Source organism: Salvelinus alpinus, chromosome 5 (genome assembly GCF_045679555.1).
Source record: "Salvelinus alpinus chromosome 5, SLU_Salpinus.1, whole genome shotgun sequence".
Lineage (NCBI taxonomy): Eukaryota > Metazoa > Chordata > Actinopteri > Salmoniformes > Salmonidae > Salvelinus > Salvelinus alpinus.
In genome coordinates this window covers 45,504,203-45,768,608 of record NC_092090.1, presented here as the reverse complement: position 1 = coordinate 45,768,608, position 264,406 = coordinate 45,504,203, and the positions used below count along the sequence as shown (strand labels likewise).

The 264,406-nt window shown below is 42.3% G+C and overlaps 15 protein-coding genes, 1 long non-coding RNA gene and 1 pseudogene across 34 annotated transcripts; 9 read left to right on the top strand and 8 right to left on the bottom strand.

Moving 5' to 3' along the window:
* The first annotated feature begins 20,984 nt into the window (after nt 1–20,984).
* LOC139576254 (PHD finger protein 21A-like) lies at nt 20,985–68,933 on the top strand. 5 transcript variants are annotated; one of them, XM_071402081.1, is made up of 18 exons: nt 20,985–21,243; nt 27,020–27,075; nt 29,340–29,438; nt 30,647–30,679; nt 31,486–31,551; nt 56,446–56,619; nt 56,789–57,043; nt 57,409–57,492; nt 58,147–58,458; nt 59,014–59,136; nt 59,259–59,310; nt 59,466–59,545; nt 59,814–59,874; nt 61,167–61,333; nt 61,885–62,040; nt 63,889–63,964; nt 64,077–64,180; nt 64,300–68,933. In XM_071402081.1, exons 2-18 carry the CDS (start codon nt 27,034–27,036, stop codon nt 64,687–64,689), a joined length of 2,274 nt encoding a protein of 757 aa, XP_071258182.1. In that variant the 5' UTR covers nt 20,985–21,243; nt 27,020–27,033; the 3' UTR covers nt 64,690–68,933. The 5 variants fall into 5 exon arrangements, with proteins under 5 accessions (XP_071258182.1, XP_071258184.1, XP_071258183.1 ...); XM_071402083.1 differs by lacking the exon at nt 27,020–27,075; XM_071402082.1 differs by lacking the exon at nt 57,409–57,492.
* On the bottom strand, nt 68,658–72,051 carry LOC139576256 (ras-related and estrogen-regulated growth inhibitor). Its single transcript, XM_071402087.1, has 6 exons — nt 71,947–72,051; nt 71,588–71,644; nt 71,417–71,490; nt 70,611–70,758; nt 69,974–70,067; nt 68,658–69,666 (listed from the first exon to the last, which is right to left on the bottom strand). The coding sequence occupies exons 1-6, from the start codon at nt 72,023–72,025 to the stop codon at nt 69,477–69,479; spliced, it is 642 nt and encodes a 213-aa protein (XP_071258188.1). The 5' UTR covers nt 72,026–72,051; the 3' UTR covers nt 68,658–69,476.
* Nucleotides 72,052–72,877: 826 nt separating this feature from the next.
* LOC139575046 (putative nuclease HARBI1) lies at nt 72,878–75,761 on the bottom strand. Its single transcript, XM_071399987.1, has 3 exons — nt 75,675–75,761; nt 74,697–75,383; nt 72,878–74,569 (listed from the first exon to the last, which is right to left on the bottom strand). Exons 2-3 carry the CDS (start codon nt 75,364–75,366, stop codon nt 74,193–74,195), a joined length of 1,047 nt encoding a protein of 348 aa, XP_071256088.1. The 5' UTR covers nt 75,367–75,383; nt 75,675–75,761; the 3' UTR covers nt 72,878–74,192.
* A 178-nt stretch (nt 75,762–75,939) lies between these two features.
* atg13 (ATG13 autophagy related 13 homolog (S. cerevisiae)) lies at nt 75,940–85,303 on the top strand. Of its 5 annotated transcripts, none has more exons than XM_071399979.1 (18): nt 75,940–76,154; nt 76,623–76,703; nt 76,823–76,903; nt 77,012–77,131; nt 77,266–77,312; nt 77,411–77,551; nt 77,669–77,709; nt 78,825–78,921; nt 79,107–79,205; nt 79,350–79,440; nt 79,918–80,016; nt 81,261–81,356; nt 82,054–82,187; nt 82,317–82,437; nt 82,585–82,662; nt 82,779–82,892; nt 84,022–84,150; nt 84,414–85,303. In XM_071399979.1, the coding sequence occupies exons 2-18, from the start codon at nt 76,632–76,634 to the stop codon at nt 84,489–84,491; spliced, it is 1,638 nt and encodes a 545-aa protein (XP_071256080.1). In that variant the 5' UTR covers nt 75,940–76,154; nt 76,623–76,631; the 3' UTR covers nt 84,492–85,303. The 5 variants fall into 5 exon arrangements, with proteins under 5 accessions (XP_071256080.1, XP_071256079.1, XP_071256082.1 ...); XM_071399978.1 differs by having other exon boundaries at nt 81,261–81,368; XM_071399981.1 differs by lacking the exon at nt 79,918–80,016 and having other exon boundaries at nt 75,941–76,154.
* Nucleotides 85,304–85,500: 197 nt separating this feature from the next.
* Nucleotides 85,501–93,134, bottom strand: LOC139575044 (rho GTPase-activating protein 1-like). The gene is made up of 13 exons (XM_071399984.1): nt 92,786–93,134; nt 91,253–91,450; nt 90,101–90,196; nt 89,913–90,000; nt 89,593–89,724; nt 89,243–89,329; nt 89,061–89,159; nt 88,808–88,915; nt 88,602–88,678; nt 88,292–88,369; nt 88,002–88,130; nt 87,709–87,812; nt 85,501–87,481 (listed from the first exon to the last, which is right to left on the bottom strand). Exons 2-13 carry the CDS (start codon nt 91,389–91,391, stop codon nt 87,311–87,313), a joined length of 1,308 nt encoding a protein of 435 aa, XP_071256085.1. The 5' UTR covers nt 91,392–91,450; nt 92,786–93,134; the 3' UTR covers nt 85,501–87,310.
* Nucleotides 93,135–93,210: 76 nt separating this feature from the next.
* LOC139575041 (prothrombin-like) lies at nt 93,211–98,114 on the bottom strand. The gene is made up of 14 exons (XM_071399977.1): nt 97,898–98,114; nt 97,559–97,719; nt 97,349–97,373; nt 96,977–97,048; nt 96,686–96,791; nt 96,459–96,592; nt 95,971–96,279; nt 95,732–95,842; nt 95,505–95,631; nt 94,419–94,586; nt 94,076–94,249; nt 93,791–93,969; nt 93,543–93,613; nt 93,211–93,440 (listed from the first exon to the last, which is right to left on the bottom strand). The coding sequence occupies exons 1-14, from the start codon at nt 97,968–97,970 to the stop codon at nt 93,285–93,287; spliced, it is 1,866 nt and encodes a 621-aa protein (XP_071256078.1). The 5' UTR covers nt 97,971–98,114; the 3' UTR covers nt 93,211–93,284.
* Nucleotides 98,115–99,059: 945 nt separating this feature from the next.
* On the bottom strand, nt 99,060–102,047 carry LOC139575300 (zinc finger protein 728-like; annotated as a pseudogene).
* A 574-nt stretch (nt 102,048–102,621) lies between these two features.
* Nucleotides 102,622–111,844, top strand: LOC139575040 (uncharacterized). 2 transcript variants are annotated; one of them, XM_071399976.1, is made up of 7 exons: nt 102,622–102,754; nt 103,628–103,729; nt 105,198–105,304; nt 105,620–105,879; nt 106,033–106,288; nt 106,760–107,434; nt 107,562–111,844. In XM_071399976.1, the coding sequence occupies exons 2-7, from the start codon at nt 103,674–103,676 to the stop codon at nt 108,320–108,322; spliced, it is 2,115 nt and encodes a 704-aa protein (XP_071256077.1). In that variant the 5' UTR covers nt 102,622–102,754; nt 103,628–103,673; the 3' UTR covers nt 108,323–111,844. The 2 variants fall into 2 exon arrangements, with proteins under 2 accessions (XP_071256077.1, XP_071256076.1); XM_071399975.1 differs by having other exon boundaries at nt 102,622–102,758.
* An 842-nt stretch (nt 111,845–112,686) lies between these two features.
* Nucleotides 112,687–136,468, bottom strand: syt13 (synaptotagmin XIII). 2 transcript variants are annotated; one of them, XM_071399986.1, is made up of 7 exons: nt 136,343–136,468; nt 135,747–136,175; nt 133,204–133,426; nt 130,762–130,899; nt 124,356–124,657; nt 114,867–114,987; nt 112,687–114,685 (listed from the first exon to the last, which is right to left on the bottom strand). In XM_071399986.1, exons 2-7 carry the CDS (start codon nt 135,918–135,920, stop codon nt 114,381–114,383), a joined length of 1,263 nt encoding a protein of 420 aa, XP_071256087.1. In that variant the 5' UTR covers nt 135,921–136,175; nt 136,343–136,468; the 3' UTR covers nt 112,687–114,380. The 2 variants fall into 2 exon arrangements, with proteins under 2 accessions (XP_071256087.1, XP_071256086.1); XM_071399985.1 differs by having other exon boundaries at nt 114,867–114,990; nt 136,343–136,467.
* Nucleotides 136,469–138,575: 2,107 nt separating this feature from the next.
* Nucleotides 138,576–155,407, top strand: fbxo3 (F-box protein 3). 8 transcript variants are annotated; one of them, XM_071399969.1, is made up of 12 exons: nt 138,576–138,723; nt 142,899–142,988; nt 143,306–143,469; nt 143,873–143,987; nt 144,128–144,332; nt 145,312–145,357; nt 145,844–145,928; nt 149,782–149,904; nt 150,026–150,141; nt 150,363–150,553; nt 150,769–150,844; nt 154,960–155,407. In XM_071399969.1, exons 1-12 carry the CDS (start codon nt 138,632–138,634, stop codon nt 154,965–154,967), a joined length of 1,311 nt encoding a protein of 436 aa, XP_071256070.1. In that variant the 5' UTR covers nt 138,576–138,631; the 3' UTR covers nt 154,968–155,407. The 8 variants fall into 8 exon arrangements, with proteins under 8 accessions (XP_071256070.1, XP_071256074.1, XP_071256071.1 ...); XM_071399973.1 differs by having other exon boundaries at nt 150,363–150,533; nt 150,772–150,844; nt 154,960–155,096; XM_071399970.1 differs by having other exon boundaries at nt 150,772–150,844; nt 154,960–155,096.
* Nucleotides 155,408–156,438: 1,031 nt separating this feature from the next.
* cd59a (CD59 molecule (CD59 blood group) a) lies at nt 156,439–158,989 on the top strand. Its single transcript, XM_071399974.1, has 4 exons — nt 156,439–156,555; nt 157,217–157,298; nt 157,820–157,921; nt 158,009–158,989. The coding sequence occupies exons 2-4, from the start codon at nt 157,244–157,246 to the stop codon at nt 158,206–158,208; spliced, it is 357 nt and encodes a 118-aa protein (XP_071256075.1). The 5' UTR covers nt 156,439–156,555; nt 157,217–157,243; the 3' UTR covers nt 158,209–158,989.
* A 2,262-nt stretch (nt 158,990–161,251) lies between these two features.
* Nucleotides 161,252–163,519, top strand: aplnr2 (apelin receptor 2). The gene is made up of 2 exons (XM_071402080.1): nt 161,252–161,406; nt 161,612–163,519. Exon 2 carries the CDS (start codon nt 161,772–161,774, stop codon nt 163,089–163,091), a length of 1,320 nt encoding a protein of 439 aa, XP_071258181.1. The 5' UTR covers nt 161,252–161,406; nt 161,612–161,771; the 3' UTR covers nt 163,092–163,519.
* A 6,484-nt stretch (nt 163,520–170,003) lies between these two features.
* psmc3 (proteasome 26S subunit, ATPase 3) lies at nt 170,004–178,581 on the top strand. 2 transcript variants are annotated; one of them, XM_071399962.1, is made up of 12 exons: nt 170,004–170,164; nt 170,668–170,748; nt 170,936–171,061; nt 171,261–171,365; nt 172,760–172,822; nt 172,946–173,083; nt 173,181–173,324; nt 173,466–173,614; nt 173,747–173,843; nt 177,755–177,900; nt 178,008–178,089; nt 178,282–178,581. In XM_071399962.1, the coding sequence occupies exons 1-12, from the start codon at nt 170,123–170,125 to the stop codon at nt 178,390–178,392; spliced, it is 1,284 nt and encodes a 427-aa protein (XP_071256063.1). In that variant the 5' UTR covers nt 170,004–170,122; the 3' UTR covers nt 178,393–178,581. The 2 variants fall into 2 exon arrangements, with proteins under 2 accessions (XP_071256063.1, XP_071256064.1); XM_071399963.1 differs by having other exon boundaries at nt 170,024–170,158.
* A 60-nt stretch (nt 178,582–178,641) lies between these two features.
* LOC139575037 (mitochondrial carrier homolog 2-like) lies at nt 178,642–194,614 on the bottom strand. The gene is made up of 13 exons (XM_071399964.1): nt 194,377–194,614; nt 193,304–193,388; nt 185,203–185,309; nt 184,845–184,871; nt 184,664–184,720; nt 184,343–184,400; nt 184,162–184,213; nt 184,009–184,068; nt 183,652–183,745; nt 183,078–183,125; nt 182,724–182,791; nt 179,435–179,510; nt 178,642–179,296 (listed from the first exon to the last, which is right to left on the bottom strand). The coding sequence occupies exons 1-13, from the start codon at nt 194,461–194,463 to the stop codon at nt 179,210–179,212; spliced, it is 906 nt and encodes a 301-aa protein (XP_071256065.1). The 5' UTR covers nt 194,464–194,614; the 3' UTR covers nt 178,642–179,209.
* An 8,525-nt stretch (nt 194,615–203,139) lies between these two features.
* LOC139575203 (uncharacterized) lies at nt 203,140–204,248 on the bottom strand. Its single transcript, XR_011674908.1, has 2 exons — nt 203,930–204,248; nt 203,140–203,544 (listed from the first exon to the last, which is right to left on the bottom strand). It is a non-coding gene; the product is annotated as an uncharacterized lncRNA (long non-coding RNA).
* Nucleotides 204,249–219,912: 15,664 nt separating this feature from the next.
* LOC139575034 (high choriolytic enzyme 1-like) lies at nt 219,913–225,989 on the top strand. The gene is made up of 9 exons (XM_071399961.1): nt 219,913–220,077; nt 220,181–220,220; nt 220,395–220,472; nt 220,561–220,713; nt 224,163–224,280; nt 224,451–224,629; nt 225,043–225,124; nt 225,291–225,415; nt 225,681–225,989. Exons 1-9 carry the CDS (start codon nt 220,009–220,011, stop codon nt 225,692–225,694), a joined length of 858 nt encoding a protein of 285 aa, XP_071256062.1. The 5' UTR covers nt 219,913–220,008; the 3' UTR covers nt 225,695–225,989.
* A 21,588-nt stretch (nt 225,990–247,577) lies between these two features.
* On the top strand, nt 247,578–252,548 carry LOC139576250 (low choriolytic enzyme-like). The gene is made up of 8 exons (XM_071402077.1): nt 247,578–247,659; nt 250,509–250,583; nt 250,678–250,824; nt 250,922–251,039; nt 251,323–251,501; nt 251,793–251,874; nt 252,049–252,173; nt 252,436–252,548. Coding segments are annotated over exons 1-8 (810 nt in total). The 3' UTR covers nt 252,438–252,548.
* The last annotated feature ends 11,858 nt before the right edge of the window (nt 252,549–264,406 follow it).

The window sequence follows — 264,406 nt, the reverse complement described above, 5'->3', positions numbered from 1 at the left end:
GGAGAGTTTGCGGGATTCCACCCAGAGGGGCAGATCCCGGGTGGACAGCCATACCTTCTGCCTGAGATGATACCGGGGAGCTGGGGTCCCCATGGCGATCCGCTTGTCGTCGATACCTGGAGGTGGTCTTGAGGAGGGCCGACCGGGCTCTCCTCCAGGTACCATGACAGCGGCGGACAAACATCTGGGCAGAAGGTTTGCCGACCTCTTCTTCCTACTCAGGGAAGAGCGGGGGCTGATACCCCAGGGAACACTCAAAAGGTGATAGGCAGGGAAGCGTGTTGCGGGTGTATTCGACCCACACCAGCTGCTGGCTCCAGGTGGTAGGGTTGGTGGAGACCAGGCAGAGCAGAGTAGTCTCAAGTTCCTGGTTGGCTCGCTCTGACTGGCCGTTGGACGGGGGGGTGGAACCCGGAGGACAGGCTGGCCGATGACCCAATGAGGGTGCAGAACGCCTTCCAGGACCGGGACGAGAACTAAGGACCCCGGTAGGAGACCATGTCAACTGGCAGTCCATGGATCCGGAAGACGTGCTGCACCATGAGCTGGGCCGTCTCTTTGGCAGAGGGTAGCTTGGGGAGAGGAATGAAGTGGGCGGCTTTGGAAAACCGATCCACAACGGTCAGGATGGCAGTGTTGCCATCAGACGGGGGGAGACTCATGACAAAGTCCAGGGACATGTGAGACCAGGGATGGTGAGGGACAGGCAGAGGTTGGAGGAGACCAGCCAGAGCTTGCCAAGGAGTCTTGTTCTGTGCACAGACCATGCAAGCGGCTATGAATGCGGAGACGTCAGGAACCATGGCAGGTCACCAAAAGCTTTGTCGCACAAAAGCCAGGGTCCGACGGGAGCCCGGGTGGCAGGCAAGCCTGGAGTAGTGGACCCACTCCAGGACCATGGAGTGGACCGCGTCAGGCTGCGCCTCCCGAAACTGCTTCCCTATTCCCCAGCTGAGTGCCGTCGCCATGCACGAGGTGGGAAGGATGGTCTCAGGATCCAGGGTAGTAGTCGTGGGGCTATAACGCATCCAGCTTGACATTCTTGGATCCCGGCCGGTAGGAGAATGAGAAGTTGAACAGGGTGAACAGTAGGGGCCACCTAGCCTGGCTGGAATTGAGGCCCTTGGCGGTGCGGAGATATTCCAGGTTCTTGTGGTCAGTCCACACAATGAATGGATGTTCCGTCCCGTCCAGCCAGTGCCCCCACTCCTCCAACGCCATCTTCACGCGAGAAGCTCATGATTCCCCACATCGTAGTTCCTCTCCATGGTGTTGAGGCGGTGGGAGAAGAAGGCGCAGGGATGCAACTTGAGATCCAGGGAAGACCGCTGGGACAGGACAGCCCCCACTCCGGCATCTGAAGCATCGGCCTCCAACAAGAGCTGGCGGGACGGGTCAGGATGAACCAAGATGGGAGCTGTGGTGAAGTGGTGTTTGAGATCCCGGAACGCCTGGTCAGCAGAGGTGAGTGCAGACACAGCCGGGTTACTAAGCCAGGGTGCTGTAGCCCCGGATAAAGCAGGGATAAAAGTTGGCAAAACCCAGGAAACGCTCCAGCTGTACTCTGGACATAGGCTGGGGCCAATCCACCACCACTCTCACCTTCCCGGGATCCATCTGTATGCTCCCTGCAGTGATGATGTAACCCAGAATGGGGATGGTGGAGCAATGGAATTCACACTTCTCTGACTTTACAAAAAGCTGGTTCTCCAGGAGGCATTGGAGAACCTGTCAGATGTGGAGCACGTGTTCTTGGGTGGAGCGGGAGAAGACGAGGATGTCATCAAGGTAGACGAAGACGAACTGGTTCAACATGTCACAGAGAACATCATTAACCAGAGCCTGGAACACAGCAGGGGCATTGGTAAGGCCAAAGGGCATGACCAGGTACTCAGAGTGGCCTCTCTCCCGGACAATGGAGCATCGAAAACCTCCGTTACCTCTGCCACAAACTCCTAAAGACTGAAGCATACGGCCGACTGTTGTTCCCATACTGCCGTAGCCCCGGCGAGAGCCCTCCCGGGCATCAGCGTGATGAGGTACGCTATCTTAGAGTGGTCCGAGGGGAAGGAGGAGGGCTGCAGCTCGATGATGAGTGAACACTGAGCGAGAAACGTCCGACAGGTGCCCGACTCTCTATCGAAGCGCTCCAGGGGGAGGTAAGCGGGGTTCCCGGGTTAACAGCAGGGTTACTGCTAACAGCCGGGTTACTGAGGGGCTGGGAGGTTACCGTCGTGGTAGGCTGCATAGTAGGCAACCCACGGAATTGCTCCAGCAATATGTTCAATGCTTGGTTGTGGCGTTCGGCCAAGGTCTGGAACCCTTCCATAAGACCACGAAGCAACTCCTCGTGCCTTCCAATGGAGGATCCTTGGGAGGAGAGGGTGTTGCGGAGCTGGTCCGAGTCTGCTGGGTCAGTCAGTGCCAGTTCGTACTATCACGTTTCAGGTATGACCCAGATGCAGAATGTGTCGAAGAAACAAAAGTTTATTTCTAATAAAGGGGCAGGCAAGCGGCAGGTCAAAGGCAAGCAGGGGTCAGTAATCCAGAGAAGGTGCGGAGGGTCCAGAACGGCAGGTAGTCTCAGGGTCAGGGCAGGCAGGGGTCAATAATCCACTGTGGTGGGGCAAGGTATAGAACAGCAGGCTGGCTCAGGGTCAGGTCAGGCAGTAGGGTCAAAACCCGGGAAGGATTAGGAAACAGGGGCAAGAAACAGACAGGAGCAGGGGAACAAACGCTGGTACAGTAGGTTTCATGAACAAAACGAACTGGAACAGACAATCAGAGAACACAGGTGTAAATACACAGGGGATCATGGGGAAGATGAGTGACACCTGGAGTGGGGTGGCGACAAGCACAAAGACTGGTGAAACAGATCAGGGTGTGACACCAATAACAAATGGAACCACTTCAAATTACACACAAACATGGAATGAGATTCAATGTTTGTTTCTTTCCATGCGTAAAATCCTGTTTTCGAGACCATAACATACTCCCAGATTCCCCAGAGTATTGTGTACTGTATGCCTCCGAGAAGTGAGTCAACATTTTATTCTTATTTTCCTGAAGAATATTTTTACCACTTGGAAGGTAATGTGCGTATAATCTCATTTGTTACAGTAGCTTAGAGGTTTATTCCCCTCACGATTTCTACTTCCCACCCAGCAAAAGTTGCCAGATTTGGTGTTTTCCTCCATATTTCATTTGACTATGAATTACTCATATTTGTATCTAGCATAGTGATTTACTCCCTTTTTCCTGTATTGGATGTGACATATCCAATGACATTTTCTTAAATGTCAGATTTTGAAAACAATACTGAGATACACATTTTTTGTCTGTTTGAACACACAAGGGAAAGCTTCAGGTCAGTTCTATATCAGATTGGCATTGGATTGCACCACTGCCCTGACTACTCTCTACCTGTCTTTATGTCATAAAGGACATTTCTCCATCTCTTGAGTATTGCACCAAACAAATATTCTCAAACTATATTTAACCTCAATAAAAAACTCACAGACTCTGCAATTCCGTTTCCCCATGTGATGTCCTGAATTGATGAAATTGACATAAAAAGGTTTAGAAAATGTGCTCCAGATTTCGGGCAACATGGGGACAAACAAAACAATTTGTTTTGTAGCAACATCTGTGTCCAAGAAATACAACATTTTCATTTAAAGAAAAGCTTTTGTTTGAGATAAGGGGCTTATGGTGTGTGAGCACAGACAGTAAAAAAAGATGGTCAGGATCCAAAGATCCATGACCTGTTCTCTAAAGGAAACTGAGCACCAGAGTGAAACTGCCAGATGAAGCAAGGCGATGTGTGAGTGACTGGATGCATCCTATGGTAATCAAGGTCTTGGATGGGTGCTCACTGCACAGGCCAGCTGGAATAGGCCTCAAAAGAGCTCCTTCAAAACCATTGCCAACAAATCGTCTACAGTCTGCACCAAGGTCAGGTTATGTAAGGAGCATACATGACAAGACCACTCCCGCCACCTTGCCCACTTTTTGTAGTTACTACAGGAGCACAGTGGTGAGGATGTTGTGTGTGGTCGGGGAGAACAACACAAGAGGTCATAGCACCTGGACAACACCTTGTTCATGAGGCCATGTCACACAGCCTGATCCCAGGCTAAATGTTTGGCTCTTTCCTTCCAGGCGCCCTGCCTGGGCTAACGTACTGTGTCTAATCAATCACAGAGCCCTGTAGTCTGTCCACCTCCATCGCTCATAGACGTAATACACTCCACCCTTTGGGCAAGCTGAAGGGTCTGTATCGAACAGTTTTGATCTCTGTTCAGGGACCTGCTCTGTCTGGTCTCAGCTTTTGCTCTTGTTCCTGTGAAAGCTCAGGAGTAATAACTTGTTCTTATTTTTAGCTGGATTTGACTTATCCTCAGCACAGCATCGTGTTGCTCAGGGTATAGACCAGACCAGTGAGGGGGCCAGAGGCAAGACAATTACCTAACCACCACCCAAACCCCTCAAGCAAGCTTTCATCAGTACTGTAAGCATGGACATCATTTTTCCTCTCACCAAGATAATGCACACATACAGTACTGTATCTTCATAGCCTAAACCCAGATCTTCTTAGTTCACCCAGGGCTGAATAGATCCTCAGAACTGTTTTGATACAGGTATTTTGCTAGGTGTATCCCTTTGAATACAAGGTAATGCACAAGATATTCATCAGCATTTTTTGTCATGTTTCTGAAAATTGCTTTGGAGGTGACGTGAGGTTGCAAGCCTTAGTCTATGATGCTGTCACATCCTGCATCATTTTCATTCAAAAACGGACCATAACAAACCTCTGTTTCTATATTCACAGGGATACTAGCGGCGGATGAGTCACCCATCTGATCACACACGTTGTGAAGCGGTGACCTTTCCTTTCCTGTTTCCTGTGTGATAGAACAGAGACGCATTATGGTGATCAGATCGGAAAATGTTGCCTCTGCCTCCCCGCTCTGAACCCTTTAGTTGAGTCAATACAGCTAACTCACTGAGACTTGATGTTTATGGACAACGAACGTTGAATCAATGTACTTATCATGTACGTCAGAGGCTGGGCATTTATGTTGGTGATAATATAACCATAGTAGCTTGGATCATATGATGTGTACTATTGCCCAAAATTCTACTGAGGATATATATATATAGCACAGAATTAAACCAATGGAAATATAATAAATATGTAATGCAGCAAATGTTTATGGACAGAACAACTGTATGTCTGTGGCTTACCAGTAAATGCTGCATTGGAAATACACTTTACACCACCAAGCTTGTCAGCAATGAGCTAAGCGGTTGCCAATAAAATCATATACAGTGGAGAGGGAGACAAGCTAAATATACCTTTTAAACTAGACATAAAGATACACTATACAGTATATACAAAGGTATGTTGACACCCCTTTAAATTAGTGGATTCGTCTATTTCAGCCACACCCGTTGCTGACAGGTATATAAAGTCGAGCGCACAGCCATGCAATCTCCATAGACAAACATAGGCAGCAGAATGGCCTTACTGAAGAGCTCAGTGACTTTCAAAGTGGCACCTTCATAGGATGCCACCATTCCAAGTCAGTTTGTCAAATTTCTGCCCTGCTGGAGTTGCCCAAGTCAACTGTAAGTGCTGTTATTGTGAAGGCGAAACATCTAGGAGCAATAATGGCTCAGCCACAAAGTGGTAGACCACACAAGGTAGACCATAAAAATCATCTGTCCTAGGTTGCAACACTCACTACCGAATTCCAAACTGCCTCTGGAAGCAACGTCAGCACAAGAACTGTTCGTCTGGAGCTTCATGAAATGGGTTTTCATGCTTAAGATCACGAAGCGCAATGGGCAATGCCAAGCGTCGGCTGGAGTGGTGTAAAGTTCGCTGCCATTGGACTCTGGAGCAATGGAAACGCGTTCTCTGGAGTGATGAATCACGTTTCACCATCTGGCAGTCTGACGGGACAATCTAGGCCAGGAGAACACTACCTGCCTGAATGCATAGTGCCAACTATAGAGTTTAGGGGAGGAGGAAAAATGGTCTGAGGCTGTTTTTCATGGTTTGGGCTAGGCCCCTTAGTTACAGTGAGGGGAAATCTTAACACTACAGCATACAATGACATTCTAGACAATTCTGTGCTTTCAACTTTGTGGCAACAGTTTGGGGAAGGCCCTTTCCTGTTTCAGCATGACAATGCCCCTGTGCACAAAGCAAGGTCCATACAGAAATGGTTTGTCGAGATCGGTGTGGAAGAACTTGACTGGCCTGCACAAAGCCCTGACCTCAACCCCATCGAACACCTTTGGGATGAATTGGCACGCCGACTGCGAGCCAGGCCTAATCGCCCAATATCAGTGCCCAGTCTCACTAATGCTCTTGTGGCTGAATGGAAGTCCCCGCAGGAATGTTCCAACATCTAGTGGGAAGCCTTCCCAGAAGAGTGGAGGCTGTTACAGCAGCAAAGAGGGGACCAACTCTATATTAATGCCCATGATTTTGGAATGAGATGTTCAATGAGCAGGTGTCCACATACTTTTGGTCATGTAGTGTATTTTATTTTGTTGTTGCTTGTTATTTTTGAGCATGTCAATAGCCTTCTGCCTCACAGATCAACTCTATAAAGCAGGGGTGTGAGGTTTTGTGAGTTCATTCCAACCCATTTGATTCCTCTTAGCAGAGTGTGTCCACATTGAGGCTGATTATAGTCCCCTGAATCACCTGCAGCCTATTCATTTTAATAGCATATCTTGTTCGTAAGAGACCTGCTCTCACACTCTTGACAAGAGATGACTCACCAGACTGACGTCACACTGACTTGGACATGCTGTGGTCAGAGAGACGCTTATTAACCAAGCCTTTTTCAATAACAAAGCGCTTGTCCTATTAGAGCTGGGATTTGATTTTTTTTTTTTTACAAAAATCTATTTCTTTATGTAGTCTGCATGTCGATATGATATTGTTTAGTGAGAGGCACAACTTTTGATCTCTGTCATTGTTGAAAGCCTGGCACTGGCAGTCTATTTCTATTGGTTATACATACCTAAGAAAGATAGAATTCCAGGAGAAAGTAACTGCTGGTGGCTGTTTCAGAGTATTGCATTCAGAACTCTTCCATTCCCTTTAGTTGACTTCAACAACGACAGCACTGGGAACAGAGGAAAGAATGACATGGTTTGTGTTGCTTGGAAGCCTAACACAGAGAAGACTGACAAACCACGAATCAAACCACTGCCTGGAAGGCATCCAGGTAGCTCCTTTATCCCATTGTTTGAGGGGAACGTTCGGTTTGGTAGTCCACCCCCCACTGAAGTTATTCCCAGACTTAGGTTCAGAGGTTCTCTCCTCAAGTGTTTCTTTTTATTTTGGTCTTGGAAAAGCCTAAATGAGAGCCTTCTGGCCATAGCCCCATCGCCACCCAGTAATAAGTGGGGTATTTATAGCAAGCCTCAGGGTCACTCTGTCTGCCTGTCTGGGGAGGCTGAGGCAAAGGGCGAGGCTGTAGATTCCATCCAACCATCCTCTCCTCCCCCCGGTGTATCAATAATTACATCCATCCCAGAGACTGGCCGGGGCGTGGTACTTCGTGGTTGGCCCCAACTTCTCTCCCTGATGAGGCAGTGGTTCAACTTCACATTGATCTCACTGGTGGATGAGGTAAGGGTTTGATGATTCTAACATTTAGATGGGGCTGACTCATGACTGACAACCACAACAAAGCAGAGAAGAGTAAGGCATGTCATGCATTGTGGGTTTTTTTGTTTCGATGCCGTGACTGACAGTGTATTATGAGGACCTATGCCTAAAGAAAATGTATACTTCTGTAGTACTATACACAGAGTGTACAAAATATTATGGAGACCTGCTCTTTCCATGACATAGAATGACCAGGTGAATCGAGGTGAAAGCTCCGGTTTGTGTCAAGAACTGCAATGCGGCTGGGTTTTTTCACGCTCAACGGTTTTCCGTGTGTATCAAGAATGGTCCACCACCCAAAGGACATCCAGCCAACTTGACACAACTGTGGAAAGCATTGGAGTCAACAGGGGCAGCATCGATGTGGAACGCTTTCGACACCTTGTAGAATCCATGCCCCGACGAATTGAGGGTGTTCTGAGGGCAAAATGGGGTGCAACTCAATATTAATGTGTTCTACACTCAGTGTATATCCAACCTATTCACAATGCACTAAAACAGAGACCGTATATACAGTATATGCTTTCAGTGGAGATGAGATGGGAAACAACATCAGGGATAGCACGTGATTGATGAGGAGGTTCCATATGCTGTCATTCCTGTGGATGCAGTCTGTCCCTCCCCCACAGTACCAGCTCCACTAGGCAGCCAGCCAGCTACAGTCTCTCTCTCACTCTCTCTCTCCCTATTTCTCTCTCAGTGAACTCCAGACCAGGACCTCCAGAGCAGCATGTCTGGGCTACATCTGGAGAGAGCAATACAGCCTGATGGAGAGAACGCTAGTGAGGGAAAGGATAGACAATTTAGATGGACAGCGGCAAAAGAGACATAACATGAAAAATCAAATCAAATTGGATTTGTTACAAGGTGTAGACTTTATCGTGAAATGCTTACATACAAGCCCTTTCCCAACAACGCAGAGTTAAAAAGTATGTTTTTGTTTTGCAATAAAACAACGAGACTATATACTAGAGTACTGGTATCGAGTTAGGGGGTACGAGATAGTTGAGGTAATTGAGGTAAAGTGACTAGGAAGTGTGTGTGTGTGTGTGTGTGTGTGTGTGTGTGTGTGTGTGTGTGTGTGTGTGTGTGTGTGTGTGTGTGTGTGTGTGTGTGTGTGTGTGTGTGTGTGTGTGTGTGTGTGTGTGTGTGTGTGTGTGTGTGTGTGTGTGTGGTGTCAATATGCATGTGTGTGTGTTTTTGTGTGTGTGTGAACGTATATAGTGTGTGTATGTGTCAGTGTAGTATGTGTGAGTGTGTGCATAGAGTCCACTGAGTGTGCATAGAGCTGGTGCAAGAGAGTCAGTGCAAATAAAAATGGGTTCAATGTAAATAATCAGGGTACCCATTTTATTAACTGTTCAGCAGTCGTATGGCTTGGGGGTAGAAGCTGTTCAGGAGCCTTTTTGTCCCAGACTTGGCGCTCCGGTACCGGTTGCAATGCGGTAGCAGAGAGAACAGTCTATGACTTGGGTGGCTGGAGTCTATGACAATATTTAGGGCCTTCCTTTGACACCGCCTGGTATATAGGTCATAGATGGCAGGGAGCTCGGCCCCATTGATGTACTGGCCCATACTCACTACCCTCTGTAGCGCCTTATGGTCGGATGCCAGTTGCCATACGAAGCGGTGATGCAGCCAGTTAAGATGCTCTCAATGGTGCAGCTGTAGAACTTTTTGAGGTTCTGAGGACCCATGCCAAATCTTTTCTCCTGAGGAGGAAGAGGTGTTGTCGTGCCCTCTTCACAACTGTATTGGTGTGTTTGGACCATGATAGGTCCATAGTAATGTGGACACAGAGGAACTTGACGCTCTCGACCCGCTCCAATACAGCCCCGTAGATGTGAATTGGGGTGTGCTCGGCCCTCTGTTTCCTATAGTGCACGATCAGCTCCTTTGTCTTGCTGACGTTGAGGGAGAGGTTGTTTTCCTGGCACTACACTACGAGTAGGTCTCTGACCTCCTCCCTATAGGCTGTCGCATCGTTGTCGGTGATCAGGCCTACCACCGTTGTGTCGTCTGCAAACTTAATGATGGTGTTGGAGTTGTGCATGGCCACACAGTCGTGGTTGAGCAGGGAGTACAGGAGAGGACTAAGCACACACCCCTGAGTGGCCCTCGTGTTGAGGGTCAGCGTGGCGGATGTGTTGTTGCCTACCCTCACCACCTGGGGGTGACCCGTCAGGAAGTCCAGGATCCAGTTGCAGAGGGAGGTGTTCAGTCCCAGGGTCCTTAGCTTAGTGATGAGCTTCGTGGGCACTATGGTGTTGAACGCTGAGCTGTAGTCAATGAACAGTGTCCTCACGTAGATTCATGTTGTCCTGGTGGGAAAGGGCGGTGTGGAGTGCAATATAGATTGCATCATCTGTGGATCTGTTGGGGCGGTATGCAAATTGGAGTCAGTCCAGGGTGTCTGGGATGATGGTGTTGATGTGAGCCATGACCAGCCTTTCAAAGCATTTCATGGCTACAGATGTGAGTGCTATGGGGCGATAGTTTTTTAGACAAGCTGCAGTACCTTTGCATTCTTGGGCATAGGGACTGGGTCAGGGAGAGGTTGAAAATGTAATTGAAGAAACTAGCCAGCTGGTCTGCGCATGCTCTGAGTACGCGTCCTGGTAATCCGTCTGGCTCTGCCTTGTGAATGTTAACCTGTTTAAAGGTCTTACTCACATTGACTACGGAGAGCGTGATCACACAGTTGTCTGGTGTTCTCATGCATGGTTCAGTGTTGCTAGCCACAAAGCTAGCATAGAAGGCATTTAGCTCGTATGGTAGGCTCGCGTCACTGGGCAGCTCGAGGCTGGGTTTCTTTGACTTAACATGGCGTCAAGTTAAAGAAAGTATCAGAGAATGGAAGGGGAGAGATATTCTTACACGCTGTTGCATCATACATGAGCTACATGAGCTGCGTAGAATTTTTTGTTATTAAGAGTTTCACAGAATTTCCACAGTGTATCTGACACCCACTATAATATGTTTGTGTGTATGACATGCTGAGCTTCTGACTCGAAAGCGTTACTGAGGACCGCCCACAAACCCACTACACACCAGGGCTTCCCATGTGAAGTTTAAAAAGAAAACTTGTAAAAGAGTATTTTTATTGAGGTCTCTTTTTAACAAGCCTACTTTTTTTTGTTCTAAACATAAAAGAGGAAGTACAAGCTTTGAATTGCATGCTTAAATTTGCTGAATGTTGAGACTATTAAATCTTGAGAGTCTTACATCACTTAAAAGTATGCCTCACAACGAGTCGTGCAAAAATCATACCAGGTTGTGCAAATTGTATGAGTGCTTTGAATTGTCTAATATTTTATACAGAAAACGTGTATTATTTTTACCTGAAAATCTCCAGCAGTTTAATATGCCATACTCTGAAGAATAGTCTAATCCAATGTAGAAGATTTTCTCTTTTTGTCTCTCCATCTCAACCTGTCTCAGAGACCAAATTGTCTCATTCTGCTCATAAGACCATACCATGGAGAATACTGCAGCATGAGTGATAGGCATCTCCGTCTTTTGTGACCACAAAGATGAGTCACACTGTAAGTTTACACTACAGGCAAGTAAAATATATGATTATGTTTGTTTGGATGATAGTGTTTGGAAGTTGAAAGTGTGTGGAAGTCAGTGACGTTTGCAAAGGAACAAAGGCAAGCTGTATCCTAGGGTGAGCTACGGATCAAATGCAAGCAGGGGGCCTTGGGTCTGGGAATTGAAGCTCTCCGTCCTCATTGTGTGGTCATACCAATCCACCCAGATGTAATTCAGTTTACTGAAGAGTTCAAGGATATTTACTCCCTTCCATCCACAGGTACAATCTTTCAGTTTAAATCCCCTTCAAAAGACCAAGAAGAGATTATAAGCATTGTAACGACTAGCGTTTTCTGAAGGCCTTACATACAAGAAGATGTTATAAAACCTGCCAGATATACAACTTGGTGACAGTGTGTCACCATTTCTTGCAAAGTTCATATAAAAACATAGTTCTTAGTTTGAACATGTGCTTTTCTTGGAATATCTCATTATGAAGGAAATATCCTGATAAAAGTTGAATGTTGACATGTTGATTAATGGCTGAAGAAAAAGTTTGCGAGCCCATCGGCTTGTTTCAAGTCATGTTTTAATCTTCTTGAAACTGGATGAAGATGCAGAGATATTAATTCAAACATCAAGTTGAACATTGGCCTGACTGTTTGGATGTTTGGTTAACTGCTCAGCCAGAGAAATGATTAGGCCAAATGAATTACTTTTCATGACTTTTCATTCATCTCTGCTCAGTCTGGTAAAAAATAAGATGTGAAAACAAGTTAATTGAGCCAAGACCATGTAGATGGGAGTATGGCTCCATCCACAGTGAATGTACAGTACTGCATCTTCACAACCAGCAAACTTGAGAGGTGGATATTTGTGTGCTGCTACTTGAAAGATTACATCAATAACTTAAAGATCCTATGAACGAAAACAAGCACTTGGCCTGAAAATCAATAGGCATATCATCAAAGTTATAACAGATGAAGAATGGAAACCAGCAGCAGAGGTTATTGATTAAAAGGACTTATTGAACTCATTCATGAACATGTAAAATCAATTCTGTGGGTCAGTTATAATGGTGAATACTGTACGACGGCATAGACATAGGCTACAACATACATAAATAATAATGCAAAATATTAAAAATATAAGTGAAGCCAGGACTACAAAAGAACTGAAACAGGAATAACAAATAATAGGGACCATACATTAAATATGATTGAGCTCCATTTTTATGGAATGGTCTGCCTATCGATGTGAGAGACGCAGACTCGTTCTCGATCTTTAAGTCTTTACTGAAGACTCATGTCTTCAGTAGGTCCTACGATTGAGTGTAGTCTGGCCCAGGAGTGTGAAGGTGAACAGCAAGGCACTGGAGAGACGAAACGTCCTTTCTGTCTCTGCCTGGCCGGCTCCCCTCTCTCCACTGGGATTCTTTGCCTCTGACCCTATTACAGGGGCTGAGTCACTGGCTTACTAGTGCAATTCCATGCTGTCCCTAGGAGGGGTGTGTCACTTGAGTGGGTTGAGTCACAAATGCGATCTTCCTGTCCGGTTTTGCGTCCCCTCGGGCTCGTGCGGTGGGGGAGATCTTCGTGGGCTAAACTCAGTCTTGTCTCAGGATAGTAAGTTGGTGGTCTGTTGATATCCTTCTAGTGGTGTAAGGGCTGTGCTTTGACAAAGTGGGTGGGGTTATATCCTGCCTGGTTGGCCCTGTCCGGGGGTATCGTCGGATGGGGCCACAGTGTCCCCCAACCCCCCCCGTCTCAGCCTCCAGTATCTATGCTGCAATAGTCTATGTGCCGGGGGGCTAGGATCAGTCTGTTATATCTGGTGTAATTCTCCTGTCTTATCTGGTGTCCTGTGTGAATTTAAGTGTGCTCCCTTTAATTCAGTCCACCTGGTCGTGCTGCTGCTCCAGTTTCAACTGTTCTACCTGCGGCTATGGAACCCTGACCTATTCACCGGACGTGCTACTCGGACCTGCTCTTTTTGACTCTCTCTCTCTCTCTCGCTCTCTCTCTCTCTCTGTCTCTCTCTACCGCACCTGCTGTCTCGACCTCTGAATTACCCTGCTGGTCATCTATGAATGTTTGAACATCTTGAAGAACAATCTGGCCTTAATGGCCATGTTCTATCTCCACCCGGCACAGCCAGAAGAGGATTGGACACCCCTCAGAGGCTGGTTCCTCTCTAGGTTTCTTGCTAGGCTCCTGCCTTTCCAGGGAGTTTTTCCTAGTCACCGTGTTTCTACATCTGCATTGCTTGCGGTGTGGGGTTTTTGGCTTGGTTTCTGTATAGCACTTTGTGACATCTGCTGATGTAAAAAGGGCTTTATAAATACATTTGATTGTTTGACTGATTGAAAAAAGTAACTGGAAGTAATGGCAAAGCCATACTTTGAAAACTTAAAAGAAAGTCATTGCTCTAAAATGGGCCCTTGACTTATACTCTTCTAAGTAATAGCCTTTGCATTACTACCCACTAGTGGCCTTTTCAACGCTCTGCAATGATGAGCTGAACTCAGAAGTGAATATTCTGTAGCACAAAACAATCAAACAACAGTAATGTTTCAAAGTCTCACTGACTTACAGTATATATCTGATTGACTGACTGTCTATACTCGAGAAGGAAAATATTTCAAGGATTGTCATACATTTCCTTTGCAACTCAACAATACATATCCTCACGTTTATCACATCTTCACCCTCAATCACACAACCACAAAGATACAGCATCCCCGGACTGAGAGCGGATGCGCTCGCGTACCCAAACATAGTCTCAAAACATGTCACTGAATTATTATAAATGCTAGTAGAGACATTTCTCAGTGTGAAAACTGCGCGGTGCAGAAAATGTAACTCCATTGCTTTATCTACAGAACAAACATTTAAAACCACCCTCAACTGTAAGAGTAGAAATAATGGTTTAATAACTTGGTGAGAACATGGTTAAAGGACAGAGAAAAGAAGACAGCAGCTGAGCTCCTGTGAGATTACTGATATAGCTGTGAGACCTGTCATTTCTCTCAGGTGTGCATTTTGCCGTGACTGAGATTTTAACTACTCTCTCCTGTGTAGATAGGAATCTGTGCAGAAGAGAAAAGGGCATGAGCGATTTGATAGGACCCAGAGCTGTGGATTGGCCTCTCACTTCCTTTCTCCATCATTAAAGCACATAATAGGGGCACTTCTGTATCTGAACAGCTTCATTAGAACACTCAAGTGCCTTTTCGTTAGTGAGGGCATGTATCTATGAAAGTATATAGCCATTGTTCTCTGATATGTTTGACTATGAAATACAAATGAAATATATGAATAAAGTTTCTAATGCTTTACAGTACCTACACACAGTACCCCACAATGTTAAAATATATACATATATTTCTTAAATGTTTACAAATTAATAAAACAATTTAAGCTGATATGTCTTGAGTCAAGAAGTATTCAACTCCTTCGTTATGGCAAGCCTAAAATCAGGAATAAAAATGTGCTTAACAAGTCACATAATAAGTTGCATGGACTCAGTATGTGTGCAATAATAGTTTTTAACATGATTTTATATTGACGACCTCATCTCTGTACACCACACATACAATTATCTGTAAGGTCCCTCAGTCGAATAGTGAATTTCAAATGCAGATTCAACCACAAAGACCAGGGAGGTTTTACAATGTCTTGCAAAGTGTCACGACTTCCGCCGAAGTCGGCTCCTCTCCTTGTTCGGGCGGCGTTCGGCGATCGACGTCACCGGCATTCTAGCCATCACCGCTCCATTTTTCATATATCCATTTGTTTTGTCTTGTTCCATACACACCTGGTTTTCATTCCATAATCAACTGCATGTATTTAGTGTTTAATTGTTTATTGTTATGCGGATATTGTTCAGGCGCTATACTTTTGTTATGTTCCGTGTTTTTGGCACCTTTATGTTTTTATGTGCTGTCGTTTTTGGACCGGAATTAAAGTGCGTCTGTTTACTACACTCTGATCTCCTGCACCTGACTTCGCCTCCGTACACAACCCTAACACAAAGAACGACACATATTGGTAGATGGGTAAAAAAAAAAGCAGACATTGAATATCAATTTGAGCATGATGAAGTTATTAATTCCACTTTGGATGGTGTGTCAATACACCCAGTCACTAGAAAGATACAGGCGTCCTTCCAAACTCAGTTGCCGAAGAGGAAGGAAACTGCTCTGGGATTTCACCATGAGGCCTATGGTGACTTTAGAACAGTTACAGAGTTTAATGGCTGTGATAGGAAAAAAGGCTTTCTTCTTTTCACTCTGTCATTTAGGTTAGTATTGTGGAGTAACTACAACGTTGTTGATCCATCCTCAGTTTTCTCCTATCACAACCATTAAACTCTGTAACCGTTATAAAATCCCCATTGGCCTCATAGCAGTTTCCTTCCTCTCTTGCACCTGAGTTAGAAAGGATCTTTGTAGTGATTGGGTGTATTGATACACTGTCCATAGCCTAATTAATAACTTGTTCAAAGGGATATTCCATGTGTGCTTTTTTTTACGCATCTACAATTGGTGCCCTTCTTTGCGAGTCATTGAAAACCTCCCTGGTTGAATTTGTGCTTGAAATTCATTACTCGATTGAGGAACCTCATAGATAATTGTATGTGTGGGGTACAGAGATGGGGTAGTTATTCAAAAATCACGTTGACCATTGTTATTAAACACAGAATGAGTCCATGCAACTTATTATGCGATTTGTTAAGCATACTTTTATTCCTGAATTTATTTAGGTTTGCCATGACAAATAGAATACTTCTTGATTTATTAATACTTGCTGACATTTCAGCTTAAATTTTTTAAATTAATTTCTAAAATGTTCTGCAAACAAAATTCCACGTTGACACTATGGGGTATTGTGCATAGATCAGTGACAAAAAAAATCTCATTTTAATCCATTTTAAATTCAGGCTGTAAAACAGCAAAATGTGGAAAAAGTCAAGTGGTTTGAATACTTTCTGAAGGCACTATTTGAAACAGTCTATGTCATTAGAGTGACTCTGAGCTGAGGGCTGTACTATACTCTGTGACTCACTCACCTGATTGTTGCTGTGACCTTGCTGAGATCCCAAAACTGCTGCTTTTGTGAAAGAGTTGCATCTATGCATGTTTACCACACAATAACTTTTGCAATAGGTACACTTATATTATGCGATGATAACTAAACTTTATATTTCACATAGCACTGCATCTATAAATGATTAAATTCCCAATGCAGCTGTTTTTATTTCAATACCCTGTCATATTGTGTGCCACTATTTTGCATCATACTGTATTTTAAGCCATTCGTACATGACATACAATACATGTTAGTGTCCTAAATTGTAGTTGCGGAGTACATTGAGTACATTTTACCTTTCTTCATAAACCCTACTATGCCGCAGGCCAGGGTCAAGATCTGATGTGATTTTATACCAACTGAGCACCCTGCTCTTGCATCAGTAGGCTACACAAGACTGTCTCCAGTGATCCCTATAGCAGGGGTGTCAAACTCATTCCATGGAGGGCCGAGTGTCTGCAGGTTTTTGTTTTTTCCTTTGAATTAAACCCTAGACAACCAGGTGTGGGGTTCCTTACTAATTAGTGACCTTAATTCATCAATAAAGTACAAGGAAGGAGTGAAAACCTGCAAACACTTCTTGGCCCTCCGTGGAATGAGTTTGACACCTGTGCCATATAGGTTCTACTTGTGCAGATTCTGTCCATAGGCATGCTGTGTCTGCACTAATCATCACCACTCTCTGGCTGTTACAGTGGTGGATACAGTGGCTCACAAAGGAGATGTCAGGGCCACAGTAGCACTTTTGATGAGCACTGCTGAAGTGGCTGCAAGATCAATCTCAAACCCAAAGAGCGAACAGACTTTAGTCTACAGCCATGAGATGTTGTGCATTTAGAGTGCTCTGTGCAAAATCGGAGGTCAAAGAAAAAGAGAACTACTGCGGGTGTACACAATAACCATGCTGCAGGCACTCACTGTGGACAATCCAATCTCCAACATAACGCATATGATAATTTCAACAGGTCAATATCTTATAAGACTGCATAAGTCTTGTGTTGCAATCCTTCCAATCCCATCTCGTTGACTCAAGTCCGAGGCTAACCTTTCTTGAACAAGACAACAGAGTAAAAATAATTGCCATTTGTGGACAACAAAATAGGCCAAAATATAACTTTTTTATCGGGTAATTGTTTGCCTATTGTCCTTATGAAAGAGTACCTCTAAAAGTATGGTACATCTTTCAAATACAAACTTGTCTCATTCATAATGTTCAAACATCATATATTACTTAATCACAATAGTAATTTCCATATTGTGTGAACAGGATTTTTAAAATAAAACTAGAATACCCAACTTGCATGTTAGCCTACGGGAAAATATACACACCCTTTTAGCATACAAACATTGACATTTTGAGAAGAATGGATCGATTATTTTCAAGGTGTTCCAACAAAATACAATGTATCTGGAATTCAAAGTATTTCACTCTAGAATTTGCAGATGTTGAATATGATAATATCCACATGTTTTGTGGATATGATTAATATGTCTTAATCCTTTGCTTTCAAGTAAATTGGCATATTTTCTTTTGTAGGCATGTTTTCTGTCTAATTGTGTGATAGGGGCTACTGTGTAGTTTAATCTAGGCTGTAGGACGGGGCCTGTTATATATTGGCCTGTCCTGGCATTCAATTCCCGTAAGGCGGGGGTGCCCACGATCTTAAGGGCCCCCAACCCCCCAAAATGAATTTGCTTTAAAACTGCAACATTTCCTCTCAGCCTCATGGCAAAATTTGTAGAAAAGCAGAACATTTGTTCAGAGATTCTTGAAAGTCGGGAAAATCCTTCTCCAGCAGGGAAAATGTATTTTTATAGTTGAAAATGATTACTTTTCTTGCATTATTTGAGCTTAAAATGTACATTTAGGGGAATTTGATAATGGAAAATATTTGTTTTGGGAATTTTCAAAATACTTTCAATATTATTCATGTTGGCTCTATGCCTGGAAATGCCCTTGTCCGGAGCAAAGTTTAAAATGCTTAAAACTGGCAATAATGATTATTAACTGAAAAATAATCTTATGTACATAGTTTCTTGCAATAGCCCTCTGTGACTTTAATAATTATCTCGAAAATGTGATTCCTAAAATAATTGTCTGGAGATTTGTCTAAAATCCTAAATCAATCAGGAATGAGCAGGGTCAGCTATACTGTACCATAAGGACCCCTTATTCATTTCGTAGTTACATGTAGTGCAACAAGACCACTCATGGTCTGTAAAGTTCTCTACTTTTAATAGATTTAAACAAACAATATTGGAATCACCTTGGTCACAAAACTCAATCTGTCTGATAGATTAAGATAGTATATGAATTTTGGTTCAAAACACCTTCCTAATATTGAGTTGCACCCCCATATTTTGCCCTTAGAATAGCCTAAATTCGTCGGGACACGGACTCTACAAGGTGTTGAAAGCATTCCATAGGACTTTAGTGCACAACTCATCAGCTGTCTGTGACCAGACAAAAACAACTAACGTCAAAGTCAACATAGCTACTAGAAATAACGCGTTAGTGGCCTCCCAAGTGGCACAGTGGTCTAGTGCTTGAGGCATCCCTACAGACCCAGATTCGATCCCAGGCTATATCACAACCGACGTGACTGGGAAACTCATTGGGCTGCGCACAATTGGCCCAGCGTAATCCGGGTTAGGGGAGAGTTTGGCCGGGCGGGGCTTTACTTGGCTCATAGCGCTCTAGCGACTCTTTGTGGTGGGCTGGGCGCCTGCAGGTTGACTTCAGTCGTCAGTTGAATGGTGTTTCCTCTGACACATTGGTGCGGCTGGCTTCGGGGGTAACCGGGCAGGTGTTAAGGAGCGCGGTTTGGCGGGTCATGTTTTGGAGGATGCATGACTCGACCTTCGCCCCTCGGGAGCCCATTGGGGAGTTGCAGCAATGAGACAAGATCGTAATTGGATATGACGAAAAATGTATAAAAAATAAGAAGAAAAATAAATAACGGCGTCAGTAAACCCGTTAAAATTGAGCAGTTACATCAACGGGCCCAGGTGGCAATAAATGTATAAAACCAAAACGTACCTTGACTTGATAGTGTTCCAGTGATGGATAGCCATAGCTAGCTAGCTAACATACTGTAGCATCCCTCTCTGTTTGAGATGCGTGTTTGAGTAGGCTAAACTAGTTAGCTGCATTCGCTAGCTAAGTGAAAGTAAAAAAGAAAATAGTACGAAGTATAGCTCTCGCTCTCTCTCTCTCTTGCTTCTCCTTCCATTTCTAAATGCATTAGAATTTAGAAATTCTAATTTGTTCCAAACTGTTCAACTATCGTCTTTCTTTCTCTTTGAGTCAACTACTCACACATTTTATGCACTGCGGTGCTAGCTAGCTGTAGTTTATACTCTCAGTACTAGATTAATTATCTGATCCTTTGATTAGGTGGACAACACGTCAGTTCATGCTGCAAGAGCTCTGATAGGTTGGAGGACTTCCTCCGGAAGTTGTCATAATTACTGTGTAAGTCTATGGATGGGGGTGAGAACTGTGAGCCTCCTAGGTTTCGTATTGAAGTCAATGTATGCAGAGGAGGACAAAAACTAGCTGTCCTCCGGCTACACCATGGTGTAGCCTACAGAGTGCTGTTGAGGCTACTGTAGACCTTCATTGCAAAACAGTGTGTTTTAATCAATAATTTTTGATGTGAATATATTTAATAAAGTTTTAATCTACCAATAGGTGACCTTTTTGCGAGGCATTGGAAAACCTCCTTGGTCTTTGTGGTTGAATCTGTGCTTGAAGTTCACTACTCGACTGAGGGACCTTACAGATAATAATGTGTGTGGGGTACAGCAATGGGGTAATCATTCAAAAATCATGTTAACCACTATTATTGCACACGGAGTGAATCCATGCAACTTATTATGTGACTTATGAAGCACATTTTTACTCCTAAACGTATTTAGGCTTGCCATAACAAAGGGGTTTCAGAAACATAATTCCACTTTGACAATATGGGGTATTGTGTGTAGATTAGTGGCACAAATGTAATCCATTTTAAATTCAATCAGTAACCCAACAATATATGGAAAAAGTCAAGGTGTGTGAATACTTTCTGAAGGCTTTTGCTATATACATGTATTTGACCATACTATACTACTGACAGCAATAGGCCACGCACCCGATCCGCGCCTATTGATGTCAGATAGTTTGGTCAAGTCTTACATCATTATCAACCTCAATTATTCTAACAGCACATTTATTCACATTTGTAAGTAACAATGTCTGATTTGTACGTCTTTGTCTGTCTGACTATGATCAAAGCTCCTGAATGTGATATATCATTGCAAAGAGTTGGGGTAATTGTGTCCGACAATTCGTGAAAGTGGTCTGTTACTTTACATACGAAGCGTTTCATCAAGTCTACATCCGGGTTTTTTTCCTAGGCAATGGAGGCATATCACCTCCGTTCCTTAGGCAAAGTGAAATAAATTCGCCGCACCGTCACATAAAGTAGTTCCTCTACTAAATGCGATTTAATCTGTATTTATGCATATAATCACAATATACTGAAACGATTTAATACTTTAATTATATTATTAAATCAATCAGAGCCATTGGTGACTTGTTTTCTGCTAAATGCCCCTTAGTTTTCCCTGCCCCGTTCTCGCTCACTCTTCCTACGCGCATTGATGTGCAATGTGCTCAGGATAGGGGGGTGAATGAGATTGACGAAGAGTTCTTGTTCTGTATCTCAGTTTTTCTCTTTATACTCAAATTAAATAGTGGGAAAAATTATCGGGAAAATCACATCATATGCAATGGAGTGTATTTGGATATTAAGTGGATAAATACACGCTCTGGGCGTTTTTCGGTGAAGAAGTACTACGGTGTTTGTAAATATTTATTTAAATAATTTGTGTGAGAAGAGCAGGGTTGGCTGCTGCTCAAGTGAGTAAAAGAGGAGGGTAAGAACATCTCGGGATCTTTCTATTATTATAAGAACTTTCATTTTCATCTCTGCTACTCTCTTTATTATTTGATTAATATTGTTGTTTTAGATCAAGTGTATTCGCATTTTAGTCGAAGGAAAGCAGTCGCTGAGCAATCGTTTTGTTCATATATCCATATTCTAGGAGTTGGGTGATATTTTATAAGTGCCTTGCTATTGGAGGGCATTGAACGTAGTGCGTAAAGGGGCTGATTCTAACTTGCGCTAAGCTTTACGCCTCTGTTATACAATAAAAACACCGTTTGCAAAGAATTTCAAAGCACAATTATAATGTATTTTGTTGTGTAACGAACTACCGGACAGTCATCCATTTCAGATGTCTATGTTATTAAGTCAATTTGTCTGCTTTTTAGTTGAACGAATGCTTTGTTGCTTGCCCTCTGTTTCTTTTTCGTAAAGGAACGCTGTCTCGCGACGAGTAACACGTAATAGCGCCACAAAAGCGTTAGTGAATGCTATTGAGTAGGTTACCATTTCACGTAAAAGAAAAAACGTATCACACAAGTTCTTGTATTTTATTCCAAAAGAGGTATAACATACGCATATCCTGTTCTTGCGTAGTTCATTTATGTTTCAAGTTTATACCATGTGATATTTTAGTTAATAGTTTAAAATAACTAAGCGGATTCTCATTGGACAACCAACTTGCTATTTGGAGGAGCAACTCCAGCTCGTGAATGATCTTTAGCTAATTTAGTTACGCTTGCATCAAGTGGACTTCGATAGTTTCTCCTGGTGCCCCACATACTAGCATACTATGAGAAAGAATAAGAATATTAACCTACTTAACAAGATATAACTAATTCTCAGGATTCGCTATACAGTTATTTCCCCCAAATAAATGTGGCCAAGCTGGTGAAATAGTGGGGGTAGTTGTAGGCCCTATTCCACTCGAACGGCTGAGATTGGAACGTTTGATATTGTATCAGTTTTTCTTAATCGAGGTCCTTATTCTTAGTTTGATTGAGTGGCAGACAGGTGCAGTGACGTGTCCAGTAGGCCACTTTAGGAGTAGAACGTATAAGTCGACCCATCTGTAGTTTACATTTCCAGTTTTGCATCACTTTCATGTTTGGCCCCACTTTACATCCTGTATTTAGACAGGTGCAGTGGAATTACGGTGTAGGAAGGGTACTCGTTGTTGTACTCACTTACTGCACTGTTGGAGCTAGGAACACAAGCATTTTGCTACACCTGCAATAACATCTGCTAAGTATTTGTATGTGACAATAACATTTGATTTGATAGTATGTAGGCCCAGCCTGGTCTCATAGACTAGACGTAACATAGTAAATGTAAATACGGGAAATCCAAATTAATATGATATGTTACGTTTGATATTGTTTATTTTTTATCCCCTTTTTCTCCCCAATTTCGTGGTATCCAATTGGTAGTTACAGTCTGTTCTCATCGCTGCAACTCCCGTACGGACTCAGGAGAAGGGAAGGTCGAGAGCCATGCATCCTCCGAAACACAACCCAACCAAGCCGCACTGCTTCTTGACACAATGCAACTTAACCCGGAAGCCAGCCACACCAATGTGTCGGAGGAAACACCGTACACCTGGCGACCGTGCCAGCGTGCATGCGCCCGGCCCGCCACAGGAGTCGTTCGAGCGCGATGGGACAAGGACATCCCTGCCGGCCAAACCATGCCTTAACCCGGACGACGCTTGGCCATTTGTGCGCCGCCCCACGTTTGGTATTGTTAATAAAGACAGAAGGTTACTTAAGGCAAAAACAAAAGTAGGGTGTGCGTGTAACACAAATGTCTAGCAACCCAATGGTTGCATGTTCGAATCTCATCATGGACAGCAATAGTATTTTAGCTAATTAGCACCCATCTAGTACAGGGTCTGACCCCCCTTTCCTTCCAGAACAACCCAAATTCTTCGGGGCATGGATTCTATGGTCAGAGATGCTGTGGTGTTCAAACGTTACTCAATTGGTGTCAAGGGAGCAAGCGTTTGCCAGGAAAACATTCCCCACACCATTACAACCCCGCCACCAGCCTGTACTGTTGACACCAAGCAGGATGGGGCCATGGATTCATGTTGCTTACGCCAAATCCTGACTCTGCCATCAGTATGACGCAACAGGAACTGGGATTCATCGGACCAGGCAATTTTTTCCACTCCTCAATTGTCTAGTGTTGGTGACCACATGCCCACTGGAGCCGCTACTTCCTGTTTTTAGCTGATAGGAGTGGAACCCGGTGTGGTTGTCTGCTGTAGTTGCCCATCCGTGCCAAGGACTGACGAGTTGTGCGTTGTTAGCTTTCGCAATTCTTGCCATTCTCCTTCAACCGCTCTCAACGAGCTGTTTTCGCCAACAGGACTGCCGCTGACTGGATTTTTTCTGTTTGTTGCACCATTATCAATAAACCCTAGACACTATTGTGCTTGAAAAGTCCAGGAGGCCCGCCGTTTCTGAGATACTGCAACCGGCACGCCTGTCACAGACGATCATACCATGCTCAAAGTTGCTTAAGTCACTCGTTTTGCCAATTCTAACCTTCAATCGAACAGTAACTGAATGCCTTGATGCCTGTCTGCCTGCTTTATATAGCAAGCCACGGCCACGTGACTCACTGTTTGTAGGAGCAAACCATTTTCGTGAACGGGGTTTACCTAAACTTGCCGCTGAGTGTATGTACTGTATATTATAATACATTAGTTTTCCGTATGGGTAACCTTAACCCCTAGCCTAGCTAATGTTATCTACCTAGCTAATGTTAGCTTTAGCCACCTAGCTAATGTTAACCACAACAAATTGGAATTAGTCACATATACATTTGGCAAATTCGTAACATATTGTACGCATGAGTTGGAACCGGTTCAGGGAACAGAACCGAAAACTGTAAAATAATGCAATTATTTGATGAACAGAACCAGAAATGAAAGTGATCAATACTGTTCCAGAACAGAACCATTATTTTAAAAGTCTGGGACCCGGTTAATAGCATTTATTTTACGTTCCTGACATTTTTTCCAGTCCCCCCAAAATTGCAACAAAGTGTCTATGCAAAGCCCTCACTCTGTCTGCCAGTGGGTGTGTGTGTGTAGGCTACCTTCCCCTCCCCCTCAGAAGCATAGGTTACTGGAGCCTACTGACGACATTACAAACTTGATTTAGAAATTATGGAGAGATGTTTAATTATAGAAGAATGGATTAACTTTTTCAATGCTAGTTAAGGATACTATAGTTATCAAGTTTCACATTGGATTTAACTGACTACAAAAAAGGTAACATGAGTTTTTAATTCTAGTGCTGTTCTGCACACACAAGCTTGTTAGCTAGCTAACGTTTGCTCTGGTCCAACTTTAAACCAAATCGGAAGTTCAAAGACATTCAAAGTTCCTCCATAGAAGCCGCTCCTCTGTAGGTATAATTCTGTTGGCCTAATTCAGATAATGCATGTCATAACAACAAGATGCCTAGCGCTTCAAGGCAAGCTTCCTTCACCCTCTTGCTCTACACTGGTCTGTCTGTAGTGACTGGCAGCACCGTGTTTGTGCTTGTCTTTCGTTATGATTAAACCATGATGTTACAAACAAATACAATTTGCTCTTAACAACTTTCCTATACAGATTAAATAATGGTTCTGTTCAGAACAAAACAATTCCATTTTTTTAGGTTCCAACCCCTGATTGCACGAATTGCAATTTGTAACATGTATTGTACAAATTGTAATTCGTAACATATCATATGAAATGGATGATGGACATCCACAAATTAATACGTACCATATGAAATGAAACATATCATGCTAATTGGAGTGTTATGGATTTACATTTACTATGTTACGTATACCCCTGAGTCCAGGTTGGTAGGCCTACAACTGTTATACTTAAACCTATAGTATTAACATTAGTATGAGTATTATGCACAATTTCAAGGATTTTTGCAAAAAGTACAGGTTTTAGAAAATAAAGTAACTAACTGTTGATGATTTTGATTTTTCACTGCAATGTCCTAACCCTCACTCTAATAATTGTGCATACCATCAAAGAATGGGCCACGAACAAAAACATAAACAATGGTGCAAATGCATTTAATGCATTACATTTTTATGTGCAAATAGCACTCGTTTTTTTATTATATGTCTGTAGGCTATGATGTTCAAGCAATGACATTCCATGAGAGCGACATACTGTAACGTTTTTTTGAAACATAATTTGAAGCTATACAAAATTGTTTACAAAGTTTTCTATGATATCAAAAACAATGGACTAAGTGGTTTTAATAATGTATTAACAAGTCATATTCTTCTAAATCAAGGGATATAGACTATTTCCATAATTTAAATTACTAGAACTCTTACAGACTGTTAGTAACCTACAGTATGAAAAGGCAGTGCACTTCTGCTAGATTATTTGAATAGGTAGTAGCTCAGCTTCCTGATATGTACACTAAGGCTGGGAATTGCCAGAGACCTTCTGATATTATCACAATACTTAGGACCCGATATGATATGTATTGCGATTCTCACAATTCTATATGTATTGCAATTCGACATTGCGATTTGATGTTCCAAACATATTGCTCACTATTTGTCTGCGGCTGAGAGACAAGACAGAGCACGAGAAAATGAGTTTTGATCAGCCATGGAAGTAAAAGTGCTATTTGCACATACAAATGTCATGCATTAAATGCATTTGCGCCGTTGTTTGTTTTTGTTCGTGGCCCAATCTTTGATGGTAACGTAACAAAATGTGGAAAAAGTCAAGTTGTCTGAATACTTTCCGAAGGCACTGTATAGCAGCACCCCCAAAAATTATTCAATATTTACCTACTGAACATAATGAAACTAATTTGCAGGCTTCAGTATACAGTTATTTCCCCCGAATAAATGTGGCCTAGTGATATGTAACCGTATCGTATTCCCCCATCACTAATGTACACCTGGCCTGTGTTTTACCTATATACCCCCTTCCCCTGAAATTGGCATGTTCTCAAGGATAGTGAGGGAAGGATATGAGGAGAGCAGGAGAGAGAGATAGTGAGAGAATGGGAGAGGGAGGAAACCAGTCCACTCAGCCAGGTGGTAAGCCCATGTAATGGCCCCAATGTTATTATTGTTCTCTTGGCAAAAGGCCCTGGCCGGAAATCAATCCGCCGGCTGGGAGGCTGTAACACTGCTGTGATTTGACTCGCTCTCTTTCCCAGTTTTCACTCTCTATGAATTGCTTACACACAGTGTACAAAACTAGTAGGATGTTTTGGGGAGTTTGCACATTCATCTCTTTTTATTTTCTCAGCATTATAGTTCATCATCAGAAAGCAGTAGGTTACTTTTAAATAAGTTGTACAGAACATCAACATCTGGATTTATAACTGTCTTTATAAAAAAAAAAATACTCTAGACTAGAAAATGGTCTAATGTACTATTAATACTTTAAAGGCCCAACCTGGCCTAGAGAGCAGAGGGTAGTCCATACTACCCAAAGCATAGTAGAGTGAGATGATGTAAAACAAAAACAGAAAAATACTATTCCAAAACATTATGCTGAATCTTCCTGGCATATGACAATCTAATGACTTCGTGGAGTAGCCTTGGGCCCTGAAGTCTTTGAATGGGCTCTACAGAGAGAGAAGAGAGAGTGGACAGCAAGTGCTTTGGGCCCCTGCTGTGGGTTAGGAAAGCCCACACTATGACATGCTGCTGGACTTCGCACTGCAACATTATTTAAGTGGAGTGGCTTATCTGATTGCCTCTTTTTTGTGTCACAGCTGCCACCCCCTCAATGCAAAATTGGATGGTGTTCAAAACTGAAGACTGTGTGAAGGTAAAGCTATGAACATTTATGGTGTGTGGATGTGTGTGTGTGTTAGGGGTGTGAACGTTTAAATGCAATTGGGATCCTTAACATTAAGAAAAACCAATAACTGAAAATGTAAATCACAGTGCAATTATCACAAAACAACATATTATTATATATGTTATAGCCTAACTAGACGACAGGCAGGCAAAAGGCCTCGAAAGCTGTGTCATTTAAATAAAACCAGAGAGGAAGAGGTGAACTTTAGGCTGCTTTGGTGAATTTGCGAGGCATGCAAGACAAAACATTGAAAGATACAGATAACCAAGACATACAGTGCGTATTCAGGCCACTTGACTTTTTCCACATTTTGTTACCTTACAGCCTTATTCTAAAATGGATTAAATATTTAAAAAAATTCAGCAATCTACACACAATACCCCATAATGACAAAGTGAAAACAGGTTTTTAGAATTTTTTGCAAATGTATTAAACATATACCTTATTTACATAAGTATTCAGACCCTTTGCTATGAGACTTGAAATGTAGCTCTGGTGCATCCTGTTTCCATTGATCATCCTTGAGATGTTTCTACAACTTGATTGGAGTCCACCTGTGGTAAATTCAGTTGATTGGGCATGATATAGAAAGGCACACACCTGTCTATATAAGGTCCCACAGTTGACAGTGCATGTCAGAGCAAAAACCCAGCCATGAGGTCGAAGGAATTGTCTGTAGAGCTCCGAGACAGGATTGTGTCAAGGCACGGATCTTGGGAAGGGTACCAACACATTTTTGCAGCATTGAAGGTCCCCAAGAACACAGTGTACTCCATCACGCTTCATTGGAAGACGTTTGGAACCACCAAGACTCTTCCTAGAGCTGGCCGCCCGGCGTAACTGAGCAATCGGGAGAGAAGGGGCTTTCATTAAGGAGGTAACCAGGAACCTGATGGTCACTCTGACAGAGCTCTAGCGTTTCTTTGTGGAGATGGGAGAACTTTCCAGAAGGACAACCATCTCTGCAGCACTCCACCAATCAGGCCTTTATGGTAGAGTGACCAGACGGAAGCCACTCCTCAGTAAAAGGCACATGACAGCCCGCTTGGATTTGCCAAAAGGCATCTGAAGACTCTGAGACCACGAGAAACAATATTCTATGGTCTGATGAAACTAAGATTGAACTCTGGCTTGAATGCTAAATGTCACGTCTGGAAGAAACCTGGCACCATCCCTACGGCGAAGCATGGTGGTGGCAGCATCATGCTGTGGGGACGTTTTTCAGCGGCAGGGACTGGGAGACTAGTCAGGATCAGGGGAAAGATGAACAGAGCAAGTACATAGAGATCCTTGATGAAAACCTGCTCCAGAGTGCTCAAGACCTCAGATTGGGGCGAAACTCCCCAAATACAGGTGTGCCAAGCTTGTATTGTCATCCCCAAGAAGACTCGAGGCTGTAATCGCTGCCAAAGGTGCTTCAACAAAGTACTGAGTAAAGGGTCTGAATACAGAAATAAAAAATAAAAAAACTTTATTGCTTTGTCATTATGGGCTATTGTGTGTAAATTGGTGAGTAACATAAAAAAAAAAAAAAAAATGTTAGAATAAGGCTGTAATGTAACAAAATGTGGAAAAAGTTGAGGGGTCTGAATACTTTCCGAAGGCACTGTATGCACACCTTCTCTCTTTCCCTCGCGCTGGCTTTGCGAGGTGGAATTGAGGTAAAGTAATGGTAGTTCACAGGTGCAACGCTTAACCATCTGAAAGGGACGCACCGTGAGACCCAAACCTTTGCTGGCAGCAGCACAGCTGCATTGTGAATTCACATGAAATTGTAGTAAATACTCGTATCGTTTTAATGGGAAACCCCCCAAAAAATGGTCTGTTTAAACTTTCAGAAAAAAGTGTGTGTGTGTGTGTGTGTGTGTGTGTGTGTGTGTGTGTGTGTGTGTGTGTGTGTGTGTGTGTGTGTGTGTGTGTGTGTGTGTGTGTGTGTACAGGTTTATAAACAAATAATTAAATGTTTATAAACTACTTACAAACATGTTGTAAATCCTATTAAGTGTACTTCAATGTGAAGTCTTTTGGAAATGTCTACTTTAACGTCCACCTTAAAAGTAGATAAAGGATAACATGGATAACAACAACATTTTTACAGTGTTCTATGGCCTGATGCCATGCCATTGCTTTATTATAAGCACAACTTGATTTCACTGTTACAAGTCTTTATGTTGACATATTAGTATTCCTGTTGAATGAAGGGATAAATATCCTTCTTCCTGGCTGAACAGGCTGAAAGCTGTCCAGGACTGAGCTTCCGACAGAAGGGATCAATGATGGAATTACAGACCCTCCAAGAGGCCCTGAAAGCGGATATACAAGTTCATCAGGTAACAGGACTATGCATCTCTCTGCTTTTCTGCCATTTAACCACCATTCGTTTACTTGATTAACCTGGAAATTATCAGAAGTGTTTCGGGAGGAAAGTTGGTAACACATTCAACTGTGCGACAGAATGTGGTTGGGATTTTGTTCATACACTCCATCAGATTCTTGCCCTCAGGCTGCTCCATGAATACTTCCTCCTTAGACTCATCCTATCTGTCAGCTTATTCACCTCCTTCTCTACTCTTGCTTCCTCCTGCCTCTCCCTTCAGTGATTGTCCTTTAAGTATGGTTTAGTGTCGGGTTTGGGTCAGAAAAATATACTTCATCCTGTAAATGTATGCTCTACACTCTTAGAAAAATAAGTGCTATCTAGAACCTAAAAGGGTTATTTGGCTGTCCCCATAGGAGAACCCTTTGAAGAACCCTTTTTGGTTCCAGGTAGAACCCTTTTGGGTTCAATGCAGAACCCTTTCCAAAGAGGGTTCTACATGGAACCAAAAATGGTTCTCCTATGGGGACAGCCGAAGAACCCTTTTTTTCTAAGAGTTTATGTGTACTCTGTAGTCTTTTTTTAGTTGTATTTCTGTGCCATCCATAATGTTTCTGTTTTGAGGTTTGGTGCATGATACCCTCCACCTGGTTCAACCCAAATACGGAAGCCAGAAACATGAGGAAAGCTTATCCTCGTACACCTATCACCAGCCAGATGTGCTCCTTATAGCAAAATGCAAACAGGGCTTGTGTTGATTACTATGAGAGTGATCACATTAGAGAGGCCCACATGTTCAGTGTAAGTCAGTATGGTGTTCCTATTCGCAACCACTGAATGTACCTCCCAGTGTGGCCCATCCAGTTGAGCATGAACCTCCTTGTGTTTGTCTGGAATGTTTTGTACAGTGGGGAGCCATGAATGTGCTCTAAGGTTGCAGTATTGGAAGGTGCCTCTGGGGGCCACTGTGTCTACAGTTTGTATGGCTGTGACAACAAGAATGCATTGGGTACTGCAACGTTAAAAGGGGGGTGAGCGAAAGGAACGTTCGCTCAGGAAACGTAAAAACCTATTGCCAAACCTTTTTCTCAAACCTTTAAGAGGCATGTGACGTTAGGAACAAGTGACACAGCCTCTGTCATTGTAATATATTAGGTGTATCAATGCGTTTGTTATGTGGTTGTTATTAACTTGTGTCTTTCTATGATTTCTCTCTCGCAGAAACTAGTGTCCCAGATGAAACAGGATCCACAGGTAAGCCTCTCCTGTCACCTAGGTGGTTGTACCAGATAGCTAGGCCCAAATATGCAATATGTTTTGGGGTTGACGTTAGTTTCATTATTACAGAACAGTTCCGTCTGTTCAGAGGTTTTCAAGCTTTTGAAAGGATGTAGTATCCCTATTACTCAAAATCTACACAGTTGAAAGATATGATTTAAAACAGCCTAAGAGGACAACCAGATATGACGTCCTTGTCACTGCGGCTCAGAGATTTTTGATTTGTTCCAAATTCCACCTCTTTTACTTTACCCTGTCAATTTTGAGAACGGCCTTGAAAACTCCCCAGAGCTCTTCTCTCTCTGTAGTATCCGCCCACCATACTTTATCATCCTGCAGCCCTTTTATGAGGACTCAGTGCTGTAGCAGCAGCAGCCCATCCCACATTTCAGTGGTGTCCCTACAACCCAGCTCTGAGTTCCCCCTCATGTGGCTGACAGCCGTGGCAGCCCAGTGACGTGAGGGGAGGGGGATTACTCTTTCCACCTCACTTCACTCGTCCCGTGGAAAACGGTGTGCACAGTCATTTTAACTTGGACTTCATGCTAGCTAAAGCTGCTGTCTCGGATCTTTACACCACACCTACACACACACACACACACACACACACACACACACACACACACACACACACACACACAAATACAGCACCCAGAGCTTGGCACACTCCCCACATAACACGCAAACCCCAACTCAGCTGTCACGAATGAACAATTCTTCACAGCTATGTGTAAGTGAGCTATAACAGGCTTGTTGCTCTCTTCTTCTTTTTTTTGTTGCAGAATGCTGATTTGAAGAAGCAGCTCCATGAACTTCAAGCCAAGATCACAGCGCTAAGTGAGCAGCAGGTAGGCAACTGAAACAGGAGAGGGGAGTGGGGGGGGTGGTGGCTCTGGGATTTCATACATCATCACACTGGCACACACCAAGGTCTTTACCAGTCTTACATTACTGCACTGTGTATTAAAATGCTAGATGTTCTCTATATGACAGAGCGTACTTTCACTTCCTGTCAGAGCTATCCTTTCTTTCTTTTCTTCTTCTCTGTCCTTTTTCTGGAGAGTAGGCCGATACAAGTCAATGTGGCAGATCTAAGAGTCCTGCATGCTTCTGCATGTGATTTGATGATTTCTGTAGAGTTGAGGGTGTGAGCCTAGGATCACTTTGAGTTGGGTTTTGTCTCCTTCTTCAGGCTAGGGGCTTAGAGCAGGTGTGACTGATCCAGTTTCATGGTGCTAAAAAGCACCACTCTTTGTGAAGCTGTTAACATTCACATCCATTGACAACCATGGGATAGGTAGAGATAAGAGTCATTTGAAACTTTAACAGTTTATAGGACCTATGTACAGCAGTGGTGCGAAGTACTTAAGTAAAAATACTTTAAAGTACTACTTAAGTTGTTTTTCTGTACTTTACTTTACTATTTATATTTTTGCTAACTTTTACTTCACTACAATCCTAAAGAAAATGATATACTTTTTACTCCATACATTTTCCCTGACACCCAAAAGTACTTGTTACATTTTGACATGAAAATGGTCCAATTCACACACTTATCAAGAGAACATCCCTGGTCATCCCTACTGCCTCTGATCTGGCGGACTCACTTAACACAAATGCTTAATTTGTAAATTATGTATTATTATTTTTTTGTGACGTCTGGTTTGCTTAATGTAAGGAATTTGAGATGGTTTATACTTTTGAAAGTTAAGTACATTTTAGCAGTTCCATTTACTTTTGACACTTAAGTATATTTAAAACTTTTACTCAAATAGTATTTTACTGATACTAATAGATTTTTACTTTTACTTGAGTCATTTTCTATTAAGGTATCTTTACTTTTACTCAAGTATGACAATTAAGTACTTTGTCCACCACTGATGTACAGTATATACAGTATATTTGTTATTGACTTACAAGTACAACTGGCATGTTAGTGAATTTGCCCTTCAACCAACCATTAACATATTATTGTAAGAGGCTTTGTTTTGGTGATTTGAACTGAGTCAAACTAAGCTTTTGGAGATATGTTGTTTTTCCTCTTAACCACTTTGCTGCATATATACTTACCCTGTTATTGTGGTTTAATGAAGTCTAGGGAATGATAGAGGTTTCTATTGAACTCTGTTTACAATGTCCCTGGTGTCTAATTTTCTTTACAGACTAAATGAAGGGGGTGTGATTTCTGTAGAAGTGTCCCATTTCTTTCCACCTGTCACTTATCGATCGTCCTCTCTCTAGTCTAGGCCCTCTGTCGGCTCAACCAAAGAGGTTTTTAAAACGTCAAATTTAAATGCTGTTTGGGAAGGGCCTTGATTCACATTCAAAATAAAAATAATTGCCATGGTATTTGTGCAGAGGCCGAAGCTTTTGTTGTACCTTAATTGAGTCTGTGTTGCTGTATTAGTTTTGAGAACCTTTAAGCTTTATGTTTGTTTAATGGTTATGCTATGAGAATAGTTGGTCACATACTCGCAGTGGATGCATGGGTATCTGATCTGAAGAGAAGTTTAACACCGATTGAGAGTTGTTCTTTGAGAATCAAGGGGAGCATTTGACTGGAATTAGCATCAAACCCGCATCCCCATAGTCCCATCCAGACACTGCTTGTGGCGGTGCACTTTCTCAGTCTATTCTTATTACCCCCTCAAGATATGCTTATTAATACAACGCTGCTGTTGCAGTCTCTCCTGTATTCACTTTACATGGAGTCAATGTCTTCATTATTTAACTTACATGAAGTTGCTCAACACCTTGAGGCTCCTTAAGGGAAACATGTTTGACATATATTTGTTACTGGATTGTGTGTGTGGTGTGCGTGTCGTGTGTGTGTGTGTGTGCATTAGTGCGTTTAGTGCTTTTTGATTTATGAGGTCGGCTCGGTTTCGGTTCGATTATATATATATATATATATATATATATACAGTGGGGAGAACAAGTATTTGATACACTGCCGATTTTGCAGGTTTTCCTACTTACAAAGCATGTAGAGGTCTGTCATTTTTATCATAGGTACACTTCAACTGTGAGAGACGGAATCTAAAACAAAAATCCAGAAAATCACATTGTATGATTTTTAAGTAATGAATTTGCATTTTATTGCATGACATAAGTATTTGATCACCTACCAACCAGTAAGAATTCCGGCTCTCACAGACCTGTTAGTTTTTCTTTAAGAAGGCCTCCTGTTCTCCACTCATTACCTGTATTAACTGCACCTGTTTGAACTCGTTACCTGTATAAAAGACACCTGTCCACACACTCAATCAAACAGACTCCAACCTCTCCACAATGGCCAAGACCAGAGAGCTGTGTAAGGACATCAGGGATAAATTGTAGACCTGTACAAGGCTGGGATGGGCTACAGGACAATAGGCAAGCAGCTTGGTGAGAAGGCAACAACTGTTGGCACAATTATTAGAAAATGGAAGAAGTTCAAGATGACGGTCAATCACCCTCGGTCTGGGGCTCCATGCAAGATCTCACCTCGTGGGGCATCAATGATCATGAGGAATGTGAGGGATCAGCCCAGAACTACACGGCAGGACCTGGTCAATGACCTGAAGAGAGCTGGGACCACAGTCTCAAAGAAAACCATTAGTAACACACTACGCCGTCATGGATTAAAATCCTGCAGCGCACGCAAGGTCCCCCTGCTCAAGCCAGCGCATGTCCAGGCCCGTCTGAAGTTTGCCAATGACCATCTGGATGATCCAGAGGAGGAATGGGAGAAGGTCATGTGGTCTGATGAGACAAAAATAGAGCTTTTTGGTCTAAACTCCACTCGCCGTGTTTGGAGGAAGAAGAAGGATGATTACAACCCCAAGAACACCATCCCAACCGTGAAGCATGGAGGTGGAAACATCATTCTTTGGGGATGCTTTTCTGCAAAGGGGACAGGACGACTGCACCGTATTGAGGAGAGGATGGATGGGGCCATGTATCGCGAGATCTTGACCAACAACCTCCTTCCCTCAGTAAGAGCATTGAAGATGGGTGGTGGCTGGGTCTTCCAGCATGACAACGACCCGAAACACACAGCCAGGGCAACTAAGGAGTGGCTCCGTAAGAAGCATCTCAAGGTCCTGGAGTGGCCTAGCCAGTCTCCAGACCTGAACCCAATAGAAAATCTTTGGAGGGAGCCAAAAGTCCGTATTGCCCAGCGACAGCCCCGAAACCTGAAGGATCTGGAGAAGGTCTGTATGGAGGAGTGGGCCAAAATCCCTGCTGCAGTGTGTGCAAACCTGGTCAAGAACTACAGGAAACGTATGATCTCTGTAATTGCAAACTAAGGTTTCTGTACCAAATATTAAGTTCTGCTTTTCTGATGTATCAAATACTTATGTCATGCAATAAAATGCCAATTAATTACTTAAAAATCATACAATGTGATTTTCTGGATTTTTGTTTTAGATTCCTTCTCTCACAGTTGAAGTGTACCTATGATAAAAAATTACAGACCTCTACATGCTTTGTAAGTAGGAAAACCTGCAAAATCGTCAGTGTATCAAATACTTGTTCTCCCCACTGTATATATATATATATTTTTTAAATATTACGGTTTTCGTTTTCGATTGAATTATTTGAAACATTTAAATGCGCTATGCATTATGTGGGTTGAATCCTTTAACAACACAGAATAAAACAATGAATAAAAGTCCCATGATGGTAGTGACTACCCATTACTACTCATCAGTTATTACCCATCATTTATTCACCTTACATTACTTCAATAAAATATTTGTTGTGTATATTACATTGGTTTTATTTGATGACTTTATTATTTCATTCCAAGTCATCTCTATAGAGCTGCCTATACTATGACAAAATCACTATTTTAGTAGTTTATACAAGTAAATAAGGCATACTTTTATGACTGTTGAATACCAATTATCAACTACTTCGATCAGGGATGGGTAACTGATCAGGGATGGGCCTGTACCCAAATACACAAGCGGGTCCAGATCCAGAATTCGAAAATAATGTCACGGGTCAGATCTGATATGATTGTCTCGGGTATGTGTAATTTTAACTGACTTTTCCAGAAGGATCCATATAGTTTTGAACGCAACTCCTGCCGTAGAGAGAGTGAGGGAGAAATTGTATAATTTATGCTGCTGCTCTTTGCTTTTCACGTAGGTGGCACATGTAGCTTGTTGTTTTTGTTGGCCAATCATAAGCCATCAAAGCGGCAATAGGCTAGTCATAGAGCCTCTTTTTGGGGCAAAAATTAGGAGATATCTATTCATTGGAAGATTCATACAAATTTTGAGGAGAAGGATAGGCTACAACAACCTAGAGCCAACAGGTAGGCTGCTACTATTATATTATGAATGGGGTTGTTGTTGTTAGTAACTGTGTAGGACGAGAAAGAGCATGCAGCCTCAATTAGCCTAGCTAGCTAGCTTAACTAGCTTCTCCCGGTTTGAAGACAATTACTATGTAATCATATAAATAACCTAGCTATGGCAGCTATTTGTCTACTATAGCGTGAGCCGGCTTGGTTGGATGCAGTTTCTCATCTCTCCCTTCCTCCTCCCTGTTCCCCGGTCACTCGCTCACACTCATAGTAGCCTACACACACAGCACTGGCCCCTGCTAGAGCGTCACTCCTCTCTACCTCCTTTCTCTTGCGCTTTATCAGCTCCGGTTAATAAAGTAGCTTCAAATGTTATTTTTCTGCTGCTTCCCTCACTCAGATCGAACCGGGTCTGGATCCAACCAGGCCTATACTGAACGAGTCTAGCTGTTCCTCAGGTCCGTTTGGAACTGGTCTCTATATTGTAAAAGTGATCTTATGCCTATTGTGTCCGGTTGGGAAATCCCCAGGTCGGTTTTGGAACGGGTCCAACTAGGTAGTTTCAAAAAGTCCAATATTCTACAACTCCCTACCACATCGCACAGTTCGGGCATTTCAGGCATAACGCTCTCAGTACTGTCTCTTGCCCGGTGCTGATAGGGACACCTGCTGACGGAGTGTGAATAATACCAGGTTCATTTAACAAGGGTGGCAGGCTGCTCAGGCCAAGTATTTCAGCAGCTCAGCTATGAATTTTTAAAAGTGTTTTTGTAAATTCACACTAGCAGATGATTTATATTCTATGAGGTGCGGGGCCCTCCACTGAGTCGATGTCAGATGAGTGTAGCGTATAAGACCGGAACGATTAGATGATTATATCCATAGAGTATTTACATTTTATTTGTCATACTGAACAATTCGTTGTCTATATGAATAGAGGTAGGAGTGGTGAAAGGAAAATTGAGAGGGTCACTTCATTCTAGCACTATGCGAAAGACAAATACTCAATCTGAGGACTCTCTGCTGAAATTAGTCACAGCAATGTTCTTTTGGCCACACCACCTCCACCACTGCATTGTAACCAGAAGGAAGGAAATATTAAAGCGCTGACTGAAGGTCAGGTTGGTTGTGTGCGGAGAAACCTGGAAGCCGTTTCATGGACCTGAGCTGTTTTCATCTAGTGTTTCACGTTGTTCGAGAGGATTCTAGCTGACTTATTTGCTGGACTGGCTTGATTGGGAGTTAGATACGGCAAAGCTCATGAGGAATATAATTGTCAATCTTGACAGATAAGTTGTGTAACACAGCATTTGTAACACAGTTCTGCTTATAAACGTGAAAATCATTATTTCATTGTTTGTTAACAAGCTTTTGAAAAAAGTCATTATATGCCATTCGTTCTTGTTAGGACCTTCGCGTAGCCCCCATAATGCACCGATGACTTATTTTATGAGTGGAGAAACTTTTTCAGAAACTGTTTAGTTAACAATGTCCTGAAAGAGACTATTACAGTTCCACACATCAGCAGTTTTCATTGTGTGGACTGAAAAGATGTAGAAAACTCTCTCTCACTTAATGAAAAGGCTCAACTCCGGGGATGTCACCCCACCGGGGCTATGGAAGCAGCCAGGCTGTGCTTCTATAAATCATGCTGCAATGATCCAGCCATCGATTTCGGACTGGGGTTGTCTTTAGCACAGTAGAAAACCCTTAAAAATGTCAATTATTTTATTGATTCCTGTATTTTTTTCCCACTAACTCCCCTGTCCCCCATTTACAGTATATATATATATATTTTTTATTTTATTTTTTTAAAAATTTTTTACATTTTTTTTCGTCACTCGTCTCGCAGTACTGTGTCTATGTGTCGGTGTGATGTGTTATAATCTGGATTTACCGCGCAGTTCTTTCAACACTTCTTGGATTTAAAATAAACTGCCGTGCATTTCGCAGGGGTCGATACTAGGACCTGTTTTTTTTTTTTTTTTACTATTTATACAAATGCTATTGGTCAATCTGTTAAAATGTTTCCATTTGAATCGATATGCGGATGATACTATTACGTATGTAATTGCCACAACTACTGACCGGGCTGTGACAAGGCTACAGTCTGATTTTTGCAGTTGTGCAGGAAAAGCCCTCCAAATAATCTCCAAAAGATGATTCGATTGGATGCTTTGAAGTCCCTAGGACAATTCAGACAGCTGATTTTTATCATGGAGAATGTGTTAGTTTTAAATGAATCTATTTTGTATCTTAATGTGTATATTGTCTATATGTCATGTTTATCTGTACTTCCCTGTTGCATGTGCTTGTTTTTGTATGTTGCAGGGCTCATATGTGAAATAGACGTTAGTCTCAATATGACTTCCCCGTTGAAATAAAGGTAAATAATCTGAATATTTCTCTGAAAATCCTTTTTACTCTGGAAGAGGGAAGTCGCTTTTCGTTGTGATTTGTAGAGACTCAGGAGCCTGTCTTGTGTTTCTGAGCGTTATGGTAGCTCTGATGTCGGGAGAGTTGTCTCATTTTCCCACAGAGGACATTTTATTGGCTTTTGAGAGGCATGCCGCTGAGGATGTTTGTGAGAATAAAATGGGTTCAACCTCTGGTCAGACTTGAACCTGATAAACTTGGGACACATGGGAGCAGAAAGTGCTGAACCTACCTTCTCTAATAATGTACTCCAGGGAGGCTGTGTGTGTCACTGAGCTGGTGTCTTATGTCTCTTTATGGGTTGGCACAGGATTTATCCATATTTTCAAGCAGTGGAGTAAAGTTGCAGCATTCTGTATTTATGATACAATGTGGTGGTCCCTTCCTCTTTTAAGAGGTGTGCTATTCAACTTGCCCTGCAGAATTCAGAAGAAAAGGCTGCTGGCTCTCCTTTTTAAATGAGGAAGCTCTATTGTCTCGGAATACCTGTCTGCCTGTGTGGCTCCCTAGCTCCCCACCCAGGGATAATAAAACACCTTGAGCTCCTCCACTGTAGAAATAATGACCCATGGCACTGAAACGAGGCACAATTGAATCGATTTAGCTGCACTCTGTCCTTTCTTTGACTGCCTCAATGGTTTGAATAGTACGGGGCATTTTTATGAGGAGAGGAGCCCTGTGGATCCAGAGAAATGGCACTGCGATGAATGCTTGGGCAGGTCTCAACTGGCCTGCCCAGGACTGAATACAGGGGAATCAGACAGACTGGCTGTGACATGTGACGTTATGGCTCACTGTAAAAGTCTCACAGCTGTTGATAAGCTAGTTGCACTTGTGCCATTTGTGAAAACATGAGGAATAGAAAGACCGTATGATAATATGCAAGATAATGGAAGGACTAAACCATTGATGCCAAGGAAAGAACCTGCTCCCCATCTATTGTCAATGCTATTATTCTTAATTCACACACATTATAAAGATGTTGTAAATGGATTTACACAGGCTTGCTATGCCCTTATATTGCTCTGGGGACACAGATTTGCTAATGGGGCATTTTTGGGCAGGGCTGTTTTATGGCTACTTCAGGGATGGTTCAGGACTACTTGGGGCTGGTTCACGGCTGGTGCAAGTTTGGTTTGGGCTTGGTACAGCAGGGGTAATCTGGCACTCGGTCTGAGCTGTATTTGCAGCCTCTAACGAGAGTCCCTGCTGCGAGGCCCAGTTATTATCACCGCTGCTCCTCCATGCGTGTAGTCTGGGTGTGTGTCTCTGCTGTGTGCCCAGGAAAGAGAAGAAGGAGGTAGGGAGGAGAGAGAAGGGTGGGCATAAAAAGAGCTGGAAACTTAAAGTGCTTTCGTGTTGTTGAGGGATGACTCACAGTATTGCCCTGAAATGAACCCCAAAAATTCCTGCATACAATATATGGTCGTCCTCCGCTGCTCTCTTCTAAATGCAAAATATGCAGACAAGCATTGTTTCACGTAATGTCCAATTGAATATACATCAAATAAAGTATTCTGACTCTCTTTTTAATATACTTTTTAATTATTACCACACTCTGAGGCTCACACCTTGAAAGCACACACAGTAGAAGCATTCACATTACATTCAGCCCACCAGGTAGACTCCTATCTCTTCTTTGTGTTAGGTACCTGCGTTGGAGTCAGTCTGCACAGGGTTCAGTGATCACTGTTCCTTAGCAACAGGTGAGCCATATGGTCATTTCTGGCACAGAGTCAGTCTTTTTGTGAGCAGCTGCCTAGAACTTTTAGTTTTTTGTTCTGTTGGCGCTTGTAGGGCGATTACGGTTGTACTTGTGGCCGGTACAGGTGTACTGTATGTCAGTGATCTCCCGGTCACCTCCCAGGGAGTGATGACACGTCTTCCATGGACATCTAGCTCCGTCTCAGAGAGGAGAGTAAAGAGCCAGCCCCCCCACTGACTTCTCCCACTTCCCACTTACAGTTCAAAGGTTGGTGAAGTAGCTACACCTCCATTCTACCCTACAGCCAGTTTAAGAACATCCTCAACACTTTAGAAGCTAACGGGGGAAGAATACATCTATCAAAGCCTGAAAAGAAAATCCCTATTCCTGAGAAGTGCTGCGGCAGCACGCTGCTAAGTCACTGTTTTGAAAGCGGAGGGAGTGTGTGTGTGACAGGAGGACGTGCTATAATCCAGCAGCACGGTGCCTCTCTGTGTTAGAATGTCAGCTCCCCTCTTCCACACAGATGCTCCCTGCTGTGTGGTCTGGAGAGGAGACTGTGGCAGGCCAGAGGAGACCCGGAGAAAGGGTGCAGCCTGGCAGGCTGTCACTGGGAGAGTGGGGCCAACTACCATGCTCTCTGGGAGCTGTGTGGGGAGGAGTTTCGCTAAGACATGCCCCCGCACTGTTCCACTGCAGGCCTGTTCTGTCCGCCCCCGGAAACCTAAAACTACAATCCGGGATAATCTCCTTGATGTCTGACTAATACAGTGAAGATCAGAAATGAGCCTCATATACTACCTCCTGGGGTGTGCTTTCCTTGGCGTGTTCTTAAAACTAATGAACCCACCTGCTAGTTCACTGATACTTAAATCTCCATCACCATTCTCTCGGTAGATGAACATTTGCTCAGGCTGAATAAGTCACCAGGCCAAAGTCTTTGACTCAATTTAAAGTTCCTCCAAAAACACATTTGTTTGCCATGTGCTTTATAGAAGCTTTGAAGGTGACTAAAGACAATGAGCTTGTTGAGTAAGTGGGTAGATGGATGCTGTTTTCTGTTTCCGCTCTATTGTTTCCCATTCTGTACTAAGAAGGATTTGCAGTATGTGTCATACAAGAAATGCTGGAGGTAATTACGGAAGATTATGAATCACACCACAGCTCAGTGCTAGAGGCGTCACTACAGACCCTGGTTCGATTCCAGGCTGTATGACAACCGGCTGCGATTGGGAGTCCCATAGGGCGGCGTGCAATTGGCCCAGCATTGTTAGGGTTTGCCCGGGGTAGGCCGTCATTGTAAATAAGAATTTGTTCTTAACTGACTTGCCTAGTTAAATAAAGGTAAATAAAAATTATTTTGTAAATATTAGAAGAAAATAAACAAATCACCCAATTGTTAATATTATTAGTTGCTTTATCTATATCAAAGCAGATAAAGCACTGCTCCTGGTGGACTCAGTAAATTGATTTTAGAAATTAAGTATGAACCAGATTAAACACACATTCATGGAAATGCTAATCCTTTTCCTGCTCAGGGGGCAGTTTACATTGTTCAGCACATTGTACTTTGAAAGTAGATTCGTATTCAGTGCCCTGCACTTCCTCCCACCCCACTAGAGCGTATATGCAGGGAGCAGTGCTGTCTGGATAGAGAAGAGGTTTTATACCTGCTTAACCCACTTTCACAGCGCTCTGTGGCTGACTGAGAGACTGACTGAGTAAAAGAGAGCAGCGCCTACCCCATGATGCATGTAGTTGCTGAGTAAATACTTAATTCTGGCAGTGATGTGCACTGTGCCAGAGGCTGTGTGTGTGTGTGTGTGTTCATGAGGAGACTGTAGAGTTTTTACTGTTGTTTCCTCCCTGGTTTTTAGCTCTAGGTGTTGTGGTCATGATGGGGGGGTAGAGCTAGGTCTGCTGGGTTATGTTTAGCTATAAGGCTGACAACATGTGAAGGTGCTGTGTACTGTGGCCAGCCATGATTCCATTAATAGTAGTGACACGTATCCTGTTTGACACTAAACAGAACTGTGCGGGTTCGTCTGTCGATCTGCTTTGCCAGAGGTTTAAGGAAGGCAGATTGTCGCCTAAAACCGCTACTAGCTACTACTATGCACGTTTATCGGATGTAATTGGTCGATTTCTATATTTTTTACTCCTATGCTTGTGTATGCTTTTAGAGGACTTATGATTCATTTACTTACCGCCCTCTTGTTCAACCTCTCTTTGTCTCAACTCCTATCTGAAATACAAAAAACCTCAGCTTCAGGCTCTCGTGAGAGGAAGATGAAACTGACGGGATGACCACCGCTTTATTCATTTTATTTACTCTCTGTAAGAAATGTCTACCATTACTTACTATTGTCAAGCGATCATTTCATAATGTAACTAATAATGTCATGCGATAATGTCAAGTAACAATGTAACAGGGTAGATGGATATCGATGCGGTATGAAATCACCACAATATAGTGCAACTGAGGTGGCCTGGCTGCGTTTTTTAAAATCACACTCGTACTTACTGTAATATGCATTCGTCACTCTGTCTCCGTGAAGAGCGTTGTCTTGGCAGCGGAGGGTTTGACTTTTAGGGAAATTGACTATAACTGTAACGGGTGATAATGAAAGGCACAGGGAAATGGGGTTGTGTAGAGGAGCTACGTGATGTCAGGCTAGGACAGGATCACCGCTCTTCCTTTCCTGTCACACTCAATGTCTCATCAATATCAAGTGTCATCATCTTTCACTCGTTCATCTCAGTATTTTGCACACAATCTCTGTCAGTTTGTTGCAATGTGAAAGAGTGTGAAAATATGACCTTGACTTCATTAGCCTCACTGGTGTAGGGGGCAGTATTTTCACGTCTGGATGAAAAGCGTGCCCAGAGTAAACTGCCTGCTACTCAGGCCCAGAGGCTAGGATATGTATATTATTAGTATATTTGGATAGAAAACACTCTGAAGTTTCTAAAACTGTTTGAATGATGTCTGTTAGTATAACAGAACTTATATGGCAGGCGAAAACCTGAGAAAAATCCAACCAGGAAGTGGGAAATATGAGGTTTGTAGTTTTTCAAGCGATTGCCTATCCAATATACTGTGTCTATGGGGTCAGATTGCACTTCCTAATGCTTCCACTAGATGTCAACAGTCGTTAGAACATTGTTTCAGGCTTCTACTATAAAAGGGGAGCGAATAAGAGCTGTTTGAACCAGTGGTCTGGCTGAAAGCCTTTAGTTTAGTCACGCGCGCAGCCGTGAGCACGAGCTCCGTTCCCTTTCATTTCTAAAGACAAAGGAATTGTCCGGTTGGAATATTATTGAAGATTTATGAAAAAAACATCCTAAAGATTGATTCTATACATCGTTTGACATGTTTCTACAAACTGTAATGGAACGTTTTTGACTTTTCGTCTGGACTTTTCGCCTTGTGCATTTGGATTACTGTGGCTAGGCGCTGACCTAACATAATCGCATGGTGTGCTTTTGCCGTAAAGCCTTTTTGAAATCTGACACAGCGGTTGCATCAAGGAGAAGTTTATCTTTAATCGTATGTTAAACACTTGTATCTTAGATCAATGTTTATGATGAGTATTTCTGTAATTTGATGTGGCTCTGCACTTTCACCGAATGTTTGTTTGAGACAATGCATTTCTGAACATAACGCGCCAATTTCAAATTAGGTTTTTGGACATGAAGATGAACTTTATCGAACAAAACACACATTTATTGTCTAACATGGAGTCCTGGGAGTGCCATCTGATGAAGATCATCAAAGGTTAGTGATTCATTGAATCGCTATTTATGACTTTTGTGAGCCCTCTCCTTGGCTGGAAAATGGCTGTATGGTTTTCTGTGACTATGCACTGACCTAACATAATCGCATGGTGTGCTTTCGCAGTAAAGCCTTTTTGAAATCGAACACTGTGGTTGGATTTACAATAAGTTTATCTTTAAAATGGTATATAATACTTGTATGTTTGAGGAATTTTAATTATGGGATCTCTGTTGTTTTGAATTTGGCACCCTGCAATTTCACTGGCTGTTGTCGAGGTGGGACGCTACCGTCCCACTTGTACCAGAGAGGTTAGACAGCTGTGGTGTGAAAATAATCTCAAAATAATACAGCTCTACCTGACACTTTTGAATTGACTGTGTGTGCGTAACTGCGTATGTGTGGTGATGGGGTCTTTTGAGCGGTGAATAATTGTTGCTGACGCATTGCATCCTCTGGTGTTTATTACTTCCTCACTATTCTTTGCTGCGAAACAAAAGGACATAGCAGAAGTAGCCCCCTAACTCATGGTTTCCCAACCCTCTCCCCAGGGCCCCCCCCAGAAGTTTTACATTTGAGTTTTAACCCTAAACTGGCACACCTGATTCAATTAGTCAAAGGCTTGATGATTAGTTGACTAATTGAATCAGATGTGCCAGCAGGGTTAAAACAAAAATTTGAAATGTCGGGTGGGGCCGAGCGGAGGGTTGGGAAACCCTGCGTCTAACTGAGAAAGGCAACAGAAGTCTACTGCAGGGGTAGGCAGTTCCACAGGCACCTGGAGTTCCTCATGCACTTCATGGTTTTGATTGAACCGACCTGGAAGACCAGGTGTGTTGAATTTAGGCAATCACTGAGATAATCAATTAGTTCAGTTGCCTAGTTGGAACAAAATCCTGCAATACCTGCTGCACTCTGGGAACAGGGTTGCCTACCCTTCCTACTGTGTGTACAGATAGCCCAATGTAATCTGTAGTTCTTTGTGTGTGTGTGCGTGCATGTGCAAACATGCCAGTATGTGTTACAATTACACACACTGGCTGCAGTAGGGAGGCTTTGTATGTGTCATATGGATCTGCCCAGATGGAGTGAGAGGAGAGTGTTAATGTGTGTCTGTGATGGGTTTAGTTCTAGCTCAGAGAGATAGCGAGAAAGAAGGGAGAGAGAGAGAGAGAGCTGGAGGACTGTGAGGCAAGAGGTAGTGTGAGAGGAATTTCAATCAAGGGCTCAACATGCTGTTTAAATACCATCAGCACAAAAGGGGAGGGGAGACTGTCAAGGGGATAAATCCTCACACCTGAGAGGCTGAGAGGAGGCAAGCAGGCTGGACGGAGGCAGGCAGGCAGCCCCAACCCAACCAGACCTCCCTCCACATGGCTGGGAAGCGCCAGATGTGCAGCTCACATTTCATCCTGTTTCAGAGGAAGATAAAAATTAAAATATAAAAATGAGGAAGAGATTATGGAGGTAGAGGAAAGCCAGAGTCAGCAGGCCTTAGGCCAATGACGATGCACAGGATCTGGCTTTTTTGGAAAAATATACATCTTAGGGAATGTTGATGATTGATACTGGATGCCATCATTTATAAGTCTGTTTATCTTGAGAAATTCAAGTTTCTAGTTTTTGTCACATGCCCAAGTACAGTGAAATGCTTTTCTTGCCTTCTCTTTCACAACGATGCAGTAATCAATATCAGTAGTACTATAATTTAAAAAAGTAAGTAGAACAAAAAAAATAGAATTAAGAAGAATGTAAGTAAGCTATGTACAGGGTCAGTTCCAGGGTCATTGTCAATATAAGGTAAATCAAGTGTTTGCACTTTTGGACTATTCCATTGGTTTTCCTTTGTACCGGAAAAATTCAATAAAGCGCAGGTTAGTCATTTTAAAAGTATACTGAACAAAAATATAAACGCAACATGTAAAGTGTTGGTCCCATGTTTCCTGAGCTGAAATAAAAGATCCCAGAAATGTTCTATACACACAAAGCTTAGTTCTCTCAAATGTTGTGCACAAATTTGTTTACATCCCTGTGAGTGAGTGTTTCTCCTTTGCCAAGAAACTCCATCCACCTGAAAGGTGTGGCATATAAAGAAGCTGATTAAACAGCATGGTCATTACACAGGTGCACCTTGTGCTGGGGACAATAAAAGGCACACAACACAATTCCGCATATGTCTCAATTTTGAGGGAGCGTGCAATTGGCATGCTGACTGCAGGAATGTCCAGCAGAGCTGTTGCCAGAGAATTTAAGGTTAATTTCTCTACCATAAACCGACCCCAACGTCATTGTAGAGAATATGGCAGTACGTCCAACCGGTCTCACAACCGCAGACCATGTGTAACCACTCCAGCCCAGGAGATCATCTGAGACCTGACAGCTGATTAAACTGAGAAGTATTTCTTTCCGTAATAAAGCCCTTTTGTCCGGTAAAACTCAGTGTGATTGGCTGGGCCTGGCTCGTTTATATTTTTGTTCATTATACAGTGGCAAGAAAAAGTATGTGAACCTTTTGGAATTACCTGTATTTCTGCATAAATTGGTCATCTAAGTCACAACAACAGACAAACGTAGTGTGCTTAAACTAATAACACACAAATTATTGTATTTTTCTTGTCTATATTGAATACATCATTTAAACATTCACAGTGTAGGTTGGAAAAAGTATGTGAAACCCTAGGCTAATGACTTCTCCAAAAGCTAATTGGAGCCAGGAGTCAGCTAACCTGGAGTCCAATCAATGAGACGAGATTGGAGATGTTGTATAGAGCTGCCTTGCCCTATAAAAAACACTCACAAAATTTGCTATTCACAAGAAACATTGCCTGATGTGAACCATGCCTTGGACAAAAGAGATCTCAGAAGACCTAAGATTAAGAATTGTTGACTTGCAAAAGTATCTCTAAAAGCGATGTTCATCAGTCCACGGTAAAAGAAATTGTCTATAAATCGAGAAAGTTCAGCAGTGTTGCTAATCTCCCTAGGAGTGGCTGTGCTACAAAGATAACTACAAGAGCACAGCACAGATTGCTCAATGAGGTTAAGAAGAATCCTAGAGTGTCAGCTAAAGGCTTACAAAAATCTCTTGAACAAGCGAACATCTCTGTTGACGAGTCGACGATACGTAAAACACTAAACAAGAAAGGTGTTCATGGGAGGACCACGGAAGAAGCCACTGCTGTCCATGACTGCACGTCGGAAGTTTGCAAAAGTGCACCTGGATGTTCCACAGCGCTACTGGCAAAATATTCTGTGGACAGATGAAACTACATTTGAGTTGTTTGGAAGGAACACACAACACCATGTGTGGAGAAAAAAAGGCGCAGCACACCAACATCGAAACCTCATCCCAACTGTAAAGTATGGTGGAGGGAGCATCATGGTTTAAGGCTGCCTTGGGGCCTGGACAGCTTGCTATCATCGACGGAAAAATGAATTCCCCAGTTTATCAAGACATTTTGAAGGAGAATGTTTGGCTATCTGTCCGCCAATTGAAGCTCAACAGAAGTTGGGTGATGCAACAGGACAACGACCCAAAACACAGAAGTAAATCAACAACAGAATGGCTTCAACAGAACTAAATATGCCTTCTGGAGTGGCCCAGTAAGAGTCCTGACCTCAACCCGATTGAGATGCTGTGGCATGACCTCAAGAGAGCAGTTCACACCAGACATCCCAAGAATATTGCTGAACTGAAACAGTTTTGTAAAGAAGAATGGTCCAAAATTCCTTCTGAACGTTGTTCAGGTCTGATCCGCAACTACAGAAAACATTTGTTTGAGGTTATTGCTGCACTGTGAATGCACTGTGAATGTTGAATGTTTACACAGTGTGATCAATAAAGACATGAAAACGTATAATTGTTTGTGTGTTATTAGTTTAAGCAGACTGTGTTTGTCTATTGTTGTGACCTAGGTGAAGATCAGATCAAATTTTATGCCCAATTTATGCAGAAATCCACGTATTTCCAAAGGGTTCACATACTTTTTCTTGCCACTGTATATGCCATATGTACAGTATTTGACCCATGTCTGCTGTATATGGTTTCCATGGTACGGCATGACATGATGAGGAGGAGTGGGTCTGAACAGAGTGTACCCCTTAATTCCATCTGTTATATCCCTCCCCTGAGATGAGATGGGGGAAATAGAGGAGCTTGTGCTTTTATAAAGTCAACCTCATCTGTGAGTCACTGCTTCCCCTCCCATTTCAAATGAAGGAATTCTGTCCTCATTGACAGGGGGATGGCCATCGAAGGCCGTGTGATGAAGTGCCATTTACCCTTGCCTGTCACTCGCACAGTAGAGATCCCAGTGAGTGATCGACGTGTAGTAGGGGACTTATGACAACGAGGTCTGACAATGTCACCTAATAAATGCCTGAATTACGGCAATGCAGATGAAGCAAAGAAAACATGCGCTATGGGTTTTGACACTCCCTGAGGAAAGCTAGCCGAGGAAACAGCTGATGCTGTGAAGCCAGAGACTGAAGACCATTTTAGCAGAGCATTGGTTCAGATTTTTTTCTCCCGGCAGGCAGCCTTTGGACTTTCCACCATGTATAATTTGTGAACTACAGACCCTCCCAGAGAAAGTGGGAGGTGGGACAGTTATAGGGCGCCCTGCTGTGCCTGCTGAGTGAGCACTGGGCCTTTGATTAGCCAACCACTGCTTTGCGCCGTATGTTCAGCAGCCAAGTCAGCACTTCAGCAGACACACAGGGCTTTCTCCAAGGCCTCCGCACACTCCAACAAGCATCTGGAGATGACTTGCTTGTGGTTTAAATCTATAACTGGAAAGGAATTGTTGCTATGGTCTCTCAACAAATTATTTTAAGAATGTACATCAGACTCATTGTGTGTAATATTTTACTGTATGTAATTGTCCATTCTTGTTTTGGTATTTGAGAGGTTCAGGTTTTTTGACTTCTCATTTATTCAGAATTGATCATTTAAGCCTTGACCACATTTTCTGTACATACAACTGATAAACAGTGTCCCCCATCAAATAAGTAAACACTTTGATTTCAGTCTTTAGAGGCTGTAAGACACTGTTCATTAACACCTGTGACCATATTGTGCCCTCTGGAGGTCATCTCTGCCTGTGCAGGTTTCTTAACGTATCCTACTGGGCTGTGCTGTGTTCTCTCAACAAAAAGCATTCCATCACTAGGGAGACCCCAAAAGGAAATGCAACTGGCTGACCTACCATATAATGAAACTTATCAAGGTGTGAAAAAGGTCTCTGAAAAGCTGTCAGCTTTGTCTAGCTATTACTGAGCATCAGAGAATACTGAATGGTTATGCTAAAAGATGAGGTACATTAAAATTACAGTAGTTACAGGACAATAGTTCACATACTGTAGCTGTACGTGGAGTAAGAGATGTGGAAAATTTGAGGATGATACAAGATGTCTTGCATTAGCCCAAGATGTCCCAAGACCTTAGCAGCTGATAGCTGTTGTCTGAGAAGGACAACTGTCAGAATCATGAGGGTAGTCTCTGATGAAACCTGTCTCACCATGGCAGCTCTGTGTGTGTGTGTGTGTGTGTGTGTGTGTGTGTGTGTGTGTGTGTGTGTGTGTGTGTGTGTGTGTGTGTGTGTGTGTGTGTGTGTGTGTGTGTGTGTGTGTGTGTGTGTACTCGCTCGCTCGCTCGTTTATGCGTGTGTGTGTGTGTGCTTGCTTGCTTGTTTGTTTATTTGTGTGTGCTTGCATGTGTGGCATAGAAAGTTATTTGTCCATCAACTCAATGTAGCTGATGGCAATAACAGCAGAGAAAGCTTGTGCCCAATTCTTCTTTGTGGAGCACTAAAGGGCAGCTCATGCATATGCATCACTGACCTTGCCAAATCAAAGCTAAAGCATTACACTGACTTTTAAAAAGAATGCAATTAATGTAGAGTCCTTTACACGATCATCTAATTAGAATTCCCATAGTAAGCGGACAGTAAAAGGCTGATTTTAAAACAAAATCATTAGTTAAACCACAAAGAATAAGCGCAATCACTGCATCAGTCCTCAAGGCTTAACAGGAGTGCACTGTGCAGATTATGAAATTCCAATGTTGACCCTTTAGTGCTTATTAGAAGTGTTGCACGGTATACTTAAACGTCAGTACTTATTCGATACTGTAACATTAAGAACGGTTCGGTACTAGAATTTGTGCTCTTTTCAGTACTTCTGTCAAATGTGTGTCATGAATCAAGCCTGTCTATCAGCGCAGCCAACCCTGCCTTCTCCACTTACTCATTAGCCTGTACTGGGAGTCTGGGCTGCCTCATGTTAGCTCCCACTCATGCTGCGCAGAAGTTAACAGACTTGAATAATGCGACACGGCATGTAGAAATGTTGAAACTGTTCATTACTGTTTGCAAAACGGGCTAGTCCATTACAGGCTAGAACACTTTACAATGGAAGAAGATACTGATAGCTTCCAGCTTCCAGCTTTGTAAGCAACATTTCCTTGCTAGCTAACAGCATAATTTCACTACCCTAGTACTTTGTTTGTGATAATATGCAACTATAAGGCAAAATATGCAGTTTTTCCAAGCTGATTGCCACCAGAAACATGATTAATTCACTTATTTGGTCTCTCGCTCACGTCTCTCCCGAAGATTATCTATAGAGAGCATTAGTAATGGTGACTTTTTGGAGGCACTATCTCCACCATGGATCGTTGGACAGAGCCTATGGGGGAAATGAATTCCGTTTTTCGAGGGGTTTTGGATAAACGCAGAAAAGAAGGTCTGTGGTAAAAGCAGGCTTAGGAGAACTTACACGTCTTGTTCTATGAGATCATCTTTATCAGCTAACGTCACTTTTTGTCAATTTTGAAGAATTTATGCAATAAAGCACATAAAGGCTTCATAATTCATAAAGGTCATATTAACTGACTGCTATTATCTCAAATGGAAGGGAAACTGATTTTTTCTTTGTCATCTGTAGCCCCATGAAATCGGTCAAAAACAAGCTCAATAACTCAATGCATGCACAAACTCCTATTGAATATGCATTCACCTGTATTGTGGATAGGCCTAAGCTACATTTGATTTACCCAGTTTATCAATAAAAATGTACCATTGAAATAAACGATTGCCATTCTGTAATTAGACTGGTAAAAACAAGGTCAAATTGACTGTATAATTGATTCATTAATGCACACATGGATGTCTCAGAATTTCTTTACGTATTTTGTAAATGTAATTATATTGAACTCAAAAAATGCGGCAGGTAGCCTAGTAGTTAGAGCGTTGGGCCAGTAACCAAAAGGTTGCTAGATCGAATCCCCGAGCTGACAAGGTAAAAATCTGCCGTTCTGCCCCTGAACAAGGCAGTTAACCCACGGTTCCTAGGCTGTCATTGTAAATAAGAATTTGTTCTTAACTGACTTGCCTAATTAAATAAAGGTTTGAATAAAATACAAAATTATTAACAAAAATGCCCAACAATTGAACAGAGCAGTAGCTGAGTTTATCTGTATGGGTCAAGTGCCATTCTTTGACTAGCTAATATACCTAGCAAAAGGCCTCCAGCAGGGACGGGGGATTCAAAATAAAAATATAGGACAAAACACACAACACGACAAGAGAGAGACAACAACATAGCATAGCAGCAACACATGACAACACAGCATGGCAGCAGCACAACATGGTAGCAGCACAACATGGTACAAAGATTGTTGGGCACAGACAACAGCACAAAGGGCAAGACGGTAGAGACAACAATACATCACGCAAAGCAGCCACAACTGTCAGTAATACTAAACCTGGTATCGGTATTGAAGTCAAAATTCTGGTATTGTGACCACAGTACTTGTTAGTCCTTCATACATATTTCTCTATCTTTTGATTAATTTTGGGGTGGAAAGCTATAGTGCCTGTAGCAAACAGTTAAATAGGCCTGATGCAGAGGAGATAAGGGAATGAGAGCAGCATCACCTTGTAGAGCTGACAGGACCCTCACCTCAAACCCAATGAAAGATTAAATTAGAGGTGTGCAGTGGTGGGATTATAGATCCGAGGGTAGATGTACTGCATGGATGGAAGGGGGAGGTCACTGGCTAGTACTGATACATCCACGCTTGTTAAACTAACACACAAACACAGCAGTCATTCACCACAGCACTTCTAAAAACCTCATGCTTATTGCTCTTCCCTGGAGCTGTGTATTTCATGTGCACAGGTTGGCCTTTTTGCTCAGACACGCCTGTGTTTGTTTTTTTTATTGATGATGTTTGCAGTTCTCATTAGAGGTCGACCGATTATGATTTTTCAACGCCGATACCGATTATTGGAGGACCAAACAAAGCCGATACCGATTTATCGGCCGATTTTTTATTTATTTATTTGTAATAATGACAATTACAACAATACTGAATGAACACTTGTTTTAACTTAATATAATACATCAATAAAATCAATTTACCCTCAAATAAATAATGAAACATGTTCAATTTGGTTTAAATAATGCAAAAACAAAGTGTTGGAGAAGAAAGTAAAAGTGCAATATGTGCCATGTAAGAAAGCTAACGTTTAAGTTCCTTGCTCAGAACATGAGAACATATGAAAGCTGGTGGTACCTTTTAACATGAGTCTTCAATATTCCCAGGTAAGAAGTTTTAGGTTGTAGGAATTATAGGACGATTTCTCTCTATACGATTTGTATTTCATATACCTTTGACTATTGGATGTTCTTATAGGCACTTTAGTATTGCCAGTGTAACAGTATAGCTTCCATCCCTCTCCTCGCCGCTACCTGGGCTCGAACCAGGAACACATTGACAACAGCCACCCTCGAAGCAGCGTTACCCATGCAGAGCAAGGGGATCCAACTACTCCAAGTCTCAGAGCGAGTGACGTTTGAAACGCTATTAGCGCGCACCCCGCTAACTAGCTAGCCATTTCACATCGGTTACACCAGCCTAATCTTGGGAGTTGATAGGCTTGAAGTCATAAACAGTGCAATGCTTGAAGCATTGCGAAGAGCTGCTGGCAAAACGCACAAAAGTGCTGTTTGAATGAATGTTTACGAGCCTGCTGGTGCCTACCATCGCTCAGTCAGACTGCTCTATCAAATCATAGACTTAATTATAACATAACACACAGAATTACGAGCATTAGGTCATTAATATGGTCGAATCCGGAAACTATCATTTTGAAAACAAAACGTTTATTCTTTCAGTGAAATACGGAACCGTTCCGTATTTTATCTAACGGGTGGCATCCATAAGTCTAAATATTCCTGTTACATTGCACAACCTTCAATGTTATGTCATAATTACGTAAAATTCTGGCAAATTAGTTCGCAATGAGCCAGGCGGCCCAAACTGTTGCATATACTCTGACTCTGCATGCAATGAACAGAAGAGAAGTGACACAATTTCACCTGGTTAATATTGCCTGCTAACCTGGATTTCTTTTAGCTAAATATGCAGGTTTAAAAATATATACTTCTGTGTATTGATTTTAAGAAAGGCATTGATGTTTATGGTTAGGTACACATTGGAGCAACGACAGTCCTTTTTCGCGAATGTGCACTGCATCGATTATATGCAACGCAGGACACGCTAGATAAACTAGTAATATCATCAACCATGTGTAGTTATAACTAGTGATTATGATTGATTGTTTTTTATAAGATACGTTTAATGCTAGCTAGCAACTTACCTTGGCTTCTTACTGCATTCGCGTAACAGGCGGGCTCCTCGTGAGGCAGGTGGTTAGAGCGTTGGACTAGTTAACCGTAAGGTTGCAAGATTGAATCCTTGAGCTGACAAGGTAAAAATCTGCCGTTCTGCCCCTGAACAAGGCAGTTAACCCACCGTTCCTAGGCCGTCATTGAAAATAAGAATGTGTTCTTAACTGACTTGCCTAGTTAAATAAAGGTGTAAAAAAATATATGTTTTGGCTAAATCGGAATGGCCGATTTTAATTAGGGACGATTTTCAAGTTTTCATAACAATCGTAAATTGGTAATTTTGGACGCCGATTTAGCCGATTGTTATGAAAACTTAAAATCGGGCCTAATTAATCGGCCATTCCGATTAATCGGTCAACCTCTAGTTCTCATGTGGTCTCAGATAGCATTTGTGGGTACTTGTCAGATCTATTTCCAAATAGGCTGTTCCATATTGTACTACTGCTTGATTTGATCAACAACAACAAAAGATTTGATTTCAATGAATAGAAAGAAACATAAAGGTTGTTTTCCTATGGGGGATGAAATTAAGTTTAAATGGTATTACAGTGAAATGCTTACTTGCAAGCTCTTTCCTCAACAGTGCTGTATTAATATAACAATTGTCAATGCCAGTAATATATATTTTTTAAAGAGCATGATGGGGCCTCCCGGGTGGCGCAGTGGTCTAAGGCTGTGACACCAGAGACTGGGTTCGAGCCCAGGCCGGGAGGTCCATGGGGTGACGCACAATTGGCCTAGCGTCGTCCGGCTTAGGGAGGGTTTGGCCGGTAGGGATATCCTTGTCTCATCGCGCACTAGCGACTCCTGTGGCGGGCCGGGCGCAGTGCACGCTGACCAGGTCGCTAGGTGCACGGTGTTTCCTCCGACACATTGGTGCAGCTGGCTTCCGGGTTGGATGCGCGCTGTGTTAAGAAGCAGTGCGGCTTGGTTGGGTTGTGTTTCGGGGGACGCATGGCTCTCGACCTTCGTCTCTCCCGAGCCCGTACGGGAGTTGTAGCGATGAGACAGTAACTACTAACAATTGGATACCACGAAATTGGGGAGAAAAAAAATTATAAAAGAGCATGATCAATACTGTACGAAGTCAGATAAAAGGTAAGAAATAATATACGTACATGATTGGGATTTATATTTATTCATTCACGGTTATATTTTCCTTGCGAAGCTACAGTTGGGTGTTTTTGCTTGCTCTGACAGAATTTACATAGACAGTCAGTTACCCTTTGTTCAGATGCAGCACTCTCCAAGAAGTTTGGCTCAGCCTGCCCATATAGCTTCCGAGAGGACATTGGCTCACTTTTCACTGCAGTGAGTGTGAGTGAATGGACAGAGGTGAACTAGAGTGGTCAGACTCTGTTCCGTCTTATCAGACGCAGGCAGCAGAGAGAGAGAGCGCTTTCGCTGCATACGTCAATGGAGTGAATGTGAGGGGAGAATGAACTGCGTCTCATTGTGCTGCCTTCATCATGCGTGTCCTCTCCTATCTCCTGGCTGGCCCGCGAGAGGCAGTGGCAGTGCCAGAGTCAATGCAAACTAGTCTGAAGCCAGGCCAATTGGCAACTGTAAACTGTTTGTGAATGTGTGTTTATGCATGTGTGTTAATCTGAGGGAGTGCGTGTGTGTGAGTGTGTGCGTGTGCAAGGTTCTGCAATTAGCTCTCTGGGCATAAAGGAATGCAGGAAATAATTAGAAACCGTAAAGCATTCTATGAGCCTACCAGAAAAGGATTGATGCTCACTGTGTGGGTAAGGTTGCAGATAATTGAGAATGTTTGTGACTTGCTGTGTCAGAACCAGTATAAACCTGTTGTTGGGGGATGGAACAGATGATTTGCCTAGAAGCAGGCTGCTCATGACTGGGGTAGGTGTCCTGTGTGCTGTAGCCAGGGGGAATCTGGGACACCTGCCACTTTGCTTGCTGTCAAACTGGAAGCATGTGGGGGGGGTGAGCCTTGTGTGTCTTTGTCACAGTGTGAGTATAACAGTTTCAGGCTGTATTTTATTGGACCAAATTCCAAGCTGAATTTCAGCACTGGTTCTGCAGGAGGCTAAAATGATTGTTCATCCTCATTGACTTTCTGGTAATGTTTAGCTGTGGTAGTTGGTTGTGGTTACTATATAAACATATAATACTAAATCTGTGCCTTTTTTTTGCAATAGCAAAGGGATAGCTAGAAGTATCCAGGGCACTTCCTGGTATTCCCCAGTGAGGGCGATTCTTCCATTTATATCTAACCGGATTTAGGCCTACATGCGTGTGAAACGAATCCTCATGTAATTTTAATAAGTTCTCTAGTCAGAATAAAAATGTGGATACATGGAACATAGTTTTTTGTTGTTCAACAATCAACTGGATAATGTACACAGTTTGGATTCCACCATTGCTTTGGTTCAGTGCGCGATGTGGCCATTTTTTTTGGTCATTTGATCTATTTTCGGTGTGAATTGAACCTGAGGCAGATGCTGTTCCTCTCTCTTCTCACTCTTTCTGTTCCCATTTACCTCACCACCTCCTTCTGCCTTAAGCAGAAATAATTTCTGTTACGTTTAAGCAAACAGTGCCTTTTTATTGCCTATGATCCAAAAAAAAAATGAAAATGACTGAGTCGGCAACAGAGGGAATTGGGTTTGTATGAGGTAAAGAATAACATTTGTCAAGGACAGTTGCTTGTCTCTTTTTCCTTTGTTTTGTGCTTTTGATATTCTGGCACTGGACAGTTTTGTTTGAGTCACCATTATGTATGTACCTCTCTAGCACAGCACAATCCGTATGAAAACTGAATTCCTTCTGTCGACTTAAATCTGTCTGTCTCCTCCTCTGTCTTGCAGAAGAAGGTGGTGGAGCAGCTGAGGAAAGAGCTGCTGGTTAAACAGGATCATCCGGAGGTCCAGGCCCATCAGCAGCCCCAGCACCCAGTGCAGCCTGATGGGAAGGCCTCTGCCCTGCCTAACCTCCACACCCCACCCTCCCTGCCCTCGCCTGACAAACTGAGCACGCCACAGGTACTTGCTCTCTCACACACACACACACACACACACACACACACACACACACACACACACACACACACACACACACACACTCACACACACACACAGCTGAAATAGTAATATGTTGGTATGTGTTGTTGAAGGGTAGCCCCATATTCAACTTATCTTCTCTCCTGGGCAGAACACGATGACGATCACCCCGGTCATCGCCACTAAGACTCTACCTCTGGTACTGAAAGCTGCCACCGCTACCATGCCTGCTTCCGCCGTGACGCCGCGACCCTCCGTCGCCAAGGTCACAGCCATCAGCAACGCGCCCAAGGCCAGCATAGGTCACCCTGACTCACTGAGTGCACCTATCAACCTTCAGACATCCAGCAAGTTGACCAATCAGGGAATGGAGCCTGTTCGGATAGTCTCCAAGAACACTATTGTTGTAAGTAAACTGTATGTCCCACATGTCACTCACTCAGCTTCATTGTCTGCACATAAAATTCATTTACACTGAACTGTCCCTGAAGTCCTGATTGTGTTAATAGTATATGTCTGATTTGTAAACAAACATTTTAAATCACAGGGCACCGATGGGGTTGCTGTCTTCTTTACATAAGGATAATGTGTCGCCCTTTTCTGTGTCGTTGCAGGGGGTGTCTGTAAATGCAGATTTCATAAAGAACCTATTTCTCTCCACTGTGTGAATTGTACGTTTATGAGTGTGCTCTCATGGTCTATCTCGTTGAGACTGCACAGCTGTGCGTTTTCACATTCTCTAACGTGTGTAAACGGATGGTTTCGTCACAGGTGCAGGCCACTGCCCAGCCTATCAAAGTTCCTCAGTTTATCCCTCCACCTAGACTGATGCCTCGACCTACCTTTGTACCGCAGGTTCGTCCACATGGATCTCCCCTCCCCTCACCCCGCAGCCTCTCTCCAGTAACACTAACAGGGGGCGTTTAGACTGGATATCAGTCCTAGAATGACCAGCTTCTAAGCTTGCAATTCATTTGGTATCATCTGACATCATGTAACATCAAATGTACTCAATTTGAGGCAGTTTGATTGCATAGCCTACCAGGCTACAATCTTTTTCTATTCAGAGGTCTGAATAGGGATTCTACTGGAGGGGACTGGTGGAGCCAGTTCTTTTAAATTGGTTGTGTTTGTCTTGTGTCCTTTTGTGATGTGTGTTCCTGCATTCATATGCTTTTTGACCAGGACTGATGGCTTGGCCCAAGACCTGTTTCCGTGGCATTTTCGTAACCCCTTGCTAACTACCTGGCTTCACTATCTATGTCAGCAGTGTTGTTCCTTACCACGTGCTTTGGCTGTTCCTTCAATCTACCTGCCCAGGGCCAGCCCAACTCCTGCTAACCTTTGTTGTGAATGTGGCATGTCCTCTGTTGTTGCTGCTTTGTGTGTTCATTACAGAGGGTTAATGACAAAGCTGTGTAATTGATATGCACTTTTTCCTGCTGTTTAAAAGGCATTGGCCCTTACATGCTGTATACTCACTATCCTCCTGTCTATATTGCGGACCAGGTCCGACCAAACCCAGCCACACCTACACCCACTTCCACGGTACCCATCGCCCCTGCGCCCCCTCCTCCCATGCTGGCTGCCCCTCAGCTCCTCCAGCGGCCTGTCATGTTGACCACCAAGCTGACCTCCACCACCGGGCCCATTCACCAGGTACGCGTTCTAAACGGCCAGCCCTGCGCCAGCATCACCAAGACCCTGCCCTCTGCCCAGCTGACTGGCATCGTCATCACCTCGCCAGCCACCATTACAGCCATCACCCCCCTGGCAACACATCAGACCCTTCAGATCAGAAGCCTCAGCCCTGACACCAAGGTGAGAGCAGGGGGGGGGGGGACGAAGAGGGGGCGGGCGAACTTGATTTCTCTTAATTACTTTTATCTCAAAGGATCCAATCAAATGAAATCTTATTAGCTTCCAGGTAATATTTTGAGTAGGGCCTTCGGTAGTAGGATTACCATTTTCATTGCTGTTTAACCAGGAAGCACGCAGCTGTTAGCCTTGCTGTTTTGTGTTCATCACAGGCTTCTTACTTAACTCAATTTGGTCTGCATAGGCACCCTGCTTTGTTGATGTGCATGGATAGGTACTTGAGCGGCTGCCACAACTCTCTTCCAGAGAGTGAATTCTTAGATACAGTGACATATTGGAAGACATCCCAATAACCTCTCAATAACATTAATGAATAGAGAGTCCTCTACCTCCATAAGCAAGGTTATCACATCCCTCTGTCCTGGTTTGCTGTGTGTTTTAAAATGTGTGTTTTTCTCGTCGAGAGAGAGAGGTCTCTCATGAAGGGACGTAGCACCCACCGTGGAGGGACTGTGACTCTTGAAGTGTGCGGCTAACTCTGTCACTTCCGTCCTCCAGACTGTTAAAGCTCGGGGTGTTACAGAGCCGAAGACATTGGCCAGTGTGCCCTCCTCCCCCTCACACACCGCTAGAGGCACCCCTCCACCCCTGCTGAGGAACAAGAGAGAGGACAACCCCCAGGTGGTTATACACAGATACACAGATGAAAACAAGAAAATAAAAGTATATGGTCAGCTTTTGTGGGTCAATCTGGTTTTCTGGCACATTTGAATGAACATTTGATTTCTTGTTCTCTCCCACAGAAACTTGCCTTCATGGTGTCCTTGGGACTTGTGACATACGACCATCTGGAAGGTTGGGAGACCCAAATGGAGCTTGGCTTTTTCATAGCACCCCCACCCTGTTCTGTATACGTTTTTTTACAATAATGTCTGAACTTGCATGAGGACAATGTAACATTAGATATGTCCATAGTCCATACAGACCTGGTCTATTCTATACCTGTGCAGAGATCCAGAGTCGGAGGCAGGAGCGCAAGCGGAGAACGACAGCAAACCCGGTGTACAGTGGAGCAGTGTTTGAGCCAGAGGTACAGTATATAGACCACTCAGCTTATTATTATGGCATTACGATGATACTGTCAGGGTTGGGCTCAATTCCATTTAAATTCCAGTCAATTCAGGAAGTACATTGATATTCCGATTCAAATTCTCATCCATGGGTAAAATTTGGAATGGGAATTTGGTTTACTTTCTGAATTGACTGGAATTGAAATGGAACCGACCTCATACTGTACCCGTTCTAGCTCTGCTGTGAGAGAACCCTACCCAAGTAGTAAACGCAACCTATATTTACAGCGTAAGAAGAACGGCGTCACATACCTGAACACTCCTCTACACCAAGGCACCAGGAAGAGAGGTCAGTATGAATCTCTTGTCAGGTTATGGAAACACCTAGCTCCTCAGGGTTGTGTGGAGAGTCCCACCTTGTACCCTTGTTAACACCATGTCAATTGGACCGCACGCCTGCCTCCCAAATACCAGGAGGAAGGCTATGCTGTCATATCTCATAACTGTGGAGACTAGTTTACAGCATTTTGTTGTACTGTGATGCTGTCCCATCACAGACTTACTGTGGTAGCTATTTTGGTTGCGCTGTCATGCTAATGCAATGTAGCTGGCTCTTTCTTTGCCTTGCATTTCCCGCTTTAATGCCACTTGACTCTGTGCTTTTTGCCCTGTCAGTAATTCATGCTACTTAACCAGCTCTCTTTGCCCTCTCATTAAGATGCCTTCCCAACCCACCCTGCTCTGAATGTATTGTTGAGGATGGCCTCACAGCTCTGCTCTGCCTATACTGTATGTGCTCACCCCAGGACTCCACCAAGCAAAACCCCATGTGGATTTGAGCCATGTCTCTGTCTGAATGCTATGGGTATGGCATTAGCCTGGGTACCAGTCTGTTTCAGTTATCATTCCAGACCTTGCCACTCCTTGTCATGTTTAGCATGACACGGAGTATATGGAGTGGAATGTTAACAAAAACAGGTTAAGGATTTCAGGCTAGTATGGCATGCCAAGTCAGATCTCACTGCTAATTTGTTTGTAACAGACTTAAGAGGCCTGTTATGTGACAGGTTTAGTGGTACATTGCGGTTTTGTGAGTAGAAAATGTAGGAGTATTGATCCTCATATGAACCAAGCATTTGCTTCCCACGTTCTGACTGACAATGTTGAATGTAGCTGTATTTGACCTATTGTTTCAAATAGTACATTGAAATAATGTTGATAATAGCTGACATAATTAGATTTGACATTTGTTTCAACAATGTTCTGCTCTGCGGGTCGATACGATGTGGCTTATATCTTGCTTTGACCTGCTTTGTTCTCGGAACCACTGTCTAATTAACTGTCAGCTTTTTGTTCTCCGAACTACTGTCTAATTAACTGTCAGCTTTTTGTTCTCCGAACTACTGTCTAATTAACTGTCAGCTTTGCCCAGCTCACCCTTCCTCTTGACCCAACTTCATGTTGTTCCCCCTCGCTGTGTACTAACGCTTCTGTCTGTGCTCCTCCTCTTCCTCTTCCTTATGCGCTAGCCAATGAGGACCCCTTGTCACAGGTATGTCATGAGAATGTTTTTTTTATTTTGTTCTCCCATTTTCCTTTCTTTTGTTTTTGTTTTGTTTTGTCGTGTCTCATCTCACCCAGGTCGCCCACCCAAATACAGCAGTGTTCCTGAGCTGGGTCTTCACACCCCAACATCCCCCACCAGCAGTCATTCCGCCTCCCCGGCCCACCATCGGCCAGAGAGGGGGGGCTCTCACTTCCCCGTCCACCCCCACACCCTCCCTCTGCCTAGCCCCAACTCCGGGGATGTAAGTAGCTGATGAAGAGCCCACTGCACCTACCAGGACTAGAGGAAGCCTCCCCCCAAATCCCCCCTCAGTGGTATCTCCCTGAGGCCCTATGGTTTCAGGACAGACCATACCTCCTTACAACATGAAACCTTCCACATCCATTCACTTTTACACCCTACATGCCATTACATCCATCATTCATTCATGTGTGACAATCTATGTGTGTCCTGGTGTCCATAAGCTTACAAAGCGAAAAGTCCCTCCCTCCTTTGGCTGAGGATGTTTGGATCAACGCATCACACATCAGTGCTGTTGACAGTGGTGTTTGGGGTTTGGTAGGGTACCTTGACCAGCAACATTACTCGCGGTCATCCAGTGAAAACTGGGGAGTGTGAACAACACCCAGTGCCCACAAACACAATTACAATGTGGATAGTTTGAAAGCACAGTCAGATTGGACAGGTGTCATTCAGTGAAGTTCGACTCCCTCTCCTCTAGTCCCACATATCCAGGTATGATCGGTTGGGCGTAGTGGCCACAATACTGATTGATGCAATTCTTCCTGACAGGGAGACATCCATGAGGACTTCTGCACTGTGTGCAGGCGCAGTGGTCAGTTGCTCATGTGTGACACATGTGCACGTGTTTACCATCTGGACTGCCTCGCTCCACCTTTGAAAACCATTCCCAGGGGCATGTGGATCTGCCCCAAATGTCACGACCAGGTAACAGCAGCATCTGTCCCTGCAGTCTCAGCCACTTAGAAGCTCCCCCAGCAGTTCCCAGGCCGGTTGTAAACTAAATGCAGCTAATACAAGCTCCAGCTGAGCCACAGCCACCCCTGTTTATCCGAGCCAGTTTGTAAGAGTGAGATATTAGAAGGTGAAACCTCAGTATGAACCACTCATGCCACCTTGTCCTAGTGCTCTCAGGAATGTCAAGAGCGTGTCTTATTGTAGGGTGTCTGAGCAATAAGACTGTTCCTAGCTTTGTGAGTTCTCCAACAAATGTTTTGAACAGGCATGAGAAAGCGACCATGCATTTCACTTCATTATTTGTACAAAATGCTTCTTGCACTGTCATCCTTGTTTTTTCTTTTTTTTTCTTGTCCGTCTGGTCTCTGAAAGATTTGTGTGATGTGGAAGTGCTCCACAGGGGCCCTATATGTGTCCCTGGGCTTTTGGTAGCTTGGTTGAAAGGGAGGACGTGTCATGTTGATATCCCTCTGTGCAATGTTTCCATAACATACAGTATGATAACCTACAGTAACCAATAATCATTTGATTCATGGCCTTGTCTCTCTGTCCTAAAATCCCTGACAACAGCGTTCAGAGCCATGATTGTATAAACGTCTGAAAGTTGGTGAAGATATCAGGCAACTTCAACTAAAGTATATACAGTGCGGTCCAAAGTTGTTGACACCCTTGACAAAGATGAGCAATAATGACTGTATAAAATAAATAATTCAAATACTGAGCTATATTTTATGCAAAAGAAAAATGGAAAGTATATTATTTTATACCAACACAATTGTTTAGAGAAAGATTTTGTTCAACGAGTAATAATGTTTTTTCTCAAAAAGATAGTCGTCAAAATTATTGACACCCATAAATACTCGTGGAATTAAAGTGGTCTAAGGGTTATTATTTGGTCCCATATTCATAGCACGCAATGACTACATCAAGCTTGTGACCACAAACTTGTTGGATGCATTTGCAGTTCATTTGGTTGTGTTTCAGATGATTTTGTGCCAAATACAAATGAATGGTAATTAATGTATTGTGTCATTTTGGAGTCACTTTAATTGCAAATAACAATAGAATATCTAAACACTCTTACATTTAATGTGGATGCTACTGTGAATAATGATGTGTGATAAAGTTACAGAGGGTCAGAGATCATACCCCGAGAAGACATGCTCTCACCATTACCAATAACAGGGGAGGTTAGCATGTGTTGGGTGTATAACCTTTGACCCTCTGTAACTTTCTCACTCATCATTATTGCCGATTTCATTCAGGATTATCCGTAATCATGGTAGCATCCACATGAATGTAGAAGTGTTTAGAAACATTATATTCTTATTTACAATAAAAGTGACTCCAAAATGACACTACATTATTTACCATTAATTTCTACTGGGCACAAAATAATCTGAAACAACCAAAACTAACTGCAAATGCATCCAACAAGTTTGTAGAATCACATGTAATATAGTAATATGGAACCAAATACTAAACCTTTGACTACTTTATTTCTAAGAATCTTTAGGAGTGTCAATAATTTAGACCGACACCTTTTTTTAAAGGAAAGAAAAGTATTACTTGTTAAACAAAATCTCTTTCTCTGAGCAATTTTATTCTTATAAAATAATATAATTCCCCAATTTTGGGGGGAGCATACATTATATACCCCAGTATTTGAATAATATTGTATATCTCCACTCACCTGTCTCCACCAAAAACTACTGAAACACAATTGATGGTTGAATGGTTATTACAACATTGTAAAAAAGAAGCAGAACTAAGCCTATTGTTGACATGGATTCAAATGGTGTTCTTTTTCTTCTTTAGATTTTGATGAAAGATGAGGCAATCCCATGGCCGGGAACCCTCGCTATCGTTCATTCCTACATTGCATATAAAGCAGGTACAGAAGAAGCCCGATCTTAAAAAGAGCTACCTCAAATGAAAAAAAAATGTGTTCATTTAATGAACACTTAGCGTTGACTGTAATGGTTTCTCTGTCTTCTGGCTGACAGCTAAAGAGGAGGAGAAGCAGAAACTGGTGAAGTGGAGCTTGGAACTGAAGCAGGACAGAGAACAGCTAGAACAAAGGGTCAAACAGCTGAGCCAATCCATAACAGTAAGCATCACACTGCATGACACTGAGGCTAACCCTGAAGGCACGTGAAGTCATCTCAGAAACAGTACATGAACTGGATGGTTAATTACTAATGAGTCTGTCCCTATTTCCCTCTAAAGAAATGCATGGAGAACAAGAACACTATCCTGGCCCGTCAGAGGGACATGCACAACTCCCTGGAGAAGGTCAAGGGCCTGGTGCGTCTCATTCAGGGCATCAACTTCTGCCCATCCCCCGAGGTCTCGCCGCCAGCGGTCCAGACCAGCATGACAAATGGAGGAGCAGACTGTGCCAGTGCTGACCACACAAGTCCTGAGGATCACAAGAACATGACTAACAATAGCGGTGACGACCTGAACAACAACACGGACGGGGCGACAGAGGAGGAAGAGAAGAAAGAGGACGTTAAAGAGATTGACAACCTCAACAGCAGCAGCCTTGGCAAAACCTTAGAGCCTCCCCAGACTATAGCACCGGCCCTTGTGGATGTAGCAGAGGGGACCAAATAACACCCACCCACCAAGTCCAGGTACAGGAACAGGAACCCCCAAAGAGAGGGAATGAAAAAGATAAAGCACCCATGAAGTTGCCAATCGATTAACACACACCAACATATATATTTTTCGGGTCGTTGTTATTGTAGTTGTGTATTATCGGATTGTCTGAGAGGACATACGTTATGAGTATCGGAACGAGAAATGGAAAGGGACGAAGGAGGGTGACTTATGTACCAGTGGTATGCCAATCGAGGTCAAAGATTATTATTCAAGTCTGATGATATTGACGCTCTTACTAATAATAAGGATATTGTTAATAGTAATAAACATCACACCAATGTGTGCCTCCAATAGTCGCCATGGCGTCTCTTTGTGGGGATGGTTTCTTAGGGTGTCTTAGTCTGCAGCTTCAGGGGAGATGGATCCGAGATGTCCAAAGACAAGACCTGCCCGCTCGCCTGAAGATCCACCACCTACACCACACCAGAAACAATTGGATCAACCAAAACACCATAACAGCCATTTGGAATTTAAAAACTACCAGGGGACGAGGTTTTTGTTTGCTGCAGTATTTGTCAACAGTTTTAAAAATCACTATAAAGTATTGCCTGAGGGATATGATTAGTCCCAAATCACACTTTTTGTCTTACAGGAGCTCCAGCTCACCTCCATCCATCTATCCCACCTGCCCCATTACAACCACCAAAAACTCTGACAATACAGCTTAAAGTAACATCGCAGGACAGACGATGGATCAGCATAGGGTTAGCCTGGCGTTCAAGTTGTATCCACTGTCACCTCTGTGCTGCCCAACAGACAGCCAGACAGACCGGCTACAGTGGGAGGAGCCTAGCATTCGGCTTAAGATCTGTGGTCTTCAGCTGCATCACATGGACTGATTGCATGCTTCATTGCCATTGGAGATGTTTTCCTTTTTCAAGGTCACCTTATCATGACTTGTGTTGCATTGTCCATTTTTCCATTGTTGCTGAGCCTAGCATTCCTTTTTGCTTGTTGAGAATATGATTGACCAATTTGTTGAGCGATACATTCAGAGACATGGCACGAAAGCGGCTGCATCAATATTCCATTTGAACGATAGAGGCCATGTGAATGCAGCTCTAGGCATGCATGGGGATTTAGCAACTATCAGTTCAGATATTGTCTGAGGTTTTTTGTGTCCGTTTGTTATGCCCCTGGGATCTGTTGCTGAAGGAAGCTAACAATTTATTCTGGGGGAATCTGTTTTATATTCAGGTCTTCCTAGTTTTCAAACATCGAGATATGCTTCTTCAAAAGTGCTTTTCTGTTTCGCATTACTTTGGTTTCTTATAAAATCTATTAGAACTGGAAAATACTATGTAAATAGCTTTCTTTCTTTTTTGATGTTCCTTGCAATTGAATTATCATTCAATATGCTGAATTCATAACTGCCAAATGCTATTGTATCCAAATACAGCAGGGAAACAGTCCTATTTTCTTATATAATGTTTTTTAAGGTTTCAATTAGGAGTCCCCATAGATAGGCACAAATTTTGCATGGGCGTTACATGCATACAAAAGAGAGTGTGGCAATGACATTGTTCCGAATGTTGTTTGGAAAAACTGTCAGGAACCCTGTAGGAAAAGCACAAACTTGTTGGCAAAAGAAACTGGAACCGAACCACATACCCTCATCCTGCCATAAACATGTCTAAAGTAAATATGAACATTTTCATTATTTATATTTTACACCACAACGCTGACAAGTCACTTCTCATTTTACACGTTTGTACAGTATGTGTAGCTTTTGTTTAGAACCTGCCATTTTACATGTTTAAGTCCTTAGAGTTGCAAGGAAATGTAGATGTATTAGTCGGGAAACACTTGAGAAAGTAGGGACATTAAATGGAAATGAAGGAATAGGTTGCCAGTAAACATATCCTTTCATCACAGCCTACTTGCTGTACTACACCATACGGTATGGGTTCCTCTGGGGTGCCTTTTTCTAGAGAGTTCGAAGGCTTTTATATTTTCTCTGACATGAAATGACCAACCATGTTTAAAGGCAGGTTAAGTTTGAAAAAATGGTTGGAAAAAGAAAAAATCTGCATAATAATGCAATTAACTGGAAAGCACAAGAGAAGATGCTAAGCGGTTTTAATCTATAGCCAGATCAAAAGGAAAGCATTAGTTAAAGAATAAGTGATGGCCCAGTCCAATGTCTTGTGTTGAGGCCACTCTTCCTTTTGGCCTGCAGTACTTGTCATCGTATAGCAATTGCCTTAAGAAATTCTTGCTCCTTGTGAAGAAACTGTGTTCGGTGTATTGTTGGCCTGGTTGGAGTGTCACAAAAAAATTCTGTGAATTATGGAAATATTGTCTATTTGTGATGAACCACTTCAGGAAATCGACTTCTCTTTGCACAGAACTGAAATGATAGGCTAAAATTGGAATCTATTGTTTTCACAATGGGTCAGTTGCTCTGAGTCATCATGTAAGAGAGTTCTGATTTAGTTTTGACTTGACTTGCCAGTGTATGAAAAAATAAGGATTGTGATTTGAACTACTATTTGAGTTTTCCCTCAAACAAGTCCCTCAACTACAAGCAATTAGCAAATATTATAATGCACCTTTGGTTGAACACTCAACAGTGTTACATCCTTTAGTTCTCTCCTGGCTGTACATTTGCCATCTTCACAGGGCAAGATGCAAATGATAAAAGTGACAGCAGTGATGACACACACTTACCATGAATATGTATAATTAGGGCCAGATTTCCAAGCTTTTGACATATTTCCAGAATATTGGTAAATAATTTACATTTTATTCTTCATAGTGTCTTTATAATCCTTTTTTATGTATTTCATTGGACCTTTTGGTGAAGAAGCTTAGACAATGTGGCTCTCAGTGCCTCAATAACGCAATAGAAACAATAAGGATCTCAGCAAATACACTCCCCTATCTGTGCTCAGCATGGTGAGCCCAACAACAAAACTACAGCTGTCAAAACCTCAACAAATCTATGCCTACATATGCAAATAGATTGTATGGACATGATTCTACTTATAAAAACCATTCCTACTTTTCATATATTTAGAACTGAATTTCGCCCTTTCCAACCTTGGTAACACTTTACTTTAAGGTGCCTTTCATAAAATATGTATAAGTAGTTTATAGACTGTTATTTAGTAGTTTACAGAATTTAGTTTATAACTAATAAGTAACACTTTATAGACCAGTGATGAAGGGTATAGGGTACCTTAATGTAAAGTGTTACAGCAGCATATTGAAAACTACAGCTGTACAATTAAATGTTTAATGTACTGTATACGTACCCCAATTACTCGTGTAGGAAATGAAATATTCCTATCAATTAGTGACTTTTATTGGATCATAACTTTGAAGGCAAAGTGCTTAATATTATGGGCGTAATTGTTTTTATTTTCTGATTTAGGAAGGAAAATAGGGGAGGGTGTGGTATGGCCAACTCAAATATTGTGTAGTGCTGTGAAAGAAAGTAAAATGTCATGTTGTGGTAAAAAAAAAATGGAAACAACATTAATATCCAAAGAATGATTTTAAAGCCTTTTTTATTTCCCATTTATGATATACACCAGCTAAATAATATTCACAACGAGAGCAACCAATTAGGAAACCAATATTGAGTAGATTCTTCATCCATACCAGTGTATTACCTTGGATTCTCTGCATATCTTGATTAGTTCTGAAAACAGTTGTTCTCATGCTATATCATGTCATCTGTGGCCTTCAAGTATTCTAGTTGCATTTCATTGCCATCAATATGGAGACCCCCCTTTCTTGTAACCACTGTCCCACCTCTAACTTCATGCACTCATATCATTTGATTAATTTAGAAGGCTTTTTCTCAACGTAAAGTATTCTTCCTCTTTGTTAAGATGCATTGTAGCAAATCAAGCAAGTCAAAGGTACTAATGTGCCGAATATAGTGTAAATGGTTTATTACACAAACTGCATACTCTCTTGTAATATTTGTCAGTTGTATTTTTTCACAGTTTTTTTAAAGAAGTATTTCTTTATTTTTGACTACGGTTTTGTTACCAATCCTTTTTGTTGCCTGTGATCCACTGATTTCCTTTACCTCTTTCCTGTACTTTAGTTATTTTATGTAGCTATTTGTATGCAGTGTTTGGCAAATTCCATTGCAGTGTCAGAGTAAGTCAAGATTTTTGGAGCATTCGATCAATTTGTATTTATTTATTTGACCATTTTTAAATAAAATTACAAAGTTGTAATTGTGACTTCTCTTCTCTCTAAAAAAAAATATATCCTGATTTTATAAACAGCCATCAAGATTTAGTGTGTGACAGTTCTCCTTATGAACACTGTAGACACCAAAAATGTCTAACAAAATAACATTTCAGTTTACACTCAAGGAAGTCTAATGTTTTTGTAATAGTGGAGTTACCCATAATTCAATGTCGAACAGGTAAGAGATAATACCTCCTGGTCAAAGTGCAACTTCCGATCCATTTTCAGCTGCTTTCTTTCAAACTCCCATTGATGTTGTCAAGTGTCATATCAAATCTGTGTGAACCCTTATGCAATTGTGCATTAACCAAATATGTAGCCATAGACACACAGTGTGTATATATATATATAATTTCTGTGTAATGCTGTCCATTATGTGTTCTTCTCCAACTTCTGTGTGCTTTTTATAAGGAAACTAGCCACTGACCTTTCGCTGTCAACTTAAAGCATAACGCAGATGAAGATAACAGCGTTGGCTAAGTAGATCTTCAGGCCTGTGCTCAGGGGGCCAGACTGAACTGCCTTGGTCACCACTGCATGGTCTTGCTGCGGGTAAGCTTGCGGCTCAGTGCGTGCCTCATCTGGAGCATGCGTGAGCGTTTGTCCATGGCCAGTAGGTGGCGCTGGTACTCCAGACGCACCTCTCGTACCAACTTCTCAACCGCTAACTCGACAGCCACAGAACACTCCGCCACAGACAACTCAAAGAAGCTGCACCTGAACATACACAAGAGGCTATAGATAAGTTCTCCATTCCTCATCACCCACTGAAAACAATTTGATGTTGGCAACTGGTCAATTTAATGTATGGATATGGTTGAGGGACAAAAATGGTTTTCCAGCATGGATCATTCACCGCTGGCTGATATTTTGATTCACTTGTGTTGGCAAAAACTTTTACTACATCTTACTTCACGCATCTTCAAAATGTAGTATGATTCAGTGTTCCAAGATTATTTAGAATATAACCAAATGGAAATTGTTGCTGATGGTCCAGACAAGTGAATCAATGGAAACATGTCACCTCAGATCACTGGCAAGGGCCTTTCCTTCTTCTGTCCGCACCACCCTTCCATTCTCCATGTCACATTTATTCGCAACTATTACAGTAGGTATGCCTGATGAAAGAGCATAAAACAGAGTTTAGAAACCTGTTAAAGGGGATACAAAACTCACACAAAATACACAAAACAGACAGAGATGATCTTGTTTAAGATTGTATATCTTGTAAGGAATTTGAGGCTATGCACTGTCGTAAAAGTGACAATTGAGAAAAGACAACCACCACATAACGTTTTGCAGTTACAATAAACAGACCTACTGTTTTATAAACAGTGGATTAATTATTTTATTACAGCAAAGGCAGTAAGCAGTCAAACTCAGCTTAACACAGCCTTGATCCCCTGGTCATGAGTGATTTAATGGAATCATTATGATAAATTTGACAAACATTATACAAAAGCGGAATACCCTTCAATGAAAGGGTAGCTGGACTAGCCTGTGTAAAGTAGGTTCTGTAGAAATCATGGGTGGGTCGGGTTCTAGGCTGCCCTATAGCCTCTTAGAAGATGTAACCTCTACAATAATGAGATGCCCTCCACCCCAGACTCTATTTGATTGCCCTTTCCTGGTGTTTCCACTGGTCAAAATTGCTGTCTCACCTAGGGTCTGCTTGACATGATCAATAAGCCTCTTTAAGTGGGAGACAGACTCAAAGCTGCTCCGGTCTGTGATGGAATACATAATAAGGAAACCATCGCCCCATTTAATGGAACTCTCCAGAGAAGGTGCTGCAGAACCCACACACTCCTGCAGAGAGAGAGAGATAGCAAGAGATATGGGTGGGACCACAAAGGTTGAGTTTTCATTTAATAAAGAACAAAATACATCTACACACTGGTTTCATGCTCTCAAAAGTGGTCTGTTCATGGCAACATTTAGACTCTAGCAGAGACATAGGACTTTTGGGAGCATATGCCAATTTGTTTCGTTCTCTACAATTGTTTGTTTAAATTAAGCACCTGGAACATGTTTTTTTGCAGGATGTGCACATACCATGTCCTTGACCTTGTTATGTGATGAAATGGCTGTTTACTCTTTTGTTTAATCTTCATTCAAAACTACAGACAGTAGATGGGATATTTAATCCACTCAAATGGCCTTGCGTGTTATTTTCATTGTCACATCAGATGTTTCTTGTCCTCAGTACCATTATATTTGATCAACGTCAACATTGTTGATATTATGTCCAATACACTTTAAGGCACCATGATTCAAGAAAACAGACTTGAAAGGAATGGTATGGGGGTCTGGTTGTTGTCTGAGCCTGAGAGTCATCTTCCTCTTTTTGTTTATAGAGGTCTGACACAAGGGCAGAGAAACAAATCCCCAAAACAGTCAAATATAGACTGAATTCTGAGGTCAAATTAAAGCAGAGGGCATGTTGACCTCAGTCTTTGGATAGTACCTTGTTGGCTGTGTCCAATATCTCCAAATCGATGGTCTCCTTGTCGACAGTTTTCCGACACCTGTAAGTTACTTCTGTATGAGAACACCACAGACAGAATGCTGTCAGCCTAATATAGTCAAGTGGCAACTTACATACGGGACAGTAAAATTAGATGCAGTATGTCTTTACCCTTTTTATGGTCATACTCTCCTATGAACCGCTTGGTGATGAATCTAACACACAGGGCTGCAGTTAAAACAAAGCAGACCATGAGCACTCAGGTATTTTAAATATTTCCCCTTGCATATACCTCCCCACCTTAGCTAAGCCTAGGCTACTGATAGTAAATATTAGTAAATAGCATAGTAAACATCATACTAAATTAACATAGTATCAACAATTTAGAGTATTATAATTTTACATTCATTTTTGTATTGCAGATATGTCTCACATTTAGACTTTAAAAAAAAAAGTCAGTCCTGGATGTGCCGTACAATATCACACTCAATTTAAGACACCAGTCTCCACTTGAACATTTGTTTCAATACCTGTCTTTCCACAGTTGTCTCGTCCAAGTATCACCAACTTTGCCCGTGACATTTTTCTTGACGGTCCAGAATCGGTCATGGCTTGGATGATGTATTAAAAATAGGCTGCATTGTATCAATATCTAAAACATACAACAAGTTATTGCTCTCCAGCGAGCCTATTTCAAATTGTGTGGTCATCATGTTGGTGCTTGCGAAAAAGTTAAATTGTGTGACTGGCTACCTCGTTGGCTAAATCAATTGCATGCCCCATCGACAATTTCAACCAATGAGTTATGTTGATTCATTCTTTATAAATACTAAAACATGTATGAACTTACTTTACAAATAATCACAGCTCGTCTAAATTAGTTGAGAACGGTTTTCTTTAGTCTACAACAATTAGTTCAAAACCAGGATTCAGTTCTGAGAACTCCTACGTCTGTTCATGTATATTTTTAAATTTTTTAAACGGTGCAACACAGACTGGATGTCATTTTACGAGTATATGAAATATTGTATATCCTTACTCACTCACTTCGCTATGTCTGGTCCTCCAATTACTCAATAAGATGCTGGGAGACAAAAATATGTTTGTTCTCCATCACTTGCTCAGGTTTTCAGCTCACAGTTCAGTCCATCCATTGCCTTTAGTTTCCCTTTTCAGAATGAAACAATTTCTTATTTTTTAAGGCGTGCCCCTTCCAAGTCTCATTAAATGTATCTGATTTATTGCTGTTGATGGCCAAGCATGCTGTGCGATGGAGACATCTTGGTCTTTACACCGTTAACTCAAACAAACCTTTGAAATGGCTAATGAACTTCCTATCAAACCGTTTTTGGAATTAACATTAAACTGTTTCGTTTTTTACATAGTTGTGCATAGTTATGCGTATCTCTGATCAGATTTTAAGAAAATGTTGGTTATAAAGAGTAAAATAAATTAAACAGGCATGTATACATGTATTTATTGGAGCATATGAATATTGCACACCACACTACACCCTGCACTCTTGCAGACAATTCACGTGTCTGCAAATACATAGTGCCTTCAGAAAGTATTCACACCCCTTGATTTTTTTCTACATTTTGCTGTGTTACTGCTTGAGTTTCAAATTGATTAAGAGATTTTTTGATTTTGTGTCACTGGCCTACACACAATACCCCATAATGTCAAAGTGGAATTATGTTTTTAGAATTTTTTACAAATTCATTAAAAATTTAAAGCTGAAATGTCTTGAGTCAATAAGTGTTCAACCCATTTGTTATGGCAAGCCTAAATAAGTTCAGGAGTAAACATTTGCTTAACAAGCCACATAATAAGTTGCTGGATTCACTCTGTGTGCAATAATAGTGGTTAACATGACTTTTGAATTACTACTTAATCTCTTTACCCCACACATACAATTATCTGTAAGGTCCCTCAGTTGAGCAGTTAATTTCAAACAGAGATTCAACCACAAAGACCAGGGAGGTTTTCCAATGCCTCGCAAAGAAGGGCACCTGTTGGTAGATGGGTAAAAAAACAAAAAACAGACATTGAATATCCCTTTGAGCATGGTAAAGTTTTTAATTATACTTTGGATGGTGTATCAATACACCCAGTCACTACAAAGATACAGGCGTCCTTCCTAACTCAGTTGCCGGAGAGGAAGGAAACCGCTCAGGGATTTCACCATGAGGACAATGGTGACTTTAAAACAGTTACAGAGTTTAATGGCTGTGATTGGAGAAAACTGAGGATGGATCAAATACATTGTAGTTACTCCACAATACTAAGATAAATGACAGAGTGAAAAGAAGGAAGCCTGTACAGAATACAAATATTCCAAAAACATGCATCCTGTTTGCAATAATGCACTAACGTAAAACTACAAACTATGTGTCAAAGAAATAAACTATGTCCTGAGTACAAAGCATTATGTTGGGGGGAAACCAACACAACACATCACTGAGTACCACCATATTCTCAAGCACGGTGGTGGCTGCATCATGTTATGGGTATGCTTGTCTTCGGAAAAGACTAAGGAGTTTTTTGGGATACAAATTTCATTGTGTGTAGATGGGTGAGAAAAAATTATCAATTTAACCCAACAAAATGTGGAATAAGTCAAGGGGTATGAATACTTTCTGAAGGCACTGTACATATACACCTACAACCTATATTATTCTGCTTATACAGAATCTGGTGTCAACCACTTCTCTATTGCAGGCAGTGTCTCTGTGAATCATACAGTGTTTTCCACGTTGATTCTGAGCATGCAGACCTAGCTGAAGTGACTAAGAATGAGCTCCTGGCGGATTCGGACTGCCTCTGAGTCCACAGCCTCTGGCTTACGACTGCCCTCCTCTGACTGGTCTGGTATATCAGTCCTCTCAAACGTCCAGGCATCCAAGCCTGATTGCAATGACACGTTGTGCAAGACACAGCAGGCCAGAATGATGTGAGAGCACTTCTCAGGAGAGTACTGAAGGTAGCCTTTGGACCCATCCAGGCAACGGAAACGGGTTTGAATGGCCCTGAACGTGCGGTCCACAATCTCATGAGTGGCAGTGTGAGCCAGGTTGTATCGAAAGTCTGCTGAAGTTTCTGGGTACTGGACAGGTGTCATCAGCCATTTCTTTAAAGGATAGCGGCAGTCTCCTACAAGACAAGACTTGACTAGGTTAGACATTATGAAAGAGGGAGGCTTGAAGAGCAAAACAATTTGTTTTTTCAAATTGTATTTTCAACAATGAAAGTTTAAATGGAGGATTATGAGCTATATTACCTAAAAACCAGCCTTCATGATTTTCCTGTTCGTCCAATTCCTTATACACTGAAGACTGCTTAAATATGCAATTATCCTGTAAGCTGCCAGGCCAGTTAGTCTCTGCACTGAGCAAAAGTCCCCTGGCATCACACACAAGTTGGCAGTTAATTGAATGGAAGCCTTTCTTATTGACATATGAAGAATCCTCTGCATTGGGTGCCTTAATGGCTATATGGGCACAGTCTACAACACCCATGACGTTTGGTATTCCCGCTACCCTGAAAAACTCCTCTTTGGACTGCTGTTTTGTAGCTTCGTCTCTCATGAATCCTATGCACTCTGGAGCTTTCCTAACCAGTGCCTTGGTTACATTTGTCACACAGCGACTCATGGAAGCCTGGCTAATGCCAATGGCATCTCCCATCCTCGTCTGGAAGGATCCTGAGGTATAGAATCCTAAAGCAGCAAGAATCTGAACTTCTGGGCTTATTGCTCGAGACCGTTGCGTACGTCGTGATAAAGTGTCACGCAGTAGCTCCACCAGGTAGTAGATGAAATCTCGAGGGAATCCAAATGTTGTTAATAGGAACGCGTCTGAAACGGTCTCTATATCAAACCTGTCGAGAGTTTTATGTCCACGACCATGGAGCAGCAGGTCACAATCCAGGATGGCTATTTGTATAGCCATTTCTACTGATGTATATTCTGTAGGGGGCAAAAAGAGAAAGGCATTGTTGAATGCATCAAAACAGAGCCTTGTGTTTTCAGCATGGTCTATTTCTTTCAATATTATGTTCTGGTATGATATGCTTCTCTACTAGATATAAAAATGATTGGTTTTCTATACAAACGTTACTAGCTAGCTAACCAGCTAGCCTAGCAATTTCCTTATCAGACATTTCTTTGGGAACAGTGAACCCGAGATGGTGCAAACTTAGAAGAATACGAACTATAAATATCATGCATTTGTAAAAACACGTCGAATTTGAATCCTACCAGCGTTTGTTGTTGTTGTTGTTGTGACTCGTCTGCGCAAAGTACATTGCGCATGTCACTTTTCTGATAACTAGCAAAAATATGTGAGACGCAGTTTCGATTTTATTTAAAAAATAAACAAACAAATGAACGTAATTATAATTTCCAAAACAACGTGTAATATGTTTTTATTGATAATAAAACACTGACATATCGATATATGTAATTTTGCTGATTTTTAGACCACCGTGTTGGAGATGAATGTGCTTCTCAAAATACAACTCCTTCGAAACACGCCATACCCCCAAAGAAAATAAACAACAAATGGGCCAGCTGGTCAATGCTTGTGTCCCAATAACATAATGCGATGGTGTAACTTAGCCAATATAAGAATATGTCAAATTTAGGCATATAGGTAACCAGAACTACGCTGTTCAGTACGCTATCAGCGCAACATTCAAGTACAAGTCGTGATTTTCGGATGTGATGAGCTAACGTTAAGTACGTGCATGCTAGCTAGCTATCTTGCTAAGCTCGCTAGCCATGCTATCAAATTGATTAGCTATATAGATAGTTACCACCAATCTTGAATGTTTTCTTGTCATTGACAGCCAATATGTTTTTACTAAAATATTACCTAACTAGAGTCTGAGTTAGCTAGCTGTTTTTTGTCAACACACGCAAGCTTAATATGGACACACTAGAGTTCTTAGCTAATATGACTATAGTATCTCTTACTTTTTGGGGGGGTGTTTTCTTTCATTGTTGGTTAGGGCTTGTAAGTCAGCATTTCACTGTACGGTCTACACCTGTTGTATTCGGCGCATGTGACAAATAACATTTGATTTTAATGGTGCTAGACAAAATCCAGCATTGCTTTGACTGTGGCAAGCCGTCGATATAGCCTGCCAACAGTTGTACGATGAATTTGTCTGTCCTTGCTCACCAGAATGTGTTTTTACATTACAGGGGCATTCCATGATGGACAGTGATCTAAGTCCTCAGGATAAAAAAGACTTGGACAAGTTCATAAAGTTTTTCGCTTTGAAGGTACTGCCTTTAATTATACGCAATATTGCCACACTTAGATTATCAAGCACTTTCTACAGTTTTCCTGAGCTGATTAATTCACTGACGTTGATAATTCCTTAATTTCTCTCTGTCATCAGACAGTGCAGGTGATAGTCCAAGCGCGTCTTGGGGAAAAAGTATGCACACGCTCCTTGTCTTCACCTACTGGCTCTGATTGGGTAAGTCACAATTAATTCTTGCCTCTCAACTCATTCATTTACCTGTGCCAATTTTGTCCTGAAAGGGTTGTGGATTCAAGTCTCATTAAACTCAATTATTTTCACTAGTTCAATCTGGCAATCAAAGATATCCCAGAAGTTACACATGAGGCAAAGAAAGCTCTGTCCGGGCAGCTTCCTGGCATCGGACGATCCATGTGTGTTGAGATCTCCCTCAAAACCTCAGAGGTAAGCTAGCACTGACTGGTGTCACAGACAGTTCTTGAGACCAGTGGTCTGGATCATTGGGCATTTGTTCATCAATAAATCCAAGTGACTGTAAAGGTTAAAAAACATGAACATGTTTTTGTCATATTTTACAGGGAGACTCAATGGAATTGGAGACATGGTGTCTCGAAATGAACGAGAAGTAAGTAATGAGAAGTAGTTTTGTGTTTTCTTCTTTTAGTGCTTCAGTTTTTGTAGTTGGACCGTAACACTCAAAATGTATGATTTTTTTTTTTGCAGGTGTGACAAAGATATTAAGGTGTCCTACACTGTCTATAACCGCCTGTCATTACTGCTCAAGTCACTGCTGGCCATTACAAGGGTAACCCCAGCCTACAAACTCTCACGAATGCAAGGCCATGACTATGTCATACTGTACAGGTTTGTTTGTTTTCTGGTATACAGATAAGTGTTATCATTATTTTTGACCGGTATTGCTAATGATGGAGTTTTATCGTGTTAGTAAACAATTTGACTAATAGATACATTATTTTGCAGGATATATTTTGGAGAGGTTCAACTCACAGGATTGGGAGAAGGTAACCATGCCCATTATATTATTTACAGTGCATTCGGAAAGTATTCAGACCCCTTGACTTTTTCAAATTTTGTTACGTTACAGCCTTATTCTAAAATGGATTAAATTATTTCCCCCCCCTCATCAATCTACACACACTACCCAATAATGTCAAAGCAAAAACTGTTTTTTTGAATTTTTCGCAAATGTATTAAAAATAAAAAAACATATTACATTTTCATAAGTATTCATACTCAGTACTTTGTTGAAGCACCTTTGGCAACGATTACAGCCTCGAGTCTTCTTGGGTATGACGCTACAAGCTTGGCACACCTGTATTTGGGGAGTTTCTCCCATTCTTCTCTGCAGATCCTCTCAAGCTCTGTCAGGTTGAATGGGGACCGTTGCTGCAAAGCTATTTTCGGGTCTCTTCACTCTGTCAGAGTGACCATCGGGTTCTTGGTCACCTCCCTGACGAAAGCCTTTCTCCCCCGATTGCTCAATTTGGCCGGGCGGCCAGCTCTAGGAAGAGTCTTGATGGTTCTAAACTTCTTTCATTTAAGAATGATGGAGGCCATTGTGTTATTGGGGACCTTCAATGCTGCAGACATTTTTTGCTACCCTTCCCCAGATCTGTGCCTCGACACAATCCTGTCTCGGAGCTCTATGGACAATTCCTTCGACCTCATGACTTGGTTTTTGCTCTGACATGCACTGTCAACTGTGGGACCTTATATAGACAGGTGTGTGCCTTTCCAAATCATGTCCAGTCAATTGAATTTACCACCGGTGGACTCCAAGTTGTATAAAACATCTCAAGGATGATCAATGGAAACAGGATGCACCTGAGCTCAATTTCGAGTCGCATAGCAAAGGGTCTGAATACTTATGTAAAATGTCTAAAAACCTGTTTTCGCTTTGTCATTATTGGGTAATGTGTGTAGATTGATGAGGGGGAAAAAATATTGTATCCATTTTGGAATAAGGCTGTAACGTAACAAAATGTGGAAAAAGTCAAGGGGTCTGAATACTTTCCGAATGCACTGTATACATTTTGTTGGTTGTCTGGGTCTTTGGAAGTGTTTTATAGGGCTGTGAAGATTTTGACGTTAGTTTTTTCTGAATGCTGTTTTTCAGGGTTCCAGACAGTGCGTGTCGGAGTTGTGGGAACTCCCATTGGAACCATCACCTTGTCTTGTGCTTACAGGACAAACCTGGCCTTCATGTCCACCAGGTACAGAAACAGAAGCTGATCTTGTTCACAACACTGCATGGGCTCACTCCTCAGTGGTCACAAATGCACTGCCTGTAAAATCTGCCACTATGTTTTCCCCTTTTCTTCCATGTCCTCTCCTTGTTCTCCACTGGTTTTAGCTATACACTTCACGTATTCTTAATTGTATATTCATAATCTCACAGGCAGTTTGAGAGGACGGCTCCGATTATGGGCATAATTATTGACCACTTCGTTGAGCGCCCCTTTGGCAACATGGGACACATGCGTCCATGTAACTACAGGTGGGTTAGCCCTCGGCCAAACACCTATACTGACCCAATACAGATTTGTGCATGCCTATTATTTATTATCATCGTTAGTGAAGTTATAAAATAAAGGATTGCGTTATAGTCTGGCCATGTTTGTTTGCCTTCCCTATACTCCAGAGCACCTGGAGAAGATGAAGGAGCATACAATGGGGTGGAGGATTCTCAAGAAGTGTGCACCACGTCCTTCTCCACTTCTCCACCCTCACAAGTACGTATGTCACTGCTTAGCAAAGTCGATCTTTGCAACATGTGTAACTTCAGAGGTGGTGTCCATGGTGAGGTTTGAGATTTGGGGATGTGACTTAGAGTTACGTAGACACACCCATATGTAAAGACTCCCTCTCATGTCATAATTCACTTCCAAATGGGTCAGGTGTTTTCTGAAATGATTTTGTCTTGCACCGCATTCAAATAGACATACATATTCAAACATTTGACCCATATTGATGATCATGCATCCAGCTGTTGTGTGTATTTGTGGATCTGGTGGCTTGTTTGTGTATCTGGTGGTTTGGTATTCTCATACCCAAAGCTCATTTCACAAGCCTGGCAGTGGGAAAAGTAGATGTTTTGTGTTGGAGACATTACCAAGCCCCCATACCATATTTTCTCCTTTCCGTTTTCTGTATAAGTGCTTTCATCTCTTAGCCCCTTTTCTCTCTCTCTTTCTGTGCTGTCTGTGTAGTGTGTGTTCACTGTAAGTAAGGCACATTTAAAGACCCCTAAACCTGCAGTGATGGACACTCTGAAAGTCCCCATGATGGGCCTGGCCTTCTCACACCAAGTGAGTCTTGCGTGTGTGGGCATGTATCTCACTCACTCACAATGCCTGAAGTGTTCCAGGACATTTTGGCCTGTCTTCTATTACCTGTTTAAAAGTAATAGAAGTATAGAATGCTTAAAAGCTAATCAATGGAAGCAATCAAATGGGACAGCTCTGTATCCCTTACATTAGGGTGTCCAATCAAAAACGCATCTTTTGACCAATAGGTAAAATAATGTTTTTCTGTGTAGATATTCCTCTAAGAAAACCAATGGTCCTAACCTCGTATCGCTATAATAATCCGTTGAAAAGTTATTGGAGTTGTTAACCCTTACAGAATTAGGGTGACTAAATCAATGGAGTCCAGAGAGATAAAAAGTGCTAAAAACGGAGGAAGATTGTGCAAGAAATAAGGTTACTGGCTACCTGACAGGCTCACTTTCCCATTGAACTCGTCATCTTTCTTCTCAAATCCGCAGGACATAAAACAACATAGATGTAAGATGGATATCGGTTTCGAGACGTGACATGAATTATTTTCATATTTTAGTATACGCTTTTCATATTGATCTGAAATTCCTGTTCTTTTTTTGAAGATTTCTTACAAAAACAGGCGTATCTCTGTGAAATGTCAACGGGGCACTGAGCGTTTTACCAAGCATTTTTATTTTCAAAGCCTTTTACATTATTTCATTCAGCTCGTGTCATGCTAATTGCACTTTTTGCGACCCGCGGAAACAACTTTGAAGACGATGACCACAAAATGTAAAGTGCTCAAAAGTTGTCACGAGAAACGTGCACCGCTAGGTCAACAGAGCTCGGTGCTTATTATCGGATGTATTACGTTACGAAATCCGACTTTTTGTATGTAATGTTAATGATATGTTAGAGAGAGTCCTGATCATTAATAATCATATTTGTCTTGGTAAAATGTATTTTATAACATAAGGAAGTACTTATGTCATTATCTACTGACTGCCCTAGAATTCCTAACCTAAATCCTTTCCACATTGGTTTGCTGATGATTCCTTAACAAATAGTTAGTCATCACTTAAATATATGAAGATATTATCACGTTCATTGTCAGGGTAAGTCAAATCTGCCTAGAAGAGCTATGCTTAAAATCTTTACCCTGTCCTCTCTAATGCTATACTTTCTACCTCCTGCTGCCTGCTCCCATCACCCCATTTCTCCTCTGTGGATTAATTCATGTTTTAGCTTGCTCTCTCTTTCTTACTTTTGCTCTCTCTCTCTCTCTCTCTCAGCTCTACTGCTCTCGTCTCTCTTATCAGCCTCCTGTTCTTGTTGGAGCTGCTGACTTCTGCCACCCTTACAACTTAAACGCTGCCAACCCACACCAGGTAACCACCCAGGTATTGAGCTAGTCAAATCACATTGTATTCGTCACATGCTTTGTAAACAGCAGGTGTAGACTAACAGTGAAATACTTACTTACGGGCCCTTCCCAACAATGCAGAGAGAGACTAAAAATAGAGAAATAATAGAAAAGTAATAATAAATACACAATGAGTAACGATAACTTGGCTATATACACGGGGTACCAGTACAGAGTCGATGTGCAGGGGTACGAGGTAAGTATGTACCTACTGTATAACTAGGAATAAAGTGACTAGGTAACAGGATCAATAACAAATAAGTAGCAGCAGCGTATGTGATGAGTCAAAGTTAGTGCAAAAAGGGTCCATGCAGATAGTCCAGGTACATATTTAACTAACTATTTAGCAGTCTCATGGCTTGGGGTAGAAGCGGTTCGGGGTCCTGTTGGTTCCAGACGTGGTGCGTCGGTACAGTCTATGACTTGGGTGGCTCGAGTCTTTGACCATTTTTAGGCCTTCCTCCGACACCGCCTGGTATAGAGGTCATGGATGACGCCTTGCGGTCGGATGCCAAGCAGTTGCCATACCAAGCGGCGACGCAGCCAGTCAAGATGTTCTATATGCATGGATTTGAGGGCCAACAAGGGAAACAAAGCTTTGCATAGGTGTTTCAACATTACTCAACCAGTGCTAACTATGGCCTTTCACACGTCCTATGTAGATGGGTATTCCAGGGAAGGAGGGGGGCGTACCCCAGCAGGTGCCTGTGCAGCCTTGTCATGGTGCCCAGGCAGAGCATGGACGAGTGTCCTCATGCCCCCCTGCTGATCATGTTCCCGCCACGCCCTCCAGCAGGTAAGCCCCAGTCTGCCATGACCCCCATGTGACAAAAGCGAAGCACCCTGTGGGACCGAGGATCACCTGAGATTATACTTGCTTGGGAGAAACCTGTCGGTTACAACTTTGCCATGTTATCTTTCAAAGTGGTGAGGATGCAGAGACCTCGTCGAGGAGCATTGAGGTGAACAGTGTCTCTCCCTGTGATGTACTGGAGACCACCTTCACCAGGAAAGTGGGTGCCTTTGTCAACAAGCCAGGCACACAGGTAGGGACAGCCTTATTATGTCCTTGTTAAGTACACACCTTTGATATTTTTGTTCCTGGAAGTACCCATTTTTACGAGTAAAGGACAAATTACCAATGAGTATTATACCCTTGTAATTACTGCCGTATTACTCTTTGTCCATTGCAGGTAACCACAGCAAGCCTGGACTTACCATTTGCAGCTTTTGCTCCCAGAGCCTATGACCCTGAGGAAAATGACCCTATGGTAAATCAATTATTCACATGAATAATTGTCACCCTTTAAATAACTATTTTCTGGGTTATGATAAGGAGTCATTTTAGTGCAGACATGGTAATGATATTACTTCTCCTTTATCCAAGGTTCAGCCGCCGGAGTCCCCAGCCACGTCCTCTCCCCTGCAGGGCAGTTTGCACTCCCAGGGCTCTGGTGAGAGTGGAGGCCCGGCACAGGACGACTTTGTTATGGTGGACTTTGTAAGTACCCTGCCTTCAGTAACAGAGGAAAACACAGATGACATTTTAGTCAAGGATAATAGTAATTCGATCAATCTAACCTAATTTCTATGTCGTATAAAATGCTGCTACGAACCAATGTCTGTTTATGTCTGTCAATTGTGGATGTTATCTGCAGAGGAAGAAAACATGAATTTTCTTCATATAGAAATGAGCATTACTTGCGTCACTTAGCAGTGGTCATTTAAGGCGCCTGCATACTAGGCTCGATTTGCTCCTAGCATAACTCGGCTAGACAAAGTGAATGTCTGTGCCTCGCAATACTCCTTTTAAAGACCTTCGCTTGAAAAATGAGAAAAAAGCAGCAATAGTACTGTTTGTCCCTCTTTAGATGCCGTAGCAGTATACACTAAGATAACTCAAGAAATCTGTAATAAATTCAGAAGTTTTTGCGAAGGAGGTCTTAGTCACGCAATTTTACAACTAACTAAGATGTTTGGTGCAGTATTTCTCAACTGAAACAATTTGCATGACAACGAGTTATCTCTCGTTGAACGACATCAAACACTTAATTGAAGAATCCCTACTGTTGACCAGTCGTCTACAAAGGGGTATAGACTTCAGCTACCGAACTTCTGCTTGCCTCAGAAAAGAAAATTGTGTGCATGAACAGCCGAAAAAACTGTTTCGGATGGGAAGCATGCAAACGCCTTTAGACAGTATTTCTTTCTGACTTGTATCTGGGCTGTAGAGAGTGACCATGAGAAATGAAATCCAAAACAGTCAAAGGCGAATGCGACAAAGCACATGGCAAGACCTAATGAAAGGCTATCAAAGGAACGGGCTTTTAAAGCAACAGAGGGAGAGATGTCAGCTTTGAATATTTTAGATAAATGCTTCTGATGAAGAGAAAATTAAGCTTATGGGAATGAGTGTTCTTAATTAAAATCTCTGACCTCGGACCTGTTCTCTTGTGGTTAACAGTTGAGAATGAATTAGGACTGTTGCTGCTGTTAAAAACGGAACCTCTTTGGGAATAATATGTGCTGCTGACAACAAAATCGTAGGAAGTCTATTATTAAGGAAGGGCCTGTTACAGTTGTTGCCCTGCACATCTGATTGTGTTCTGTTGGTGCTCTGTGTTCTTCAGAAGCCTGCGTTCTCTAAGGATGACCTCCTTCCCATGGACCTTGGCACATTCTACAGAGAGTTCCAGAACCCCCCACAGCTCGCCAGCCTCACTATTGATGTCAGTTCTCAGTCCATGGCAGAAGACCTGGTGAGATGAGACACACTTCTGACTTACAAAGAGAGATGGTTTCTGTTTTGTTGCCGGGGGGGGGGGGTGTTGGAGTCTCCTTGTGTATGAGGTGGTCCTGTTGGAATTTAAATGACTGACAGATAGTAGGGAGAGGGGAACATAGTAGTTACCATTATACAATTTACTGTGTGAATGTGTCTTTTCTGTGGTGCTTTTTAGTCTAATAAATCAATATCTTAGTCATCCTGTGTTTGTAATGATGTTGTTCATTTTCCCTACAGGACTCTCTTCCTGAAAAACTGGCAGTATACGAGAAGAACATTGATGAATTTGATGCATTTGTAGACACATTGCAGTAGGGATAGAAATAGATCCACTGGCTGCAATGACAAATTATCCCATTTAGTCCATCTGCAAGGTCCTGTTGTCTTTCGAGCTTGTTTGCATTCAGTCTGTGTATGCCTCTTCTTTCTCTTAATTGAAATTCCACATTGATTTGCAATCGGAATGTTTCTCTTCAAACCTCACTGGTTGATGTATTGTAGAGTAAGAGAGCCTGTACCCAACAGAAGACATCTTAAAAAAAGAAAAAGTGAACGTTTTTTTTCTGATGTGAATAACTGCAACATTTGCTCTAGTGTTGAGCAGACTGCTGTTACAGAACTTAACACACAATAACAAAGACGTTCAGTTCATGAAAGTGATTTTGTCTAAATAATGTCAGGAGGCATTGTATTATTGCTGTCCCGTGTGACACGGAGAACGTTCATAGCGCCTATGGAGTCAGACATGGCTATGTTTTAGTAGATGTGAAGAAGCCTAGCTATGTATGGACAATGATCAGTAGTAGTCAATCTATACCCAAGAAACAACAAACATACTCTAGCTGAATCTGTATATTGAAAGAAGTTCCTGTAGTTAATTGTTTTTGTAAATTGGGAAAAATGTCCTCTTACCAACTTTAGGACAAGAATCACTGTATCACTACAAATGATGTACTGTCACTGCTCACCTCTGAATCACCATATAAAGGAAGTCTACTTTTGCCGGTATCTGTAAAAAGGATAAACATTTGCACTTTCAATGTATCAATCTTAAGTCCTCTTGATTTTCCCAATGCTTTGTTAATATACAGTAGGATGGTCATGTGTAATAAAAGTTATTTCAAGTGGCCTATTTTCTATTATTGCAAAGGAATAAGCCAGAGGCCCTATATATTTCTGATTGTGGTCGTTTGTGATTTATACCAGCACAACACGAGTGATTGTATTTGTCGTCCCTCTTGAAGCTTAAATACAATAAGAGCATCAATACTCTTGTCAAATGAGTACGCCCCTCCACACAACTGAATAAATCAAACGAAGGCACTTTTAACCATCACCTTTTATTTATACTTTATATTCACAACATAAAAAAGATCTTGAAAGTAAGATACCTAGAACTGAGGAAAACACTCTTTAAAGAGAAATGTAATTTTCGCTGTAGCAACCAGGAAATACTATTATTTGACAATACAGATAAACAGTACAATAAAGGTGGACAAACGGGCACAACTTTCACGAGATATGACAAGTGGTAGTTACTCGCCTGTTTCCTTAATTAAGGCACACAGACGCAAATGGGGTCAAAGGTTCTACTAAGCCACTGATCCGCATGTCAATGCATTTGTTTCATTGACATGATTAGGAAGTTTTCATAATAGACAAAACATAGAAGCACAACAGAACTCTTACTTATTCAGTCTTAACATTAGCACTGTTCTTGTTCAGGATATGTTCATTACAAAGTCATTCAGGATTACAAAGCACAGGAGTTGTACCCCCAAAAGTTTGGCCACTGCAAATAGAAAAAAATGTATGTTTTAAGGTTAAAAAAATTATTGAATGGAACCCTCTTAGTGTTCTCCAACGCAACCATAATTCTTTGGTTGAATTTGGAATTGAACAAAAGCAACGGACGTCGAAATTGACAAAATAAGGCTCAGAAACAACTCATCTAACAGTTAACATACAAAAAAAAAACGTAAATACAGTATGGCCTGAGAGCCCAATGGGTCTGTAAGTACACAGCATTTCAGTCTATCCATGATTAGGAGCCCTTCTATTCCCCCTACGGACTTTAAGGCTTCATAAAGATCTTTCGCCAGCAATGACACTAGCCATCAAAGCCTTTACATCTGGATAGTGATTTTCAAGGAATAACTGCTAACTGCCATAGGTAGAGTAATAATGCACACAAAAGTAGAATATGTATCATGAACACTGTCCTGCATTGAGAAAGCTAATCAGGCATAACATGAAATGTATAAGTTACATGATTAAGACTAATAGTTTATTTTTATAGTTGACCTGTACAAATGATCAAAAATGAAGACTTGGCAAATGTAATGCAGCAGAAAGAAACAAACGAAGGCTTGCTGGATATATTTAAAAGGGTATACCAGTATGTTTTTTCAGATGAGTAAACATTTAAAAAGTAAGGCGATATGTGACAAACATAAAAAAAAAAAAAAATGGTTTTATGGTTTTATTTCGCTATAGACTGTAGCTTTACACATAACCATGATACTTAACTGAGATGTGCCAAAATATAAACTCCAGATAGAATTTAGACTACATCGAATACTGGATTACACTGGCACATTGACTGTAGCAACCGATCATTTATGAAATTCTAAAATGATTTGTTCCAACGCAAATAGGACTAGACATACCAAGTAAATTACTATGAAATATATCTTGCTCCCCAGATACAAAACATTGCATAAATGTTCTCGGAAATCTGTACCATCAAAATAAATATTTGATATGATTCAAACCAGAACAGATGTGAACTGGTTTCGGTTATTCCAATTGTTTTAAAGTACCAAATCTTGTACACTGTGTTGAACTTTTCCTGAGTGATAGATATCTGGCGGAGACATTAAAGCCTTCTTCATACCTGACTTCTAACCTGACTTTTGGCCTATTTTTGGCATCTTCAACGGTTCGTCTCCCCTGTCTTTTTTCTCTCTCTGTGTCCTCAGTCACAATACACTCATGCATTTGGCAACACTACTAGGGGCACTGGGAGAGACACAGTTACACTGTACTAGACCAATACAGATACAGGGTCAGAGATGGGGATTTAAACACCGAATGAATGGGGCATGGTTAGAGATAGCTGTACGGGAGACGTCTTAGGGGGAAAAGACCTTGTAGTGTTGGTCCAACAGAGTTCTGGTGAAGTTATTGATGGGGCCGATGGCACTGAGTGTCATGGCAGCGTCTTGTCCCCATAGCAAGTTGGGTCCGAACACCACTGCCAGGTTGGCGTTGTTCATCTTGTTGATCTCACTCTGTGCAGACACCTACATGGGCAAGCATGCATGTTTGTAGAATATCAATAAGAACAAAACAACTCACTGGTTTATTTACACAAACTGGTGAGGGCCAGTGTCGCCAGGCAGTACTAAATGCCAAGATCGAAGACTATTTAGACAGAACCGTAGAATAACAGGCCCCAAAAACAAAATGGAGTGTTTGCAGAACTTCTGAGAAGTATTCAGCTGGGGATATGATATGACAGAAAACATACCTGCACCAGGAACTCAATGAGGAACTTCAGGGAGGCATAGTTCTCCTCAGGGAGCATTGCCAGCATGTTCCGGATCGCAGTCACTTGGGAACTGCTGTCAACATCTGAGGAATGAGCATAACAAATAGACCCTTTATGTTATATGGCTATGACTTAGAACTATCCTCTAAGGATTTCGACCTACGAAACAAATTGACAGCTATAGTGATATTTTGAATAGCTATAGTAAACAAATGTAAAAATATATCCCCATCATCTACTGTGTGGAGGATAAGAGTCTTCCCCAGACTTACTGTGGAAGTTGACAATGTCGTTGTAGAGCTGGTAGGTGAGGAGGGGTTCTGGTAGTTCTCTGATGAATGTCTTGAGGATGACAGCTGCCAGGTGAACGTCCTCCATCTGGGAAAAACTCACCTCCTCACCTGGCGCCACAGACAGACACAATTACAGACACACACAATCACAGTCGTACAAATCCCACAGCTACAGCCAAAGAGAAAATTAGGTCTACCCAGGGATTTCAAGAACAGATATTATTTTTTAGATATTCATTTAAGAGTAACAATGAGTGAAAATCATTCACCTGAGTTATATCTGTGCTGAACATCCTTAACGAGGGTCACGTTGGCTGACCGCCGGAATATCCCCTCAATTTCAAGACCTAAGACAGGACAGAAAATGGGGGAAAAGATTGAAACAAAACCTTTTGTAAAACAATCAAATAGCAGAATTAGCCTTGTTTTGCAAGTCAAATACTAATCCAGGTACAGTATCCATGAAATTAGAACGGAATTGTCCAAAAGCTGATCATCAGAACAAAGACTCAAAAGTTGAACCCATCATCATCATCAAGCAAAATGACCACTGGTAAAACATGCAGAAATGGTGCTTACCTTGTTCCATTAAGAAGGCCACTGTGTCTCGCATCACTAACGGAACTGCTTCATTGTCAGAACTTCTCGCTCTTAGCCTTGACAAATCAACAAGAACTAAACACTTAAAAACCTTTGAAACATACACAGGAGAATATCTTACGTACGTAACGTTAAGGTCGGATGTTGAGGGAGTAAAATACAACAGCCCTCATCCGGCTACCTACGTTGGCAAGGGGACTCCAAACTGTTGATTGGGCAGTGGTGGACTGCGGGGGGGGGACATCTGGGCCTGAACTGACGCTTTCAGTGAGGCTCTGATTTTTTCATCATAGCTAACGATTTTGGGTGTGAGAAAGCAGAGTAACGCACTTAATATAGTCAGATATCAGAAATAGACATCCGTTACGCAAGAGGGAATAATTCATTGCCAATGTTGAGATACAGTAGTTACACGTAACGTGTGAGAAATGTTCTTACTCTCGCACGCGGGTGGGTATCACTAGCTGCTCACACTTAACAATGTCCTCCAGTTCACTCAGGTAGTTGATGTAGTTGATCTTTCGTCCAAACTTGAAGCTAGAAAAGAAAGGATTCATCACACATGGCAAACACTTGACAGTTAAAGGAATAAAGAGCATCTCTGGTGCTGGAAAGCTAACCTGATGAGAGGCTTGAAGAGGATGAGAAGAGTCTTGATGAACATGGTGGGGTGGACAATGTACAGTGCCTTGATGTTCTTCTTGTACCTAAAGAAAACAGAGCAGTCAGCAAAAGTAAACTTTTGGTTTTAGAGAAGTCAAGCCATAAGTGCAAATAAAGCACATCATTCTTTTAATAGACTTAAATATGGGTGAGGGCAAAGTCCACTTCCTCTTTAGTTTTCCGATTCAGATCTCTGGTGAAATGGAGTGCATCTCATCATTCATAGGTGAAAAACTAGCAAATGTGCTTTGCGACTATGGTCCCCAGTGTCTGGCTGGAGGTAGGCTGGAGGTAGGCTGGGACTCACTTCCGGTCAAATTCTCTGTAGGCGTCTCTCAGCCAGCTGAGAGATGGCTTGTTCTCACTGGTGAGGCCATTATGGAAGTAGATGAGGGTGTAGTCGCTCTCAACATACTGGTCTAGGGTGGCCTTCAGATACCTGGATGATAGTATGATAGTTGAGAAGTCAATCCTCATCACTTATGAAAACACAAACACAATGACGACTACTGACTTGACTAGCAGCGGGGGGGGGGGGGGGGGGGGATCAAAGCACAAACAAGAAGCAATTTATTAGAAATTTGACAGGATGAAAATGTCTCAATAATCTCTAACAGTAACACCCACATCAGTAGCTTGTGGTGGTCCAGTTCGTGGTGAGGGGGCATTCGACAGGCGTTGAAGACAATCACCTTCCTGCCAAAGTTATCGTCACCTTGACAGCAGAGTGAGAGCGGAAACAACGTCAACTGGATCCAAGACTGAACATGATATTCAGCACAGATAAGCTACACATGTAGAGACAAAGTTCTTACCTGCTACTTCTACAATCTGATGCCTGGCAATATCATAGTATGGGTGGTCCCAGGTCAGGTGTGACCCCTCCTCCAATCGCTTGGATATGTCCGTCTCTGTTGAGAGATAGGAAAGGGACACATTCAACCATCTCACCCTAGCTCATATCTCTGGGGGCAGATCGCTGAGAATTTCACAACTCAACGTTTCGGATCTGCCCCGTCACGGACAGTACGTGCTCACTGCTCAGGCACTCTTAGAATGAGTTTGCAAACACACTTTGAGCCTCTTCTCGATGCATACTGAAATAAGTAGATGGGTGAGACATTGCATTTCACGGGATAACCCACACACATGACCACGACATCTGCATTGTGCACTTCTGTCAGCAGCAATCTGCAGGCCACACTGACTAAACCAATGCCATTCTCACAGTTAGTCATTAACATGCAGTTGCCCGAGGCGGGGTGAGACAGTGTGCGCTTCATTTGGTATCTCATAAGATGAACCCTTGTTCCCTTCTCTTTTTTCATCTGTTCATTAATAATTAGTAATGATTCTGAGAATAATTCAAACTCTAAATCATGGTGCATCTACTAGCCACAAACAATGGCATCGTCTTCAACCTCCCCGGCCCTCTAACTCCAATCAGACAGGGGCTGGAGAGCTGCTGTGAAACAGAAATTTGACTGTGCCTACAAATAGAATGCATAACTAATGAATGCACACTGCATCAGAGGGCAATATGTAACGAAGTTGCAATAATATGACACATGAGTAACAAATGGCTCACTGCATTGGGCTGTGAAGAAGGCTCTTTTTGACTCTTCCCTTGGACTAAAGGAAGATTGACGTAAAATGATAAGATGGTAAAGATGTTTAGGGAAATAACAGCAATAGTAATGGTCCTACAACAACGTTCCATTTCTAAAAACACAGCTGATCTTACAACAGGCTGATTGGTATCATATTACAAGGGCAAACATTATTTTGCCAGGAATGTGGCTTTTTAAAACAGTGATGTCATGATTTTGTTTTACTCAAGGGATTAGTTGGCTTTTATAACACTAGAAATTCTTTAAGCAATTTTAAAATTTCAGGAAGTTATTTTATTTGATTTCTGACAGCACAGAGAGGTCCAGCGTTCCTTTTAATTGCCTTTAGGTTCTTACCAGACTTGCTCATACTGGAGTCATCTGGGGGCCACAGCTTGTCCCCCATTGGAGACAATTTGAGCTGGTTCAGCGCATTGCTGGGGGGATCATCTACTCCAAGGTCATCATTGAGGTCAACCAGAAGGTCTGAAGACATGGTGGTGTACTATGGGACTCCACACAGAATAAAGTCTGGTCAGGTGCTCAGCCAGCCTCCTGTCACAGAAACAAGTGTTAAGTTCTGGATGGATGTTGATTATCTAATGCAATGAGATAGCACCTTATCTCAGCAGTGGGATCACTTTCAAGATCTTGTTTTTTAAGAGTCTTCCTCAAAAGAAAAGCATTCTTCTGACTGTGTCGATTCCCTCCCTATAGCCTAACTTAGACAAATAAAACAGCTAACAAGTATTTAACAGGCACATTTTTTAAAGATGCATTTTCTCTTTTTATCACTGCTGTAATGGACCCTGTGCGAAATCTATGCAACTAAGCTTCCATATTTTAAAGCTGTACTGATGCGTCATAACTGCAGAAAAATCACTCCAATCGGGCCAGAAAGGACAATGCATGAAACATGGACGGAAGAAACAAATAGGTCAATAAGCTATTGTCCTTTAGACTAGGCCTATTTCACATCTGCAACCAGGTTAGCATTTGGTATCATTTGAATACATGTCTGTCAAATGCAGAAACAATTGCATGGCTGGTTTGTTTGTGGAAGGTCTACACAACATTTCACACACACACCGATTTTCGCATGGAATGACCCAATCTATTTTACAACACCACAGGGGTTGTGATGGAAGAAGCAGCGTTGTTGTGCTACCCGACGCTCAAATACAGCTCAAATACAGTCCTCCCCATCTATGAGATGCAATCTATTCTGATATGTTGGTACTTTAAATATCACGACTGAAGTCAGAAACACATTCATGTATGTGCAGTCCACGGGAGGAAAAATGCATTCAGGCAAAGTGCAATAATTTTACACATCTAGCTAAATTAGCCATACGGTATATTACGAAACACTGCAACTGCCATATAACGTCAGCAACCAAAATAAGGTGATTCGCGTCTTAGAGAAACGGCTATCTATCGTTACGCAAAACAAGTCTGCAATTTGTCCCGAATCTTCTAGCTAACTAACGTTAGCTATTTCACGTATGCTCCATTACGCTGCGATGTCGATAGATAAAAATGTTAAAAAACGTTGCGTTAGCCAAAGTCAGCTACTGACCGTACAGCAGTAGTTCACCTAACTACTCAACAATGTTTTACAAATGTCGATAGATTAAAATAAACGTTAACTAGCTAACGTGTCAACGACCAGCACTAGCTAATCTGTAGTGTAGACTGTAGTTAGCTAAATTATTGTTGAGTAGCTAGCTGTTGTCAGCTAGCAAGGCACAGTATGTTGTTACCATTATTTTCCTCGGCTGGTAAGGCTAACCACCTGGTTATTTTGGAATAATCCAAATTAGCTCGTCTAACGTTTAACCCGCAAAATACATTGATTAATTCAAACATAAATTAAATTGGCGGATTTACCGTACAGTCTGTGAAAATGATCCCCGCTTGAAAGGCTTTCTAAGTTGTTAGCTGGCTAGGCTACTAACGTTAGCTATGCCAGTGACAGCTGCTTGCTTCACTAGTCACAAACATCCGGTTTTCGTTCTGCGGGTGGAGAGCTCTGTCTTGGCAAACACACTACTATACTTCTGACTCCGAAAACGAGACAGAGGCATAGGTGGAGACGTGCAGCTGTGTGATCTAGGCCTATCTTTGATTATGATAGCAGAAATAGTTTCAAACTTGCTTGCTTTTACTTCATCATTAGATCTGTATCAAAAAAGTGTTTTCGAAAACCTTGTGCACAAAAACAACATGCAGAATTCTAGTGTCAGTCTCTCGATCTGAATTGAGTTTTTGTTAATTTCTGTAAAAAGTAATTTTGCTGAGTAATAACAAGCAGATCATGATCAGGAACACACGTTTATTTCCAATATTACATCATTCTGCATGTAGAGAAAACGAGAAGAAATAACAATCAATCATCATCATCACCGCCTGTTTTGTCAATAACTTTCTTCATCCACCTTCTCATACGGAAAAGATGGGTGTAGAATCCATATTTCCCATCCCTGTCACATCCTTCTCCCCAGGACACAATGCCGATCTGGTACCAACGGTTGTCATCTGGGCTCTGTGAATGAGGATATAAGTCATTCTCATGAGTATATCAAATATAAAGGGGGATAATGCAAGACATCTAATGAGTGAAGTTCGTGTTTCTCTAGTTGTATACCTTCATGACAAAGGGACCACCGCTGTCCCCTTCACAAGCATCACCAGTTTTCTGTTCCTCTGGTTTGAAGCCTGAAAAGTACATGGGCATTATGAGGAAGCGTCATACTAATTGTAACACTTGTGATTCACACATTTTTTTTTTTATCAAGTCACACTCTGCACCAATTCACTTTTGGTTAACATATTGGATGGACTTGAGCTGCAGTATACAGCAATTACCATTCTGAGATGAGAACTGCTACTCACCAGCACAGAACATGTTGTCAGTGATGCGGATAGAGGTAGAGGCTCTGCAGATATCCTGTTCAACGATGGGTAGATGGATCTGTTGGAGAACTGTGGGTAGAGACTTGGGGGAGGAACTCCATGTCTCATATAGGTTCCCCCAGCCTGTCACACGGCCTTTATAGCCAGCAAACATCAGTCTAGGAGAAATAGAAAAAAGGATGCTACCATTGCTAGTATGGGAAAAAGCTCAGAAATGTTAGTTCATATTTAATCATTACTGCTAGCCACATTACACTCTCTTACGTCTTAGCAACCTGCTTGGTTGGTAGGCAGACAGGATGAATCTCATCAGTGAAAGTAACGGGCCTCCTCATGTGCAGCAGAGCGATGTCCCGGTTCAGGTTCTCCTTCCAGTTGTACTTGGGGTGGACAATTATCTCATCAATGGCCACAATCTTCTCTGTGCCCTTCTCAAACCTGGAATTAGGTTGAAATAGGGTATGAGCCAAGAACGTTTTGGTATGCCTATATTATTGTTTCGTCAAGTCTTATGGCATGTCTTGGTTCACTGTTGCACTGTGCAAAAGTCAATGTGTATTGTTTGTTTAATACAGATAAAATGGGAAAATAGGAGATAATCACTCACTTAGCTCTGTTATGTTTGCCAAGGCGGACCAGGATGTCATTGATGGTGAAGTTTTTGTTCCATGGTGGGTAGAGGATGCAGTGGGCTGCAGTGAGGATCCACTCGTCACTGATTAGACTGGCCCCACACAGCAGCTCCTGGGGGCTTTTCTTGTACAGCATCACCTGCCTGACATCAAAGCATCCATGAATAACAGGCATCATCATTTTCTTCTGCCAAATTACATCTGAGTCTTTCTTTTAAGGCCGAGGCTGCGGATCTGACTTTTCCGGCCTTGTGCATTTCTCACTGTCAATCATGAAATTATAATTATTCAGGTTTTACAGGTGAAACATCTATGCAGCATCTGCATACCAACCATTTGATCTCAATGAGTTCCATGGGGATATGCATTTAGGTCTTCTAGAGTTATAGGCTACCGTTTAAAGTAGCCTACAGTTTTGTTTTGAATGAATGTATTGTGAGTGAGTGTATTTTAGAGCAGATTGTGTTAACAAACTGTAGCATAGCCTACCTGTGTTTAGTTTCAATCGAAGCACATATTTTTCCTAGTGGCGTACTTTAGTTTTGGCCACATGAGAAAAAAAAAGACCCTTTGATCGTAATCATCCTAAAATCTCATAGGAAATTAGGTGGTGTTTTTTTGTCTTACAGTAACGTTACTATGCTATTATATTTGGGTATGTTATGTAGAATAGGCTCCTATCATTATGTGTTCTTGCAGACATTGATTCAGCATTGATCTAACGTTATTAAACGGGCACCATTCGCCAGAGTAGCCCTGTTCTCTATGAGTAGAACAGAGACTGTGTATAAAGTAGAGAATCTCACATGTGCAAAAGCTTCGGGCCTTTAGCTGTCTGGAAGAAAGGTGCAGAAAAGTCAGATCGGCAGCCACTCCATTCTTTTAATTGGGCAATACATTGACAACCCCAAAACACATCCTCTAAATGATAGACACAGATAACATCCTTTCCCACTCCCACCGTGTATATGGTCAAACATGACGACCATGATCCTAAGTAGTAGTCCTACGTAATGCAATAGAATACATGTGGTGTTTTGAATATGTATTAATTGCATTACCATGGTGCACTGGCCACTTCTGCATCAATCCCTTTAACAATACGGCCTCCTTGGTAGGAGTCAATCAGTTCTTGCTCTCTACCGTCCTTCTTACTTATCTTCTCAAACATGGGTCGCTCCCCGCACACTGAAAATAAAGCAGAGTTTAATTCAAAGTCATGAAAATAGACTCTTTCCTCCTCTGTCTGCCGTACCTTACCCTTTATGTCCAAAATTATACTACTTACCCATCTCTCCACTGCCAAAGCTCCGAGGGCTGAAGAAGGTTTTTCTGGGCCCAGAGAGTGTTGTCCTTTCCCTTCCGCCGGCCGCCTCCTCATAGTTATCTATTGGGTCATCTGAACGAGAACAACAGTGCAGCACTCACAGTAAAGAGCATTTATGATACCTGTCAGATATTTTTCTTCAGAGTCCTAATATTTTAAATGAATCGTTTACAACTGGAAAAAGTGTTGAAACAGCTCACCACACATCTCAAGGTCACAGTAGTCCACAGTGGTATTTCCATGCTGGTCCACATAGCACCAGGGTCCCTCCATATCTCCGTCAGGGTTTCTACAGTAGTTCCACACAAGTTTGACCTCTGGGATGAAATCCTTTCCTTTGCTGAGTGCCAATGCCTTTGGGGAGGCCCAAGGCAGACACTTTTGGCCGTTCATGGTAACTGAGAGATCCCCAGTATAATCCAAGCCATTGTTGGCCATGCAGTCTTTCTTGGTGTACGTGGCTTTCCCATCCACTGTAGTGGGTACTTCTGGGGGTACCCAAGGCTCACCTGTAAGGGAACAATCACAATAGAGGACCGCTAAGACATATTGCAACAAGCAACATGCTCTGCACTTTGTTGTTGAGCAAGGACACATATATACTACCATATTGTCAATGTAAAAGTACACCCAGCTAAGCAACAACATGCAGCCAAATGATGGTTATTACGCAGTAGTGAAATCATACCACATTTTGGAACGATACATTGCTCTCTCCTGACTGTGGGATCCCTGGTGAAGCACCAAGGCCCTTCAGGAGTTTTGTCTGGGTTCCTGCAATAGTTCTCATACAGGGTCTCATCCAGCAAAGTATTGAACTCCCTAAGAAGAGATATTACCCCTTAGCAACAACACAGCAAGAATGGGACACCTTTGAAATTACATCCCTCAAGTTATGGGGTCAATAATACATACGTAATTCTGTGTGGGAAGTTACTGGACCAGTACTGGCATGTTTTTCCTGAGGAAGTAGTGAAGATGGTACCGTTGTAGTTCTCCCCAATGCCCACTGAGCACCATCCTATAAGATGCAGGCCCACATAATATTTGAGAAACAGGATGTCCTGCTCAAAAAATGTATCTTTAACATTATACAATTTTCCTGGTAGATTCCTCACACCTTTTAGCTGGTTTCAACACAAACATTTTGTCAAGAAATCATTGACATATTTGAAATGCACAGTGTAATCAGGCCATAAGTATTACCATCGAGATGAATACACCCCCTCACTGTATTTATATTGTCCTTGGTTCTCAGCAGTGAAGTGCCTTTGCAAGCTGTGTAGAAGGCAAGCAAGAATTAGAAAACATGAGGAAATACTTGCTCTCTACTTGCTCATCACTGCCAAAGTCGATATTAATGTTTGTTTTTTAAGTATAAAGAGCACAGTATGTGTGGGAAGAGCAAAACGTGTGGGTTCACCAACACTGGGGCTAAAGCCTATTCCTCAACCAAGTCGACTCACATCTCAGTTGCACTTTGTTCTGGTTCAATACCATTTATTTACATTGGGTATTTTGACTGATGACTACACACATTCCATGGATAAGGTTTTGATAGAAAACTAAAATACTTACCCAAATAGTTGCCCCAAAAGGCCTTCTATATTGAGAAGAATCCATTTAGACAGTTATTTGGGGAGAAATACTATAATCATACTTTATTATGCAAATTAACATAGTGATACCCAGGTAAACATAAAGCTCATGTTTTAGTTACTAGTATACCAAGGTGAATATGAATTTGCTTTGCATGATACTTCAATCTAACAAGCCAGACATCCTCACCGTCTTGTCAGGCTTTTCAAAGACTTCACGGGCTTCTTCATGGTCACAGATCTCCTCGATGCACTCCCGTTCCAAGTTCCCAGGTTTCAACTCCTCAAGGAAGGAATTTGCCCGTTTAGCACGGATAAAAACCTGTGAGGCCTCTTTGCTATTAAGAAATACTATAAACAAATATTTGATAACTCAACCCATTGTTTAGTGATATTAAAACTGACAAATAGCCTAATTCACATCAAGGAGGCACATTTTAAGGGGTATACATGTTCAGAATATCGATATTTTTGAAACTTTCTTGCTTTTGAGCATTCAGGGTTGGTAAATAAAAAGCTGGTATCTTACCATTTTCACAAAGGGTGATCTGAAGAGAAGAAAATAGTAGAGTGAAAATGAGAGTTGCGGGTATTCGACCCATTGTTATGGATAGTTAAGACAGAACTCCTTGTAAAACCTAGGACATCACCAAACCTTCTCACCCCCTCAAAATCCAGTTCTCATTGAAACCCCCCACTTTCTGTTACATTGAATCCACCTGGTTAATATTGAACCACTATACTAAGACTGACTCTGGGCTGCGCCTCCCATCTGAGCCATGTCACATACAATGTTGCATTCAATATTTCCATTAAAGTTTAAACTACTACATATGACCATGGATAAGCTTTCCACACAATGTCAAGAATTTCTTTCTCCATTGTTTATTTTCTGTCAGGGCCTACTCATGGATTACTTTATATATATAAAGAAATGATATTCAGTAATTGCAAGCAGAATATCAAATGATAAAGACTTAAAGGCAATGTCAAAAACAAATACACAATAAATCAACCTTTTAAAACACCGCTATCTGCTAATTTAGACTATGATAGTGTGTGCCTCTAAGCTGCATAGCAAACACACACTAAAGTTGCTCCAAACCAGAATGTTTGCTGATTCAGTCTCGGAATGCCCCAACCATCGAAATATTTGCACCCAAATATTGAATGACGCATTGGAGAAAGAGTGAAAAGTCAAAAGTTGTGTTCAAAAACACATCCAACTGTTGTAAAGGCACCACAGAGGTACTTCTTTTCTCTCTTTTAATTGGAGTCTTCAACAATAATGATAATATTGTTGATGGTCCATATTTACAACAGTGTGTTAAAATACAGTAAAGCTATTTAAAAAGCCTTCATAAACAATCTCCAGCGATCAAATATATTTTGGTCAGATAAAAAAGAAAAACTATTCATGAGGATTTCTCTTTGTAACCATTAAAACATTTCCTAAAATACAGGGGCAGGTTATTTTAGTACAGTCCTTGAAAAGAACATTTGCTGCAGATAGTGGCTAGATAAGGTCTACCACAGATGTGAGTCAATATATGCTTATATCTTTAACTCGTTCACAGGTATGTCTCCCTTCTCCAGTAATCTAAATGGAGTATCCTGATGGTGATATCATAACATATTTTATATTCATGACAACGGTATTTTCCAAAAAAGTACTGCTTATTGTCTTCTTTTAGGTAAAGTACATCTAGAATGCAAAAATAGTTTTTATTCACATTCTTGGTTTTATTTGAAGATTTAAAAAAAAACAGCAACAGAAAGCAAAATGGTGTGAATTGCAGTTTTAAACTCCCGTTTCGATCTCTATTGTCTCTGCCACAGAGCTCAGTCCATCCTCTCCCTGTAGAATCACCAGGTTGCTGTGTGTTTTGTGCTCCCTTACCACAATGCACTTATCATTAGAGTCTGAGACAATTATCTCAATGATATTCTCATTTAGCTGGAATTGGCCCACATCCTGTTCCAACCCTTCCTCTATTACCACAGAAGATATGTCACTATCATGATATGAGTCACAGGTGCTGACAATAACCTCCCCTGAGTTAGGCATGGCTAAGTCTTCGATGGCCTGAACATACACTACTGTCTGACTCTCCATGTTCTCTTCAGGGACATCGACCCATGGCTTGACCTCTGTCTTTTGAGGGGTCTTTCTAGGTCTGCCTCTAGCAGGAGCAGAGTGGCTAGACTCCAGAGCTGCTAGAGCGTTAGCTAGCTCCCCAGATGTCCTATCTTCTCTCTTTTGATGGGAGAACTGGTGGCGAACCAGGCTCTGCATTAGCGTGTAGCCAGCACCACATGTCTGACATTTGTAGGACTTCTCCTTAAGGTGAGACTTCATGTGGCGGCGTAGCTTGGTGGCCATGGTGTAGGCCTTCCCACACAGCTCACACTTGTGAGGTCTCTCCCCTGTGTGTAAACGTTCGTGGGCCCGCAAGGTGTGGGGGTCCCGCAAGGCTTTGCCACATATAGGGCAGAGGTAGACTTCCCCTGTGTGTGATATGAGGTGTCTGCGGAGTTCAGGCACCAGTGAGAAGTACTGATTGCAATGGTTGCACTTGTAAGGCTTTTCCCCTGTGTGGATGCGTAGATGCCCCAAAAGGTTCCCCCGCTGTCGGAATGTCTTATTGCAGTGGGGACAGGCATAAGGCCGTTCTCCTGTGTGCAAGCGCATGTGATTCCTAAGGGAGCCTGAATTGGCCAGTTCTTTACCGCAGACAGGGCACTTGAGCTTAGGAGCATGGTAATTTTCTTCCTTAGCGCGGTGGGCCTCCCTATGGATACGTACTGAAGGCCGGCGGGCAAAAGCCTTCCCACAGATATCGCAGACAAAAGGCCTCTCTCCTGTATGGAGAACTTCATGCTCCTTCAGGTCCCGTTTCAGGCCATAGCTCGTCACACTGCTGGCACTTGAATGGCCTCTCTCCCTTATGCATCAGAAGGTGGGCCCTGAAGTTCTCTTGGGAGCTGTAATTCTTACCACACTCTGTGCATAAGTAAGGCGTTAGGTCCGAGTGGGTGAATTTGTGCTTCTTCAGGTGACATAGCTGAAAGAAACTCGTGTCACACTGGTCACATGTATACCTCCTTTCCCTGGTGTTAAAGAGGTCTGGAGCTGTCATAAGCTCCTCTGTCTTGCTTCTCCCCTTTGTCACAATCCTTTGGGATTTCATCTGAGCTTATATTTTCTCTATCTTTTATATCTGTTTCTTGGCAAGCTTGTCCATTTTCATCACCAACTCTGGACGTAATCTCCAATGTCACCTGACGATCCAGATACCCATTTTTGCACCCTTGAAGATGCTTGTGGATGCAGCTGACTAATGAATGACCTTCCTGGGTTTAGCAAACAGTCTGCAACTGGCCCTGACAACCTGTGGCCCCTGCACCTCCTGGGGTTTTCTTACCACATTATCTGGTTCTTCACTACTCTTTGGAGGCTTGTCTGCAGGACTCACAAGTTTGTCCTCAGAGCATGGCACATTGGTTATTTCTGGAATGAAACTTTCTGTTTTTATTATTTTGCAAGAGTCAACTTCTCTATTCTGTTCCATTGTTTTCTCACCACTGGAATGAGAGTCTCTCACACATCTCTTTTTCATTTTGTAGATAAGAGGTTTGCTCCTTTTGATTCCAGTCTGGCTTTTCTCCTCCTCCACCACCATAGACTCTGTAGACCCCAGTGAAGAAGTTGACATGTCTGAATCTTCAGTGTGCTCCTCAGGCTCTGTAAGACATACACATATCTTCCACGTAACAGTTCAGAAACAACTATTCAAATATAAAATGTAATCATTTCATAACATAAAATCCTTATTTGTACAATATTTATTAGGTAGTGTGTATTAAGAATGCTACTGCATGTGGGTGTCAGGCTACCTGTAAGCTTGAGCTCTTGCTCCGTGGAGTTTACACCTGGGGATCCATCCTCTCTGGACGTGCGAGGTGTAACTTGTTTGCGAGGTTTGCCTGGTGTTGTTAGTGACCCTCCTTGGCTTCCATCGTGTTCCAGAGGATCAGCTAGGAAACTCCGAAGCAGAAGTTCTGTCCCTGGGTTGATGTCTTTGCAGGCCCTTAGACAGAGACTTCCATCCACCTCATGAACCGTAGCATTCTGTTCATCTTTCCTCCTTGCATTACAGGCAAATCTGCATACAACAAAGAAAGTGGGTTTCTCCCTGCCAATTACCAAATTAATTGTTACAGTAATGTTAATGTGTTTGATACAGCTGAGCACTACAAAAAAATTAACCATTGGGTTATTATTTTTTTTATCTAGAGACACCTACCTAATCCAATAGCACCTTTCCCAAAGATTCCCCTTGATTATCGTCTGATAATCAACGACAACAAATCTGATGACAACAAATGTGTTACATTCAATACATTTGCAATGTTATAGAAACTTGAGCAAGTGTGTGCCTCCGCCATCACAACCACTATGATACATACCTCTGTAGTCTTCACTTTGGTCAAAGGTGTTGCTTTGGTCTTCCACACCCAGAAGCATCCCTTTCTGCAGAACATGTCCTACACACCAGAGCCCCAACTGGCCATCATTTGCTAGAGAGGGGCCCACTGTCAGTCCACGACGAACAGCATTCAGCACACTGTGTAGTGAGTCCTGGTTTAGGGATGGGCCCCTCATACCCAGAGTCCATCCTATCGGGTGGCAGGTAGCCTAGTGGTTAGAGCGTTGGACCAGTAACCGAAAGATTGCTAGATTGAATCCCCAAGCTGACAAGGTAAAAATCTGTCGTTCTGCCCCTGAACAAGGCAGTTAACCCACTGTTCCTAGGCCGTCATTGTAAATAAGAATTTGTTCTTAACTGACTTGCCTAGTTAAATAAAGGTTGAATAAAATAAACTCTCCACAGCCACAAAATGTAGACTCACAAAAATGCAAATGTTTTGAATGTCATGTACAATGTCAAGCTTACAATGACACAAAAATGCACGTTTTGGATGTCATTTACAATGACTAGCTACATAGGAAGTTGAAACGTATCTCCTTGACTAGTGTTTCAAGCCGTCATTGTCAATATAATACAGTACTGTATAAGCAACTGCAGCCACATACACAACGTATATACCATAGGAATATAGCTAGCTGAGATTTATGGCCATCGTTAATCAATAATTGTGTGTGACACGCATACGTGATTGCTTGGAGCTGCCAACCAGAGTCCCCCGGTGGGTGGCAAGCTTCGTCGTGACAATGTATGTATGCCTGAGCATGCGCGGAAAAAGCAACACATTTCAGCGCTAATGTAAGCCCCTGACAAAACAATTAGCTAATGTAATCGAGTTTGCTCACTAACAAAAGTTGGCCTGCTTAACTGGAAGTAGTACACGTCGACAAGGGACCGTGAGTAAGTTTGTCAATGACTTCGTGACACAGGCAGCAAATTATTATGAAGCACAAGTCAACAATTAACTGTCGAGTTAGCAAGCTAACTAGCTATGATTTCAGTAGATCGCTGTAACAGGCTTGAGTATATGTCAGAAACCTAGTAACATTAGTTATTTAACTTGGTAGTTAGCTATTAACGAACGTTATCAACGCTTTTTTATTTATTATTGGTGACACTGATGATGCTAACAAACTCAAGCTACTGTCTTTGCTTCAATGCATGCAACATTGTTGTCTGGCTAACCAGTCGACGACAGTGTAGACATGATATTACGCCGGTTAGGATATCAAACATCTTTCAAGTAGACGTTCGATTCGTGGCAATAACTCGAACATATTATTTCAATTAACTCAGGATTTCCACAGGGTCTTGGCCAATTTCTAGCATTATTTTTTTCCATTTGAAAACTCCGGGAAAATCATCATTCTCCAGCCAAGGACAGAATCCGGAAGTCCTCAAGTTCCTGTCTTTCTAAACATTCCGACAGGAAACGTGTCCTTTGTCGCACATCGTAAATGCTATATTTATCCTAATTCGAATGGTTAGAAAGTCACATGATTACATGATATAGGCATGGATCATTAGCTACCGTACTTTGATGTTTTTGTTATTTCCCAACCAGCTAATTTACAACAGTTAATTTGTCAGCGGCAAGAGGAACTCATGTATGTTATCTCATAGAGCAAGTACCGTAGTCCCGTTTATGGTTTTGCCACTGCCAGACTGAAATTGAATGTCGAGTTTATTTGAAATAATAGGCTTAATTTTATTACCTGAGCCACCTGTATTCATGGACTGCCATTATATTATGTTTTTTCTACCAACAGACCTGCCATGATATGCTGAGGTGGGGAGTCTGGGGACCTATGCACTATGGCAGAGTCACTTGCCATCCAGGACCATTCAACAGAAGCAGAACTATGCACCAAGTAGTAATATGAATCAATTTGGCCCAGTAGCCAGCCGATCCGACCCGCTTGCTTACAGCTGCAGACAGGCTAGGGTCGGTCAGGCTTCCTGTGTAAATGAATACACCGCGTTGCCGGCGCAAGTTATGGCTCGGAAAATGTACCTCAATCCAGGGATGACAAATGTGTTGTACTCCGAATTGTCCCATTATCCCAACTGTTACACTGAGAAGATTGAACGACTGCTCCTAGATCAATCGTTCAATATTCTCTGTGTAACAGTTGTGATAATGGGACAATTCGGAGTACAATGCATTTCTCATCCCTGTATTGAGGTATGTTTTGCCAGTGGTGTAAAGTACTTAAGTAAAATTACTTTAAACTATTACTTAATTATTTTGGGGGGGTATCTGTACTTTACTATTTTTGACAACTTTTAACTTTTACTACATTCCTAAAGAAAATAATGTACTTTTTACTCAATATATTTATCCTGAACACACAAAAGTACTCATTACATTTTGAATGGGTAGCAGGACAGGAAAATTGACAAATTTATGCACTTATCAAGAGAACATCTCTGGTCATCTCTATTGCCTCTGATCTGGCGGACTCACTAAACACAAATGCTTCGTTTGTAAATTTTGTCTGAGTGTTGGAGTGTGCACCTGGCTATCCTTAAATAAAAAAACAAGAAAATTGTGCTGTCTGGTTTGCTTAATATAGGGAATTTGAAGTTACTTTTAACACAAGTATATTTTACCAATTACATTTACTTAAGTATATTTAAAATCAAATACTTTTACTCAAGTAGTATTTTAGTGGGTGACTTGTACTTGAGTAATTTTGTTTTAAGGTATCTTTACTTTTACTCAAGTATGACAATTGGGTACTTTTTCCACCACTGCGTTTTGCGAGCCATATCTTGCGCCGGCTCCGCTGATATTTGAAATAGCAGTTGTTCAATCTTCTCGGTGTAACAGTTGGGATAATGGGACAATTCGGAGTACAATGCATTTCTCATCCCTGGATTGAGGTACGTTTTGCGAGAAAAATCTCGCACCGGCTCTGATGTGTCTTAATCTACACAGAAAGCCCTAGTGCAGCTGTAAGCAAGCGGGTTGGATCTGCTGGATAGCCTAGTAGTGGCTATGTGTTCTATCCTCTACTAATCAATGATCTGCTGTTTTGATCAGTGGAGGCTGCTGAGGGAAGGACGGCTCATAATAATGGCTGGAATGGAGTAAAAGGAATTAAACACATGAAAACCAGGTGTTTGATACCATTCCATTCTTGCCATTATTATGAGTCGTCCTCCCCTCTGCAGCCTCCACTGGTTTTCATATAGCCGAGTCTGTTTTAATATCTGCTGCATTGATAGGCCATCTTTGCAGGTTAGTTGAATAAATAGATGCTAATCAGCAGTTATACAAATAAAATAAAACATTTGACACTCAGAGATTGTATTTTGATATGCTATATCTTATAGTGAAATAAAAGACATTGAGTCCTTTGAGACTGAAGGAGCCAACCAGAGATTGAAAGTCGACCACTTGCTTTTCACCATTGAGAGACACCAAAAATGTTACTTCTGGTGTGAGTATTAGCTATTTCTGTCCAGTGCCTTTACACACAGACTTGTACTAAGAGCCTTAGACTATGACTAAGAGCAGCAAAACTGTGTTTAACTGTTTCATTTGTTCGGATACTTTGATACATTTCCCAGTGCCACTAGGCCTATCATTTTTTATGTGAATATTGCTTTTTTTTTTTGCTAATGAAATGTACTCCACAACTTCTATTGTTGCTGTGGTATTATTTTTTCATTCGTGCATCATTGCTGTAATTTTTATTTTATTTTTTACCTTAAAAATTATATTGCCTAAAATGTACCCTTGTCATGCCTTACAGTTTGTGAAGAGTGCAAAGAATATTTTATTGATGAATGTCCCACACACGGCCCTCCAGTTTTTGTGCCTGACACCCCTGTGCCAGTGGGCGTCCCAAACCGTGCCGCCCTTACTACCCCTAATGGCATTGAGGTCATTCAGGAAGGCAGTGAGGTGGACGTGTACTGCGTAGATAAAGACATTCCCAGGGGGGCACTATTCGGTCCTTACCAGGGTGAAGTGGTGTCACAGGACAAGTCCTCTGGTTTCTTCCCCGGGATGGTGAGTTGAATCCACAAACCTTACAATGTTCTGAAATTCACTTTTCACTAGTATATGGTATGCCTCATGAAATTGTCTATCTAACTTCATGCACCATGTGTAACTTTAAGGCTCTCGCATCTATGTATTTATGTCAATGATTTTTATCCCTAGTTGGTGGACAAAAACAACTCGTACAAATCCATTGATGTTAGCGACGAAACCAAAGCCAACTGGATGAGGTATGTCCGAAATTCTTCAGAGGACATTGAGCGAAACCTGACAGCCTTCCAGCATGGCGAGCACATCTACTTCCAGGTGTGCCGTGACCTGTCAGTGGGAGAGAGGCTGCGGGTATGGTACAGTGATGACTACATGGACCGATTACACCGCATGTCACAGGACACCATCGGCAGCAACTTGGCCACAGGTAACACTCCTACCAGCCTCATCCCTTTGCCAGCCCTCTAGTTAACTACCAAACGTATTTTATTGCTTTCCAGAGTGCTACAAAGTGTGTACTTTTCTACCCATATCACTGATCTAAGATCTCCTAAATAGTTCTTCTTAGAAATTCATTAGTATGAGTGACTTTGAAGGAAAGATGAAGATCATTGAAATACATTTTGACCACCAGGGGGAGCCATGTTGCAAAATACATGGAGAAGCTCAAACAATGAATGGCAATATCAAACCCCTTGTCACCTTTTTGAAATGAATACTTCATATATCAACATGTCGTTTTATGCACAAATATAGTTAATGAAGAGGATGTTGTCATTTTATTATGTAAGAATGTTTGTTTATATTGTTATAAGCCGTTTTAAGGTGCTTACCCGTCAGAGGCTGATCAAGTTGAACTTGGGGTTTTGAATGATCATCTTGTCTCCCTCTACAACAGTTGAAAAGGACTCACGAGTGTGGTCAAGCCCCTGGAATGTTACAGCCCGGGACCGGGAGGCCACCCAGACCCTCATCGAGCACTACGGGTCCCCAGAAATCCAGAGCCTACTGAACAACCGGACAACCAGAACCAAGCAGATCTTTGAGATCATTGCCAGTCGGATGGAGGCACAGGGCTTCCTGATCAGTGAGAACTCCTGGCAGGCTGGCAAGCGATGCTTCCAAAAGTGGCGCAACATGGAGCGCACGTACAAAGACTATGTGCTGGCGTCCAAGAGGACTGACACTGGACGCAGGAAACAGCCCGAGTTCTATGACCAGTTCCATGCACTCATGGGCCAGAGGCTGAGCTCCAAGCTGGCTGCTGCTGACACCCCAGCCAGGGCGTTGGCCAAGCTGAAGCATAAAGCTGTAGCACCAACTCCTAGCCTGCCCCTCTACGCTATTGTAGTCCCATCAAGCCATCCAGTCAACCTCGATATATCCTCCACCTGTAGCCCAGAGGCAGATATTGGAGTCCATGCAGGCACCACTGAGCCTGAACCGCTAGCCAGGAAGTCCAGGAGCGAACGGGTCCCACATCCCAAGATACTCAAGTCAAATGCAGAGGAGGAGAGGGCAGAGAATCAACTCCAAAAGGGGAGGAGGAGGTCCTGGCTTGGGGATGACAGAGGTAAATTTGTTATTATGTTGAATCTTAGCAGTTGGCCTATAACTGAAAAGGACGCAGCCATTTTCAAAATCATTGACAGTATTTACGTAATAAGTCTTTATTTTTGTCTTCCTATCCATGTCTCCAGCTGCTGAGAACGGTGGGTCCCTGCCTGTGTGGTCGGAGCGGAAAATGATCAGTCAGGACATTGAGGCAACAGAGGCTTTAGTAGAGCTGTACAGCTCTCCAGAGATCCAGGGACTAATCAGGGAGAACAAGACCCGAACCAAGAGGATCTTTGAGATCATAGCTAGCAGGCTAAAGGAGCAAGGCTTCCCCATCAGTGATGTGCCTGAGCAGGCGGGGGAGCGATGCTTCCAGAAATGGCGGAACCTATCGAGGGCGTACAAGGAGTACATCCTCCACCCAGAGAAGGCTGACATGGCAAAGCGGAAGCTTCCGGCCTACTTCAACAGGCTCCAGGACCTCATAGGCCACCGGCTCAGCCTTCAACTATCTGAAGACTCCCCCGAGCCTGATGGCAGCATGGGAGATGCTGAGACAGATGCAGGGGTTGAGGACATAAGCCAGAATCTGTTACACATTGTGGAGGTGCCGGCGAGCCCCATTGAAATTGTCAGTCCCCCCTCCACTTCTGCCTCCTTCTCCTCCTCCCATACAGGAAACCCTCTCCATGTTGGACCCAGTGGGCGGAAGAGAAGGAGGATGGCAAACATATTGGATGTCTTTCAGGGTTACAGGGAGGAGGACAAACGATTGCAAGAGGAGAGGGAAAGGAGGGCAGAGGAGCGCTTTAATCAGCTGCGAAGCCTTCTGCAGCAACAGCACACAGAGACTATGGCAGTGATGAGAGAACTGATCAATTCCATGAAGATGAAAAAACAATGAGATATACTGTGAATACAGTTGAAGTCGGAAGTTTACATAAACCTTAGCCAAATACATTTAAACTCAGTTTTTCACAATTCCTGACATTTAATCCTAGTTAAAATTCCCTGTTTTAGGTCAGTTAGGATCACCACTTTATTTTAAGAATGTGAAATGTCAGAATAATAGTAGAAAGAATTATTTATTTCTGCTTTTCTTTCTTTCATCACATTCCCAGTGGGTCAGAAGTTTGCATACACTCAATTAGTATTTGGTAGCATTGCCTATACATTGTTTAACTTGGGTCAAACGTTTCAGGTAGCCTTCCACAATAAGTTGGGTGAATTTTGGCCCATTCCTCCTGACAGAGCTGGTGTAACTGAGTCAGGTTTGTAGGCCTCCTTGCTCGCATACGCCTTTTCAGTTCTGCCCACACATTTTCTATAGGATTGAGGTCAGAGCTTTGTGATGGCCACTCCAATATCTTGACTTTGTTGTCCTTAAGTCATTTTGCCACAACTTTGGAAGTATGCTTGGGGTCATTGTCCATTTGGAAGACCCATTTGCGACCAAGCTTTAACTTCTTGACTGATGTCTTGAGATGTTGCTTCAATATATCCACATAATTGTCCTTCCTCATGATGCCATCTATTTTGTGAAGTGCACCAGTCCCTCCTGCAGCAAAGCACCCCCACAACATGATGCTGCCACCGCCGTGCTTCACGGTTGGAATGGTGTTCTTCGGCTTACAAGCCTCCCCCTTTTTCCTCCAAACATAACGACGGTCATTATGTTCAAACAGTTCTATTTTTGTATCATCAGACCAGAGGACATTTCTCAAAAAAATACGATCTTTGTCCCTATGTGCAGTTGCAAACCGTAGTCTGGCTTTTTTATGGCGGTTTTGGAGCAGTTTCATCCTTGCTGAGCGGCCTTTCAGGTTATGTCGATATAGGACTCGTTTTACCGTGGATATAGATACTTTTGTACCCGTTTCCTCCAGCATCTTCACAAGGTCTTTTGCTGTTGTTCTGGGTTTGATTTGCACTTTTCTCACCAAAGTACGTTCATCTCTAGGAGACAGAACAGGTCTCCTTCCTGAGCGGTATGACGACTGCGTGGTCCCACGATGTTTTACTTGCGTACTATTGTTTGTACAGATGAACGTGGTACCTTCAGGCGTTTGGAAATTGCTCCCAAGGATGAACCAGACTTGTGGAGGTCTACAATTTTTCTGAGGTCTTGGCTGATTTATTTTTATTTTCCCATGATGTCAAGCAAAGAGGCACTGAGTTTGAAGGTAGGCCTTGAAATACATCCACAGGTACATCTCCAATTGACTCAAATGATGTCAATTAGCCAATCAGAAGCTTCTAAAGCCATGACATACTTTTCTGGAATTTTTCCAAGCTGTTTTAAAGCACAGTCAACTTAGTGTATGTAAACTTCTGACCCACTGGAATTGTGATACAGTGAATTATAAGTGAAATAAACTGTCTGTAAACAATTGTTTGAAAAATTACTTGTGTCATGCACAAAGTAGATGTCCTTACCACCTTGCCAAAACTATAGTTTGTTAACAAGAGATTTGTGGAGTGGTTGAAAACGAGTTTTAATGACCCCAACCTAAGTGTATGTAAACTTTTGACTTCAACTGTGTATACACTACCGGTCAAAAGTTTTAGAACACCTACTCATTCAAGGGTTTTTCTTTATTTTCACTATTTTCTACATTGTAGAATAATAGTGAAGACATCAAAACTATGAAATAACACATATGGAATCATGTAGTAACCAAAAAAGTGTTAAACAAATTTTGCCTTGATGACACCCTTTGCCTTGATGACAGCTTTGCAAACTCTTGGCATTCTCTCAACCAGCTTCATGAGGTAGTCACCTGGAATGCATTTCAATTTACAGGTGTTCCTTCTTAAAAGTTCATTTGTGGAATGTTGTTCCTTAATGCGTTTGAGCCAATCAGTTGTGTTGTGACAAGGTAGGGTGGGTATACAGAAGATAGCCCTATTTGGTAAAATACCATGTCCATAATATGGCAAGAACAGCTCAAATAAGCAAACAGAAACAACAATCCATCATTACTTTAAGACATGAAGATCAGTCAATCTGGAAAATTTCAAGAACTTTGAAAGCTTCTTTAAGTGCAGTCGCAAAAACCATCAAGCGCTATGATGAAACTGGCTCTCATGAGGACCGCCACAGGAATGGAAGACCCAGAGTTACCTCTGCTGCAGAGGATAAGTTCATTAGAGTTACCAGCCTCAGAAATTGCAGCCCAAATAAATGCTTCACAGATTTCAAGTAACAGACACATCTCAACATCAACTGTTCAGAGGAGACTGTGTGAATCAGGCTTTCATGGTCGAATTTCTGCAAAGAAACCACTACTAAAGGACACCAATAAGAAGAAGAGACTTGCTTGTGCCAAGAAACATGAGCAATGGACATTAGACCGGTGGAAATGTGTCCTTTGGTCTGGAGTCCAAATTGGACATTTTTGGTTCCAACCACCGTGTCTTTGTGAGACGCGGTGTGGGTGAACGGATGATCTCCGCAAGTGTATTTCCCACTGTAAAGCATGGAGGAGGAGGTGTTATGGTGTGGGGCTTTGGTGCTTTGCTGGTGACACTGTCTGTGATTTATTTAGAATTCAAGGCACACTTAACCAGCATGGCTACCACAGCATTTTGCACTTAGTTGGACTATCATTTGTTTTTCAATAGGACAATGACCCAACACACCTCCAGGCTGTGTAAGGGCTATTTGACCAAGGAGGAGAGTGATGGAATGCTGCATCAGATGACCTGGCCTCCACAATCCCACAACCTCAACCAAATTGAGATGTTTGGGATGAGTCGGACGGCAGAGTGAAGGAAAAGCAGCCAACGAGTGCTCAGCATATGTGGGAACTCCTTCAAGACTGTTGGAAAAGCATTCCAGGTGAAGCTGGTTGAGAGACTGCCAAGAGTGTGCAAAACTGTCAAGGCAAAGGGTGGCTATTTTTAGATCCTAAAATATAAAATGTATTTTTTATTTGTTTAACACTTTTTTGGGGTTAATACATGATTCCATATGTGTTATTTCATAGTTGTGATGTCTTCGCTATTATTCTACAATGTAGATTTTTATTTATTTTTTTAAAGCTCATGAATGATTAGGTGTATCCAAACTTTTGACTGGTACTGTGTGTGTATATATATATATATCTTCTTTCTATTATTTGCATTTGCTATCTGCCCTGTTATTTGTATTTCGTATTGTTAAAGTCTTATGTATTGTTGAATACTATAGAAAGTCGCATAAATGTTTATATAATAAGGGTTGTGTCTTTGGCATCCACAGTTCACTTTTCTACATTTCACTTGGAAAATATACTGTATCTCACTTCCTGCGAGTGCCATTATTTTTTAATGCCAACTGATTATTTATAGGTGCTTTAAGTCTAACCCAGTCTGTATTGAGCTCGAATATTTGAAACTGTGGCTTATTAGTCAAAATAAACCTCTTGGTTCGAGCTAGACGATACTTGATTTTGGTCATTTTATTTATTCATTACACAATGATGTCACAACTGTTAACCCTCATCACATTGTCCTACGTCAGATTTGACTCTGGCCAAGACAATGTCTGAAACAGAACTAGGCAGCAACAGGCACTTTTTTCCATTTTGAACTGAAAAGATAAGTATCGGACCCATGGGACAGGCTGATCTAGTCAGTACGGTTCACGTATTAATGCATCAGTGGGTTTATTTCTTGGTTCTCATTATTGCAATTATTCTTCCAGGTTCATGTTGTCCTTGCCAGGCAATGAATAAAAAAATGTCCCGTCGTTTTTCTCTCTTTTCGTTTAGGGGCCATGATGGATATTGAGGTTGATGAACTGTGAACTGTAATATTGGGTTATGTTATATAACCGGCACATTGGAAACAACATTCATTATTCATTTTGGCCATGTCTGCAGCTGCAGGGAGATTGTAATGGATAGTCCACAGAAGACAACTGCCTGGAAATGCGGGAGGATTTATTGTTGCTTTATATCCAACCACTGCATCTGCACCAGTTATTTTACATAACAATGTAGCTACATCATTAGTTGGAAGTGCTGTTGTTTCGGGCTATAAAGTGTATGCGCTTTGCACACCATCGCATGCATAATGGCTGCACTACTTACTTACTTGTGGTTGCACTACTTACACAGTAGATTGCATAACAAATAGGCAGGAATATAATGGCCATGGCATCCTAAAACAATCTGGCAAATGATCAGTCAGAGTCTCATGAAGATCATTTTTTAAAGACCTAACTTTCAATATCTACAAACGATGACCTAAGGCCTACGTACAATAAGCACACAAAATAAGACATTTGTTGAAATAATTTAATCGAAAAAAATATACATTTGTTTTAAAATGGAAACTGCAACATTTTTTTTTTTCAGCAGAAAATATAAGCCTGTGATTGCGAGTCAAGGAGTAGGCTACGTACTGTGAGTAGGATTTACGTAGGTGTACTGACGGAGACTAATCCCTTGTTGCACTTTAAGACTGACATGATTTACAACACACACAAACAACTCAGCATACAGTATTACCAGTGTTCTTGTAAATACAACACGTGCATGTGAAACAGCCATACTTTAGTAGTCAATACGTTATCATTTAATAGGTTGATTATATTCCGGTCTGTTACAGTAAATCTTCGTTTTTTTGTGAAATGGCTTGGATGGGTGATATTAATGTGTAACTTCATCTCAACATGATAATGGTAGTGCTCATTCAGCTATGAAAAGCGAGCTACTGTATAGCAGGTCAGATCCAAGGTTATATCAGTTACGCATAATGAGCTCTGAGTATAGGAAGTATCAATAAATAGATATATTACATCAATGTCTGCCCTGATGTGGTGTTATGGGCTGATACTGTACATAGTGCTCTCTGGATGCCTGGGTATTTGTACATCCTCAGTTTAATTCGACTAGAAACAGATTTTGGCAATACATATTTTGAAGATCATGCAGGTAGCTTTTTTAATTTTCACACATGTTGCGTGTCAGTATGTAAAGTTTAAAATTACACAGTATGTTTCTCACTGGCACAGTCTATAGCAGTTCACTTGACAAAAGCTATGTAAAAGTGAAACTACGTTGGAGAAAAATACCTTTTGTACATAATAACTGAAGCAAAGTGGGTTGAACGGAAACAGGTGTGAAATGTGATAAGTTGATAGTTGTATTGAACTACTTTAAATATAACATGTGTAACAACTTTCCAAAGATAAAATACAGCTGCACATATTCATAAAAATGACAAATACCGTATATTACCTGATTAAACACTGCATGATTTTTTTTTATACATCATTTGTATAACTTTAGCTGCCGTTTTTAGACCCTGTGTAATGAGATCAACTTTAAACATATAGTCCACTGTAATTCCATCACAGGGCTTTTGAATCTCCTATCCATTCAATATTGGCAGGCCTTTTACTTTCTGCTAGATGCATTTTCTCCATTGCTTTCCAAGTGTGTGAATACATCACTTTACAAATAAAATGACAGCTACTGTAGAATAATTCACTTATATTAATCACACCATTACATACCATACACATAATCCCCTATACCACAGAAACACAGACAGTACTTATCATATTTATTCTGTTCAGCTATAAAAACAGATCATAGAGGTGGTTAAGTATAGGTACTACAAGTATTACATTGCATTGATGAGTTTCATTGAATATATAAAATGTGTTCATAGTTGGAAATCTTGGGAAATTCTGTGATATGTCAGTTCGGTGTATGCTATTGTTGATATGTTATAGGATGCTGTGGGATAAATATTTGCAGGCAATGGGATAATTTCCATATAAGTGGACACATAGATTTAGGCTCTTAAATCCTGATCCAGGAAGGCAGTTTACTTGCCCCCCCCCCCACCCCCCCACCCCCCCACCCCCCCAAGATCCGGAATTACTCAGTCCAGCCTTGTATGGTTACATTTTTATGTGTGGTATACTATTTGGGTATTTGGAATGGCAAAGCGGACAGGTGGTTATCTTAGTCATACAGTGGGTGCCACATGGCGATCTGCTTACGGGGGTTGTCTAGCATCTGCTGCCAGTGTTGGAGGCCAGTATTAGAGGCCTGTAAACCCAGCTGACAGCGGCCCAGGGACTCCTGCTCACCAGGACCTGCCTGGTTCAACACTTCCAAGTCCAGACTGGATTTAGACAGCAGCTCGCGGGGAACCTCCAGCATCATCATCTCATTCCACACTGGGTTCATCTTGTGCTTGACCCGTCGCGTCTGCTTCTTCTTCAGCTTGGTAGTCTGGTGCTTCAGGGCCAGTTTCACAGACAGGTCTAGGAACAAGGAACAAATCCGTCACTACAGTGAAATCCAACAACAAATATTTGTCTATGTTAGTATACTCTGTCGTCAACCTGTGGATGAATGGTTGTTCATGGTTGTATGATTTGAAGAGCAGTTGTAGGCATCATACAATATGAGCTGCAATGGGTTATATTAATAAACAGGGTGTACCTATGGAGTCCTTCAGCTTGTCTGACTGTAGTCCTCTAGCCTTCATCACCACTACTCCCAGCCGGTTGGCTGCAGGCAGGTAACTTATGGACAGCAGGAGCTCTCCAGCTGACTGGACATCCTGCTGATTATAGTCAATCACACCAATTCACTGTGATTAGAACAGGTCACACGAAAACCTTTACTCTGCAAATAATGTCAAAAAACACAGCGCAGAAAACTTCAACACACAACAGACTTTGGTATACATAGGTTAGAACAAATATCAAAATAAGCAATGACTATTTATGAATGACAATAAGGTGTGTACACGTGCCTGTTACCTTGACGCCATCATTAACGGGCACAAAGGTCTGATTCACTAGTAATCAAATGGACTGGATGAATGGCTGTGTGAGTCACCTCTGTGCCTCTGTGCCTTCATTAGGCACAAATCATTAGAATCACTGCTATTATGCATCTGATGCTACTGGTGAATCTCATATTGATCTGAAATTGTGCCACTTTCGTAAATGATCTTCGTGCGTGGGTTAGGGGCATACTGCAATATGCACCAATATGTCACTTTACTAAGTGGAATATCAGAGACTCTTACAACCAGGAAAGAGTCTGTTGTAAAAGTAATATCATTTGAACGTAATGTGTGTGTAGGAGAGGCTTTACAGTCAACACTCCACCTTTTGTCAAACTGTTATCATGCATAGCCAACTGTGCGGAGGGTTGATTAGTGAAAGTGATTGATATCTAGGATCTTTGGTCTTCCAGTAGTGCACATAAGAGGAAGTGGTTTGTATTATGTCCAAACAGGCCACACAAAAAAATAGGGAGCCCACTAATGGACAAAAAGTCAAGGATTATGCATTAGTCAATATGCAGCATAGACGAGGCATTCTGTGCGTGATTTCCTGCAAGACAGGAATGTCAGTGTTCTGCTATGGCCAGTGAAGAGCCTGGATCTCAATCCTATTGAGCACGTCTGAGACCTGATGGATCGGAGGGTGAGGTCTAGGGCCATTCCCCACAGAAATGTCTGGGAACTTGCAGGTGCCTTGGTGGAAGAGTGGGGTAACATCTCACAGCAAGAACTGGCAAATCTGGTGCAGTCCATGAGGAGGAGATGCACTGCAGTACTTAATGCAGCTGGTGGCCACACCAGATACTGACTGTTACTTTTGATTTTGACCCCTCTTTGTTCAGGAACACATTATTCAATTTCTGTGAGTCACATGTCTGTGGAACTTGTTCAGTTTATGTCTCAGTTGTTGAATCTTGTTATGTTCATACAAATATTTACACGTGAATTTTGCAGAAAATAAAAGCAGTTTTCAGTGAGAGGACGTTTCTTTTTTTGCTGAGTTTACAACCAAATGAACGGTTTAATGAAAATGTTTGTCTCTTTTTCAGTGGACATCTAATGCATAAAATATCTCCTATCTTTCTTCAGTGGAGTATCATAGTGTGTGATTTCCTGAGGAGCTATAGCGCAGTCTACTGCTGTGTGTGTCATCCCTGGCTTCTGTCAGCCCCATCTGCTCCTGTGTTCTCTCTATGCAGCTATGACCATTAAATAAAGAGCTGAGAAACTTCTCACTGTGTTCAATTAGAAAATAATTTATAGTTATTTTTCCGCAGCAGTGTATCACTTGCGTCACAACCTACATCATACAAACTCCCGCCTTCTCCTCCCTACATCTCTCAGCCTCCTCCTGTCCTCTGTCTCCTCTATCTGCTCTTCCTTTTTATCTTTGGCATGACTTATTTATCTCATGTCATCCTCGTATCTCTCTCTGTCATCTCCCACTCCCTCTTCAGCCCTCCATCATCCCTATTTGTGATTCCTGGCAGGACTTCATGCTCTCTTGCGCATCCCTGAAGAAAAAAAATCCCCAGGGTTTGTGATGACGTAGATTCTGATCTGCTGCCTAGCTTGGAGGCTCACGATGCAGCAGTCATGAAAGACTGGAGAGCTGGCTGTTTTTGATTAAATCCTTATTTTCACACAGGTGTCCCTATAGCTGAAGTTTTAATTGAAGAGCAGCTTGTGGGTGGACAGAATGAGCTGTTTTGACAGAAAAGAGAAACAAGATCAAATTGGGTTTCTTATAAACCCCTTTTTTTAAGGCTTCCCAGCCTTGCAAATGGATCAGAAGCTGAATAAACTGAAAAGGACTTGCAGTATACATTTTGTCTCTCTGTATGTACTCAAGCCTTTCAGAGATTTCAATCAAAATGACCAACAACAATCTCCCTTTCAACTTTATATACATATCCTCCCTGTGTCACTGAGACACAGGCGTGAAATGGATTGCATTTTTCTATAGCAGCTTGAGTAGCTGTCCTTTTCACTAAATCATCTTTAGGTTAACATAAAGGCGGATGGTTATCACTGTATCTTGAGGAGTGCTTGTTACAGGGTAGCCATACAGACAGGCAGACCAAACCTAGCCATTGAGCTAAATTTGTTTGGCCTTGAATAAAAATATATTGTAGCGGCTCTCATCGAAAGGAGTGGACCAAAGCGCAGCGTGGAAGGTGTTCATGATTTTTATTATCAAAAAAACACTCAAACAAAATAACAAAGCGAAAACAAAAGCGAACAGTTCTGTCAGGTAACAGACACTAAACAGAAAACAACATCCCACAAAACCCAAAAGGAAAATGACAACTTATATATGATCCCCAATCAGGGACAACGATAGACAGCTGCCCCTGATTGGGAATCAACCACACCAACATAGAAATAAGGAAACTAGAATTCCCACCCTAGTCACACCCTGACCTAACCAAAATAGAGAATAAAAACCTCTCTACGGCCAGGGCGTGACAGTACCCCCCCCCCCCAAAGGTGCGGACACCGGCCGCAAAACCTGATTCTAAAGGGGAGGGTCCGGGTGGGCATCCATTCACGGCGGCGGCTCCGGTGCGGGACGTAGACCCCCCTCCGCCCGCAGATCCCTCCACTTTGGTGGCGGCCCTGGTGCATGGACCTTCACTGGAGGAACCGGGCCGCAGATCGCCAGAGGCTCCGGACTGGGGACCGTCGCTGGGGGCTCCGGACTGGGGACCGTGGCTGGAGGCTCAGGACTGGGGACCGTGGCTGGAGGCTCCGGAGTGGGGACCGTCGCTGCAGGCTCCGGACTGGGGACCGTCGCTGGAGGCTCCAGACTGGGGACCGTCGCTGCAGGCTCCGTGCCATGGATTATCACTACAGGCTCCGGGCCATGGATCATCACTGGAGGCTTCGTGCCAAGGATCATCACTGGAGGCTCCGGGCCTTGGATCATCACTGGAGGCTTCGTGCCATGGATTATCACTGGAGGCTCCGGGCCATGGATTATCACTGGAGGCTTCGTGCCATGGATCATCACTACAGGCTCCGGGCCATGGATCATCATTGGAGGCTTCGTGCCCTTGATCATCACTGGAGGCTTCGGACCATGGATCATCACTGGAGGCTTCGTACGTGGAGCCGGAACAGGTCTCACCGGACTGAGGAGACGTACTGGAAGCCTGGTACGTGGAGCTACCACAACGCGTTCTGGCTGGATATCCACTTTAGCTCGATGAGTGTGGAGAGCTGGCACAGGACACACTGGGCTAAGAAGGTGCATTGGAGGCATAGTGCGTATAGCCGGCGCAGGATATACTGGGCCGTGGAGGCGCACTCGAGGTCTGGAGCGTAGAGCTGGCACAACGCGTCCTGGCTGAATACCCCCTGTAGCACAGCAAGTGCGGGGAGCTGGAACAGGCTGCACTGGGCTGTGCTGGCGAAATGGGGATACCGTGCGTAGAGCTGGCGCAGATTATCCTGGGCCGAAGAGACGCACTGGAGACCAGGAGCGCTGAGCCGGCACAATCCGTCCTGGCTGAATGCCCACTCTAGCACGGCAACTGCGGGGAGCTGGAACAGAGCGCACCGGGCTGTGAATGCGCACTGGAGACACCGTGCGTATCCCCGCATAACACGGTGCCTGACCGGTCACACGCTCCCCACGGTAAGCACGGGGAGTTGGCTCAGGTCTAAACCCTGACTCCGGCAATGTCCCCGGGTGCCACCCCCCAAAAAAGAATTTAGGAGCTGCCTCTCGTGCTTCCGTTGTTGTCTTAACTCCTCGTAGCATTGCCGTTCCTCTCTTGCTACCTCCGCCTGCTTCCATGGCAGGGTCTTGTCCCCTGCCATTACCTCCTCCCAGGTCCAGGATGTCCTCCACTCCCTTTTCTCCCGGGCCCAGGATCCCTGCTCCTCCTGGCCACGCTGCTTGGTCCTTTGGTGGTGGGATGTTCTGTAACGGCTCTCGTTGGTGGTATGAAGAGTGGACCAAGGCTCAGCATGGTAAGTGTTCATGATACCTTTATTTAAAAAAACACTCAAACAAAATAACAAAGCGAAAACTAAAGTGAACAGTTCTGTCAGGTAACAGACACTAAACAGAAAACAACATCCCACAAAACCCAAAAGGAAAATGACAACTTATATATGATCCCCAATCAGGGACAACGATAGACAGCTGTCCCTGATTGGGAATCAACTACACCAACATAGAAATAAGGAAACTAGAATGCCCACCCTAGTCACACCCTGACGTAACCAAAATAGAGAATAAAAACCTCTCTACGGCCAGGGCGTGACAAATATTTTGATCACAATGCCTAGTATTCAGTTTCACCAGATCTACAGAACAGTTGTCTTGTTTAAGAGCTGGGATGGCTCAAGTCACTATCAGATCACAGAGGTGTAGGGTCTCTCGAAGGATGCCATGGCAACGCCTACTTTTTATAATGAACACCTTCTGACAGCTCAGAGAAGCTGAGGAGAGACAATTAGCACAGGTTCGAGATAGTTAGTGGAAACACACTAAACACATAGTGACGCATCTCCCCCCCAGTTCAGAATCACTCATGATTCCACCCAGTCTTCAAAAGAAAATAAACAGTTATAGTACTCTTCATTACTAAAAATTATATATATGATGGTCTTGAAGAGGAACACAGTCCAACACAATTCAATTTGACAAAAAGGAGCTGGGATCCTATGAGAGGTTCATTGGTCTGTTCAAGGCGGTCTTCGACCATCCTCCAGAGGGCAGAGAGGGAGGGGAGCGACTTCTCCAACTCCAATAGGGTGCCCAGACCGCTGCGAAGTACGCCCTCAGATTTCAGACTGTGGCAGCCTCCAGCAGATGGAATGAGCCGGTGAGGACTGCGCAAAGAGGTCCAAACGGAGTTGGTGTGTCGGGATGACAACTTATCCTTGGACGCACTCATCGCGATGGCCATCCGTCTGGATAACCTTGTTTGGGAGCGCCGGCACCTACCTCTCTCCTCGCCCTCCTCCTTTGGCTGCTGTGAGGCAGAGCCTGAACCCATGGAGGTAGGGGCCACACACTTCTCCACGGCAGAGCGGCGTCGCCGGAGACAGCTGGGGCTCTGTCCCTATTGCGGCCAGGAGGGGCACCAGCTCAATGGTGTCCGGTGCGTCCTAACACGGGGTCCACTATGGCAGAGGAGCAGCCCTGTGATCTTCCGTCTCCCAGGGTAGGCTTTGAGTATTCAATCATCACCGTTTCCCGCCAAACCCTTTCTGGTTTCCATTTCACTGGCTGGCTGTCCCTCATGTGTTGTCTCTACAGCACTAGTGGACTCCGGTGCCGCGGGGAATTTAATCAACAAGGCCCTCGCCTTGTACCCGCTCTCCTCTCCTTTTCCAGTCCAAGCCCTGGATAATCGACCATTGGGATCTGGCACTATCACGCACATCACAGCACCACTCACCCTCACCGTGGGACCCATGCGCCAGGAAAGCCTTCCTCATCATCACCGCTCCTGTACACAAAGTCATCCTCGGCCTCCTGTGGCTCCAACGACATAACCCCACCATCTCCTGGTTGAGGATGAATATCACCGCCTGGGGAACAGGATGCAGGAGGACCTGCTTTGCCGTACCCTGTGGTTCCACGTTGGTTGAGAGTTCTGTGAGTGCCCTTCAGCCCATCAATCTGTCCTCCTGTATTGTTGGCCCCTTGTTTTGGGATGTAGATGTGGACATCCGCCAGGCTCTGTAAAGGGAATCCACTCCGGCTACCTGTCCTCCAGAACGCATATACGTCCCCACGGGGGTAAGAGATTGGCTGTTGACCTGGGCACACACATCCCTTGCCGCTGGACACCCAGGTATCACCTGCACCATCCAATCCCTCCCCGATAAGTACTGGTGGCCCACCTTGGCGCAGGACGTCGCCCGCTATGTCAACTCCTGCTCTGTATGTGCACAAACCAAATCTCCCCGGCACGCTCCAGCAGGGAAACTACTTCCCCTTCCCGTGCCTCAGCGGCCTTGGTCCCATCTGTCAATAGACTTTGTTAATGATCTCCCCCCTTTCTGATGGTTTCACCACTGTTATGGTTGTTGCTCCCCCTCTCCAGCGCTCGACGTCGCCGGTCTACTAACCACCGGCCCTACAACCATCATTAAGTACACCTGCTCCCCATCATTACGCACACTTGCTTCCCATCATTACGCACACCTGGACTTCATCATCACCTTGATTACCTTCCCTTTATTTAGCCCTCAGTAGCCTCAGTCATCGGCAGTATTGGTTTGTTTTGATTCATGTTCTGTACGCTTCTCATGTTTTACTTATCTGCATTCATCATTATTAAACTCACCTTCTGCACCTACTTCCTGACTCCCGGCGTATACGTGACACTCCTCAAGAAATGCCGGCGGCTATGACAGAAAACAAATTCAAGTTGGCTTGGGGGTGTGGTTTGACGTGGGTGTATCTTAGGTGTGTCCTTGCCACCACCAAGACACCCATCTGTCAGAACCTTGCCCGCAGCTGTGTGTCCCCCCCCCCCCCCCCCCCCCCACTCAATCGCAACAAACCTCCTAGAGGGTGAGTTCAACAACTAAAGATGTATGATGAGATGCCGGAGGAAACTTTGAATAGGTCAGTAGCCTACAGAGTAATATGAGAAGAATGCAATTGCTATTGCATTCTTGTAGACATTTTAAACTAAGTGTTTTGATAACTTTTAAATGTAGTAGCAGGTCCATGTAGAATAAACAACCCTTTACATAATACCATAGAAGCAGTGTTCTGCTAACATAACAATGAACACCTTTCATTGTCATTCCCAGTCGATACAGACACTGTGACTATCAGCATTTTTGTCTGGTGGTAAAGGGGCTACCTTCCTGTGTGGTATCCCATATACAAAAGGAGTTCCCTGATCAGATGCAGAATACACATGGTTTCTCTCTCCCCATGTTGACTGATACCATTCAATTCAATAATTAAAAAAGACAATACAAGTAAAAGTTGTTTCTAGTAAAATGTTTATGCAGAGTGCAAGCTCTCTCTCCTTTCAGAGACATCAGTATCAAGCCCATCTGTCAGTCTGGACTTCATCACATCATCTTGCAAGTCTCCATGTACTGGCTCCATACATGTTCCTGTGAACACAAATGCACATAGTCACTGTTCTATTACCAATGGCAGTTAGGATAGGTAATATCTAATGCACAAACAGGTACTATGTTGACGTTTAAACAAGTCAGACTAAACCTACCTAATGCTGTTCTCCCCATCAACGACCGTTGGTGAGCAGGTAAGAGGTGAGGCTGGAAGTGAGGTATTTGCCAGAGCCCCTTTGATGGGCATAGCAGCGTAGATCAGCTCCTGGCCCCTCATCAAAGATACTGGTCGGTCACACACGCGCACACACACACACACACACACACACACACACACACACACACACACACACACACACACACACACACACACACACACACACACACACACACACACACACACACACACACACACACACACACACACACACACACACGCGCGCGCGTGTGTGTGTGTGTGTAGCCTGGTGAAACCAACCTGATCACTGCGTTCATCTGTCTATTTCACTTCAGATCAAGCTTGTTCCACCAAGTTAGGTTATGCTCCGGACATTATATGCATCTAAAAAGTAGAAAAAAAGCAACAAGTAATGTCAGTTTACATCAATTATGTTTCACAATTGGGTTATCAAAGTAATGAAGTGGGTTACCTTCTGTATTTTTACAAATGATGAGCCTGTGAAAGCTGTTGCCACAGACAGGTGAAGATTGCTGGCCGGATACTTGCAATTGGAATGTTCACAGCCCCCTTGCTGGTCTCCATACTGCATGTTTGGTTGCAAGTAGGACATCTCTTGAATAACAATATTTATATTGTGCCCTGGACATAACTTAGAGTGGCATGGAAATACGATTACATCGCTAGTCAAATAATTAGTAGGAAACAACTTTGCCATAGTATGATTTCGTCAAATAACATCAGCTATGCTAGTGATGATCGTGATATACATAACCAGATACATAACCAGCAGTCTATGGTCTAGCTAGCAGTATACTCACCACCACTGGGGACCAACAAACTCCAACCACCTATTCCGCATGATAAGGTCTTTCGACAGGGCATGCAAACCATAGTCATTGGCTGTGCATCTTGCTGGAAGCATGCATTGAATGGTCAATCCATATGTCTTTTCAGTCTCAAACGTCCGTGATCCTTTGAACATGTTGGTTGGGGGAGCCCCATTCAATGAAGGTAGGCGAAGTGGGCGGAGTGGCGATTTGCACGTGGAGCTTGGCAAAAGGGGGCATGATTTGTTGACATATTTGTAATCCAAACCCGACCTTCATTTACTCGTTGAGATGCACTGAGGTTCCAAACTCTATTTTAGACGAGACTGACTTCATGACCAAAATGACCTTATGTACACTTTGTAGTCAATTTTGATACTAGAATAAATGTTTCTGACTCATAGTCCTGAGGACCATGCCTCAGGACGATCTGGCCTGATGACTCCTTGCTGTCCCCAGTCCACCTGGCCGTGCTGCTGCTCCAGTTTCAACTGTTGTGCCTGCGGCTATGGAACCCTGACCTGTTCACCGAACGTGCTGGCCTGTCCTAGACCTGCTGTTTTCAACTCTCTAGAGACAGCAGGAGCGGTAGAGATACTGACAACTGACATTTACTCCTGGGGTGCTGACCTGTTGCACCCTCGACAACCACTGTGATTATTATTATTTGACACTGCTGGTCATCTATGAACATTTGAACATCTTGGCCATGTTCTGTTATAATCTCCACCCGGCACAGCCAGAAGAGGACTGGCCACCCCTCATAGCCTGGTTCCTCTCTAGGTTTCTTCCTAAGTTCTGGCCTTTCTAGGTAGTTTTTCCTAGCCACCGTGCTTCTACACCTGCATTGCTTGCTGTTTGGGGTTTTAGGCTGGGTTTCTGTACAGCACTTTGAGATATCAGCTGATGTAAGAAGGGCTTTATAAATAAATTTGATTTGATTTGATATCGATGCCACATAGGCCATTTTCAAAAGGATCCGTTGTTTTTTAGGGGCAGTCACTCTTTAACTTTGCAGCCAATGCCATCTACTATATATCAATGGTAAGAACAGGGTAGCCTACCTGTTTTGGTGGTTGAAGGTCGACCCAGCAGTCTGCGTTGGACATCATGCCCACATCAACCAGCTTGAACCTCATAACGCCGAGGTTGGTGTTCTGGGAGAAGCGGTCACAACTGTGCAGGGAGAGAGCCACTTCGCCCTCCACCTCATACCCTCCTGGCAGGGAGAACACCAATCCTTCCTCCCAGCGGGTGTGGCTGGTCAGGCGTCGCGACGAGGTCTGGGCCTCCCTCTGTCCTGCTGCAAAGGTCAGGACTCCGGCCACATAGCCCTCACAGCCCGACCCCACACACAAATGCTCCGCTACAGAGAAAGACAGAGAGGGGATTTTTTTTCTCACAAAAGGCATTCTTTAAGGGGGGGATTATTTAAGATACTCTTTGAAGAGGTAGAGTTTTAAATGTTTTCGGAAGATGGGCAGGGACTCCGCTGTCCTAGCTTCTTCCACCATTGGGGTGCCAGGACAGAGAAGAGCTTTAGTGGTGGGAGGGCTAAGAGACCAGAGGTGGCACAATGAAGTATTCGGGTTGGGGTGTAGCGTTTGAGCATAGCTTGAAGGTAGAGAGGGGCAGTTCCCATGGTCTTGTAGTGGATGCGAGCTTCGACTCGAAGCTAGTGGAAGAGAGAATCTTATTAGCTGTTCCCGATTCCCTATTTCTGAAATAAGCATATATGACAAGGTCTGCCAAATATCTTATTATTTAGAATACACTGATGCTAGAACTGTATAGGCTATGTATTAATAAGGAGAGTATGCGTATGCCTAGTAGATGTGTTTATGACAAACAATGCAGAAGAACTATGCAGACCCGGCATAGGTCTCTCCAACAATTTCTCTAACAGCAAAGCAGACAGTACGCCTTGAATAAAAATAGTAATTAGTGAAGCTAAGGGCTTGGATATAATGAGACATAATTGAGCCCACGGCAGGTGATAAACAAACCAAAGAGGCAGGACTCACAGACAGCTGGCCTGCAAAGAAGAGGGCATGACAAAACCTATTCCCCCCTCAGGAGACTGAAAAGATTTGGCATGGGTCCTCAGATCCTCAAAAGGTTCTACAGCTGCACCATCGAGAGCATCCTGACTGGTTGCATCACTGCCTGGTATGGCAACTGCTCAGCCTCCGACCGCAAGGCACTACAGAGGGTAGTGTGAACGGCTCAGTACATCACTGGGGCCAAGCTTCCTGCCACCCAGGACCTCTATACCAGGTGTTGTCAGAGGAAGGCCCTAAAAATAGTCAAAGACTCCTGCCACCCTAGTCAGAGACTGTTCTCTCTGCTACCACACGGTACCGGAGCGCCAAGTCTAGGTCCATGAGGCCTCTAAACAGCTTCTACCCCCAAGCCATAAGACTCCTGAACTTCTAATCAAATGGATGGCTACCCAGACTATTTGCATTGCCCCCCCCCCCCCCCCTCTTTTACACCGCTGCTACTCTCTGTTGTTATCATCTATGCATAGTCACTTTAACAACTCTACCTACATGTACAGATTACCTCAACTAACCGGTGCCCACGCACATTGACTCTATACCGTTACCTCCCTGTATATAGTCTCGCTATTGTTATTTTACTGCTGCTCTTTAATTACTTGTTACTTTTATTTCTAATTCTTATCTGTATTTTTTTTAAATGCATTGTTGGTTAGGGGCTCATAAGTAAGCATTTCACTGTAAGGTCTACAGTCGTGGCCAAAAGTTTTGAAAATGACACAAATATTAATTTTTACTAAGTCTGCTGCCTCAGTTTGTATGATGGCAATTTGCATATACTCCAGGATGTTATGAAGAGTGATCAGATGAATTGCAATTACTTGCAAAGTCCCTCTTTGCCATGCAAATTAAATGAATCCCCCAAAAACATTTCCACTGCATTTCAGCCCTGCCACAAAAGGACCAGCTGACATCATGTCAGTGATTCTCTCGTTAACACAGGTGTGAGTGTTGACGAGGACAAGGCTGGAGATCACTCTGTCATGCTGATTGAGTTCGAATAACAGACTGGAAGCTTCAAAAGGAGGGTGGTGCTTGGAATCATTGTTCTTCCTCTGTCATCCATGGTTACCTGCAAGGAAACACGTGCCGTCATCATTGCTTTGCACAAAAAGGGCTTCACAGGCAAAGATATTGCTGCCAGTAAGATTGCACCTAAATCAACCTTTTATCCGATCATCAAGAACTTCAAGGAGAGCGGTTCAATTGTTGTGAAGAAGGCTTCAGAGCGTACAAGAAAGTCCAGCAAGCGCCAGGACCGTCTCCTAAAGTTGATTCAGCTGCAGGATCGGGGCACCACCAGTACAGAGCTTGCTCAGGAATGGCAGCAGGCAGGTGTGAGTGCATCTGCACGCACAGTGAGGGGAAGACTTTTGGAGGATGGCCTGGTGTCAAGAAGGGCAGCAAAGAAGCCACTTCTCTCCAGGAAAAACATCAGGGACAGACTGATATTCTGCAGAAGGTATAGGGATTGGACTGTTGAGGACTGGGGTAAAGTCATTTTCTCTGATGAATCCCCTTTCCGATTGTTTGGGGCATCCGGAAAAAAGCTTGTCCGCAGAAGACATGGAGAACAAAGAATGGTACCAACACATCCTCCGAGAGCAACTTCTCCCAACCATCCAGGAACAGTTTGGTGACGAACAATGCCTTTTCCAGCATGATGGAGCACCTTGCCATAAGGCAATAGTGACAATTAAGTGGCTCGGGGAACAAAACACCATGGACAGGAAACTCCCCAGACCTTAATCCCATTGAGAAATTGTGGTCAATCCTCAAGAGGCGGGTGGACAAACAAAAATATCTAAAGACACTGAGGCAGCAGACTTTGTGAAAATTAATATTTGTGTCATTCTCAAAACTTTTGGCCACGACTGTACACCTGTTGCATTCGGCGCATATGATTTGATTTGATTTGAACCTGTGCCCTTCGTTAGCATATCTCAACAAGCGTATGATGCTGGTGTGAACAGAGTGACATCTTGCAACCCTACCCCACCACCAACTAACACCCACCCACCCGCAAGGCAAAGTAGATGCATTGCTGACCTTTTCATTGGGCGACGCATCAGCATCTACAGTCGATAAGCGTCCACATACGGGGACCAGCCAACAGAGTGCCAACGCAAAGGCGTCCGAGCTACTCAACCCCTCAAATTACCCACAGTCTTATGAAGAGGGGAGACCGGAGGATTGCTTTGTCTCACCACATATTAAATAAATTATTTTGTAGTGTAACGATCTTCTTCATCTGATGAACAGGATAGATCGGACCAAAACGCAGCGTGGTAAGTGTCCATGTTAATTTATTATAACTGAACACGAAATATAAAATAACAAAGTGAAAACAACAAAAATCGAAACAGTCCTGAAAGGTGAAACAAACACTATACAGGAAACAACTACCCACAAACACCAGGTGGGAAAAGGCTACCTAAGTATGGTTCTCAATCAGAGACAACGATAGACAGCTGCCTCTGATTGGGAACCATACCAGGCCAAACACATAGAAATAGAAAACATAGAAAAAACATAGAATACCCACCCCAACTCACGCCCTGACCAAACCAAAATAGAGACATAAAAAAGGAACTAAGGTCAGGGCGTGACATGTAGATGGAGGACATGAAAGAAGCAAGGCAGAATATTGAAATAGATGAAGCCAGTGTGGCAGTGTTTGTGCGTCATCACTTTGCCACTTTATTGGCTTCGGAATATTGCTCCACAAGACACGATGCACTGAGGGGATTGGGTTGTGAGGTCTTCATTTACAATTTCCTGTCACACCCTGATCTGTTTCACCTGTCTTTGTGCTTGTCTCCACCCCCCTCCAGGTGTCGCCCATCTTCCCCATTATCCCCAGTGTATTTATACTGGTGTACTCTGTTTGTCTGTTGCCAGTTCGTTTTGTTTCGTCAAGCCTACCAGCGGTTTTCCCGTGCTCCTAGCTTGCTCTAGTTCCCGTTTCCAACCATTCTGCCTGCCTTGACCCTGCCTGCCGTTCTGTACCTTGTCACGCCACCCTGGATTACTGACCCCTGCCTGCCCTGACCCTGAGCCTGCCTGCCCTTCTCTACCTTTTGGACTTGTCAGAGCTGCTAGGAGAACTGGGTGGATGAAGTCAAGCGCAGAGAACAGGTTTCAAGAAACGTGGATTTAATTTTCCAATACACTGGGAAAACGATCATGCCCTAAAACACACGGGCGCATGAAAAGATGAGTCCAAAAACATCGGACTAAACTGTACCGAGAAAATTACAAAATCCACATACAAATCCAACACCAACATAACAGAATACAAGCCCGCACAACAGCCAGCGGGCTACCTACCCTTAAATAGCCTACCCACCAAACTAAACTCAAAACAGGTGCACCCAATCAGCCCAAACTAACAGAAACAAAAATAAAATAATCGATGGCAGCTAGTAGGCCGGTGACGACGACCGCCGAGCGCCGCCCGAACAGGAAGAGGCACCATCCTCGGCGGGATTCGTGACAGGACTCTGCTCTGGATTACTGACCTCTGTCTGCCCTTGACCTGTTGTTTGCCTGCCCCCGTTTCTGTAATAAACTTTTGTTACTTCGAAACTGTCTGCATCTGGGTCTTCTCCTGAGCCTTGACAATTTCCATCTATTTGATACTCTTGATTGACTGTTGCTTCACATTGATTTATTATATTTGCAGACAACTGCCAATTAGTTTTCCCCCTAACTTTGTTTTCATTTGCAGAAGACATCTGCTTGTTTACCTCTTTTGATAATGTTAATAAATTAGGTTTGACAAAGAAATGCACTGTCATGGAAGTACTTAAATAAACTTAGCAATAAAATACATGTCCCTTTTTCAGGACCCTGTCTTTCAAAGATAATTAGTAAATATCCAAATGACTTCACAGATCTTCATTGTGAAGGGTTTAAACACTGTTTCCCATGCTTGTTCAATGAACCATAAACAATTAATGAACATGCACCTGTGGAACGGTCGTTAAGACACTAACAGCTTACAGAAGGTAGGCAATTAAGGTCACAGTTATTAAAACTTAGGACACTAAAGAGGCCTTTCTACTGACTCTGAAAAACACAAAAATAAAGATATCCAGGGTCCCTGCTCATCTGTGTGAATGTGCCTTAGGCATGCTGCAAGGAGGCATGAGGACTGCAGATGTGGCCAGGGCAATAAATTGCAATGTCCGTACTGTGAGACGCCTAAGACAGCGCTACAGGATGGACAGCTGATCATCCTCGCAGTGGCAGACCACGTGTAACAACACCTGAACAGGATCGGTACATCCGAAAATCACACCTGCGGGACAGGTACAGGATGGCAACAACAACTGCCCGAGTTACACCAGGAACGCACAATCCCTCCATCAGTGCTCAGACTGTCCGCAATAGGCTGAGAGAGGCTGGACTGAGGGCTTGTAAGCTTGTTGTAAGGCAGGTGCTCACCAGACATCACCGGCAACAACGTCACCTATGGGCACAAACCCACCGTCGCTGGACCAGACAGGACTGGTAAAAGGTGCTCTTCACTAATGAGTCGCGGTTTTGTCTCACCAGGGGTAATGGTCGGATTCGCGTTTATCGTTGAAAGAATGAGCGTTATACCGAGGCCTGTACTCTGGAGCGGGATCGATTTGGAGGTGGACGGTCTGTCATGTTCTGGGGTGCTGTGTCACAGCATCATCGGACTGAGCTTGTTGTCATTGCAGGAAATTTCAATGCTGTGCGTTACAGGGAAGACATCCACCTCCCTCATGTGCTACCATTCCTGCAGGCTCATCCTGACATGACCCTCCAGCATGACAATGCCACCAGCCATACTGCTCGTTCTGTGCATAATTTCCTGCAAGACAGGAATGTCCGTGTTCTGCAACGGCCAGCGAAGAGCCCGGACCTCAATCCCATTGAGCACGTCTGGGACCTGTTGGATCGGAGGGTGAGGGCCACGCCATTCTCCACAGAAATATCTGGGAACTTGCAGGTTCCTTGGTGGAAGAGTGGGGTAACATCTCACAGCAAGAACTGGCAAATCTGGTGCAGTCCACGAGGAGGAGATGCACTGTAGTACTTAATGCAGCTGGTGGCCACACCAGATACTGACTGTTACTTTGGATTTTGACCCCTCCTTTGTTCAGGGATACGTTATTCAATTTCTGTTGGTTAAATGTCTGTGGAACTTGTTCAGTTTATGCCTCAGTTGAATCTTGTTACGTTCATACAAATATTTACACATGTTAAGTTTGATGAAAATAAATGCAGTTGACAGTGAGAGGACGTTTCTTTTTTTTCAGAGTTTATGTTAAATAGGTGAACTAGGGTCAACATCATGTTTAGTGATACCTCACCCTTCATAATTTACATGAAGTGGACATACTGGCAGATGATACTGTTGAGATCGTTGCCTTACCTTCTATCACGGTGATGTGTAGCTCGTTCTGGTCAGTATAATAGGTGAGAGAGAAATGCAGCTTAGGGTGGAGGATGGAGCTGCTTGTTGTCATCCCATTGGTAAGATCCCTAGCACAGGGGGTGAAGTCCTTTGAGTCTGGGAAAAGAGGCGGTGTTAGGGCTGGGAAATTCTACGGTTACAGATTTGCATTGAGACTCCAAACAAAAACCACTGATTTCAAAGTTTTACAAACCATACAACTCCCTCCACGAGGACTACTTTTAACAATTAACACTGAAGATTTTACAAAAACACATTTACTGGAAGAAATATGCAGATGCAAAGTTTGTAAACAGAATTTCGGTAAAATATCCAGTTTTTTTTATGTGTCCACGTTTTCCAAAAACTCTTAAATATGTGCTCTGAATTAAGATTTAACGGTGTCTGCAGAAATAATGAAAGCTATGACATGACACATTGACTTTGAAAAAATATATTTTGGTTATCGAACTACAGTAAGTGAAGTGGATTTACACCCGGTAATGGAATTTATTAATGGGTCCGTAAACTGTACTACACAGGAATGCATAAATATGGATATGAATGTCATTCTCTTCATGGTGACGTATCCTAAATAGGTATACAAAGGTAGAAATATGCAATATACTCCTTTGCATATTTGGGTATTATTCTATACACTGGCTATTATGTTAATGAGCTCTGCCCCCAAACAAGACCAAATTTGGTTGGTCCAGACCAGACCAAATCTGAACCAATCGTAGACGACTATGTTTCACAAGTTTTGACATCGAAGTACAGCACAGTAGAGTGCAGTAGAGTTCAGTACAGCACAGCACAACACAGTAGAGTAGAGTTCAGTACAGTACAGTAGAGTTCAGTACAGTACAGTACAGTAGAGTTCAGTACAGTACATTAGTGTACTCAACTCTAGTGTGCTCTACTGTGTACTGTACTGAATTCTACCCCAGTACTGTACTGAACTATACTCTATTTTTCCTTGCTGTACTGTACTCTACTGTAATGTACTGTGCTGTCCAAACTTGTGAACCCAACTTTGGTTTGTGACTACTATGATTTCCCATTGTAGCCAATTCAATTGCAGAAATTCCGTTACCAATGTTTCGGAAATTCCATTACCGATTTGGTAACGGAATTTTGAGTTTTAATCACTTAATAATTCATAAACAAAATTGGTATCAGTAAAAACACTATAACTAATTGATAGGTCTACCTTTACTTGTTACTTCTGTGAACTTTCATTATCCTCCCTCATGAGGGAGAGAAATTAGAAAATATCTTAAAGATATGTGGGTTTTTGGTAACGCAATTTCAAGGCACAAGGCAATTTTTCTTAAACTTACAGAAGGAAGAAAGATTTCTCCAAAACGAAATATAACTGTTGGTATTAGTTGGTAGGGGTCTATACTTCAACATTATTGTGTTTTGATGTATTTCTGATACCTTTTTTGACTTTTTCTGTTAGATGTTTTCTAAGACCCCTTTTCCATCTGTTTGACCAGAAATCAAAGTCTTTGCTTATTCCAAATTGTTAGGAAGGAAAATTTTTGAAAATGTATATACGCCTTACTTTCTCAAAAATATAGACTCTTAGCTTTCATTTGACACCCAATGTGATATGCTCATATGAACCTAATATGTTGGTGCCCATGGGTCCTTTTATATGGAAATGGCCGGCTGTTTTTCTTCCTAGGGACATTGAATGGTAAATGTGTGCATCAACTAAACCATGAAAATCAGTGTATCTTACATTTATTTAAAAAAAAATTTTAACAATTATTTGAGAAATAATTACCACACAATATTCAAGCGTGTGTGCGAATTTTTTTTTTTTTTCAAATAATAAATCCAAGTATCCATGTATAGCCAAGTATAGCCAAACTGTCTGTTACTGTAAGGCAACTGCATTCAGGTGTAAGAAAGCACCAAGAATAGCAGTATGAAGCTCTTAGCCCTCTGGGACCAGTCCTATCCATCATGCATTAGGTTCCATTGACTGGACACATCAATAACACTGAGTGGATGAGTGTAGGGACTAGGGAGGGAAGGAGGGAGAGCGGGGCAAAGCCTTTGATCACAATGCTCTGGCAGGAGGAGAGGTACGTTAAGTAACACAGACAATTATCTAGACTGAGTGAGTGGTAACTCTAACACAGTAGTAGGAAGTGATTCATTACAGTAATTACCAACAAAATGTGTTTCTGCCAAGAATTGTTTTTCCGATTTACAGCGAAAAAGTGGATGCAATCCAAAAATCAATTTAAATGTAAAGTTTCACCTGAAAAATGTTGAATCTAAATAACTGAAGAGTATTACACATTGTATAACATGATGAAGGCATAGTAGCTATGAAAAGAACAGGAAATTATAAAGGGATTTATTTTGTTTAATTCAGGGTGTTTGTTATTGGTTGGGGTTTACCTTGTCTGAGGATCGTGAATGTGTCAGAGCTGTCCGTTGCTTGGTTACCAGCATCAGGTTCAGTCGAGGGTCCCTCGGGAGAGGGTTCGCCCCCCTTCTCTGAAGCATGATCAGGGTAGCTGATGACCTCAGATGAGGTCACAGACGGTTTGGGCTTGTATATTTTGGGAAATTTCAACAATGTCCTTGGTTGGATGGGCTCTGTGGATTTTTCCACACTGAACTAGAGGAGGAGGAAGAGTTGGTTAAAGACAGTCTCATTAAACTGTACTATGATACAATGTGTGGTGAGAAATCACAGCTAGTTTGTAGACTGCTTTCATGAAGATTTAATGTTGGTCGTGCAGTTCAAAGACAGCAAGCCTGCTGTATGCAACCAATCCCAGAGGGGTTCATTACGGCCATAACAGTCCATTATCACTGCAGTCTGGCAATTCACAGGAAAACATGGGACACCAATTTACAGTGAATGCACCTCTCTGACAGTCAGCTAAGTGTGGGCCATTCAGATGGGTGAGTTATGGTTATACTGATAAGAATTTCCATCCATTCTCCTGGGCTTGCATCATTACTCTCCCAAATCAAACTCTAAAACTGGTAACTGGTAGCCATTATATTAAAGTATAGAACTTTATTCATGCTTGTGGAATAAATTGCACATTGTTAAGTTACATTCCATAATGGGATATAAACATTTCAGAGGAGGACTAAAGAGTAAGGTTGTTATCTCTCCAACCAGCAAGTGTTCTTTCACCTCCTTAGCAGCACATTTAAAGTACTGCAAAAAGCAAGCTGACTGGAACATGATGTACCCCTGGAGCATGCATCATGTGTGAGGGCTTGTGTAAGCTGAGGAAAGGAAGACTGTGTGCAGCCTGGTCTCATAGACTAGACTTAACATAGTAAATGTAAATCTGGTATGATATATTACATTTGGTATGGTTACATAAGACAGAAGGTTAGGAGTTAGGTTAAAGGGTTAACGCAAACGGCACGGACAACTTTAACATTTTAGCAAATTAGCAACTACTTAGCATGTTAGCTTAACCTTAACCCTTTAACCTAACTCCTAACCCTAACCTTAACTCTAACAATCCTTTAACTTAACTCCTAACCCTAACCCTAACCCCTAGCCTAGCTATTGTTAGCCAACTAGCTAACATTAGCATTAGCCACCTCGCTAACGTTAGCCACAACAAATTAGAATTCGTAACATATCATTACAAATTGGTAAAATATTGTACGAATTGCAAATCATAACATTTCATAAGAATTGTAATCCGTAACATATCATACAAAATGGATGATGGACATCCACAAATGAATAAATACCAAACAAAACTTAACATATCATACTAATTGGAGTGTCCCAGATTTACATTTACTATATAAGGTCTACCCCTGAGTCCAGGTTGTAGCGTGAGCTGCACGGGTACCCTGCTCCTCCCTCCTCCCCAAATTACACTGACACAGATGTGCAGGGAACCTATGCGTTCATTATTAGGCTAGTTCTAGCAGTTTTTTTCCGCTCTGAAAGATTCTGAATCACTCATCATCTCGTCACAAACTCATCGGATGGGTATCTGCTTCTAACACCATTATTTAGCCATCTTCAAATGATACACATATGCAGGAACACTACACAGCCCATAAGGAAATAGGAATTTCAATTAAACACACTGTAGTTCTTCAAAGTGGTTGCTGAGGTGTTAAGTCTGCTTCAAAGCTGTGGAATCTCACTCCATGACTAATCAGTCAAGGTCAAATGTGGACATACGTGCGACACCTTTTGCTTGGCTCAGAGAGAGGATGGGTGGGTTCCCTCTAAAGGGAACTGCAACAGACAGTCAACCTTTCCCACAGAAAGGACACGGTTTGTGAGGAGAACTTTGATACAATGCCACAAGTCGAGTCACATGTTAAGACTCCTGCAGCCCATTGGAACATGAATACAGTGCTCTACTAACTGTACTCCAGTGCTCATAACAGTAAAAAGACTACAACAAATGATCATCAGAGGAGCCAATTGGAGGGCTCTATCTTACCGCAGTCCATTATTGTAATGTAACCCCTATCTGATGTTTTGTTACTGCTGCATTTCCTGTGTTACAATCTATATATCAGTTAAGGGCGATATCAAAGGTTGTCATAAGCAGATATGGCAAATCATCTTAGCCCACTAACTTCCCTGTTCAAAAATCTAAAGACTAGTTGTTATATCAGTGTATTAACCAACTGTAGTTAGTTATATTATTTACCAGGATGTCATGCCACTCAGAGTAACTGTAGTTACTCAAATCAAACATACAGGACAACGCTTTCTGCACTACAATTATAGATCACCTATGAGATAGCTCTACACGTGATATGACATTTAGTCAATGGTATCACTCAAAACCATGGCATTCACTCCAGTCCCACGTCACATAAACCTAGTCACACAGATTCACCAAGTCACCTGCGGTGCTGGTAATTACCCTCCCAGGAAAGTAAGTTCTCTAATATCTGAGTCCATGTGCAAGTACTGTAGTAGGGCAGCTCACCTGCTCTGAGGAGTGCAGAACACTGGGTTTAGCCTTCTCTGGGTCTGCATCTTCACCACTTTCCAGCTTGCCTTTCTTACAGGACCTGCAGATCAGTGAGAGCCCACAGAGAGTGAGGATGCCTGACGCAGTGCCCAGCGTGGCACCAAGGACAGCAGCTGTGGTGAAAATCATGCTGGTCAACAAGGGCAACACAGGAAAAAATAAAGAGGAAGAAGAAAGGAAGCTAAAAATGTCCAAGTTACTCTTCAGGCAGCATTACAAATAAAGATGCGGAGATGCTGATTGGTTAGTCTGCAGCAAATGTCCCACAAAAATAGGACGATTTTTCAGGAGACAGGCTGCACTTCATTCGGGTCCCAGCAGTTGGTTGCAAGCACTTTCAGTATGCAGTTCCCTCATCCAGAGACAGAGGGATAATGTTCCTGTCTGCAGAAGAGAACAGCGTGAGAGAGAGGAAGCCCGCCTGGTCTACTTGCATATATTCAGTGAGAGGAGGGATGAGAAGGACAAAGGGAGAGAAAGGAGTGGGAGGGTAGAGGCTGGCTGGCTGCTAGCTGGTTAGGACAGAATATGTATGTTTCATTGATGCTTACCTTCTCTGTCTCTTTTTGCTCTTTAGCTCTACGTTTCTTTCTCTTCCTCCCTTCTCTTCCCCACTACCACTTTCCTGTTGCCCTCAGACACATCCATGTCTGGCATCTGAATGACGTCAGAGGTAAAAATCCTACTCCCCAGAATAACCTTTTTTTTACACAACAACAGAAAGTTTAAAAAAAATAGGCTGATCTCATTCCCCTTCTCTCAACGCACTATCCCCATTATGCTGTTCAGCCAGGAGAATGTGCACCACCACAATATTGCTGTTAATTCCTCATGGTTAAGCAAAGGATACCTCTCTGAATTAAACATCTCTCTGAATCTGAAATTGCTAGAGTAAGAAGACATTTCATTTAGCCATATGAACAGTCAAAAACAAATCTATTCTCGCTGAGGGGGAAAATCTCCCATCAAATTCTATATTTGGTCCCCCAACTTTTGCATTAATATGCAGTTTCCATGGAAACAACATAACCCACACTACAAACAGACCCTCAAAATCTGTGAACATCTTGGGGCAAAGCACTGTTCTTAGCACTGCCGTAACCAAAAGTATAGTACTTGAACATGACAAATAAAAATGCTCAAAGGCTCATTACTAACAACAGTAGCTGACTGCAAGTAATTTCACTTTGCAAGCTCTTCTGGAAACATGCTGTATAATGAAAACCATCATCATGGCTGTCTGGATAACTTAATAACACTTCAGTCTTCTTTTACATTCCATCCCCATGTCTAGATTAATCACATCCTGAAATTTCCCCCAGGGCACTGGCCATCTCTCCAAACTGTGTGATGAGGTATGACGTATGATGCCTCAGTTTGGTTTTCCTGACCGCTTTCATTCAGAAGGCTATATTGGTTCATAACTCTCGTTTTTAACACAGCTTATCTATAAATTTTTAAAAAAAGATAGCATTCTATAGGTATACATGTATCCAGCAATTTACGTCCAGTGTTACACCCGCAGGAGGCCTTTTGCCTTTTGGTAGGCCGTCATTGTATATAAGAATTTGTTCTTAACTGACCTAGTTAAATAAAGGTTAAATAAATCAAATAAATAAAAACAATATTATAATTTCAGACAGTGAGGGAAGTTCCTGTTAAGACAATACTCATTCATGGATTTGAATTGAACATGCAAGAGCACAATATGTGAATTGAAGGATTACCCAATGCAGAAAATAGGCCTAATCTTTGATGCCATCTTGAGGATGTAAGAGAAAGTAAAATCTGCAGTTGCGTCATTTGTTTTTTTTACGTATAACTTAATGATATGCAGCCACTGATTCTTGAAGAATGCAATTTATTAACGCCTAGCTTAGTTCAACTGTAGTACCCCATCAGAACCCAAAATATAAGATTGTTTTACTCCAATGTTCGTAAAGAAAGTAAATGTAAACATCGGAGGCTGCCGAGTGCCACAGCAGTCTAAGGCACTGCATCTCAGTGCTAGTGGTGTCATTACAGACCCGGGTTTGATTCCCGGCTGTATTACAACCGGCTGTGATTGGGAGTCCCATAGGGCGGTGCACAATTGGCCCAGCGTCGTCCGGGTTAGGGTTTGGCCGGGGTAGGCCGTCATTGTAAATAAGATTTTGTTCTTAACTGACTTGCCTAGTTAAATACAGGTTAAATAAATACAAAATATATATTTAAAAAACACTATATAGCCTCATGGTAAAAAATTATAATTGATATCATGGATTGTCAGTCCTTGCATCCATAGCTCTGTCTATGGATGCAATGGCTGATTCCTGCTTTAACAGGTGGCTTGAACAAGCAATCTTACATAGCAGGAACACTGCACTACCAGCTATAAGAATCTTTGGTACTATACACAAGGATATAATGTCCCGATCATTTTATGTGCCACACAGGCCTATCAACCAAGCTTGGCCAGAAGACCGGTCTCAAATACAGGGAAGCTGCTACACAGTATGTTACTACAATCCAGAGTGTACACAATAACCGTAGGTGCACACAATGCCTATAATAGGAAATTCCCTGAATAGGGCATACAGTTGGTGAAAGTATTTTATGACGATTCATATCAACCACCTACGTAAGCATCCTACTAGTTTGAAGTAATCCATTACTAATATAATGTGTAAATGTTTACACAAGAAACTGAGATAGATGAGAACAACCTGATCACATTTTTCATATCAACTTCTCCCTAGCCCCACTCCCCATGTGCGAACTATTTGATAACAAGAAAGCATGCGGAAACGCTCTGTCACAATAGATGGGGCGGGACTTGAAGCAAAATTCCAGGTTCCAAAATGGCAGCGTCCATGGAGCTAAGCTTGAACAATTTACCCTCCGATCCTTTGCTGTTAATGTTATCCTTTCTTGACTTTAGAGATTTGATCAGGTATGTATAACACGCTTCAGAGGGATAAATGCCTGTGCACAAAATACCATACGAGTTTATGTTGCGTAATAGAGCTATGCTTAGCGACAGAAGCTGGCTATAGTTAGCGTTCTCAAGATGTTGTTAGCTAAGCAAATAATTCACTTTTGTTTACTAACTAGCTTGCTATTGCATGACACTGTGTTGTCTTTCTTGATTGTTTGGTTATTAGTCTTATTCAATATGACAGTTGCAGTTATATCTATTGCATAAAAATGTAACTTTCAATTAGCCGTGAGCTAATTTACCGTCGCTAGCTAGGGTTGGCTAGTAGCTAGGCTAATGCTGCGTTCCTAACCAAGTGGGAAGATGGTATTTAGTAGTTACATAAAGAATCCACTTTAACGCCCCTCCAACTAGTAATTACTATTGGGAAATGTGTCTATCATCCATGTGCTGACCCCTGACGTCACCTACTAAGAAATTACCTAGATAACAGCATTTTCGGCAGTAACATTTATTATTTATAAAAAATAAATAGCTATGTTTTTTAACACTAATTTGTTTACAAGCATGATAGCTCTACTTTAAGTTGATTGAGCTTGTTGGCCATCAGCCAATCAGTGTTTCTCAACGAGTTCAAAGCACTTGAACGCAGACAACTTGTATTTACGACTTCACAGCTGATAATTACCACCTTCCCACTTTGATATTAAAGCAGCATAATGGTTTGTTTTGGTTTCAGATGCCTTGTTGTTGTAGCTAGCTAATGTTACTTCTCCGCTATCCCATTCAAATTAGACGGTAAATGTTATTAGACATTATACCGCGTCTATTCACAAAGCTGTCTGCCGCCTGTAGACGCTCCGATGCTGTACACAAATGCTCTGTATAAACAAAAAGAACCCAGCACGAGATACAATTTTCGAAACATTTGGAAGTTAAAGTTGCAATATGCAGAAATCGCTCCGCCATTTCCTGGTTGCAAATTGTTTTGTTTATATGACAAAGCAATGCATAGTGTTGAGAATTATTGTACAATCTAAACCGCTGTTTAATATATTTTCAATAACGAACAATATTGTTTTTTCAGCTGTTTGAACCTGGTGTACAAAACCGAAAGTAAAAGACTCAAAAACGAAATTTAGGAAGAGGAATCATAGAAATAGCACACAGAACATATCTACCGTTTCTTACTTGCTTTAAAGACAGCATGACAGATAACAGCCACAATGGGCAGAAGCTGATCGTTCCTGGGTATGAGAGTACTTGAATCTAAATAATTATTTGTCTATATTTGTTTTTTGTGCTGCTGAATAAGATGAATTTACATGAAAAACTGCAGACCTTAAGTGTATATTTTGTATTTGAAAGATTCTTTCTCACTAGTATGACAGTTAAGTTCCAAAAGTTTACAAAACCTTATCGCTAGTGAGGTGTATTTGCGTTTAGACAGAGCGTCGGTATTAAACGGAGAGCAGGGATTATAGTTCATGGGGGAGTCAACTGTGATCAGTACCATGAGCTGAGAACCCAAGGGGGGCAGGCTGTAATCTGGGTATACCCAAAGACGAAGAGAGGCCCAACTCGGCTGAAAATCTTTGTCCCTCCAGCGGGTGGTGTTTTTTTCACCCACCAAGGAAGGAGTTTTTGTATGGAGGTCAATGAGAGATTGTCAAGTCTGGTCATCAAAAAAAATGATGGTTTATTTGTTCCGTGAGATTTATTTGATCAAATAGAAGTTTGGTAATGCTTAAGTTGTTATGGAGTGTGTTGATATAAGTAAGACATTTACATCCTGGCAACTTTGAGATAACACTTTATATCGGAATGGCAATGCATGTTCATGACATGAGGCTAGTAGCATAGCATCTCTCTCCATTGAAAACAGGCGGAAACGATAGGCTGGAGCTTGACAGCCTACAGTGCTGCTTTGTGGACATTGTTTTTTATTTTTATTTAACTAGGCAAGTCAGTTAAGAACAAATTCTTATTTACAATGACGGCCTAACAAAAGGCCTCCTGCGGGGACGGGGGTTGGGATAAGAAAATATGTATTTATTTATTTATTAGGACAAAACACACACATCACGACAAGAGAAAACGCAACACTACATAAGGAGAGACCTAAGACAACAACATAGCAAGGCAGCAACATGGAAGCAACACAACATGGCAGAAGCACAACATGGTACAACCATTATTGGGCACAGACAACAGCACAAAGGGCAAGAAGGTTAGGGCGGAGAGACATGTATCTTTACAATATATCGATAATCTTTGGTATACACCTTGGGTTCTTGAGAGCTACTTATTTGCCAGACTATTAGCGTCCGAGCTAGCTAATGCTAACCTGGGTCTGTTGATTTTATAAGCCTCAAATGATTCTCCCCTGTATGAAGTGTGTTTTCAAGAGAAATTGGCTAGATAGTATAAATAGCAAGCTAGCTTTTCCGTCTTATACAGTTGAAGTCGGAAGTTTACATACACTTAGGTTGGAGTCATTAAAACTCGTTTTTCAACCACTCCACAAATTTCTTGTTAACAAACTATAGTTTTGGCAAGTCGGTTAGGACATCTACTTTGTGCATGACACAAGTAATTTTTCCAACAGTTGTTTACAGAAAGATTATTTCACTTATAACTCACTGTATCACAAATCCAGTGGGTCAGAAGTTTACATACACTAAGTTGACTGTGCCTTTAAACAGCTTGGAAAATTCCAGAAAATTATGTAATGGCTTCAGAAGCTTGTGATAGGCTAATTGAGTCAATTGGAGGTGTACCTGTGGATGTATTTCAAGGTCTACCTATACCAAGCTCTACCTTCAAACTCAGTGCCTCTTTGCTTGACATCATGGGAAAATCAAGACCTCCACAAGTCTGGTTCATCCTTGGAAGCAATTTCCAAATGCCTGAAGGTACCACGTTCATCTGTACAAACAATTGTACGCAAGTATAAACACCATGGAACCACGCAGCCGTCATACCACTCAGGAAAAAGAAACGTTCTGTCTCCTAGAGTTTAACGTACTTTGGTCGAAAAGTGCAAATCAATACCAGAACAACAGCAAAGGACCTTGTGAAGATGCTGAAGGAAAAGGGTACAAAAGTATCTATATCCACAGTAAAACGAGTCCTATATCAACATAACCTGAAAGGCCGCTCTTCAAGGAAGAAGCCACTGCTCCAAAGCCAGCATAAAAAAGCCAGATTACGGTTTCAACTGCACATGGGGACAAAGATTGTACTTTTTGGAGAAATGTCCTCTGGTGTGATGAAACAAAAATAGAGCTGTTTGGCCATAATGACCATTGTTATGTTTGGAGGAAAAAGGGGGAAGGTGGCAAGCCGAAGAACACCATTCCAACTGTGAAGGTGGCAGCATCATGTTGTGGGGGTGCTTTGCTGCAGGAGGGATTGGTGCACTTCACAAAATAGATGACATCATGAGGGAGGAAAATGATGTGGATATATTGAAGCAACATCTCAAGACATTAGTCAGGAACTTAAAGCTTGGTCGCAAATGGGTCTTCCAAATGGACAATGACCCCAGGCATACTTCCAAAGTTGTGGCAAAATGGCTTAAGAACAACAAAGTCAAGGTATTGGAGTGGCCATCACAAAGCCCTGACCTCAATCCCATAGAAAATGTGTGGGCAGAACTGAAAAAGCGTGTGCGAGCAAGGAGGCCTACAAACCTGACTCAGTTACACCAGCTCTGTCAGGAGGAATGGGCCAAAATTCACCCGACTTATTGTGGGTAGCTTGTGGAAGGCTACCCGGAACGTTTGACCCAAGTTAAACAATTTTAAGGCAATGCTACCAAATACTAAATGAGTATGTAAACTTCTGACCCACTGGGAATGTGATGAAAGAAATAAAAGCTGAAAAGTATTATTCTCTGCTATTATTCTGACATTTTACAGTCTTAAAATAAAGTGGTGATCCTAACTGACCTAAGACAGGACATTTTTACTAGGATTAAATGTCAGGAATTGTGAAATACTGAGTTTTTAAATATATTTGGCTAAGGTTTATGTAAACTTCCGACTTCAACTGTAACAGCTCATTTGAGCTAGCTAGCTGCCAGCTGATTGAATTTCTACAGGTATCGCAGCATCACATCCTGATATACCGAAATTCATGCAAAGAACCTGCTAACTAGCAATAACTTTTTTATTTTCTATCCATAGTTGCAGTTTTGTGAGTAGACGACTCAACGAGCTTTCCGGTCACAACCCATTATGGAAAGGCCTCTGTTTGAAACATTGGCTCTTAACTGAGTAAGTCTGTTGATCAACAACAAAAAAACATGGATTTCATCAGCCTATGGACAGTGTAAAGCCTTTGTATGAGAATCTTGTCTGTAGCAAAGAGTAGAGTTGTAGTTAACTTCCTCTGGTTTGTGGTGAAGAGTAACAGCAAAACATTCACATAAAAACGTTTCAAATTGAAAAGGATTCAAAATGGCTTGGACCAACATTCTTTTCATCTCTTATTTGATGTAATAATCAGGAATGTTTGTACTGTGTGTTTATTTTGCAAACGGAATAGTACTGATATGTTTTATTTAGCTAAATATTTTGTTGTTGTTGAGCAGGTCAGACAAAATTCAGAAGGTTCAAACCTGGAAGGAACTCTTCCGTGAGTTCTATACTGACTTGGGTCGTTACATTGATCACTATGGCACCCTGAAGAAAGCCTGGGATGACCTGAAGAGATACCTTGACCAGCAGTGCCCCAGGATGATTGCCTCGCTCAAAGGTAAAACTCCACAAGGAATACACATCACCACTTTAGGGGATTTGATAGCTGTGGGATGGTTCAATGGAACCATTAGGCCTTATTGGGCCGGCAGGTAGCCTAGTGGTTAGAGCGTTGGGCCACTAACCGAAAGGTAGCTAGATCGAATCCCCGAGCCGACAAGGTACAAATCTGTCATTCTGCCCCTGAACAAGACAGTTAACCCACTGTTCCTAGGCCGTCATGGTAAATAAGGTTTTGTTCTTAACTGACTTGCCTAGTTAAATAAAGGTTATATAAAAAAAGTATCTTAACCTTCAACCAATATGTTGGATTTCCAAATGTATTGGATAGAAAATCCATACCTTTTTTAAATGTATTGTAGTTTGTTTGCCTAAGTCATTTTATGATTTCCCCTGAGCAGAGGGAGCAAAGGAGGAAGAGCTGGATGGCATTGAGGCCCAGATTTGTTGCAAGCTTTCAAATGACTACCGGTGCTCATACCGGATACACAATGGGCAGAAGCTTGTCGTTCCTGGGTATGAGAATTCATCAATTCAAATAATTGTTTGTCTATATTTATTTTTTTGTGCTGCTGAGCTGAATAAGATGAATTTACATGAACAAATTGACAAAAGTATACTTATGGTAAAAATGATCTACCCCTATTTTCTTCCAGGTTAATGGGAAGCATGGCCCTGTCTAACCACTACCGCTCAGAGGACCTGCTGGATATTGAAACGGCAGCAGGTGGCTTTCAGCAGCGCAAGGGCATGAGGCAGTGTTTGCCCCTCACCTTCTGCTTCCACACAGGCCTCAGCCAATACATGGCCCTTGAGGGCACTGAGGGCCGCAGCCGCAGCGAGATCTTCTACCACTGCCCGGTCAGTTTTCATGAGACCCCGGCCCCCTCCCCAATTACAACTGGGAGACAGACTTTTATTCTCACACACAAGTTAAGGATGAAAAGAATAAGGAAGTGGGTAGCATCGCTTAGTAATAATAAACGACTCCTTAATTTGAGCTTTATATAACTTTCAGTGTTTAGGTTTCCTAAGTTATTTGGGACAGATATAACTCATTGCAACTGGGGGGAGCCATTTTCTAGCTATCTCACCACGTCTGTTGCAAACAGCTTCCAGTGTTTACGTTTCATAACTTGACTGGGGCAATGACAACTCTTTGCCACTGGGGGCAGCCCTTTTCTAGCTATGGTATCTCACCACAGGCAGGAGATCATGTTGAATTATGGAAATTAACTAATGGCAGTGGTGGAAAAAGTACCCAATCGTCATACTTGAGTAAAAGTATAGATACCTTAATAGAAAATGACTTGAGTAAAAGTCACCCAGTAAAATAATACTTGAGTAAAAGTATAAAAGTTTTTGGCTTAAAATATACTTAAGTATCAAAAATGAAAGTATAAATAATTTCACATTCCATATATTAAGCAAACCAGACAGCACAATTATTTTTTTTAAATTTAAGAATAGCCTGGGACACACTCCAACACTCAGACATAATTTACAAACAAAGCGTTTGTGTTTAGTGAGTCTGCCAGATCAGAGGCAGTAGGGATGACCAGGGATGTTCTCATGATGAGTGTGATTTTTACAATTTTCCTGTCCTGCTAAGCATTCGAAATGTAACGAGTACTTTTGGGTGTCAGGAAAAATGTATGGAGTAAAAAGTACATTATTTTCTTTAGGAACGCAGTGGAGTAAAAGTTGTCAAAAATATAAATAGTAAAGTACAGATATCCCAAAATGACTTAAGTAGTACGTTAAACAATTTTTACTTAAGTACGTTACACCACTGACTAATGGATGACTAATAGGATTGTTCTACATTTTTCTATTATAGGATCAAATGGCACAAGATCCATCTGCAATTGACATGTTCATCACAGGTATGATGAGCTATTAGTTTGTTACATATATTATACAAATATTTCAGTTAGGTTGTGTGAAAATGTTTCATTGCAACATCTCACTGCAAGTTGAGCAATTGTAAGCTTAACAACTAGGTTATTATGCACTTCTTGGAATTGTACATGGTACAGAGGTTGCAGCACCCGGTTTATCTCTCCCCAATCAGATTTAAACAGGAAGGCACTGCTCCCATTCTTCAAATATAAATAAATAAACTGTTGTATTGCAACATAGCACTCCATGAATGGAATAATTTAATTAACCTTTATTTAACTAGGCAAGTCAGTTAAGAACAAATTCTTATTTACAATGAATAAAAAAAATGGAACTCTGGGTTATTTGCTCAATTAATATTTCTTGATATTCAATGTGTTAGTTCCTCAACATATGGGTTTGAACTTCTAATGCAGTGTCTCACACTTTCTCATTGTTTTGCTTCCTCTCACTCTAATTTCTCACCTTAGGGTCCAGCTTTACTGAGTGGTTTACCTCATACGTCCATAATGTGGTAACAGGAGAATACCCCATCATCCGGGATCAGATCTTCAGGTAACCTCCATTAACTTTCCCTTTCTGGAATACCTAACAGGAACATGCAGGAAGGTTGTCGTTTCTGTGTCATTATGGCAATACTCAACAATATGTAGTAAGGCTGACCCCATGTAGTCGACTGGTCGATTGTTTGGTCGATAGGCTGTTGATCGACCAAGATTTCTTTAGTCAAGCAGTAGCAAAAAAAAGATATACAGTACCAGTCAAAAGTTTGGACACACCTACTCATTCAAAGGTTTTTCTTTGTTTTTACTATTTTCTACATTGTAGAATAATAGTGAAGACAAACTATGAAATAACACATGGAATCATGTAGTAACCAAAAAAGTGTTTAACAAATAAATATATTTTATATTTGAGAATCTTCAAAGTAGCCACCCTTTGCCTTGATGACAGCTTTGCAGACTCTTGGCATTCTCGCAACCAGCTTCACCTGGAATGCTTTTCCAATAGTCTTGAAGGAATTCCCACATATGCTGAGCACTTGTTGGCTGCTTTTCCTTCACTCTGTGGTCCAACTCATCTCGAACATCTCAATTGGGTTAAGGTCGGGTGATTGTGGAGGCCAGGTCATCTGATGCAGCACTCCATCACTCTCATTCTTGGTCAAATACACAGGCTGGAGGTGTGTTGGGTCATTGTCCTGTTGAAAAACAAATGATAGTCCCACTAAGCGCAAACCAGATGGGATGGCGTATTGCTGCAGAATGCTGTGGTAGCCATGCTGGTTAAGTGTGCCTTAAAATCTAAATAAATCAGACAGTGTTACCAGCAAAGCACCATCACACCACCTCCTCCATGCTTCACGGTGGGAACCACACATGCGAACATCATCCGTTCACCTACTCTGCATCTCACAAAGACACAGCGGTTGGAACCAAAAATCAGATTTCCACTGGTCTAATGTCAATTGCTTGTGTTTCTTGGCCCAAGCAAGTCCCTTCTTCTTATTGGTGTCCTTTAGTAGTGTTTTCTTTGCCACAATTTGACCATGAAGGCCTGATTCACGCAGTCTCCTCTGAACAGTTGATGTTGAGATGTGTCTGTTACTTGAACTCTGTGGCTTTTATTTGGGCTGCAATTTCTGAGGCTGGTAACTAATGAACTTATCCTCTGCAGCAGAGGTAACTCTGGGTCTTTCATTCCTGTAGTGGTCCTCATGAGAGCCAGATTCATCATAGCGCTTGATGGTTTTTGCAGCTGCACTTGAAGAAACGTTCAAAGTTCTTGACATTTTCCTGAAAGTAATGATGGACTGTCGTTTCTCTTTGCTTATTTGAGCTGTTCTTTCCATAATATGGACTTGGTGTTCAACCAAATAGGGCTATCTTCTGTATACCACCTCTACCATGTCACAACACAACTGATTGGCTCAAAAGCATTGGGAAGGAAGGACATTCCACAAATGAACTTTTAACCAGGCACACCTGATAATTTAAATGCATTCCAGGTGACTACCTCATGAAGCTGGTTGAGAGAATGCCAAGTGTGTGCAAAGCTGTCATCAAGGCAAAGGGTGGCTACTTTGAAGACTCTAAAATAAATGTAGATTTAACACTTTTTTGGTTACTACATGATTCCATATGTGTTATTTCATAGTGTTGATGTCTTCACTATTATTCTACAATGTGGAAAATAGTCAAAATATAGAAAAACCCTTGAATGGGTAGGTGTGTCCAAACTTTTGACTTTGACTTAATTTTGTTAGAACAGCATATCTGGTATTGTTTATAATTTATTGTGTTTACACTTCAAATTATATTATTAATAATAATGCTCCATGTAATGTCATTATCATTAATATGCTTAATAGACTTGTATAACCACCATTTGATTTTTAGGCCTAAGAGCGCATCCTGTTTAGTCTTAATACCACAACTTACTTAGGCTGAAAAATATCCCCACAGCATGATGCTGCCACCACCATGTTTCACCGTAGGGATGGTGCCAGGTTTCCTCCAGACGTGACGCTTGGCATTCAGGCCAAAAAAGTTCAATCTTGGTTTCATCAGACCAGAGAATCTTGTTTCCCATTGTCTGAGAGTTTGTGCCTTTTGGCAAACTCCAAAAGGGCTGTCATGTGCCTTTTACTGAGGTGTGGCTTCCGTCTGGCCACTCTACCACGAAGGCCTGATTGGTGTGTGCTGAGTGCTGCAGAGATGGTTGTAAACAATTGTTGGAAAAATGACTTGTGTCATGCACAAAGTAGATGTCCTAACCGCCTTGCCAAAACTATAGTTTGTTAACAAGACATTTGTGGAGTGGTAGAAAAACGAGTTTTAAGGACTCCAACCTAAGTGAATGTAAACTTCCGACTACAACTGTAGTTTTGGCAAGGCGGTTAGGACATCTACTTTGTGCATGACACAAGTAATTTTTCCAACAATTGTTTACAAACAGATTATTTCATTTATAATTCACTGTATCACAATTCCAGTGGGTCAGAAGTTTATATACACTAAGTTGACTGTGCCTTTTAAACAGCTTGGAAAATTCCAGAAAATGACGTCATGTCTTTAGAAGCTTCTGATAGGCTAATTGACATCATTCGAGTCAATTGGAGGTGTACCTGTGGATGTATTTCACGGCCTACCTTCAAACTCAGTGCCTTTTTGCTTGACATCATGGTTAAAATCTAAAGAAATCAGCCAAGACCTCAGAAGAATTGTAGACCTCCACAAGTCTGGTTCATCCTTGGGAGCAATTTCCAAACGCCTGAAGGTACCACGTTCATCTGTACAAACAATAGTATGCAAGTACAAACAATAGTATGCAAGAAAAAAACAAGCTTACTTCCAAAGTTGTTGCAAAATGGCTTAAGGACAACAAAGTCAAGGTATTGGAGTGGCCATCACAAAACCCTGACCTCAATCCTATAGAACATTTGTGGGCAGAACTGACAAAGTGTGTGCGAGCAAGGAGGCCTACAAACCTGACTCAGTTACACCAGCTCTGTCAGGAGGAATGGGCCAAAATTCACCCAACTTATTGTGGGAAGTTTGTGGAAGGCTACCCGGAACGTTTGACCCAAGTTAAACAATTTTAAGGCAATGCTACCAAATACTAAATAAGTATGTAAACTTCTGACCCACTGGGAATGTGATGAAAGAAATAAAAGCTAAAATAAATAATTCTCTCTGCTATTATTCTGACATCTTACATTCTTAAAATAAAGTGGTAATCTTAACTGACCTAAGACAGGGAATTTCTACTAGGATTAAATGTCAGGAATTGTGAAAAACTGAGTTTAAATGTATTTGACTAAGGTGTATGTAAACTTCCGGATTTTTTAATTTATTTTTTAAACATTAAAAAAAATGTCAAACCTGTTATTTCTTTGTCATTATGGGGTATTGTGTGTAGATTGGTGAGGGGAAAATGTATAATCCATTTTAGAATAAGTCTGTAATGTAACAAAATTTGAAAAATGTCAAGGGGTCTGACGTTTTTATTTATTTAACCATTTAACTAGGCAAGTCAGTTAAGAACAAATTCTTATTTACAATGATGGCCTACCCCGGCCAAACCCAGATAACACTGGGCCAATTGTGTGCCGCCCTATGGGACTCCCAATCCTGGCCGGTTGTGATACAGGTCTGTAGTGACACCTTTAGCACTGAGCCCCGAATGCACTGCAGTTGATTCGATTAAAACACATAGGATGTGTCTATATATGGAAAAATACACGTTTAAAAAATGTTGACCAATCGATTGGTCGAATGAACAGACACCTCTTGGTCGACCAAGATTTTTGTTGGGTCGGGACAACCCTAATATGTAGTTAACAAACATTCAAAGCAAGGCTTCTAACGGATTTTGGAGGTTTAATAAGCTTTGTCACTATTCACAGGTACGTCCATGATAAGCAGTGTGTTGCCACCACGGGGGATATTACTGTTTCAGTGTCTACCTCATTCTTACCGGAGCTCAGCTCAGTGCATCCTCCACATTTCTTCTTCACCTATCGGATCAGGTACCACTATTTCCCCTACTGATTTCAGCTCCTGATAATGATTAAAAAGATAAATGTGTAAATGGATCATAATACAGCTGTCCTAACTTCCCTAACCTTATGCGTTAAATTCTACCATCAGGATTGAAATGGCAAAGGATGCCCTCCCTGAGAATGCTTGCCAACTGGACAGTCGTTATTGGAAGATCACCAATGCTAATGGGAACGTGGAGGAGGTCCGTGGGCCAGGCGTTGTTGGTAGGTGACTAGACTAGAGGGGATTCCGTGGACTTACCATAATGTTTCATTCTTAATTGTCTCCATTTGGTAGCAGTGGGCAAAAACCTGTTACGATCTAAGAATGATTTACAGCTAACAAATTACTAATGTAATTGTCATGTTATATACTAATTAAATAAGTTAACATTTCATGAGTAACTTATGCAAGAGATATACTAACCGCATGACATTGTCTGCAGGAGAGTTCCCGGTGATGACTCCGGGTAAAGTACATGAGTACGCCAGCTGCACGACCTTCTCTACTACCTCAGAGTACATGGAAGGCCACTACACCTTCCACCGCCTCAAGAACAAAGAGGAGATCTTCGACGTCTGCATCCCCCGCTTTCACATGGTTTGCCCTCCGTTCCGTGAGTCAATTGTACGGTCGGTAAGTGTTTATGGTTTATGAGATGGAGATGAGTAACAATTGGATTCAGTTTTAAGAAACTTGGTAAATCAATGATCAGGGCCAACTTTTAGGCTAGGGTTATTAAATAAAAATGTTTTATTGGTCTTTTTATTTGTCAAAATGTTTGGTAACACAACAAATGATAAAGTTTTGAAACAAGAACTTGGTTTAATATTTGCTCCCCCCCCCATCAGCAGGGATTGGCAAGGGATGTTTCAAGTGCATCTTTTAACGAAGACAACTCGTCAGACACCGATGACCATAATGAGGGTGAGCTTCGAGGCATTAATATGGCAGCCCCAGGGGGACGATGCCCACGCCACATCTGACACACTTTTCTCACCACAGGACTAAATTAGGAAAGGGGCTAGGAAGGACTTTCACAATTACATAAGAGTAAAGTTTGTTTTTATTGTTTGTAAAGCTGTATTTACCATTGGCTGATAGTCATTGCCCTGTGTGAACCTTTCCACCCCAGCTCGATGAGATACTACCACAGCCTCTGCAATATGCCCTCCCATGTAAATCCAAGATCGCTCCATTGTTTGTTTTCTTTTTTTTTCAACAATGGAGCGATCTGGAACTGGACATTGTCTATTGAGAGCAGAGGGTTGTCACGTCTTTTTCAATAGTAACATTGTTCATTCTCTAGCTGGCTGCCTAGTGCATAGAGCTAAAGTGCTGATTGGTGCTCTATCTAAATCCTGAGTATTCCCTTTTTTCCTTGGCATATGTAGTGTGTGTGTAGTCATATTCCTTATATAAAAAGCCACAGCATCTCTACAGGTCCACTGTAGATGTATTGTCAATGCATCGTCAAAAATGACATTTTTTACATTGCAGCTGTTTCTGCAGCAGTGTTAAACATGTATAACTATGATGATCTTAATCAGAGGTGGTTTTCAAACCAACAAAAAAAAAAGAAGGAATTTTATGTAAACACACAACTCATAAAAGCTGGGATGTTTGCACATGCTAACAACAATGACAAAGAGAAGCCCACATCAAAGCTGTTGAGCTACATTGGATGCTGTCTGTATATCTAATAGATATTCAGGCACATGTTAATATGGGCTTGACTCTGTCATGCATTAACTCTGTCATGCATTAATGCATATCATATCTTATTAATTGCAATGTGATTATGACTATGATCCTTTGAAAGTCTGCGGAAACAAACAACTGTTTAGTAAAGCAGCCAATCAGTGTGCAGTTTCTCATAGAAATCTGAATGTTTGAACAATGAGCTACAGCATCACACCCCTCTGTATTTATTTGGACAGTGAAGCTACAATTAGTACATTTGGCTCTATACTCCAGCATTTTCAATTTGAGATCAAGTGTTTGATATGAGGCGACAGTACAGAATGTCACCTTTTATTTGAGGGTATTTCTATACATATCTGTTTTGCTGTTTACAAATGAATGCACTTTATGTACAGTGCCTTCAGAAAGTATTCCTACCCATTTACTTTTTCCACATTTTGTGTTACAGCCTGCATTTTAAAATGGATTAATTTGAGATTTTGTGTCCCTGGCCTACACGTAGTACCACAATGTCAAAGTTGAATTATGTTTTTAGAAATGTTTACAAGTTAATTAAAAATGAAAAGCTGAAATGTCTTGAGTCAATAAGTATTCAACCCCTTTGTTATGGCAAGACTAAATAGGTTCAGGAGTAAATTTGTAAGTGATTTGCTTAACAAGTCACATAAGTTGCATGGACTTACTCTGTGCAATAATAGTGTTTTACATGATTTTTGAATAACTACCTCATCTCTGTACCCCACACATACAATTATTTGTAAGGTCCCTCGGTTGAGCAGTGAAGTCACACAGATTCAACCACAAAGACCAGGGAGGTTTTCCAACGCCTCGCAAAGAAGGGCACCTGTTGGTAGATGGGTAAAAAAATAAATGTAAAAAAAAAAGCAGACATTTAATATCCCTTTGAGCATGGTCAAGTTATTAATTAGACTTTGGATGGTGTATCAATACAACCAGTCGCTAGAAATATACAGGTGTCCTTCCTTACTCAGTTGCCGGAGAGGAAGGAAACCGCTCAGGGATTACACTATGAGGCCAATGGTGACTTTAAAACAGTTACATAGTTTAATGGCTGTGATAGGAGAAAATTAAGGATGGATCAACAAGATAGTATACTGAACAAAAATATAAACCCACATGCAACAATTTAAGCAATTGTACTGTGTTATAGTTCTTATAAGGAAATCTCATTTGGCCCTAATCTATGGGTTTCACATGACAGGGCAGGGGTGCAGCAATAGGTGGGCCTGGGAGGGCATAAATCCACCCACTGGGGAGCCAGACCCAGCCAATCAGTATTCGTTTTTCCACACAAAAGGGCTTTATTACAGACAGATCTGCGGTTGTGAGGCCGGTTGGACGTACTGCCAAATTCTCTAAAATGATGGTAGATAATTTAATGGTCATTTATCTGGCAACAGCTCTAGTGGACATTCTTGCAGTCAGCATGACAATAGCACGCACCCTCAAAAGTTCTGTGTTGTGTGACAAAACTGCACATTTTAGAGTGGCCTTTTATTGTCCCTATCACAAGGTGCCCCTGTGTAATGATCATGCTGTTTGATCAGCTTCTTGATATGCTACACCTGTCAGGTGGATGGATTATATTGGTAAAGGAGAAATGCTCACTAAAAGGGAGGTAAACAAATATGTGCACACATTTCAAGAGAGAGAAGCTTTTTGTGCGTATGGAAAATTTCTGGGATATTTTATTTAAGCTCATGAAACATGGGACCAACTCTTTACATGCTGCGTTTATATTTTTGTTCAGTATAGTTACTCCACAATACTAACCTAATTGACAGAGTGAAAAGAAGGAAGCTTGTACAGAATAACAAATATTCCAAAACATGCATCCTGTTTGCAATAAGGCACTAAAGTAAAAATGTGACAAAGAAATTAACTTTATGTCCTGAATAGAAAGAGTTATGTTTGGAGCAAACACATCACTGAGTACCACTCTCATATTTTCAAGTAGGTGGTGGCTGCATCATGTTTTGGGTGTGCTTGTCATTGACAAGGACTAGGGAGTTTTTTTTGGATAAAAAGAAATGGCATAGAGCTAAGCACAAGCAAAATCCTAGAGGAAAACCTGGTTGTCTGCTTTCCAACAGACACTGAGAGACAAATTCACCTTTCAACAGGACAATAACCTAAAACACAAGGCCAAATCTACACTGGAGTTGGTTACCAAGATGACATTGAATGTTCCTGAGTGGCCTAGTTACTGCTTTGACTTAAATAGCCTTGAAAATCTATGGCAAGACTTGGAAATGGCTGTCTAGCAATGATCAACAACCAATTTGACCGTGCAAAAATAATGTGCAAATATTGTACAATCCATGTGTGCAAAGCTTAGAGACTTGCCCAGAAAGACTCACAGATGTAATCACTCCCAAAGGTGATTTTAACATGTATTGACTCAGGGGTGTGAATACTTATGTAAGTGTTTTTCATTTTCAATACATTTGCAAAAATGTCTGTTTTCACTTTCTCATTATGGGTTATTGTGTGTATAATATATATATATATATATATATATATATATATATTTAATCCATTTTGAATTCAGGCTGTAACACAACAAAATGTGGAATAAGTCAAGGGGTATGAATACTTTCTGAATGCATTGTATCTAGTCTCATTTGTTTTTTTCCCTCAAGTCTTTGGGCAAATTCAAAGAATTTACAGAAGAACAAGAGAAAGTGTAAGTTACAGAGGAACAAAGATCATACCCCCGCAAAATGCTCCCCTCTCACAATTACCATTAACAGAGGCGGTTCGCATTTTTTCCGGGGTATGATCTTTGTTCTTCTGAACTTTCGCAGTCTTTATTATTCACTATTCATTCATGATTATCCATAAGCATGGTAGCATCCACATTAATGTGGAAGTATTCTGAAACATCTATTCTTATTTACAATAAAAGTGACTCTAAAATGACACTACATTATTCACTATTCAGTTCCTATTGGGTGAAACATAATCTGAAACACAACCAAAACAAACTGCAAATACATCCAACAAGTATGTAGTCACAAGCTTGATGTATTCATTGCATGCTAGGAATATGGGACCAAATACTAAATTATTGACTACTTTAATATAATATACCTAAAGTTCTTTCATTTCTAAATGGTAAAACAGATATGTTTTAAAATACCCTCAAATAAAAAGAGACATTCTGTGCTGTCGCCTCATATGAAACGTTTGATCTCAAATAAAAAAAATGCTGGAGTATAGAGCCACATTTAAAAAAATGTTGCTTGACTGTCCAAGTAAAATACATCGGAAAGTGTATATTGTCTGGTTTATATTGCTTTCTGGTGCAATTTCAGGTCATTAGAGGGACATCTCAGCTTTGAGCACACGTGTATCACTCATCTCAGCACGTACTTAACTGGACATGAAAATACCCTGGCTCAGCTGAGCAAATTCAGTTTTTCCAAGGAGAGGTTTTAGCTTTGACATTGTTGCCAGGAAGATTTGTGCTGTTATGTATTATTTGAAAATAATTTCCTCTAAATATGGAATTAAGGTGTTTGCTTTCTGTTCTTCTTGTCTATGAATGGCAAGACATATTTTGTGGGTAATAACTGATTATTTTAATCCTGTTTTCCCCTTGTACTTAGCTAAGCTGTGCAATAGTGTCTGGCTATTCTCTATGATAATTTCAAACCTCCTTTGATTTGCATTTAGGTATTTGTTCAGTATCACTGTTTTTTACTTCATAAAAGTGTGTTTTTGTTTTTCTATGTTTGGGGTAAATAAACACTAAATGCTGAATTTGTAAGCACGTTGATTTTTGTTCATGAATTGTTGTGATGGATTTATTTCATCGATATAATTTGTGTTTTTATATTCTATTACCTGCGGCTACTGAGAAATAGATTCATAAGAATCGGTTAGAAATTGGATGCGATCAATGTTTTTAAGACTATCTTTGATAGAGAACAATTGTGCATACAGTACATCATACAATCTCTACAGAAGTAAATGTTGAACCAAGATGCCTATTGAAGAACATTGTACAAAATGTTTCTTAATTAATAGGCCGATCTTAGTTCAACTTTCACTTCTGCAGAGATTGTGTCAGGTTGAAAGCACAATTCACAAAGAAATTCATCAAATTGTTTCATTAAAATAACAAGGGTGATACCACACAAATGGCATACTGAGACAAGCTCACAATTGTCTATTGTTTGTTTTGGAATGTGTCTTGATGTTGCCAGATATTCCTCAAGTGGTCTCTGTTGTGGCCCGACCAATGTTCCTTTGTTCAGCTGTTGTGTTGGCCTACTGGTGTCAACCAATAGCCTCATTTCACCCATTCATGTCATGATAACTAATGTAAAGTAGGGTGCAATAAGTTGGTCTTTCTTATGACTAGCATTCAGTCTGATATGACAACTGTATTACAGTTGTCAGTTTCAGTTCATTTTGTCCTCTATTCCAATGAATATAGCACATTCCAAGGATGCATTGTACAACCCAGCTGTTAAATTTGCCCTGATATTAATTTTCTGAAACAGACAGGTGTAGACAGTTGTGGGGTAATCAGTTAGTCTACCTGAAGATAGGCGTTTCGGCCCAAATAGTTGGCCATTTTGAAATGCATTTCAACCTCGAGCTTAGTATGGTTCATGTCATATGTAGATGAATAAATAATTATTCAGTCATTAAATTACTAATGCTTCCTCATACAGTATCAGGAAAATGAAATTGTTCTACCCTGAATATAACATCATACCTAGAATAATACTGAATGTATTTAATAGGTTGGTGTGTCACCACCAATCTGGATAAAATAAGGTCACCGCCGAACCACGCTCCCCAGTAGTGGTCAGTTTATTTTCTAATGGGGAGGGGCCATGGTTATTTGGGGTTCCGAAGCGCTTGCTTGTCATTTTGCTCTCGTTGTTCGATGAAGCAGGGTAAGTAAATACCTCTTTCGTTAAAAATGTCCAGCTTCATAATAATTACTTAACAATAACTATAAGTGTATTTGAACCAAAAATATGAACAATGTATGAACTAACGTAGCTATTTGAGAGTTAATGTGATGTGGTTGGCTATCTAGCATGCATAGATACTGTAGTTAATTTAACTTTAGTACGGCCAGTTGATCAAGTTGTTTGGCCATTACTAGCTACTTTGTTGGTCAGGTTACTGTAAACAATATCAATATCATATGCATATAGAACTATAAAGCTGTCTCATCTCTGCAGTGTTTTAACAAGGCATGGCCCATAGGCAATACATTTGTGTGTTATCCGGAATTCGTAGGGACAAGAGAGAGCCATCATAACTATTTTTGATCAGTCAGAGAAATGAAAGTGCTGATAAGTGCTGAAAACAAATTAGCTGCCTATTTAAAAAGATGGTGAACAAACTATGAAGGAAACATACTGATACAGATTAAAACAAGTTTATATTTTGGGCTCTGATGGTGTACAACAGTTGAACTAAGCTTATGAGGCATTTATGTTATTCTTCAAGAATTAATTGGTATATATCATTTATAAATCCAAAAATTGATGTATCAACTAAGGATTGCAGCTTTAAATGATTCTTGTCTCTTTTTTTTCTCTCCAGGCGTGACAGTCAGCAAAAATCAAAATCATGAACAATTATTCTGGGATATGCTTAGTGTTCTTTTTTGCAATATTTGGATTGGGTAAGCATTCATTTTTGTTGTCTTCACACTGTCATTGAAGTTGGTTCTTTTGATACTGTTGAGTCTCGCCTAGCTCTCGAACTGAAGGCCGTATAGCCATAGGGTTCGCATTTACAATGCTCTGTCTAACCGTTAATAATCACTGCATGCAATACGGTTTTGGAAACCTCAAGCTGTACTTTCATAGCACCCGAAAATCATTTTACAAATACAAAAGATGCATTTACTGTGCGCTGGTTTAAGATTCCCACAGAAGTGTTTTTGCGTAGCTCAGGAAGTGCAATACAAACACTGTGGAAATTTGTGGTAAAACAGTAAGTTTATGTTTTGTATTTGTGAAGTTATTTTTGGATGATAATCAAGTTGAGTGTTAAAGTTTTCCAAAACTGTCTTGCAATCAAGGATACATGTTTTTCCAGATGAATCACTCCACTTCCCTTTTGATTAGCTGCTGGGATTTGATCAAATGTGAAATGCTCAGAGTCATGAGAAGGGCTAAGTGTCTCACCTTGTGTTCTCAGGCTCTGCCATCCTCTGTGTCAAATGCAAGGATTACACAGGGAGCTGCACAAAAACACAGGACTGTAGTTATGATGATGCCTGCCTGACACTGACTGAGAGAGGTGCAGTAAAATGTGTAATCTGAAACAAATTATGAAAATCCTCCATGTCTCTGCGTTACCCTGTAACTCCTATGTTCTTTGGCACAGGGGGACAGACGTATCGGCAGTGCGTCAAGTACTCTGACTGCGACTACAATCGACTGGCCCAGATGTTCCCAGCTGTACCAAACTTCTACTACAAATGTTGCACCGGTGATCTATGCAACGGAGCCGCATCCATTGGTACTGGCAAGCCCTTGCTGGGCCTTCTTGCCTCATTGGCAGTGATGTGGTGGTGTATGCACTAACCTCTCCTCACACTTACGCCTTAGAAGCTCTAATGCTGCCATTCGACTGAACAGAAGCCACTGATGGAACGGCAAGCAGGAAGATATGGGTTAATGGCTCATGCTGAAATTCTGCCGTATTAGTATTTGCCTGATTTACTGCTGCACATTTCTGATATCGAATTTGACTCTTTGCACTAATTGGATTTTTAAAGCTTTCTATGATAACCTATTTGTTGATTACCAATGCTTTGTGCTTCAGCCCAAGTCTGAAAATAAGAAACGTGCTCACAGCTCATAAGTTTGAAAAGGGTGTATCATTCAAACAATCCTCTTTTGAGGCTAGTAAAATAGACTTTTGGCACTTAACAATTTCCATCTAAGGGGGTTTACTATAGGTTGTCTATAGTTTGCCGGCCAAAGTTACTGTAATGTGCTTAAATGTAAGGGATCATTTGAGAAATGTTTTGAGTTTTTGTGTGTCTGTGATTGAGTGGACAAAGTATTGTATAATTGAAAATGCAAATACTGTAGAATTCATGATGTGGAATTTAGAACTGAAGGTTGATCCATTTGGGAGAGACGTTTGTTCACACACAATGCCTTCACTGCTCTTATACTGCCTAGCGGCATACCCTGTTACATAACATTGCTTTTCCTGTTTAATAGGAATCTATTAAACCAACCTGTCTTTTTTAAAGGGCACAGTAAAGACCTTTTTTTGGATGAAATATTTCACGTGGATGGGGTTGTCTTTTTATTTTAATCTCTGGCAAATAAAAAGAAATACTGCCAAATAAGACATTTATTTGTCAGAAGGCTGCCTTCATGTTTACTCTGTTTACCCTCATGTTTTGATTCAGAGGAATTTATAGCATCGTTTGACAGTGGACTACAACACTCTTTAGTATTGATGAATGGAGTTTGTTTTGTAAAGTTCTCAGCATCTTCGGTTAGAAAAAGGAGCTAGAAGAGCAGTGCAGACTGGCATAATTATTCATTTTCCTAATCTACAGCATAACCCAAGGAGTCCCTGTAGTAGTGAGCTAGTGGTGTATCTTATAAGTGAAAATAGCATGTTCTTGAATGTGATTAGAGATATGTGTTTCAGAAATTTGTTTCAAAATGTATGCTAATATCTCAGCAAAATTGTTGATTATAGACTTTTATGAACAAGGCAGGATCTCAAAATGTGTTAAATACTCCATTAATTGTAGTATGTTAATTAAGAGTTAAACTGAGCAAGCATTGAGAAATGCATCGTACAGAACATTTGCAGAATGGTTTCATGTTATCCGGTGAATTTGATCTCCCAAAATGCCTACCTGGATGGCAGTCTGGGAACTCGGATTTTGAAATTAGTGCATGTAATCCATTCAGAATTATTTTCCCATTTCCTTTTACACTCCTACTGATACGTTCTGTTGTGCGGGAGTTTGTCACAGAGTTGGCTTTACATATCCATACTACAGCCAAATCCAAGGTCCTTAACTATGACAACATCCATGGCTTATCATTTACCTGGTAGAGAGATGCCAGAGGCCATATTCCCCCATACCCTACTGTTTGACCCCATGCCCTTCATAAATGTCATCCTGTTTGGACAGCTGGATGAGCCAAATAGCAGAGAACAAGAAGGGAAGTAAGTGAGAAAGCAGAGCAATAGCAAATAAAGGAGTAAAAAGGACACAGTGGTAGGAACTTGGTTTTGGTGCATTGTTAAGAGGTTACAAGTTAGTATGGCTTGAGTGGGCACTATCAAACAGCTTTTACTTGGTGTCTTGATGCCTGATACTTGATACTTTTCTAAATAGCATGATCAACAGCGATTAATACAGTAACCAACGATACAGAGCACAGCAACAAAATGCATTATGGCCCTTGGCCTGTGTCAAGTAGAATTTGTCAAATGCAATTTTCAAAACTTGGACCTGAGATTTGAAATATTCCTTCATAAATGCTGGGTATCAATGTGAGCAACCTAATTTGCCAGAATAAGCCTAAATCACAGTGTTTCAGAAAAAGTTGCTGAGATAAACCATTCTGGGGACAAGATGTGGCCACATGTTGTTCTTTCACACATTTGAGAGGAGAAAGTGGTGTTTCAATATTTACACAGTGTCACAGTGACATCCTATAAACCATTGGCCCATTGGTTATGCTAACGACATGCCACAGTCTTAACTCAAAGGTACTCATCCTCTATTGACGTGGTCTTTTCACTCTCCAGACCACAGACATAGGGCCCAGTGTTGTGTAAGACGCCTCAATGTTTGTGCTATTTACTGTTAAATGAAAAGAATGTGGGATGCTCTGGCAACAGATGTGTGCCATCACAACTAGCAAATAAAATTGTAACCCTTCGGGTCAAATCATGATGCTGTCCAAGCCTGTAGAGACACATTATTACAGGAATGAACTGTTAGTCAGTTTCCAGGACATAGGAACAACTGAAGGCTGTACAGTATGACACAATTATGTGTATGTCCATATTGACAGTAGTAACAATAGTAGGATTTATGTGTTAACCTAGTGTTATTAACCTGTTATTAACATTTCTTTATTTTCTGCTGAAGCACTTATTGGATCTATTTCTTTATTAAAATGCCCCAAAAGTTTGCTGGCATAGTAAGTCACTAGTCTAAAACAGGATACACAGCCATCCTGACCTTGGAGATTCCCAGAAATTCAAATGTTAGTACTCCCCTGAGTATCATCAAGACAACAGCACAGACTTATATTGTATGTGCCCCACATTTTCGGCTTGTATTTGCCCTGGTGAGCATATATTAACAGACGGTTTAATGTTTGCAACTCTTATTGTCTTTTAGGCTTCAATGTGACTGGCATTGTTCAGACATTATGCAAAGGAGAGTCTCGGTAGGTATACATTGTGTATATTTTGTTATATTTGTGCACAGTTAGTGTGTACTGTGGGACAGGGATAATGAGGTCTGTTTGCAGGTCTCACAAAGCTTCTCTGGGGTGGTCCGAGAAGAGGAGAGCAGGGGAGTGGGAGGGGCTGAGGGACAGGGAGATCTACTATATCTGGAGCAGGGGGATTCACAGAGCACTAGTGAGACACACCTCCAAGCCTGGACAAAAAGGACCTGAGACAAGAGAAGAGTGGTTTCAGTGGAATATGGGAACAGGCTATCGTCACTAAAGTCCGTTTTCAACAAGTTCAGAAGAAGAAGATCCTGATCTTCAAGTGTTGAGGTAAGCCTTGTAAACATTTACGTACATATTGTTATTTGATGTACATAGTCTTCTTGTCAAACACTAGATTCTTATTTACTTGACCGATGGTGATTCTGTCAACCCCCTAAGTTCTAGGTTCCTGTTATATGGCATACAATATATATACAGTGGATGTGTATATATATATATATGCTTTTTTTTTTAAATCTTTTTTTTCCTTCAGATGCTGTGTACAAGACTAAACACAGAAGTTGTCATAAAAGCAGAGACATTGACCTGGAAACATTGAAAACAAGAGAAAAAATATAATTTTCTTAACCCTGCAACAAGAGACAGTGGCTGGTCATAGACTCTCACATTTATCCACTCTGCCCATCCCATTTATGTCGGACTCTGAGCTGCTGCCCTCAGCATCCCCCTCTCCGCCCCCGTTTCACCAGTGCGACTACAGAGAATGGAGACCCACATGGGTAATCATACCCTCAGTCTATCTCCTGGTATTTGTTTTGGGCTCCCTGGGAAATGGGCTTGTCCTCTGGTCATACCTGGATCGACCTGAGGGTAAATCAGCCGGCGTGGGGACCTGCACCCATCGGCGTCTTCAGCAATCTGGAAGGATTTCTACCCCCAAGTTGCCTGACTCCTCTCGTTCCCTTACTGACTCACTCATTGCCAGCCTGGCAGCAGCAGACCTGGCTTTTGTGCTAACCCTGCCCTTATGGGCAGCCCACACAGCACTAGACTACCACTGGCCCTTTGGCAAGCCTCTTTGCCAAGTCAGCAGCTATTTAGTGGCCCTCAACATGTATGCCAGTGTGTTCTCCCTCACGGTCCTGAGCATGGAGCGTTACTGGGTTATTGCTGGCCGACGGCGGTCCAGTAGGGCCCAGGGGAGTGGAGTCTGCCGAGCTGCTTGGGTAGTGGGGAGCGTTTGGGTGGTGGCAGGTATCCTTGCTCTTCCTGCGCTGCTACTGAGGACTGTAAGGGAGGTGGATGTAGGGGGTCAGTATGAAGAAGACTGGCAGACAGCTGAGGAAGAGGAACACTCAGATCATGATCACATGCCCATGTTCATATCTTCCTGTATGATGGACTACTCTGGTCTGATCTCAGCAGAGCTGGAGGAAGATGACAGGGAGCAGGCAGAGCTACTGTGGACAGCGGCTCTAGGACTTAAATCCACCTTGGTTGGCTTTCTGTTGCCTCTGATCATCTTATTGATATGCTACTGCTCCCTAGGCCGCCTCCTCAGCCGCCATTTTGGACAGGGTCCTCGCCCCGACCGTCAACGCCAACGCCGCCTTTTGCGAGTTATCATCACCTTAGTGCTAGCCTTCTTCCTCTGCTGGCTTCCCTTTCATGCCAACAAAACACTTTCCATGCTCGTGGATTTAGAGCTGCTGCCCTACTCCTGCCCATTTGACCGGACTCTGGTTGCAGCTCACCCCTATGCTACCTGTCTAGGGTATGTCAATAGTTGCCTCAACCCCCTTCTATATGCTTGTTGTGATGTGGCCTTTCGGAAGCGCTGCCGGGCCTTACTGCAGTGGTTGTGGTGCAGGGGTAGGTGTGGGAGTCCAATGACAGTAGATGATGACAATAGGGAACAGGCCAGCCGGAGTTCTGCAATTCCTTCTGGAACACGCAAGGAAACAGGAGATGGAATTGAGGGGAAGGATGACGTGAGGCATGGCAGAGACTGAGAGGAGGGTAGGAGTGCTGTGGAACCTCAGTCGGAAGAGGATACCAATAAACAGACGGATATCCTGGGAAATGTGCAACCCTTACTGTATTCACATAACCCCTCAGGAGATACATAAACTCAATAAATTCCACTGGGAATGTGTTTGATTGAAAAACTGTCATTTCTTCCAAGGAGATAGGAGACCTTCTAGAAAGACACTGGCAATAAAAAAAATGTATATTTTGTGCTACCAAGCCAAAAGATGGGTTTTCTGTATATATTGTTTGATATACAGTACCAGTCAAAAGTTTGGACAAACTTGTGTCCAAACTTTTGACTGGTACTATAGCTGCATAACAATAAGTATGAAATACACATTACATTTGAATACTAAGAATTGTGAATGTAGTATCCCTTTTTTTCTAAGTGTAGTGCAATAAAATGAATGCTTCTATGTTAAGGACAGTGATGTTCACACAAGCTTACTCCAGTCCATGAGAATTATGTGTCCCGCTGAGGTGGAGGCGGCAGAAATTTTGTTGCCAAATGAAATCCTTTAGCCATGGAACTGGTACAGCTCATAGTTTCTCACAGAGACACATGGCACTCTCCCTGACACACACACACGAGCCAGAGGGAGCTTTTCAGTTAAGGATGTGAATGATGTGTTCCTTTGTGACTCATAAGATTGCATTAATGCAGAATCTTTAGGGCCAAACTTTCATTGAGGAAGCTTGACTAGATGTGGCATTGGAGGCAACCTGGTTTTAGTATTTCGTAGTATTCTGTATGTAAACCAAGACACTCCATTTACAGTTTTTTCCAACTGCTTACACACGTTTTCAAAACTCTCTACACACAATTCCCAAAACTGCACACACAAAATGCAAAATGCCTCACATCTCCTTCAAAATGTAACACTGCATTCAAAATGCCATAAACACATGTCAGAATGAAGCATTTGCATCAAATGGCAAACACTGCTTTCATAATAGTACATTTTTGGATACACCATGTAAACACTGTTGTTCTAAATCTAAAGCTCTTTGGTCTTTCATAGGCTTATATCTACATTTCAATACAATGTTCTACAGTGAAAGTAATCTGCTGAGAGGGGTAACAAGTACACTGTAAACACCAATGCAATGTAGAAACAGAAAATATTTATTAGGCCAAACATTACTGTTGTATACAGTAGCATACAACAAAACCATAAACATATGTAAACCAAAAGTATATTCTTTAGAATACAGTAAAGAACACAATTGTGTTTGTGGGGTCCTGGGGGGGCAGTCCAGGAATTGGTAGGGGGGGGGCAGTCACCAGTGCTAAGCTTCATCTCTTCTCCGGCCTGGGTCTGGCCACAATACTTCGTCCACATCACAAGATACGTTTTCTCTTGCCAAACATAGGTAAGTATCTCCTAGCATGGCGTATCCAACCTTGGACAGAGGCAACCTCTATGTCCCCACATGCGTCCTCCATTGCCTGGAGAAGCGGCATGCAGGCATAGGGTTGGCGATCATACACTTTCCAGCGCCAGGCTGAGAAGAATTCCTCTATGGGATTTAGAAAAGGTGAATATGGGGGTAGGTACAAAACTACAAATTGTGGATGGGTGGCAAACCAGTTTTGGACCAGAACAGCCCGGTGAAAACTAACATTGTCCCATAAAACCACAAATCTAGCAGGCTCCTGATCTGGATCAGGGACAAGCATTGTGTAAATTGCATCCAGAAAAGTGAGCATATGGCCGGTGTTGTACGGACCCAGTGTGGCATTGTGATGGAGGACCCCGTTTTGAGTGATGGCAGCACACATAGTTATATTACCCCCACGCTGTCCAGGGACATTGGTAATTGCCCTCTGTCCTATTACATTTCTTCCGCGGCGCCTGGTTTTGGTGAGGTTGAAGCCAACCTCATCCACATGAATAAATTAATGGCGAATTACATGGGCATCCAGCTCCAATACTCTCTGTAACAGACAAAAGGATATACAGATGAGTAAATATGGTATGTCTGAAGTACTGGAGGTAGTGTTGCATACATACCTCTACAAAGTCATGTCGCATATTCTTGACTGTCAGAGTTTCTCTCAAATGGCACCTTGTAAAGTTGTTTCATCGTCACTCGGTGCCGTTGGAGGATGCGTTGTATGGTCGACAGGCTTACATCATTGATGTTGTTAAATATGGTGTCGTTATTCAAGATATGGTCTCTTATCTCTCGAATCCTAATTGCATTGTTAGCCAAAACCATATTTATAATTGCAGTCTCTTGTACATCTGTAAACAAGCGTCCTCGTCCTCCATGATGTCTTTGCCATTCCACTCTGTACAGAATTCAAACACAGTATGTGTTCAGCATAGGAACTGTAAACAATGTACAAAAAAAGGTAGTACAGCATGATAACCAACCTCATTCATTCAATGCAGTGCAGTAAATGGATGGCTTAGAGGTTTGAATTATGGACGCCACTGTAAATCGACTCAAGTTGGGCTGGACTCTCAGTCCAGCTTCTCTCATGGTCAAACCGTGGTTGATCACTTGATCAACAAGTGTTGCCCTAATCTCATCAGAGATGGCTCTCCTTCCTTCTCTTCTTTGCCCTCGTCCTCTTCCTCTCCCTCCTAGTCCTCTTGCTCTCTGTCCATTGTTGGCATCCATTGTTCAAAACAGGTAATCTGACCTTTGACCTATTTATAGGCCTAAACTACAGTAAAGCAGTGATTGGTTAGTGATCAGTTAAGCTATTAGTGTTTGCACATGTGAGGAGTGTGTGTTTGACCTGGTGAATAAGTGTAGCTTTTTGATTGGTTGTGTTTGGAAAAGGAAAGCAAGTCACTTCCTGTTAGATTTTTGTGTTTTAGGTAGAGAATTGTGTTTTGAAAAAAGTGTTTTATGCAATTGACAACTGAGTCAAAGGCTGAGAAATAGCTTATGGTTTTGGATATTTGGTGTGTAGTTTTGCACTTTGAGTGAGAGATTTCAAAAATCGTGTGACATGAAAAGATTTTGTGTGTAAGCAGTTGGAAAAAACTGTAGTATGTGTTACATTTCATATGTTATGTATTAATTTGTGGATGTCCATCATCCATTTCATATGATATGTTACGAATTACAATTCGTATCCTATGTTACGAATTTGCAAAACTAATGATATGTTACGAATTCCAATTTGTTGTGGCTAATGTTAGCTAGGTGGCTAGGTGATTGATGCTAGGCTAGGAGTTAGGAGTTAGGCTAAAGGGTTAAGGTTAAGGTTACGGGAAGGGTTAGCTAAAAGGGTTAAGGTTAGGGTAAGGGGAAGGGTTAGCTAACATACTAAGTAGTTAAAAAGAAGCAAGTAGTTGAAAAGTTGCTAATTAGCTAAAATGCTAAAGTTGCCCGTGATGAGATTCGAACACGCGTTATAAGTCCACCCATCCCCCCCGATCAAACACCATCCACCCCGACCAACCACCATGCCAAACATAACATATCATATTAATTTGAGAGTTACGGATTTACATTTACTATGTTACATCTAGTCTATGAGACCAGGCTGCCAAAGGTGGTGAGAAGAGCGGAAGAAAGGAACAATTTTGAATAAACCATGGTAGGTGGATTAGAGACACCATTAAATGTTCCTCGCCCCGGATCCTGACATGTTGTATGTTAAAAAGTTGCACTTTGTATCGTTTATTTTATTGGTTATAAACAGCACAGCGCAAACAAAGAGGAAATAGGAGAAAATAGGCATCATAGTGATTCTGGCTGAACATTTTTTGGACCTAAGAGATGTTACAGCAGAAGCATTACAATCAAATAAATTAAAATAAAATGTTATTTGTCACAGGCTTTGTAAACAACAGGTGTAGATTAACAGTGAAATGCTTACTTACTGATCCTTTTCCAACAATGCAGAGTTAAAAATAGGAGGAATAAATAACATTATCGAGTAGGCGTAAAAATAATATGTCTATAAACAGGGAGAAAGAGTACAGAGTTGATGTGCAGTAATACAAGGTAATTGAGGTAGCGATGTACATATGGCATGGGTAAAGTGACTAGGCAACAGGATAGATAATTGACAGTAGCAGCAGCGTACTGTATGTGTGTGTGTGTGTGTGTGTGTGTGTGTGTGTGTGTGTGTGTGTGTGTGTGTGGTGTCAGTATGCATGTGTGTGTGTGTTATGTGTTTGTGAACGTATATGCAGTGTGTGTGTGTGTGTGTTGGGGTGTCAGTCTAAGTACAGGTATGTGGCGTGTGTGGGTAGAGTCTAGTGTGCACATAGAGTCAGTGCAGGAGAGTTGGTGCAAGAAAAGTGTATGTGTGAGTTAGGTTTCAGTGTAAGTATGTGTGAGTGTGCAAGTCAGTGCAAAAAAGGGACAATACAGTGATGTACTGGGCTGTACTCACCACCCTCTGCGGCGCCTAGTGGTCGGGTGCCTTGTAGTTGCCATACCAAACGGTGATGCAACCAGTCAAGATCCTTTCAATGGTGCAGCTGTAGACTTTTTTTAAGGATCTGAGGGCCCATGTCAAATCTTTTCAGCCTCTTGAGGGGGAAGAGGCACAGTCATGCCTACTTCACAACTGTGTGGGTGTGTGTGAACCATGTTAATTCCTTAGTGATGTGGACACAGAGGAACTTGAAGCTCTCAACCCGCTACACTACAGCCCCATCGATGTGGGTGGGGGTGTGCTGGATGGGGACTATGGTGTTGAATGTTGAGCTGTAGCCAATGAACAGCATACTTACAGTGGGGAGAACAAGTATTTGATACACTGACAATTTTGCAGGTTTTCCTACTTACAAAGCATGTAGAGGTCTGTAATTTTTTATCATAGGTACACTTCAACTGTGAGAGAAGGAATCTAAAACAAAAATCCAGAAAATCACATTGTATGATTTTTAATTAATTAATTTGCATTTTATTGCATGACATAAGTATTTGATACATCAGAAAAGCAGAACTGAATATTTGGTACAGAAACCTTAGTTTGCAATTACAGAGATCATACGTTTCCTGTAGTTCTTGACCAGGTTTGCACACACTGCAGCAGGGATTTTGGCCCACTCCTCCATACAGACCTTCTCCAGATCCTTCAGGTTTCGGGGCTGTCGCTGGGCAATACGGACTTTCGGCTCCCTCCAAAGATTTTCTATTGGGTTCAGGTCTGGAGACTGGCTAGGCCACTCCAGGACCTTGAGATGCTTCTTACGGAGCCACTCCTTAGTTGCCCTGGCTGTGTGTTTCGGGTCGTTGTCATGCTGGAAGACCCAGCCACGACCCATCTTCAATGCTCTTACTGAGGGAAGGAGGTTGTTGGTCAAGATCTCGCGATACATGGCCCCATCCATCCTCCCTTCAATACGGTGCAGTCGTCCTGTCCCCTTTGCAGAAAAGCATCCCCAAAGAATGATGTTTCCACCTCCATGCTTCACGGTTGGGATGGTGTTCTTGGGGTTGTACTCATCCTTCTTCTTCCTCCAAACACGGCGAGTGGAGTTTAGACCAAAAAGCTCTATTTTTGTCTCATCAGACCACATGACCTTCTCCCATTCCTCCTATGGATCATCCAGATGGTCATTGGCAAACTTCAGACGGGCCTGGACATGCGCTGGCTTGAGCAGGGGGACCTTGCGTGCGCTGCAGGATTTTAATCCATGACGGCGTAGTGTGTTACTAATGGTTTTCTTTGAGACTGTGGTCCCAGCTCTCTTCAGGTCATTGACCAGGTCCTGCCGTGTAGTTCTGGGCTGATCCCTCACATTCCTCATGATCATTGATGCCCCACGAGGTGAGATCTTGCATGGAGCCCCAGACCGAGGGTGATTGACCGTCATCTTGAACTTCTTCCATTTTCTAATAATTGTGCCAACAGTTGTTGCCTTCTCACCAAGCTGCTCGGCTATTGTCCTGTAGCCCATCCCAGCCTTGTACAGGTCTACAATTTATCCCTGATGTCCTTACACAGCTCTCTGGTCTTGGCCATTGTGGAGAGGTTGGAGTCTGTTTGATTGAGTGTGTGGACAGGTGTCTTTTATACAGGTAACGAGTTCAAACAGGTGCAGTTAATACAGGTAATGAGTGGAGAACAGGAGGGCTTCTTAAAGAAAAACTAACAGGTCTGTGAGAGCCGGAATTCTTACTGGTTGGTAGGTGATCAAATACTTATGTCATGCAATAAAATGCAAATTAATTACTTAAAAATCATACAATGTGATTTTCTGGATTTTTGTTTTAGATTCCGTCTCTCACAGTTGAAGTGTACCTATGATAAAAATGACAGACCTCTACATGCTTTGTAAGTAGGAAAACCTGCAAAATCGGCAGTGTATCAAATACTTGTTCTCCCCACTGTATATACATTTACATTTACATTTAAGTCATTTAGCAGACGCTCTTATCCAGAGCGACTTACAAATTGGTGCATTCACCTTATGATATCCAGTGGAACAACCACTTTACAATATAGTTATTCCTTTTGTCCAGGTGGGTGAGGGAGGTGTACAGTGCAATAGAGATTGCGACATCTGTGGATCTATTGGGGCGGTATGCGAATTGTAGTGGATCCAGGGCTCACATCAACACCATCATCCCAGACAGGATGATGGTGTTGATGTGAGCCATGACGAGGCTTTCAAAGTATTTCATGGCTATAGATGTGAGTGCTCTTGGGGTAATAGTCATTTAGGCAGGTTAACTTGGCGTTCTTGGACACGGGGACTGAGTAGGCGTCCTGATAGTCAGTCTGGCCCAGCAGCCTTGCAAATGTTAACCTGAATCCTGTCGACAAATGTTTCGTCCTCTCAGGCCCTTAAGCCTGTGTAGGGCTGTGATTTGAACTATGACTATAGGAGTGGGATTCTTTTTTACATTTATTTCATTGTTGTATTGTATCTGATGTTTTTTTCTCCCCCTTTCCTGCAATGGAAAACGTTTATCTCAGTCACTACCCGTGCAGTAGGTGGCGGCAATACACCTCATCGGTTGTAGTCTGCCGGTTAACCTCAAAGAAGAAGTAGAAGCGACTACCAAGACGAAGACAAGCGGAAAGATGGCGTCGCTGAATGACAGATCAGTTTGGGATGAGGTGGAGGTTTGTTCCTTGAATTAACAGATTTTAATGTGTTCATCAATTTAATTTGATTACAACATCTATTATTTGAATATGGTCGTAATTATGAAGTTAACATGTATCCAATAAACGAAAGAGCTTATCCTGATGTCAGCTAGCATAGCTACAAGCTAACGTTAGCTAGCCTGTTAAATTGATGGGACAGTGACACAGGAAATTTGCACATTTTCTTAACGTTAGCTTGGTCACATAAAACAAATGTTTTTCTTGGTATTTAGCCTGTTAACAGTTATCAACTTTCTGGTCACTTAACGTTGTTAGCTAGTAACTAACGTTACACACACTGAGATTCGTAAACATATCTGCAAGTTGTTAGCTAACGTTAGCCTGGCTATTTTGCTTGTCCTATTAGCCGCCAGCTAGTTAGCTTATAGCCAGGAGTCATGATTACTGTATTTTAACTACGGTAGTAGCTAAATAGCTACGTTGTATCATAACATTACAATTTTGTTTGTCAACAATAGGATGGGATCGGCGAAGAAGTCCTCAAAATGTCCACCGAAGAGATCGTCCAGCGGACACGTCTTCTGGACAGTGAAATAAAGGTAGATAGCTAACTAGTCATTTTACCTGCTATTGGTGTATCAGATGGCCCTCACTATTCTTACTTTTTTTCAACTTCTTATCTGTTATGTCTCCTATATACTTGACCCTTCCAATTTTTAAATGATATGAAAATTATGAATAAGTTGTGCCTAGGTCTATACATTCAATTGGAACCTCATGTTGTAGATCATGAAGAGTGAGGTATTGAGGGTAACCCATGAGCTGCAGGCCATGAAGGACAAAATCAAAGAAAACACAGAGAAGATCAAAGTGAACAAGACCCTGCCTTACCTGGTCTCCAATGTCATCGAGGTAGGATCATGAAGGAATATGTACACTTTCGTATCAGTGCCACATTGTTTTATTGTATTGAACAGTTTAGTATCAAAAGCGCAATTCTTGTGAAGCTCACTTTTGTGATGGGTGTTGAGCTAATTGTCTGTTTATGACCATACAACAGTGTCTGGATCATCACAGGTTAGGTTTGAGATGTCTTAAAACTGTCTTGCAGCTTCTGGATGTGGACCCAAATGACCAGGAGGAGGATGGAGCAAACATTGATCTAGATTCCCAGAGGAAGGGCAAATGTGCTGTCATCAAAACATCTACAAGACAGGTAAGTAACAACTAGGAATATGTCCAATCCAGTGTTTTCTGCAGCAGTCATTTAGCTGTGGCGCTGCGCACCAACAAAATCATTGCCACCACGCCAACAAAATATGGAACATTAAAACATATTTATTCCAAGGAGCACTTTGAAGATGCTGGAACAGTCCACCTTTACTTTTCCTCTGCAAACAAACAAGTAATGAATAGAAATGTCTGACAACCCCATAATAGAATAGTTTATCCATTTACCTAGTCGGCTTGTTTTGTGTTCTATGCGAGATTAATAATCCTTTTGAGGTGCGTTCAAATTACGAGTGCCATAGGGAGGGAATTCCCAAAATTGAATATAGGCTGTGAAAATAGGCTATTTATTTAGTAGGCTAATAAAACTTTTACCAGCCACAACGGTTTATACTTTATATGGCCTGCGTATGGTATAATGAACTAATGCCTGAATTAATGTAATAATGAACTGAATTATCTAAAACCAATAGGCCTACCTGCTTACAGGCTGTGTATCCATCTACTGTGTTGTCCTTCCAAACTAGGGATTTCACTCGTGCAGCACCGTTTCCACTATATTTTTGTAGCCTGTTCCCTTATCGTAACTGTTATTTTTATTTCTCCGCTTAGGTCTACGTTAGCCATTTTCGCATGAGCTAGGCTATCCAGGGAAAGTAAACTTGGCAAAGTTTTGTATTATCACGTGGAGAGAGGGAACGTTTTAGCACCACACAAATAAGGGACAGTTCCCGGCTCCACACTCAATGCATGCGTGGCTGGTAGCCTTATGTCTGGCTCGCCGCTCACAGAATGGAATTCGCAACACAACAAACTCCTGGGTTTTTAAAATGTGTATTATCTTGATTTTAAAATGTTTCCGACCATCATGTAATTGTTCTGAACTGTGAGCCGACCCACGGGGTTGAAAGAATGTGGGTATTTGACCTGATGCTTGATGATTAGCCCAATAGGGTAAATGCAGATAGGAAAACCTGTTCTTCAGCCTATTTATTTATAGCCACTATACTGCATCAGTTGGGCTACAGGTGATAATATGAAAAAAAAAAATGTAATTTTACCAATATGTTATTTTTGTCATTTCTGGAGGTTTTAATTATATTTTAGATGGTATCAGCATAATTTTCTTTTCATTCCTTTTGGACTAAAATTTTTTTTTTTTAAGTCACCAGAACAAAATAAAAGAAATCAGCCCCTCCGTGACATTTTCCCCACACTGCTACCAATTTTCCCAGAGGAAACACTGGTCTGATCTCCCAAGTTCAACTGCATTTTGATCAGTACTTTTCCTGTGTCATTCTTAGTAAATTAAAACAGTTATTAATAGGAGTTATTCAGCAGTTGTAGTTGACAGCGGTTGCCCCTTTTGTGCTCTTGCAGACATACTTCCTCCCGGTCATTGGCTTGGTGGATGCAGAGAAACTGAAGCCGGGAGACCTCGTGGTAAACCCCTTATATGTTCACTTGAGTGTTCTTGAATAGCAGCTCCCTCTGCTCAACAAGCTATGGATTTATTTTTTGTTTGTGCTTGTGTCACTTTTTCTCTTTCCCTGTGGTGATGACCAGGGGGTAAACAAGGACTCATACTTGATCCTGGAAACCCTGCCCACGGAGTATGACTCCAGAGTCAAAGCCATGGAGGTGGACGAGCGCCCCACTGAACAGTACAGTGACATTGGTGGATTAGACAAACAGATCCAGGAGGTCCGATATTATCATTTGTATCTTATCTCTTTAGACACTCGAATGTGAATGTAATTGCAGTTTTAACAACATGTGATGATATTCTTTTGACTTTCAGCTGGTGGAAGCAATCGTTCTGCCCATGAACCACAAGGAGAAGTTTGAGAACCTGGGTATTCAGCCACCTAAGGGGGTTTTGATGTATGGCCCCCCAGGCACAGGGAAAACCCTACTGGCTAGGGCCTGTGCTGCCCAGACCAAGGTAAAACAAAACATTGACCTTATGGCTTGCATTTTAGCAAGGGATTATTTGTTTGTACAGGATTGTCAACTCCTTTTCTGCTTTAGGTAAAATTGTGTAGACAGGCAGAATTTGATTTATTTATCTTTCATCCTACTACAGGCCACATTTCTCAAGCTGGCTGGCCCACAGCTGGTCCAGATGTTCATTGGTGATGGTGCCAAGCTGGTCCGAGATGCCTTTGCCCTGGCCAAGGAGAAGGCCCCCTCTATCATCTTCATAGATGAGCTGGACGCCATTGGAACCAAACGGTGAGTGGTGCAGTAAACTGGATGAGTCCTACACACTGTAAACCAGCTACCGACAAGAGAAGTTTCACAGTTGCTTTCATAGCTGTTTTAATAGCATCGACACAAGCCTCTGATCCCTTTTGATTCCTCCAGGTTTGACAGTGAGAAAGCAGGTGACAGGGAGGTTCAGAGAACTATGCTTGAGCTCCTCAACCAGCTGGATGGGTTCCAGCCCAACATGCAAGTTAAGGTATTACTCAGTTCTTTACATTTTTTTCTTAATCAGCTGTACTTGAGGTACCCAAGAGACCTGGTACCTAAGGAGAACTGGCTGTTTCACTATGCTATGAGGAGGCACTATATTGTTTGCCCGGCTGACGTGACTCAGAGCGCAGGGAGAGCTGTGACGTACTGGTCTGGATAGGAGACCGTTGTAAATGCGTTATCGATTGGTTCTCTTCGCTGAATTTGTGCAGTGCGAACACTCCAAAGGAACTCAGACCCCTCAAGAGCCCCGAAGTGAACCGAACTGAGACCATCTCGAGAGGTTCAGTTTGCTTCAATTCCGTGGTTCGGGTTTTAGGGCAATGTGAACACAAAGCACCATTTCCTGTGACATAACCCCTCACATTGGTGCCACAAAAGAGAGATGATGTGCAGGTTTGTGGAAAAAAAGTTGTTTTTGGATATTGATTAGCGATTGTCATGGATGCACAGACATTACAAAATATGTTTTATACTGACACGATGTTCAGATTATTTGTTTGCAATATGTTCTCTTTAGACTAGAGTTCTTCACAGGTCCAACCGACCTGAAATTCTAACAGACCCGAAACCCAGAGAGGGTCTGGGTTCTAAATTCTGACTTTTGTCTCGGGTCGGATCTGATATAATTGCTACGGGTCTTGGGTATGTGTAATTAAAATTGATTTACCAACTGGACCCCGATTGGACCTGTCCTCTGTTAATTTATTGTTTGTGTGATGAGAACTGCGTGAGCTTGTTATGTCAACTAATTGCAACTCAATAAAACGTATAGCTTATGTCCAGCTGAAACTGGTTCCAGCTGCTCACATCACAGGTGCCTGTTACTGAGGAGAGAGTGTTATAGGAGCATTGGACTAGGCTACTGTTGATTGTGAAGATGGGAGTTCTCTTTCATTTAAGTAAAATGAAAGTTAGAGGAAAAAGAGTACAGTGAAAAGAAGCTGACAAGTTTTAATATTGAAGTGGACTAAGATGAGAAGAATGTTGGCGGGGCCAAATGGACTGTGTGCGACTCACTATTCAAGTTTGATACAATTTTATAACTCATTTATTTATTCTAAATTGTTTAGTCATTAATAATTATTACATGCTTGTTGTAAAAGAAATAGCATTAGCCTATTGCTGTCGTTTGGTAGGCCAACATTAGGTATTGCCTTTGTTGATAATAGCTGCAATATAGGCCGAGCCCGTTAAACTTTTTTTCTTTTTAGCCATTTTCATTAGCCAAATTAAATTCCAGCTGTAATGTTTGCCATAATATAATTACCGGTAGGCCTACTATGCTTTTCACACTAAAAGCGTGAAAAGGATCAACCAAAGAGGGCAAAATGTAATTTAATGCCGCAATATAATAACTTGTTCGTGTTTTCCCTATAAACAATGACTTTACTTTTATTACCCTAATAAAGCTAAGCAACTTTTTGCGAAGGTATGGTTATTATTAGGCTTAGCTACTGCAGGCCTAAAAAGGCAGTGCGCACTGGCACTCCAACAGTTGAGGTGATAATGTTTTATGCCTACCAGAGTTACTCCTTTAATCTAACAATATAATGCTTATCGTCATTTAGAATATTCAGATCGAGAATTAGCCTCCTCCTGTACACCCATATCTATTTAGCAGTAGTAGCCTATCTGACTAGGGTAAAGAAGTCGGTGTCGGGAACATGGCACCGGCATAGTTCTATCTTTCTCTAGGGCTAGGCCTAAGCTTGGCTCCCTTAATTAATATATATATATTAATTATCATACAGTGGACGCCTATGCCTATATGCATGCAATGTCCTGATGCATTTGGCGCTCAAACCTCCAACAGCTAAACCGCGAGGTAGACAATTATTGTTTTAGGAAAAAATAGTTTTTAATATGCGTAACATTGAAACACAATGAATAGTTTTATAGCAATTTGTTATTGGATGTTTATAAGGACACCTAACTGGATAATTTGGCCAATACCACTTGTTTATTGATGGCGCTGGCAGCGACCAGTTGGAGGTTTCTTTCTACATTTACATTTTTACATTTAAGTCATTTAGCAGACGCTCTTATCCAGAGCGACTTACAAATTGGTGCATTCACCTTATGATATCCAGTGGAACAACCACTTTACAATAGTGCATCTAACTCTTTTAAGGGGGGGGGGGTTAGAAGGATTACTTTATCCTATCCTAGGTATTCCTTAAAGAGGTGGGGTTTCAGGTGTCTCCGGAAGGTGGTGATTGACTCCGCTGACCTGGCGTCGTGAGGGAGTTTGTTCCACCATTGGGGTGCCAGAGCAGCGAACAGTTTTGACTGGGCTGAGCGGGAACTGTACTTCCTCAGAGGTAGGGAGGCGAGCAGGCCAGAGGTGGATGAACGCAGTGCCCTTGTTTGGGTGTAGGGCCTGATCAGAGCCTGAAGGTACGGAGGTGCCGTTCCCCTCACAGCTCCGTAGGCAAGCACCATGGTCTTGTAGCGGATGCGAGCTTCAACTGGAAGCCAGTGGAGAGAGCGGAGGAGCGGGGTGACGTGAGAGAACCTGGGAAAGTTGAACACCAGACGGGCTGCGGCGTTCTGGATGAGTTGTAGGGGTTTAATGGCACAGGCAGGGAGCCCAGCCAACAGCGAGTTGCAGTAATCCAGACGGGAGATGACAAGTGCCTGGATTAGGACCTGCGCCGCTTCCTGCGTGAGGCAGGGTCGTACTCTGCGAATGTTGTAGAGCATGAACCTACAGGAACGGGTCACCGCCTTGATGTTAGTTGAGAACGACAGGGTGTTGTCCAGGATCACGCCAAGGTTCTTAGCACTCTGGGAGGAGGACACAATGGAGTTGTCAACCGTGATGGCGAGATCATGGAACGGGCAGTCCTTCCCCGGGAGGAAGAGCAGCTCCGTCTTGCCGAGGTTCAGCTTGAGGTGGTGATCCGTCATCCACACTGATATGTCTGCCAGACATGCAGAGATGCGATTCACCACCTGGTTATCAGAGGGGGGAAAGGAGAAGATTAATTGTTTCTCTTTCTACTCTCGGATCTGAACGGTCTCTCAGATCCAAACCAGCACTGGTCTGTTTGCCATGGTCCTTTTCGGAACGGGTCAGACTGTACTCGGGTCCATTCGGAACAGGTCTCCGTTTAACAATACATTTTTAATGCATATCGGGTCGGGTGGGAAAGCCACAGATCCATTTCGGAACGGGTCCAGTTTTTTGTACCCGTGAAGACCTACTTTCATAAGCTGTTTATTCGATTAGTGAGAAGACTACCACATTTGGTCCCAACATAGGGTACAAAGTCAATGCTAGTTAATAAAGGGGCGGTAGCCTACATTGGGTGTACAATTTTCAATTACAGCGTTATTTAATCTGCAGTTTATATTCTGTTACCAATAATATTGACATGTTAATATAATATTATAATCTGATTATAATTCTCTTCTAGCTTCCAAAATGTGAGTAGGTATATCTAGCTGTACGATAAAGTTCTGATGGAATGACTGGTCCTGCACTTTGTAAAAACCTAGAGTGCGACCACAAAATAAACTGGCAAAAGAGTTGAGTCCTCATTCAAAGGCAAGGGCAGTGTGAATACAAAGTTTATTTTTCTTTTACCACAGAGTTAATTTTAAAGAGGACTGAGATCGGTTACTTTAAACACGCTCAAATGTTTTATTTTTCCTCGGGGTTTGAAAATCCAACAGTTGTAATGGAAGAGTGTAGCGATCAGGGGCTGTGTTTGAGTGAGAAAGGCACGGAGGAGAAATGATTGGTAAAAGCACAGCCCCCTTCATTATCGACGTATCGTGCCGACAACATCAACTCTTTCCAGACTGAGGTTAGGAGGACTTCGAGTTAGGTGTTAGCCAGACTACTATATTGTACGCTGACGCCTTGACGTTCTGATCCTCTTCTGCCAGGTTATCGCTGCCACTAACAGGGTGGATATCCTAGATCCCGCACTGCTGCGTTCTGGACGTCTGGACCGTAAGATTGAGTTCCCAATGCCCAATGAGGAAGCACGAGCCCGCATCATGCAGATTCACTCACGCAAGATGAACGTCAGGTTCGGACCAATCCACTATGCTTCATAATTAAATATACTCTTTAGCTCACTGGTTCCTCAGAAGTGTTTGTCATGTATTATTCAGTATCTGATTGGTGTTCCCACAGTCCCGATGTCAACTACGAGGAGCTGGCCAGGTGCACTGATGATTTCAATGGTGCCCAGTGCAAAGCAGTGTGTGTGGAGGCGGTGAGTCATACTAAACATGCACAAATTTGTGAAAGAACAAACCAGCCCAATAACTAAATTAGTTACGTCGTTTCCTTTCCCCTGGTGAAACTGTTGACTTAATTTGTCCATTTTCTTAAAAAAAAAAGCTATAGTGACCTAGATGCATTTAGGAACGACAAGAACATGGATTTAACTTTCTTTCTCTTCCAGGGTATGATCGCCCTTCGCAGGGGGGCAACTGAGCTCAATCATGAGGACTACATGGAAGGCATCTTAGAAGTACAGGCCAAGAAGAAGGCCAACCTGCAGTACTACGCCTAAGGCCCTGGAGCTTCAGGGGAAGGGTGTGTGTGCGATACTCTCCAGTTGTGTCAAACATGAACCAATCTCTGTACTGTTAGTGTGCAACATTGTCACTTCTCTCTCTTTGGTGCGAGACATGTTTTGGCTTGTTTATGTTCCATGAAAGAATAAAGGCTTTACATTTGCCCTTCGGCTGGATGGAAATAACTATCTCTGCATTATTTCAGATGTTCCCATTTGGAGAAATCAAAAGCTTATAAAACCCAATAAGTCAAAAAAAAGCATCTTTATTTGGATCAGTCAATGAGTTAATACAAGCACCTGACTGCTTCGACAAGGCGATAGACATTTGTCAACTCCATAGCACAGTGTGGCCCAAAATTACCTTAACACCACATGGACCCTTTGAAGTTGTAGCATGACCACGTCCATAACACAAGGGACCAAAATCCCTTTGAATTAAACATTACATGCACATTTTCAATAACTTCCATCTTAAACTCAACAAGGAGAGCCTCCATTCCAGATATACAGGGTATTCCGAAACTTGGTATACATTGGCAATAGGTGACATAAGTCAGTCTCCCATCACGTTTGTTCCTGGATTTAGGTGAAACGGCTCCATTTAATTAACCCGCAGTACAGTTTTACAAATGTCTATTAAAAGGAAGCTCTTCACATTTCCAATCAAAGCAGTTCTTTACTTGATGACAGGTTGTTAAAAAAGAAAAGTAAACAAGTGCATACAAAGGATTAGATGCCAGCGATTCACCCCCATTCAGGCAATGTCAATTTATATAATTACAATTAGATTCTATGCAGGTAGTTCAAGACTTTAAAAAAATCTCTTCTGGTCGATTGCATACGTCTTCCCCACAGGCAGCTTCCGGAAAAATAAACTGTTGCCTCTGCTCATGTTTCCCTATAAATAGAGGGAATACAAAGACAAAAACAGGAACATCTTAATGGCACAAATGTATTATCCATAATAATTCACCAATTTAGAAACACTTAACCAAGGATCTTGTGTAGCATTAACATTTTGAAAGCAGCAACCTACCTCTAGGCTCAGGTGCCTCCAGCAGTCCACCCAGGTTGGATATATAGAAGCATAGGGAGGGAGGCCGCCAGCCAGCCTGTAAAAGACAGGAGTGCTTATGTGGAAAGCCAGCCTTAAACAAACCACTCACTACAGGGAAACTTAAAAAAAAAAAAAGTCAATGGTGTCCAGCAAGAATTTTGCTAGGACTGTCGGGGTGGTCTGAGTGAGGACGAGCCTAATGCGAGGGATATGTAACCTGAAAACAAGCCGTCAGTGGCAGAGAGGTTTGAAACTATGGATGGGCGATATGGCCTAAAAGTCATTGTTTCACGATTCATCAACAAACAAAAAAGTGAACTAAATAAAATTTGTGCTATTAAATGTCATACACTGCATTTCAAACAATCAGCAATAATTAAATGAATTCAGGGCTTGTGAAATCATACCTAGGCTAAATAAGCCTTCCACAACCATAGACCCACTAATAATATAATCTAGTTCAACCTGATTTTTTTTGGAATAATTACTGATCTGGTGTTCAACTGAGTATTAAATGCCCTTGTTCATTTAACCAGAACCACGCATAATGCACATTCACTAATAATGACTAACGTCTTGTAGCAGGCTTGCTAGACAATTAACACAGGTCTCAATTAGACGTCAACCGATTAATTAGGGCCGATTTCAAGTTTTCATAACAATCGGTAATCTGCATTTTTGGACACCGATTATGGCCGATTACATTGCACACCACGAGGAGACTGCGTGGCAGGCTGACTACCTGTTATGCGAGTGCAGCAAGGAGCCAAGGTAAGGTGCTAGCTAGCATTAAACTTATCTGATAAAAAAAACAATCAAAACGATATTACTAGTTTATCTAGCTTGTCCTGTGTTGCATATAATCGATGCGGTGCCTGTTAATTTATCATTGAATCACAGCCTACTTCGCCGAACGGGTGATTTAACAAGCGCAGTCGCAAAAAAAAATGCACTTTCGTTGCACCAATGTGTACCTAACCATAAACAAATGCCTTTCTTAAAATCAATACAAAAGTATATATATTTTTTTAAACCTGCATATTTAGTTACTATTGCCTGCTAACATGAATTTCTTTTAACTAGAGAAATTGTGTCACTTCTCTTGCGTTCTATGCAAGCAGACTCAGGGTATATGCAGCAGTTTGGGCCACCTGGCTCGTTGCGAACTGTGTGAAGACCATTTCTTCCTAACAAAGACCGTAATTAGTTTGCTAGAATTTTACATAATTATGACATAACAGAAATATTTAGACTTAGGGATGCCACCCGTTAGATAAAATATGGAACGGTTCCGTATTTCACTGAAAAAATAAACGTTTCGTTTTCGAAATGATAGATTCCGGATTTGACCATATTAATGACCTATGGCTCGTATTTCTGTGTGTTATTATATTATAATTAAGTCTATTATTTGATAGAGCAATCTGACTGAGCGGTGGTGGGCAGCAGCAGGCTTGTAAGCATTCATTCAAACAGCACTTTCGTGCATTTGCCAGCAGCTCTTCGCTGTTCTTCAAGCATTGCGCTGTTTATGACTTCAAGCCTATCAACTTCCGAGTTTAGGCTGGCAATACTAAAAGTACCTATTAGAACATCCAATAGTCAAAGGTATATGAAATACAAATGGTATAGAGAGAAATAGTCCTATAATAACTACAACCTAACACTTCTTACCTGGGAATATTGAAGACATGTTAAAAGAAACCACCAGCTTTCATATAGTCTGAGCAAGAACTTAAACATTAGCTTTTTTACATGGCACATATTGCACTTTTACTTTCTTCTCCAACACTGTTTTTGCATTATTTAAACCAAATTGAACATGTTTCATTATTTATTTGAGACTAATTGATTTTATTGATGTATTATATTAAGTTAAAATAAGTGTTCATTCAGTATTGTTGTAATTGTCATTATTACAAATACATAAAAATCGGCATCGGCTTTTTTTGGTCCTCCAATAATCGGTATCAGTGTTGAAAAATCATAGTCGGTCGACCTCTAGTCTCAATAGCTCAACCCCATGTACTAGTGAGAAGCCAGCTAATCTTCATACAGTATTTCCAGTTTAGCCAATTTGGATTTATTTTCCAGCTACCAAGGCAGAACAATCAAATTGTTATGAACAGACGTCTGTCCTTCAACTGTTTGAACAGAATGCTAGCCTGTACACTTTGTTCAGATGTTGAAATCAAGTGACCTACCTTACGCTTATTGCATATTTACAAAACAGACTACTAGGCAGATAGTATAACAGTCTTTGGCTAAAATGCTGCTAGCGGTACTGCAATGCCGCGTGACAAACTGATCATACATTTTCCAGAATCTACGTTCATTGATATTCCCATTTTAGTAGTCTGCTCTGCACGCAATTTGAGTAGTGGAGACAAAGGGTATTGTTAGAAAAGGTTAACTTCTCTATTACAGTAAAATAATGTTTCGGTGTCCATACGACTAATTATGTTGGACCAAACCTCAAATGCAAATAGCAAGTTGAATCCACTTGTCAGAGAGGAAGTGATCTCATCTTTGTTGTGAGTGGCTGGGGGAGGGGCTTGGTGTGTGTGTGTGTGTGTGTGTGTGTGTGTGTGTGTGTGTGTGTGTGTGTGTGTGTAAACAGAGAGGAAGATGCAAAGCTTGAGGTATTACTTGCCAAAATCTGTACGAAATAAGCCCATGCGTTTCTATGGGTTTAGCTTGTCACCGGCCTTTGGGACAATGACTCCCATTGTTGGGGCGGAGACATGAACATCTCGTCATTATATACGCATCTCTGGTGTAAATGGGAAGGTGTACAAAGCACCGAAGTATCGAAGGAGACGAGAACAAATCGGACAAACAAATTCAATATAAAATCGCCCAGACCTATTTGAAACGCTTTGTGTTATTGGTCTATTAACTTACACCACCTGGTGATTTTGGCAGGCAGGCCAAACCTCAATTCCGCCAAAACAGGCTGAAATGTCAGTTCTTACACTAAAATGGCATAATTTTTCACAGTGTTATTCCGACCTCAATGTGGGAAAATATATCAAACACTGTGCCTTTAAACCAGCAATGTTTTGTTTAAGGCAGGTTAAGATCCAAATGTGTACCTGCACAGAACTAGTTCAGGAAAAACAATTAGGAAATAAAGGCTTCCTCAAATGACATGAAAACCGGTGATGCCAACGCACGCATTGCAACTTGATATCTTTCAAAGCGTTCTACATTTTGTAAATAAACTAAAGTAAAAAAAGATTGAAAACATCCAAACACAGCTACTTACCCGCAGTCATTGACAGCCATGAGGTTTGACACCAAAACAAAGGGGTATGTGAGCATACTGGCCAAGAACTGGAACACAAGAGGGTGAAATTACAGAACTAAAACAGCCCAACAAAATTGACAGAACATGCGCAACCAAAGCAATACATTAACATTTTATTCATTTAGCAGACGCTCTTATAAAGAACGACCTACAGTAGTGAGTGCATACATTTATTTTATTATGTACTGGTCCCCCGTGGTAATTGAACTCACAACCCTAGCGTTGCAATCGCCATGCTCCACCAACAGCCACACCGGACCCCAATAAAAATCCTGTCAACTGTTTATTATTTAAAACATGTTTTACACTTACCCCAGTCACAGCCTGAGAGCAGTTCTTTATTTCTCCTGTGTGACTCATCTGAGAAAAGGATGAATTAAAAAAAAGAAGTCATAATTCACTTACCCATTCATTCTACACTGACATACAAATGCACTTCAGTACATGGTATTTTTTTGATGTGAGGGCCACATCTACTTTAAAGGCCCAGTGCAGTCAAAAACTTGATTGTCCTACGTAAAAAAATATACATAGAATACCACACTATGAGGTTGGAATAATACTGTGAAAATTATGATGCCCTGAATGCTGTTTTGGTGGAATGGTGTTTTGGAATGCCTGGTGACGTCCCCAGGTGGTAAATTAGTTAGACCAATAACGAGTTCCAAACCTTTCTGCCAATAACGGATAGTTTTCAGTTTCCCACTCAGACCACTCCCAGACAGTCCTAGCAAAAATGTTGCTTGAGAAAATGCTCTTTGTTAAGAAGCTATTTGCCAAGAAGCTTAGGTACTTAATTGTTACCCAGAAGCGATTTGAGATGGAGAAAAGACGGCTGCATTGGACCTTTAAACAAGTGGCAAAAACCCAAATCCATCTGACTTACTGAGTCATCAATGGCGTATGTGTTGATGAGGTGGGCAAGCATGTTGCAGATCCACAGAGAGAGCACGTCACCCAGCAGACGAGGAATAAGGCCCCTGCATGAGAGCACAGCTATTAGTCGGAGGTTAAGACGACAAGGAAAGAGAGGTCATGGTACAGACATCCAGAGGAAACGGCATTCAGAAAGCAAAACATTTGCAAGATTCTGGAGCAAGCATAAACTTACCTCTAAAAATAACTTCAAAAGGATTGACTGAATTTACTGAGATCAAATGTATTCTAGTAATTTAGCAAGTCAAGAGTAAAGGATGCCCTTGATGAGACATTGGTCATGTAGCCAAAGGAAGATCATACTTACGCAAAGAATCCCAGAACTCCTTCATTCTTGTAGACAGTGACGATGGAATCAAACACTCCACTGCAAGACAACAAGAAACATTTGTAATATTCAGCATTACATGGCTATAAATCGTATAAAACACATATTGAATTTAGGTTAAGAGAAACTCACCTGTACTTGGTTTCTCTACCGATAAACTGGACCATGCATCTCAAGGTGATCACTTTGGTACAAACAGAAAATAACCATTAAGAACACAGTATCCATGCAGTAGTCATTATCCTATGAGAACACGCATTTAGGGCAAAGGATGACAAGACAAAAAGTTGCTCGACACAAACAGTACAATTACCATGGAAGGGGTGCGTGACGATCGTGGCACAGGAGCGGGCTATCATCTCTTTGGTTGTCTGTGGTAAAAGAAAAACAGAAAGAATGGTGATGCAGAATTTAGAAGGAAACATGAATCCAGCTTGGACAGCTTTAGCTGGGGATAATTCCCCTTACACCAAGAACCATCTGCACCCCAGATATTAACTTACTTGCGTACGGTGAAAACAAATCTGAATATTTCGATTGGAACAAATTTAACACGCCCAAGATCAAAGGCAATAACATGCTAAAAAACAAACATCTGTCAAACCATCTGCTTTACTGGATAAATTATTCATACCTCGTTCACAACATGCTGTAAAGATCCCTCTTCAGCTTTCTGACTGGTTCCAGACACCTAAAAAGGATTTAAAACTGACCATAAATATCCACAGCCTGCATTTAAAAAGAGAAGTTTAATTTAATAAAATAAATAAGAGTCAATTATACAATTAGTACATAACCAGGCCAAAAATATTTACCTCATATTTGCCTGCATCCTGGCATCTCTGTAAAAGACAGCAGTGATTAGTTCAACAGGGATCCAGTTTCATAATGGTGTGTCGACACTGCCATCCAGAGCATTTGTCAGTTCATGAATTTAGAAACAAATAGCCTTCGTCAAACTCACCATCCTAAAACAGTGAAAGGCCAATCCAGCTCAAGTCACACAGAGTCAATTCCCAAGCCAATATATAGCTTATTCTCTGACGAGCACGACTTTCCACACAGAACGTGATCACATTTAGGGATTGAGGCTAGACTACTGCTGAGGTCTGAAAACGTCAGATAAGATTTATTTAGGAAGCTACATTAAGCCAGCGTGTTAGTTAGACCCACCTGCAAGACTCTGCTGTGTACAAGGGTGCCGATGGTCCCTGCACAGAGCCTGGGGGCTAGGCCATTAAAGAGACCTGCCTTGCCATCAATCTTTATGATGTGCTTCGCTAAAAGACAGAAATGACAGGATCAAAGAACAGACACATAGAAAATCAACACGTTCATTGGCCTGTCCGTACCATACAGTCGGACTAGTCTTATTCCCAGTTGCCTACTAGTTGGAGTTTAACATCAAGATAAGTCCAGTTTAAATCCATCACCATTAGTGATGCGCAGGTTGACCGATAACCCGCAGTCCCTGCAGTTATATCTGCGGGGTGGGCTGGTTTAGGGTCATGAAATAGTCTGGATGAAGCCCAGGTTGAAATAAGACCAAACAATTGAGCAATAATATCTAAAAGGCAAAATATTTTTTCACCCTTTCATTATTTTAGACTATCTGGCATTAGCTTGTAAGCCTATAAGCTTTAGGGCCATAACTGTACAGCCGCCAAATAGCCTACACGCCAATCGTCAAAATGCTTTTGCGAATGGGCAGAAAGAATTAACGTCGATCCACGGAGGCATAAAGGACAATGTCGGAGTTTAATTCAATAAGAGAAAAGCTGCGAAATGGAGAGTTGAAAATAAAGAGAATCAAAGGCCAGAAAAGTAAATGTTTGGGAAAAATTTGGTGAAGTGGTAAAAGAGGATGATATGTTGTGTGATATGATTGTGAGGTGTTACACAAATTGGACAGTCAAGACGGGGACTTTAAAATAGACCTATTGCACGTCAAGGGAACTGAAGCCTACTGTTCTGATGGGTTAAATGAAAACTGAAATCTGGACACTGACTGTAGGTATATAACCTCTCACATAGCCTTAATATTAACTCCTGCAGAATGAAGCATTTCTTGCAGTAAAATAATACACCAAATGTAGGACACAAATGATTTATTTCTTTCAGCATTTTGAGAGCATGTGAAAGCGCATTTAGATGCCGTCTGTAGAGACGCTATCGTTATCAGCGTCATAAAAGCTGATCGTATTTCAACCACATAAAATATGCATCCATGGGGCGGCGGATAGCCTAGCGGTTAGAACGTTGGTCCAGTAACCGAAAGGTTGCTAGATCAAATCCCAGAGCTGACAAGGTAAAAACCTGTCGTTCTGCCCCTGAACAAGGCAGTTAACCCACTGTTCCTAGGCCGTCATTGTAAATAAGAATTTGTTCTTAACTGACTTGCGTAGTTAAATAAAAGGTTAAATAAAAAATAAAAACGAAATCTTATTAGAAACACGTTGAGTCATTTTCAGAGCTTTCTATTTCTTTACAACCGGTCAAACAAATGTAATTTGGAAATGTTTCTAAATCTTTCCTTTTTGTTTGTTATTTATTGCATTTTCTTCCCGGTCCCTAAATGTCTGCTCCACGAACGAAGCAGGGATGACAGAAAACTTTAGATGTCAACAAGATTGCATTCATTCTAACGATTTATGACGTTCTGGTGAGCAAGGGCTTATTTAGTCTTCTAGGACAATATAAATGACAGAAGATAAGCTGCATGCATCTTAATTATAAGCACAAACATCTTAAAATCAGGCAAAATAAATCCTGCACCCCATGTCCCAAAATAGTTTGCCGTCTGACTGTAGTCTACAGTGCATTTTATATATTATGCTTGAGCCGAAAGTGTGTTCGGGGGCTCCGTATGGAGGTTGACACGCAATTGCGGAGCCTCCGGAGGCATGCAGAGGCGAAATTGAGATCTGTACCAAATGTTGTAACAATAAAGAGGGCTCTGTATAGCTCTCGATTGACATGATTGGTTGACGGTAGGTGGGGGGGGGGGGTCCTGTATAAACAGAAACTCACTTCCTTGACAACAGCTCTGCGCCGCTCCATGAAGTGCAAGAAGTACATAGACACCTGCTCGTCCAACATCTCATTGCAAAATTATGGGCATTAATATGGAGTTAGTCCCCCCTTTTCTGCTATAACAGCCTCCACTCTTCTGGGAAGGCTTTCCACTAGATGTTGGAACATTGCAGCGGGGACTTGCATTCATTCAGCCACAAGCGCATTAGTGAAGTCGGGTATTGATGTGGGACGATTAGGACTGGCTCGCAGTCGGCGTTCCAATTCATCCCAAAGGTGTTCGATGGGGTTGAGGTCAGGGCTCTGTGCACTCCAGACAAGCTCTTTCACAACAATCTCGACAAACCATTTCTGTATGGACCTCACTTTGTGCATGGGGGCATTGTCATGCTGAAACAGGAAAGGGGATTCTCCAAACTGTTGCCACAAAGTCGGAAGCACAGAATCATCTAAAATGTCATTGTATGCTGTAGCGATAAGATATCCCTTCACTGGAAGGAACTAAGGGGCCTAGGCCAAACGATGAAACACAGGACCAGACTATCATTCCTCTAACAAACTTTACAGTTGGCACTATGCATTGGGGCAGGTAGCCTTCTCCTGGCATCCGCCAAACCCAGATTTGTCCGTCGGACTGCCAGATTGTGAAGTGTAATTCATCACTCTAGAGAACACGTTTCCACTGCTCCAGAGTCCAATGGCGGCGAGATTTACACCACTCCAGCAGATGCATGGTGATCTTAGGCTTGTGAGCGGTTGCTCGGCCATGGCAACCCATTTCATGAAGCTCCCGACAAATAGTTATTGTTCTGACGTTGCTTCCAGGCGCAGTTTGAAACTTGGTAGTGAGTGTTGCAACCGAGGAAAGGTGGCATCCTATGACAGTACCACGTTGAAAGTCACTGAGCTCTTTAGTAAAGCCATTCTACTGTCAATGTTTGTCTATGGAGATTGCATGGCGGTGTGCTCAATTTTATACACCTGTCAGCAACGGGGGTGGCTGAAATAGCAGAATCCACTAATTTGAAGGGGGGGTCCACATACTTTTGTTATTTATAGTGTATGAATGCCCCGACTTCTGCAGAAGCAGTATCCCCGTAAATGCTGCATGGCCAATGCAGACATTGGATTGACCATGCAGCGCATTTTAGGGTCGGTTGGGGGCCTCAACCCATATAGTTGGCTGGATGTTTTATTAGCAATTGCAGGCGGGTGTGGGTGAACAAACAGCTGACCCGAACACCACTAAATCATTAGTACCATCAAGGAACAAGGGCTGATTGCACCAGTCGAGCGTAAAAAGTTGGGCTTAAATGTTAGGTCAGCGTAGCTGCGTCTGACTTTGGGATCAGAATTTACACCTGCTGCGCCAACCAAAAATAAGACTAGTCGTAGCTAAGCCAGGCGTAAGCAATGCACGTTCATGAGATTTGATGCTTGATAATGATGGTTGCTAGGCAGCGCCCTTTACTAAGCTGTTATCAGCCTCATGGCATGTCCCATCACTTCGCAAAGCCCACCAGTATGCATGCAAGTTTTCTTAACCACAACTGGAAGGATCAATCAATAATTACCTCGGAAATGAATATCACTGAATTATTAAAATACTGGAATAAAGTAGGCTAATGCCATTAATTTGCTCTTCACTCAAGTAGTAGCCAGGGCTATATCTCAACTAAAAGCCCTGGACAAAATCACATTGATTATCATGTAACTGAATCTCAGTCTATATATTTTGTTATTTGATCTCTGGCTGGCAAATAAGTGGAGGTAGCAGCTCATCTATTAGTTTGCTAATATCTGCTCAGACACATTTAGCATGCTATAATGTGGCATAAATCAAGTGTATTATCCCAGAGTTTCTAAACGCAGAGGCTCATCATTGCGAGACTTCTGGGAACGTTTACGGAACAGACTAGGCCAGTGTTCCGGGTTTGAGCGGTCAGAGAGAGGCGAAAAATTCTTCCTTAGTAGTTAATTTTCTCAAAATTTAAAAGACAACCTCGATTCGAGAAAATGTCTTAGGTAGTTGAACATGTTATTACTTGAACCTTGTGAAAATGACAAACTGACACGTTATAATTTTTCGTCAAAAACAACTTCATATCGAAGGAGTGCCTTTGATTTGACGGCTTACACATGTGCATCTCAGGTCGAGATGACCTTTAGACCCGATTACGTGTTTCTATGCATAAGCTTAGCTAGCCAACATCGCCTACAAGTGTGGTCAAGGATTTCTATTGGAGAAACAGTTTTAGCCTAGGGCTAGGCGGTATACCATGTTTTACAATATACCGGTATTGATGCATGGTTTGGGTTTTACTTTACCTTCTAAAAGTATTTGAATGTTTGGTTTGTTAAAATGTGATACGCTGTGTGTAACGTCCATTTTCACAGTTTACTTCGCTACCCTCTCGCTCTATGTCTTTCCACACAGACCGAGCCCCGACCGCTGTCAATCAAGGAGCACATTTGGTGTTCCTCTACCTTGACACTTGTGTTCCATCTCTGCATGGTCAATGCAGCACATGAAACAATGTTGTTCTTAATATAAATTCACTAGCGTTATATAATTAGACTATTAGTTTGTGTTTCTTACATCTGCAAACAGCTAGTTTGTATTTTCTTAGTAAATTGGGCCTAAATCTCATTAGCCGCTAATGCTAATCGCTAGCTAGCTAATAAAATGTACTGAGTCAGGGCAACCGTAACTAGCTATACAGCCTAATAATACCAGTAATGGTGGACCTACAGTACCAGTCAAAAGTTTGGACACCTACTCATTTAAGGGTTTTTATTTGTACTATTTTCCACATTGTAAAAAAATAGTGAAGACATCAAAACTTTGTAATAACACATATGGAATCATGTAGTAAAATTTAACAAATCAAAATATATTTTATATTTGAGATTCTTCAAAGTAGCCACCCTTTGCCTTGATGACAGCTTTGCACATGCTTGGCATTCTCTCAACCAGCTTCATGAGGCAGTCACCTGGAATGCATTTCAATTAACAGGTGTGCCATCTTAAGTTAATTTGTGGAATGTCGTTCCTTCTTAATGCGTTTGAGCCAATCAGTTGTGTTGTGACAATAGAGTGGGGATATACAGAATGTCTTTATTTATTTATTTAACTAGACAAGTCAGTTAAGAACAACATTTTATTTTCAATGACGGCCTACCGGGGAACAGTGGGTTAACTGCCTTGTTCAGGGGCAGAATGACAGATTTTTAACCTTGTCAGCTCGGGATTCGATCCAGCAACCTTTCGGTTACTGGCCCAACGCTGTAACCACTTGGCTACTTATTTGGTAAAAGACCAAGTCCATATTATGGCAAGAACAGCTCAAATAAGCAAAGAAACAACAGTCCATCATTACTTTAAGACATGAAGGTCAGTCAATACGGAAAATGTCAAGAACTTTGAAAGTATCTTCAAGTGCAATCGCTAAAAACCATCAAGTGCTATGATGAAACCGCCACAGGAAGACCCAGAGTCACCTCTGCTGCAGAGGATAAGTTCATTAGTTAACTGCACCACAGATTGCAGCCCAAATAAACAGTTCAGAGTTCAAGTAACAGACACATCTCAATATCAACTGTTCAGAGGAGACTGCTTGAAATCAGACCTACATGGTCGAATTGCTGCAAAGAAACCACGACTAATGGACCAACAAGAAGACGAGACTTGCTTGGGCCAAGAAACACGAGTAATGGACATTAGACTGGTGGAAATCTGTCCTTTGGTCTGATAAGTCCAAATTTGAAGCATGGAGGCGCAGGTGTGAAGGTGCGGGGGCGCTTTGCTGGTGACACTGGCTGATTTATTTAGAAATCAAGGCACTCTTAACCAGCATGGCTACCACAGCATTCTGCAGCAATACGCCATCCCATCAGGTTGGCGCTTAGTGGGACTACCATTTGTTATTCCACAGGACAATGACCCAAAACACACAGGATGTGTAAGGGCTATTTGACCAAGGAGAGTGATGAGTGCTGCATCAGATGACCTGGCCTCCACAATATCCTGACCTCAGCCCAATTGAGATGGTTTGGGATGAGTTGGACCGCAGAGTGAAGTAAAAGCAGCCAACAAGTGCTCAGCATGTGGGAACTCCTTCAAGACTGTTGGAAAAGCATTCCTCATGAAGCTGGTTGAGAGAATGCCAAGAGTGTGCCAAGCTGTCATCAAGGCAAAGGGTGGCTACTTTGAAGAATATAAAATATATTTTGATTTTTTTAATGCTTTTTGGGGTATTACATGATTCCATGTGTTATTTCATAGTTTTGATTTCTTCACTATTATTCTATAATGTAGAAAATAGTAAAAATAAAGAAAAACCCTTGAATAAGTAGGTGTGTCCAAACTTTTGACTGGTACTGTACATCTGCATGTTTTTTGTGAAGCAGTAGCTTCTAAATCAAAGAGGAATACGCAAAGCAACAATATGTTAGCAGAATTAAGTAGTTAAGAGAAAACATTCAATGTAGCCAAAGATTATAGTGTCCCCTTGGAAACACTTGTCAACACTTTGGTTCCTTTAATATATTTTTTAAATTTAACTAGGTAAGTCAGTTAAGAACAAATTCTTATTTACAGTGACGGCCTACCAAAACGCAAACGGCCTCCTGCGGGGACGGGGGCTAGGATTAAAAATAAAAAAATAAATATAGGACAAAACACACATCGACAAGAGAGACAACACTACATAAAGAGGGACCTAAGACAACATAGCAAGGCAGCAACACATGACAACACAGCATGGTAGCAACACAACATGGTAGCAGCACAAAACATGGTACAAACATTATTGGGAACAGACAACAACACAAAGGGCAAGGTAGAGACAACAATGCATCACACAAAGCAGCCACAACTGTCAGTAAGTGTCCATGATTGAGTCTTTGAATGAAGAGATTGAGATAAAAGTGTCCGGTTTGAGTGTTTGTACCATGTCACAATAACGCCTCCCTGGCATTGTAATTTGTTGTCATATCAAACACTGTATTCAAAGTGCCCACTATTATATTCTAAGTATAGAATTTTAATAATCATTTCATTTCCATGACTGTTTCTCTAAAGCACAAGTCAAATCGCAATTGCAACATTTAGTTAAAAATAAGGCCTAAATTGTTTGCACATATAGTGCAGCCCTACGTGGCACTGTGGAAATTATCTCAAATGAGTGCAGGAAATGCAGAACCTCTACGTGATCGGTGTCCCTCCACCGGGACGGTTGAGCTAACGTAGTTGAGCTAACGTAGGCTAATGCGATTAGCAAGAGGTTGTAAGTAACAAGAACATTTCCCTGGACATAGACATATCTGATATGGGCAGAGCTTAAATTCTTGTTAATCTAACTGCACTGTACAATTTACAGTAGCTATTACAGTGAAATACCATGCTATTGTTTGAGGAGAGTGCACAGTTATGAACTTGAAAATGTATTAATAAGACAATTAGACACATTTGGGCAGTCTTGATATAACATTTTGAACAGAAATACAATGGTTCATTGAATCAGTCTAATACTTTGCACATACACTGCTGCCATCTAATGGACAAAATCTAAATTGCGCCTAACCTGGAATATTACATTTTGGCCTTCTCCTGCATTTCAAAGACGCATGTTTTTTTCTTTGTATTATCTTTTACCAAATCTAATGTGTTATATTCTCCTACATTCATTTCACATTTCCACAAACTTCAAAGTGTTTCCTTTCAAATAGTATCAAGAATATGCATATCCTTGCTTCAGGTCCTGGGCTACAGGCAGTTAGATTTCGCTATGTCATTTTACCCATTGTAATCAATTAGAATGTATGTGTTGCCACCGTAGGGTCGGTCACACACTACTCAAAGCAAATGTTGAACTTGTATTATTCAGAAACATTTAAATACCATTATATGATATGTTGGCCATATCGCCCAGCCCTATCTTAATACTGTACTGTCTTTGGTATTATTTTGCTATTGAATCGCGCATAGGCACCTCGAAAAGCGGTTGTGAAATATTAACACGAGACTCACATCCTATTGAAAAAAAAAGTATATTATTTTCTGTGCATATCATGACATATAGTCGCAATTTAACACCCTACGCCTGCTCCCCTACTAGGCATAGCCCTTAGAAGGGCTTACGCCCAGGTGGGGTAGCCAGTAACTGGTGCAACCAGCCCGATGCTAATTGAAAACTAGCTAGCCATTTTGCAAGTGGGTAGACTGGAATTTAGGTCTCACCATAGGCAAACAATCCAGGCAGCTGGTACACTTGTCTACCAAACAGGTTTCTTCCAAGGGAGGGAGGGAGAGGTTCATGGCCAACCTGAAAAGGAATACATGAGCAATTGCCACTTATTAGGTAATGACATAATACATTGAAGTGAACGCCAGTATATAAGGCCAAGTGCTAGTCAGTTATAGTTAGGGCTAGTACCATTTCCTACGCGATCTAGATTAACAATATGTAACATTTGTTTTACTTTCTTTGCAGACATTTGACATAGTACAATTATCATCCAGTTTATGATAACCGCGCACACAGTTATGATCCAGCGAAATACCCTGTCGTTTTATAACCTTAGCTAGCTAGTTCGCGTTACACGGGTGAGTGGGCCAAAGGGCGCCCATTGTGTCCTGAACGTTTAAAACGAGACTTATCTAGTTACGTTAGCCAGTCGTTATTCTCATGCTATTTATAATGTCGCACAAATGAACATGATAGCTGGCTAAATAGGGGCATGTCTAGTTTGGAACTGTTTATCAAATGTAGGTAAAAGGTAGATTTTCTTGTTGTTACATTTTAGCTAACACTAACCTAATTCTCCCAACCCGTTACTTTGATTCTCAGAACCTGATACTTAAAAGTACATTTTGACAAAAGCTGTATCCCTTTTAGACAACCGCTAGATATAAATAATTGTATAACAAGGTAATTGTTTATCTGCGGCAAAATGTCGAAACCCACTTCCTTAGTGCGCTAACAAGCTAGCTTAGCTCTTTGACCTTTTCGTGACGTCTACCCCCTAGCTCCTAATTTTAGCTAGTTATAGAAACATACTGATTGAAACGATAAGTGAACTGCTGTTTAGGTAATATTTTAATGAGATCAGCTTGAATTTATCGGCTGTGTGGAGTATGGAAAGATCAACACCGTAATGTAACGTGAGTTCTATTTAGCTAGCTAGTCGTTGTGGCTGTTGTGGCAGCTAACTACAGTAGCCTGTCAGTTACAGAACCGGCCTCGGAGTAAAGATAGCTGGATCAAAACATTCTGGTCAGTTATGTTTGATTAATCTCAATATATATCTTACCTGAACTAGAACTTTGATGTACATGAGGGGGTGGGAAAGGATCGTTAATCCAGACCCCAGAAGTACTTGGCCACACGTGTCCGCCATTATGGAGCAAACTGACAGGATTCTTCTCCTCCCACCAGCCGGGAAGAGAAGAAGGAAGCTTCAGTAGGTTAGCCACTCAACTCACATGACACAGGAGGGACCGCCCCGGACCAGACAGGCCTCAGATTCTTCAGATGACTTTGGCCAAGACTTCATAGGACCCTACTGTGCTAGAGTATAGACGTTTGAAATCATTTGTTTTCATCCTAGTGGCTATATCAATTTAGTGCATAAACATGCATTTTTTAGTAGGCCTAGACACTTGCAGGAATAGTGTTATGCTCTTAGCATCTTGAGGTGAAAAGAAGACCATGAAGATAAAAGTAAGCGCACCCACCGTCAGCCCTGCAGCTCTGCAGTAGCCAAGCCGACCTTCGACCAGACCAGAGTTGACCCATTGACCAGACCAGCCGACCTTCGACCATTGACCAGACCATCACTGAGCCACCCAACCAGACCAACGTTGACCAGCCGACCATCGACCAGACCAGTTGACTGACCAGCTGACCGTCGACCAGACCAGCGTTGACCAGCCGACCAGACCAGCGTCGACCTGTCGACCAGACCAGCGCTGAGACACCTGACAAGACCAGCGCTAAGCCACCCAACCAGACCGTCGAGCAGACCAGTGTTGACCAAACTAGCGCTGAGCCACCCTGACAAGACCAGAGCTGAACCACCTGACCAGACCAGCCTGGACCAGACCAGCATTAACCACCTGTTGACCAGACCAGTGCTGACCAGCATTGTGTGATAAAGTGATAAAGAACCCTCCGTTGCTCGCTACTTCAATGAAGAAGACAAATCAATCTTTGCCAGCATAGATGGGTGAATTTGGCTTCAATACGATGTGCAAGTGACGTCATCCTACGTCATACTTCCGGGTCCTGTCCCTTAATCTTTTGAATAGGCTTGATGATTATATCATAATATTTTTGAAAACACTGTAATTTATTAAGATATTTACAGTTGAAGTCGGAGGTTTACATACACCTTAGCCAAATAATTTAAACTCAGTTTTTCACAATTCCTGACATTTAATCAGAGTAAAAATTCCCTGTCTTAGGTCAGTTAGGATCATCACTTTATTTTAAGAATGTGAAATGTCAGAATAATAGAAGAGAGAATTATTTATTTCAGCTTTTATTTCTTTCATCACATTCCCAGTGGGTCAGAAGTTTACATACACTCAATTAGTATTTGGTAACATTGCCTATAAATTGTTTAACTTGGGTGAAATGTTTCGGGTAGCCTTCCACAAGCTTCCCACAATAAGTTGGGTGAATTTTGTCCCATTCCTTCTGACAGAGCTGGTGTAACTGACCAGGTTTGTAGGGCTCCTTGCCCGCACACGCTTTTTCAGTTCTGCCCACAAATGTTATATAGGATTGAGGTCAGGGCTTTGTGATGGCCACTCCAATACCTTGACTTTGTTGTCCTTAAGCCATTTTGCCACAACTTTGGAAGTATGCTTGGGGTCATTGTTCATTGGGAAGACCCATTTGCGACCAAGCTTTAATTAACTTCTTGTCTGATGTCTTGAGATGTTGCTTCAATATATCCACATAAATGTCTTTCGTCATGATGCCATCTATTTTGTGAAGTGCACAAGTCCCTCCTGCAGCTAGGCACCCGCACAACATGATGCTGCCACCCCCGTTCTTCACGGTTGGGATGGTGTTCTTCGGCTTGCAAGCCTCCCCCTTTTTCCTACAAACATAACGATGGTTATTATGCCAAACAGTTCCATTTTTGTTTCATCAGACCAGGGGACATTTCTCCAAAAAGTACGATATTTGTCCCCATGTGCAGTTGCAAACCGTAGTCTGGCTTTTTTATGGCGGTTTTGGAGCAGTGGCTTCTTCCTTGCTGAGCGGCCTTTCAGGTTATGTTGATATAGGACTCGTTTTACTGTGGATATAGATACTTTTGTACCTGTTTCCTCCAGCATTTTCTTAAGGTCCTTTGCTGTTGTTCTGGGATTGATTTGCACATTTCTCACCAAAGTACGTTAATCTCTAGGAGACAGAACGCGTCTCCTTCCTGAGCGGAATGATAGCTGCGTGGTCCCATGGTGTTTATACTTGCGTACTATTGTTTGTACAGATGAGCATGGTACCTTCAGGCGTTTGGAAATTGCTCCCAAGGATGAACCAGACTTGTGGAGGTCTACAACTTTTTTCTGAGATCTTGGCTGATTTCTTTTGATTTTCCCATGATGTCAAGCAAAGAGGCACTGAGTTTGAAGGTAGGCCTTGAAATACATCCACAGGTACACCTCCAATTGACTCAAATGGTGTCCATTAGTCTGTCAGAAGCTTCTAAAGCCATGATATCATTTTCCAAGCTGTTTAAAGGCACAGTCAACTTAGTATATGTAAACTTTAGACCCACTGGAATTGTGATACAGTGAATTATATGTGAAATAATCTGTCTGTAAACAATTGTTGGAAAAATGACTTGTGTCATGCACAAAGTAGATGTCCTAACCGACTTGCCAAAACTATAGTTAACAAGAAATTTGTGGAGTGGTTGAAAAACAAGTTTTAATGACTCCAACCTAAGTGTATGTAAACTTACGACTTCAACTGTATATACACTGCTAAAAAAAATAAAGGGAACACTTAAACAACACAATGTAACTCCAAGTCAATCACACTTCTGTGAAATCAAACTGTCCACTTAGGAAGCAACACTGATTGACAATAAATTTCACATGCTGTTGTGCAAATGGAATAGACAACAGGTGGAAATTATAGGCAATTAGCAAGACACCCCCAATAAAGGAGTGGTTCTGCAGGTGGTGACCACAGACCACTTCTCAGTTCCTATGCTTCCTGGCTGATGTTTTGGTCACTTTTGAATGCTGCCGATGCTTTCACTCTAGTGGTAGCATGAGACGGAGTCTACAACCCACACAAGTGGCTCAGGTAGTGCAGCTCATCCAGGATGGCACATCAATGCGAGCTGTGGCAAGAAGGTTTGCTGTGTCTGTCAGCGTAGTGTCCAGAGCATGGAGGCGCTACCAGGAGACAGGCCAGTACATCAGGAGACTTGGAGGAGGCCGTAGGAGGGCAACAACCCAGCAGCAGGACCGCTACCTCCGCCTTTGAGCAGGAGGAGCACTGCCAGAGCCCTGCAAAATGACCTCCAGCAGGCCACAAATGTGCATGTGTCTGCTCAAACGGTCAGAAACAGACTCCATGAGGGTGGTATGAGGGCCCGACGTCCACAGGTGGGGGTTGTGCTTACAGCCCAACACCGTGCAGGACGTTTGGCATTTGCCAGAGAACACCAAGATTGGCAAATTCGCCACTGGCGCCCTGTGCTCTTCACAGATGAAAGCAGGTTCACACTGAGCACGTGACAGACGTGACAGAGTCTGGAGACGCCGTGGAGAACGTTCTGCTGCCTGCAACATCCTCCAGCATGACCGGTTTGGTGGTGGGTCAGTCATGGTGTGGGGTGGCATTTCTATGGGGGGCCGCACAGCCCTCCATGTGCTCGCCAGAGGTAGCCTGACTGCCATTAGGTACCGAGATGAGATCCTCAGACCCCTTGTGAGACCATATGCTGGTGCGGTTGGCCCTGGGTTCCTCCTAATGCAAGACAATGCTAGACCTCATGTGGCTGGAGTGTGTCAGCAGTTCCTGCAAGAGGAAGGCATTGATGCTATGGACTGGCCCGCCCATTCCCCAGACCTGAATCCAATTGAGCACATCTGGGACATCATGTCTCGCTCCATCCACCAACGCCACGTTGCACCACAGACTGTCCAGGAGTTGGCGGATGCTTTAGTCCAGGTCTGGGAGGAGATCCCTCAGGAGACCATCCGCCACCTCATCAGGAGCAGGCCCAGGCGTTGTAGGGAGGTCATACAGGCACGTGGAGGCCACACACACTACTGAGCCTCATTTTGACTTGTTTTAAGGACATTACATCAAAGTTGGATCAGCCTGTAGTGTGGTTTTCCACTTTAATTTTGAGTGTGACTCCAAATCCAGACCTCCATGGGTTGATAAATTTGATTTCCATTGATAATTTTTGTGTGATTTTGTTGTCAGCACATTCAACTATGTAAAGAAACAAGTATTTAATAAGAATAGTTCATTCATTCAGATCTAGGATGTGTTATTTTAGTGTTCCCTTTATTTTTTTGAGCAGAGTTGGTTTTACCTGTTTCATTGAAAAGATCGGTGACCGGCATTCTTAACATGTACATTTCTGTTCTCTCCAAATAACAACATCCCCCCATCCGGGAGGTAAAGTGAGATACTCCTTATCACTGCATACTAAAGATGGTGTTGTCAGCTTTTCACAGAGTACCTCCTAATTTAGCCAGGTCATTAATAATAGCTGTCATGTTGTCAGAGGAGTCAGGAAGCAACATGACACAGTAATGCTCATCTTTTATTCCAAGGGACCTGTCTTTAGCCAATATGTGCCATTTCGTCTCTGGTCACTACTGCTTTCAAATTCTGCACATTTAGTGACAACTGAGTAAAACCCTGTTTTATCAAATTAGTAAGGACCTGCATGGAGTATGTCAAATTATTAGTCCATTTACTCATTACTACAACTTCCCATGCTGCTTCCTTCCCCCTTTGACAAACATCAGAATAGTATAATTGCTTTTTCTTTGTCGAGCCCTAGTTTAGTTCCTTTTCATAAAATGGAGTAATCTACATCCAAAATCATTCTTTCTAATTGGTACTGCCTGGGTTCCCCACAGAAAAGCTGTGGAGGTGGGTTTCTGGAAAATCATTACCCGTGTGCCAGATGTGTTCCCCCTCCCCTGTAATCCTATGTATGTCACTGTTGTCACCCATTTATTATTCTCCACATCCCCCGTCCACAAAGGGAACGGGTAGATTTGGAGAGCAACAAATACCCTGCATGTGTTTTTCCATAGTTCCGATTTTCTTGTTTCACAACCATAGTGTGTGTGTATGATGGTTTCCTCGACATCTGATGACTCTTCAGGTTCTGTGGCTGAACCCTCTGTTGGTTCTTCTGGCCTTTGGTCTCGGTGTTCTGCTCCTGTCCTTTGGCTCTGACTCTTTCCTCCTTCAGATGTTCTTGGGACCCTGCTCTCCCTCCCTCCAGTCGCTCATCCATGGCTTCCACTCTTGGAGATGCTTGCAGTGGGAGAGGTGATGCCAGCCTGACCTCTCCTCTACCCACAGGGCTGGTGGTGTTACCATGGTTACCTGAAACAGACCCATCCATCGTGGTTGGTTCCATTTTCGCTTTTGGACCCTGAGTTTCACCCATTCTCCAACGTTTATGGGTAGCTCGTCAGGATCTTCACCTGGGATTGGTTCTGCTGCTTTCCTAGTGTGAGAGTGGAGAAAACTTACAACAGAAGTTAGTTCCTTCATGTCTCAGTTGTGTCTGTCTAACGGTCAGTCGTAGGTCTCACCCTTGGGGTGTTCATTGGTCGTCTTGTTAACATTTCACAAGGCCTTTGTTAAGGCTGCTGCGCATTTTCATGAGAACAAGAGGTAATCCCTCTACCCATGTCATTCCTGTGGAATGGCATAGTTTGACAAGGGAGAATTTCATGTTCTTATTAGCCCTCAGTAACTCTCGTTACTCCGCGGTTGATAGATGGACACAAACTTCTGGTCAACACCCATCATTTTGGCCACTTGGGCAACCACATCTCCTATGAGATGGGTTCCATTGTCTGCAGACAAACCTCAGGCACTCCGAACCTGAGTATACTTTTCCTAACTAGCAATTTTGCAACTGTTCGCGCAACGCAGTTGGATGGTTCCACCCACCTGGTAAACCTGTCGATTATCACCAGGCAGTATCTCTTTCTTTTCGCTCTATCATGTCTATAGCTATGTGGACAAAAGATCCTTTTGGAGTGGGGGACTTCCCTGGTTGCAGTGTTCCCTTGTCTATATTATATAACAAACATGTCGAGCAACGATAGATGAACTGTTTTACGTGCTGATTCAAATTTTGAGTCAAATTTAAATTTCAAACATTCTCCTCCTCCATTCTCCTCTCATATCCCCCTTTGACGAATGGCTCACTTCATGAGCCAATCGGAAAATATTAAAGATCATTGATTGATGGTAAACACGGCATACCAGAGAAAAGATGTAGCCATAAACCAGACCTAGGACAGAGAGCACACCCTCTCTCCCTCCACACCTGGTGATTGAGAATATCAGACTGCTGTTGTTTCTCAAGATCAGTAGTTTCAAATGATACAAACGACTAAAAAAATAAAATGCATGTGTGTGACAAAGGGAAACAGCCAATTTGGCCGCCTCATCAGCTATGCTGTTACCAATTCTAGCATTATCACACCAGCCCGTGTATGCCTCAACCTTAACAATAGCCAATGTGTTAGGTTTTCACATAGCTTCAAATAACTTGGAAGAAAATGTGACTTTGGGATGTTTGAGATGAATATGGGAAACACTGGGCTAATGATATTTGAGAGCCATCTCCGCAGATGAGAGTAAAGTACAAAAGCAATAAAATTATGTTGGGCCGCCTGCTGCAGAATATTGCTTCGTTATTGGACAAATTCAGTATCCCCCGTTTAACACCACTTCAAAATGGTTTCTCCTTACTGAACACAACCTTGTTCTCAATTGGTCCAGTAGGTGGTAGTGTTGGACCTAACTGTGATGACGAGGTTTGATCATAAGTAAGGGTGGGATCTCATTTGGGAGACAGGATTTTCTCTATGGGGATTTTTTCATAACCCTCAATAGTTATTATTATACTGTGCTCTATTCTAGATTTTCTGCTACTCTACACTGTAGGCTACATTTAATTTATAGGCTACAATGACTCTACACATCTTATGTTCCATAATCCAATCCGGACAGCAGCCTCAGCAAGCAATGTAAACACTTAAATAACAGAACATGTTGAGGGGACTAAAATACTTGGTGTTACCTTAGATTGTAAACTGTCATGGTCAAAACATAGATTCAATGGTTGTAAAGATGGGGAGAGGTCTGTCCGTAATAAAGAGATGCTCTGCTTTTTTCACATCACACTTCACAAAGCAAGTCCTGCAGGCTCTAGTTTTATCTTATCTTGATTATTGTCCAGTCATATGGTCAAGTGCTGCAAAAAAAAGGCCTAGTTAAGCTGCAGCTGGCCCAGATTAGAGCGGCACGTCTGACTGTAGTGAAGAGGGCTAATATTAATACTATGCATGTCAGTCTCTCTTGGCTAAGAGTTGAGGAAAGACTGACTGTGTAACTTCTTGTTTTTATGAGAAACGTTAATGTGTTGGAAATTCCAAATTGTTTCCATAGTCAAATTACACACAGCGCTGACACACACACTTACCCCAGCAGACATGCCACCAGGCGTCTTTTCACAGTCCCCAGGTCCAGAACAAATTCAAGGAAACGTACAGTATTATACAGACAGCAAACCTGGTTTCAAAAAACAAATAAAGCAACACCTCATGGTACAATGCCTCTCCCCCATGTGACCTACCTGTTTTGTGTATGTACTGGCATGTAGTATGTGTAACTGATAGATGCACACACACTACATGTTAATGTTTTTAAGTGTATGTAAATTGTAAAGTCTTTTGTCTGTAATGTATTTTTTGTTATGTCGGACCTCAGTAAGACTAGCTGTTGCCATTGGCGTCTGAAAATGGGGATTCTAATAAATAAAATAAAACAATTTAATATAAAAATTTAGCAGAAGGGCATTCAAATGGAAATGGTATTTTAACCACAGTGCCATCATTCACATAATTATCTACTTCACTTTGCATAATGGAAGATAACTCAGACATGATGTAATTGTGGCTTTGATAGGCTTATGGATTTAAATAAAACATGACTAAATGGCTCAGAAACACAAGACAGTTGTGAAGACACATGGACTGTGTTAGTTAGACATCAACAAGCTCCCGAGTGGCACATTGTTCTAAGGCACTGCATTTCAGTGCTTGAGGTGTCACTACAGACACCATGGTTCGAATCCAGGCTGTATCACAACTGGCCGTGATTGGGAGTCTCATAGGGCGGTACACAATTGGCACAGCGTTGTCCGGGTTTGGCTGGTGTAGGCTGTCATTGTAAATAAGAATTTGTTCTTAACTGACTTGCCTGGTTAAGTATAAAATAAAGCCGGTAGGTAACAACTTTCTTATTGTTTTGCTCAGATACTCGAAAAGAACCGCTCATGATGAAATGCTTTTTTAGATGGTCACCTGAGTGTTTGGAGAATGTAGGTTGAAGTTTGGGAGGGATTTTGTAAAGGGGTTGAAGAGGAACACTGCCCATCCATTTGAAAAGTGTAAAACTATGTACTTCCAGTGGATTTTTTATTGGAAACAATGAATATAAGCCCTACCTGTGGGTTGATTATTATATTGATGTTTTAGTTCCTTTAGGGAATTAATGTTAGCAGCAAACAGGATAATTGCCCATCCGAATGTGTGTAGTTGTGCAGATACATTTCCAACACAAAGACAAGCAAGTAATGAAGATAGAAAAATAGCTTCAAATATGCATTTGTGTTGACTATTACTTAATGTACAGTTCTGTTTTTTTTTTTTTTATATTCAAGACTTTAGGTTTCAGCATTATTTAACTAACTAAGCTTAACTGTTATTAGATTTTTTTATTTTATCTTCTATCTTATCTATTTATATTAACAGCTGAAAATATATATTTGAAGAAAGTGGAAACCTGCTGACAATTTATTAATGAGTTATGCCTACCAATATGTATACCTTCTAAAAATATAAATAAATATTTATAACAGCATATAATATCCTCAAACATGCAATACATAGTAAGAATTTTTTTAAAGTTAATAGAAGGATACATTGGGAAAACTATTTTATTTCAGTGCCTCAAAATCTGTAGCCTATCATTGGTATAGTGAGTAGCCGAGCTAATTCAGATAAACCCCTTGGCCCCTTTTTAACATTCCAAGTCAGAATAGAAATTGGAAACAGATTAACTATTTAAAAATACAAAATTAACATAGGGTCTCATGGTCCCCTTCTGTGTTTTCATCTGTTTCTTTCTTGTTAGCATTTTCCCATCCTGGAGTGTAAGACTTTATGGGAATCTGTGAGAGAGAAGAGGAATACATAACAATTTAGCATAGACACTCTATGTACTATACACATAACTCTATCCTCATTATCATGATTTATACAATTTAGGATTAGCTAGTTATGTTATCCACTGCTAGCTAATAATAACAATAATATCTAGCTGGTGTTTAACATTACTTGCTAAGACTAATATCTAGCAACCACAGATTTAAGGTGTTCGCTAGTTATCACAACCTTTGCAAATACACTAGCTAGTAAGTTAGTGTTAAAATTGGAACAAAATGTCATGGACAAAATGTTTACACACCATGTTATGTTTCACATACGTTTCAAGGATTTCCTGCAGAATTCCCACCTGATGTGCAGCAACTTCGACTCAATATAAAATGTCCTTACCTTTCAGCATATTCTTGTGCCCATATTCCCTTATTTGGGGGTCCGTTTTCTACGCGTATATGCCTGAGGAAAGAGAATCAAAAACGACCCCAACTACTGCCATTTCACCCATTACTTCTTGGAGCTCTGAGGTAATGTCACGGCTGTCTTCCTCTGAAGAGGTGTAGCAAGGATCAGACCAATACGCAGCGTGGTAGGTGTCCATGTTTTAATATAGAAAACTGAACATGAACACAAATACAAAAAAACAATAAACGTGAACAAACCGAAACAGTCCCGTGTGGCACAAACACTGACACAGGAAACAATCACCCACAAAATACCCAAAGAACATGGCTGCCTAAATATGGTTCCCAATCAGAGACAACGATAAACACCTGCCTCTAAATGAGAACCAATCAAGGCAACCATAGACTTACATAAACACCTAGAATGAACACAACCCCATAACTCTACAAAAAAAACCTAGACAGTACAAACACCCTAGACGAGACAAAAACACACAAACCACCCTCGTCACACCCTGACCTAACCAAAATAATAAAGAGAACAAAGATAACTAAGGCCAGGGCGTGACAGGTAAGCGATGTGCTCAGTATTGTGGTGGTTCATTTCTTTACTATCAAATGAGGAGAGACAAACTTATCACACAGAGTTACATACTTAAACTAAATCTTTATTAACTCATTAATAGGGCAGCAGGTCAATACAACGCACACATATAAAGTGAATCGATTGAGTGCTCTACGATTATGATGGCTGGTCAACGAATCACCCTCAGATGATTCGTTGAGAGCCCCGAGACAAAAGTACAAAGGTCTTTTGTAGCCAAGATACACCCCTTTCAACCTACAAGACGAACAACAGATGTATGGAATGGGTCACAAGGTTAAGATTTGTATGAAAGATACTTATAATTCACAGCAGCCAGTATCTGCTTTAAAAACAGTTATCTTTGTGTAGAGACCAAGGTCTGGCCCTGGGGTCATCTCTCCCTGGTACCATATAGAACAGAAACATTAACTCATGCTCTGGAATGCGGTCTCTTTAGGTTTTATCACCCAAAAGACATTGTAAATCTCCTGTCAGTGTTATCTCCCAAAGGCCCACTTTCAGTTCACACAGACACAATAAAGTTATAAGAACCTTCTATTACGTTGCATAAAACAACCATTTAATGCAATACAAATATTATAACATAATCTTGTAATGTCCACCATTGTATTCATACTGTGTGTGAGCTTCATTGAATAACACCATGGCTGGTTTTAATGGTTTTCCCTATATGTTTGTATTCATCCTACAGTCCTTTTGCTGACATATGTGTTCAAGTTCACTGTGGGTCTCCTGGCCCTGATGTTTGTGAACTCCTTAGTCTGGGTTGAGGAACTCACTTAGATAAGTGACACAGGATACGGAGCAACCATGCCATAAGATTGCCGCTTTGCTAAAGTCAATCGAACAGTCAATGCATTTTCAAAGTAACTGTAACGATTGTCGTATGGAGAAGGAGAGGAGGACCAAGGTGCAGCGTGGTAAATGGTCATATTTTTTAATAAAATACGAAAACACTTGACAAACAACAAAAACGACAAACGATCAGTCCTGAAAGGTGAAACAAAACACTAAACAGGAAACAACCACCCACAACACACAATGGAAAATAGGCTACCTAAGTATAGCTCCCAATCAGAGACAACGATAGACAGCTGCCTCTGATTGGGAATCACATCAGGCCAAACACAGAAATAGACAACCTAGACATACAACATAGAATGCCCACCCACATCACACCCTGACCAAACAAAACATAGAAACATACAAAGCAATCCCCCCCCCCCCCCCCCCCCAAAGGTGCGGACTCCGGCCGCAAAACCTGAACCTATAGGGGAGGGTCTGGGTGGGCATCTGTCCGCGGTGGCGGCTCTGGCGCGGGACGTGGACCCCACTCCACCATAGTCTTAGCCCGCTTAAGTGGCGTCTTTGGAGTGGCGACCCTCGCCGCCGACCTTGGACTGGGGACCCTTGCAGCGGACCCCGAATAGATGGGAGACTCCGGCAGCGCCGGACAGGCGGGAGACTCCGGCAGCGCCAGAGTGACAGGCGGCTCCGGCAGCTCCTGACTGACGGGCGGCTCCGGCATCTCCTGACTGACGGGCGGCTCCGGCATCTCCTGACTGACGGGGGCTCCGGCAGCTCCTGCCTGATGGGCTCCGGCTGCTCCGGACAGGAGGGAGACTCCGGCTGCTCCGGACAGGAGGGAGACTCCGGCTGTTCCGGACTGGAGGGAGACTCCGGCTGCTCCGGACTGGAGGGAGACTCCGGCTGCTCCGGACTGGAGGGAGACTCCGGCTGCCCCGGACTGGAGGGAGACTCCGGCTGCACCGGACTAGAGGGCGTTGCTGGAGGCTCCGGACTAGAGGGCGTCGCTGGAGGCTCCGGACTAGAGGGCGTCGCTGGAGGCTCCGGACTAGAGGGCGTCACTGGAGGCTCCGGACTAGAGGGCGTGGCTGGAGGCTCCGGACTAGAGGGCGTGGCTGGAGGCTCAGGACTAGAGGGCGACGCTGGAGGCTTCATGCCATGGATCCTCACCGGAGGCTTTGTGCCATGGATCCTCACCGGAGGCTTCGTGCCATGGATCCTCACCGGAGGCTTCGTGCCATGGATCATCACTGGAGGCTTCGTGCCATGGATCATCCCTGGAGGCTTCGTACCATGGATCATCACTGGAGGCTTCGTGCCATGGATCATCACTGGAGGCTTCGTGCCATGGATCATCACTGGAGGCTTCGTGCCATGGATCATCACTGGAGGCTTCTTGCCCTGGATTATCACTGGAGGCTTCTTGCCATGGATTATCACTGGAGGCTTCTTGCCATGGATTTTCACTGGAGTGGAGAGACACACAGGAGGCCTGGCTCTGGGAGAAGGCACAGGACTCACCAGGCTGGGGAGACATGCAGGAGGGTTAGTGTTTAACACAGGCACAGAACTCACCAGGCTGGGGAGACATGCAGGAGGCCTTGTCCTTGGCCGAGGCACCAGATGCAATGGACCGTGGAGGCGCACTGGCGGTCTCGAGCGCAGAGCTAGCACCACTCATCCTGGCTGGATCCCCCCTGTAGCCCGGCAAGTGCGGGGAGTTGGAATAGGCCGCACTGGGCTCTGCTGGCGAACTGGAGACACCGTGCGTAGGGCTGGTGCAGTATACCCCGGGCCGAGGAGACGCACTGGAGACCAAATGCGTTGAGCCGGCATCATCCCTCCTGGCTCGATGCCCACTCTAGCCCGGCCGATACGAGGAGCTGCGATGTAATGCACCGGGCTATGCGTGCGCACTGGGGACACTGTGCGCTTCTCCGCATAACACGGTGCCTGCCCAGTCACTCTCTCGCCACGGTAAGCACGGGAAGTTGGCTCAGGTCTCCTACCTGAGTCCGTCAAACTACCCGTGTGCCCCCCCCAAAAGAAATTCTGGGGCTGCCTCTCGTGCCCGTTACCTCGCGCCAATTCCTCGTAGTGGCGCCGCTCCGCTCTAGCTGCCTCCAGCTCCTCTTTCGGATGGCGATACTCCCCCGGCTGTGCCCAGGGTCCTTTGCCGTCCAGAATTTCCTCCCATGTCCAGGAGTCCGTGTTCCCACACTGCTTGGTCCTTTGTTGGTGGGTGGTTCTGTAACGATTGTCGTCTGGAGAAGGTGAGGAGGACCAAGGTGCAGCGTGGTAAGTGGTCATATTTTTTTTATAAAATACAAAAACACTTGACAAACAACAAAAACGACAAACGAACAGTCCTGAAAGGTGAAACAAAACACTAAACAGGAAACAACCACCCACAACACACAATGGAAAATAGGCTACCTAAGTATAGCTCCCAATCAGAGACAACGATAGACAGCTGCCTCTGATTGGGAACCACACCAGGCCAAACACAGAAATAGACAACCTAGACATACAACATAGAATGCCCACCCACATCACACCCTGACCAAACAAAACATAGAATCACATGATGTCAGCGTCAACAAAATTCTCGGCACGTTCCAGGCCGTCTTTTTTTCAAGAGTGTTTCACAGATGGGCAGATCTCACAAATTCAGGGGAAATCAACAAATACCAATAATATGGCTTGAAATCTTCAGATGAAGCCTTCATTCCTGGAATAAATAAGTGTACCAATGCAACATCAGAGCTTCAAACGTGGGGCAAGGCACATCATGGGAGTTGACCATTGGTCTGAAAACCAACCATTTCTGTTCCTTGCAGAAGGCCGCGGTTCCCTGACAGTACTCCAGGGCACGTTCTCAGAGCTTGTGGGGAAACACCTTGCAGGCATATTCACGGTAATTTTCAATCTCTCCTTGTCCCAGTCTGTAATCTTTTGGGACGTGAGCACTCAGTTTGTTTGTTTGACCTGACGCAGATCAGTTTCTGATCAAAATGTTTTCAATAAAATGGTGAATTGGGAGCTTTAACAGTGTGCAGGCCTTAACGCCACAATCCCAGCCGCACTATACCCTCTCCCATTTTCATGCTCCTTCAACAGATCCCTAGACGACACGATCTCAATTGCCCTCCACACTGCTCTCACCCACCTAGATAAGAGGAATACCTATGTGAGAATGCTGTTCATTGACTACAGCTCAGTGTTCAACAACTTTATCCCCTCCAAGCTTGTCACCAAGCTAAGGACTCTGGGTCTGAACACCTCCCTCTGCAACTGAATCATAGTTTCCTGACGGGCCAACCCCAGGTGGTGAGGGTAAGGAACATCACGTCCACCCCGCTGACCTGTAACACAGGGGCCCCACAGGGGTGTGTGCTTAGTCCCCTCCTGTACTCCCTGTTCACCCACAACTGTGTGGCCACACACATCTCCAACACCATTATCAAGTTCGCTGACGATGCAACGGTGGTAGGCCTGATTATGCAATGAGTCAGCCTACAGGGAGGAGGTCAGGATCTCTATATCAAATGGTGGAAAAAGAAAGCCCGGAAAATCGTCAAACACCCCAACCACTCAAGCCGTAGACTGTTTTCTCTGCTACAGCACGGCAAAAGGTACAGGTGCATCAATTTCTACACCAACAGGCTCTTGAACGGCTTCTATCCCCAAGCAATACGACTAATAAATCGCTAACAAAATTGCTACACGGACTTGATTCTTTATTGATATTTTATTTAAATATTTGCACTGTCTTTATGCACACTCACAAGGCTCTACATACTCACACACACTGTCACTCCAACACATACACAAACACTCACTCCATCACTTTCTCACTCACACATAATATGCACATGCAATTTATGTTGACTCTACAGACCCGCACACCCATTCACAGGCAAGCTGCTTCTACTCTGTTTATCTTAAATCTTGTTGCCTAGTCCTCTAACCCCCATACATACTGTATCCACTCCAGTATCCCTGCACATGTAAATTTGATATTGGAACTGACCTTTTAAATACTTCCTGTACATAGTATATTTTCTTACTTACTTTATTGTGTATTTCATATTTCCTTGTGTGTTTTTTTCTAATAATACAATGTTATTGACTGCGTTATTGGGTTTTCAGTTTGCAAGAAAATCATTTCACTGTACTTGTGCATGTGACATTAAAACGTATCCAGCAACTTCACACAGCCATTGAAGATGAGTGGGGCAATATTCCATGGGCCACAATCAACAGGCCACAATCAACAACAATCAACTCTATGCAAAGGAGATGTGTTGCACTGCATGAGGCAAATGGTGGTCACACCAGATACTGACTGGTTTTCTGATCCACGCCCCTACTTTAAAAAAGTCTACTTCCTGAAAAGCGAAGCGCCACTTTCATACAGTATAGTGCCTCATATGGTTTCCAGCTATGGGGCCCAATGTGGAAGAAAATGTAACTTTGTGATGTCTGAGATTAGTGTGGGAAACGCTGGGCTAATGTTATTTGAGGGCCATCTCCGAAGATGAGAGTAAAGCACAAAAGCAATACAGTTATTTTGGGCCGCCTACTGCAGAATATTGCTTTGTTATTGGACAAATTCAGTATCCCCCGTTTCACACAGTTTCAAACCGTTTTATCCATACTGAACACAACCCTGTTCTAAATTGGTCCAGTAGGTGGTAGTGTTGGACCTAACAGATGACAATGTTTCATCATAAGTCTACGGTTGGGATCCCCAGTTGGGAGACAGGATTTTCTCGATAGGGATTTTTTCTTAATCCTCAATAGGTATTATTATACTGTGCTCTATTCTAGATTTTCCGCTACTACACTGTAGGCTACATTTAATTTGTAGGCTACAATGACTCCACACATCATATGTTCCATAATCCAATCCAGACAGTAGCCTCAGCAAGCACCGTAAACACTTAATTAACAGAAAAAGTAAAGGAGACTAAATTACTTGGTGTTACCTTAGATTGTAAACTGTCACGGTGAAAACATAGATTCAATGGTTGTAAAGATAGGGAGAAGTTTGTCCGTAATAAAGAGATGCTCTATTTTTTGACACCACACAACGCAAGTTCTGCAGGCTCTAGTTTTATCTTATCTTGATTATTGTCCAGTCATAAGGTCAAGTGCTGCAAAGAAAGACCAAGCTACAGCCTGCCCAGAACAGAGCGGCACATCTGATTGTAGTCAGATGGCTAATATTTATACTATTCATGCCAGTCTCTCTTCACTAAGAGTTGAGGAAAGACTGACCGGGTCACTTCTTGTTTTTTTTAGAAGAAACATGAATGTGTTGGAAATTCCAAATTCTTTGCATAGTCAACTAACACACAGCACTGACACACTTACACACAGCTACACACAGCACTGACACACAGCACTGACACACACACCAGACATGCCACCAGGGGTCTTTTCACAGCCCCCAGGTCCAGAACAAATGAAAGGAAACGTACAGTATTATACAGAGTCCGTGAGTGCATGGAACTCCCGCCCTTCTTATATAGCGCAAGTGAACCGCAAATCTGTTAAAAAATATATTTATCAATCAACCCCTCACGGCACAACGCCTCTCCCCCATGTGACCTACTTGTGTGTATTTACTGACATGACTGTGTAACTGATAGATGCCCACACACAGCATGTTCAAGTTTTTAAATGTTTGTAAATTGTAAAGTCTTTTGTCTGTAATGTATTTTTTGTTATACGTCGGACCCCAGTAAGGGGCTGTTGCCATTGGCGTCGGCTAATGGGGATCCTAATTAATCAGATAAAAAATTTGATGAAAAAATAAAACAGAAAGGCATTCAAATTGTGGCTTTGATATGCTTGTGGTTCTAAATAAAACATGAATACATGTCTCAGAAACACAAGACAATGGAGAAGACACATGGACTGTGTTAGTTAGACATCAACAAGCAGGAAGGTAACAAGTTTCAATTTGTTTTTGCTCAGACACTCGAAAAGAACTGCTCACAATGAAATGTTTCTTTTGTGTGTGTTTTGGGAATGTAGGTTGGAGTTGGGGAGGGGTTTTGTGAAGGGGTAAAATGTACAACTATTTACTTCCAGTGGATTTTTGATTGAAAACAATGAATAAAAGCCCTGTGATTTGATTATTAGATTGATGTTTTAGTTCCTTTGTGGAATTATTGTTAGCATCAAACAGGATAGTTGCCATTGCTAATGTGTGTAGTTGGGCAGATACATTTCCAACACAAATACAAGCAAGTAATGAAGATAGAAACATAGCTTTTTATGACTATTATTATTATAATACAGGCGGCAGGGTAGCCTTGTGGTTAGAGCGTTGGACTAGTAACCAAAAGGTTGCAAGTTCAAACCCCCGAGATGACAAGGTACAAATCTGTTGTTCTGCCCCTGAACAGGCAGTTAACCACTGTTCCTTGGCAGTCATTGAACATAAGAATTTCTTCATAAGTGACTTGCCTAGTAAAATACATTTTAAAAAGTACAATTCTGTTTATTTTTTATATTTTATTTTCAATACTTTAGGTTTCAGCTTTATTTTACAAATTAAACTCATCTTAACTGTGTCACGCCCTGATCTGTTTCAGCTGTCCCTGTGATTGTCTCCACCCCCTCCAGGTGTCTCTTATTTTCCCCAGTGTATTTATCCCTGTGTTTCCTGTCTCTCTGTGTCAGTTCCTCTTGTATGTTTAGTCAAGTCAACCCGTGTGTTTTTCCCCGTACTCCTTTACTATTCTCATTTGCTAGTCTTCCTGGTTTTTACCACTGCCCGACTCTGGACTGCTTTCCCGCCTGCCCTGACCTTGAATCTGCCTGCCCTTCGGTACCTATTGGACTCTGAACTGGTTTTGACCTTTTGCCTGTACACAACCATTCTCTTGCCTACCCCTTTTTGGATTAATAAACATTGTAAGACTCCAAACATCTGCCTCCTGTGTCTGCATCTGGGTCTCACCTTGTGCATTGATAGTACGAACGGGCCATGACAGACCCAGCAGACTTGGACCAGCTCCGCCACGTTGTCTCCATGCAGGGAGCCACCATTGGGAGACATGAGGAGTTGTTTCAGGGCCTTTTGGAAGGGCTCAGTTCCTTGATGGAACGCCACGACCATGGATTAAAGGCTATTATGACGCAAATCAGGGAGTTGGCTGAGGCTGCCTGCCACCTCTGAAAAACCCCTATCATCCAATAATTTTCCTCCCTATCTGTGGTGAGTTTGTACAGCCTATCCAGGCTCCCCGAGAACCTCGCTTACCACCTCCGGAGCGATATTCGGGGAATCTTGGTACCTGCCGGGGTTGTCTTTCTCAGTGCTCACTTATTTTTGAGCTACAGCCATCTTTGATTCCTTCAGACCGATCGAAGATAGCGTATATTATTACGCTAATGTCGGGAAGGGCGCTCTCCTGGGCTACGGCAGTTTGGGAGCAACAATCTGCCATTTGTGGCCATCTGGAGGTATTCATGGCAGAGGTGAGAAAGGTATGAGTCTCCGGTATCCGGGAGAAGGGTGGCCAGTAAACTCCTTGACTTACGTCAAAACTCCCGTAGTGTGGCAGACTACGCGGTTGATTTTTTGCATGTTGGCCGCTGAGTGTGCCTGGAATCTGGGGACTCTTCAATACTTTTCTTCACGGATTATCTGAGGAGGTAAAGGATGAGCTAGCTGCTCGGAATTTGCCAGTGGACCTCGACTCCCTTATTGCCCTAACCATTAAAATCCTTGGACGCCTAAGGAAAGCAGGAGTGAGAGGAGGTCTGGTCTCGGGTACACCCGCTTTGGCTTGTTCACCTTCGAGGGAATCCGGAAGTTTCCGAGGGCAGCTTTTCCGAGAGGATTCGAAGCCACCCGAGCACTCTCGTGAATCTACGATGGGTGAGTTGGATTCCCCAAGCCTATGCAGTTGGGAAGAGCTAGATTATCAGTTGGGGAATGCTCACGGAGGATAAATAGTAACTGTTGTCTGCACTGTGAAGAGGCGGGACATTTTATAGCTACCTGCCCTATTAGGAAACCCTTGTCTCTAGTGGGTACCAGGACTATGGTGAGTCAGACTGGGAGTTCCCTAATTCCCATCATCCGCACACCCTTTTTTTGTGCTGTGGGGAGACCAATCTAAGTCTCTGAGTGCTCATTGACTCTGGGGCTGATGCAAGTTTTATGGATGCCACTATTGCTTCAGAGCTTGGTATTCCCACTCAGCCTCTCTCTGGATGCTAGGGCACTGGACGGCCGCTCTGTAGGGGAAGTCACCCATAGTACTGTGCACGTTCAATTACGGGTTTCTGGTAACCACAGTGAGACCATACAGTTCCTCCTCATTGCATCTCCCCATATTCGGGTGGTTTTGGGATCTTCCTGGCTCCAAAAGCACAAACCTGTGATTGACTGGACCACAAGCTCCATCCTGGGTTAGAGCCCATTTTGCCATTCCCATTGCCTTCCCCCAAGTCTCCCTCAGGATGTTGGCAAAACTGTGGATGTCTCTAATATTCCCACTGAATACCATGACCTCCTGGAAGTGTTCAGTAAGGCATGTGCTACTTCCCTTCCCCCACACCATCCTTATGATTGTGCCATTGATCTTCTCCCAGGCGCTACACCACCTCAGGGTCGGGTGTATTCTCTGTCTGGACCAGAGACCAAAGCTATGGAGGAGTACATAGAGGAGTCTCTGGCAACTGGGGCCGTCCGTCTGCATTTTTTTATTTGTGGAGAAGGACAAGACCCTTCGTCCGTGCATTGACTACTGGGGACTTAACAACATTACTGTTAAAAATCGTTGCCCCCTTACCTCTCCTCGGCGTTTGAACCTCTCCAGGGGGGCACCATGTTTTCCAAGTTGGACCTTTGGAATGCCTTCCACCTGGTTCGGATACGCGAGTGGAAGACAGCCTTCAACACAGCCAGTGGATATGAGTACCAGGTCATGCCATTTGGACTCACCAACGCCCCCGCTGTTTTCTAGGCTTTGGTCGATGATGTCCTCTGCGACATGCTAACCCGTTTTGTGTTCGTTTACCTTGACGACCATTTTTCCCCCCGATCTGCCCAAGAACATGTACTTCATGTCAGACAGGTCCTTCAGTGCCTCCTGAAGTACCAATGGTTTGTGAAAGCCGAGAAGTGTGAGTTCCACCGCTCTACTATCACCTTTCTGGGATATGTCATTGCTGAGGGCAATGTTCAGATGCATCCTGGCAAGGTGAAAGCAGTGGTGGATTGGCCTCAACCAACGTCCAGGGTGCAGTTGCAACTGTTTCTTGGTTTTGCTAACTTCTACCGCTGTTTCATTCGGGATTACAGCACCCTGGGGGCCACTCTCTCGGCACTCACCTCTCCCAAGGTACCGTTCAAATGGTCTCCAGCTGTCGACAAAGCCTTTGTGGACATGAAGCATCGGTTCACAACAGCACCCATCCTCATCCATCCGGACCCCTCACGTCAATTTGTGATGGAAGTTGATGCTTCGGATGTTGGAGTGGGGGCCATCCTGTCCCAGCGATCTGCCCAGGACCAAAAGCTTCATCCCTGTGCCTTCCTGTCCCATCGTCTCAATCCTGCAGAGGAACAACGATTTAGGCAACCGAGAACTCCTGGCGGTTAAGATGGCGTTGGAAGAGTGGTGGCACTGGCTGGATGGAGCAGAACAGCCATTCTTGGTCTGGACCGACCATAACTTGGAATATCTCTGTACAGTCAAGCGCCGCAACTCCAGGCAGGCACGGTGGGCCCTCTTGTTTACCAGATTCAACTTCACCATTTCCTACCGCCCAGGGTCAAAAAATGTGAAGCCTGACGCTCTCTCCCGCCCATACAGTTCCTCTGCCACACCCTCAACCTCCGAAACCATTATCCCTACCTCATGCCTTGCTGCCACTGGATTGGGGTATTGAGAACCTGGTTCGCGAGGCGGAATGCTCCCATCCTGGACTTGAAGGGGGCCCGGCTAACCGGCTGTTTGTCCCGAACCCAGTCCGGTCCCGGTCCTGGAATGTGCTCAATCTTACAGGCTGACCTGTCATCCAGGGTCCCGTCGTACACCAGCCTTCCTCTGACAACGTTTCTGATGGCCCACAATGGTTCCATTTCATCCCTCTCCCAAAACGACCTTTTACCAAGCAGACTGCCCAGCTTATGGTGCAGCATGTCTTCCGGATCCATGGACTCTCGGTAGACATGGTCTCCGATCGGGGTTCTCGTCTCAGTTCTGAAGGCATTCTGCACCCTTATTGGGTCGTCGGCCAGCCTGTCACCTGGATTCTATCCCCAAACCAACAGTTAGTTGGAGTGAGCCAGAAAGACCTGGAAACCACCTAGAGATGCCTGGTCTCAACCAACCCCACTACCTGGAGCCGTCAACTGGTCCGGGTGGAGTATGCCCGAACACTCTTCCCTGTTCTGCCAAGGGACTCTCCCCTTTCACGTGCTCCATGGGGTATCCATGCGGCAGGGTAGCCTAGTGGTTAGAGCGTTGGACTAGTAACCGAAAGGTTGCAAGTTCAAATCCCCGAGCTGACAAGGTACAAATCTGTCGTTCTGCCCCTGAACAGGCAGTTAACTTCTTGCAACTATAGGGGGTGCTGTTCCGCATTAGCATATTTGGGTCTCCAAATTAAACTGCCTCGTGCTAAATTCTTGATCGTACAATATGCATATTATTGTTATTATTGGATAGAAAACAGTCTATAGTTTCTATAGGAGTTGAAATTTTGTCTCTGAGTGGTACAGAACAATTTTTACAGCACTTTTCATGACAGGGTTCAGATTTCAGAAATTTTTACCTCTGATCTGGGGTCTGTTTATAAGGCCACAGTGAATGCTATGAAGAAACCGACACTGCCTACGTCTTCCTCTGGGTGTCTGTACGTCATCACGTTTTCAATGAAATCGATGGGACGTTCACAGCCATTATAAATGACCAAAATGTACAGAGACCGCCCTTTCTCAACGTGCGCCTCAAGCGTGAAGGCCATCGGACCTGCCTCGTTCCAAATCGTTTTCTAACCAGCTATATTTCTCCGGTCATGTTTTCAGTCGTTATAGTTGTTAAAAACATCATAATGTAGTTAATTTTAACCGTTTTATATCAATTTATATCCGTTTAGTGCGATTCTGAGGAATTTATTTGTCGTGCACTTTCTAGCTTTGGGAACGTTTCGCGGTCTCGGTCGTTGTTAGTGGACATTTCGAAGGACAGAGGACATCTATCGACCAAAAGACGTTTATAACATAGAAAGGATACATTGCCCAAGAATATGATGGAAGATCAGCTCAAAGTAAGCAATATTTAATATGATAAACCGTGTTTCTGTCGAAATATTTTAAACGCATACATCGCCATTTTGTTTGGTATAGCTTCACTTGGCCAACCCTGTATTGAAAAGTAAGGATAATTTTAAAAATGTAAATCAGCGGTTGCATTAAGAACTAATTTGTCTTTCGATTCCTGTCAACCCTGTATTTTTTAGTCAAGTATATGATTAGCTTTTAATTAAACTAGATCACTCTGATAGATGACGTCAGACATATTGAGGCTTGATTTCCTAGTATTTTTATTGTGTAACCACGGTTTTGTATGGCTAAATATGCACCTTTTCGAACAAACTGTATATGTATGTTGTAAAATGATGTTACAGGAGTGTCATCGGAAGAATTCTGAGAAGGTTAGTGAAAAAATTAATATCTTTTGGCGGTGATTACGTTATAGCGCTCTTTGGCTGGAATCGATGCTCTGGTAACGTTTTCACATGTAGTATGCTAACTTATCGATTTATTGTGTTTTCGCTGTAAAACGCTTAGAAAATCTGAAATATTGTCTGGAATCACAAGATCTGGGTCTTTCCATTGCTATGCTTTGTCTATTCTTATGAAATGTTTTATGATGAGTAAATTGGTCATACACGTTGCTCTATCTAGTAATTCTAGTCGATTTGCGATGGTCGGTGCAATTGTAAACTGTGATTTCTACCTGAAATATGCACTTTTTTCTAACAAAAACTATCCTATACCATGAATATGTTATCAGACTGTCATCTGAAGAGGTTTTTTCTTGGTTAGTGGATATCAATATCTTAGTTGAGCCGAATTGGTGATAGCACCTGAAGGAGTAAGAAACTGATGGAGTTAGAATAGTGGTGTATTTTGCTAACGTGTTTAGCTAATAGATTTACATATTTTGTCTTCCCTGTAAAACATTTTAAAAATCTGAAATGGTGGCTTTATTCACAAGATCTGTATCTTTCATCTGGTGTCTTGGACTTGTGATTTAATGATATTTAGATGCTACTATCTACTTCTGAAGCTATGCTATCTATGCTAATCAGTGTGTGGGGGGTGGGGGGTGATCCCGGATACGGGGTTGAGGTTCGGTAAAGGTTAACCCACTGTTCCTAGGCCGTCATTGAAAATAAGAATTTGTTCTTAACTGACTTGCCTAGTTAAATAAAGGTAAAATAAAAAATAAAATAAAAAATAAAAAATCTATCTCCACTCTTCCCGGAAAAAGAGCAGGAGGTCAGCGGACCCTTGGCCCAGATGTTTGTCCGCCGTTGTCGACGTACCTGGAGAAGAGCCAGGGCGGTTATTCTCAAGACCAACTCCAGGTATCGTCGACAAGCGGACCGTCGCTGGACCCCAGCTCCCCACCACCGCATTGGGCAGAGGGTATGGCTTTCCAATCGGGACCTGCCCCCGTGGGTAGAGTCCCGCAAACTGTCTCCCCATTTCATTAGTCCTTTTCCCATCTCTAGAGTCCTTAGTTCCACTGCTGCGTTGTGTTACCCCATACCCTCCGTATCCACGCTACTTTCCATGTGTCCAGAATTAAGCCCGTGTCTCACTGTCCTTTTGTCTTCTGTTTCCAGGCTCATCCCTCCCTCCGGGCAATCGATGGCCTGCCAGCGTATACGGTGAGACGCCTCGACCACGGGGCAGGGGTTTCCAGTACCTGGTTGACTGGGAGGGTTATGGCCCGGAGGAGAGGTGCTGGGTTCCTGCTAAAGACATCTTGGACCCAGCACTCATCGCCAATTTCCTCCGCCGTCAGCCAGGTATGTGCCCAGGTTGGACACCGAGTGGCGTCCTGGGGGGTGGGGGGGGTACTACTGTCACGCCCTGATCTGTTTCAGCCGACCCTGTGATTGTCTCCACCCTCTCCAGGTGTCGCTTATTTTCCCCAGTGTATTTATCCCTGTTTCCTTTCTCTCTGTGCCAGTTCGTCTTGTATGTTTAGTCAAGTCAACCAGCGTGTTTTCCCTGTACTCCTTTTCTACTGTCTTTTGCTAGTCTTCCTGGTTTTGACCACTGCCTGACCATCCTGCCTGCCCTTCGGTATCTATTGGACTCTGAACTGGTTTTGACCTTTTGCCTGTACACAACCATTCTCTTGCCTACCCCTTTTTGGATTAATAAACATGGTAAGACTTCAACCATTTGCCTCCTGGGTCTCGCCTTGATAAACTGTTTTAATTTAGATTTCATGTGATCTTTAATGCATCTTCTGTATTTTATTTGATACTTGATTTACCTTTGTACAAGATCAAGAGCATCTCGGGACAGTTACTGTCTGTGTTTTGTCTGGAAGAGTTTCTTCATGTGGGTGTGCAATGACACCAACATTGTGCAAATAACTGAAGACATTCACTTACATCTTGTAAAAAAAAAAAATGTCTCTCACATGGTAGAGGTTTGATATGATGACAACATAATGTGCTATCTTTTTCATTCTGTGTTAACAAACTCCCATGGTCAGATAACATGCCTTTTCAAGCGTAAAACATAACCTCCTAACATGATGCAACAGTTTCCATGAAAACAATACAAGAACAAAGCAAAACCTCAAGGGTAGTATGTCATAACATAAACCACCTTTTGGGAGTTTGCTTAACAGTCTCGACCTGCCAAAGGCCATCTGCATCTGTGATGTCTGCATAATGTTCACTGATACCTATGTATCCTGCAAATGGACTGCAATAGAGTTTGTATATGATGTTAATAACCAAGTTCTTAAGTGACTATACAATGAGACCCCATTATTTGATTTTGAAAACGTGTGTGTATATATAGCTGCCAGTAAAACAGGATCAAAATATTTGTAATCACATACAATGGCCAACTTCACTGCATCAAAACTACATCAGCATCCTCGGGAACTCTGGTTCTTCTGTCCAAGTCCAAATATCAGACATGGGGCATATGGAATGCCCACCTGAGAAATCAGGTAGGTTACTATTCTGTCCTCTTATAAGTAAAAACAAATAAATACACATCTCATTAATGTGTGACCTGGGTGCACTTATTCCTTTACGCAAGCACAAATTTAGTTTTCAATATTTGAGTTCAGTGACATCCGTACAATATTGTACAGTTGTATAGTATTTTATAAATTACCAATGACATGTAGGCGTATGCAATATTATCAGTTTCCTTTGTACATCATAAAACCACACTCCCCAATGTTTGAGAATTTTTTTTTGAAGCAAGACTTTGGTTGACTTGGATAACATCTGCTGCTTTTTTGCAATTTACCCATATTCTGAGGAACGACAGCATCTGTCAGCCTACAGTATATAAACTGCACGTCTATCATGTTCACAACAGACTGATCCTAGGCATCCTGCAGTCATTCACCATGGCACCTGTCTTTGTGCTGACCATTTTCATCGCTGTTCTCTGCTCAGCTCAGGGCCGATCTACAGGGGTAAGTGTCTATCTGAGACTATTGGGGAAAAGCTGTGCATGATGCTGAATTATGTGGGTTTTAAACAAATTAGAATATTTTTCCTTCTGCTCTTGCCATACAGAAAGCTTCATTTGAAAGGAGTGAAGAGGTCTTGGAAATTGGTACGCTAATCCTGTCTTTATAAACATTAAAATAATAATGTTAATAAACACAAACAGAAAACATCTAAATATCATGTTCGTTGTTATAATGTAAATGACATATGTTATCTTATTATAATATGAGTTATTAGGGACACCGTTGCATTTAAGCTAATCTTTTATCCCTTTCCACAGACAGCACCAGCATCAACAGCATTGAGCAGGATGAATTTTCTGCTTCAACGCTCATTGAGAAGGCCAACAGAAATCTTGGTAAGGCAGCCTGTACATTCCTACTCTATATTTAATGACATCATGACTGAAAATGAGATAATAACCTTCACTTGGTGTTGTATTCTAGGACAAAGACTTGACGAGCCACTAGTCATGTTTGGGGACATTGCGGTAGATACTGGGTTCATGAACGCTGACCCCTGCACATCTCAAAGCTGCAAGTGGGAGAAGTACTCTGATGGGAATGTTTACGTGCCCTATGTGATCTCTAAAGAATACTGTAAGTATTTTGTTCTCTGAAATGATTTTATGTTGAACCTAATGGTTTGGTTGTAACGGCTGTCGCTTTCCTCATCCTCAGATGAGGTGAGGAGAGAAGGATCTTCGGACCAAAATGCGGAGTCAGGGAAATATGCCATCTTTATTTTTAATACGAAAACTGATGACACGAAAACAAACACTTTACAAAACTTACAAAATAACAAAACGACGTAGAACGAAACCTGAACATAAACTCACATCACTAAACGTAAACTTACGGACAGGAACGTTACATCAAACACACGAACAGCCAAACAGCCCCGAAAGTGAAAATACATCGACAACGACGAAGACATCACTGGAGACAATCACCCACAAACAAACAGTGAGAATGCCCTACCTAAATATGACTCTTGATTAGAGGAAAACGCAAACCACCTGCCTCTAATCAAGAGCCATACCAGGCAAACCAAAACCAACATAGAAACGAATAACATAGACTGCCCACCCAAAACACATGCCCTGACCAAAAACACATAAAAACAACATAAAACAGGTCAGGACTGTTACAGTACCCCCCCCTCAAGATGCGCACGCCGGGCGCACAAGCACAAAGTCCAGGGGAGGGTCCGGGTGGGCAGTTGACCACGGTGGTGGTTCCGGCTCAGGACGCTGTCCCCATACCACCATAGTCACTCCCCTCTTCTGTCTACCCCTTCTAATGACCACCTTAACACTACCTTCCCCTAAATAAACAGCTAGCACCGGGACAAGGGGCAGCACCGGGACAAGGGGTAGCACCGGGACAAGGGGCAGCACCAGAACAAGGGGCAGCACCAGGATAAGGACCAGCACCGGAATAAGGGGCAGCACCGGGACAAGGGGCAGCACCGGGACAAGGGGCAGCACCGGGACAAGGGGCAACACCGGGACAAGGGGCAGCACCGGGACAAGGGGCAACACCGGGACAAGGGGCAGATCCCGGCTGAAGGACTCTGGCAGGTCCTGTTTGGACGGCTCTGGCAGGTCCATGCAGGCTGACGGCTCTCGACGCTCATGGCAGACTGACGGCTCTCTACGCTCATGGCAGGCTGACGGCTCTCGACGCTCATGGCAGGCTGACGGCTCTCGACGCTCATGGCAGGCTGACGGCTCTCGACGCTCATGGCAGGCTGACGGCTCTCGACGCTCATGGCGCTCTGACGGCTCTGGCTGCTCATGGCTCACTGACGGCTCTGGCTGCTCATGGCTCACTGACGGCTCTTGCTGCTCATGGCTCACTGACGGCTCTGGCTGCTCATGGCTCGCTGACGGCTCTGGCTGCTCATGGCTCGCTGGCGGCTCTGGCAGATCCTGTCTGATTGGCGGCTCTGGCAGATCCTGTCTGGTTGGCGGCTCTGGCAGATCCTGTCTGGTTGGCGGCTCTGGCAGATCCTGTCTGGTTGGCGGCTCTGGCAGATCCTGTCTGGCGGGCGGCTCTGGCAGATCCTGTCTGGCGGGCGGCTCTAGCGGCTCCTGTCTGGCTGACGGCTCTAGCGGCTCCTGTCTGGCGGATGGCTCTGTAGGCTCATGGCAGACGGGCGGCTTTGCAGGCTCATGGCAGACGGGCGGCTTTGCAGGCTCCTGGCAGACGGATGGCTCAGATGGCGCTGGGGAGACGGATGGCTCAGATGGCGCTGGGGAGACGGATGGCTCAGATGGCGCTGGGGAGACGGATGGCTCAGATGGCGCTGGGGAGACGGATGGCTCAGATGGCGCTGGGGAGACGGATGGCTCTGGCCGGATACGGCGCACTGTAGACCTGGTGCGTGGTGCCGGAACTGGAGGCACCGGGCTAATGATAAGCACCTTCCTACTAGTGCGTGGAGCAGGGACAGGGCACACTGAACTCTCAAAGCGTACTCTATACCTGGTGCGTGGTACCGGCACTGGTGGCACCTGGCTGAGGGCACGCACCTCAGGACTAGTACGGGGAGAAGTGACAGTGTGTACAGGACTTAGGAGACGCACAGGTGGCTTAGTGCGTGGGGCCGGAACTGGAGGCACTGAACTGGATACACGCACTATAGGGAGAGTGCGTGGAGGAGGAACAGGGCTCTGGAAATGCACTGGTAGCCTAGTGCGTAATGTAGGCACTGTAGGTACTAGGCTGGGGCGGGGAGGTGGCGCCGGAAATACCGGACCGTGCAGGCGTACTGGCTCTCTTGAGCATTGAGCTTGCCCAACCTTACCTGGTTGAATACTCCCGGTTGCCCGACCAGTGCGGGGAGGTGGAATAACCCGCACCGGGCTATGTAGGCGAACCGGGGAAACCATGCGTAAGGCAGGTGCCATGTATGCCGGCCCGAGGAGACGCACTGGAGACCAGACGCGTTGAGCCGGCCTCATGACACCTGGCTCAATACTCAATCTAGCCCTACCAGTGCGGGGAGGTGGAATAACCCGCACTGGGCTATGCACTCGTACAGGAGACACCGTGCGCTCTACTGCGTAACACGGCGCCTGCCCGTACTCCCGCTCTCCACGGTAAGCCTGGGAAGTGGGCGCAGGTCTCCTACCTGCCCTTGGCCCACTACCCTTTAGCCCCCCCCCCAAGAAATTTTTGGGAGTTACTCACGGGCTTTTCGGGCTTCCGTGCAAGACGTGTCCCCTCATAATTCCGGTTTCGAGCTTGATTCTCCGGCTTCCATCCACGTCTCCTAGCTGCCTCCTTAAACCACCGCTCCTGGGCTGTGGCTGCCTCACTCTTCTCACGAGAGCAGCGATATTCTCCAGTTTGCGCCCAGGGTCCTCTACCAGACAGGATCTCCTCCCAAGTCCAAAAGTCCTTGTTGCTCCGTCGAGCATTCCCATACCGCTTGGTCACATTTTGTTGGTGGGTGATTCTGTAACGGCTGTCGCTTTCCTCATCCTCAGATGAGGTGAGGAGAGAAGGATCTTCGGACCAAAATGCGGAGTCAGGGAAATATGCCATCTTTATTTTTAATACGAAAACTGATGACACGAAAACAAACACTTTACAAAACTTACAAAATAACAAAACGACGTAGAACGAAACCTGAACATAAACTCACATCACTAAACGTAAACTTACGGACAGGAACGTTACATCAAACACACGAACAGCCAAACAGCCCCGAAAGTGAAAATACATCGACAACGACGAAGACATCACTGGAGACAATCACCCACAAACAAACAGTGAGAATGCCCTACCTAAATATGACTCTTGATTAGAGGAAAACGCAAACCACCTGCCTCTAATCAAGAGCCATACCAGGCAAACCAAAACCAACATAGAAACGAATAACATAGACTGCCCACCCAAAACACATGCCCTGACCAAAAACACATAAAAACAACATAAAACAGGTCAGGACTGTTACATTGGTTTAGCTACACTATATGAGTATGTGTGTGTGCGTGTGTGTACTGAGTTTCTGACTTTCTTATTGCTCCATTGAGCAGCGCCCCAGGAAATGTCCGTTATTGAAGGTGGGCTGCATACCTTTGCTGCATCAACCTGCGTCCGATTCTTTCCCCGAACCAATCAGAGGGACTTTGTGGACATCCAGTCTAAGTTAGGGTATGACCACTGCATATTATATTACTAGGCCTGTTATACTTGTCTTCTGCCACTCTTATTTACTTAGTATTTACTTGACAATTTACTTGACTGTTATTGCTACATAAAAAGAATACTTTATCACTTTCAGAAATGACCTTGATGTCTTCCCTATACACTCTTGTTTGCAGCTGTTACTCGTATGTTGGTCGCCAGGGCAATAGTCAGGTGGTGTCTCTGAGTAGGAACGGATGTGTCAAGCTGTCTGTGGTGCAGCATGAACTGCTGCATGCCTTGGGCTTTAACCACGAGCATTCACGCAGTGACCGTGACAGCCATGTTAAAATCCTGACTGAGAACATTATTCCTGGTTAGTGCTCTCTACATCCATAGATGTTGGCTTTATAATATATATATATATATATATTTGGAAATAATTTAATTGGGAAATAATAAATACTATTTTGTACAATATATGTAAATATTATTCCTGCCCATGTTGAGTAAGACATATTAGTAACATTTTTTAAATATTAATGGAAAAGCCTTGTTAAACTATTTATAGAGGACTACTATTTGATTATAATAGTACAGTACATTAATATTTCATTATTTGTAGATATGTAGAAACATTGACAAGGATTTATAAGCATTATAAGCTTTACAATAATAAGCATTTACAACGATCATAATAATATGGAAAGCATTTATTTATAAGCGTGACTTCTTCATGAAAGTTATTATACTGTGTAAGAATGATTTATCATCGATTTTCCATCCTAGGAAAGGAATCCAATTTCAAAAAGATCAACACGAATAACCTGGGGACTCCATATGACTACAATTCTGTCATGCAATACACTAGGTAGGATGAGGGAATTAATATAAAGGTTTTCTTTACTACAATAACAGCTGTAAAATGACATGGCCAAAATAAGATAAATAATTTCCCCTTTCATAGTCTACTCATGTCATCCTCTAATTTCAATTGATAGCGTGAGAGCTTTCTGCCATATGTTGTCTGGTTCCAGGTTTGCCTTCTCCAGGAACAAACAGCCCACCATTCTTCCAATCCCTGACAATGATGTAGTTATTGGCAGGGCAACTGAGATGAGCCCCAATGATATTCTGCGGATCAATCGTCTTTACAACTGCAGTAAGTGATTTTCTATGACCTGTTGATCATAACTGTGAAGAATAAGAGTTGTGATTATTGTACCTGCCCGTAAGCTTCACCCCATCGTTGCTCAATCAATTTGAGATATTTGGGAAGTTAATTGAATTTAGTGATATTCTGTTTTATACTGTTATAAATGGGTGTACAGATTATTTTTTAAAGCCTTGAGCACCATCAACTCAAAAGGCAGAAATACAGCATGTCAATTCTAATAATATTTTATTTTTCCATTCTCTTTTATTAGGAAAGTTGGACTGATGGTCACTCTGACAGTGTTGGACTGATTTGAGAAGTGCGATGGTAGAGTGTCTGCTGACGATTGTAACTGCAGTTATAGCTTGCTTTTCAACTTTGAACATGAATTTAAGAAACAAATGATATTTTATGCTGATAGAATGAATTGAGATGCAGATAACATTTTTGTTGTTCAAGTATATCTTTACGTCCGTATATCAGATCTGTTATGGCTTATCATAGATAGAACATTGGTATGGCAAAGCAACGTACTGTGGTCTACTGAAACATTATCACAATAAACATGTGTAGCAACGTGTATTTGATAGCCTGTTCTACGTTTGTTATGGTTCATTTTTCTGGTTGCAAAGGGTACATTGATGGTGTTTATCATATAATGCGCACAGGTGGGCAAGTGGATTAGTGGGTAAAACTAAAACCTTTTGTCTTTTTTTAGGGGAGTTAACAAGGCTATCTCACCAAAGCCTACAGTAATAACACATGTCCCAACTCCCACACGCACAGAATATCCTGTATTATAATAGGATAAACAGTAATAACACATGTCCCAACTCCCACACGCACAGAATATCCTGTATTATAATAGGATACAGCAAATGTAACATTCTGTTACTTTTGCATTTTGGAATACTGAAACAATGACATGAGCTTAAAATCATTGTAGAGTGAGTGTCCAGTACAGTCAAGGATAATAGCCTTTTACAAATAGAACAAAGTTCCATTTGTAAAAGGTTTATAAAGGGCGTATAATTAGGTTATTAATGATTATTTAATCATTTGAAAATGCATTTTTGCGTTATAAACCATTAATAAAGATTAACCCTTATATTTTGTCATACAACCTTATTTCTCACTTTTGGGTGTGATGCATTGGTGTTCTGTTCCATGAACAGAGGAGGATGGTTTTAGTGATGTGTCTTGACCCACTTTTGAAACACTGATGCCCTGGTCAAATGTACATTATTCAATCATTCCTAATATATTACCTCTTGCCAGATTATGTAAACACAGGTAATACCTTTGGTTGGTGAAATCATGGAGGAGGTATCCTCACAACGTTGAATGTTTTTGTTATCACACCCACCATGCACCGACTGAACATGTTTAACAAAGTGTTGAGTCTTCTCTCGTGTCGCGATGATTACCCAATGCTGCCTATAAGTACAGTATATCTAAGCTCTGAGTGAACTCTAAAATCATCTATAAATGATTTACCCACATGTACTCAATATGGTATATCTTATTTTAAAGTGACATACCTATGAATATTTATAACTGATTCATCAACATTTATAACTGCTAAAATTATACCTTGTTTTAAAGTGGCAATCCGCTGACCATGAACAAATGAGTTACCAACATTTGTAACTGCTGAAAATATATATTTAAAGAAAGTATAAACCTACTGACAATTTATTAAAGAGTTAGGTGGACTAATATTTATACCTTCTGTAACGTCCGTCGTTAAATGAAGACCAAGGTGCAGCGTGGTAGGTGTACATTTTCTTTCATTTTTAAACGTTCCACCAAAAACAATAAACAACTCAACGAACGTAAAGCTAGGAGTGCAACGCATGCAACACACAAAGACAAGATCTCACAACAGAAGGTGGGAAAAAGGGCTGCCTAAGTGTGATCCCCAATCAGAGACAACGATAGACAGCTGCCTCTGATTGGGAACCATACTCGGCCAACAAAGAAATATAAACATAGATTTCCCACCCTAGTCACACCCTGACATACCAAATAGAGAATTTAAAGGATCTCTAAGGTCAGGGCGTGACACCTTCTAAAAACATACTTTAAAAGACAGTGGAAACCTTCTGGCAATTTATGAATGAGTTGCAAATATTTATTACAGCATTTAATCTTCTCAAACAAGCAATACATAGTAAGAACAAAATGCAATTTAATAGAATGACACATTGGGAAAACAATTTTAGCCTATCATTGGTATAGTAAGTAGCCTAGCTAATTCAGGTAAACAGGGGGTTTGTTTTACTCCCCTTTTTAACATTACAAGTCAGAATATAAATTGGAAACAGATTAACTATTTAAAAATACAACATTAACATAGGGTCAACATTAACATGGTCCTCTTCTGTGTCTTTCTTGTTAAGCATTTTCATCCTGGAGTCTGAGACTTTATGGGAATTTAGCAATTTAGCATAGACACTCTTGCTACACATAACTCTACTATCATCATCATGATTTATACAATTTAGGCTTAGCTAGTTATGTTATCCACTGCTAGCTAATAATAATAGCTAGCTAGTGTTTAACATTACTTGCTAACACTAACAGCTAGTTACCACAGATTAAAGGGGTTAGCTAGTTATCACAATTAATAAGCTAATAGACTAGCTACTAAGTAAGAGTCTGAGCGAAGAAAGCAGGCAATCATAAACAGTGCCTATGGAAAGTATCCAGACCCCTTGACTTTTTCCACATTTTGTTATGTTACAGCCTTATTCTAAAATTGATTAAATCATTTTTTTTCTCCTCAATATACACAGAATACCCCGTAATGACATCGCAAAAACAGGTTTTTAGTCATTTGAGCTAATTTATAAAAATTTTAAAATGAAATATCACATCTACACAGTGGCGTGCCGTGGGCCTGGGGCCTGGGGCCTTCAGTGAGGTCCTACACAGTCCCACCCGAATTAATCCACCTCTTATTACCATCATTATGATGCCATGGCTCTAGACACTATACATTTAGACAGAAACGCAGTATAACCAGGCGTTGCGTCACCTTGAAATTGACAAAAATTGACATTTTTGGGTAAACAGTGTTTAGCCAAAAACATGACACAATCAATGAGTCTTTTCAATATTTCCCTATTTTTCTTTACCTTTTCATTGTGCAGCTCCGTTGCCCTGCGCGCTTGTTCGTTGTGCTGTAGATCCACTCGGGTGTCCCCAAAAGTTTTCAAAAGCACCATTGCTTGTAAGTGCCCAGCCGTACTTTGGTGTCTCGTTGCTGCCTTGGTTAGACAACTCAAGTTTGCAAAGCCAGTGTGGCTCCAAACACCAAATCGATCACTTGCAAATAATAGGCATTCCCAGCAGTACAGTTTGCAGTGCTTCTCGGAGCCTGTGAGCCATTGATAGCGCTCGTAGTTGGAACTAGTCAAACCCCTTTCCCGCCTGTGACAGGCTTTGTAGCGTCGGGCGACCTCTCCTTACAATGTCTAACTTTTCTTGAAAAGTTCGTCTTGAGAATGGCGTTATAATTATATCCTCGACCAAATCGATATCTTCTCCTCCTTCCGCCATTGTGGGTTGAAAAAACAGCTTAGTAGTACGCGAATTAATTCGTTTATCAAATTCAGTTTCCTAGTTCTGAGGTTCTGCATAGACCTGCCCATAGGACCTGCCTCTCAATATTGGTAATCCAATCAAAAGACGTGCACTTCCAGAACAATTTTTCAGCGGCAGGGACTGGGAGACTAGTCAGGACAAAGGCAAGTGATCGCCTGCTAGCTGGCTCCTGTGTAACACTGGAGCCAGCCAGCAGGCGTACAATAGCCAACTCTAAAGCTGATTGGTTGACACTAAATTTTCATTTCCATTCACTTTAAGCTACAAGCGCCCGCACTGTTGATTCTGAAGGCCTGAGGGCAGATTTTAGACCCCTGGCAACACATGATGGTTGAATATGATTGGATAAAAGATCTAACATAAAGACCAGCCCTCCAAATCTCAACCTGGGGCTGGAAGCAGTGCAACCAAGAGGAAAGCTATGAAATGAAGAGTATAACTCTTACTCTGGGGAATAATTTAATACATATTTGTGGGAAAATATATATAAAAAATAATTATATTCTGATGATGTTTAGGCCAGCAGAGAAGGCCTTGCTGGCCCTGACGACCCACCACTGCATCTACATAAGTATTCAGACCCTCTCCTGAGTAATTTGTTAAAGCAGATCTTCTCAAGCTTTGTCAGGTTAGATGAGGGAAGGTTGCTGCACAGCTATTTTCAGGACTCTCCAGAGATGTTCGATCGGGTTTAAGTCCGGGCTTTGGCTTGGCCGCTCAAGGACATTCAGAGACTTGTCCCGATGCCACTCCTGCGTTGTCTTGGCTGTGTGCTTAGGGTCGTTGTCAGGTTGGAAGGTGAACCTTCACCCCAGTCGGAAGTCCTGAGCGCTCTGGAGCAGGTTTTTCTCTCTGTACTTTGCTCCGTTCATCTTTGCCTTTGTCCTGACTAGTCTCCCAGTCCCTGCCGCTGAAAAATGGTTCTGGAAGTTTCTCCCATCTCCACAGAGGAACTCTGGAGCTCTGTCAGAGTGACCATCAGGTTCTTGGTCACCTCCCTGAGCAAGGCCCTTCTCCCCTGGTTGCTATGTTTGGCCAGACAGACAACTGTAGGAAGAGTCTTGGTGGTTCCAAACTTCTTCAATTTAAATATGACGGAGGCCACTGTGTTCTTGGATACTTTCAAGGCTGCAGAAATGTTTTGGTACCCTTCTGTGCCTCGGCACAATCCTGTCTCAGAGCTCTACGGACAATTCCTTCAACCTCATGGCTTGGTTTTTGCTCTGACATGCACTGTCAACTGTGGGACCTTATATAGACAGGTGTGTGCCTTTCCAAATCATGTCCAATCAATTGAATTTACCACAGGTGAACTCCAATCAAGTTGTTGAAACAACTCAAGGTTGATCAATGGAAACAGGCTGCACCTGTGCTCAATTTCGAGTCTCATAGCAAATGGTCTGAATACTTATGTAAATAAGGTATTTCTGTTTTTAACCAGTTTTAGCTTTGTCATTATGGGTTATTGTGTGTAGATTGCTAAGATATTTTTTAATGCATTTTAGAATAAGGCTGTAACGTAACAAAATGTGGAAAAAGTCAAGGGTTCTGAATGTCTTCCGCAGACACTGTAAGTATGATTGTCACGTTCTGACGTTAGTTCCTTTGTTTTTGTCTTTTGTTTTAGTATGGTCAGGGCGTGAGTTGGGTGGGTTGTCTATGTTCGTTTTTCTATGATTTTCTATTTCTGTGTTTGGCCTGATATGGTTCTCAATCAGAGGCAGCTGTCAATCGTTGTCCCTGATTGGGAACCATATTTAGGTAGCCTGTTTTCTGTTGGGTTTTGTCGGTGGTTATTTTCAGTCTTTGTGTGTCTGCACCAGACAGAACTGTTTCGGTTTTCATTTTGTTTCACTTTGTTAGTTTGTATTTTATCGTATTCATTCTTATTAAAAGTCATTATGGATACGTACCACGCTGCGCATTGGTCTTCCGATCCTTCCTACTACTCCTCATCAGAGGAGGAAGAAGAAAGCCGTTACAATGATTTATTTACATTGAAGAACTGCTAAAATAGTGATTTTGTCAGACAGCACATGATCTTGCTGGAAACCTTCACAAACTTCTCCAGTCTGTTCTCGTTGCACACGTTCAAATGACTAAACCAGGCCACCATAGAGAAAGACTGAGTATATAAATACAACAGTAAGGAGAGATTGCTACTTTTGCCCCCATCCATACTATGTAATCCCTATTATGATCTGCACAACATTTGACTCTTTCATGACGCTATGTGTTCAGGTAAATGTAATATCTATGTTGAATGAGAGAACCCACTGACACGTGATGGAGTGTTTGGGCTGCCATCAAAGAGTTCACAGCAGCCAATATTACATCAGAAGTATTCACAAGGTGTTATTGTGGTCCCTTGTGGCTCAATTGGTGTAGCTTGCACTTGAAACGCAAGGGTTAAGGGGTTTAATTCCCACGGGGGACGAGTGCGAACGAAAATGTTTGCACTCACTTCTGTAAATCGCTCTGGATAAGAGCTTCTGCTAAATTATTAAATGTCACACCCTGATATGTTTCACCTGTCTTGTGCTTGTCTCCACCCCCCTCCAGGTGTCGCACATTTTACCCATTATCCCCTGTACCTTTATACATGTGTTTTCTGTTTGTCTGTTGCTAATTCGTCTTGTCTCGTCTGGCCTACCAGCATATTTTTTTCCCATAATCCTGTTCTCTCCAGTAACTGTAATCTAGGTTCTTCCGGTTTTGACCATTCTGCCTGCCCTGACCCTGAGCCTGCCTACTGTTCTGTACCTTACTGACTCTGCTCTGGATTACTGACCTCTGCCTGCCCTTGACCTGTCGTTTGACTGCCCCCTGTTTTGTCAATAAACATCTGCAATTCGAACTGTCTGCATCTGGGTCTTATCCTAAGTAGTGATACTAAAATGTTATTTGAGGGGACTTTTGGAGACTGCCAACATGTGAATTAGATTTTTTTTCAAATTTGTTCAATAAGAAAATTGCTAAATAATCCGTCAGTACATTTTTTGACTTATAACACAACTGTCACACCTCAATCTATACCTACTATTTCTGAATATGAACAAACGCAATGAATAAAACCAGAAGAAAAATCTAACATTAAATATGAGGCTTCACTAATTGAATTACTTATATGCATCCTGAAAAGGAAGAAAGACACACAGAGAAGGGCACACCTGTTTGGAAATCCTCAAGGCCAAACATATTTAGCCATGATATGATGTCATGGTACAAAATGTTAACATACACACCTCACACATTGCATGTTTCACACACGTTTCAAGGATTTCCTATAGAACTCCCACCTGATTTGCAGCAACCTCGACTCAAGTCAAAATGTCCTGACCTGTCAGCATATTTTTTGTGCCTAAATTCACTTATCTGGGGGTCCGTTATCTACTTGTACATGCCTGATGAAAGAGTATAAAAAACAAGTCTAACTACTGCCGTTTCACCCATTCCTTGTCAGAGCTCTGAGGTAAGCACTGTGCTCAGTATTCGTACTGTATGTGTGTGAGCTGCAATGACTAACACTATGGCTGGTTTTAACGATTTTCCCTTTGTGTTTGTATTTATCCTACAGTCCTTTTGCTGCCATGTTTGTGTTCAAGTTCACTGTCGGTCTCCTGGCTCTGATGCTGGTGTCCTCTGCCTGGGTTGAGGAATTGACTGAGGTGAGTGACACAGGATACGGAGCAACCATGCCATAAGATCACTGCTTTGCTAAACTCAATCGAACAGTGAACCCATATTCAAAGCAACTCTGGGACCTACTGGGACCCCAGTAACATTGGGACCTTAAAAATACTTCAAACAATAAATAGTGAGCTCCAAAAGTATTGTGACAGTGGCTCATTTGTTGTTGTTTTGGCTCTGTACTCCAGCATTTTAGATTTGAAATTATACGACTATGAGATTAAAGTGCAGACTGACAGCTTTAATTTGTATGATATCTGTAACTTTCTCACTCATCATTATGCCTAATTCATTCAGGATTATCCGTAATCATGGTAGCCTCCACATTAATGTAGAAGTTTTTAGAAACATATTCTACTCTTATTTACAATAAAAGTAACTCCAACTTTTTTGTTGCCAAAAGGCAACAAAAGGACTCACAGACCATGAGAAACAACATTCTCTGGTCTGATGAAACCAAGATTGAACTCTTTGGCCTGAATGTCAAGCGTCATGTCTGGAGAAATCCTTGCACCATCCCTACAGTGAAACTTGCTGGTGGCAGCATCATGCTGTGGGGATTTCTTTCAGCGGCAGGGACTGGGAGACTAGTCAGGATCGAGGGAAAGATGAACGGAGCAAAGTACAGAGAGATTCTTGAAGAATACCTGCTCCAAAGTGCTGAGGATCTCAGACTGGTGCAAAGGTGCACCTTCCAACAGGACAACGGCCCTAAGTACACAGCCAAGACAACGCAGGAGTGGCTTCGGGACACGTCTCTGAATGTCCTTGAGTGGCCCAGCCAGAGCCCGGAATTGAACCCGATCTAACATCTCTGGAGAGACCTTAAAATAGCTGTGCAGCAATGCTCCCCATCAAACCTGACAGAGCTTGAGACAATATGCATGGAAGAATTGGAGAAACTCCACAAATACAGGTGTGACAAGCTTGAAGCGTCACACCCAAGAAGACTCTAGGCCGTAATCAACATACAATTCCAAAAATGTCTAAAAACCTGTTTTTCCTTTATCATTATAGTGTATTGTGTGTAGATTAGTGAAGGAAAAAAACAATTTAATACATTTTAGAGTAAGGCTGTAACGTAACAAAATGTGGAAAAAGTCAAGGGGTCTGAATACTTTCTGAATGCACTGTAAGTAAATTTGTTCCAATACTTTATGGTCTCTTAAAATTGGGGGACTATGTACAAAAAGTGCTGTAATTTCTCAACAGTTCACCCAATATTTCCAAACAGGTAAGAACATAGTAAAAACATAATGTAATATAATAGAAAGATACATTGGGAAAACAATTTTAATTGCAATATCTCAAAATCGGTATTCTATCATTGTATAGTGAGTATTCTAAATAATTCATACACATGGGGGTGTCTTTTTCTCCCCTTTTTAAGATTGCAAGTCAGAATACAATTGACAGCAGATGAACTATTTAAAAATACAACATTAAACCTATTAAGGATCGGCCCCTTTTTTTCAATTTTCGCCTAAAATGACATACCCAAATCTAACTGCCTGTAGCTCAGGCCTTGAAGCAAGGATATGCATTTTCTTGGTACCATTTGAAAGGCAACACTGAAGTTTGTGGAAATGTGAAAGGAACATAGGATAATATAACACATTAGATCTGGTAAAAGATAATACAAAGAAAGAATTTAAAAATATATATATATTGCAGTCTGGATAGAGGAACTCTGCCTAGAAGGCCAGCAATCCCATCCCGGAGTCGCCTCTTCACTGTTGATGTTGGGTGTGATCCATTGGGGCTCTGTCACAGGAACAGAAGAGGTTGAGTTTAATTATGTGTCTTGAACCACTTTTGAAACCCTGATGACACTGGCCAAATGTACATCCAGGACAGTATTACATTATTGTTCCTAATATATTACCCCTTTCCAGATTATATTAACCCACTTACCACTGCTCTGTGGTAGTCCAAGTAGGGTGAATGCTCTGGTGTGAAATAGTAGGCCAGTTTTATTGCTTCTTTAATCAGGACAACAGTTTTCTAGCATAATTGCAAAATAGTTTTCTAATGATCAATTAGCCTTTTAAAATGATAAACTTGGATTAGCTAACACAGCGTGCAATTGGAACACAGGATGGTTGCTGATAATGGGCCTCTGTACGCCTATGTAGATATTCCATTCAAAATCAGCAGTTTCCAGCTACAATAGTCATTTACAACATTAACAATGTCTACACTGTATTTCTGATCCATTTGATGTTATTTTAATGAACAGATAAGTTACCTACCATCTACACTATGCTCTTTATGTATGTGTACTGTAGTATACTGCAGTCTGACATATCAGTAGGCCTATGTTACTCAGTGATTGTTGGCCAATGTTACAGTAAAGCCATTTCATATGGAAAGAAAATAGATTATTTTAGCTTCCTGTAACCAATCATATCATATTTGTGGATCTCCTGCAGAACTGAGAGACGGCCAGGCCATAGTGAAAGACACGGGCTGTTCACACCAAAACAGGAGGCCGCTATTGTGAACATGGTGGTGGCAAACAACACCATTAGACTACAAGAAATCCTGAACCACATAATCACTAGGTGGGCTTCTCTACATTGGACCGTGTATTACAGCGCAACCGAATCCGGATGAAACGGGTCTACAGGGTGCCATTTGAGGAAACCCAGAGGGTTAACCTTTTGTCAATAGGGGGAGCTGTTAGCATTATTTTTTTTTTTACATTTCCAAATTAAACTGCCTCGTACTCAATTCTTGATCGTACAATATGCATATTATTGTTATTATTGGATAGAAAACAGTCTATAGTTTCTATAGGAGTTGAAATTTTGTCTCTGAGTGGTACAGAACAATTTCTACAGCACTTTTCATGACAGGGTTCAGATTTCAGAAATTTTTACCTCTGATCTGGGGTCTGTTTATAAGGCCACAGTGAATGCTATGAAGAAACCGACACTACCTACGTCTTCCTCTGGGTGTCTGTACGTCATCACGTTTTCAATGAAGTCTATGGGACGTTCACAGCCATTATAAATGACAAAAATGTACAGAGACCCCTCTTTCTCAACGTGCGCCTCAAGCGTGAAGGCCATCGGACCTGCCTCGTTCCAAATCGTTTTCTAACCAGCAGTATTTCTCCGGTCATGTTTTCAGTCGTTATAGTTGTTAAAAACATCATAATGTAGTGAATTTTAACCGTTTTATATCAATTTATATCCGTTTAGTGCGATTTTGAGGAATTTCTTTGTCGTGCACTCTGAAAGTTTGGACACGTTTTAGAGTGTCGGTCGTTGGTGATGGAAATTTCGAAGGACAGAGGACATCTATCGACCAAAAGACGTTTATAACATAGAAAGGATACATTGCCCAAGAATATGATGGAAGATCAGCTCAAAGTAAGCAATATTTAATATGATAAACCGTGTTTCTGTCGAAATATTTTAAACGTATATATCGCCATTTTGTTTGGTATAGCTTCACTTGGCCAACCCTGTATTGAAAAGTAAGGATAATTTTAAAAATGTAAATCAGCGGTTGCATTAAGAACTAATTTGTCTTTCGATTCCTGTCAACCCTGTATTTTTTAGTCAAGTATATGATTAGCTTTTAATTAAACTAGATCACTCTGATAGATGACGTCAGACATATTGAGGCTTGATTTCCTAGTATTTTCATTGTGTAACCACGGTTTTGTATGGCTAAATATGCACCTTTTCGAACAAACTGTATATGTATGTTGTAAAATGATGTTACAGGAGTGTCATCGGAAGAATTCTGAGAAGGTTAGTGAAAAAATTAATATCTTTTGGCGGTGGTTACGTTATAGCGCTCTTTAGCAGGAATCGATGCTCTGGTAACGTTGGAACATGTAGTATGCTAACTTATCGATTTATTGTGTTTTCGCTGAAAAACGCTTAGAAAATCTGAAATATGGTCTGAAATCACAAGAACTGGGTCTTTCCATTGCTATGCTTTGTCTATTTTTATGAAATGTTTTATGATGAGTAAATTGGTCATACACGTTGCTCTATCTAGTAATTCTAGTGGATTTGTGATGGTCGGTGCAATTGTAAACTGTGATTTCTACCTGAAATATGCACTTTTTTCTAACAAAAACTATCCTATACCATGAATATGTTATCAGACTGTCATCTGATGGTTTTTTTTATAGGTTATTGGCTATCAATATCTTAGTTGAGCCGAATTGGTGATAGCACCTGAAGGAGTAAGAAACTGATGGAGTTAGAATAGTGGTGTATTTTGCTAACGTGTTTAGCTAATAGATTTACATATTTTGTCTTCCCTGTAAAACATTTTAAAAATCTGAAATGGTGGCTTTATTCACAAGATCTGTATCTTTCATCTGGTGTCTTGGACTTGTGATTTAATGATATTTAGATGCTACTATCTACTTCTGAAGCTATGCTATCTATGCTAATCAGTGTGTGGGGGGTGGGGGGTGCTCCCGGATCCGGGTTTCTGAGGCTGTAAAAGTTAAAGAACAGCGCTATGAATGTGTGCAAGTAAGTACTATACTGTGAATTTACTATCATATCAGCACTGTATAGACACATTACAGTACTGTAATCCAGTGTATTGTGATTCACCATATTGACTGCTCTAGGTCTATATTGTCTTGTTGTCTGTTTCAGAGAGTCTTGGAGCTGGAAGCTGCTGCAATTCAGCACGTTTGTATTTACATTGATAAGGCTGGCTTCAGCCTAGCCAAAAGAAGGGGACAGGGAAGGAACATTATTGGCCACGGTGCCATTGTGAATGTCCCTGGACAGCATGGAGGGTATATCACCATGTGCACAGCCGTTAGCCAGGAAGGCGTCCTCCATCACCATGCCAACCTTGGTCCCTACAACACCGCCCTTCTCATCACATTCCTGGACACACTACATGGCATCCTCATTCCAGCCGAGCAGAAGGGTGGACCAGGGCAGTCCAGGTATGTTGTCATCTGGGACAACGTGAGTTTCCACCGGGCTGCTCTGGTCCGCAACTGGTTCATCGACCACCCACAATTTATTGTTCTATACCTCCCACCATATTCCCCATCCCTAAACCCAATTCAAGAGTTTTTTTCGGCATGGCGATGGAAGGTGTATGACCACCATCCCCTCGCATGTATGCATCTTCTCCAGGCAATAGAGGATATATGTGGTGAAGTTGATTTGGGAGCTTTCGGCAACTTGATCCGTCACTCCAGAAGATTCTTTCCCCGCTGTTTAGCCAGGGAGAATGTATCTTGTGATGTAGATGAGGTGCTGTGGCCAGACCAAAATAGGAACCAGGATGCAGTCTTTTTTCTTACATTTTGCATGTGCTTTTGTCTTTTTGTGTTTAGAGTTTAGAAAGAATGAGCCACTTTAATTTTTGTACAGAAAATCCTTTATCTAACTGAATGTTTTTCCTGGTTTTCTCCTGTTGGGTACAGAAAGTGTTACATACACAAGTGTTAAAAAATACTGCATTTTGAAAATAAATGGCATTGCTTTTGTTACTGTATTGCATGTGTGTGTGTTTATTTATGTATATTTGAGTAGGTATACATTACTGTAACAATCTTTTACAACCGGCTACAGTGTAACACTGAAAATGCAAAAGGCATAAACCTACTGAAGGGATATTCATAGTAGTGTTTTGTGTTGAGCACATCAGTGTGTTGTTGGTTGGTAGATAGATCTATTCATATGACGTGTGTGTGGGCCATTTTGATAAAAAAAAAAAAAACATTTTGGAAAGAGATAAAACAGTTTTGAATGCAATGTTTGCTTTTGCTAGAGATTTGTAGTGTTTTGCATTTTGCGTTTGTGGTTTTATGTTTAGAGTTTTGGGAAAATGGGCCAAAGATTCAGCAAACGTGTGTAAACAATTTGGAAAACTGTAATTGCAGTGTCTCGATCTGTAGCCTATCATTGGTAGTGAATAGCCGAGATTAACAGGGGGTGTCTTTTTCTCCCCTTTTTAACATTCCAAGTCAGAATAGAAATTGGAAACAGATTAACTATTTAAAAATACAAAATTAACATAGGGTCTCATGGTCCCCTTCTGTGTCTTCATTTGTTTCTTTCTTGTGAAGCATTTTCCCATCCAGGAGTGTGAGACTTTATGGGATGTGTGAGAGAGAAGAGAAATATATGACCATTTAGCATAAACACTATCTATGTACGATACACATAACTTTATCCAAATTATCATGATTTATACAATTTAGGCTTAGCTAGTTATGTTATCCACTGCTAGCTAATAATAACAATAATATCTAGCTGGTGTTTAACATTACTTGCTAAGACTAATATCTAGCAACCACAGATTAAAGGTGTTTGCTAGTTATCACAATTTTTGCTAATACACTAGCTATTAAGTTAGTGTTAAAATTAGAACCACTAGTGTACTGTAGTGCTGAGCTATTAACCAAAACGTTGGTTATTTTTTGTTTTTTCAACAACTAATTGACTGAAGTAGGTTACATTTTTTTCTGTGAGCTTGATGTGCAGTTTCTGTAGAGATAAATCAGATGAAGTCTGAACTGTGCGATTGTAACCGATGTGAAATGGCTAGCTAGTTTGCGGGGTGCGCGCTAATAGCGTTTCAATCGGTGACGTCACTCGCTCTGAGACCTTAAAGTGGTTGTTCCCCATGCTCTGCAAGTGCCGTGGCTTTTGTGGAGCGATGGGTAATGATGCTTCGTGGGAGGCAGTCGTTGATTTGTGCAGAGGGTCCCTGGTTCGAGCCCAGGTAGGGGCGAGGAGAGGGACGGATGTAGTAGGGAGTTGTTGTTCCCAACAGGCCAATATTCTACATAGTTTAGCACAGAAAATGTAGTAATTAACTACAATGACCATAATTCATTGCGCTCCCATTTAAACTTGTCCTGTCTTTGTGGAGCAGACACGGAGACTGCGAGAAGAAAGAACAGGTGATCGAGAGGGATAGAAAGCAGTTGCTGAAAATGCCTGATCTGTGTGATTGATAGTTGGTATTCAGCAGTCATATACAGTGCTTTCAGAAGGTATTCAGACTCCTTGACTTTTTCTATATTTTGTTAGCCAGCAGCATACCACCCTGCATCCAAATGCTGACTTCCTTCTGAAGCTTAGCAGGATGGGAGACCAGATCCTGCTGGATGTGGTGTTGGAGGGCCAGAAGGAGGCACCCTTTCCTCTGGTCTAAAAAAAAATCTCAATCCCCTGGGCAATGATTCGGGACATTGACCGGTGTAGGGTGCTGTCTTTTGGATGGGATTTTAAATGAGTGTCCTGACACTCTGTGGTCACTAAAGATCCCATGGCACTTATTGTAGGGGTGTTAACCCTGGTGTCCTGGCTAAATTCCCAATCTGGATCTCATATCATCATGATCACCTATTCAACCCCAGCTTACAATTGTCTCATTCATTCCCCCTCCTCCCCCCTGTAACTATTCCCCAGGTTGTTGCTGTAAATGAGAATGTGTTCTCAGTCAACATAGCTGGTAAAATAAGATTTTAAAAATTACATTAGGTTACAGCCTTATTTGAAAAATTATTAAATTATCAATCTACACACAATACCCCATAATGACAAAGCAAAAACTGAAATGTACATACATTTCAGTAAATTACACATTCACATAAATATTCAGATGCTTTACTCATACTTTGTTGAAGCACCTTTGGCAGCGATTACAGCCTCGAGTCTTCTTGGGTATGATGCTATAAGCTTGGCACACCTGTATTGGGGAGTATCTCCCATTATTCTCTGCAGATCCTCTCAAGCTCTGTCAGGTTGGAAGGCGAGCGTTGCTGCACATCTCCAGGGATGTTCGATCAGGTTTAAGTCTGGGCTCTGGCTGATCATTCATTCGTTGTCTTCGCTGTGTGCTTAGGGTCATTTTCCTGTTGGAAGGTAAACCTTCGCTGCAGTCTGAGGTCCTGAGAGCTCTGGAGCAGGTTTCCATCAAGGATCTCTCTGTACTTTGCTATGTTCATCTTTGCCTCGACCCTGACTAGTCTCCCAGTCCCTGCCGCTGAAAAACATCCCCTCAACATGATTCTGCCACAACCATTCTTCATCGTAGGGATGGTGCCAGGTTTCCTCCAGACGTGATGCTTGGCATTCAGGCCAGAGTTCAATCTTGGTTTCATCGGACCACAGAATCTTGTTTCTCATGGTCTGAGATTCTTTAGGTGCCTTTTGGCAAACTCCAAGCGGGTTGTCAGGTGCCTTTTACTGAGGAGTGGCTCCCGTCAGCAGCAGCAGCATGCTGCACTTCCGGCGCCGAAAAGAGATGGCTGCCTCGCTTCGTGTTCCTTGGAAAATATGCAGTATTTTGTTTTTTTACGTGTTATTTCTTACATCGGTACCCCGGGTAATCTTAGGTTTCATTACATACAGTCGGGAGGAACTACTGAATATACGATTAACGTCAACTCATCATCGTTCCTACCAGGAATATGACTTTCCCGAAACGGATCCAGTGTTTTGCCTTCCACACAATACAATGGATCTGATCCCAGCCGGCGACCCTGTGCGACGCCGAAAAAGGGGAAAACGTGGCGGTCTCGTGGTCAGGCTTCGGAGACGGGCACATCGCGCTCCACTCCCTAGCATACTACTCGCCAATGTCCAGTCTCTTGACAATAAGGTTGATGAAATCCGAGCACGGGTAGCATTCCAGAGAGACATCAGGGATTGCAACGTGCTCTGCTTCACGGAAACATGGCTAACTCAAGGGACGCTAACGGAGTCGGTGCAGCCAGCTGGTTTCTTCATGCATCGCGCCGACAGAAACAAACATCTTTCCGGTAAGAAGAGGGGCGGGGGGGTATGCCTTATGATTAACGAGAAGTGGTGTGATCATCATAACAACACACAAGAACTCAAGTCGTTCTGTTCACCTGATCTAGAACTCCTCACAATCAAATGTCGACCGCATTATCTACCAAGGGAATTCTCGTCAATCATAATCACAGCCGTATACATTCCCCCCCAAGCAGACACATCGATGGCCCTGAACGAACTTTATCTGACTCTTTGTAAACTGGAAACCACACACCCTGAGGCTGCATTCATCGTAGCTGGGGATTTTAACAAGGCTAATCTAAAAACAAAACTCCCTAAATTCTATCAGCATATCGATTGTGCTACCAGGGCTGGAAAAACACTAGACCATTGTTATACTAATTTCCGCGACGCTTATAAGGCCCTCCCCCGCCCCCCTTTCGGAAAAGCTGACCACGACTCCATTTTGTTGATTCCAGCCTACAAACAAAAACTCAAACAACAAGCTCCCGCGCTCAGGTCTGTTCAACGCTGGTCCGACCAATCTGAATCCACGCTTCAAGACTGCTTCGATCACGCAGATTGGAATATGTTCCGCATCGCGTCCAACAACAATATTGACGAATATGCTGATTCGGTGAGCGAGTTCATTAGGAAGTGCATTGACGATGTCGTACCCACAGCAACGATAAAAACATTCCCAAACCAGAAACCGTGGATTGACGGCAGCATTCGCGTGAAACTGAAAGCGCGAACCACTGCTTTTAACCAGGGCAAGGTGACCGGAAGCATGACCGAATACAAACAGTGTAGCTATTCTCTCCGCAAGGCAATCAAACAGGCCAAGTCTCAGTACAGAGACAAAATCGAGTCGAAATTCAACAGCTCAGACACAAGAGGTATGTGGCAGGGTCTACAGTCAATCACGGATTACAAAAAGAAAATCCGCCCCGTCGAGGACCAGGATGTCTTGCTCCCAGACAGGCTAAACAACTTTTTTGCCCGCTTTGAGGACAATACAGTGCCACTGACACGGCCCCCTACCAAAACCTGCGGGCTCTCCTTCACTGCAGCCGAGGTGAGTAAAACATTTAAACGTGTTAACCCTCGCAAGGCTGCAGGCCCAGACGGCATTCCCAGCCGCGTCCTCAGAGCATGCGCAGACCAGCTGGCTGGTGTGTTTACGGACATATTCAATCAATCCTTATCCCAGTCTGCTGTTCCCACATGCTTCAAGAGGGCCACCATTGTTCCTGTTCCCAAGAAAGCTAAGGTAACTGAGCTAAACGACTACCGCCCCGTAGCACTCACTTCCGTCATCATGAAGTGCTTTGAGAGACTAGTCAAGGACCATATCACCTCCACCCTACCGGACACCCTAGACCCACTCCAATTTGCTTACCGACCCAATAGGTCCACAGACGACGCAATCGCAACCACACTGCACACTGCCCTAACCCATCTGGACAAGAGGAATACCCATGTGAGAATGCTGTTCATCGATTACAGCTCAGCATTTAACACCATAGTACCCTCCAAACTCGTCATCAAGCTCGAGACCCTGGGTCTCGACCCCGCCCTGTGCAACTGGGTCCTGGACTTCCTGACGGACCGCCCCCAGGTGGTGAGGGTAGGTAACAACATCTCCACCCCGCTGATCCTCAACACTGGGGCCCCACAAGGGTGCGTTCTGAGCCCTCTCCTGTACTCCCTGTTCACCCACGACTGCGTGGCCATGCACGCCTCCAACTCAATCATCAAGTTTGCGGATGACACTACAGTGGTAGGCTTGATCACCAACAACGACGAGACGGCCTACAGGGAGGAGGTGAGGGCCCTCGGAGTGTGGTGTCAGGAAAATAACCTCATACTCAACGTCAACAAAACAAAGGAGATGATTGTGGACTTCAGGAAACAGCAGAGGGAGCACCCCCCTATCCACATCGACGGGTCAGTAGTGGAGAAGGTGGAAAGTTTTAAGTTCCTCGGTGTACACATCACGGACAAACTGAACTGGTCCACCCACACAGACAGCGTTGTGAAGAAGGCGCAGCAGCGCCTCTTCAACCTCAGGAGGCTGAAGAAATTCGGCTTGTCACCAAAAGCACTCACAAACTTCTACAGATGCACAATCGAGAGCATCCTGTCGGGCTGTATCACCGCCTGGTACGGCAACTGCTCCGCCCACAACCGTAAGGCTCTCCAGAGGGTAGTGAGGTCTGCAGAACGCATCACCAGGGGCAAACTACCTGCCCTCCAGGACACCTACACCACCCGATGTCACAGGAAGGCCATAAAGATCATCAAGGACAACAACCACCCAAGCCACTGCCTGTTCACCCCGCTATCATCCAGAAGGCGAGGTCAGTACAGGTGCATCAAAGCAGGGACCGAGAGACTGAAAAACAGCTTCTATCTCAAGGCCATCAGACTGTTAAACAGCCACCACTAACATTTAGCGGCCGCTGCCAACATACTGACTCAACTCCAGCCACTTTAAAAATGGGAATTGATGGAAATTATGTAAAAATGTACCACTAGCCACTTTAAGCAATGCCACTTAATACAATGTTTACATACCCTACATTACCCATCTCATATGTATATATACTGTACTCTATATCATCTACTGCATCTTGCCATCTTTATGCAATACATGTACCACTAGCCACTTTAAACTATGCCACTTTATGTTTACATACCCTACAGTACTCATCTCATATGTATATACCGTACTCTATACCATCTACTGCATCTGCCATGCCGTTCTGTACCACCACTCATCCATATATCTTTATGTACATATTCTTTATCCCTTTACACTTGTGTGTGTGTGTAAGGTAGTAGTGTGGAATTGTTAGGTTAGATTACTGTTGGTTATTACTGCATTGTCGGAACTAGAAGCACAAGCATTTCGCTACACTCGCATTAACATCTGCTAACCATGTGTATGTGACTAATAAAATTTGATTTGATTTGATTTTTTTTTATTTGTCTGGCAACTCTACCATAAAGGCCTGATTGGTGGAGTGCTGCAGAGATTGTTGTCCTTCTGGAAGGTTGTCCCATCTCCACAGAGGAACTCTAGAGCTTTGTCAGAGTGACCATCGGGTTCTTGGTCACCTCCCTGACCAAGGCCCTTCTCCCCAGATTGCTCAGTTTGGCTGGGTGGCCAGCTCTAGGAAGAGCTTTGGTGGTTACAAACTTCTTCTATTTTAGAATGATGGAGGTCACTGTGTTCTTAGGGACCTTCAATATTGCAGAAATATTTTTGTACCCTTCCCCAGGTTTCGACACAATCCTGTCTTGGAGCTCTACGGACAATTCCTTCAACCTCATGGCTTGGTTTTTGCTCTGACATGCACTGTCAACTGTGGGACCTTATATAGACAGGTGTGTGCCTTTCCAAATCATGTCCAATCCATTGAATTTACCACAGGTGAACTCCAATCAAGTTGTAGAAACATCTCAAGGATGATAAATGGAAACATACTTATGGAAATAAGATATTTCTGTTTTAAATGTTTTATAAATTATATATATATATATGCCTTATTTACTTGAAGAACTAGGCAGCAGCTCTATAGAGATGAGACGACTTGAAATGAAATCATAAAGTCATCAAATAAGTTTGATGGTTAAGCAAGTAATGTGAATAAATGATAGTTAATAAGTGATAAGCAGTAATAGACAGTCACTACCATCATGGGACTTTTATTAATTGTTTTATTCAATGTTCTTACAGCATTCAACCCACATAATGCATAGCGCATTTAATGTCAAAAAAAATTATTGAAACCTAAATCAAAAACATGATTCTTTTTTAATAATCAAACCGACCTCAAAAGGCACTCATCGCTCAGCACTACTGTGCTGACAAATGATGCAAGCTAGCTAATTTACCAGCTACCTAGCTAGACAGTACCTGAGTTCACAGGTTAGATAATATAGCTAGCTAGCGTGCTAATCCCAAAAAGTTGGATAAACAAATTCCATGGAAATTCTGTCATGTTGACGTTAGTTAGCGAAGCTACCTAGCAAGAAAACATTATCTCATTAGCTAGCTAACTATTTCATGGCAAAGATTATATCATGCTAAACCGTCTAGCAGAATTTCTATATTCAAAAAGACGTTTCTGGTTTTACCTAATGCTAGCTAGCTAGCTAACATTTCCCGAGCTAGCTAGGTAGTTTCTATCCCACAACTCTTCTGTCTGGCCTTTGCACACTTCTCTCCATCCTTTCACAACACACTGTCACACGATGTCAGTGTCAACACAAAATTCGGGGCACATTTCAGGTTTCAAGAATGAATTTCAAGAATGTTTCATAGATGGGCAGATCTCACAAATTCGGGGTAATTTCTCATAATCCAGCAAACCACACCAATAAATATTCAGATGAAGCCTTCATTCCTGGAATAAGTAAGGGTACCAATGCAACATCAGAGTTTCACACGTGGGGCAAAACACATCATTGGATTTGACCATTGATCTGAAAACCAACTATTTCTGTTCCCATGACAGCAACAATTCATCACACACAAAAGAGAGACAATAACTATTGTTCAACTGTGCAACCATAAAAAAATAAGGTTGCACGAGGATACATAAGGGTTCAATATTATACGCATTTGTAAGTGCTTTTATAAATGATTAATAGCTGGAGGTAAATAGTGGCTCACTATTTGGCAAGCACTGACTGGCTTTCACACTATTTTTACCAATTATAACCAATTTATATAACCCATTTATTAATAGTTTATAATGCATTTACAAATGATTAAATAACTGATAATGACATAATTACAAACCCTTCATAATCCCTTTTAAAATGGAACCTTATTGTAAAGTGTAGCCATTCTTTCTCGCTACTTAGGTCTATTTCTTAAAAACCTCTGATAATAGTGTCGGTTGACCTTGCTGGAAACCTTCACAATCTTATCCAGTCTGTTCTTGTTGCACACATTCAAATGACTAAACCAGGCCACCATAGAGAAAGACTGAGTATATAAACACAACAGTAAGGAGATATAGCTACTTTCAGCCCCCATCCATACTTTAGAAGCCCTATTATAAACTGCACAAATTTGCCTCTTTCATGACGCTATGTGCACAAGAGTAATGTAATATTTAGGAGAAATTACCCAGAATTTGAGAGACCTGCCCATCTATGAAACACTCTTGAAATAAAGACGAATGAGAGAACCCACTGACACGTGATGGAGTGTGTGGGCTGCCAACAAAGATTTCCTAGCAGCAGGTACTGTTATTGTGGTCCCTTGTGGCTCAGTTGGTTTTACTGGCATTTTCAATGCCAGGGTTGTGGGTTCGATTCCCATGGGGGACCTGTGTGAACAAAAATGTATGCACTCATTACTGTAACTTGCTTTGGATAAGAGCATCTGCTAAATTACTGAAATGTAAACATTTTATTTGAGGGGCCTTTGGAAGATTGTCAACATGTATATATTTATTTTTTATTCTGTTCAATGAGAAAATCACAAAAAATTCATAAATAAATGTTAACACGTGTAACACACCTGTCACACCTCAATGCACAGCTACTATTTCTGAATATGAAAAAATGCAATGAATGAAAGCAGAAAAAAAATCTAACTTTAATTAAGAGGCTTCATTAATTGAATTACTTATATGCATCCTGAAAAGGAAGAATGACATACAGAGAAGGGCACACCTGTTTGGAAATCCTCAAGGTCAAACATATTTAGCCATGATATGATGTCATGGTACAAAATGTTTACATTCACAACTCACACATGTCATGTTTCACACACGTTTCAAGGATTTCCTACAGAATTCCCACCTGACTTTCAGCATCCTCGACTCAAGATAAAATGTCCTTACCTGTCAGCATATTTTTGTGCACATATTCCCTTATTTGGGGGTCTGTTATCTACGTGTATATGCCTGAGGAAAGAGTATAAAAAACGACCCTAACTACTGCCGTTTCACCCATACCTTCTCGGGGCTCTAAGGTGAGCGCTGTGCTCAGTATTCGTACTGTATGTGTGTGAGCTGCAATGACTAACACTATGTCTGGTTTTAATGATTTTCCCTATGTGGTTGTATTTATCCTACAGTTCTTTTGCTACTATGTTTGTGTTGAAGTTCACTGTGGGTCTCCTGACCCTGATGCTGGTGTCCTCTGCCTGGGTTGAGGAACTGACTGAGGTGAGTGACACAGGATATGGAGCTACCATGCCATAAGATCGCTGCTTTGCTAAACTCAGTCAAACAGTCTGCATATTCAAAGTAACAGTGGGACCTTAAAAAGCTAAGGCAGCTAAGGCAGTTAGGAAAGCCAAGGCTAGCTTTTTCAAGCAGAAATTTGCTTCCTGCAACACAAACTCAAAAAAGTTCTGGGACACTGTAAAGTCCATGGAGAATAAGAGCACCTCCTCCCAGCTGCCCACTGCACTGAGGATAGGAAACTCTGTCACCACCGATAAATCCACTATAATTGAGAATTTCAATAAGCATTTTTCTACGGCTGGCCATGCTTTCCACCTGGCTACCCCTACCCCGGTCAACAGCCCTGCACCCACCACAGCAACTCGCCCAAGCCTCCCCCATTTCTCCTTCTCCCGTATCCAGTTAGCTGATGTTCTGAAAGAGCTGCAAAATCTGGACCCCTACAAATCAGCCGGGCTAGACAATCTGGACCCTTTCTTTCTAAAATTATCTGCCGAAATTGTTGTAACCCCTATTACTAGCCTGTTCAACCTCTCTTTCGTGTCGTCTGAGATTTCCAAAGATTGGAAAGCAGCTGCGGTCATCCCCCTCTTCAAAGGGGGGGACACTCTTGACCCAAACTGCTACAGACCTATATCTATCCTACCCTGCCTTTCTAAGGTCTTCGAAAGCCAAGTTAACAAACAGATTACCGACCATTTCGAATCCCACCGTACCTTCTCTGCTATGCAATCTGGTTTCAGAGCTGGTCATGGGTGCACCTCAGCCATGCTCAAGGTCCTAAACGATATCATAACCGCAATCGATAAGAAACAATAATGTGCAGCCGTATTCATCGACCTGGCTAAGGCTTTCGATTCTGTCAATGCCCACATCCTTATCGGCAGACTCAACAGCCTTGGTTTCTCAAATGATTGCCTCGCCTGGTTCACCAACTACTTCTCCGATAGAGTTCAGTGTGTCAAATCGGAGGGCCTTTTGCCAGGGCCTCTGGCAGTCTCTATGGGGGTGCCACAGGGTTCTATTCTTGGACCGACTCTCTTCTCTGTATACATCAATGATGTCGCTCTTGCTGCTGGTGAGTCTCTGATCCACCTCTATGCAGACGACACCATTCTGTATACTTCTGGCCCTTTTTTGGACACTGTGTTAACTAACCTCCAGACGAGCTTCAATGTATTACAAATCTCCTTCCGTGGCCTCCAACTGCTCTTAAATACAAGTAAAACTAAATGCATGCTCTTCAACCGATCGCTGCCCGTACCTGCCCGCCCGTCCAGCATCACTACTCTGGACGGTTCTGACTTAGAGTATTTGGACAACTACAAATACCTAGGTGTCTGGTTAGACTGTAAACTCTCCTTCCAGACTCACATCAAACATCTTCAACCCACTGGCTCTAGGTCATCTACAAGACCCTGCTAGGTAAAGCCCCGCCTTATCTCAGCTCGCTGGTCACCAAAGCAGCACCCACCCGTAGCACGCGCTTCAGCAGGTATATCTCACTGGTCATCCCCAAAGCCAATTCCTCCTTTGGCCGCCTCTCCTTCCAGTTCTCTGCTGCCAATGACTGGAACGAACTACAAAAATCACTGAAACTGGAGACACTTATCCCCCTCACTAGCTTTAAGCACCAGCTGTCAGAGCAGCTCACAGACTTGTTTTTCTACTGTATTATTGACTGTATGTTTGTTTACTCCATGTGTAACTGTGTTGTTGTATGTGTCTGTAACAATCTTCTTCATCTGAGGAACAGGAAAGATCGGACCAAAACGCAGCGTGGTAAGTGTCCATGTTAATTTAATATAACTGAACACGAAAATACAAAATAACAAAGTGAAACAACGAAAGTCGAAACAGTCCTGAAAGGTGACACGACACAAAACAGGAAACAACTACCCACAAACAAGTATGGGTCTCAATCAGAGACAACGATAGACAGCTGCCTCTGATTGGGAACCATACCAGGCCAAACACATAGAAAAGAAAACATAGAATGCCCACCCCAACTCACGCCCTGCGTGACAGTACCCCCCCCCCCCCCCCCCCCCCAACGGTGCGGACTCCGGCCGCAAAACCTAAACCCATAGGGGAGGGTCTGGGTGGGCATCTATCCGCAGTGGCGGGCTTCAATGTATTGAACGTGGACCCCACTCCACCTTAGTCTTGGCCCACTTAGGTGGCGCCTCTGGAGCGGCGACCCTCGCCCCCGACCCCGGACTGGGGACCCTTGCAGCAGGCCCCGGACAGGAGGGCGACTCTGGCAGTTCCGGACAGGAGGGCGACTCTGGCAGCGTGACAGTGTCGAACTGCTTTGCTTTATCTTTGCCTACCTGGTTAAATAAAGGTGAAATTAAAATAAAATAAAATAAAAAATAAAATAATGATGAGTGAGAAAGTTACAGACTCATGAATATCATACCCCCCAGAAAATGCTAGCCTTCTGTTATTGTGATGGTGAGTAGTTAGCATGCCTTGAGGGTACAACATTTGTGATATGGATGAAAATACCCTCAAATTAAAGCTGACAGTCTGCACTTTAACCTCATACTCATTGTATATTTTCAAATCCAAAACAACAACAAATGTGTCACTGTTCCAATGCTGTTGGAGCTCGATGTATATTCCTGTATTTTGTTCTTCATGAATTCATATTCTCTATATTCGCTTTATATGTATTCTCCGTTGTCGTTGTCTTTTTTCACATTGTCATCCAAAGTTTGAAGGTGAGAAAAAACAGTTTTGGCACTATCTCACATTACCAAGCATATAAATAATAAAAACAATGTCATGATTTAACATACTTTATGGATCCAATGTTCTTTCTTACAGAGAATGTTGTGGAAGAAGACACCTCTGCTGAGCTCTCTGTTGGTGAGCTGCTGACCAGAGCCAACAGGGACCTCAGTAAGTTGGTTCAATGTTCAAGGAATAGAGGATGCAGATTAATTATTTTGGACTAGCCCCCAGAGTAACCTGTTCTCCATGTTCTTTTCTCAAGCCCCCGAGGCCGATGAGCCTACTCTGATGGGTGACATTGCCATGCCCTCGGAGAAGAATGCTGACCCCTGCACCGCCACCGGGTGTCTGTGGCAAAAGTACAGTGACGGAAACATCTGGGTGCCCTACGCCATTGCCAACCACTTCTGTAAGTCTTCACTTTCGTGTACATTTCATTTCATATGTGGAGATATTGTACAAGCGATGGAACAATTTCACTATCTGTTGTTGTTCATCTACAACAGCATCTCGTGAGATAGCCATCATCCAGCGTGGTCTTGACTCCTTCGCCGAAACCACCTGCATCCGCTTCTTCCAGCGCCAGAACGAGAGGGACTACCTCAGCATTGAGTCTCGCAGCGGGTGAGCCTGATTTTAAATAACATCATTAAACAAATTAAACATTATTATTTTATGTAACCTTTATTTAACTAGGCAAGTCACATCAATACGTATGTAACTGAATTTCCCTTTGAAGATTATAATCCATACAATAATAATATTTGATCCCCAGCACCATGTATCTCTTATGAACCCATTACCCCGAGATTTCCTAAAACCCTTACAATGAACTAGATGATTACTGTAGGCCTTATTTCTGGCATTGGCTTGGTGCACCTTGACCCTCCTCTGCTCTTCTTCCCAGGTGCTACTCCTATGTTGGCCGTCAGGGTAATGCCCAGACTGTGTCTCTGGCCCGTCAGGGCTGCCTGTACCACAGCACCGTCCAGCATGAGCTCCTCCACGCCCTGGGCTTTAACCACGAGCAGACCCGCAGCGACCGTGACAACCACATCCATGTCTACTGGGAGAACATAATTGATGGTCGATACCATTCATTTATCCTGTTTCCCTTTAACTTACTTTCACTTTACATGATAAGAAACTGCCTCTATCTCTAACTGCTAATTCTAACAAAAGACAATATTTTTGGGGGCTGCATAATACTGTACTTGTCAGCATGCCTGCTTTTTGTTTTTCAAGCTGTAGTGTGATCTATAGTTCTATAGTTGTTCATTTGTTTAATATTGTAACTGATTGATCTTGCTCATAAAGTAGGGTGAAACACAGCCTATCAGCTCTATGAACATTTTGTCTTTAATCTGTTCATCCCAGACATGAAGTACAACTTCGACAAGATCGCCACCCTGAACCAAGGAACTCCCTATGACTACAACTCTGTCATGCAGTACGAGAGGTCAGCTATGTGATGTCTTTCTAACAATTACAAATATTTCTGGAATGGACCCCAATTATACATAACGTTCCATCCCTTCCTCAGTGTCCTTTCATTCAGGCCAAGATATACTGTAGAAGTGACATTGTTGAGTAGGCATAAATTGTATTGCATTGTGATTTGGTGTGGTTACAGGTACGCCTTCTCCAAGAACAACCGCCCCACCATGGAGCCCATCCCCAACAACAACGTGTCGTTCGGCGAGGCCACTCAGATGAGCAAGAACGACATCGACAGGCTGAACAGGCTGTATGGCTGCTGTGAGTACTGCAAGACTGAACAATTTACAGTACTTGGGTTTGGGTGATTAAAATATAGGCCAAGGCTGCTTGACCGGATCAAATCTGCTCGTTCCGACCTCAGGGTTTGCCTCTTCCCCAGAGCTAATATAGCTCTAATATATCTAGAGCTTAATAACTGTGAGAATTGTGCCATTGAGGGTGGGAGGATATATCACACTGGACATAGCTTGATGTGTATGACTAAATAATCACTATCGTTTCCTCCTTTCCCCCCCAATAGAAACCTGTGGTCCCACTTCCCGATGAACTCAAGATCATTCCGCTCAAGGAGTAGAGTGACCTCTAGTGGTAGAACTATTCGAATTCAATTAGCCTCTTAACATCAAGGCTGTGCAACCTCTAATAATCACAATAAAAATATGATCAACTGAAATCAAAAGCTTAATCTGTGTTGATCCTTCCATTTCGATACAGTTCTCCAAATACGTGTCCATACATGCTTTACTCAACATAAGTATTATGATGCGTTGAACAAGTATTACAGCTATGGAACATCTTCACAGTAACCCTGGACAGAAATATTTGTGGGCTGTGTTGAATAAGAAATACAGTCGTGGAAGTCTTTTGTGTTTACTTCTACGTTAGAAAAGTATAATAACCAGTTTGAGGAAAATATAAAAAGTGACTTCTCACTCACAACATTTAACTCATCTCAACAGAGAATACCTTCAATGTAAAATTTGAATGCACAATATTATCTATAAAAGTGTACAATATCCATAGTTTATCTAAGTGTTCCCTAATTCCCTTATAGTACATAGTAGGAATTTGGACAGTGAAGCTATTATGTTTAATTTGGCTCTATACTCCAGCATTTTGGATTTGAGATTAATGTTAAATATGAGGCAACAGTACCGAATGTCACCTTTTATTTTAGGGTATTTTCATTCATATCTGTTTTACTGTTTAGAAATGAAAGCACTTTACGTATCTAGTCCCCCCGTATTCAATTTAGTCAAAAGTTTAGTATTTGGGCCCATATTCCTAGCATGCAATGACTACATCAAGCTTGTGACTCAACAAACTTGTTGTATGTGTTTCTTAAATTGTGTTTCTTAAATTCTGTCTGGTTAATCCCTCTTACTTCGGACGTGTGAGACGTGTACAGGGGGACTAGGGGACTAGATACGTAAAGTGCTTTCATTCACTGCCAGTCCTGTCTAGTCCAGCGACGGTGGGTTTGTGCCCATAGGCGACGTTGTTGCCGGTGATGTCCAGCCTCCCTCAGTCCAGCCTCTCTCAGCCTATTGCTGACAGTCTGAGCACCGATGGAGGGATTGTGCGTTCCTGGTGTATCTCGGGCAGTTGTTGTTGCCATCCTGTACCTGTCCCGCAGGTGTGATGTTCAGATGTACCGATCCTGTGCAGGTGTTACACGTGGTCTGCCACTGTGAGGATGATCAGCTGTCCGTCCTGTCTCCCAGTAGCGCCGTCTTAGGCGTCTCACAGTACGGACATTGCAATTTATTGCCCTGGCCACATCTGCAGTTCTCATGCTTTTTTTTGCAGCATGCCTAAGGCACGTTCACGCAGATGAGCAGGGACCCTGGGCATCTTTCTTTTGGTGTTTTTCAGAGTCAGTAGAAAGGCCTCTTTAGTGTCCTAAGTTTTCATGACGGTGACCTTAATTGCCTACCATCTGTAAGCTGTTAGTGTCTTAACGACCGCTCCACAGGTGCATGTTCATTCATTGTTTATGGTTCATTGACCAAGCATGGGAAACAGTGTTTAAACCCTTTACAATGAAGATCTGTGAAGTTATTTGGATTTTTACAAATTATCATTGAAAGACAGGGTCCTGAAAAAGGGACATTTATTTTTTGGCTGAGTTTAGGATGCCAATACCAGCCAGCCAGCCAGCACCATGGCGAGAGACATAAGCACTGTTTGCTTTAGTTTGTTTTTATGTTGTGTTATCGCCGTCCTGTCCTCTGTTATTTTTGCACGCAAGTTCAGCCTAGTAGCTAGGTACTGTGTGTAGCCTAACCTAGGTACTATGTTACTGTTATTTATTTATTTTCTGAACCACACCAAAAAGACGTTCCCGTGCGGGAAAAACAAAGTTATTCTATTCTATTCTATCTTATTTAACTCTGATGTCAATAGAATCTCCAGATACCTCATACCGGATTGCATCGACATTAAATTAAAACGGGTAAGTAACCATGGCTGATGCCATATTGTAGAGAATGGCATATTCACTCACTCATCTTTGCTCGCTCCTTGGAGTGTGGCACCTCAACATATAGATCTCCACACCATTCTATTCTGGGCCAGGTCCCAGGCTGATGTGGTGCTGAGTCCAAGGTGGTGTAGGTTGTCATCCAACTGGTAGGACCATCTCTGGCTCTTGGTCTTCCTCTTTGGTGTGGCCAGTTGGGGCATGGCTCCTTGAGGATAAGGGCAGGCTCCAAAGGTGGGTTAGATTGGCCAGGTGACCAAACAGTCAGAGACGGGAGAATCTAACCAGGGTGGAGACAGGTGGTTAGTTGGTATTTTGGAGTATTATAGAGTTTGGGATGTGGTCGCGCCATATACCCAGTACTCTGCGAAGGCCCTTGCAGTCAAAGGCGTCCAGGTGACGTGTGAGGTCCAAAGTGAGAGTTCATGACTCTGATCCGTACATCAGGATGCAGATGACCATGCTATTGTAAATGCAGAGTTTTGTTTTCAGAGACAGGGTCCATTGTTTCCAGATGTTATCGAGGCTGGTCATGGTTGAGGCTGCCTGGCCAATTAGTACTGTAGGTAGATGTCGGTGTTGCTCCTTCAGTTAGTTGTTAGGGTGCTTCCAAGGTAGCAGCACTTAGGAACAACACCAAGATGGTGGGTATACATAACAGGCTTGTTGGAGGGGGGTTCAAAGTCACTTAAAGATGCACTCTCAAACTTTTGTATAATATTAGCCAGTAGTTTTGAAAGTGGTGCTCACGAGCCAAAAGTGGTCCCCGTTTTTTGTGGATTATGTCATCCATTTCATGGGATATTCTACAAATTTGTTGTGCTTAAGATCCCGGAGTACATCTTTAAGGACTGGATTTTTGTTTTGTCCAGGCTGATCATGTGCCTGAGTGGGTCTCCTCATCCATGATTTCAAGGGCAAGATGTAGTCTTCCCAGTGAGAACCCGGAGGGTTTTGTAAAGAGCCCAGGGGTTGCTTGCCTTAGAGGCAGCCTTGGCTTCATCAGCAAGGGTGTCATGCCACGTCTGTTTGTCCTGGTTGCACAAGGAGTTCAACCTTCTGTACTTCTGTACACTTCTGGCCACACTTGTACTCAGAGTTTCCTGAGATGAAGTACTCCTTTGTTATTTTGTGACCAAATATCTTTGCAGCTGCTTCAGTGATTTCGTTCTTGAAGATCCCCTCTGGATTGGCTGGGATATTGTGAGAAGCGGTTGTGCAGCTTAAGCTGGAAGATCTGTTTTACAGCAGGGAACTGTAGTTTAGCAACATCAAACCTGGGTTGATTGGCCTGGGTTGATTGGAGGAGGATGCATTGCGTTTTAGGTGAAGATGGAGGGTCATGCATAGAAGCCTGTGTGATATGTGTTCGCAAATTTCGCACTGCGGTAGACCCAGCAGTTTGAGGAGGTATGCCAGCGGGGGTTAGTGAATATGTGATCTATTTACTTGATTTTGCGGCCATTTTGCGGCCATCATTACTAATCTGTAATGTATGTATTTATGAGAGTAGAAGGATTGTTCAGTCCCTAGACTGTGGCTGGTTAAAAATTCCAGGAGTCCGTTACCATTGTCTTTTCGGATGCAAGAGGCATGGTTGTCCTAGTGCGCTATCAAAGCCATTGCTGTCAGAGCCAGAAGTTCTATTGGTTAGGCTTTCCATCTGTGTAAAATAAGTCATTTTCATCTTCTGAGGCCACAGCTGTTGGATCATAACACACTATAACTGTGAGCTTGCCGTGTTATATCATAGTCAGGCTAGTAGGAATCGGTTGTGTATTGCTCTCCAGGATATGAGGGGCCGATTTGCAGCGGCTGAGTAAGCTAGGTTCACACCTTGACGATGTAATTCTCTGCCTGACCAGAGAGAGGTCATGCCGTTGGAGGTGCAGGTGCCAGAGCACCTCAGTTAGCAGAGCAATGGCAATGTTCATGCGCAACAGTTCTTTGGCTACTAGCTGAGCCATCTTTTTTCATAGATAGGACATTCCAGCTTGCAATGTTGAGTGTGGGTCCATTATTCTTATGGTCAAGGTGGTCCAGGGTCAAGTCATCAGGGTCAGTCTGAGTAGAATTTCATTTTTGTCAAGGTTTTGTGGCAATGTCTTTTTCTGTGGTGGGTTGCTAGCCCAGCGCACAACCTCTCCATTAATTTATATATATCGCCATGTGAGGGCGGTGCAGGTGCTATTAGCCAGCAGTAGCTCGCCCTGGATGTGGTATTGAATACTAGGGTCATTGCTGGGGTCATTGCTGGAGCTGTTGCCCGGGGAATACAACAAGAAGGTTAGCACTCTGACTTAGTCTGATTTAGTAGAGACGGGCATAGCCTTGTATTTATGCCATTAACCTTGTATCTAGAAATAACTGAAAACATCTCTACAGTTTTGAGCAGCGGTTGGATTGAGGACATGGGGTTTTGAAACAGCAACAGAATGACACCATTATATAAATAAAGCACTAAACTCATTGTGAGAGCAATGAATGAATAGCGGAGACCAGGGTTGGTTATCACATGTTTTACTCTTCTGTGTATTTCTTAGCACCAGTATATCTTGCAAGATTATTTTCAATATTAGGAGAAAGACCAAGGTCTTGGGTTGAAATGGGGACCCTTTTTATCCTCACATCTTATTCTGACATGGGTATAAAAGCCATCAAACACAATCTGTCCACCTGTGACAACCAGCCCCATTGCCTTTTGTAACAGGAAATGAAGCAATATAGTATACAGTCTTAGAAATAGCCTTTCTTTGATAGAATGATATTCCAAACAAAATTCTGCGTTTTATGCCTCAAATTTAGTGTCAAATGAAAACTAAGTTTAGGCTATATTTGTTTTTAATGAAGGCATACTGTACATACCGTTTTCAAGGAAAAAGCTAAGGCTTTGATTTCTGGTCTTAGAAAACAGTAGAGTATAGTTCAGTACAGTACAGAAAAGTACAGTACAGTACAGTAGACTATAGTTCAGTACAGTACAGCACACTAGAGTAGAGTACAGTATAATTGACTGTATTGTACTGTACTGAACTCTACTCTATTGTGCTGTGATGTGCTGCGCTCCACTGTGATTTACTGTGCAGTATTGGGATGTCCAAAACTGTGAAACATAGACATCTATGATTGGTAAAGATTTGTTCCGGTCCGGGCCAACCAAATGTGGTCTTGTTTGAGGGCGGAGCTCATTAACATATTAGCCATTGTAGAATAATACCCAAACATGCAAAGGAACATTCTAAAATGTTCTACTTCGTGTACCTATGCAGGATACATCACCATGAAGAGAATGACATTCATAATTATGCATTTATTTCTCGGGGACCCATGATGTCATTCTGTTACCAACATTCTATTACTGTGGAATTGCCCATAACCAACCCCCAAAATTGTTAGAATGGAGTTGTGACAACCAACCCCACATTCCATGTAACAACCCCCCAGAAATAGGTTTGAATTATAGCTCTCCATTTCCTCTTTTTAACAATCATAATTGCTGATGGATACTCCCAAAATGCATATATTACAAAGAAAGTACCTATAAAAAACACATTAATTCCCCTCACCCTCAATGTTTTGTCATGCTGACATTAATTGACCAGTTGGATGAGTTCTTTCAAAGAATTCACACATTTCACCCTTTAAATTATTACACGGTGACATTTAGTTTGGGAGTAATTAGGACTATGACAACCAACCACTGAGAAAACCAACCACTGAGAAAACCAACCCCTGAGAAAACCAACCCCTGAGAAAACCAACCCCTGAGAAAACCAACCCCTAAGAAAACCAACCCAGGTCAAGCCTAACCCATTGAGTAAACAACAAAATAAAGGCCTAAGACAATATGAAAACTGTTTGTCACACTTTAACTGGCCACCATTGGCTTTAAGTTTTTCAAGTTCTGTCTGTATCAGATCAGCAGTGTAGTTCTGATCACAGGAGCGAAGGGCCTTTATCATAGTGTCTGTTTTGGCCTCAGCTTTCTGCATTTCCGCCATTCCTTCAAAAGCTCAACCACTTGCACCTCCAGGGCATTAGGGTGCTTCTGTGAGATATGGTCCAGTTTGGCCTCTGGCAGGCCAAGTTTACGGCCATATGCTCGCCACCTCCTTTAAGGTTGTCAGTGATTACTTTGGTTGCAATGTTGCAAAGTTTTTCTAGGAAAAAGAGAAGGTACCAGCGATGTAAATGTACTGTATATCACCAGCACACAAAAAACAATATTTCAGAGACATTCTTGATAAACGAATAAAATTATTATGTTCCATCTTTGTTTTTTCTTTTATTTGACAGGTGCTTTATTTACACGGGCAAACATTTACTGTACGGGAGATCAAAGGGAAAGAGTACCTCTCATAGTGGTTGTGAAAGGCTTCCATAATGGCAACTCCCACACCCACAGACAGAAAATCCTTTATTACACAGGATAAAGGAAATGTAATGTTGTTCTCTTACTTTTGCATTTTGGAAGTCTGAAACAATGACATGAGGAGGTTACAATCACTGTAGAGGTACAGTCCAGTACGGTCAAGGATGGTAGCCTATTTGTTGTGTCGGTTGCCCCTCTATGACCTTGCTGGAAACCGTTACAATCTTATCCTGTGTGTTCTTGCACACATTCCAACGAGTAAATCAGGCCACCTTAGAGAGAAATAAAGTTAATAAACCCAACAAAATGGATGTAGCAAGCTACTTCTAGCCCCATCCATAGGCCTACAGTATAAGAGACAACATTTGATTACGCTATGTGCACAAGAGTAATGTAACATCTATATTGAATGAGAGAACACACTGACACCTAATGGAGCGCGTGGGCTGCCAACAAAGATTTCACAGCAGCAGATATTACATCAGAAGATTTCACAGTGTGTTATTGGAGCAGTCTTTTGGAGATTGCCAACATGTTGTGTTTTAAAAAAAGATGTTGATTTCTGTTCAATGAGAAAATTACGAAAAAGATCCAACTTTTTGAGAGAAAAATTTTTTACACCTCAAGGTATAACTACTATTTCGGAATATGAAAAAAAGCACCTGATTTGAAGTCCTCAAGGTCGAACATAAGAACACAAAAAGTTTACATGCACACCTCACACATGCCACGTTTCACACCGGTTTCAAGGATTTCCTGCAGAATTCCCACAGAATTCCCACCCACCTGTCCTCAACTGTCAGCCTATTTTTGTGCTCATATTCCCTTATCTGGGAGTCCGTTATCTACGTGTATATATGCCTGAAGACAAAGTATAAAAAACAACCCCAACTACTGCCATTTCACTCATACTTTCTCGGAGCTCTGAGGTAAGCAATGTGCTCGGTATTGTGTGAGTGAGCTTCAATGACTAACACTATGGCTGGTTTTTATTAAATTCCCTATGTGGTTGTATTTATCCTACAGTCCTTTTGCTGCCATGTTTGTGTTCAAGTTCCCTGTGGGTCTCCTGGCCCTAATACTGGTGTCCTCTGCTTGGGCTGAGGAACTGACTGAGGTGAGTGACACAGGATACGAAGCTACCATGCCAAAACATTGACTGCTTTGCTAAACTATCGAACAGTCAATGCATATCCAAAGTAACACTGGGACCTCCTGGGACCCAGAGAATGGCAGTATTTCTGTTAAATGTATTTGAAATACGTACAGTATTTCTATTACCTTTGAGTATTTTGTAATATACAGTGCCTTCGGAAAGTATTCAGACCCCATTACTTTTTTCTAAAATTGATAAAATAATTAGCAATCTACACACAATACTGCATAATGACAAAGCGAAAACAGGTTTTTAGAAATTTTGGGAAATGTATTCAAAATAAAAAACAGAAATACCTTATTTACATAAGTATTCAGACCCTTTGCTATGAGACTCGAAATTGAGCTCAGCTGCATTCTGTTTCCATTGATCATCCTTGAGATGTTTCTACAACTTGATTGGAGTGCACCTGTGGTAAATTCAATTGATTGGACATGATTTGGAAAGGCACACACCTGTCTAAGGTCCCAAAATTGACAGTGCATGTCAGAGCAAAAACCAATCCATGAGGTCGAAGGAATTGTCTGTAGAGCTCCAAGACACGATTGTGTCGAGGCACAGATCTGGGGAAGGGTACCAAAAACTTTCTGCAGCATTGAAGGTCTCTAAGAACACAGTGGCCTCCATCATTCTTAAATGGAAGAAGTTTGGAACCACCAAGATTCTTCCTAGAGTTGGCCACGCTCGGCCAACCTGAGCAATCAGGGAAGAAGGGGCTTGATCAGGGAGGTGACCAAGAACCTGATGGTCACTCTGACAGAGCTTTAGAGTTTCTCTGTGAAGATGGGAGAGCCTTCCAGAAGGACAACCATCTCTGCAGCACTCCACCAATTTTTTATTTTGTTTTTTTATTTCTCCTTTATTTAACCAGGTAAGCTAGTTGAGAACAAGTTCTCATTTACAACTGCGACCTGGCCAAGATAAAGCAAAGCAGTGCGACACAAACAACACAGAGTTACACATGGAATAAACAAGCGTACAGTCAAACACACAATAGAAAAAAAATGTCTATATACAGTGTGTGCAAATGGCGTGAGGAGGTAAGGCAATAAATAGGCCATAGTAGCGAGGTAATTACAATTTAGCAGATTAACACTGGAGTGATAGATGAGCAGACGATGATGTGCAAGTAGTGATTTTGGTGTGCAAAAGAGCAGAAAAGTAAATAAAAACAATATGGGGATGAGGTAGGTAGATTGGGTGGGCTATTTACAGATGGACTATGTACAGCTGCAGCGATCGGTTAGCTGCTCAGATAGCTGATGTTTAAAGTTAGTGAGGGAAATGTAAGTCTCAGGCCTTTATGGTAGAGTGGCAAGACGCAAGCAACTCCTCAGTAAAAGGCACGGGACAGCCAACTTGGAGTTTGCCAAAAGGCACCTAAAAACTCTCAGACCATGAGAAACAAGATTCTCCTGTCTGATGAAACCAAGATTGAACCCTTTGGCTTTAATGTCAATCGTCACATCTGGAGGAAACCTGGCACCATCCCTACGGCGAAGCGTGGTGGTGGCAGCATCATGCTGTGGGGATGTTTTTCAGCGGCAAGGACTGGGATGAAAACATGCTCCAGAGCGCTTAGGACCTCAGACGGGGGCTAATGTTCACCTTCCAACAGGACAACGACCCTAAGCACACAGTCAGGACAATGCAGGAGTGGCTTTGGGACAAGTCTCTGAATGTCCTTGAGTGGCCAAGCCAGAGTCTGAACTTGAACCCGATCGAACATCTCTGGAGAGACCTGAAAACCTGAGCTTGAGAGGATCTGCAGAGAAGAATGGGAGAAACTCCCCAAATACAGGTGTGCCAAGCTTGTAGTGTCATACCCAACAAGACTTGTGGGCTGTAATCGCTGCCAAAGGCACTTCAACAAAGTACTGAGTAAAGGGTCTGAATACTTATGTAAATGTGATTTTTCAGTTTATACATTTTTTTATTAGCAAAAAGTACATGTTTTTCCTTTGTCGTTATGGGGTATTGTGTGTAGATTGATGAGTAAAAAAAATGATTTAATCCATTTTAGAATATGGCTGTAACGTAACAAAATGTGGAAAAAGTCAAGGGGTCTGAATACTTTCCGAAGGCACTGTATATTTATTTTACCTGAACTACAATCCAATGTATTTTGTAACAAAATACTTTCAAGAGCTGTCATTTTTATTTTAAAAAAGACGAAATACTTTTCTATAAAAAATTGTTTTCATAGTGGTTCACAATTTAGTGGCCCCCTTTCAGCCTGCGTTGGTATCAGAAGTCTGATCCCCGCAAACCGGGAATATTCGCAGAACATTAGCTAAGATTCCTATGTAACGTCTTTCGTCGGTAGAAAGAGAGGAGGACCAAAGCGCAGCGTGGTGCGTATCCATAATTTATTAGAATACTTCTCAATATGAACAAAAACAATAAACAGACGAAAAACCAACGAAGCTACAGTCCCGAACTAGTGAACACAGAAAAAACCAGGAACACACGAACAGGAACAATCACCCACAAACCAACAGTGAAAACAGGATACCTTAATATGGTTCCCAATCAGAGACAATGCAAAACACCTGCCTCTGATTGAGAACCATATCAGGCCAAATGACAAACCTCAACATAGAAACACATAACATAGACTGCCCACCCCAACTCACGCCCTGACCATACTAAGTAAAGACAAAAACAAAGGAAAATAAAGGTCAGAACGTGACATCCTATTAAATTCTAGTTAGGGTTATATCTAACATTAGCATGATAACATCCCAAAAACATTAAAAGAATGCTTTTGATAATTTAAAAATATATTTTAATGTTTTAAATAAAATGTCCTTGGAATGCTCTAACATTCACTAAAACATTGTGAATAACATCTGTAACATCAAAGACAAAACGTTCCCCAAAATGTATCATTAGGTTTCCAGGTAATGTAATAACACTATGTTCCAGTAAGGTTTTCCCAGCAAACAAAATGTGGTTCTGTAAAAGTTCCCAGAACATTTGTTAGGCCACGGCAAATAACACAAAAAGTGTACAGTCATGCTGATGATTATACAGTGGTTGTACAAAACATTCACCTGATGTTACAAGAATGTTCTAAGAACACATTTTGTATGTTCTTTAATGGTTCCCAGAACGTTTCATTAGGTTGTGGTGACAGTCTGGTGGGAACATTGTGGGGACATCACAAAAGATCTGTTTCCAAAACATTAAAAACTGTCCAGTTGTGCGAATCATTTTACTATGTATATTTTAGTGCAAAAAACATTCACCTGATTTTACAAGAACGTTCCCAGAACACATTTGGTCTGTTCTTTAAAGGTTCCCAGAATATATCTTTAGGTTGTGGGAACAGTCTGGTGGGAGCATTGTGGGGACATCAGAAAAGATATGTACCGAAAACACAAAAACTGTCCAGTTGTGTGCATGATTTTCTTTTAGTGTACAAAAAAACATTCACCTGGTGTTAAGAACGTTCCCAGAACAATTTTTTAAATGTTTTTAAAAGTTCTTAAAATACCTCCCGAGTGGCGCAGCGGTCTAAGGCACTTCATCACAGTGCTAGAAATGTCACTACAGACCCGGGTTGGATCCCGGGGTGTATCACAACTGACCGTGATCGGGAGTCCCATAGGGTGACGCACAATTGGCACAGCGTCGTCCGCGTTAGGGGAGGGTTTGGCCGGGGGGGGCTTTACTTGGCTCATCGTGCTCTAGTGACTCATTGTGGGCGGCCAGGCACCTGCAGACCGACCCCGGTCATCAGTTGAACGGTGTATCCTCCTACACATTGATGCGGCTGACTTCTGGGTTAAGTGGGCGGGTGTTAAGAAGCACGGTTAGATGGGTCATGTTTCAGGGGACACATGACTCGAACTTCGCCTCCCGAGCCGTTGGGGAGTTGCAGCGATGAGACAAGATCGAAAAAGGGGTAAAAATATAAAATATCTCCCCCAAAAATCCTAAACATCTCTTTAGGTTGTGGGAATAATGTGAAGTTGTGACAGGAGAGAGGTTCCCAAAACACAAAAACTGTCCAGTTGTGCGAGTCATTCTACAATGTTTATTTTAGTGCAAAAAACATTCACCTGATGTTGCAAGAATGTTCCCTGGACACATTTAGTCTGTTCTTTAAAGGTTTCCCAGAATATATCTTTAGGTTGTGGGAACAGTCTGGTGGGAACATTATGGGGACATCACATAAGATATGTACCCAAAACACAAAAACTGTTCAGTTGTGCGGATGATTATACAATGTTTATTTTAGGGAGACTGTGTTACGGAGGAGTGTAAGTGCTTTTTTTAGGCTGGATCATGTTGTATTGTATTGTATTGTTGTATGTTTTAATTATGCAATGTATTGATTGTTGCTGCCTTCTTGGCCAGGTCTCCCTTGAAAAAGAGACTCTGGGTATCAATGGGCTTTTCCTGGTTAAATAAATTTTACATTTACAAAAATGGTGCAAATAAACATTCACCTGATGTTACAAGAACGTTCCCAG

Excerpts from the sequence above, each read along its gene's own strand:
- cd59a (XM_071399974.1), top strand. The coding sequence starts at position 157,244 with ATGAACAATTATTCTGGGATATGCTTAGTGTTCTTTTTTGCAATATTT. Across the intron at positions 157,299-157,819 it reads TTTTGCAATATTTGGATTGG|GCTCTGCCATCCTCTGTGTC; the intron begins GTAAGCATTCAT and ends TTGTGTTCTCAG. Across the intron at positions 157,922-158,008 it reads CCTGACACTGACTGAGAGAG|GGGGACAGACGTATCGGCAG; the intron begins GTGCAGTAAAAT and ends TCTTTGGCACAG.
- LOC139575041 (XM_071399977.1), bottom strand. The coding sequence starts at position 97,970 with ATGGGTCGAATACCCGCAACTCTCATTTTCACTCTACTATTTTCTTCT. Across the intron at positions 97,374-97,558 it reads TTGAAAAGCCTGACAAGACG|AAGGCCTTTTGGGGCAACTA; the intron begins GTGAGGATGTCT and ends TTCTCAATATAG. Across the intron at positions 94,587-95,504 it reads GAAGTGGCCAGTGCACCATG|GCAGGTGATGCTGTACAAGA; the intron begins GTAATGCAATTA and ends CTTTGATGTCAG.
- LOC139575034 (XM_071399961.1), top strand. The coding sequence starts at position 220,009 with ATGGCACCTGTCTTTGTGCTGACCATTTTCATCGCTGTTCTCTGCTCA. Across the intron at positions 220,473-220,560 it reads GAAGGCCAACAGAAATCTTG|GACAAAGACTTGACGAGCCA; the intron begins GTAAGGCAGCCT and ends GTTGTATTCTAG. Across the intron at positions 225,125-225,290 it reads TCTGTCATGCAATACACTAG|GTTTGCCTTCTCCAGGAACA; the intron begins GTAGGATGAGGG and ends GTCTGGTTCCAG.
- LOC139575040 (XM_071399976.1), top strand. The coding sequence starts at position 103,674 with ATGGCAGAGTCACTTGCCATCCAGGACCATTCAACAGAAGCAGAACTA. Across the intron at positions 105,880-106,032 it reads CTGGTTTCTTCCCCGGGATG|TTGGTGGACAAAAACAACTC; the intron begins GTGAGTTGAATC and ends TTTTATCCCTAG. Across the intron at positions 107,435-107,561 it reads CTGGCTTGGGGATGACAGAG|CTGCTGAGAACGGTGGGTCC; the intron begins GTAAATTTGTTA and ends CCATGTCTCCAG.
- fbxo3 (XM_071399965.1), top strand. The coding sequence starts at position 138,632 with ATGGCAGCGTCCATGGAGCTAAGCTTGAACAATTTACCCTCCGATCCT. Across the intron at positions 145,358-145,843 it reads AATTGACATGTTCATCACAG|GGTCCAGCTTTACTGAGTGG; the intron begins GTATGATGAGCT and ends TTCTCACCTTAG. Across the intron at positions 150,554-150,768 it reads GTGAGTCAATTGTACGGTCG|CAGGGATTGGCAAGGGATGT; the intron begins GTAAGTGTTTAT and ends CCCCCCCATCAG.
- aplnr2 (XM_071402080.1), top strand. The coding sequence starts at position 161,772 with ATGTCGGACTCTGAGCTGCTGCCCTCAGCATCCCCCTCTCCGCCCCCG.
- syt13 (XM_071399985.1), bottom strand. The coding sequence starts at position 135,920 with ATGATTTTCACCACAGCTGCTGTCCTTGGTGCCACGCTGGGCACTGCG. Across the intron at positions 114,991-124,355 it reads ACCTTCAACCACCAAAACAG|CAGGATGTCCAGTCAGCTGG; the intron begins GTAGGCTACCCT and ends GACTATAATCAG. Across the intron at positions 114,686-114,866 it reads CAAGCTGAAGGACTCCATAG|ACCTGTCTGTGAAACTGGCC; the intron begins GTACACCCTGTT and ends CCTTGTTCCTAG.
- LOC139576254 (XM_071402081.1), top strand. The coding sequence starts at position 27,034 with ATGCAAAATTGGATGGTGTTCAAAACTGAAGACTGTGTGAAG. Across the intron at positions 57,044-57,408 it reads TCTCCAAGAACACTATTGTT|GTGCAGGCCACTGCCCAGCC; the intron begins GTAAGTAAACTG and ends GTTTCGTCACAG. Across the intron at positions 62,041-63,888 it reads GCCCCAAATGTCACGACCAG|ATTTTGATGAAAGATGAGGC; the intron begins GTAACAGCAGCA and ends TTTCTTCTTTAG.
- LOC139575044 (XM_071399984.1), bottom strand. The coding sequence starts at position 91,391 with ATGTCTTCAGACCTTCTGGTTGACCTCAATGATGACCTTGGAGTAGAT. Across the intron at positions 90,001-90,100 it reads TCAGATTGTAGAAGTAGCAG|GTGACGATAACTTTGGCAGG; the intron begins GTAAGAACTTTG and ends TCTGCTGTCAAG. Across the intron at positions 88,679-88,807 it reads TTTGGAGTCCCCTTGCCAAC|GCTAAGAGCGAGAAGTTCTG; the intron begins GTAGGTAGCCGG and ends TGATTTGTCAAG.
- LOC139575046 (XM_071399987.1), bottom strand. The coding sequence starts at position 75,366 with ATGGCTATACAAATAGCCATCCTGGATTGTGACCTGCTGCTCCATGGT. Across the intron at positions 74,570-74,696 it reads TCATGAAGGCTGGTTTTTAG|GAGACTGCCGCTATCCTTTA; the intron begins GTAATATAGCTC and ends CTTGTCTTGTAG.
- LOC139576250 (XM_071402077.1), top strand. The coding sequence starts at position 247,578 with ATGTTTGTGTTGAAGTTCACTGTGGGTCTCCTGACCCTGATGCTGGTG. Across the intron at positions 247,660-250,508 it reads TGAGGAACTGACTGAGGTGA|AGAATGTTGTGGAAGAAGAC; the intron begins GTGACACAGGAT and ends TCTTTCTTACAG. Across the intron at positions 251,875-252,048 it reads TCTGTCATGCAGTACGAGAG|GTACGCCTTCTCCAAGAACA; the intron begins GTCAGCTATGTG and ends GTGTGGTTACAG.
- psmc3 (XM_071399962.1), top strand. The coding sequence starts at position 170,123 with ATGGCGTCGCTGAATGACAGATCAGTTTGGGATGAGGTGGAG. Across the intron at positions 173,615-173,746 it reads GACGCCATTGGAACCAAACG|GTTTGACAGTGAGAAAGCAG; the intron begins GTGAGTGGTGCA and ends TGATTCCTCCAG. Across the intron at positions 173,844-177,754 it reads AGCCCAACATGCAAGTTAAG|GTTATCGCTGCCACTAACAG; the intron begins GTATTACTCAGT and ends CTCTTCTGCCAG.
- atg13 (XM_071399978.1), top strand. The coding sequence starts at position 76,632 with ATGATGGACAGTGATCTAAGTCCTCAGGATAAAAAAGACTTGGACAAG. Across the intron at positions 82,438-82,584 it reads TCAACAAGCCAGGCACACAG|GTAACCACAGCAAGCCTGGA; the intron begins GTAGGGACAGCC and ends TGTCCATTGCAG. Across the intron at positions 82,663-82,778 it reads CTGAGGAAAATGACCCTATG|GTTCAGCCGCCGGAGTCCCC; the intron begins GTAAATCAATTA and ends CCTTTATCCAAG.
- LOC139576256 (XM_071402087.1), bottom strand. The coding sequence starts at position 72,025 with ATGACCGATTCTGGACCGTCAAGAAAAATGTCACGGGCAAAGTTGGTG. Across the intron at positions 71,491-71,587 it reads AGAGTATGACCATAAAAAGG|AAGTAACTTACAGGTGTCGG; the intron begins GTAAAGACATAC and ends GTTCTCATACAG. Across the intron at positions 70,759-71,416 it reads TATTGGACACAGCCAACAAG|GAGTGTGTGGGTTCTGCAGC; the intron begins GTACTATCCAAA and ends CTCTCTCTGCAG.
- LOC139575037 (XM_071399964.1), bottom strand. The coding sequence starts at position 194,463 with ATGGCGGACACGTGTGGCCAAGTACTTCTGGGGTCTGGATTAACGATC. Across the intron at positions 185,310-193,303 it reads GCCTGGATTGTTTGCCTATG|CGAAGCACATCATAAAGATT; the intron begins GTGAGACCTAAA and ends TCTGTCTTTTAG. Across the intron at positions 184,872-185,202 it reads TACACAGCAGAGTCTTGCAG|AGATGCCAGGATGCAGGCAA; the intron begins GTGGGTCTAACT and ends TGTCTTTTACAG.